At 49.0% G+C, this 288,358-nt stretch overlaps 2 protein-coding genes across 3 annotated transcripts; both read left to right on the plus strand.

The window, feature by feature from the left end:
• Window positions 1–31,512: 31,512 nt before the first annotated feature.
• Window positions 31,513–205,340, plus strand: LOC138283026 (E3 ubiquitin-protein ligase TRIM11-like). 2 transcript variants are annotated; one of them, XM_069221144.1, is made up of 6 exons: window positions 31,513–31,977; window positions 50,503–50,598; window positions 125,053–125,283; window positions 160,408–160,430; window positions 167,217–167,323; window positions 205,214–205,340. In XM_069221144.1, the coding sequence occupies exons 1-6, from the start codon at window positions 31,567–31,569 to the stop codon at window positions 205,231–205,233; spliced, it is 888 nt and encodes a 295-aa protein (XP_069077245.1). In that variant the 5' UTR covers window positions 31,513–31,566; the 3' UTR covers window positions 205,234–205,340. The 2 variants fall into 2 exon arrangements, with proteins under 2 accessions (XP_069077245.1, XP_069077246.1); XM_069221145.1 differs by lacking the exons at window positions 160,408–160,430; window positions 205,214–205,340 and having other exon boundaries at window positions 31,516–31,977; window positions 167,217–167,314.
• Window positions 172,120–184,181, plus strand: LOC138283025 (autotransporter adhesin BpaC-like). Its single transcript, XM_069221143.1, has 2 exons — window positions 172,120–178,914; window positions 178,973–184,181. Exons 1-2 carry the CDS (start codon window positions 178,314–178,316, stop codon window positions 180,034–180,036), a joined length of 1,665 nt encoding a protein of 554 aa, XP_069077244.1. The 5' UTR covers window positions 172,120–178,313; the 3' UTR covers window positions 180,037–184,181.
• Window positions 205,341–288,358: the final 83,018 nt, after the last annotated feature.

Below are 288,358 nucleotides of genomic sequence, written 5' to 3' on the forward strand. Positions count from 1 at the left end.
GCAGCAGCTGCAGTGAAACTCCAGGAAAAGCAGTTTGGCAGTACCAGGGTCTGTGCTACAGACCACTGGGATCATGGGATTGTGCCAACTATGCCAGGATGGCATAGAGGGGGCAATTCCATGATCATAGACATGTTACATGGCCATATTCGGAGTTACCATTGTGAAGCTACATATAGGTAGTGACCTATATGTAGTGCACGCGTGTAATGGTGTCCCCGCACTCACAAAGTCCGGGGAATTGGCCCTGAACAATGTGGGGGCACCTTGGCTAGTGCCAGGGTGCCCTCACACTAAGTAACTTTGCACCTTACCTTTACCAGGTAAAGGTTAGACATATAGGTGACTTATAAGTTACTTAAGTGCAGTATAAAATGGCTGTGAAATAACGTGGACGTTATTTCACTCAGGCTGCAGTGGCAGGCCTGTGTAAGAATTGTCAGAGCTCGCTATGGGTGGCAAAAGAAATGCTGCAGCCCATAGGGATGTCCTGGAACCCCAATACCCTGGGTACCTTAGTACCATAGACTAGGGAATTATAAGGGTGTTCCAGTAAGCCAATGTAAATTGGTAAAATTGGTCACTAGCCTGTTAGTGACAATTTGAAAGAAATGAGAGAGCATAACCACTGAGGTTCTGATTAGCAGAGCCTCAGTGAGACAGTTAGTCACTACACAGGTAACACATTCCGGCACACTTATGAGCACTGGGGCCCTGGATGACAAGGTCCCAGTGACACATACAACTAAAACAACATATATACAGTGAAAAAATGGGGGTAACATGCCAGGCAAGATGGTACTTTCTTACACAACCCCCCCCCAAACGAAGGACAATAAGACTAGCCATGACCTGATGAGTCTTCATTGTCTAATTGGAAATATCTGGAGAGTCCATCTGCATTGGAGTGGCTACTCCCAGGTCTATGTTCCACTGTATAGTCCATTCCCTGTAGGGATATGGACCACCTCAACAATTTAGGATTTTCACCTTTCATTTGTTTTAGCCAAAGTAGAGGTTTGTGGTCTGTCTGAACAATGAAGTGAGTGCCAAACAGGTATGGCCTCAACTTCTTCAGTGCCCAGACCACAGCAAAGGCCTCCCTCTCAATGGCAGACCAACGCTTTTCTCTAGGGGTCAACCTTCTACTAATAAAAGCAACAGGTTGATCCTGGCCCTCAGAATTAAGTTGTGATAGGACTGCCCTTACTCCTAATTCAGATACATCAGTTTGGACATAGAATTTTTTAGAGTAACAAGGGCTTTTCAGGACAGGTGCAGAGCACATGGCCTGCTTCAGCTCCTCAAAAGCTTTCTGACAGTTTGCTGTCCATAATACCTTTTTAGGCATTTTCTTTGATGTGAGGTCATTAAGAGGGGCTGCAATGGAGCCATAGTTCTTAATGAACCTCCTGTAATACCCAGTGAGGCCTAGGAAGGCTCTCACCTGAGTCTGAGTAGTAAGGGGAACCCAATCAATAATTGTTTGGATTTTCCCCTGAAGTGGTGCAATCTGTTCCCCACCAACAAGGTGTCCCAGATAAACCACCTTACCCTGCCCTATCTGGCACTTTGAAGCCTTGATAGTGAGGCCTGCCTCCTGCAGGGCCTCTAAAACTTTCCATAGGTGGACCAGGTGATCATCCCAGCTGGAGCTAAAGACAGCTATATCGTCCAAATATGCTGCACTGAAAGCTTCCAGCCCTTGCAGGACTGTGTTCACCAACCTCTGAAAAGTGGCAGGTGCATTTTTCAATCCAAAAGGCATTACAGTGAACTGGTAATGTCCTCCAATGGTTGAAAATGCAGTTTTAGGTTTAGCATCTTCTGACAATTTGATCTGCCAATACCCTGCAGTCAAATCAAAAGTGCTTAGATACTTGGCAGATGCCAGTATATCTATGAGCTCATCTGACCTGGGTATAGGGTGAGCATCAGTTTTGGTTACCTGGTTGAGACCTCTGTAGTCTACACAAAACCGCATTTCCTTCTTACCATCTTTGGAATGGGGTTTTGGTACAAGTACCACAGGAGAAGCCCATGGACTTTCAGAGTGCTCAACCACTCCTAGTTCTAACATTTTCTGCACCTCTTGCTTTATGCAGTCTCTGACATGGTCAGGCTGCCTATAGATCTTACTTTTGACAGGCAAGCTGTCTCCAGTATCTATAGTGTGCTCACACCAAGAAGTGGTACCTGGCACAGTAGAGAAGAATTCAGAAAACTGACCCAGGAGATTTATGCAATGGTCTTTCTGCTCAGCAGTAAGACAATCAGCCAAAACTACACCTTCCACCAGAGCATCTTGTTCTGTGGAAGAGAAGAGATCAGGTAGAGGATCACTGTCTTCTTCCTGTCCCTCATCAGTTGCCATGAGCAGGGTGAGATCAGCCCTGTCATAGTAGGGTTTCAGGCGATTGACATGGAGCACCCTAAGGGGACTCCTGGCAGTGCCTAAGTCAACTAAATAGGTGACTTCACCCTTTTTTTCAACAATTGTGTGGTGTCCACTCCATTTATTTGGAGTGCTCTTGGGGCCACAGGCTCCAAGACCCACACTTGCTGCCCTGGTTTGTACTGAACCAAAACAGCCTTCTGGTCATGCCATTGCTTTTGGAGCTCTTGGCTGGCCTGAAGGTTTTTACTGGCCTTTTTCATATACTCAGCCATCCTTGATCTGAGGCCAAGTACATAATCCACAATATCTTGTTTTGGAGCTTTTAATGGCGTGGCCGAGCGGTCAAAGGCACTGGATCGAGGCTCCAGTCTCTTCGGAGTCGCGGGTTCGGATCCCGTCGCTGCTTCCAATGTAGGAGGCTGGACTGGCTTGTAGTGAGTACCAAGGGGTACTTGCACCTTGCACCAGGCCCAGTTATCCCTTATTAGTGTATAGGGTGTCTAGCAGCATAGGCTGATAGATAATGGTAGCTTAGCAGAGCAGCTTAGGCTGAACTAGGAGACGAGTGAAGCTCCTACAGTACCACTTAGTGTCACTTACACAATATCATAAGAAAACACAATACACAGATATACTAAAAATAAAGGTACTTTATTTTTATGACAATATGCCAAAGTATCTCAGAGTGTACCCACAGTGAGAGGATAGCAAATATACACAAGATATATGTACACAATACCAAAAATATGCAGTATAGTCTTAGAAAACAGTGCAAACAATGTATAGTTACAATAGGATGCAAGGGGGACACATAGGGATAGGGGCAACACAAACCATATACTCCAAAAGTGGAATGCGAACCACGAATGGACCCCAAACCTTGTAGAGGGTCGCTGGGACTATTAGAAAATAGTGAGGGTTAGAAAAATAGCCCACCCCAAGACCCTGAAAAGTGAGTGCAAAGTGCACTGAAGTTCCCCAAAGGACAAAGAAGTCGTGATAGGGGAATACTGCAGGAAAGACACAAACCAGCAATGCAACAACAATGGATTTCCAGTCGAGGGTACCTGTGGAACAAGGGGACCAAGTCCAAAAGTCACAAGCAAGTCGGAGATGGGCCGATGCCCAGGAAATGCCAGCTGTGGGTGCAAAGAAGCTTCTACTGGACAGGAGAAGCTCAGGTTTCTGCAGGAACGACAAGGGCTAGAGACTTCCCCTTTGGAGGACGGATTCCTTACACTGTGGAGAGTCGTGCAGAAGTGTTTTCCCGCCAAAAGACCGCCAACAAGCCTTGCTAGCTGCAAATCGTGCCGTTAGTGTTTTTGGACGCTGCTGTGGCCCAGGAGGGACCAGGATGTCGCAAATTGCGTCAGGGGACAGAGGGGACGTCGTGACAGACAAGGAGCCCTCTCAACAGCAGGTAGCACCCGGAGAAGTGCCAGGAACAGGCACTACGAGGATGCGTGAAACGGTTGTCACCCGAAGTCGCACAAAGGAGTCCCACGTCGCCGGAGACCAACTTAGAAAGTCGTGCAGTGCAGGTTAGAGTGCCGTGGACCCAGGCTTGGCTTTGCACAAAGGATTTCTGCCGGAAGTGCACAGAGGCCGGAGTTGCTGCAAAAGTCGCGGTTCCCAGCAATGCAGTCTGGCGTGGGGAGGCAAGGACTTACCTCCACCAAACTTGGATTGAAGAGTCACTGGACTGTGGGGGTCACTTGGACACAGTTGCTGGATTCGAGGGACCTCGCTCGTCGTGCTGAGAGGAGACCCACGGGACCGGTGATTGTAGGAGGCTGGACTGGCTTGTAGTGAGTACCAAGGGGTACTTGCACCTTGCACCAGGCCCAGTTATCCCTTATTAGTGTATAGGGTGTCTAGCAGCTTAGGCTGATAGATAATGGTAGCTTAGCAGAGCAGCTTAGGCTGAACTAGGAGACGTGTGAAGCTACTACAGTACCACTTAGTGTCATATGCACAATATCATAAGAAAACACAATACACAGTTATACTAAAAATAAAGGTACTTTATTTTTATGACAATATGCCAAAGTATCTTAGAGTGTACCCTCAGTGAGAGGATAGGAAATATACACAAGATATATATACACAATAGCAAAAATATGCAGTATAGTCTTAGAAAACAGTGCAAACAATGTATGGTTACAATAGGATGCAATGGGGAAACATAGGGATAGGGGCAACACAAACCATATACTCCAAAAGTGGAATGCGAACCACGAATGGACCCCAAACCTATGTGACCTTGTAGAGGGTCGCTGGGACTATTAGAAAATAGTGAGAGTTAGAAAAATAACCGTCCCCAAGACCCTGAAAAGTGAGTGCAAAGTGCACTAAAGTTCCCCTAAGGACAAAAGAGTCGTGTTAGAGGAATAATGCAGGAAAGACACAAACCAGCAATGCAACAACTGTGGATTTCCAATCTAGGGTACCTGTGGAACAAGGGGACCAAGTCCAAAAGTCACAAGCAAGTCGGAGATGGGCAGATGCCCAGGAAATGCCAGCTGCGGGTGCAAAGAAGCTTCGACTGGACAGAAGAAGCTGAGGTTTCTGCAGGAACGAAAAGGGCTAGAGACTTCCCCTTTGGTGGACGGATCCCTCTCGCCTTGGAGAGTCGTGCAGAAGTGTTTCCGCGCCAAAAGACCGCCAACAAGCCTTGCTAGCTGCAAATCGTGCCGTTAGTGTTTTTGGACGCTGCTGTGGCCCAGGAGGGACCAGGATGTCGCAAATTGCGTCAGGGGACAGAGGGGACGTCGTGACAGACAAGGAGCCCTCTCAACAGCAGGTAGCACCCGGAGAAGTGCCAGGAACAGGCACTACGAGGATGCGTGAAACGGTTGTCACCCGAAGTCGCACAAAGGAGTCCCACGTCGCCGGAGACCAACTTAGAAAGTCGTGCAGTGCAGGTTAGAGTGCCGTGGACCCAGGCTTGGCTTTGCACAAAGGATTTCTGCCGGAAGTGCACAGAGGCCGGAGTTGCTGCAAAAGTCGCGGTTCCCAGCAATGCAGTCTGGCGTGGGGAGGCAAGGACTTACCTCCACCAAACTTGGATTGAAGAGTCACTGGACTGTGGGGGTCACTTGGACACAGTTGCTGGATTCGAGGGACCTCGCTCGTCGTGCTGAGAGGAGACCCACGGGACCGGTGATTGTAGGAGGCTGGACTGGCTTGTAGTGAGTACCAAGGGGTACTTGCACCTTGCACCAGGCCCAGTTATCCCTTATTAGTGTATAGGGTGTCTAGCAGCTTAGGCTGATAGATAATGGTAGCTTAGCAGAGCAGCTTAGGCTGAACTAGGAGACGTGTGAAGCTACTACAGTACCACTTAGTGTCATATGCACAATATCATAAGAAAACACAATACACAGTTATACTAAAAATAAAGGTACTTTATTTTTATGACAATATGCCAAAGTATCTTAGAGTGTACCCTCAGTGAGAGGATAGGAAATATACACAAGATATATATACACAATAGCAAAAATATGCAGTATAGTCTTAGAAAACAGTGCAAACAATGTATGGTTACAATAGGATGCAATGGGGAAACATAGGGATAGGGGCAACACAAACCATATACTCCAAAAGTGGAATGCGAACCACGAATGGACCCCAAACCTATGTGACCTTGTAGAGGGTCGCTGGGACTATTAGAAAATAGTGAGAGTTAGAAAAATAACCGTCCCCAAGACCCTGAAAAGTGAGTGCAAAGTGCACTAAAGTTCCCCTAAGGACAAAAGAGTCGTGTTAGAGGAATAATGCAGGAAAGACACAAACCAGCAATGCAACAACTGTGGATTTCCAATCTAGGGTACCTGTGGAACAAGGGGACCAAGTCCAAAAGTCACAAGCAAGTCGGAGATGGGCAGATGCCCAGGAAATGCCAGCTGCGGGTGCAAAGAAGCTTCGACTGGACAGAAGAAGCTGAGGTTTCTGCAGGAACGAAAAGGGCTAGAGACTTCCCCTTTGGTGGACGGATCCCTCTCGCCTTGGAGAGTCGTGCAGAAGTGTTTCCGCGCCGGAAGGTCGCCAACAAGCTTTGCTACACGCAAATCGTGCGTTTGGCGTTTTTGGACGCTGCTGGGGCCCAGGAGGGACCAGGAGGTCGCAAATTGGACCTGAAGAGAGAGGGGACGTCGAGCAAGACAAAGAGCCCTCACTGAAGCAGGTAGCAACCGGAGAAGTGCCAGAAACAGGCACTACGAGGATGCGTGAAACGGTGCTCGCCGAAGTTGCACAAAGGAGTCCCACGTCGCCGGAGACCAACTTAGAAAGTCGTGCAATGCAGGTTAGAGTGCCGTGGACCCAGGCTTGGCTGTGCACAAAGGATTTCCGCCGGAAGTGCACAGGGGCCGGAGTAGCTGCAAAGTCGCGGTTCCCAGCAATGCAGCCCAACGAGGTGAGGCAAGGACTTACCTCCACCAAACTTGGACTGAATTGTCACTGGACTGTGGGGGTCACTTGGACAGAGTCGCTGGATTCGAGGGACCTCGCTCGTCGTGCTGAGAGGAGACCCAAGGGACCGGTAATGCAGCTTTTTGGTGCCTGCGGTTGCAGGGGGAAGATTCCGTCGACCCACGGGAGATTTCTTCGGAGCTTCTGGTGCAGAGAGGAGGCAGGCTACCCCCACAGCATGCACAAGCAGGAAAACAGTCGAGAAGGCGGCAGGATCAGCGTTACAGAGTTGCAGTAGTCGTCTTTGCTACTATGTTGCAGGTTTGCAGGCTTCCAGCGCGGTCAGCGGTCGTTTCCTTATCAGAAGGTGAAGAGAGAGATGCAGAGGAACTCGGCTGAGCTCATGCATTCGTTATCTAAAGTTTCCCCAGAGACAGAGACCCTAAATAGCCAGAAAAGAGGGTTTGGCTACCTAGGAGAGAGGAAAGGCTACTAACACCTGAAGGAGCCTATCAGCAGGAGTCTCTGACGTCACCTGGTGGCACTGGCCACTCAGAGCAGTCCAGTGTGCCAGCAGCACCTCTGTTTCCAAGATGGCAGAGGTCTGGAGCACACTGGAGGAGCTCTGGACACCTCCCAGGGGAGGTGCAGGTCAGGGAAGTGGTCACTCCCCTTTCCTTTGTCCAGTTTCGCGCCAGAGCAGGGGCTAAGGGGTCCCTGAACCGGTGTAGACTGGCTTATGCAGAATTGGGCACATCTGTGCCCAACAAAGCATTTCCAGAGGCTGGGGGAGGCTACTCCTCCCCTGCCTTCACACCATTTTCCAAAGGGAGAGGGTGTCACACCCTCTCTCAGAGGAAGTTCTTTGTTCTGCCATCCTGGGCCAGGCCTGGCTGGACTCCAGGAGGGCAGATGCCTGTCTGAGGGGTTGGCAGCAGCAGCAGCTGCAGTGAAACCCCAGGAAGGGCAGTTTGGCAGTACCAGGGTCTGTGCTACAGACCACTGGGATCATGGGATTGTGCCAACTATGCCAGGATGGTATAGAGGGGGCAATTCCATGATCATAGACATGTTACATGGCCATATTCGGAGTTACCATGGTGAAGCTACATATAGGTAGTGACCTATATGTAGTGCACGCGTGTAATGGTGTCCCCGCACTCTCAAAGTTCAGGGAATTGGCTCTGAACAATGTGGGGGCACCTTGGCTAGTGCCAGGGTGCCCTCACACTAAGTAACTTTGCACCTAACCTTTACCAGGTAAAGGTTAGACATATAGGTGACTTATAAGTTACTTAAGTGCAGTGTAAAATGGCTGTGAAATAACGTGGACGTTATTTCACTCAGGCTGCAGTGGCAGGCCTGTGTAAGAATTGTCAGAGCTCCCTATGGGTGGCAAAAGAAATGCTGCAGCCCATAGGGATCTCCTGGAACCCCAATACCCTGGGTACCTCAGTACCATATACTAGGGAATTATAAGGGTGTTCCAGTAAGCCAATGTAAATTGGTAAAAATGGTCACTAGCCTGTCAGTGACAATTTGGAAAGAAATGAGAGAGCATAACCACTGAGGTTCTGATTAGCAGAGCCTCAGTGAGACAGTTAGTCACTACACAGGTGACACATTCAGGCACACTTATGAGCACTGGGGCCCTGGGTTACCAGGGTCCCAGTGACACATACAACTAAAACAACATATATACAGTGAAAAATGGGGGTAACATGCCAGGCAAGATGGTACTTTCCTACACAACCCCCCCCAAGTGAAGGACAATAAGACTAGCCATGACCTGATGAGTCTTCATTGTCTAAGTGGAAATATCTGGAGAGTCCATCTGCATTGGAGTGGCTACTCCCAGGTCTATGTTCCACTGTATAGTCCATTCCCTGTAGGGATATGGACCACCTCAACAATTTAGGATTTTCACCTTTCATTTGTTTTAGCCAAAGTAGAGGTTTGTGGTCTGTCTGAACAATGAAGTGAGTGCCAAACAGGTATGGCCTCAACTTCTTCAGCGCCCAGACCACAGCAAAGGCCTCCCTCTCAATGGCAGACCAACGCTTTTCTCTAGGGGTCAACCTCCTACTAATAAAAGCAACAGGTTGATCCTGGCCCTCAGAATTAAGTTGTGATAGGACTGCCCCTACTCCTAATTCAGATGCATCAGTTTGGACATATAATTTTTTAGAGTAACAAGGGCTTTTCAGGACAGGTGCAGAGCACATGGCCTGCTTCAGCTCCTCAAAAGCTTTCTGACAGCTTGCTGTCCATAATACCTTTTTAGGCATTTTCTTGGATGTGAGGTCATTAAGAGGGGCTGCAATGGAGCCATAGTTCTTAATGAACCTCCTGTAATACCCAGTGAGGCCTAGGAAGGCTCTCACCTGAGTCTGAGTGGTAGGGGGAACCCAATCAATGATAGTTTGGATTTTCCCCTGAAGTGGTGCAATCTGTTCCCCACCAACAAGGTGTCCCAGATAAACCACCTTACCCTGCCCTATCTGGCACTTTGAAGCCTTGATAGTGAGGCCTGCCTTTTGCAGAGCCTCCAAAACTTTCCATAGGTGGACCAGGTGATCATCCCAGCTGGAGCTAAAGACAGCTATATCGTCCAAATATGCTGCACTGAAAGCTTCCAGCCCTTGCAGGACTGTGTTCACCAACCTCTGAAAAGTGGCAGGTGCATTTTTCAAACCAAAAGGCATTACAGTGAACTGGTAATGTCCTCCAATGGTAGAAAATGCAGTCTTAGGTTTAGCATCTTCTGACAATTTGATCTGCCAATACCCTGCAGTCAAATCAAAAGTGCTTAGATACTTGGCAGATGCCAGTGTATCTATGAGCTCATCTGCCCTGGGTATAGGGTGAGCATCAGTTTTGGTTACCAAGTTGAGACCTCTATAGTCTACACAAAACCTCATTTCCTTCTTTCCATCTTTAGAATTGGGTTTTGGTACCAGTACCACAGGAGAAGCCCATGGACTGTCAGAGTGCTCAACCACTCCTAGTTCCAACATTTTCTGAACTTCTTGCTTTATGCAGTCCCTGACATGGTCAGGCTGCCTATAGATCTTACTTTTGACAGGTAAACTGTCTCCAGTATCTATAGTGTGCTCACATCAAGAAGTGGTGCCTGGCACAGTGGAGAAGAGTTCTGAAAATTGTCCTAGGAGATTTATGCAATTGTCTTTCTGCTCAGCAGTAAGACAATCAGCCAAAACTACACCTTCCACAAGAGCATCTTGATCTGTGGAAGAGAAGAGATCAGGTAGAGGATCACTGTCTTCTTCCTGTCCCTCATCTGTTGCCATGAGCAGGGTGAGATCAGCCCTGTCATAGTAGGGTTTCAGGCGGTTGACATGGAGCACCCTAAGGGGACTCCTGGCAGTGCCTAAGTCAACCAAGTAGGTGACTTCACCCTTCTTTTCAACCATTGTGTGGGGTCCACTCCATTTATCTTGGAGTGCTCTTGGGGCCACAGGCTCCAAGACCCACACTTTCTGCCCTGGTTGGTACTGAACCAAAACAGCCTTCTGATCATGCCATTGCTTCTGGAGCTCTTGGCTGGCCTGAAGGTTTTTACTGGCCTTTTTCATGTACTCAGCCATCCTTGATCTGAGGCCAAGTACATAATCCACAATATCCTGCTTAGGAGCTTTTAAAGGTTGTTCCCAACTGTGAGAAGGTAGCCTCTTTCTAGCCTTGTTACCCCCACTTTTGGCCTGTTTGTGAGTGTATGCCAGGGTGTTTGTCATTGTTTTCACTGTCTCACTGGGATCCTGATAGCCAGGCCTCAGTGCTCATAGTGAAAACACTATGTTTTCAGTATGGTTGTTATGTGTCACTGGGATCCTGCTGGTCAGGACCCCAGTGCTCATAGGTTTGTGGCCTATATGTATGTGTCACTGGGACCCTGTCACACAGGGCCCCAGTGCTCATAGGTGTGCATGTATATGTTCCATGTGTGGTGCCTAACTGTCTCACTGAGGCTCTGCTAACCAGAACCTCAGTGGTTATGCTCTCTCATTACTGTCAAATTGTCACTAACAGGCTTGTGACCATTTTTACCAATTTACATTGGCTTACTGGAACACCCTTATAATTCCCTAGTATATGGTACTGAGGTACCCAGGGTATTGGGGTTCCAGGAGATCCCTATGGGCTGCAGCAATTCTTTTGCCACCCATAGGGAGCTCTGACAATCCTTACACAGGCCTGCCACTGCAGCCTGAGTGAAATAACATCCACGTTATTTCACAGCCATTTTACACTGCACTTAAGTAACTTATAAGTCACCTATATGTCTAACCTTTACCTGGTAAAGGTTAGGTGCAAAGTTACTTAGTGTGAGGGCACCCTGGCACTAGCCAAGGTGCCCCCACATTGTTCAGAGCCAATTCCCTGAACTTTGTGAGTGCGGGGACACCATTACACGCGTGCACTACATATAGGTCACTACCTATATGTAGCTTCACAATGGTAACTCCGAATATGGCCATGTAACATGTCTATGATCATGGAATTGCCCCCTCTATGCCATCCTGGCATAGTTGGCACAATCGCATGATCCCAGTGGTCTGTAGCACAGACCCTGGTACTGCCAAACTGCCCTTCCTGGGGTTTCACTGCAGCTGCTGCTGCTGCCAACCCCTCAGACAGGCATCTGCCCTCCTGGGGTCCAGCCAGGCCTGGCCCAGGATGGCAGAACAAAGAACTTCCTCTGAGAGAGGGTGTGACACCCTCTCCCTTTGGAAAATGGTGTGAAGGCAGGGGAGGAGTAGCCTCCCCCAGCCTCTGGAAATGCTTTGTTGGGCACAGATGTGCCCAATTCTGCATAAGCCAGTCTACACCGGTTCAGGGACCCCTTAGCCCCTGCTCTGGCGCGAAACTGGACAAAGGAAAGGGGAGTGACCACTCCCCTGACCTGCACCTCCCCTGGGAGGTGTCCAGAGCTCCTCCAGTGTGCTCCAGACCTCTGCCATCTTGGAAACAGAGGTGCTGCTGGCACACTGGACTGCTCTGAGTGGCCAGTGCCACCAGGTGACATCAGAGACTCCTGCTGATAGGCTCCTTCAGGTGTTAGTAGCCTTTCCTCTCTCCTAGGTAGCCAAACCCTCTTTTCTGGCTATTTAGGGTCTCTGTCTCTGGGGAAACTTTAGATAACGAATGCATGAGCTCAGCCGAGTTCCTCTGCATCTCTCTCTTCACCTTCTGATAAGGAAACGACCGCTGACCGCGCTGGAAGCCTGCAAACCTGCAACATAGTAGCAAAGACGACTACTGCAACTCTGTAACGCTGATCCTGCCGCCTTCTCGACTGTTTTCCTGCTTGTGCATGCTGTGGGGGTAGTCTGCCTCCTCTCTGCACCAGAAGCTCCGAAGAAATCTCCCGTGGGTCGACGGAATCTTCCCCCTGCAACCGCAGGCACCAAAAAGCTGCATTACCGGTCCCTTGGGTCTCCTCTCAGCACGACGAGCGAGGTCCCTCGAATCCAGCGACGCTGTCCACGTGACCCCCACAGTCCAGTGACTCTTCAGCCCAAGTTTGGTGGAGGTAAGTCCTTGCCTCACCTCGCTGGGCTGCATTGCTGGGAACCGCAACTTTGCAGCTACTCCGGCCCCTGTGCACTTCCGGCAGAAATCCTTTGTGCACAGCCAAGCCTGGGTCCACGGCACTCTAACCTGCATTGCACGACTTTCTAAGTTGGTCTCCGGCGACGTGGGACTCCTTTGTGCAACTTCGGTGAGCACCGTTTCACGCACCTCGTAGTGCCTGCTTCTGGCACTTCTCCGGGTGCTACCTGCTTCAGTGAGGGCTCTTTGTCTTGCTCGACGTCCCCTCTCTCTTCAGGTCCAATTTGCGACCTCCTGGTCCCTCCTGGGCCCCAGCAGCGTCCAAAAACGCCAAACGCACGATTTGCGTGTAGCAAGGCTTGTTGGCGTCCTTCCGGCGGGAAAACGCTTCTGCACGACTCTGCAAGGCGAGAGGGATCGGTCCACCAAAGGGGAAGTCTCTAGCCCTTTTCGTTCCTGCAGAAACCTCAGCTTCTTCTGTCCAGTTGAAGCTTCTTTGCACCCGCAGCTGGCATTTCCTGGGCATCTGCCCATCTCCGACTTGCTTGTGACTTTTGGACTTGGTCCCCTTGTTCCACAGGTACCCTAGATTGGAAATCCACAGTTGTTGCATTGCTGGTTTGTGTCTTTCCTGCATTATTCCTCTAACACGACTATTTTGTCCTTAGGGGAACTTTAGTGCACTTTGCACTCACTTTTCAGGGTCTTGGGGAGGGTTATTTTTCTAACTCTCACTATTTTCTAATAGTCCCAGCGACCCTCTACAAGGTCACATAGGTTTGGGGTCCATTCGTGGTTCGCATTCCACTTCTGGAGTATATGGTTTGTGTTGCCCCTATCCCTATGTTTCCCCATTGCATCCTATTGTAACTATACATTGTTTGCACTGTTTTCTAAGACTATACTGCATATTTTTGCTATTGTGTATATATATCTTGTGTATATTTCCTATCCTCTCACTGAGGGTACACTCTAAGATACTTTGGCATATTGTCATAAAAATAAAGTACCTTTATTTTTAGTATAACTGTGTATTGTGTTTTCTTATGATATTGTGCATATGACACTAAGTGGTACTGTAGTAGCTTCACACGTCTCCTAGTTCAGCCTAAGCTGCTCTGCTAAGCTACCATTATCTATCAGCCAAAGCTGCTAGACACCCTATACACTAATAAGGGATAACTGGGCCTGGTGCAAGGTGCAAGTACCCCTTGGTACTCACTACAAGCCAGTCCAGCCTCCTACATTGGTTGTGCAGTGGTGGGATAAGTGCTTGAGACTACTTACCACTCTTGTCATTGTACTTTTCATAAGAGAAAAATATACAAAACAAGGTCAGTGTATATACACATAGCCAAAAAGTTTTGCATTTCCTCTTTTCACTCTTTTCTAAGTGCTGAAAAGTACTCCTAAACTTTCAAAAAGTTCTTAAAAGTTTAAAAAGTTTTTTTTTCTGTCTTTCCAAAAAGTTCTGAAAACTTTTGTCTCTTTCTCTATCACTTTAACTCTCTCTAAAAAATGTCTGGCACAGGCCAAAGTGTTGATCTGTCCAAACTTGCATATGACAACCTTAGCTGGAAAAGAGCAAGGAGTCTCTGTATAGAGAGAGGTTTGAGTGTAGGGAAGAATCCTGCCTTGGAACTGTTAATTAACATGCTTAGAGAACAGGATAAGGCCAGAGGTGGCCCATCTGTTGAAAAAGTACCTAATAGTTCCCAATCTGATTCAGGGACTCCCCCAGGAAAAGATTCAGGAAAGAAACTTCCTAGCCTGCCCATTACTAGACAATCTAGCATAGATGGTAATGATGATGAGCCACACCAAAGAAATAGTGTTGTCTCACATCATAGCAAAAGCATTTATTCTCCCCATACTGGTAGTAATGTTTCTGTAAACCAAGCTGTTAAGTTGGCTTCTGTAAGGGACAGGTCTCCTTCTGTTCATTCCCATCATAGCTCTGTTTCTAGAAATGTCCCTCCCACCAACCCTGATGACAGAATGTTAGAGAGGGAACTCAATAAGTTGAGGGTGGAACAAACCAGACTGAAGCTTAAAAAGCAACAGCTGGATTTGGATAGACAGTCTTTTGAATTAGAGAAGGAAAGACAGAAGTTGGGTTTAGATACCCATGGTGGCAGCAGCAGTATTCCCCATAGTCATCCTGCAAAAGAGCATGATTCCAGGAATCTGCACAAGATAGTTCCCCCTTATAAGGAGGGGGATGACATTAACAAGTGGTTTGCTGCACTTGACAGGGCCTGTGTTGTACAGGATGTCCCTCAAAGGCAGTGGGCTGCTATCCTATGGCTATCATTTAGTGGAAAAGGTAGGGATAGGCTCCTTACTGTGAAAGAAAATGATGCCAATAATTTTACAGTTCTTAAGAATGCACTCCTGGATGGTTATGGCTTAACCACTGAACAGTACAGGATAAAGTTCAGAGAGACCAAAAAGGAGTCTTCACAAGACTGGGTTGATTTCATTGACCATTCAGTGAAGGCCTTGGAGGGGTGGTTACATGGCAGTAAAGTTACTGATTATGAAAGCCTGTATAACACAATCCTGAGAGAGCATATACTTAATAATTGTGTGTCTGATTTGTTGCACCAGTACCTGGTAGACTCTGATCTGACCTCTCCCCAAGAATTGGGAAAGAAGGCAGACAAATGGGTCAGAACAAGGGTGAACAGAAAAGTTCATACAGGGGGTGACAAAGATGGCAATAAGAAGAAAGATGGTGAAAAATCTCAAGATAAGCATGGGGATAAGGGTAAAACCAAAGATCCCACTTCAAATCTTAAACACTCTTCAGAGGGTGGGGATAAAACAAATTCTTCCTCTTCTTCCCAACCTGCACACATTAAAAAGCCTTGGTGCTTTGTGTGTAAAAATAGAGGCCATAGGCCAGGGGATAAGTCCTGTCCAGGTAAACCCCCTGAGCCTACCACCACTAATACATCAAGCTCTAGTGCCCCTAGCAGTAGTGGTACTAGTGGTGGGACTGCTGGCAACAGTCAAGCAAAGGGTGTAGTTGGGTTCACTTATGGGTCCATAGTGGAAACTGATGTAATCAGTCCCAAGACAGTTTCTGTCACACCTAGTGGGATTGGCCTTGCCACACTGGCTGCTTGTCCCCTTACAATGGATAAGTACAGGCAGACAGTTTCAATAAATGGTGTTGAGGCCTTGGCCTACAGGGACACAGGTGCCAGTTTCACTTTGGTGACTGAAAACCTAGTGCACCCTGATCAACACATCCTTGGACAACAGTATAAGATTATTGATGTCCATAACTCCACTAAGTTTCTTCCCTTAGCTATAATTCAGTTTAGTTGGGGTGGAGTTACTGGCCCTAAGCAGGTGGTGGTATCACCTAGCTTACCTGTAGACTGTCTCTTAGGTAATGACCTAGAGGCCTCAGGTTGGGCTGATGTAGAGTTTTATGCCCATGCAGCCATGCTGGGCATCCCTGAGGAATTGTTCCCTCTCATTTCAAGTGAAATGAAAAAGCAAAGGAGAGAAGGCCTGAAAACTCAGGATCCCTCTCCATCAACAGGTAAAAAGGGTATCACAGTATCCCCTAACCACCCTACCATTCAGGATACTATTCCTGTGGTGGGAGAAACCTCTCCTGGGGTGGCACCTGTTCCAAGGGAATCATCAGCTGGCAAAGCTGGACTCCCTGAGGTGGAAGTACCTCTCTGTGGGATAACTAACATTGGTGAGAAAAACAGCACCATTTTAGTTAACATGGAGCATCCCTCCAACCCTCCCAGAGAAACTTTAGTGCAGAAACCCTGCACTACCTCACAACACTTAGGACAGCATCCCTGCCCTAGTGTGGAGCTCATAGGACAGCATCCCTGCCCTGCTCCAACTCAAGAGAAACAGCATCCCTGTTCTCTCTTCCAGCCAGATGGACAAAGTTTTTGCCCAGCTATGGCTTTTCTGAGACAGCATCCCTGTCTGGCATTACCATCACTACAAATAGGTTCAGTGGACAATTCCCACTGCTCTAAACTAAAACTTACTGATAGAAACTCTGAAAATACATCTTCACATTGTTGCTTAGCTAAAAAACTTCAAACAGGGTGGTTTACATCCCCACAGGGAAGTAACCATATAGTGGATGATAAAGGGAGTAACCAGTCTATTGCAGAGCTACTCTCTACTTATCACCACTTAGACAATAAAGTCTCAACTGGCCAAGGTTAGCCTTATTGTCCTTCGTTTGGGGGGGGTTGTGTGAGAAGGTAGCCTCTTTCTAGCCTTGTTACCCCCACTTTTGGCCTGTTTGTGAGTGTATGCCAGGGTGTTTGTCACTGTTTTCACTGTCTCACTGGGATCCTGATAGACAGGCCTCAGTGCTCATAGTGAAAACACTATGTTTTCAGTATGGTTGTTATGTGTCACTGGGATCCTGCTGGTCAGGACCCCAGTGCTCATAGGTTTGTGGCCTATATGTATGTGTCACTGGGACCCTGTCACACAGGGCCCCAGTGCTCATAGGTGTGCATGTATATGTTCCCTGTGTGGTGCCTAACTGTCTCACTGAGGCTCTGCTAACCAGAACCTCAGTGGTTATGCTCTCTCATTACTGTCAAATTGTCACTAACAGGCTTGTGACCATTTTTACCAATTTACATTGGCTTACTGGAACACCCTTATAATTCCCTAGTATATGGTACTGAGGTACCCAGGGTATTGGGGTTCCAGGAGATCCCTATGGGCTGCAGCAATTCTTTTGCCACCCATAGGGAGCTCTGACAATCCTTACACAGGCCTGCCACTGCAGCCCGAGTGAAATAACGTCCACGTTATTTCACAGCCATTTTACACTGCACTTAAGTAACTTATAAGTCACCTATATGTCTAACCTTTACCTGGTAAAGGTTAGGTGCAAAGTTACTTAGTGTGAGGGCACCCTGGCACTAGCCAAGGTGCCCCCACATTGTTCAGAGCCAATTCCCTGAATTTTGTGAGTGCGGGGACACCATTACACACGTGCACTACATATAGGTCACTACCTATATGTAGCTTCACAATGGTAACTCCGAATATGGCCATGTAACATGTCTATGATCATGGAATTGCCCCCTCTATGCCATCCTGGCATAGTTGGCACAATCCCATGATCCCAGTGGTCTGTAGCACAGACCCTGGTACTGCCAAACTGCCCTTCCTGGGGTTTCACTGCAGCTGCTGCTGCTGCCAACCCCTCAGACAGGCATCTGCCCTCCTGGGGTCCAGCCAGGCCTGGCCCAGGATGGCAGAACAAAGAACTTCCTCTGAGAGAGGGTGTGACACCCTCTCCCTTTGGAAAATGGTGTGAAGGCAGGGGAGGAGTAGCCTCCCCCAGCCTCTGGAAATGCTTTCTTGGGCACAGATGTGCCCAATTCTGCATAAGCCAGTCTACACCGGTTCAGGGACCCCTTAGCCCCTGCTCTGGCGCGAAACTGGACAAAGGAAAGGGGAGTGACCACTCCCCTGACCTGCACCTCCCCTGGGAGGTGTCCAGAGCTCCTCCAGTGTGCTCCAGACCTCTGCCATCTTGGAAACAGAGGTGCTGCTGGCACACTGGACTGCTCTGAGTGGCCAGTGCCACCAGGTGACGTCAGAGACTCCTGCTGATAGGCTCCTTCAGGTGTTAGTAGCCTTTCCTCTCTCCTAGGTAGCCAAACCCTCTTTTCTGGCTATTTAGGGTCTCTGTCTCTGGGGAAACTTTAGATAACGAATGCATGAGCTCAGCCGAGTTCCTCTGCATCTCTCTCTTCACCTTCTGATAAGGAAACGACCGCTGACCGCGCTGGAAGCCTGCAAACCTGCAACATAGTAGCAAAGACGACTACTGCAACTCTGTAACGCTGATCCTGCCGCCTTCTCGACTGTTTTCCTGCTTGTGCATGCTGTGGGGGTAGTCTGCCTCCTCTCTGCACCAGAAGCTCCGAAGAAATCTCCCGTGGGTCGACGGAATCTTCCCCCTGCAACCGCAGGCACCAAAAAGCTGCATTACCGGTCCCTTGGGTCTCCTCTCAGCACGACGAGCGAGGTCCCTCGAATCCAGCGACGCTGTCCACGTGACCCCCACAGTCCAGTGACTCTTCAGCCCAAGTTTGGTGGAGGTAAGTCCTTGCCTCACCTCGCTGGGCTGCATTGCTGGGAACCGCGACTTTGCAGCTACTCCGGCCCCTGTGCACTTCCGGCGGAAATCCTTTGTGCACAGCCAAGCCTGGGTCCACGGCACTCTAACCTGCATTGCACGACTTTCTAAGTTGGTCTCCGGCGACGTGGGACTCCTTTGTGCAACTTCGGCGAGCACCGTTTCACGCATCCTCGTAGTGCCTGCTTCTGGCACTTCTCCGGGGGCTACCTGCTTTAGTGAGGGCTCTTTGTCTTGCTCGACGTCCCCTCTCTCTTCAGGTCCAATTTGCGACCTCCTGGTCCCTCCTGGGCCCCAGCAGCGTCCAAAAACGCCAAACGCACGATTTGCGTGTAGCAAGGCTTGTTGGCGTCCTTCCGGCGGGAAAACACATCTGCACGACTCTCCAAGGGGAGAGGGATCCGTCCACCAAAGGGGAAGTCTCTAGCCCTTTTCGTTCCTGCAGAAACCTCAGCTTCTTCTGTCCAGTCGAAGCTTCTTTGCACCCGCAGCTGGCATTTCCTGGGCATCTGCCCATCTCCGACTTGCTTGTGACTTTTGGACTTGGTCCCCTTGTTCCACAGGTACCCTAGATTGGAAATCCACAGTTGTTGCATTGCTGGTTTGTGTCTTTCCTGCATTATTCCTCTAACACGACTATTTTGTCCTTAGGGGAACTTTAGTGCACTTTGCACTCACTTTTCAGGGTCTTGGGGAGGGTTATTTTTCTAACTCTCACTATTTTCTAATAGTCCCAGCGACCCTCTACAAGGTCACATAGGTTTGGGGTCCATTCGTGGTTCGCATTCCACTTCTGGAGTATATGGTTTGTGTTGCCCCTATCCCTATGTTTCCCCATTGCATCCTATTGTAACTATACATTGTTTGCACTGTTTTCTAAGACTATACTGCATATTTTTGCTATTGTGTATATATATCTTGTGTATATTTCCTATCCTCTCACTGAGGGTACACTCTAAGATACTTTGGCATATTGTCATAAAAATAAAGTACCTTTATTTTTAGTATAACTGTGTATTGTGTTTTCTTATGATATTGTGCATATGACACTAAGTGGTACTGTAGTAGCTTCACACGTCTCCTAGTTTAGCCTAAGCTGCTCTGCTAAGCTACCATTATCTTTCAGCCAAAGCTGCTAGACACCCTATACACTAATAAGGGATAACTGGGCCTGGTGCAAGGTGCAAGTACCCCTTGGTACTCACTACAAGCCAGTCCAGCCTCCTACACCAACCCTCCTTTACAAGTGTGAGTGGACCCCTAACAGGGTGTCCAAAAAGAAGTTCAAAGGGGCTGAAGCCCACTCCTTTCTGGGGTACCTCCCTGTAGGCAAAAAGGAGGCATGGTAGAAGGATATCCCATCTCCTGCGGAGTTTTTCAGGGAGTCCCATAATCATGCCTTTGAGAGTTTTATTAAATCTCTCCACCAGTCCATTTGTTTGTGGATGATAGGGTGTTGTGAACTTGTAAGTTACACCACACTCCTTCCACATGGCCTTTAAGTATGCAGACATGAAATTGCTTCCTCTGTCTGATACTACTTCCTTTGGGAAGCCCACCCTGGAAAATATTCCCAGGAGGGCCTTTGCCACTGCAGGAGCTGTAGTGGTCCTTAAAGGAATTGCTTCAGGATATCTTGTGGCATGGTCCACTACCACTAAGATAAACCTATTGCCTGAAGCAGTAGGAGGGTCAAGGGGGCCAACTATGTCAACCCCTACCCTTTCAAAGGGAACCCCAACCACAGGCAGTGGGATAAGGGGTGCCTTTGGGGTGCCACCTGTCTTGCCACTGGCTTGACAGGTTTCACAGGAATTACAAAATTCTTTTGTGTCCTCAGACATCCTAGGCCAATGAAACAGTGGAACCAATCTGTCCCAAGTTTTCATTTGACCCAGGTGCCCAGCTAGGGGAATGTCATGTGCCAGTGTTAGGAGGAACTTTCTGTACTCCTGTGGAATCACTAATCTCCTGGCAGCTCCAGGTTTAGGATCCCTATGCTCAGTGTACAAGAGGTTGTCCTCCCAGTAAACTCTGTGAGAGTCACTGACATCCCCATTAGCCTGTTTGACAGCTTGCTGTCTGAGACCCTCTAATGTGGGACAGGTTTGCTGTGCCACACTCAGCTCCTCTCTGGCAGGCCCCCCTTCACCCAAAAGCTCAGCAGTGTCTGCTTCCAGCTCCTCTGGTGTAGGTTCTGCACAGGGAGGGAATTCTTCTTCCTCAGAAGTAGAATCCACTGTAGAGGGAGGGATAGTAGGAAGTGGTTTGCTTCTACTAGCCCTAGCTTTAGGGAGCACTTGGTCCATTGTTCCAGGATCCAAGCTTCCCTGTCCTTTTTGCTTTTTGGCCTGAGCCCTTGTCAAAGCAAAAATATGCCCTGGGATGCCCAGCATTGCTGCATGGGCCTCCAACTCCACATCTGACCAAGCTGATGTCTCCAAATCATTCCCTAATAGACAGTCTACAGGTAAATCTGAAGCTACCACAACTTTCTTTGGACCAGTTACCCCCCCCCAGTTGAGATTTACAACAGCCATGGGGTGGCTTTGTGTTATGTTGTGAGCATTGGTTACTTGGTACTGGTGTCCAAGTATGTGTTGTTCAGGGTGCACCAGTTTCTCAATCACCATTGTGACACTGGCACCTGTGTCCCTGTAGGCCTGGACCTCAACACCATTTATTAGGGTTAGTTGCTTGTACTTCTCCAAGTTATGGGGGCAAGCAACCAAAGTGGCTAAATCAATAGCCCCTTCAGAGACTAAAGTAGCCTCTGTGGTCTCCCTAATCAGACCAACCCCAACTAAATTACCAAAAGTGAGCCCAGCTACTCCCTTGGACTGGCTATTAGTAGGTTTGCTCCCACCACCACTGCTATTAGTAGGGACACTAGGTGTAGCAGTAGGGGTTGTAGTGGTAGGAGCTGTGGTGCCTTTCTTTGGACAACTGGGATCTGTTGTCCAATGGCCTTTTATTTTACATAAATAGCACCATGGTTTCTTTTCCTTGTTCTGATTAAAGGAGGATTTGGACCCACCACCCCCACCAGAGTGTTTTTGTGGGCCTGATGAAGACTCATTTTTAGATTTGTCCCCACCCGTGTCAGAAGACTTACCATCCTTCTTTTTGTTGCCATCTTTGTCACCCCCTGTATGAACTTTTCTGTTCACTCTTGTTCTGACCCATTTGTCTGCCTTCTTTCCCAATTCTTGGGGAGAGGTCAGATCAGAGTCCACCAAGTACTGGTGCAACAAATCAGACACACAATTATTAAGAATATGCTCTCTCAGGATCAAGTTATACAGGCTGTCATAATCAGTAACTTTACTGCCATGTAACCACCCCTCCAAGGCCTTCACTGCCTGGTCAATGAAATCAACCCAGTCTTGTGAAGACTCCTTTTTGGTCTCTCTGAACTTTATCCTGTACTGTTCAGTGGTTAAGCCATAACCATCCAGGAGTGCATTCTTAAGAACTTGGAAATTATTAGCATCATTTTCTTTCACAGTAAGGAGCCTATCCCTACCTTTTCCACTAAATGATAGCCATAGGATAGCAGCCCACTGCCTTTGAGGGACATCCTGTACAACACAGGCCCTCTCAAGTGCAGCAAACCACTTGTTAATGTCATCCCCCTCCTTATAAGGGGGAACTATCTTGTGCAGATTCCTGGAATCATGCTCTTTTGCAGGATGACTATGGGGAATACTGCTGCTGCCACCATGGGTATCTAAACCCAACTTCTGTCTTTCCTTCTCTAATTCAAAAGACTGTCTATCCAAATCCAGCTGTTGCTTTTTAAGCTTCAGTCTGGTTTGTTCCACCCTCAACTTATTGAGTTCCCTCTCTAACATTCTGTCATCAGGGTTGGTGGGAGGGACATTTCTAGAAACAGAGCTATGATGGGAATGAACAGAAGGAGACCTGTCCCTTACAGAAGCCAACTTAACAGCTTGGTTTACAGAAACATTACTACCAGTATGGTGAGAATAAATGCTTTTGCTATGATGTGAGACAACACTACTTATTTGGTGTGGCTCATCATCATTACCATCTATGCTAGATTGTCTAGTAATGGGCAGGCTAGGAAGTTTCTTCCCTGAATCTTTTCCTGGGGGAGTCCCTGAATCAGATTGGGAACTATTAGGTACTTTTTCAACAGATGGGGCACCTATGGCCTTATCCTGTTCTCTAAGCATGTTAAGTAATAGTTCCAAGGCAGGATTCTTCCCTACACTCAAACCTCTCTCTATACAGAGACTCCTTGCTCTTTTCCAGATAAGGTTGTCATATGCAAGTTTGGACAGATCAACACCTTGGCCTGTGCCAGACATTTTTTAGAGAGAGTTAAAGTGATAGAAAAAGAGAAAAAAGTTATCAGAACTTTTTGGAAAGACAGAAAAAACTTTTTAAACTTTTAAGAACTTTTTGAAAGTTTAGGAGTACTTTTCAGCACTTAGAAAAGAGTGAAAAGAGGAAATGCAAAACCTTTTGGCTATGTGTATATACACTGACCTTGTTTTGTATATTTTTCTCTTATGAAAAGTACAATGACAAGAGTGGTAAGTAGTCTCAAGCACTTATCCCACCACTGCACAACCAATGTAGGAGGCTGGACTGGCTTGTAGTGAGTACCAAGGGGTACTTGCACCTTGCACCAGGCCCAGTTATCCCTTATTAGTGTATAGGGTGTCTAGCAGCTTAGGCTGATAGATAATGGTAGCTTAGCAGAGCAGCTTAGGCTGAACTAGGAGACGTGTGAAGCTACTACAGTACCACTTAGTGTCATATGCACAATATCATAAGAAAACACAATACACAGTTCTACTAAAAATAAAGGTACTTTATTTTTATGACAATATGCCAAAGTATCTTAGAGTGTACCCTCAGTGAGAGGATAGGAAATATACACAAGAAATATATACACAATAGCAAAAATATGCAGTATAGTCTTAGAAAACAGTGCAAACAATGTATAGTTACAATAGGATGCAATGGGGAAACATAGGGATAGGGGCAACACAAACCATATACTCCAAAAGTGGAATGCAAACCACGAATGGACCCCAAACCTATGTGACCTTGTAGAGGGTCGCTGGGACTATTAGAAAATAGTGAGAGTTAGAAAAATAACCCTCCCCAAGACCCTGAAAAGTGAGTGCAAAGTGCACTAAAGTTCCCCTAAGGACAAAAGAGTTGTGTTAGAGGAATAATGCAGGAAAGACACAAACCAGCAATGCAACAACTGTGGATTTCCAATCTAGGGTACCTGTGGAACAAGGGGACCAAGTCCAAAAGTCAGAAGCAAGTCGGAGATGGGCAGATGCCCAGGAAATGCCAGCTGCCGGTGCAAAGAAGCTTCGACTGGACAGAAGAAGCTGAGGTTTCTGCAGGAACGAAAAGGGCTAGAGACTTCCCCTTTGGTGGACGGATCCCTCTCGCCTTGGAGAGTCGTGCAGAAGTGTTTTCCCGCCGGAAGGTCGCCAATAAGCTTTGCTACACGCAAATCGTGCGTTTGGCGTTTTTGGACGCTGCTGGGGCCCAGGAGGGACCAGGAGGTCGCAAATTGGACCTGAAGAGAGAGGGGACGTCGAGCAAGACAAAGAGTCCTCACTGAAGCAGGTAGCAACCGGAGAAGTGCCAGAAACAGGCACTACGAGGATGCGTGAAACGGTGCTCGCCGAAGTTGCACAAAGGAGTCCCACGTCGCCGGAGACCAACTTAGAAAGTCGTGCAATGCAGGTTAGAGTGCCGTGGACCCAGGCTTGGCTGTGCACAAAGGATTTCCGCCGGAAGTGCACAGGGGCCGGAGTAGCTGCAAAGTCGCGGTTCCCAGCAATGCAGCCCAGCGAGGTGAGGCAAGGACTTACCTCCACCAAACTTGGACTGAAGAGTCACTGGACTGTGGGGGTCACTTGGACAGAGTCGCTGGATTCGAGGGACCTCGCTCGTCGTGCTGAGAGGAGACCCAAGGGACCGGTAATGCAGCTTTTTGGTGCCTGCGGTTGCAGGGGGAAGATTCCGTCGACCCACGGGAGATTTCTTCGGAGCTTCTGGTGCAGAGAGGAGGCAGGCTACCCCCACAGCATGCACAAGCAGGAAAACAGTCGAGAAGGCGGCAGGATCAGCGTTACAGAGTTGCAGTAGTCGTCTTTGCTACTATGTTGCAGGTTTGCAGGCTTCCAGCGCGGTCAGCGGTCGTTTCCTTATCAGAAGGTGAAGAGAGAGATGCAGAGGAACTCGGCTGAGCTCATGCATTCGTTATCTAAAGTTTCCCCAGAGACAGAGACCCTAAATAGCCAGAAAAGAGGGTTTGGCTACCTAGGAGAGAGGAAAGGCTACTAACACCTGAAGGAGCCTATCAGCAGGAGTCTCTGACGTCACCTGGTGGCACTGGCCACTCAGAGCAGTCCAGTGTGCCAGCAGCACCTCTGTTTCCAAGATGGCAGAGGTCTGGAGCACACTGGAGGAGCTCTGGACACCTCCCAGGGGAGGTGCAGGTCAGGGGAGTGGTCACTCCCCTTTCCTTTGTCCAGTTTCGCGCCAGAGCAGGGGCTAAGGGGTCCCTGAACCGGTGTAGACTGGCTTATGCAGAATTGGGCACATCTGTGCCCAACAAAGCATTTCCAGAGGCTGGGGGAGGCTACTCCTCCCCTGCCTTCACACCATTTTCCAAAGGGAGAGGGTGTCCCACCCTCTCTCGGAGGAAGTTCTTTGTTCTGCCATCCTGGGCCAGGCCTGGCTGGACCCCAGGAGGGCAGATGCCTGTCTGAGGGGTTGGCAGCAGCAGCAGCTGCAGTGAAACCCCAGGAAGGGCAGTTTGGCAGTACCAGGGTCTGTGCTACAGACCACTGGGATCATGGGATTGTGCCAACTATGCCAGGATGGTATAGAGGGGGCAATTCCATGATCATAGACATGTTACATGGCCATATTCGGAGTTACCATGGTGAAGCTACATATAGGTAGTGACCTATATGTAGTGCACGCGTGTAATGGTGTCCCCGCACTCACAAAGTTCAGGGAATTGGCTCTGAACAATGTGGGGGCACCTTGGCTAGTGCCAGGGTGCCCTCACACTAAGTAACTTTGCACCTAACCTTTACCAGGTAAAGGTTAGACATATAGGTGACTTATAAGTTACTTAAGTGCAGTGTAAAATGGCTGTGAAATAACGTGGACGTTATTTCACTCAGGCTGCAGTGGCAGGCCTGTGTAAGAATTGTCAGAGCTCCCTATGGGTGGCAAAAGAAATGCTGCAGCCCATAGGGATCTCCTGGAACCCCAATACCCTGGGTACCTCAGTACCATATACTAGGGAATTATAAGGGTGTTCCAGTAAGCCAATGTAAATTGGTAAAAATGGTCACTAGCCTGTCAGTGACAATTTGGAAAGAAATGAGAGAGCATAACCACTGAGGTTCTGATTAGCAGAGCCTCAGTGAGACAGTTAGTCACTACACAGGTAACACATTCAGGCACACTTATGAGCACTGGGGCCCTGGGTTACCAGGGTCCCAGTGACACATACAACTAAAACAACATATATACAGTGAAAAATGGGGGTAACATGCCAGGCAAGATGGTACTTTCCTACAGTGATGCAGTTCTTTGGTGCCTGCGGTAGCAGGGGGAAGATTCCGTCGACCCACGGGAGATTTCTTCGGAGCTTCTAGTGCAGAGAGGAGGCAGACTACCCCCACAGCATGCACCACCAGGAAAACAGTCGAGAAGGCGGCAGGATCAGCGTTACAGAGTTGCAGTAGTCGTCTTTGCTACTATGTTGCAGTTTTGCAGGCTTCCAGCGCGGTCAGCAGTCGATTCCTTGGCAGAAGGTGAAGAGAGAGATGCAGAGGAACTCGGATGAGCTCTTGCATTCGTTATCTAAAGTTTCCCCAGAGACAGTGACCCTAAATAGCCAGAAAAGAGGGTTTGGCTACCTAGGAGAGAGGATAGGCTAGCAACACCTGAAGGAGCCTATCAGAAGGAGTCTCTGACGTCACCTGGTGGCACTGGCCACTCAGAGCAGTCCAGTGTGCCAGCAGCACCTCTGTTTCCAAGATGGCAGAGGTCTGGAGCACACTGGGGGAGCTCTGGACACCTCCCAGGGGAGGTGCAGGTCAGGGGAGTGGTCACTCCCTTTTCCTTTGTCCAGTTTCGCGCCAGAGCAGGGCTAAGGGGTCCCTGAACCGGTGTAGACTGGCTTATGCAGAAATGGGCACCAAATGTGCCCATGAAAGCATTTCCAGAGGCTGGGGGAGGCTACTCCTCCCCTGCCTTCACACCATTTTCCAAAGGGAGAGGGTGTAACACCCTCTCTCAGAGGAAGTCCTTTGTTCTGCCATCCTGGGACAAGCCTGGCTTGACCCCAGGAGGGCAGAAACCTGTCTGAGGGGTTGGCAGCAGCAGCAGCTGCAGTGAAACCCCAGGAAAGGCAGTTTGGCAGTACCAGGGTCTGTGCTACAGACCACTGGGATCATGGGATTGTGCCAACTATGCCAGGATGGCATAGAGGGGGCAATTCCATGATCATAGACATGTTACATGGCCATATTCGGAGTTACCATTGTGAAGCTACATATAGGTAGTGACCTATATGTAGTGCACGCGTGTAATGGTGTCCCCGCACTCACAAAGTCCGGGGAATTGGCCCTGAACAATGTGGGGGCACCTTGGCTAGTGCCAGGGTGCCCTCACACTAAGTAACTTTGCACCTAACCTTTACCAGGTAAAGGTTAGACATATAGGTGACTTATAAGTTACTTAAGTGCAGTGTAAAATGGCTGTGAAATAACGTGGACGTTATTTCACTCAGGCTGCAGTGGCAGGCCTGTGTAAGAATTGTCAGAGCTCCCTATGGGTGGCAAAAGAAATGCTGCAGCCCATAGGGATCTCCTGAAACCCCAATACCCTGGGTACCTTAGTACCATATACTAGGGAATTATAAGGGTGTTCCAGTAAGCCAATGTAAATTGGTAAAATTGGTCACTAGCCTGTTAGTGACAATTTGAAAGAAATGAGAGAGCATTACCACTGAGGTTCTGATTAGCAGAGCCTCAGTGAGACAGTTAGTCACTACACAGGTAACACATTCAGGCACACTTATGAGCACTGGGGCCCTGGAGTACAGGGTCCCAGTGACACATACAACTAAAACAACATATATACAGTGAAAAAATGGGGGTAACATGCCAGGCAAGATGGTACTTTCCTACAGGGTTAGAAGAATAGCCCACCCCAAGACCCTGAAAAGTGAGTGCAAAGTGCACTAAAGTTCCCCAAAGGACATAGAAGTCGTGATAGGGGAATTCTGCAGGAAAGACACAAACCAACAATGCAACAACGATGGATTTCCAGGGTACCTGTGGAACAAGGGGACCAAGTCCAAAAGTCACAAGCAAGTCGGAGATGGGCAGATGCCCAGGAAATGCCAGCTGTGGGTGCAAAGAAGCTGCTACTGGACAGTAGAAGCTGAGGTTTCTGCAGGAACGACAAGGGCTAGAGACTTCCCCTTTGGAGGATGGATCCCCCACGCCGTGGAGAGTCGTGCAGAAGTGTTTTCCCGCCGAAAGACCGCCAACAAGCCTTGCTAGCTGCAAATCGTGCGGTTAGGGTTTTTGGATGCTGCTGTGGCCCAGGAGGGACCAGGATGTCGCCAATTGTGTCTGGGGACAGAGGGGGCGTCGAGCAAGACAAAGCGCCCTCTCAGCAGCAGGCAGCACCCGCAGAAGTGCCAGAAACAGGCACCACGAGGATGCGTGAAACGGTGCTCACCCGAAGTCCCACAAAGGAATCCCACGTCGCCGGAGGACAACTTAGGAGGTCGTGCAATGTAGGTTATAGTGCCGTGGACCCAGGCTGGACTGTGCACAAAGGATTTCCGCCTGAAGTGCACAGAGGCCGGAGTAGCTGCAAAAGTCGATGTTCCCAGCAATGCAGTCTGGCGTGGGGAGGCAAGGACTTACCTCCACCAAACTTGGACTGAAGAGTCACTGGACTGTGGGAGTCACTTGGACAGAGTTGCTGGATTCAAGGGACCTCGCTCGTCGTGCTGAGAGGAGACCCAGGGTACCGGTGATGCAGTTCTTTGGTGCCTGCGGTTGCAGGGGGACGATTCCGTCGACCCACGGGAGATTTCTTTGGAGCTTCTAGTGCAGAGAGGAGGCAGACTACCCCCACAGCATGCACCACCAGGAAAACAGTCGAGAAGGCGGCAGGATCAGCGTTACAGAGTTGCAGTAGTCATCTTCGCTACTTTGTTGCAGTTTTGCAGGCTTCCAGCGCGGTCAGCAGTCGATTCCTCGGCAGAAGGTGAAGAGAGAGATGCAGAGGAACTCGGATGAGCTCTTGCATTCGTTATCTATAGAATCCCCAAAGACAGAGACCCTAAATAGCCAGAAAAGAGGGTTTGGCTACTTAGGAGAGGAGATAGGCTCCTTCAGGTGTTGCTAGCCTATCAGAAGGAGTCTCTGACGTCACCTGCTGGCACTGGCCACTCAGAGCAGTCCAGTGTGCCAGTAGCACCTCTGTTTCCAAGATGGCAGAGGTCTGGAGCACACTGGAGGAGCTCTGGGCACCTCCCAGGGGAGGTACAGGTCAGGGGAGTGGTCACTCCCCTTTCCTTTGTCCAGTTTCGCGCCAGAGCAGGGCTAAGGGGTACCTGAACCGGTGTAGACTGGCTTATGCAGAAATGGGCACCAGGTGTGCCCATGAAAGCATTTCCAGAGGCTGGGGGAGGCTACTCCTCCCCTGCCTTCACACCATTTTCCAAAGGGATTGGGTGTAACACCCTCTCTCAGAGGAAGTCCTTTGTTCTGCCATCCTGGGCCAGGCCTGGCTGGACCCCAGGAGGGCAGCAGTCTGTCTGAGGTGTTGGCAGCAGCAGCAGCTGCAGTGAAACCCTGGGAAAGGCAGTTTGGCAGTACCAGGGTCTGTGCTACAGACCACTGGGATCATGGTATTGTGCCAACTATGCCAGGATGGCATAGAGGGGGCAATTCCATGATCATAGACATGTTACATGGCCATATTCGGAGTTACCATTGTGAAGCTACATATAGGTAGTGACCTATATGTAGTGCACGCGTGTAATGGTGTCCCCGCACTCACAAAGTCCAGGGAATTGGCCCTGAACAATGTGGGGGCACCTTGGCTAGTGCCAGGGTGCCCACACACTAAGTAACTTTGCACCTAACCTTTATCAGGTAAAGGGTAGACATATAGGTGACTTATAAGTTACTTAAGTGCAGTGTAAAATGGCTGTGAAATAACGTGGACGTTATTTCACTCAGGCTGCAGTGGCAGGCCTGTGTAAGAATTGTCAGAGCTCCCTATGGGTGGCAAAAGAAATGCTGCAGCCCATAGGGATCTCCTGGAACCCCAATACCCTGGGTACCTCAGTACCATATACTAGGGAATTATAAGGGTGTTCCAGTATGCCAATGTAAATTGGTAAAATTGGTCACTAGCCTGTTAGTGACAATTTGAAAGAAATGAGAGAGCATAACCACTGAGGTTCTGGTTAGCAGAGCCTCAGTGAGACAGTTAGTCACTACACAGGTAACACATTCAGGCACACTTATGAGCACTGGGGCCCTGACTAGCAGGGTCCCAGTGACACATACAACTAAAACAACATATATACAGTGAAAAATGGGGGTAACATGCCAGGCAAGATGGTACTTTCCTATAGAGCTGCAGCTGAAGGGGACCAGGGAAGCCTTCTTTTGTGCTCTGTGCCACTGGAACCAAGCTGTACCCGACTGAAGACCCCCGTCGGTGCGGGACCGGCCCTGGTCACTTGTGTTCTGGTTCAGGGAGGACATGGCCTGGCAGCTCGGGCTGGACTCTTCCTACCTGAACAGGCTCAAGGCTGATGTGCACACGGCTGGAGCCAAACGGAGGAGCATCAGAGCGAAGGAGCATGGATTGGGTTAGATAAAGTGCACTCACTCCTCCCATCACCCTCTGCGTGTCTGACACCTCCAAGCAGTCCTGGCCTGTTAGCTAAGAGCTCTTACTGGCCACGAGGTTTGAGAGAATACTCAATCTATAAACACAAACTACGAGTCCCAGAATGCACTGTGCGCTAAAATAGAGCCACAGAGCAGCCATAGGCGCGCCTGCCTGTGCATTAAAGGCACCTTCAGTGGTGCTGGACCTGTTTGGGGTCAGTTAATGGAACTTTGTGAAACTTTCAATTCTGAAAAAGCTGAAGCGTTTTCTATTCCTCGTCCTTTTCGTTTCTCCACCTCCTGTTGCTGTCTCTTCTCCTCTGACATTCTTTCCTCTTCTCTCTGCCTTTATGTCCGTGTTTCCCTCTCTTCCCTGTGATTCGTTCACACCCGGGTATTCCTCCCTCCCCCGCCCCTTTCCCTTGTGGTCTCAGAATGAATGTCTTGGGGTCACTTTTAATTCCCTGTATTTCTCTCACCCTCCGCCTCACTCTTCCCAGAAATAAACCCCCGGGGCCCAGTCGGGGGTTATTTACCGCCTCTGGGGCCGGGGCTGCTGCAGTCAGAGCTGAACGTGCACATTAGCGCTGCGATGTGTCGTCCGGGGTAGTAAGCGCTATATCCACGCACTAAAAATACAATTAGAAAGACCTTCTTCAGTGGCCGCGATTGGAAAGCGACGGGGGTTTGAACTAGGAAGTCCCAGTACACACGAGAGGAGGAGCGGGGACACCGACACCCCCAATTTACACACAGACAACCCCACTTTATACACACAGACACCCCCACTTTACACACACAGAGACACCCACTTTATACATACATGCACCCCACTTTGTACACACAGACACCCCCACTTTACACAAACAGTGAACCAGGAAGTCCCAGTACACAAAGAGGAGGGGACACAGACACTCCCACTTTATAGAGACACACAGACACCCCAACTTCATACACACAGACGCCCCCACTTCATACAGACAGATACTCCCACTTTACACACACAGACCCGCCCACTTTACAAACAGAGAAACGAAACTTCCCTCCCTCCCTGCATTTCCGCGATCATGGCCGCAGCTCAGCTCACGGGTCTCAGAGATGAGGCCACTTGTTCCATCTGTTTGGAATATTTCACGGACCCGGTGTCCACGGACTGTGGACACGTCTTCTGCCGCTCCTGCATCACTCAGAGCTGGGAGGGGAGAGATGGAAACTCCCCCTGTCCGCAGTGCAGAGAGATATCTCCTGGGAGAAGCCTCCGACCCATCAGGCAACTGGGAAACATGGTGGAAATGGTAAAACAGCTTCACCTGCCCCCCGTGAAGCCCCCGGAGGGGAATCTGTGCGAGAAACACGAGGAGAAACTCCGGCTGTTCTGTGAAGAGGATCAGAGGATGATATGTGTGGTCTGCCGGGAGTCCAAGGACCATAAATCCCACTCAGTGAGTCCCATCGAGGAGGCTGCAGAGGAGTACAAGGTATGTGTGTAGGTGTGATGGGATCACAAGTGAAGCCACTCCTTGACAATTATAGGGAAGACTGCAGAGGAGTACATGGTATGTGTGTGGGTGTGATGGGATCACAAGTGAAGTCACTCCCTGAGAATTATAGGGAAGGCTGCCCAAGAGTACAAGGTATGTGTGTAGGTGTGATGGGGTCACAAGTGAAGTCACTCCCTGTGAATTATAGGGAAGGCTGCCCGAGAGTACAAGGTATGTGTGTAGGTGTGATGGGATCACAAGGGGAGTCACTCCTTGAGAATTATAGGGAAGGCTGCAGAAGAGTACAAGGTATGTGTGTGGGTGTGATGGGATCACAAGTGAACTCACTCCTTGAGAAATATAGGGAAGCAGGCCCAGTTCTAGAGGTTAAGCCAGGTGGGCCCGTCCCACCCAAGGAAGTGCCCCGGCCCACCCAAGGCCACTTAGATCTGGAAATCCAGCGCTTTTTGTTTTATCCTTAATGGTCACCAAGCACTGATTGCGTACTTAAGACTACATTGAGAAAGCTGTCCAAGGGTAGGGGTGGGCGGTGAACTCCGCTCCGCTCGCGGAATTTGCAGAGTTTTTCCCGCTCCGCCTAGAGCGCGGAGTTCCAAAAAACTCCATGTAGTGGTGCGGAGTGGAGTTTTTTTCCTCGTTTGCACTCGCTAACGTTAAGTTGGTGAGCGAGGAAAATCTTACTCCAGACCACCTCCCAGTGAGATTTCTCAACTTGGGCGGTCGCGGATGGTCGCTACCTCACGCAATGAGAAACCTTCCGTTCACGTTGAAGAAGCTGCTTCTCAAGTTAAAAATCTACTTGAGCGGCAGAAAAGAAGCAGCAGCCTCATGCGCTGCACGTGGTGCCGTTCGTGCTGATTTTTCAGCGCGGGACAAACACCCGGCGCTATAAATCAGCACCAATGGCAGGACCTAATGCACTCCGCTGCTTGCGCAACTCCATGGAGCACGGCTGAGTTTTTTAATCACTTTGCAGAGTTCCGCCCAGGCCTATCCAAGGGCAGAATGGTATGTCACAGCCCTTGGATCACATTGAGCCCCCAAGAAGGGGCTGCAGATGTACGAGGAGTCTGTATCAATTCAGGCAGAAGTTATTGCGTACTAAAGGCTTCATGGAGAATTCTGCCCAGGAGCACAGAGTTGGTCTGGAGGAATTCAGAGATCACTCATTCCACTGAAAGGTCTCCATAGAGAATTCTGCACAAGAGAACAAGGTGTGAAGCCCATAGAAGGGGCTTCAGAAAAGAACAAGGGACGGTATGTCTGTCACAGCCCTGTGGTCACATGTCCTACACCTTGATCCCCACAGAAGATGCTGCATAAGTGTACATAGTATGTCTATGCGTGTTCAGGGATCTGCGGCACCGTGGGCTCTGTAGTGAAAGAGAGCCAGTGAACGTATAATATGTTTTGGGATCTCGGACAGTTCTGTGGGATTTATACAGAGAGAGGGCCAGGAGTACAACTTGTGTCTGTGTCTGTCCCGGGATCACAGATCTCATACCGTGAGCCCCATGTGCAGCAGAGCACAAGGTATGGCAGGTGCCGTCCAGGGATCACTAGTCACAAACTGAGAGTGCCAGTGCTACTGAAGTGACTGTCGAGGAGCACAGGGTGTGTGGGTCACAGCCTTTGAATCCCACTTTGGACAAGTTAGCTCCAGAGAGGAGGCTGCAGAAGAGCACATGGTGCATCTGTCACAGCCCTGGGATTACAGGTCGCACACTTGAGCCCCTAGTCTAAGGAGTAGGGAAGCAGGGATTATTCATGACATTCTTGAGGAGCCACAGAGAACGCGGCCAGGAATGACTGAGTGTGGGCCCCACCAGAGTTTGGCACGCGCAGGGATCCACCAGAAAGCAGCGGTTGTCTTGTCCGCCTAACCCGCAGCTCACCCACTCTGTTTAGGGTCAGGAGAAGTGCCTTGTTTCCAACAGCAGAGCTTCCCTGGGCTCCATCAGCAGAAACCCTTTCTACGCCCATCTGCTGCTGGGCCCTCGGTCACTATACCAGAGATAGAAGTGGTTCTTAGAGCCCAGTTTACCTAACTGGGCTAACCAGGAAGCGCCTAGCTGTCTCACACAGCAAACCAAATAAATTATCCCCCCCGGAATGGTAGAAGACGTACTTTTCCTTTTTGTTTTTCTACAACAAAATTTGTAGTTTGTTTTTGCAAAAATAAAACTTTACTGAGCCGATTTATTAAACACGGCGCCTGCTCAGCAAAGCTGCCAGTCTTCAGCGGCGCCGCAGCGGCTCAGATGTAACCACAGTGATCTGCCTGCGGAGATCTGGCAGTCTTTAGCAGCGGCTCAGATGTAACCACAGTGATCTGCCTGCAGAGATCTGTGTAGGAAAGTACCATCTTGCCTGGCATGTTACCCCCATATTTCACTGTATATATGTTGTTTTAGTTGTATGTGTCACTGGGACCCTGCCAGCCAGGGCCCCAGTGCTCATAAGTGTGCCCTGTATGTGTTACCTGTGTTATGACTAACTGTCTCACTCAGGCTTTGCTAATCAGAACCTCAGTGGTTATGCTCTCTCATTTCTTTCCAAATTGTCACTAACAGGCTAGTGACCAATTTTACCAACTTACATTGGCATACTGGAACACCCTTATAATTCCCTAGTATATGGTACTGAGGTACCCAGGGTATTGGGGTTCCAGGAGATCCCTATGGGCTGCAGCATTTCTTTTGCCACCCATAGGGAGCTCTGACAATTCTTACACAGGCCTGCCACTGCAGCCTGAGTGAAATAACGTCCACGTTATTTCACAGCCATTTACCACTGCACTTAATTAACTTATAAGTCACCTATATGTCTAACCTTTACCTGGTAAAGGTTGGGTGCTAAGTTACTTAGTGTGTGGGCACCCTGGCACTAGCCAAGGTGTCCCCACATCGTTCAGGGCGAATTCCCCGGACTTTGTGAGTGCTGGGACACCATTACACGTGTGCACTATACATAGGTCACTACCTATGTATAGCTTCACAATGGTAACTCCGAACATGGCCATGTAACATGTCTAAGATCATGGAATTGCCCCCCCAATGCCATCCTGGCGTTGGTGAGACAATCCCATGATCCCCACGCTGGAAGCCTGCAAAACCGCAACAAAGTAGCAAAGACGACTACTGCAACCTTGTATCGCTGATCCTGCCGCCTTCTCGGCTGTTTTCCTGGTGGTGCATGCTGTGGGGGTAGTCTGCCTCCTCTCTGCACTAGAAGCTCCGAAGAAATCTCCCGTGGGTCGACGGAATCTTCCCCCTGCAACCGCAGGCACCAAAAGACTGCATCACCGGTCCTCTGGGTCCCCTCTCAGCATGACGAGCGTGGTCCCTGGAACTCAGCAACTCTGTCCAAGTGACTCCCACAGTCCAGTGACTCTTCAGTCCAAGTTTGGTGGAGGTAAGTCCTTGCCTCCCCACGCCAGACTGCATTGCTGGGTATCGCGTGATTTGCAGCTGCTCCAGATCCTGTGCACTCCTCCAGGATTTCCTTTGTGCACAGCCAAGACTGGGTCCCCGACACTCTAACCTGCAGTGCACGACCTCCTGAGTTGTCCTCCGGCGTCGTGGGACCTTCCTTTGTGACTTCGGGTGAGCTCCGGTTCACTCTTCTTCGTAGTGCCTGTTCCGGCACTTTTGCGGGTGCTTCCTGCTTCTGAGTGGGCTCCTTGTCTTGCTGGGCGCCCCCTCTGTCTCCTCACGCAATTGGCGACATCCTGGTCCCTCCTGGGCCACAGCAGCATCCAAAAACCCTAACCGCGACCCTTGAAACTAGCAAGGCTTGTTTGCGGTCTTTCTGCGTGGGAACACCTCTGCAAGCTTCTTCACGACGTGGAAATCCATCCTCTAAAGGGGAAGTTCCTAGTCCTCTTCGTTCTTGCAGAATCCACAGCTTCTACCATCCGGTGGCAGCTTCTTTGCATCCACAGCTGGCATTTCCTGGGCATCTGCCCACTCCCGACTTGATCGTGACTCTTGGACTTGGTCCCCTTGTTCCACAGGTCCTCTCGTCTGGAAATCCATCGCTGTTGCACTGCTGGTGTTGCTCTTCCTTGCAGAATTCCCCTATCACAACTTCTGTGCTCTCTGGGGAACTTAGGTGCACTTTGCACCCACTTTTCAGGGTCTTGGGGTGGGCTATTTTTCTAACCCTCACTGTTTTCTTACAGTCCTAGCGACCCTCTACAAGCTCACATAGGTTTGGGGTCCATTCGTGGTTCGCATTCCACTTCTAGAGTATATGGTTTGTGTTGCCCCTGTACCTATGTGCTCCCATTGCAATCTACTGTAACTTTACATTGCTTGCATTACTTCCTTTTGCTATTACTGCATATTTTGGTATTGTGTACATATATCTTGTGTATATTTGGCATCCTCATACTGAGGGTACTCACTGAGATACTTTTGGCATATTGTCATAAAAATAAAGTACCTTTATTTTTAGTATATCTGTGTATTGTGTTTTCTTATGATATTGTGCATATGACACCAGTGGTATAGTGGGAGCTTTGCATGTCTCCTAGTTCAGCCTAAGCTGCTCTGCTAAGCTACCCTTTTCTATCAGCATAAGCTGCTAGACACCTCTTCTACACTAATAAGGGATACCTGGACCTGGTGCAGAGTGTAAGTACCCCTTGGTACCCACTACAAACCAGGCCAGCCTCCTACATTGGTCGTGCAGCGGTGGGATAAGTACTTGCAACTACTTACCACTTTGTCATATTGTACTTTTCATAAGAGAAAAATATACAAAACAAGTTCAGTGTATATACACCTAACCAAAACGTTTTGCTTTTCTTCTCTTACTCTATTGCTAAGTGCTGAAAAGTACATCTAAACTTTCAAAAAGTTTCTTAAAAGTTGATATTTTTTTTTTCTGTTTCCTTAAAAAGTTCTGAAACTTTTTCTTTCTTTTTCTGTCCCTTAAACTCTTTTCTATCATGTCTGGTGCAGGCCAAGCTCTTGCTCTGGCCAGCACAGCTTATGACCACCTTAGCTGGAAAGAAGCAAGGAGTCTCTGCATTGATAGAGGTTTAGGGGTAGGGAAGAATCCTTCTAGAGGACTGTTGGTTAATATGCTCATTGAAAATGATAAGTCCTTAGGTGGCACATCAGGTGAGAAATTAGCAGATGGTTCACACTCTGATTCTGGGGTAGCCCCAGTAAAAGTGTTAGATAGTACTCTTCCCAACCTGCCCCTTAGCAGGCCACCTAGCATGGCTGGTACTTATGTGAGTTCTCATCACAGTAGGGAGATTACTCCTTTAGGCCAGGTTGTTAGAGTGCCATCTGTTAGGGACAGGTCTCCCTCTGTTCATTCACACCATTCTTCTGTGTCAAGGCATGCACAACCCACACACCTTGATGACAGAGTTTTAGAAAGGAAACTCAATAGATTGAGAGTGGAAGAGTCCAGGCTGAAGCTTAAACAGCAACAGCTGGCTCTAGACAGGGAATCATTAGACTTAGAAAAAGAAAGACAGAGGTTGGGGTTAGGACCCCATGGTGGCAGCAGCAGGTTTACAGATAGTAATCCTGTGAAAGAGCATGATTCTAGGAATCTGCACAAGATAGTTCCCCCTTATAAGGAGGGGGATGACATTAACAAGTGGTTTGCTGCACTTGGGAGGGCCTGTGTTGTACAGGGGGTCCCTCAAAGGCAGTGGGCTGCTATCATATGGCTATCTTTCAGTGGAAAGGGTAGGGATAGGCTCCTTACTGTGAAGGAAAGTGATGCCAATAATTTTACAGTTCTTAAGAATGCACTCCTAGATGGTTATGGCTTAACCACTGAACAGTACAGGATCAAGTTCAGAGAAACCAAAAAGGAGTCTTCACAAGACTGGGTAGACTTTGTTGACCATTCAGTGAAGGCCTTGGAGGGGTGGTTACATGGCAGTAAAGTTTCTGACTATGAAAGCCTGTATAACTTCATCCTGAGAGAGCATATACTTAATAATTGTGTGTCTGATTTGTTGCACCAGTACCTGGTAGACTCTGATCTGACCTCTCCCCAAGAATTGGGAAAGAAGGCAGACAAATGTGTCAGAACAAGAGTGAACAGAAAAGTTCATACAGGGGGTGACAAGGATGGCAAGAAGAAGGATGGTAAGTCTTCAGACAAGGGTGGGGACAAATCTAAAAATGAGTCTTCATCAGGCCCACAAAAACACTCTGGTGGGGGTGGTGGGTCCAAATCCTCTTCTAATCAAGTAAAAAAACCATGGTGCTATTTATGTAAAGTAAAAGGCCATTGGACAACTGTTGCCAGTTGTCCAAAGAAAAGCACCAAGCCTCCCACCACTACAACCCCTGCTGCTACACCTAGTGCCCCTAGTAATAGCAGTGGTGGTGTGAGCAAACCTACTAATAGCCAAACCAAGGGAGTAGCTGGGCTCACTTTTGGTAATTTAGTTGGGGTTGGTCTTGTTAGGGAGACCACAGAGGCTGTGCTAGTCTCTGAAGGTGCAATTGATTTGGCCACCTTGGTTGCTTGTCCCCTTAATATGGATAAGTACAAGCAACTTCCCCTAATAAATGGTGTTGAGGTTCAGGCCTATAGGGACACAGGTGCCACTGTTACCATGGTAATAGAGAAACTGGTCCACACTGAACAACACCTACTTGGTCACCAGTACCAAGTGACTGATGCTCATAACAACACTCTTAGCCACCCCATGGCTGTTGTGAATCTCAACTGGGGGGTTGGGGGGTTACTGGTCCAAAGAAAGTTGTGGTTGCCTCAGATTTACCTGTAGACTGTCTACTAGGGAACGATTTAGAGACATCAGCTTGGGCAGAAGTGGAGTTGGAGGCTCATGCAGCAATGCTGGGCATTCCTGGGCATATTTTTGCTTTAACAAGGGCTCAGGCCAAAAAGCAAAAAGGACAGGGTGACTTGGATCCTGGAAGAATGGACCAAGTGCTCCCTAAAGCTAGGGTTAGTAAAGGTAAAACACTACCTACTATCCCTCCCTCTACAGTGGATTCAACTTCTGAGGAAGAAGAATTTCCACCCTGTGCAGAACCTACACCAGAGGAGTTGGAAGCAGACACTGCTGAGCTTTTGGGTGGAGGGGGGCCTGCCAGGGAGGAGCTGAGTGTGACACAGCAGACCTGTCCCACACTAGAGGGTCTAAGACAGCAAGCTGTCAAACAGCAAAATGGGGATGTCAGTGACTCTCACAGAGTTTACTGGGAGGACAACCTCTTGTATACTGAAGCAAGGGATCCAAAACCTGGAGCAGCCAGGAGATTGGTGATTCCTCAGCAATACAGAGAGTTCCTCCTAATTCTAGCCCACGACATTCCCTTGCCTGGACATTTGGGACAAATGAAAACTTGGGACAGGCTTGTTCCCTTGTTTCATTGGCCTAGAATGTCAGAGGACACAAAGGAATTTTGTAAGTCCTGTGAAACCTGTCAAGCCAGTGGCAAAACAGATGGCACTCCAAAGGCTCCCCTTATTCCACTACCTGTGGTTGGGGTACCCTTTGAAAGGGTAGGGGTTGACATAGTTGGCCCCCTTGACCCTCCTACTGCTTCAGGCAATAGGTTGATTTTGGTGGTAGTGGACCATGCCACCAGATATCCTGAAGCAATTCCTCTAAGGACCACTACAGCTCCTGCAGTGGCAAAAGCCCTCCTGGGAATCTTTTCCAGGGTGGGCTTCCCAAAAGAGGTGGTATCAAAGAGGGGTAGCAACTTCATGTCTGCTTACTTAAAGGCCATGTGGAAGGAATGTGGTGTGACATACAAGTTCACCACACCCTATCATCCACAAACAAATGGACTGGTTGAGAGGTTTAATAAAACTCTCAAAGGAATGATAATGGGACTCCCTGAAAAACTCCGGAGGAGATGGGATGTCCTGTTACCTTGTCTCCTTTTTGCTTACAGGGAGGTACCCCAAAAAGGAGTGGGCTTCAGCCCCTTTGAACTCCTATTTGGGCACCCTGTAAGAGGTCCTCTAACACTTGTAAAGGAGGGTTGGGAACAACCTTTAAAAGCTCCTAAGCAAGACATAGTGGACTATGTACTTGGCCTAAGATCCAGAATGGCTGAGTATATGAAAAAGGCCATTAAAAACCTTCAGGCCAGCCAAGAGCTCCAAAAGCAATGGCATGACCAGAAGGCTGTTCTGATTCAGTACCAACCATGGCAGAAAGTGTGGGATTTGGAGCCTGTGGCCCCAAGAGCACTCCAAGACAAATGGAGTGGACCCCACATTATTGTTGAGAAAAAGGGAGAAGTCACCTACCTGGTTGACTTGGGCACTGCCAGGAGTCCCCTTAGGGTGCTCCATGTCAATCGCCTAAAACCCTACTATGATAGGGCTGATCTCACCCTGCTCATGGCAACAGATGAAGGACAGGAAGAAGAGAGTTACCCTCTCCCTGATCTCTTCTCTTCCACAGAACAAGATGCTCTAGTGGAAGGTGTAGTTCTGGCAGATTGTCTTACTGCTGAGCAGAAAGACCACTGCATAAATCTCCTGGGTCAGTTTTCTGAACTCTTTTCTACTGTGCCAGGCACCACTTCTTGGTGTGAGCACACTATAGATACTGGAGACAGCTTGCCTGTCAAAAATAAGATCTATAGGCAGCCTGACCATGTCAGAGACTGCATAAAACAAGAGGTTCAGAAAATGTGTGAACTGGGATTGGTTGAGCACTCTGAAAGTCCAAGGGCCTCTCCTGTGGTACTTGTACCAAAACCTCATTCTAAAGATGGAAAGAAGGAAATGAGATTTTGTGTAAATTACAGAGGTCTCAACCAGGTAACTAAAACTGATGCTCACCCTATACCCAGGGCAGATGAGCTAATAGATACACTGGCATCTGCCAAGTATCTAAGTACCTTTGATTTGACTGCAGGGTATTGGCAGATCAAATTATCAGAGGATGCTAAAGCAAAAACTGCATTTTCAACCATTGGAGGACACTACCAATTCACAGTAATGCCTTTTGGTTTGAAAAATGCACCTGGCACTTTTCAGAGGTTGGTGAATACAGTCCTGCAAGGGTTGGAGGCTTTTAGTGCAGCATATCTAGATGATATAGCTGTCTTTAGCTCCACCTGGGATGATCACCTGGTCCACCTGGTCCACCTGTGGAAAGTTTTAGAGGCCCTGCAAAAGGCAGGCCTCACTATCCAAGGCTTCAAAGTGCCAGATAGGGCAGGGGAAAGTAGTTTATCTGGGACACCTGGTAGGTGGAGAACAGATTGCACCACTTCAGGGGAAAATCTAAACTATTATAGAGTGGGTTCCCCCTACAACTCAGACCCAGGTGAGAGCCTTCTTAGGCCTCACTGGGTATTACAGGAGGTTCATAAAGAACTATGGCTCCATAGCAGCCCCTCTTAATGACCTCACATCTAAGAAAATGCCTAAAAAGGTATTATGGACAGCTAGCTGTCAGAAAGCTTTTGAGGAGCTGAAGCAGGCCATGTGCTCTGCACCTGTCCTGAAAAGCCCCTGTTACTCCAAGAAATTCATTGTCTAAACTGATGCATCTGAATTAGGGGTAGGGGCAGTCTTATCACAACTTAATTCTGAGGGCCAGGATCGACCTGTTGCTTTTATCAGCAGGAGGTTGACCCCTAAAGAAAAGATTTGGTCTGCCATAGAGAGGGAGGCCTTTGCTGTGGTCTGGGCACTGAAGTAGTTGAGGCCATACCTGTATGGCACTTACTTCATTGTTCAGACAAACCACAAACCTCTACTTTGGCTAAAACAAATGAAAGGTGAAAATCCTAAATTGTTGAGGTGGTCCATATCTCTACAGGGAATGGACTATACAGTGGAACATAGACCTGGGAGTACACACTCTAATGCAGATGGACTCTCCAGATATTTCCACTTAGACAATGAAGACTCATCAGGTCATGGCTAGTCTTATTGTCCTTCGTTTTTGGGGGGGGGGGTTGTGTAGGAAAGTACCATCTTGCCTGGCATGTTACCCCCATATTTCACTGTATATATGTTGTTTTAGTTGTGTGTGTCACTAGGACCCTGCCAGCCAGGGCCCCAGTGCTCATAAGTGTGCCCTGTATGTGTTACCTGTGTGATGACTAACTGTCTCACTGAGGCTCTGCTAACCAGAACCTCAGTGGTTATGCTCTCTCATTTCTTTCCAAATTGTCACTAACAGGCTAGTGACCAATTTTACCAACTTACATTGGCATACTGGAACACCCTTATAATTCCCTAGTATATGGTACTGAGGTACCCAAGGGTATTGGGGTTCCAGGAGATCCCTATGGGCTGCAGCATTTCTTTTGCCACCCATAGGGAGCGCTGACAATTCTTACACAGGCCTGCCACTGCAGCCTGAGTGAAATAACGTCCACGTTATTTCACAGCCATTTACCACTGCACTTACGTAACTTATAAGTCACCTATATGTCTAACCTTTACCTGGTAAAGGTTGGGTGCTAAGTTACTTAGTGTGTGGGCACCCTGGCACTATCCAAGGTGCCCCCACATTGTTCAGGGCAAATTCCCCGGACTTTGTGAGTGCGGGGACACCATTACACGCGTGCACTATACATAGGTCACTACCTATGTATAGCTTCACAATGGTAACTCCGAACATGGCCATGTAACATGTCTAAGATCATGGAATTGCCCCCCCAATGCCATCCTGGCGTTGGTGAGACAATTCCATGATCCCCCGGGTCTCTAGCACAGACCCGGGTACTGCCAAACTACCTTTCCCGGGGTTTCACTGCAGCTGCTGCCAACCTCTCAGTCAGGTTTCTGCCCTCCTGGGGTCCAGCCAGGCCTGGCCCAGGAAGGCAGAACAAAGGACTTCCTCAGAGAGAGGGTGTTACACCCTCTCCCTTTGGAAAAAGGTGTCAGGGCTTGGGAGGAGTAGCCTCCCCCAGCCTCTGGAAATGCTTTGATGGGCACAGATGGTGCCCCTCTCTGCATAAGCCAGTCTACACTGGTTCAGGGATCCCCCAGCCCTGCTCTGGCGCGAAACTGGACAAAGGAAAGGGAAGTGACCACTCCCCTGACCTGCACCTCCCCTGGGAGGTGCCCAGAGCTCCTCCAGTGTGCTCCAGACCTCTGCCATCTTGGAAACAGAGGTGCTGCTGGCACACTGGACTGCTCTGAGTGGCCAGGGCCAGCAGGTGACGTCAGAGACTCCTTCTGATAGGCTCTTACCTGTGTTGCTAGCCTATTCTCCTTGCTAGGTAGCCAAACCTCCTTTTCTGGCTATTTAGGGTCTCTGCTTTGGGGAATTCTTTAGATAACGAATGCAAGAGCTCATCAGAGTTCCTCTGCATCTCTCTCTTCACCTTCTGCCAAGGAACCGACTGCTGACTGCGCTGGAAGCCTGCAAAACCGCAACAAAGTAGCAAAGACGACTACTGCAACCTTGTATCGCTGATCCTGCCGCCTTCTCGACTGTTTTCCTGGTGGTGCATGCTGTGGGGGTAGTCTGCCTCCTCTTTGCACTGGAAGCTCCGAAGAAATCTCCCGTGGGTCGACGGAATCTTCCCCCTGCAACCGCAGGCACCAAAAGACTGCATCACCGGTCCTCTGGGTCCCCTCTCAGCACGACGAGCGTGGTCCCTGGAACTCAGCAACTCTGTCCAAGTGACTCCCACAGTCCAGTGACTCTTCAGTCCAAGTTTGGTGGAGGTAAGTCCTTGCCTCCCCACGCCAGACTGTATTGCTGGGTACCGCGTGATTTGCAGCTGCTCCAGCTCCTGTGCACTCTTCCAGGATTTCCTTTGTGCACAGCCAAGCCTGGGTCCCCGACACTCTAACCTGCAGTGCACGACCTCCTGAGTTGTCCTCCGGCGTCGTGGGACCTTCCTTTGTGACTTCGGATGAGCTCTGGTTCACTCTTCTTCATAGTGCCTGTTCCGGCACCTCTGCAGGTGCTGCCTGCTTCTGAGTGGGCTCCTTGTCTTGCTGGGCGCCCCCTCTGTCTCTTTACGCAATTGGCGACATCCTGGTCCCTCCTAGGCCACAGCAGCATCCAAAAACCCTAACCGCGACCCTTGCTGCTAGTAAGGCTTGTTTGCGGTCATTCTGCATGGGAACACCTCTGCAAGCTTCTTCACGACGTGGACATCCATCCTCCAAAGGGGAAGTTCCTAGTCCTCTTCGTTCTTGCAGAAGCCACAGCTTCTACCATCCGGTGGCAGCTTCTTTGCATCCACAGCTGGCATTTCCTGGGCATCTGCCCACTCCCGACTTGATCGTGACACTTGGACTTGGTCCCCTTGTTCCACAGGTCCTCTCGTCTGGAAATCCATGGTTGTTGCACTGCTGGTGTTGGTCTTCCTTGCAGAATTCCCCTATCACGACTTCTGTGCTCTCTGGAGGACTTAGGTGCACTTTGCACCCACTTTTCAGGGTCTTGGGGTGGCTATTTTTCTAACCCTCACTGTTTTCTTACAGTCCCAGCGACCCTCTACAAGCTCACATAGCTTTGGGGTCTATTCGTGGTTCGCATTCCACTTTTGGAGTATGTGGTTTGTGTTGCCCCTGTACCTATGTGCTCCCATGGCAATCTATTGTGACTATACATTGCTTGCACTGTTTTCTATTGCTATTACTGCATAATTTTGGTATTGTGTACATATATCTTGTGTATATTTGCTATCCTCATACTGAGGGTACTCACTAAGATACTTTTGGCATATTGTCATAAAAATAAAGTGCCTTTATTTTTAGTATATCTGTGTATTGTGTTTTCTTATGATATTGTGCATATGACACCAGTGGTATAGTGGGAGCTTTGCATGTCTCCTAGTTCAGCCTACGCTGCTCTGCTAAGCTACCATTTTCTATCAGCCTAAGCTGCTAGACACCTCTTCTACACTAATAAGGGATACCTGGACCTGGTGCAGAGTGTAAGTACCCCTTGGTACCCACTACAAACCAGGCCAGCCTCCTACAATCTGGCAGTCTGTCTTCGATCAAGTGAAGGGAGATATCTGATCTCTGTCCTGGTGCACTGAGCTCTGTCTCCACGCACAACTGCCCACATACTATATATGAGGTATGTTTCGCTGCTGTCTCTACAGCACTGCATGCGTTATCTAATTTAGTGGTTCCCAACCTTTTGACTTCTTTGAACCCCCACTTTATCATTACTGGAACCCAGGGCCCCCCACTGAATCATTATTGGAATCCGGGGACCACCCACTAAGTCATTACTGAAATCTGAGGACCTAATCTGTTAAAATGATTAAATTTTCTAAGCAGTCGCGGACCCCCTGAGGGGGCTTTGCGGACCCCCACGGGTTCCTGGACCACAGGTTGGGAACCACTGATCTAATTTCAACAGTAGATGCAGGTGAATAAAATGCAGGGTGCTGATTTAGATCTTGGCAGAGAACTTTACTTTACTTCTACCATGCCGAGGGACCAGCGCCTGTCAAATTTAGGGTTATCTGCAGCCTTGCGGACCACTCTAAGCATTGGCAGGATCCGCTGTTAGGGTTGTTCTTGGTGGCTCCTGCCAATGTTGTAAATGTTTGACGGACGGCTCCATCAAACATGACAGCCACCTGTCAAACGTCTGCAACATTTTACTTTATCCAATAACAAACTCCCACAGCGGGCTTTCATTTTTGGAAAGTAAAACTAATAACCCTTCTGCCCCCTGTGAGTTGCCTCCCATGTTGTGGGGGTAATTCTTTTCCCTGTCCCTCTGGTGGTGGTGAACAGAAAAACAAAAAAAAAACATAACACCATCAACTCTGAGTCAGGCAGAGGGTGTTATACGTGAACCTCCGATGGCCCCTGCTCCACGATGCCAGCAACTGAGCCGGAGCCGCGCTGCCACTGAAATACTTGAGGCCTGGCTGACTATAGATCTGGCAGGTCCATTACCATTACTATGGAGTACCCTCTCTGCTGAACTCTAAAGTAGGCCCCTATGTGGTCAGTGTGGTTTACGGAGGGGTAGCTGAGATAAAACAAGAAATAGAATGTAATGAACACATCTGGAGACGCACTTAAGACTCCAGTAAAAATCTGAGTACAAAGTTGTGCTCTTCAAATACGAATCCCCCATTAGAGAGGCGTGGCGTCAATATTTTTTTAAATGATCAATGTTTAACTTCTGTTTCTGTCTGGTATAATTTTATCTTCTAAATATTTTGGGTAGCCAGCATTTATTTCACAAAAAGCAGAGTCAGAGAAAACATTGCTGCAGAATTTTGCCTTATTTCCTCTTCCCCTGCACTCCCACCAGAACCTGCCACTTATGGACTGGCTTTAATGTGATTGACTTTGATCATTTGTGTTATTGGATCTCTACCACGGTTAATGATTCCAGTGAGCTTCCTCCCACTGATGAAAAATATCTTGATTAATCCTCCAGCAGACATCCTGAACTCTGCTGTGTCTGCTGTCAGCACATCAGGTCTCTTTAAGGTTGGTGCAGACCTTCTTGTCCTTCAGAAACCGCCTGTGGATCCCTCCACTACTCAAGTACAGACCCAACTCCCTCGTCCTCCTTCTCCTGAAAGATACTCCTGTGGATCCCTCCATTTCTCTCAGGTACAGCCCCAACTCCCTTGTCCTCCTGCTCCTGAAGAAGACTTCTATATGTCCTTCCAATACTCAAAGTACTGTCTCACCTCCCTTAATCTCCCTCTCTAGTGAATCCCTCCAATACTCTCTAGTGTGTCCTACCTCCTTCTCCCCCCCTCTCCTAAGGAAACTTCCTCTGGATCCCTCCAATAATTCCAGGTACCGCCCGTCTCCCTTGTTCCGCCTGCAGCTAAGTGTGAGAGAATGCCCTTTTTACAGGATCACCCCCACGTTTTGCTGGAGTAATTGCTGGTTTTATGACTCTGAAGTGCTCTGAGCTCTGCTGACCAGGCCCCAGTGCCTGTTATCTGACCCCTAAAGTATATGTGTAATTGTCTAACACTTGATTGGTACACTTATTTATAAGTTCCTAGTATATGGTTCTCTGTGTATCCAGGGCCTGAAAGTTAAATGTCACTGTTGGACAGCAGCACTGAATGCGCAACCACTAAAGTGACAAAGCAAAAACATGACTCTAGTCCTGCCACTGCAGCCTAGGATTCCAGCTTTTAAACTGCTAAGTTGTCTTGGCAAAATAACCCTTCTGCAAAGCCTAAACCTTCCTTTTTATGGGACACTAAAGAATTTAAATTCAAGTGTGTTATTATGCACTGCATTTACCACAATGCATCTGGATGAATTGTGTGATAGCATAAGAGGCAGTGTGCTTCCTCCCAGTTTTTGTGATTGGGTCCTCTCAGTACATGTCTACTCATAACCCGTTCTTCTTCTACTCACCGCTCATCAACGCCTCTGAGTAGATGCCTACTCATCACCCTGCTCTGCTCCCTCTACTCGCCTCTCATTGTTACCCTCAGTAGACGCCTACTTGAAGAAATTGGTTTGTTATTTGACTGGGGTGTGAGCCCTGGAGAAGGAGCTTCCACAATCTTTGTCAGGTTGAGGCATCAGCCAACCCTAAATTGGCCTGTGTTCAACCCTCGGGTAGCTGTGCATCCAGCAGACATGCATAATGTAGTGGCAAGTTGTAAAGTATTTGTGCAACACTTCAAACAGTAGTAAAGTGAAAAAACACCTACAACCAAAATGTTCCCACACTACGTTAGAGAAATAGAACTTTCATAAATACATAAAACAAGAAAAAAATGGCAAACATCCAATAAGTAGAACAGGAGATATTCAAGTTGAAAGATTTCAGTGAAAATAGCTCCAAAAAGCACAAAGCTCCACTTGTGGATATCTGGTTTCGCCGGACCAGGACAAAGTGACATGTTCACCCCGTCAGCGAACTGAGGTGGGTACAGGGACCCACTCAGACCCATTGAACAGAGTACCTTAAAACCTTCTTTCCGGAGCATTGCGAGGATCCGTGTAGAAGATGCTTCACACAGCCAAAGTGATACGTTGGTTCCAAGATGCGGCAAGGCTGCGATGCAAAGGCCTGCCTCGTGGTCGAGGATCTCATCAAACGGGCTTGAGATGCAAAGTCCAGAGTACAGGATGAAGTGCATAGTCGGGTATGTATGTGATGTATCGGTTCCGAAGAGCTGCGAGGCTGCAATGCCAAATCTGTCGTCAAGGCTGCCGTTGATGAGGGATGAGAGGGCCTGTGCCGAGGATGTGTTGCACAGTGGTGGTTCTTATGGGGCTGAGGTGACGCTGCAGGTCTTTACAGTGGGTCCAATCCATGCAGCAGCGGCGATTCGTCGTTTCTGCTCGGGTTTGCACCTCGCTACCGAGGATATGCTTTGGTTCTGCTGCGTCCACTGAGGCAGGCAGAGCACCTTAAACCCACTTCCAATGGTACCAGACTGCACTTGGCAGGGTCTAGGTTTAGGTGCAAGGTTGTTGGAAGCCTGTTGTGTGCCTGAAGCTTCACACCAGGAGGTCAGGCAACTAGCTCTTGAAGTCACTCTGGGGTTCCGGATTTAAGAGATGCAGGTCCAATCATTCTCACCCAGACAAGAGGGCAGTAGGCAGCCAATCAGCAGAGCAGGGTGGCAGTCCCTCAGAGCAGCAGCCCAGCAGAATAGCAGTCCTTTCAACAGCAAAGCAGTCTTTCTTCCTGGCAGAGTATCCACAGACCAGAAGGGAAATGAAGTGGTGGTGTCTAAAGTCCAGTTTTCATACCCAGTTGTGCCTCTGAAGTGGGAGAAGCTTCTAGAGACAGGCATTTGACGTGCACAGATTCCCTGACCTTCTCTGCCCTAGCTCCAGACTAACGTCAGGGGAAATCCAACCCTTTATGTGGAGACAGGAAACATCCTTTTCAAGTGGGGCTGAGTCCAGCTCCTCTCTCCCATCCTGCTGGTGATGACCCATCCAGACACACACACCTAAGCTCCCTACAGTGTGTGGCTGTCTAGGAGAAATATACAAAGCCCAGCTGTCACTCACACCCAGTCATGCGACCAAGAGATACGCTGTAGGCACGAAATGGCTAAGGCAGAAAGATGGCAACTTTCTGAAAGTGGCATTTTCAAAATTGTAATTTTAAATACAACTTTACCCTAAGTTAGGATTTTTCAATACGATTTGAAAGACACCAAACATGATCTGGGCACCTGTTCCCATTTGGAAATTATACTTATAAAATGTAATAAGGGGACTCCAAAGTTATCCTATTGGAGAGAAAGGCCTTGCAGTAGTGAAAAACGACTTTAGGAGTTTTTACCACCAGTACATGCAAAACTTAAAAGTAAGGGTTGGGCCTAGAAAAAGATTTATTTTCCCATGTCGAAATAGCAGTTTATAACTCCATATACAGGCTGCAAAGACAGACCTGAGGCATGTTTAAAGTACAACTTAAGTGGGTGGCACAATCATTGCTGCAGGCCCACTAGTAGCATTTAGTTTACAGGCCCTGGGAATAGGTAGTTCCACTCTACTAGGACCTTACAAGCACAGGAAGTGTGGTAATTGGGTATTTTGTTATGTTTTAAGGAGAGAGCGCACAAGCACTTTAGCATAGGTTAGCAGTGGTAAAGTGTGCAGGGTCTTAAAACCAGCAATGCAAAGTTAGCAGACTGGAGCGTTGAAGGCAAAAAGTTAGGGGGAAAACCACACCAAGGATGCCAGGTCTAAAACGTACTTTTCACTATGCTCCTCTTCCTCTGCGCACCTCTCATTTGCTCCTCTTTGCATATGCCTGCTGAAGGCCCTAATCCTCTTCTTCTACTCACCTCTCATCGGCCCCTCTCATAAAGTTTGCAAAAATGTGGACAGCTAAAGGCACCTCCCAGCACCCACTGGCTGGGTCCTGTAAACCTTCTATTTAAATAGGCAACAGTGTTCCTCCCTGGATCAGCCACCCCAAATCCAAACTTCTAAATTCATACTCAAACGGAGAGACAAAAACAATTAAAATATAACATTCTTTATGTCCAAATAACCAAGGAAGTCCAGACCTCTCTTATAAATGAATTCTTTGTTCTTTTTCCAGTAAAAAGCATAAGACTCAGCAAGGTAGTCAACACGTTTCGCTGTTAAATAACAATCTTCACCAGGGCTGCAATTATCAAATCTTTTTTTTACATACTATTAAAAACATAGGATGTATACAATATACACTAAAAGCAGGTGCAAACCCATTGAGGCAAAATGTATAAAAACAAATCACATTGAATATACAAAAGGAACAGACTGTACAAAAGCTAAACTATAAAGAGCAAATCTGTTATATTGGGTGAAAAATTGTTTCATAATACAAACAGACTTAAAATCTGTATATGTGTGGCGTGGTGCTTACATCTCGGGTAGGTGTGGCTTATGCCTCTAACTTGGAAAACTGTGACTAAAACTTACAAATCAAGATCTGTATGACTGGTAATTAAAAGGCGAATATGTAGCTGTTTAAAATTTGCATATGTGTGGATCACTATGTAGTGTTTATTATCAAGTGATTAACTTCACTCACTTTAGAGATCTACATTTGTCACTTGTGCATTTTCCTCTCTGCAGGTGAAGCTCCAGGACTGGCTGTGTCCTCTGAGGAAAGAGATGGGATACATTCTGGAGTCTAAACTCAGGGAAGAGGAACAGTGCACCACCATGAGGGTGAGTGGCAACCGTGAATCCTGTGCAGTTACAGATCTATCATTGTGTATGTGCAGATCTGTGTTTGTGACTGTCTAGGTTAGAGATGCAGAGACGCCAATGGTCCACCCACTAGCCTGGGTGGTGCCTCCACCAGGTAAATGTACTGGCTGGAGAGCCAAGGTGTGGGAGTTTGGGGCCCAGAGCATTCCAAGGGTCTTCCTGAAAGAAGCAAAACAAGAATTACTCTCCCAACCTTTACGCAGTAATGACATAGTTACATGGCCTGTGACGGAGTAAATATGCATGGCCCATAGGCATCTGGTTGTGTGTCCATGCAGACATGAGTCGATTTGTGTGCATGTGTTTTTTGGTGTGTTTTTGTGTACACTGGCGGCTGCCACTCAGCGGGGGTGGCTGTGGTAGGAGGGTGGGAGGGACAGGGTGCAAAAAAACCCCAAAAATGCTTACCTGTGGGGTAGATGCGTTTGTCTCCCCTCCGTCCTCATCCTCTTCCTGGGTGGACACAGGCTCCCAGCCAATCACGACGCTGCTCTCACCAGCATGACAGCAGCATCGTGATTGGTCCGGGCAGCCTGCTTCCCCGCTCAGACTGGGAATGGGATCCTGGGCATGTTCTCCACTCAGCTGTGCAATACAGCCGGGTAGAAAGCATGCAAAATGAGTGGAAGGAATCACTACAGCGAACAACAATGGTGCTTGGGTTCCCATCTTTCTAGTGATTTCACAGACAGGATGTATATTCCATGTCTGCTTCCTTGAGACCAGTTGGGTTGGGTCCCTTTTCATGTGTCCTGCCCAGGCCAACTTCCAGGTATGGCCTTTGTCTGCAATGGTGCTCTGCCCAGGAGGACGGTCTCCAGGTGGAGTGTGAACCACAGAGGGATATGAGCAGGCTTCACCCAGCTCACAGAGATCAGCAAAAGAGACAATAATTTGTGCCTCTTCAAAGGACTCCTTTTCCTATCAACAGATACTGCAGGCCTCACCCTGCACCCCCTGCCATCTCCTACTAATACACAAATGAGGTTTAGGAACAAACCTCTCCTCCATCTAGGAATCTGTGCCAGGATGTGGCCTTCCAAAATGGATCCGGCAGGCCTGTATCACTCCTGAACAGCATACTATCATCCTAGCACATAAGCACATCGCATGTACAAGACCCAGGATGTCATTGTTTAGGAATTCGGTTTCATTTTTAGCAGTTCCAGTTTAGATGAATGAGCCTGTAAGTGTGTATTCACGTTTCACAGGTAAAAAGGCCTCTCCTTATAATTTAGCATCTATGGTGCGCCGCTTCTGCCACGCTCCATGCATGGAATTCACGACACCAGCGGTACTCTGTCACTATGAGGATGTGCAATTTAGAACAAGTTCCAGAACTGATCGTTGTTACAGGCCAGGCCTAGGTCACCCCATGCACACGGGATCAGTGTGGGGCTTTAACCAAAAAGTAAAAAAACAGGATCACATGTATATGTAGTTCTGGCATGCAGGACAAGGGGACGACTGGGCATCAAGCAGGTGACATTCCCATCCCAATGATGAATCACAAAAAGTGTGAAAAACAAGCTCAAAATGTAAAGAGCTACACACTTGAAAAATAGATTTCCATGTGGTATTACATTTATTGAACAACACACTGAGTGGCTATGGGGGAGGGCACATACATTTAAATTACTAGAAACACACAGGAGTGAACCCCATCAACCCCAACCACCAAAGTACGTGACGTTCAAACCAGATCTCTTGAAAAAAAGAGCTAAAGGTTTTAAACATGACACTGTGGGGCAAACATACCTAAAAGAACAGCCCACATGAAAAGTAGCATCAGGAAAAGATAACACTGAAGGAGCACAAAGAGAAATGCACAGAGATACAGACACACAAAGGATATTATGATATTACTCCTACTGTTCACATAAACATGAGACAAAAGAAAAATATGTCTTACACGACAAGTTATAAGCATTAGCAGCATCTTTGTCCTGGGTGGACCAACCATAACAGTAATGATGCCCTGAGAGCACAAGTAACCAGCCATAGTTGTCTGTTACCCTGGAAGCACCTGAACAGTAATAGCAGCCAGTGCTGCCTGTGGAGGTAGCAGCCAGTGCTGCTGTGGGGTTAGCAGTCAGTGCTTCCTGTGGGGGTAGCAGCCAGTGCTCCTGTAGGGGTAGCAGCCAGTGCTGCTGTGGGGGTAGCAGCCAGTGCTGCCTGTTGGGGGTAGCAGCCATTGCTGCCTGTTGGGGGTAGCAGCCAGTGCTGCCTGTGTGGGGGTATCTGCCAGTGCTGGCTGTGGGGGTAGCCTCCAGTGCTGCCTGTGTGGGGGTAGCCTCCAGTGCTGCCTGTGTGGGGGTAGCAGCCAGTGCTGCCTGTGTGGGGGTATCTGCCAGTGCTGTCTTTGGGGGTATCTGCCAGTGCTGGCTGTGGGGGTATCTGCCAGTGCTGCCTGTGGGGGTATCTGCCAGTGCTGCCTGTGGGGGTAGCAGTCAGTGCTGGCTGTAGGGGTATCTGCCAGTGCTGCCTGTGGGGGGGTAATATCCAGTGCTGCCTGTGTGGGGGTAGCAGCCAGTGCTGCCTGTGGGGGTAGCAGTCAGTGCTGCCTGTGGGGGTATCTGCCAGTGCTGGCTGTAGGGGTAGCAGCCAGTGCTGCCTGTGGGGGTATCTGCCAGTGCTGCCTGTGGGGGTAGCAGCCAGTGCTGGCTGTGGGGGTAGCAGCCAGTGCTGCCTGTGGAGGTAGCAGCCAGTGCTGCTGTGGGGTTAGCAGTCAGTGCTTCCTGTGGGGGTAGCAGCCAGTGCTCCTGTAGGGGTAGCAGCCAGTGCTGCTGTGGGGGTAGCAGCCAGTGCTGCCTGTTGGGGGTAGCAGCCAGTGCTGCCTGTTGGGGGTAGCAGCCAGTGCTGCCTGTTGGGGGTAGCAGCCAGTGCTGCCTGTTGGGGGTAGCAGCCAGTGCTGCCTGTTGGGGGTAGCAGCCAGTGCTGCCTGTTGGGGGTAGCAGCCACTGCTGCCTGTTGGGGGTAGCAGCCAGTGCTGCCTGTGTGGGGGTATCTGCCAGTGCTGGCTGTGGGGGTAGCCTCCAGTGCTGCCTGTGGGGATAGCCTCCAGTGCTGCCTGTGGAGGTAGCAGCCAGTGCTGCCTGTGTGGGGGTAGCAGCCAGTGCTGCCTGTGTGGGGGTAGCAGCCAGTGCTGCCTGTGTGGGGTATCTGCCAGTGCTGTCTTTGGGGGGTATCTGCCAGTGCTGTCTTTGGGGGGTATCTGCCAGTGCTGGCTGTGGGGGTAGCAGCCAGTGCTGCCTGTGTGGGGGTATCTGCCAGTGCTGCCTGTGGGGATAGCCTCCAGTGCTGCCTGTGTGGGGGTAGCCTCCAGTGCTGCCTGTGTGGGGGTAGCCTCCAGTGCTGCCTGTGTGGGGGTAGCAGCCAGTGCTGCCTGTGTGGGGGTAGCAGCCAGTGCTGCCTGTGTGGGGGTATCTGCCAGTGCTGTCTTTGGGGGTATCTGCCAGTGCTGGCTGTGAGGGTAGCAGCCAGTGCTGCCTGTGTGGGGGTAGCAGCCAGTGCTGCCTGTGTGGGGGTAGCAGCCAGTGCTGCCTGTGGGGGTATCTGCCAGTGCTGCCTGTGGGGATAGCTGCCAGTGCTGCCGTTCCTGGAGGGAGCCTTAACAAGGCATTACAGTGAGTCCAGCCCTGGGGTGAGCAGACAGCTTGGACTCCTAAATATTACACAAATATCTATGTATTAAATTCCGATGTCAAAATATCTACTTATATAATATTGAATGTTTAAATTTAATATAAAAATGATCAAAACGAGTGTAAATAATAAATGTTAGAAATGGTGTCTTTGGTTGGCAGTCCGGTTACCCCCTGTCCAAGCAAGGACCCTCACTCTAGTCAGAGTAAGTCACACACAGTCCAAATTATCCTGTGCCCACCCTCTGGTAGCTTGGCACTGAGCAGTCAGGCTTAACTTAGAAGGCAATGTGTAAAGTATTTGTGCAATAAATCATGCAATAACACAGTAGAACACCACAAAAATGCACCACATAGTGTTTAGAAAAATATATAATATTTATCTGGTAAGATGAAGGTCAAAACAATCAAGAATCAATAAGTATACATTGTAATATCACTGTAAAAATGATATAAAGTGTCTTTATTCTTTAAGAGCAACAAGAGTCTCTTGCAAGCACAAAGTACCTGGTTTGCCTTCAGAATCCCCGCAAGGGACCACAGAGGAGGAGATGCGTGGAAAACGGGGAGGTGTGCGTCGGTTTCTCCGGGCGCACACAGACTTTGCATCGTTATTTTTCACGCAGGGAAGACGTTACATCGATTTCCGGCACGGGCTGCCACTTGCGACGATTCCTCGTAGGGTGTCGGGCTGCGTCGTTACGGCTCGGCTAGACATCGATTCTGTGGATGGTGCATCGAAGTTCTGGTCGCAACGCTAGCGCTGCGTCGATCTTCTCTTGCGAAGTCGGGCTGCGTCGATCGGGTTTGCCGTGCGGTGAATTTTTCACCACGATGCAGGCTGTGCGTCGTTCTTGGCAGGCTATGTGTCGGATTTTCGCAGCACAAGGAGTTCGTTGCAGAGATGAAGTGTGAAGTCTTTTTAGTCCTGAGACTTCAGGGAACAGGAGGCAAGCTCTATCCAAGCCCTTAGAGAGCACTTTTCAGCACAGCCAGAGAGCAGCAAGGCAGCAGTCCAGGTGAGTCCTTTGGGCAGCCAGGCAGTTCTTCTTGGCAGGTTGAAGGGTCTGGTTCAGGGATTCTTCACCAGTGATGTCTTGTTCAGAAGTGTCTTGTCAGAAGTGTCTGACAAGCAGAAGTGTCTAGTTTGGTGGGGTCAGAGGCCCTGTTTAAATACCCAAAAGTGCCTTTGAAGTGGGGGAGACTTCAAAGAGTGGCTTAGAAATGCACAAGGTCCCCTTTCAGTTCCATCCTGTCTGCCAGGGTCCCAGTAGGGGGTGTGGCAGTCCATTGTGTGAGGGCAGGCTACTGTCCTTTGACATGTAAGTGTCAGGCCCTCCACCCTCCCAGCCCAAGAAGAACCATTCAGTATGCAGATGTGTGAAAGTGTGACTGAGCATCCTGTGTCTGGGGTTGTCTGAGCGAATGCACAAGGGAGCTGTCAACTAAACCTAGCCAGATGTGGATTGGAAGGCACAGAAGGATGAGTGTAGAGAAATGCTCACTTTCTAAAAGTAGCATTTCTAAAATAATGATATAAAATCTAACTTCACCAGTAAGCAGGATTTTATATTACCATTCTGGCCATACTAAATATGACCTTGCTACTCCTTTCAGATCAGAAGCTCCGACTCAAACAGTGTATGAGGTTAGCCCTAATGTTATTCTGTGGAAGGAGCAGGCCTCACAGCAGTGTAAAAACGAATTTAGGTGTTTTACACTACCAGGACATGTAAACCACACGTGTACATGCCCTTTCTTTTACCTACATAGCACCCTGCCCTATGGGCTACCTAGGGCCTACCTTAGGGATGACATATGTAGAAAAAATGGGGGGTGTAAGGCTTGGTAATTACTTTTAAATGCCAAGTCGAAGTGGCAGTGAAACGGTACACACAGGCCCTGCAATGGTAGGCCTGAGACATGGTTAGGGGGTTAATTATGTGGGTGGCACAACCAGGGCTGCAGCCCACTCGTAGCATTTAATCGACAGGCCCTGGGCACATGTAGTGCACTTTGCTAGGGACTTACAAGTAAAATAAATAAGCCAAACGGGTATAAGCCAATGTCACCATGTTTTAAGGAGAGAGCATCTGCACCTTAGCACTGATTAGCAGTGTTAAAGTGCGCAGAGTCTTAAAGCCAGAAAAATTAGGAGGAGGAAGGCAAAAAGTTTGGGGGTGACCCTGCAGAAAGGTCATTTCCAACAATAGAGAAACTATCAAAATATTTACAACCAAAATATCTTTTACTGCAATATTATAGAATTGTAAAATAACATTAGAATTAACTAATAAAAGCTACTGAACAATTTGTGTTTTAAAGTATTGCTAATGTAATAAATTAATATAAATATTTTATTTAATAATAATGAAAAGTCCATTAAAATGTTAAACATTTAGAAATATATAGATTATAAAATGCTTTTTCTACACACATCTGCTTTTTAAACCTATTTTAATATTTTCCATGGTATAACATGTTGCATCAGTTTAAATCTTACAAAGCTTTAATGTTGCTTATCCGCAGCCTGTTATAATTTTTTAATATATTGTGTTACCTTGCAATGGATCGAGACTTTGCAATAGCCACAAAATATCATGTTAAAAACAAAATATGTCTCTTTATAAATTTGCCTACTTACCTCTGAAAATGCATAAAAACAAAACCACTGGGGATGCCGCACCCTCGTACGTATACCATAGTATTCTTGAAGGGAGCATACATCTTTGGCTGGGTACCACGCCCATCTGCACTGGTGAGTTACATTCTACTGAAGGCCTATTCAAAATCCTCATTCTAGAACAGTGGCTGCTTGGTACACTATATGTACATTATTGCCCATCATTGTTGGTCTCCATAGAAGGGCAATCAACTCTTTTTTCCACCCCCATAGACTAGGACCATCTAAAGCTTTCCACCTCATAGATAGCTGATGATGAGTTAATATTAATGCCTGAACTATAACTCTAGATTTAACAGCAATTGATTTGGTCACAGGGAAAAGTCCTAGGATACAGGTTGCCGGGGACTTAGGAGTCTTCCTTTGTGGATGTGTTAGCAAACTTCACAATAGTTTCCCAATATGTTGTTAGCAGTGGGCACCTTCACACTATCAGGTACAAATCTGCTCCCTCTGTGTGTTACATCTTGGGAGGCTGCATGCGTACTTGAGAACATGAGAATAATCTTTTTGCTAGTGAGAATCAACCTATGCAGGTAGGAATACTGAAGTAATTTAAATCTGTAAGTCTTGGAACCTCGGGGGAGGGCTCGATTTTAAGTTGTTGCCCCAATTCCCATCGCTAGGTGGTGTCTCCTTATCCATGGCCCACTGTTACCACAGATGAACCAGCTCACCCTTGGATTGTGCGAGATGCACCTGATATAAAACTCAATTGTTCTTTGCTTCCCATTGGTTGTGCATATATGTGTGCATATATAATTCAAACGTCAATACTCCGGGGCCATTAATATGCCTTTCTGCCACCAGGTCTGCATTGTAGTGACTAGTGCCCCATATAAAAGAAAAGACTGGAGTGAGATCTCATATTCACTTACTAGGTCCTAAAACTCAACTAGTCTTCTGTTCTCAAGCAACTGCACCACAGTGTCCAATCCTTTCTCCTCTCACATACAGTATATAGTCTCCTCCAGCTGCTCCTATGTGGGAAGATTAATGAAGATGTTAACGGCGTCTCTCACTCGTACAGTATTTACATATGCATCGTCTAGAGGGCTCTAGCCCAAACTTATTGCTGCTTTCTGACCAGAAGCCCCTCCCTGTAAAACTGCACCCCTCAACGTAGAATAAGAAATAGACTCAGCGGAGTGCCCCAAGGGGGTACATACAGCTTTCCACTTTCTGAAGCACCCCAACAAATGTCCCTCCATCTTGCCGCCCACCACATTTGCTCCACGAGATAGTACAATTCTAGATCAGGTGATGCCGTCCCCTCCTTCATCTGCCAGAAGTTTAAGTTTGGCCAGTGCAGTTCTCTGCCTCCACGATTACATTTAGGAGTAATACATCCATCTATCCAATCACAGGTCCGGGTATCTGTCGTGGTAAAGCGCAGAGAAGTACGGCGACGTGGGGGTAGCACCATCTTTCAGGGGCTATTCTACCCATTACAGATTGGGGACGTGTGCACCAGGATCGTATAGACTGTCATAGAGAGGACAGGGCTGCTTTAACATTTCAGTTCAACAGTTGGCTATATCGCAGGTCCCGGTGTTTGAAAGTGCTTAGATTCCGTCAAAGTTCCTCGCTGACTTTAGAAAGTTTATTCCTCCCAGCAGAGAAATGCGATGAATATACATTAATAATCTTGTGCCAATTCACCCTTAAAGCAGACAATTTGCTGAAGTGCTCCAAGGCCTGAAAGGTGTTCGCTACATGTGACCACTTGCCACATAGTATTGCAATATTTCATCCACGTGTACTGAGATATACAATGGTGAATTATTAACCAAACGGTCTTGGTAACTATTTCCCTATCGTATCATTAGGGCTAGTCGCTTGTCTGAAATGACCCTCTCAGCCTTTATACGGGCTGTGTGTCCATTTCAGGAAGCCGCTTCCCAACCCCACGGCCACCTTAACTGTGAAGAGGAATTCCCATTGCAGAGAATTAAAGATTTTTCTCTATCTATGGAGAGTGATAATGCCTTAGGATAGTCTATCCAAGGAGAATTTAATACTTGCACTGGACGCCTTATATATGGTACCGTGCTTCATGTGCGGACAAACCCCGAGTGATCATGGTGGATCAGTTCCCTTAGCTTACAGAGTGATCTGGTTACTTAAGGTTTGCTGAGTACCTTATAATCCACATGAAGTATGGAGAGTGCTCTATAGCAGGCCACCTGTTCCTCATCTCTGTCCTTCTTAAGCAGCGCCACACATTGCCGGCCGGAGTTAGCCGGTATTTTAGATTCATTATACAGCTGTCAGTATGGGAGACAACTCATCTAGACATGCTGCGTAAACTTCAATGGAGAGGCCATTGGACCCCAGCAGCTTTCCTCTGGCTCGGTATTTAATAGCACCTGCACTTTCTGAACCAATGTGCCCCACTCAAGAAGGCAAAGGGATTGTTTCAAAATATGAGGAGGGTGATGAAATCACCAAATGGTTCACAGCCTTTGAGAGGCCTTGTGCAACCAGAAAAGTAAGCAGATCTCACTGGGGAGCTCAACAATGGGAAATGTTCACTGGTAAGTGTAGGGATAGACTCCTCACACTCTGGTAAGGATGCAGAGTCCTATGACATCATGGAGGCTACCCTGATAGAGGGCTTTGGATTCTCAACTGAGGAGTATAGGATTAGGTTCAGGGGGGTTCAGAAAACCTCGAGCCAGTCCTGGGTTGATTTCGTTGACTTCTCAGTCATTGTCATTGTCAATTTATTGATCAGTTAATTAAAACCATTACAAATACAAGTAATAAAACTCATGTGATGCAAGTTCATTTTGAAACAAATTAAACTTAAAGTGGTGAAAGAAGTAGAAGAGAGAGAGAGAGAGAAAAAAAAGACTTGTTTGCAACAAAGGAATGGTTACACACGGTTAGAGCCCTTGTGTGCTCTGCTATCTATTCAGCTACCTGGGCCAGCAGCCTCCTGAGTGCTGTCACATATTTTGCACATCTTGCCAATGCCCAGAGAGCGGAGTGTGAAAAGCAAAGGTTAGATACCTCCATACAGGACCGTGCTCCCTGAGCGAACGCTAGTGGTATTATTAGTTGTCTTCTTTCAGCTGCTAAACTAGGACAGCAGCACAGCAGGTGTAGCCAGGTTTCTCGGGGGTAAGAGGAGAGCCAACAGGCGCTTTTTTGCCTGTGTACGGATCAAGAAGGATTGAAGTCCTTAATTGGGAGGACTAACGTTCGCATGTAAAGAATTTGGTGCCGGATGCCTGCGTTTATTGCTGCTGGGAAGTATGGTTGAGGGGCTCCAACCAAATAAGAATCATTTAGCGCTGCCACAGTTGTGGGTGATTTAGTTAACGATAAATCGGGCTCTCAGGAGAGTTCCTTTGTTCTTTTGTTAATTAATGTTTTACAGGCCGCCTAAGCCAATGAGTGTGATAGCTGGATGGAATCGCCCATTTCGAAAGTCTTCTGCACCTTACTTAATGGCGTGTGCCATGGATTGCCAGGGGTCTTGAATTTCGTTCTCAAGTGTTGTTTTAACGTAAGCGAGTTTGCCTTCCTGAGACTGATGTAATATTTCAAGGTTGCCGCTTGGCAGTCTATCTGTTGTGACTTTAGGCCCATTTCCAATCTGAGTCTGGTGCAACGTGTGTACTTTGGACGTTGTAGAATTTTTAAATCTGCCCTGCAGTGGGCCTGTTCTATAGTGGATTCCAAGGACCCCGGAAATGCCAGGTAACCACATTGCAAAGCGGGTAGTAATGTCGCCTTTGTTACTGTCAGTATTGGTGCAGCCGAGGCACTTCTGAGTTGAATATTCAATTTAGCAAGCTTGTATGCGATGGCAGCAGCCTTTTGTTTGATTGCGTTTTTCTGTGCCTCTACTGTGTTGTTTTCTGTGAACCACACCCCCAAGTAGTTGTATCTCCTGGCTGTGCGGATGATCTGACTTCCCAATTGCCAGGTTGTGAGTTTTTTGATCTTGTACCTTCCGAATATTAGGACTTTGGTCTTTTCATGATTGACCTGCAACTGGTTGTCCTTGTTAAAATTATTCAGGGCATTTAAAGCTCGCTGTAGCCCAGTTTTCGTACAGTCCATTATCACAATATCATCAGCATAATGGATGATTTGGAGCCTTATGGGGCCTAACTTCAGTAAGACCAAACTGCTAGCTTTCAAGTATTTCTCCATATCTGCAGTGTACAAGTTAAACAATAGCGGGCCAAAACACACCCCTGCTTTAGGCCTCTGTTCGTTACTATTTTCTGTGATAGTGACCCAGGAGTAGAGTGAAATGATGGCTTTTAGGAAATGTGTAGGAATGCCCCATACTGACAGTTTCTTCCACAGGGTATCACGGTTGACCCTGTCGAAGGCCGCGCTGTAGTCAACAAAACTGCAAAATAACGGCTGATGACCAAAGTTGACTGCCTGACGCGTTAAGTATGCAAATACCACAATGTTATCCACTGTTGAGGCCCCTGCTCTGAAGCCAGATTGAAAAAGTGACTGGATTTGGTGCTCTTCTACCCAGGCTTCCAGCTGATCCAACAGCAGTCGGCGTACATTTTAGCCTCCACATCCAGGAGGGCAATTAATCGATAGTTTGTTGCTAGAGAGCAGTCCCCCTTTTTATAAATTGGACACAGTATAGAACCTCTCCAGGACTCCGGAACTGTGGTCCGGTATTACGCGTTATTAAAAAGGTCTGTCAGCTTCTCTGCCCAGTCCGATGGGGCACATTTAAACAGTGTAGCAGGTAGACCACTGGGTCCTGGCGCCCCGTCCTTCCTAGTCCTTTTTATGACGTTCTCTGTCATGCTCATGGAAAAGGTGGTTGAAGTCGTAGGAGAGAGATTGTCGCTTTAAGGGGTCAGAGGGTACTGAACACTGTCCCGGCTGTTGCTGGCGAAACTTGATGCTGGGTCGATGTTCGTATATAGAGTTATTACATGCGAGACTCATGCAGACTCCGATACCCCATTCTCTCTTGACTTATGGTCATTTCTTAGCTTGTTTACATAGTTCCAGAAGCGGGCATGATTTGGGTCTTTAAAGAGCTGGAATAAGATAACACATTCCTTTCTGTCTTTTTCCCCCTTGTGCTCCCATACCAGTTTCTTAAGGGAACTTCTGCTGTTTGATACATGCACTGCTGTGTCCGGTGTGGGCTTTTGCTTATGTCTGCGTAGGGCTCTGCAGAGTGCCTGCCTTTTTTCGAGCAAGTTGTTGTCCATATGTATTGTTGTGCCTCTTCGGGCCAGGTGAGTAACTTGAGTGTGCCGAGAGTTACCCAGCAACAGCTTATGCAGATCACCCACCGTCTTCGTCCACCATTCTAGGGATGCAGTTGGTACCCGGGTCAGGACTCTTAGCCATAGGGTTATTTTAGAAGCATCTTCGGGTCTCCGTTTGATTCTTCTCACCAGATGTACTTGCTCTGTGCCCGTTGAAACCCCTACCACTACCTGCTGTTCGGCTGCTTGAGCTTGAAGTTCAATTATACATTTCAGTGGATTGTGGTCACTCTCCACCCTCTCGGTGATTTCAAAGTGGCTGACGCTCTGTTTTAGCTTTTCCGATAGGTAGATGTAATCAATGTTAGAGCCACCCTTAAATGACAGAGGAAGGAGGCACCCAATCCGATTGTTCCTTTGCTCCTGTCGGGCTGACGATAAACTAAAAGTTGTGAAGAATTTTTGGAATAGCTGACGGCCTCTGTCCAAAGGGGTGTCCTTTGTATTTACATCAAGCTCATGTATGTTGAAATCACCCATCATAACTATTTCATGGCCGGGGTGGCTGAAGATAAAAATTTCCAAGCATTTCAGGAGTTCGAGGATTGTTACTGCTTTGGATTTCCTTGGGGCATTTATGTAGCAGTTGATTAATGTGAGATCCACATTTTGCCGGTCAATGTTTACACCGCTAATTGTTAATACTTGGGCCATTTTACTGTTGATGGTGAGCTCAGAGGTTACTAGGCGAACCGCGTGTTAAATGAAGATGGATAATCCACCAGACCGTCGACCAAAAATGCTGAGATGCGTGGCTGACTGGAAGATTTCATAATAGCCTGGCAGTAGAGAAGGAGCACATTCCCAGGTTTCTTGATTACAAATAATGTCATTGGCGTTTAAGTAGGACGTGGCCACGACAGATCTGCTGATACTCCTGAGGCCTGCCACATTCCATGACAAAATTGACGGAGTTTTCCGTGCTTGTAAAGGGTGGTGCTCTATGGTCCCCATGGTGCTAGGGTCGATACCTTGGCTCTTCCTGATCCCGCTGCTTGCTTTGCTGGCATGTTTGTGTAACCGTATGAACCTCTCTTCTGTTTTGTGCGCAGACTATGGTTATGGTCTGTGGAGCCACAGTTGTATTGATCCTGTGATTCTGCTCCCCACCCAAGCCTCTTAGAACCGATTTCCGCTCTTGTGAGGGAGCAGTGTTTAAGAGGATGTATGGATATTTGTCGAGCGGGGGATGTATAGTTCGATGCCCCAGTTTGCTAACGACTCCCTTGCTTCCCAGAGTGCTGTCCTCTGTGCTACCGTTTTCCAAGATGTTTTTGTGATCTTGTTTTTTCCATTCAGTGCAGGGCTCAAACATTCCCCATTCCATGTCTTCTGAGGTGATGTGCCTACGAGAAGGAATTTGAGTAAATAGACACAATAAGTTCCCTCTATTTATAATATCTATGAGTCCTCTGGAGGTATAATGTGGGATAAACATAAGGTCCAGAGAATCCTGCTCCACAGGGTCTGATGTAGCTTGACCCACTGGCAGTGCTTCCGAGCTAGCCCAGTGAGTGGGACCTCTGCCTTTTGGAGACGTGATGAATTGCGTTTACCGCTGGGTGGAGAGCAAGCTCTCTGTTACCCACTGAGGCAGTGATTTGAGCTGACTCTGTGGGCCGGAAAGGTTGTGCCCTCCTTGTGGCCATTTGCAGCTCTTGGTAATTGATCTTTGTGTTATGAGGTGTGGTGTACATGCAGGTACAATCTGTGATTGACCTTGCCGGTAATGTTTGCGGGGAGGGCCTTGCATGTTGAGTCATAAGGTCCTTGAAGGAGTACTGGGCCCCTGGGACGGTAGGTAAAGTGAATGGGCCGCTATTCCTACTAGCTGAGGTCACGCTGACCCGATGGTTTCTCCTGCATCGTGGTCCCTGGGGGTCAGCGTTATTGGTGCTACTGTTTGATCTTGTAATTGAGCCTGGGGCAAAGACCGCGGAGAGGCATGTGAAACTTTCCCCTCCCCACATCGCGGAGCCATCATCAGATCCGCCTCGTGTTCGTGTTGCTGGGCTATTGGTAAGGTGCGTGCCTGAAACATTTGGAAGTACTTCACAGTGCCCATGACTTCTGTTGCTTCTGAGACGTTATTTGTTTTATGCCTTTGACTAATCTGACTCGAGTCCTGTGTTTCCTGGCTTGTTTTTTTCTTGCTCTCTTTGTAAGGGCTGTGGATGGTTCTTGGGGGGGCTTGATGGGGAAGGTGTGTGATATCATGGTTTCACTGAGAGTTGTAATCACGCCTTCGGCAGTGTTTGCCAATTTCTCGCCTGTACGGGACATTGTGTCTCTGCCTGGGCTAGGAATGGTGCCCAAGGGGGGGCCGTCCGCCCCAGGATCTTGACATAGTGAGCTGCCTGTGTTCACTCTTGCTATGGCTATATTTTGGCCTTGAATGATGGCTGTTTGAGCGAGGTGAGACAAGGTGGATGTTCTAACTTTGTTGGTGCTTGGTATCAACTTGACTGCTTCCACTAGTTCACGCAGAATGATCAGTAGGTCGCATAACTTCTAAAGAATCAGAGAGCACGGACATTGAGCTCACATCATTGTAGTGGCAAGGAGATTGTCCATATTTGTTACCTTTGTTCTAATTTCAAGCAGATATGTGGGCAGCAACTGAAATAGGTTCAGTTGGAGCTCGATCTTGTTTGACTGACATAGAAGTGCCCTGGCCATAATATCCTGGGAGGCTCTAATGGCCACTAGCCATAGTGCATTTGTGGGACACTCAGGAGTTGTACTAACTGATGGGCCACCTTCAGCCTCGTCCTTTTCAGAGTGTTTTGTCGCTGTTGTTGCTGTTACTGTTGTAGTAAGAGAGAGTGTTCTATCAATCTGCTCCTCTAGGTTGTTGAGGAACTGCTCGGATAGTGCCCCTAGCTCCTGATCTGTGAGGCTAGACCTGCTCTTGGTAATTGGCAAAACTTTTGGTTTACCACAAGGTGCCGATGAAAGCTCGGTGGGGTGGGCTGTCTCTGTCTGCTTCGCTTGCACCGGGGACCACTCAAGTTCACCAACTACTTGTGCAATTGTAGTGACTTTGTTCATTGCAGGTTTGTATTCCTCTGGCTTGTTGCCGTACTGGTTGGCCGTGTCGGCTGTGACAAATAGGTCTTTGTACAACAATGTTTGCGGTGTGACCCCTGTACAATCCACCGTGGAGTTGTAATACTGAATGGCGCTGTCTATTGTGGTGGAAAAACTCTGGTCAAGGGTGGCACTAGTGGCACTAGTGCAATGCCGTCTTGTGACAGGGAGGCTTCAGACTGCCAAATCGTGGTGGGCAGTTGTTAGCGCTGGTCATGAGCGGGATCTGTGGGCTCTGGTCCCTTCTGTAGGACTGTCTGGGTCTGTAGATGTATCTGGCGAGTTCGTGCCATGTGCGGGTGTAAGGAAATGCCTCCTTGGCATGGTTACCCCCTGACATTTTGCCTTTGCTGATGCCAAGTTATGATTTGAAAGTGTGCTGAGACCTGCTAACCAGGCCCCAGCACCAGTGTTCTTTCCCTAACCTGTACCTTTGTTTCCACAATTGGCACACCCTGGCATCCAGGTAAGTCCCTTGTAACTGGTACCTCTGGTACCAAGGGCCCTGATGCTAGGGAAGGTCTCTAAGGGCTGCAGCATGTCTTATGCCACCCTGGGAACCCCTCACTCAGTACAGACACACCTCTTGCCAGCTTGTGTGTGCTGGTGGGGGGAAAATGACTAAGTCGACATGGCACTCCCATCAGGGTGCCATGCCAACCTTACACTCCCTATGGCATAGATAAGTCACCCCTCTAGCAGGCCTTACAGCCCTAAGGCAGGGTGCACTATACCATAGGTGAGGGCATAGGTGCATGAGCACTATGCCCCTACAGTGTCTAAGCAAAACCTTAGACATTGTAAGTGCAGGGTAGCCGTAAGAGTATATGGTCTGGGAGTCTGTCATACACAAACTCCACAGCACCATAATGGCTACACTGAAAACCAGGAAGTTTGGTATCAAACTTCTAAGCAAAATAAATGCACACTGATGCCAGTGTACATTTTATTGTGAAATACACCCCGAATTCCAGTGTGGGCTGACTAGTTTTACCAGCCTGCCACACCAGACATGTTGCTAGCCCCATGGGGAGAGTGTCCTTGTCACTCTGTGGCTAGTAACAAAGCCTGTACTGGGTGGAGGTGCTTCTCACCTTTGTTACAGCACCCCAGGTAGTGGAGATGCCCACCCCCTCCGGCCACAGCCCCACTTTTGGCAGCAAGGCCAGAGGAGATAATGAGAAAAACAAGGAGGAGTCACTGGCCAGTCAGGACAGCCCCTAAGGTGTTCTGAGCTGAGGTGACTCTAACTTTTAGAAATCCTCCATCTTGCAGATGGAGGATTCCCCCAATAGGATTAGGGATGTGCCCCCCTCCCCTCAGGGAGGAGGCACAAAGAGGGTGTAGCCACCCTCAGGGCTAGTAGCCATTGGCTACTAACCCCCCAGACCTAAACACACCCCTAAATTGAGTAGTTAGGGGCTCCCAGAACCTAGCAAGATAGATTCCTGCAAACTGAAGACGAAGAAGGACTGCTGACCTGAAGCCCTGCAGGAAAGACGGAGACACCAACTGCTTTGGCCCCAGCCCTACCGGCCTGTCTCCCCACTTCAAGAAAAACTGCAACAGCGATGCGTTCCACAGGGTCCAGCGACCTCTGAAGCTTCAGAGGACTACCCTGCATCTAAAAGGACCAAGAACTCCTGAGGACAGCGGCTCTGCTCCAAAGAAGAAACAACTTTGCAACAAAGAAACAACTTTAAAAGGACTCCACGTTTCCAGCCGGAAGCATGAGACTTTGCTCTCTGCACCCGACGCCCCGGCTCGTCCTGCGGAGAAACAACACTACAGGGAGGACTCCCCGGCAACTATGACCCTGTGAGTCGCCAGAGTTGACCCCCCCCAGCGACGCCTGCAGAGGGAATCCAGAGGCTACCCCTGACCGCGACTGCCTGCTTCTAAGAACCCGACGCCTGGTAAAGACACTGCACCCGCAGCCCCCAGGACCTGAAGAGTCCGACCTCCAATGCCGAAGTGACCCCCAGGTGGTCCTCTCCCTTGCCCAGGTGGTGGCTACCCTGAGGACCCCCCCCCTTGCCTGCCTGCTTCGCTGAAGAGACCCCTGGGTCTCCCATTGAAACCAAATGCAAACCTGACGCCTTTTTGCACACTGCACCCGGCCGCCCCCATGCCGCTGAGGGTGTACTTTCTGTGCTGATTTGTGTCCCCCCAGTGCCCTACCAAACCCCCCTGGTCTGCCCTCCGAAGACGCGGGTATCTACCTCCTGGCAGACTGGAACCTGGCACCCCCTTCTCCATTGAAGCCTTTGTGTTTTGGGCATCACTTTGACCTCTGTACCTGACCGGCCCTGAGCTGCTGGTGTGGTAACTTTGGGGTTGCCCTGAACCCCAGCGTGGGCTACCTTGGACCCAACTTTGTAAATCTTGAACCTGTGGTTCTTAAAATAAACTAAGAAAAGATATTTTTCTATACAAAAACCTATTGGCCTGGAATTGTCTTTGAGTGTGTGTTCCTCATTTATTGTCTGTGTGTATTTACAACAAATGCTTAACACTACCCTCTGATAAGCCTACTGCTCGACCACACTACCACAAAATAGAGCATTAGAATTATCTCTTTTTGCCACTATCTTACCTCTAAGGGGAACCCTTGGACTCTGTGCATTCTATTTCTTACTTTGAAATAGTACATACAGAGCCAACTTCCTACAGCGGGGGTTTGTTCCTCTATGGTAGTCTGGCTGTCGGCTCCCTCCTCTGTTGCATGTGGCCTTGCATGCGCTCTTCCCCACTCTGGACTCCCTGTTGCCGTTCTGCGAAGGAATCGGACTACAGAGTCCCTTCCTTCAAGTCGGACCTGTCGGTCCTGTGCCTGTGCTGCCGCCTGGTCTGTCTGGTCCGGGAGCGGCTCCTCATCTTTGGGCACCCTGTCGGCTGGCGGGTGAGCGGTGCACCCTCCCATGCGTTTTGGTTGTGTGGTCGAGCAATCCCCCATTCCTTGTCGACGAATATTGTATTTCCCTTTGGGTATTGCCCTCGTGGTTTGCAGGCCGCTGTGGAGGTTGATGTGCAGGGCCGTCTTGGGGACCCGCCCTCACCTTGCAAACTACTGACTTCCCTGTCGCTGACCCTCCGTTACACCGTGTGCTTTTGGCCAAACTGGCTTACGTTGCTGAGCGCCGCCTCTCCTTCACGTCCATGAAGTGCAGCCGGCACCAGGCGCCAGGCACCAGGCTGGCACTCTGTGAGTGATTGAGATCGTGGAGGGGCACGAGTGCGCCGCCTGGAGATTAGGCCAGGCAATGAGCTGATGAGGCAATGAGGCGAGTCGGTAGCGGGAGAGGGCTGCAGCGATAACCTGGCCACCCCAGACCCTACCCCCAGCACTTCCGGCACTTTCTGGCACCGATGGCGGTCCTTAAAGAGAGACCTCTGGCCCTGGGGAAGCGCATTGTCATATCCCCGTTCCAGCCTTAGAGGCTGTTACCAAAGCAAGCGCTCCTAACGCTAAAGCACTACATCCATGTTGGATTCAATGGGCAACCTCTCTGAAAGCCACTGATGTTGATTATGTCTTTGACTCAAAATTACAGACCAAACAATTCTTACAGTATGAACTTGAGTATCCAGTTCCAGCAAGTACATTGCCTATCGAACAATATCCTAAACTTTTGTATACTGATGGTTCAGCCCAACCAGCAATAGGAACAAAACATCAATACGCCTCTGCTTGCGCAGTCGTGAGTGGTAACATGAAGGATGGCTAGTTCCATCCACAAATACTTACACGCAGACTCTAGGAGATTGCACGGCACAACTTGCAGAGCTCGAGGCTCTGGTGATGGCACTGGAACATAGGGATCCTGAGCAGATGACGTTGATTGTCTGTGATTCATACTATTGTGTCCAGTCCTTCAATGAATATCTGCATTACTGGTGCCAAAATGGGTTCAGACATTCAATAGGCAAAACCGTTGAACATACACTAGGACATCAGCGTGTTGGAATACACGTTGAAGGCAACACTCTGGCTGATGAAGCAGCCAGATCAGCAGAAGCTATGGCTTCTGTTCCTGCAGTAAATAGTTCCAAGCTAAAAGTGGATGATGAAACACTGGCAGCTGTGACAGCTTTGGTTGACGGCATTCCTTTTTCTAAAGCATATCCTGCTAAATATTCCTACCAGATGGCAGGTTTGTTTGATGCACAAGTAACAATACCAGGTGCTGGAGTTCGAATAATTCCCAATATAGAACTAAGATCTGTGTTCGTAAAAGCTGTGCATGAGGGAGTTGCTTCTGCCGGCGCTGGTGTGGCGGCTACAATTTCAATATTACAATCACGATATTGGTGGCCAGGTCTATATAAACAGACCAAGCAATATGTCCTTTGTTGTGACATCAGCCAGCAAATAAGAGTCCACCTTGAAGCACCCACCCGCAGACCCCCCCTCCTAATTTCCAACAAACCATTACAAGGTGGGTACTTGGACAATTGTGGTCCCCTGACACCTGATAGTGCATACAAATATATTCTAGTCGCTGTTGACTCATGCTCCAGATTTCTGTGGGTTTGGCCACAACGCTTGGCTGACGCTCGAACTGTTATTAAAGATTTGCGAGTTATTATCGGTACATATGCTGTTGCGGCTTTCCACTCGGACCGGGCCATGCTTTTGCCTCAAGTGCCTACAGGGACGCCATGGCTTAGTTAGGGGTCCAACTACATTACTCGTCTCCGTTTCATCCCGAGGGAAATAGTGTAGTGGAGCGACGAAACCGAGATTTAGAGCAATTCATAACAGCTAGAGAATTAGGCACGGGTCATAGCTGGCTTACACATCTATATGTAGTCCAGAGAGCACTTAACAACCTGCCTAGAAGGTCCCTGGTGAGGCGTACATCATACAAATGCCTTTTTGGAACTCAAATGTATGTTCCAGATCTTGATGGTCATGGCATGGAGGTGGCGAATACACCCTTTGACATAAATGAACGTGTCATTGTCTTGCAGGACTTAGAGCAGTTCCGTGATGACAGTGCATCGGCCAATGCTGCCTTCTTTGGAATCAGGGATGTACCAGTAACATCTACTGACTGGATTCCTAAGCTTGCGGATCTAGTGCGTGAAAAGATTGCAGTGAAAAAACAATTAGGTCCTTCTTATCGTGCACCAGTCCCAGTCCAAGGAATACACAGTACCAGAACTGTGATTCTACCACCTCTGCCTGGCTCTAAAGAAAATCGCTTTGTCTCCTTCGACAGTGTCAAGCTACACTATGTGGCCGATCCTGCACATCAGACCTAGACTCAAATCCCACCCACTACAGACCAGGATGTACCCCTTCAAGTCTTCAACAGCAACGCTGATACCTCTCTGAGCTTGGGGAGGGTGGAAAATGAACTTTCATTAGTTCCACTTACAACTACTTCTACAGTCAGTAATGAAAATAATGAGCAATTTCTTACAAATTCTACACAAACGGATGTCGTAATTTATTATGAACCACCAAGGGAGTCCTCCGCAAGTTCTCCTCTTCAAAACATAGCTCTTGTTTTTGCACAAACAGATTCTGGTTATTTTGTCATTGACGACACTTTCAGCGACTCATCTGCCTCTACTAGAACAGAACTGTCAAGAGCACATATGCTGATACATTGGCTTAAAATTAACTATTTAATTCGTCCATGGATTTATCTATGGCGTTTATTGACTGTATTTGCCTTCCTCCTTTGAATTGCGTTTGTCATTGTCTTCTTTCTCCTGATGCATGGTAATTTTCTTCCTGAACACTCTACAGTTGAACTGGTGGATGGGGTCCTAAAACCAGATTTTTCATCACACAAAATTCGCAGAGACTTGACCCTAGTGAACACTACAGCCATACCTATTCCTGATGGGATTGTTTGGGACAAAGTATTATTATTCGATATATATGGGCCTACTGAGGTCATTCAAATACCATGTGTCTTTAAACTTTTAATGACAGATGTGATCACACCCAGAGTAGTTTCTGGTGATTGGGATGTGAAAACTGTTGATGCTATGATGCCTGATCTAAAGTATTATACAGTATTTGAAAATGAAGATGTGTACCAGTTTAAAGGAAATTATGGTGATATGTTCTGTTATAATTATTATGGACATTATTTCATTCACAGAGCAAGTTCTCCAAAGACTATTTTTAAATATACACAATGGGAACACTGCCCGACTCCACCAGTAGGCAGTTCTAAAATGTATACTGCCAAATTTGCATATTTTTCGGTGCACATTGTTAAGAATGCTGAGTCATATTATTTTAAATTGCCAGAAATAGAAAGTCAACATGTTTTATTGACAGATACAAAATTGATTTACCCTGATTTCTTTGTTTCCCGATTGACTATTGTCAAGGAGACCAGATCCTCGGGGCTTGCGCATGTTCCCAACATGTTCACCTCTTGGCAGCTCCAAACTCCACTAGTTATATAGCACAGAGTTAAAGAATGGCCAAGTGGGAGAATGGGTTTTGGGTTGGGAACAGCAGGGAAGGAGACTTGTGGAAGCAAGAGTTAAACAACACAATTGCAAGATTAATCACAATGACTTTCAACAAGTTTTGTTTCAAATAAACACTTATGCTGACAACGTGAATGGCCTAGGGCTTCACTATAAGTAGGCCTCAAGAATCCAGGTACCTGGAAATCAAGAAAGGGTATGCAAGGTTTTCTTATGAACATTCCAGAATTAACATATTATATTTTGAACAATAAGCTCTCTCCAAACACTTCTTAGAATAATATCTGCATTGTAGCAAGAATCAAAGAGCACATGTTTTTTTCTCTGCATGAATGAACTGTATTAGAACCATAAATAACACTGCTACATCACTCTCTGATTAAGAGTTTCAAGTCTCATATGCTCTAGGGATTTTATGCACCTTAATCAAACTGCACATCTAGATTTCAATGTCTAGAAATGATTGCGCACTCTGCCGATCAGTATTTCAAAAGTTAAACGCCAGTAATGAGTCGCGCACCCTGTTGCCGATCCGAACATCTAGATTCACATGCAATGAATCGATCGCGTGCACTGCCGATCTGTGGTTCAAGAGTTAAATGCCGGTAAAGAATTGCGCACACTGTTGCCGATTCGATTATCAAGAACCAAATGCCATGAAATGATCATGCGTACTGCCGATCTGAATGACAAGAAGTAAATTCCAGGAATGAATCGCGCACACTGTTGCCGATTGGGAATTCACAATACAAATGCCATGAAATGATCGCGCGCACTGCCGATCTGAATGCCAAGAAGTAAATGCCAGGATTGAATCGTGCACACTGTTGCCGATTCGGAATTCATGATACAAATGCCATGAAATGATCGCGTGCAGTGCCGATCTGAATGCCAAGAAGTAAATGCCAGGATTGAATCGCGCACACTGTTGCCATTACGGAATTCACAATACAAATGCCATGAAAACAATCGCACACGCGATTTTAAGTTTAGGCCCAAAACTCGAGTGTCACTGGAAAACGGAGTCGGGCCTAACCCGACCTCCGCCTTACCGCCCTGCTTGAAGATCACCAAATAAATGAGGGCAGGCCTGGAAATGACTGGATAGGCCTTCGGGACAGAAGCTCTGGAAAATGCTGCTGCTCTGCACCTGGACCTCTGAATAGTGAGCACGTGGAGCTGGGCTGGCTCCCTTATATAGAGCTAAGCCCCGCCCACGAGCCACACCCAACCATGTTGCAAGAAAGGCTTCTAGAAACTTAGAATAAAGGAACACACCCTGTAGTCCTGCAAACAAGCCTTGCAAATGAACAATGAATTACAAACAGCATTAATGACTTTCCAAGGTAAAAGCTCTGCAATGCAAAAGGTTAACATACTGCATAGAAACATAATGCATGAAATAAGCCTTTGCATAAGGACTGGGTTTTTGCATTGATGTCGCCCGTAAAGCGTGCACTGTCCTGATCTTGACTGTACTCCCCCCTCCCAAACGCACTCTAGGGCCTGGTTTGTCTGGATGTACGCGATGAAAATGCCTCACTAGTCATGGAGCATGAATGTCAGATGCAGAGACCCATGAGTTGCTCTCAGGACCGTAACCTTTCCAAGATATTAGATACCAGAGATTACGACCTCTAAATTTTGAATCCAGCAACTGTTTAACTTCGTATTCCAATTCTCCCTGTACTAGAACTGGAGCTGGTTGGGAGCGGACTTTTTGGACAGCTCTTATCAGGAGTGAAGTATGAAATACTGGATGAATACGTAGTGACCTTGTTAACTGTAGTTTATAGGTAACTGGATTGATTTGTTGAAGAACTGTGTAATAACCTATGAATTTGGGATTAAACATATCCTATTTCTTGAAGTCCATATGACGTGTTGAAAGCCACACTCGATCACCTGGTTTATATTGGGGTCCTTCACAATGTTTCTTGTCATAGTGCTTTTCATACGTTTGTTTAGCTTTATCTAGGTGTTGCTGGATTTGTTTCTGGGTTTGATGGAGTTGTTGAATCGTCTCTGACACGGCTGGTGTAAGTGTACTTTCTTGTGGAATCATGATTGGCAGGGTAGCAGGATGATAGCCAAACAGACCAAAAAAGGGGGTGACACCAATGGAAGTATGATTTGAGTTATTATAGGCTAGTTCAGCTAACCAAAGCATCGATGTCCAAGAATGAAGTGCTTTCTCAGCATAAGCACGTATGTATTGTTTCAATGTCTGATTTAGTCGCTCAGTTGGCCATCCGTTTGAGGATGATGACTGTTAGACAGTGTAGAAGTGATTTGAAGTGTTTTGCACCACGTTTTCCAGACGTTAGAGGCAAATTGTGATCCTCAATCGGAGAGAATCACTATTGGTAATCCGTGATATCGGACCACTCAATTTAAAAGGATTGTTGCCAGTTCACTGGAGGTGGGCAATTTCTTGCAAGCAATGAAATGTGCATATTTCGTGAGACTATCTACCACCACAAGGATTACTGAGTGATGTTGAACAATCGGTAGACCAGTAATAAAGTCTAATGAGATGTGGTCCCAAGGTCGAAGTGGAGTTGGGAGAGGATGTAACAAACCTTTTGGTTTTGAATGACTTGACTTGATGCGAGCACAAATATCACGGTTAGCTACCATCTGTTTGACATCTTTTATCAAAGTAGGCCACCAAAAGTAGCGTTGAACTAATTTGAGAGTTTTAGGAATACCTGGATGACCTGCCGTAGGTATAACATGCAACCAATGAAATACCAACTTGCGCAACTTGGTAGTTGGAATAAATAAACGGGCATCATGGAAAGGTAGTCCTTGTTTGATTGACCTTTTGGGATCTGCTTGAGCCCATTTTTGCCATTTCTCAATTGTGAAGTAATTACGGATTTCTTCAAAAAAGTCTTTGGTTTTTATGATGCAAAGAACCTTGTCTGGAACAATGATAGACCTAGGAGACTGAATCCCGGGTAACATAGTAGAATCTTGACGGGACTAAGCATCCGCTTTGCGAATATCCTTTCTGGGGCGGAAGGTGTAGGAAGTTGGCTCTGTATATACTATTTCAAAGTACGAAATAGTGTGCACAGAGTCCAAGGGTTCCCCTTAGAGCAGTGGTTCCCAAACTGTGCGCCACGGCGCCCAGGTGCGCCATCAAAACAAGACAGGGGCGCCATGAGCTGCATCATTACCGATAGCAGTGACCTAATTCTGCAGCTGTATATTAGAACTTAGATAATCCCCTCCATTAAAAAAAGTCAGAAGCCGTTTTCTTTGTTTAGAGTGCACAGCTCGTGATTGTGGAATTTCGAGTGAGAAATTGAAATACAGCAAGGAAGGGCCTTGAAGTTTAAACCTCAAACACCATCTAGTGGTAGTAATTATAGTACACTCTAGTTCTATTCACAAAAACCTGCAGGCTCAAGTTTACTAAGATTTCACACAATGTGATGAAACTGCAAATTTTGCTGTGCATTATTGCATTAAAGAGAAAACAGAGTGCAGCACCATATATGCAAAACTTTGCATGCTGCTGGTGTCACTCCCAGATCTAGCACACAAATAGGCTGCTTTGTGCGACGCACAGTCAAACACCAGAGTGCAGAGGAGAGCATATGCTGTCTAGCATAGGATTAGTACTGGAGACAATCCCCTCAGTACAGATTTCTAAGCATAGTTTATATTGTTTCTGACTTAACCAATTATATATATTTTTAATTAAACAAATTTTATATTTTTATGTTGTTACATCTATGATTATAATACCTTCATTGGCTTTATCCCAATTATTTTCAGCGTGAAAAATGTAAGTACTCCTGAGGCCCGGCTCACATCCCCCCACCCACCCCAAAAAAAATAGCATAATGGGGAGCCGCGGCCAATAGCCAATAGGTCAAGGGAGGCGCGGGTCAAAAAAGTTTGGGAACCACTGCCTTAGAGGTAAGATAGTGGCAAAAAGAGATAATTCTAATGCTCTATTTTGTGGTAGTGTGGTCGAGCAGTAGGCTTATCAGAGTGTAGTGTTAAGCATTTGTTGTACACACACAGGCAATAAATGAGGAACACACACTCAGACAATTCCAGGCCAATAGGTTTTTATATAGAAAAATATATTTTCTTAGTTTATTTTAAGAACCACAGGTTCAAGATTTACAAACAATACTTTAAATGAAAGGTATTTCACTCAGGTATCTTAGGAACTTTGAATCATCACAATAGCATGTACAGTTTTGGCAAAAATGGCAATAAGCTATTTTAAAATTGGACACTACAAAAATCAACAGTTCCTGGGGGAGGTAAGTATTTGTTAGGTTCACAGGTAAGTAAAGCACTTACAGGGTTCAAAGTAGGGTCCAAAGTAGCCCACCGTTTGGGGTTCAAGGCAACCCCAAAGTTACCACACCAGCAGCTCAGGGCCGGTCAGGTGCAGAGGTCAAAGTGGTGCCCAAAACACATAGGCTTCAATGGAAATAGGGGTGCCCCGGTTCCAGTCTGCCAGCAGGTAAGTACCAGCGACTTCGGAGAGCAGACCAGGGGGGTTTTGCAGGGCACTGGGGGGGACACAAGTCAGCACAGAAAGTACCCCCTTAGCGGCACAGGGGCGGCCGTGTGCAGAGTGCAAACAGGTGTCGGGTTTGCAATAGGGTGCAGTGTGTTTCCCAGGTGTCAGGTTCTTTGAAGCAGGCAGTCGCGGTCAGGGCAAGCCTCTGGATTCCCTCTGCAGGCGTCGCTGTGGGGGCTCAGGGGGGTCAACTCTGGCTACTCACGGGCTCGCAGTCGCCGGGGAGTTCTCCCTGTAGTGTTGGTTTTCCGCAGGTCGAGCCGGGGACGTCGGGTGCAGAGTGGAAAGTCTCAAGCTTCCAGCGGGAAACGTGTGGTCTTTAAAAGTTGCTTCTTTGTTACAAAGTTGCAGTTTCTTCAGAACAGGGCCGCTGTCCTCGGGAGTTCTTGGTCCTTTTAGATGCAGGGTAGTCCTCTGAGGCTTCAGAGGTCGCTGGACCCTGGGGCACGCGTCGCTGTTGCAGTTTTTCTTGAAGTGGGGAGACAGGCCGGTAGGGCTGGGGCCAAAGCAGTTGGTGTCTCCATCTTCTCTGCCGGGCTTCAGGTCAGCAGTCCTTCTTCGTCTTCAGGTTGCAGGAATCTATCTTCCTTGGTTCTGGGGGCCCCTAAATACTCAATTTAGGGGTGTGTTTAGGTCTGGGAGGTTAGTAGCCAATGGCTACTAGCCCTAAGGGTGGCTACACCCTCTTTGTGCCTCCTCCCAGTGGGGAGGGGGGCACATCCCTAATCCTATTGGGAGAATCCTCCATCTGCAAGATGGAGGATTTCTAAAAGTCAGAGTCACCTCAGCTCAGGACACCTTAGGGGTTGTCCTGACTGGCCAGTGACTCCTGCTTGTTTTTCTCATTATGTCCTCCGGACTTGCCGACAAAAGTGGGGCCTTGGCCGGAGGGAGCGGGCATGTCCACTAGCTGGGATGCCCTGTGGCGCTGTAACAAAGGGGGTGAGTCTTTGAGGCTCACCGCCAGGTGTTACAGTTCCTGCAGGGGGAGGTGAGAAGCACCTCCACCCAGTACAGGCTTTGTTACTGGCCACAGAGTGACAAAGGCACTCTCCCCATGTTGCCAGCAACATGTCTGGTGTGTGGCAGGCTGGTAAAACTAGTCAGCCCACACTGGAAGTCGGGTATGTTTTCAGGGGGCATCTCTAAGATGCCCTCTGGGGTGTATTTCACAATAAAATGTACACTGGCATCAGTGTGCATTTATTGTGCTGAGAAGTTTGATACCAAACTTCCCAGTTTTCAGTGTAGCCATTATGGTGCTGTGGAGTTCGTGTATGACAGACTCCCAGACCATATACTCCTATGGCTACCCTGCACTTACAATGTCTAAGGTTTTGCTTAGACACTGTAGGGGCTTAGTGCTCATGCACATATGCCCTCACCTGTGGTATAGTGCACCCTGCCTTAGGGCTCTAAGGCCTGCTAGAGGGGTGACTTACCTATGCCATAGGCAGTGTGAGGTTGGCATGGCACTCTGAGGGGAGTGCCATGTCGACTTAGTCATTTTCTCCCCACCAGCACACACAAGCTGGCAAGCAATGTGTCTGTGCTGAGTGAGGGGTCCCCAGGGTGGCATAAGACATGCTGCAGCCCTTAGAGGCCTTCCCTGGCATCAGGGCTCTTGGTACCAGGGGTACCAGTTACAAGGGACTTACCTGGATGCCAGGGTGTGCCAACTGTGGAGACAAAGGTACAGGTTAGGGAAAGAACACTGGTGCTGGGGCCTGGTTAGCAGGCCTCAGCACACTTTCAAATCATAACTTTGCATCAGCAAAGGCAAAAAGTCAGGGGGTAACCATGCCAAGGAGGCATTTCCTTACAGAAGGTTACCACAAAATAAAACTCGGCAAAAAACAGCATCCATCGGAGTTGCCAAGGAGTCAAAAGTCTAGCTTAACTCTTGAACTGGAGATTGCGGTGATCTGTATATTTTGTGATAGTGTATTTGGCACCTAACAAATGGTGTCTCCATTCTTTGAAGGTGTCACAGATTGCCAGAAGCTCTTTCTCAGCAATAACATAATTTTGTTCTGCTTTGTTCAGCTTTCGAGACATGTAGGCTACAGGATGTAGTTGACCAGTATCTTTACTGCATTGTGATAACACTGCACCAGTGGCCACATCTGAAGCATCTGCTTCCACCATGAATGGATGCTCAACATCCGGGTGAGTCAAGACTGGGGCAGTGGAGAAAGCTTCCTTTAAGGTTGAAAAGGCTCTGTCAGCTTCAGGGGACCATACAAATGGTTCTTTCTTTCTCAACAACTTGGTGATTGGCACCACTGTCTGAGAGAAATGATCTATGAACCTGTGATAGAAGTTTGCAAAACCTAGGAAGCACTGAACATCTCGAACAGTCTTTGGAGTGGGCCAATCAGCTACTGCTTGTACTTTTCTTTCTGCCATGATTATACCTTGAGGGGTAAGGATGACTCCTAAGAACTCGACGGTGGTAACGTGGAATTCACATTTGGTTAATTTGCAATACAGATTATGCTTTCGAAGGGCTGTGAGAATCTTCTTGACATGTTGTACATGTTCGACTTCATTGTCTGAATAGATTAAGATATCGTTGATATACACTATTGCAAATAGATCTAGATACTCTCTAAGGACGTAATTCAGAAAGAATTGAAATGCTGCTAGAGCATTACAAAATCCAAAGGGCATGACTGTGCATTCAAAAGACCATATCAGGTTTTAAAAGCAGTTTTCCATTCATCGCCTTCTCTCATTCTGACTAAATGGTAAGCACCTCTTACGTCTAACTTAGACTTTTGCTTTTTTTAACTTGGTCCAACAAGACAGGAATTAGAGGTAATGGGTACTTGTTCTTGACTGTGATTTTGTTCAATCCTCTATAGTCTATGCAAGTTCGAAGATCCCCATTAGCTTTGGGGACAAAAAAAAGAGGAGACGCTGCAGGAGACTTGGAAGGACGAATAAAGCCATTAGCTAGAAATTGATCTAAGTATTTTCTTAAGTGTTGATTTTCATGTTCTGACAAGACGTACACACGACAGCTAGGGAGTATAGCACCAGGAGTTAGATCAATTTGGCAGTCATATGATCTGTGAGGTGGCAAGGTTTCTGCTTCTCTTTCATCAAAAACATCTAGATAGGATGAGTACTGCCAGGGCAGCGTTACATCTTTTTCAGCAGCTGTTGCTACATGAGCTTTGCAAGGTTTTATGACGCTTGATCTCTGGAGACATTTTTCATTACACAAGATGGAGGAGAATACGATTTTCCGTCCTGACCAGTTGATTTCAGGGTTATGATAACTTAACCACGTCAGTCCAAGAATGATTCCATACTGAGGAGCATGGATGACGTCAAAGATGATTTTCTCTTCATGTTTGATATTCTGATCTCCCCCATTTACAGGTCACCGACAAGGGGACAGTCTGCAGTGTCACTTGGCCTCCAGTTAAAAGTTTTCCATCTACGGCTTGTATGATTTCTGGGGTTTTCTTCTTGGTGCATGGGATCCCTCATGTTCGAACCAATTGTGCACCCACAGTTACCAGTAGCCCCAGAATCCACTAAGGCTTTCTTAAGGTATTTCTTCTTCTTTACTTTTACTTCAATGTCTAACTTAAGATGCCTTGACTGTGAAGGGTCCATGGTGACACCCAAGAGCAACCCGTCTTTACATCTTGGGTGATCTAGTTTTCCTGCTCAGTTTGTGCATTTACTGCAATTTTCTTGATTGGACCTTGTTTGCTCTTCGGTTTTATTGGACACTCTTTGGCGAAGTGGCCCTTGTGCCTACAGTAAAGACATTGTCCGTTCTTTCTACATAGGTCTTTTTCGTCTTTTGTCAATGGCCGCCATTTCCATTGGTTCATGATTACTCTCTTTCAGAGTTCTTGATTCTCTACGTTCGTGAACACGCCAGGAATATTTCTCAGTCTTTTTGCATGTTCCTTGACGTCCTGCAAGACAATGGTCTATTCTCAAAACAAGGTTTATCAGATCTTGACAATCTGTAGGTTGAGGATCGATCTGGGCAAGAATGTCTTTTAGCTCTTCTCTGAGTCCTTGTTAGAACAGGGCTGCTTGCTTTTCTTCAGGCCAGAATGTCTCTACTATCAGCCGATTAAAACTAGCCAAGTAGGAAACTAAGGGGGTCATTCCAACCTTGGCGGTCGGTGTTAAAGCGGCGGCTAAACCGCCAACAGTCTGGCGGTAAAAAAAATGGAATTCCGACCCTGGCGGAAACCGCCAACAGAGACCGCCACTTCAACACACCACCCGCCACGGCAGGACAAACAAACAGCGCGGCGGTCACCGCCAACAGACAGGCGAAAGTCAATGTACCGCCCACCCCATCACAACCTACCAATCCGCCACCTTTTCCGGGGTGGTAGCCCCGCCGATAAAAACACGGCGGAAACAGCCATTTCGAACAGAAAACACTCACCTCCATACACCCCACGAGGAATCTGGACAGCATGGAACCCAAACTCCACATCCTCCCAGCGATTGTCTACCTGCTCCTCTACCAGGAGCACAAACACCGGCGCAGAAGACAATGGTGAGTACTGCACCTACGACACAGGGGAGGGGGGAGGCAAAAAATTACGGGGACACACCCACCCCCACCCTCACCCACTACAACACACACATCAATGCATAGCAATACATCACAGTTACCCCCCACCAAACCCCCCGGAAGAATGCAAAGACAAAAGGAAATGATTCTAAACATTGGAATATATTGTATCACTGGCTTAAAAATATATCACACATCTAAAACTTTTATATACATAAATTTTAAAGTCCGATCATTGTAGCAGGCATTGTCCGTGGACCACTGGGCCCAAATCACATGGGCAAAGCCCACACAGGATACCTAACTCCAATGGAGAGAACACTGCAGGGGCATCAGATAGCAAAACTACAGGCACCTCAGGGGGAAGGAAAGGGGGGGCACCTCAGCCAGATGAGTCCACGACGCCAGATCCACGATGGGCCTCCATGGCCACTGTTCCATCCTGGGGAGTGCAAAGCCACAGTCTCTCAAGTCTCTACAGTGGGTGGTTTGCCCACTGTTACATCCTGGGGAGTGCAAAGCCACAGTCTCTCAAGTCTCTACAGTGGGTGGGTTGCCCACTGTTACATCCTGGGGAGTGCAAAGCCACAGTCTCTCAAGTCTCTACAGTGGGTGATTTGCCCACTGTTACATCCTGGGGAGTGCAAAGCCACAGTCTCTCAAGTCTCTATAGTGGGTGGGTTGCCCACTGTTACATCCTGGGGAGTGCAAAGCCACAGTCTCTCAAGTCTCTACAGTGGGTGATTTGCCCACTGTTCCATCCTAGGGAGTGCAAAGCCACAGTCTCTCAAGATTCTTCAGTGGGTGGGTTGCCCACTGTTACATCCTGGGGAGTGCAAAGCCACAGTCTCTCAAGTCTCACAAGTGGGTGGCTTGCCTACAGTACCATCCTGGGGAGTGCAAAGCCACAGTCTCACAAGTGGATAACAGTCTCCACTGGTTCTGGAGGGGGACTGGTGCCCAGAGTGCTTCGTGCAGCCCTGCCCGACACAGAGGCGGGCCTGCCCCTTCCGCCAATGGGCCAGCGGTGCTTGAGATGATGGGCCCTGTTCAGCGGTGCTTGAAACGGCAGTGCCCTGTTCAGCGGTGCTTGAGATGAAGGGCCCTGTTCAGCGGTGCTTGAGATGAAGGGCCCTGTTCAGCGGTGCTTGAGATGAAGGGCCCTGTTCAGCGGTGCTTGAGACGGTGGTGCCCTGTTCAGCGGTGCTTGTGATGGCGGTGCCCTGTTCAGCGGTGCTTGAGATGAAGGGCCCAGTTCAGCGGTGCTTGAGACGGCGGTGCCCTGTTCAGCGGTGCTTGAGATGGCGGTGCCCTGTTCAGCTGTGCTTGAGACGGCGGTGCCCTGTTCAGCTGTGCTTGAGACGGCGGTGCCCTGTTCAGCGGTGCTTGAGACGGCGGTGCCCTGTTCAGCGGTGCTTGAGACGGCGGTGCCCTGTTCAGCGGTGCTTGAGATGGCGGTGCCCTGTTCAGCGATACTTGAGACGGCGGTGCCCTGTTCAGCGGTGCTTGAGATGGCGGTGCCCTGTTCAGCGGTGCTTGAGATGAAGGGCCCAGTTCAGTGGTGCTTGAGACGGCGGTGCCCAGTTTAGCGGTGCTTGAGACGGCGGTGCCCTGTTCAGCGGTGCTTGAGACAGCGGTGCCCGGTTCAGCGGTGCATCGGATGAGTGTCCAGCTCAGCGGATCCGGCCATGGCATGGAGGTCATTTGCCACCTGACCTGTGGCTGGCGGTGCCTTCTTGCCCATCTGTCGTGTGGCAGACGGTCCCTGCTGGCCTTCCCAGTCTTCCCTGTTCGCCTGTGGCCCTTCCCCACCTTTGGCGGTGTGCCAGGTGGCACCACACTTCCTGCCGGAACCATGGTCGGGATTTTGGTCCCTGGTGTCTTCGGCCTCTCGCGCCGGCCACTGACAATCTTTGGATGTTTTACCGGGGTGGGCCCGCCGTGCCTTGGCTCCTTCCTGAACTGGCTGCCCTTGAGGGTGGGGGACTCCACAGTCCATGGCACACTGTCATTCCAGGTCCCGCTTTTGTGGTGGCTGAGGTGCTGACTGGAGTCCTATGAGATGGACGGGGTGGGGGAGTTGTAGGAAAGAGGTCAAGTTTGGAAAGGAAAACCAATTTAGGAACAGAGGGACGGGTAGGTGTAGTGGGTATGGGAGTGGAGGAAGAGGTTGTGGTTGTAGGAGTCTTCAGTCTTGTGTCTTTGGGTGCAGGTGCTTGGCCTGGATGCTGTCGTGAGGTGGATGGCTGTTGGGTGGGTGGCTGCCTGCGTTTGTGTAGCTTGGAAGAGGGGGTCACAGACACAGTGGGAGAGGACACAGGGGACGTGTAAATGGTAGTGGGGGTGGTGACTGCACGTGTGCGGGGGTTCTGGTGGGTGTGCTGGTGATGGACGTAGTGGCTGAAGATGTTGTGCATGCAGGTGTGAGTGGAGACGTGACAGGGAGGGAGGAGGGAGACGAGGAGGAGGGGGACACAGTGGAGGCAGTGGGTGTTGGTATGTCCGTATGTGGATGTTGCTTGTGTGAATGCTTGTGTGATGTGTGGTGCATATGTCTGGATGAGCTTCCCTTGGGTGTTGAGGTGTGTGCAGGCTGGTCTGATGGTGTGTCTGGGATAGGCAGAGGTACAGGTGATAGGGTATGGGTGGAGGAAGTTGGAGGGGGGAGGCTAGAGACAGGGACAATTGCTGCCATCAGTGCTGAGGCCAGAGTGTTGAACAATCGCTGATGGGCAGCCTGACCCGAATGAATGCCCTCCAGGTATGCATTACTCTGGTGCACCTCCCTTTCTACACCCTGGACTGCCCAACAATGAGCGTCCTCAGGAGGTCAATGACCTCCTCAATAAGGGCAGCAGGGGTGACAGGGGCAGGGCCTGAGGTGCCTGGGGCGAAGGAGATGCCCACCTTCCTGGGTGAGCGGGCATGGGGCAAACGCTGAGGGGCTGCTGGGAGGGCCGGGCTGGTGCGCTGGGTGGCGGCTGTACCTGCTGTTGCGGGGGGCACGGATGTTGCCGCCACCACAAGGGAGCTCCCTTCAGAGTACGAGTCCTTGTCACTAATGTCTGCACGAGTCCCCGCTGTGGAGCTCCCCTCGCCCTCCATCCCACTGGTGTACTAGGAATCCGTTGCATGGCCCTCCAGGGCCATGTGGGATGCAGCTCCCTCGTGTTCCGATGCCACTTCTCCTCCGCCGGATGATGCTAATGCACACATGAACAGGAAGACCACAAAAAAGGGTGGGGGGGGGAAATAAAGACATGTTGAGTGTATGCATTGGCGACACAGTTGGCGGAGAGGACAGACACAGAAGCCCCCTGCACTACGCCACGCACTTGGGGTCCACTACTCGATCCGTGCGACATGGCCTACAAGCCTATGGATGACAACTGCACACAAAGATGACACAGGGCCATGGATTACTGTACTTGGCACCCTACAGAGGTGGGGGGCGGGGGCACAGGGCCATGCCTTATGGAGGGGCCTAGCCTACAGAAGTCGCCCTGGCCTAGGGATACCCACATGCCCTCCTCCCCCACCCAGACACCTCCACTGCACGCAAAGTCAGCAGAATGAGGTTGTACTCACCCCCTTGTGTCTGCTGTGATGTCCTCACGCGCCCATCCAAATCGGGGTAGGCCACCGCCAGGATCCGGGACATCAGGGGGGTCAAAGTACGACTGGCACCCCTCCCACGTTCGGAGGCCATCCCCAGCTGAGCCTCCGCCGTCTTCCTGCTCCAGCGTCGGATGCCCTCTCATCTCTTCCGGCAGTGGGTGCTGTAGGAGGCTGGACTGGCTTGTAGTGAGTACCAAGGGGTACTTACACCTTGCACCAGGCCCAGTTATCCCTTATTAGTGTATAGGGTGTCTAGCAGCTTAGGCTGATAGATAATGGTAGCTTAGCAGAGCAGCTTAGGCTGAACTAGGAGACGTGTGAAGCTACTACAGTACCACAAGTGTCACTTGCACAATATCAGAAGAAAACACAATACACAGATATACTAAAAATAAAGGTACTTTATTTTTATGACAATATGCCAAAGTATCTCAGTGAGTACCCTCGGTATGAGGATAGCAATTATACACAAGTTATATGTACACAATACCAAAAATATGCAGTATAGTCTTAGAAAACAGTGCAAACAATGTATAGTTACAATAGGATGCAATGGAGACACATAGGGATAGGGGCAACACAAACCATATACTCCAAAAGTGGAATGCGAACCACGAATGGACCCCAAACCTATGTGACCTTGTAGAGGGTCGCTGGGACTATTAGAAAATAGTGAGAGTTAGAAAAATAGCCCTCCCCAAGACCCTGAAAAGTGAGTGCAAAGTGCACTGAAGTTCCCCAAAAGACAAAGAGTTGTGATAGAGGAATAATGCAGGAAAGACACCAACCAACAATGCAACAACTGTGGATTTCCAATCTAGGGTACCTGTGGAACAAGGGGACCAAGTCCAAAAGTCACAAGCAAGTCGGAGGTGGGCAGATGCCCAGGAAATGCCAGCTGCGGGTGCAAAGAAGCTTCTACTGGACAGAAGAAGCTGCGGTTTCTGCAGGAACGAAAAGGGCTAGAGACTTCCCCTTTGGTGGACGGATCCCTCTCGCCGTGGAGAGTCGTGCAGAAGTGTTTTCCCGCCGAAAGAATGCCAAAAAGCCTTGCTAGCTGCAAATCGTGCGGTTAGCATTTTCGGACGCTGCTGCGGCCCAGGAGGGACCAGGAGGTCGCAAATTGGACCAGCAGAGAGAGGGGACGTCGAGCAAGACAAGGAGCCCTCTCTGAAGCAGGTAGCACCCGGAGAAGTGCCAGAAACAGGCACTACGAGGATGCGTGAAACGGTGCTCGCCGAAGTTGCACAAAGGAGTCCCACGTCGCCGGAGACCAACTTAGAAAGTCGTGCAATGCAGGTTAGAGTGCCGTGGACCCAGGCTTGGCTGTGCACAAAGGATTTCTGCCGGAAGTGCACAGGGGCCGTAGTAGCTGCAAAAGTTGCGGTTCCCAGCAATGCAGCCCAGCGAGGTGAGGCAAGGACTTACCTCCACCAAACTTGGACTGAAGAGTCACTGGACTGTGGGGGTCACTTGGACAGAGTTGCTGGATTCGAGGGACCTCGCTCGTCGTGCTGAGAGGAGACCCAAGGGACTGGTAATGCAGCTTTTTGGTGCCTGCGGTTGCAGGGGGAATATTCCGTCGACCCACTGGAGATTTTTTCGGAGCTTCTGGTGCAGAGAGGAGGCAGACTACCCCCACAGCATGCACAAGCAGGAAAACAGTCGAGAAGGCGGCAGGATCAGCGTTACAGAGTTGCAGTAGTCGTCTTAGCTACTTTGTTGCAGTTTTGCAGGCTTCCAGCGCGGTCAGCAGTCGATTCCTTATCAGAAGGTGAAGAGAGAGATGCAGAGGAACTCTGATGAGCTCTTGCATTCGTTATCTAAAGTTTCCCCAGAGACAGAGACCCTAAATAGCCAGAAAAGAGGGTTTGGCTACTTAGGAGAGAGGATAGGCTACTAACACCTGAAGGAGCCTATCAGAAGGAGTCTCTGACGTCACCTGGTGGCACTGGCCACTCAGAGCAGTCCAGTGTGCCAGCAGCACCTCTGTTTCCAAGATGGCAGAGGTCTGGAGCACACTGGAGGAGCTCTGGACACCTCCCAGGGGAGGTGCAGGTCAGGGGAGTGATCACTCCCCTTTCCTTTGTCCAGTTTCGCGCCAGAGCAGGGGCTAAGGGGTCCCTGAACCGGTGTAGACTGGCTTATGCAGAATTGGGCACATCTGTGCCCAAGAAAGCATTTCCAGAGGCTGGGGGAGGCTACTCCTCCCCTGCCTTCACACCATTTTCCAAAGGGAGAGGGTGTAACACCCTCTCTCAGAGGAAGTCCTTTGTTCTGCCATCCTGGGACAAGCCTGGCTTGACCCCAGGGGGGCAGAAACCTGTCTGAGGGGTTGGCAGCAGCAGCAGCTGCAGTGAAACCCCAGGAAAGGCAGTTTGGCAGTACCAGGGTCTGTGCTACAGACCACTGGGATCATCGAATTGTGCCAGCAATGCCAGGATGGCATAGAGGGGGCAATTCCATGATCTTAGACATGTTTCATGGCCATATTCGGAGTTACCATTGTGAAGCTACATATAGGTATTGATCTATATGTAGTGCACGCGTGTAATGGTGTCCCCGCACTCACAAAGTTCAGGGAATTGGCTCTGAACAATGTGGGGGCACCTTGGCTAGGGCCAGGGTGCCCTCACACTAAGTAACTTTGCACCTAACATTTACCAGGTAAAGGTTAGACATATAGGTGACTTATAAGTTACTTAAGTGCAGTGTAAAATGGCTGTGAAATAACGTGGACGTTATTTCACTCAGGCTGCAGTGGCAGGCCTGTGTAAGAATTGTCAGAGCTCCCTATGGGTGGCAAAAGAAATGCTGCAGCCCGTAGGGATCTCCTGGAACCCCAATACCCTGGGTACCTCAGTACCATATACAGGGAGTGCAGAATTATTAGGCAAGTTGTATTTTTGAGGATTAATTTTATTATTGAACAACAACCATGTTCTCAATGAACCCAAAAAACTCATTAATATCAAAGCTGAATATTTTTGGAAGTAGTTTTTAGTTTGTTTTTAGTTTTAGCTATGTTAGGGGGATATCTGTGTGTGCAGGTGACTATTACTGTGCATAATTATTAGGCAACTTAACAAAAAACAAATATATACCCATTTCAATTATTTATTATTACCAGTGAAACCAATATAACATCTCAACATTCACAAATATACATTTCTGACATTCAAAAACAAAACAAAAACAAATCAGTGACCAATATAGCCACCTTTCTTTGCAAGGACACTCAAAAGCCTGCCATCCATGGATTCTGTCAGTGTTTTGATCTGTTCACCATCAACATTGCGTGCAGCAGCAACCACAGCCTCCCAGACATTGTTCAGAGAGGTGTACTGTTTTCCCTCCTTGTAAATCTCACATTTGATGATGGACCACAGGTTCTCAATGGGGTTCAGATCAGGTGAACAAGGAGGCCATGTCATTAGATTTCCTTCTTTTATACCCTTTCTTGCCAGCCACGCTGTGGAGTACTTGGACGCGTGTGATGGAGCATTGTCCTGCATGAAAATCATGTTTTTCTTGAAGGATGCAGACTTCTTCCTGTACCACTGCTTGAAGAAGGTGTCTTCCGGGAACTGGCAGTAGGACTGGGAGTTGAGCTTGACTCCATCCTCAACCCGAAAAGGCCCCACAAGCTCATCTTTGATGATACCAGCCCAAACCAGTACTCCACCTCCACCTTGCTGGCGTCTGAGTCGGACTGGAGCTCTCTGCCCTTTACCAATCCAGCCACGGGCCCATCCATCTGGCCCATCAAGACTCACTCTCATTTCATCAGTCCATAAAACCTTAGAAAAATCAGTCTTGAGATATTTCTTGGCCCAGTCTTGACGTTTCAGCTTGTGTGTCTTGTTCAGTGGTGGTCGTCTTTCAGCCTTTCTTACCTTGGCCATGTTTCTGAGTATTGCACACCTTGTGCTTTTGGGCACTCCAGTGATGTTGCAGCTCTGAAATATGGCCAAACTGGTGGCAAGTGGCATCGTGGCAGCTGCACGCTTGACTTTTCTCAGTTCATGGGCAGTTATTTTGCGCCTTGGTTTTTCCACACGCTTCTTGCGACCCTGTTGACTATTTTGAATGAAACGCTTGATTGTTCGATGATCACGCTTCAGAAGCTTTGCAATTTTAAGAGTGCTGCATCCCTCTGCAAGATATCTCACTATTTTTGACTTTTCTGAGCCTGTCAAGTCCTTCTTTTGACCCATTTTGCCAAAGGAAAGGAAGTTGCCTAATAATTATGCACACCTGATATAGGGTGTTGATGTCATTAGACCACACCCCTTCTCATTACAGAGATGCACATCACCTAATATGCTTAATTGGTAGTAGGCTTTCGAGCCTATACAGCTTGGAGTAAGTCAACATGCATAAAGAGGATGATGTGGTCAAAATACTAATTTGCCTAATAATTCTGCACTCCCTGTACTAGGGAATTATAAGGGTGTTCCAGTAAGCCAATGTGAATTGGTGAAATTGGTCACTAGCCTGTTAGTGACAATTTGAAAGAAATGAGAGAGCATAACCACTGAGGTTCTGGTTAGCAGAGCCTCAGTGAGACAGTTAGGCACCACACAGGGAACGCATATGTATAGGCCACAAACTTATGAGCACTGGGGTCCTGACTAGCAGGGTCCCAGTGACACATAACAAACATACTGAAAACATAGGGTTTTCACTATGAGCACTGGGCCCTGGCTGTCAGGATCCCAGTGAGACAGTGAAAACACCCTGACATACACTCACAAACAGGCCCAAAGTGGGGGTAACAAGGCTAGAAAGAGGCTACTTTCTCACAGGTGCCCCGTCTGTGGTGGACCCCCAGGGCCCGGACGTCCTTGGCGATGGCACGCCAAATGGCTATCTTCTGGTGGGGGCTGACCTATGTGAAATGTACAGGGGGAGAAAAAGAGTCATCACCTTCTGCACCCTCTATGTGAGTGGCCCCCCATCCCTACCCTTTCCATGTGGCACATCCTGTCATCCATCGTCTGATGCATGCCTCATTCGCTCCCCTCCCCACCATCTTTCATCCACCCGACTCAACACAGGCATTGCCCACAAAGCATGGTCCCAGTGTACTTACCTGTTGGTCTGGAGGACCGTAGAGTAGCACATACTGGGGAAGGACCCCATCCACGAGTTTCTCCAATTCCTGAGCAGTGAAGGCAGGGGCCCTTTCCCCAGTCGCATGAGCCATTGTCTCTTCCAGACCGAGGTCACAGCAGCACTTGCAGTGTAGGTCCTCTCCTGTCGAAGATCAGGTATTGAGTGATTAAGCCGATAGAAAATGGCGGTCACGCCCGCGGCGGTGTGTACCGCGGCGGTGCGTACCGCGACCGCCGGCGCACATCGTCATTGGCTCCTGAGACCCATAGGGTTCAATGTTAACCAATGCTGCTTTACGCCGCGGTCTTCGACCGCCTACCGCCACGGTGTGCCACACCAGCGCATTGACCTCACATCCCATTGTCACACTTCACAGGTCAGGCAGCCGCCATTTCAAGGGCCCACATGGCTTACTTTGAACTGTGTCACACATACCTAGGCCTTGCATCAACACTCCTACAAACCATTCAATGCATTGGGAATTGTGTTTGGTGCAAACTGTGGTAACGTACCTGTGGGCTGATTGACTCTGTGCTCGCTGTTGTCCTACATAGGCACCGCCCGCTGGGACATGCGAGGAGATGGAGGAATCTTCCCGTGTACAGACCGCTGGTAGACCTGTCGACAATGGAGGAAAGACATGTCATACTGACATACAGGCTTGACCGAGCCACTATTCAGGAACTGTGTGCCCAGCTGGAGCCAGACCTGATGTCACCCATCCGCCAACCCACAGGGATCCCACCTCTAGTGCAGGTGCTGTCAGTACTCCATTTCTTTGCAAGTGGGTCATTTCAAACAACAGTGGCCATATCATCAGGGATGTCCCAGCCTATGTTTTCCAAGGTGTTGTCCAGAGTGTTGTCTGCCCTTCTGAAATACATGCGCAGCTACATTGTTTTCCCTGAGGTGGAGGATTTGCCTACAGTGAAAGGTGATTTCTATGCCCTTGGACATATCCCCAACATCATAGGTGCCATTGATGGGACACATATGGCTTTAGTACCCCCCAGCAGGAGTGAACACGTGTACAGAAACAGAAAGAGTTATCATTCTATGAATGTACAGATGGTGTGTTTGGCAGACCAGTACATCTCCCATGTTAATGCCAAGTTCCCTGGCTCTGTGCATGATGCGTACATCATGCGGAATAGCAGCATCCCTTACGTGATGGGTCAACTCCAGAGGCACCGTGTGTGGCTAATAGGTGACTCTGGTTACCCCAACCTGTCCTGGCTACTGACCCCAGTGAGGAATCCCCGGACAAGGGCAGAGGAACGGTACAATGAGGCCCCTGGGAGAACTAGGAGGGTGATCGAGCGGACCTTCGGCCTTCTGAAGGCCAGGTTCCGCTGCCTCCATATGACAGGTGGATCCCTATTGTACTCACCAAAGAAGGTGTGCCAGATCATCGTGGCCTGCTGTATGCTTCACAACCTGGCTTTGCGACGCCAGGTGCCTTTTCTGCAGGAGGATGGTCCAGATGGTGGTGTTGTAGCAGCTGTGGAGCCTGTGGAGAGTGAAGAAGAGGAAGCTGAAGAGGACGACATAGACAACAGGAACACAGTAATACAGCAGTATTTTCAATGACACACAGTTAAGAGTCCAACCCGTCATATTACATATACTTAACCCCTACTACCTCTCTACTGTCTGACCTTTTCCCCCAGTGTATGGTAACTGAGTTGTGACTTTCCCTTCCAATTTCAGAGATGTGGCCCCCAGTGTGTGACATCTGCTTTGTTTCCCCATGGACTACAGCTGTGTGACAGTGGTATGTTGGCATCACAATGTAAATATGCATTTTCGGACGGTAATGTCTAATACATTAGTACAAAATCACAGCCAGACTCCTGATTGTTTTGTGCAATAACTGTGTTTATTTCAGTGCTCTATATTGGTGGGTGATTGCAAATCGGTGAGGGGTGATGGTGGAGGATTGTCCATGGCAGAGTCCAGACTATTAGTCTCACAGGTGCAATGTCCAAATGCCTGTGGAAAGTGGAGCATGGGCAGTATAAGAATGGACAGGGTGTCAATGTGGGACAGTGGGATGACAATCGGAGAGGTATCCTTTCCTGGCGGGGGTCTTGGCATCTTACTCTGTCTTCTTCCTGGATCTCAGGGCCCACTTGCGGGGTGGTTCTCCTTCTGCAGGGGGTGGGGTGCTGGTGGCCTGTTTGTCCTGTGGCGAGGCCACCTGTCCACTAGCGCCGGCAGAGGTGGTAGGCAGTTCTTGGTCCATGCTAGTGTCAGGGGCTCTTTGTCCTGCCACAGTGTCCCGCAATGTGGTGACTACCTGATTCAGAGCCCCTACAATGGTGGCCAGGGCGGAACTGATGTTTCGTAGTTCCTCCCTGAACCCCAAATACTGTTCCTCCTGCATGCGCTGGGTCTCCTGAAACCTGGCCAGGACCGTCGTCCATCGTCTCCTTGGAGTGGTGGTATGCTCCCATGATGTTGGAGAGGGCCTCGTGGAGAGTGGGTTCCCTGGGACTGTCCCCCCCGTCGCACAGCAGCCCTCCCAGTTTCCCTGTGCCTCTGTCCCCTGGACCGTGTGCCCACTACCACTGCCCCCAGGTCCCTGTTGTTGTTGGGGTGGTGGGTTAACCTGGGTGCCCTGTAGTGGTGGACACACCGCTAATTGACGTGTCCTGGGGACTGAGGTATGGGCCCGGTGGGTGGGTGCTGTGCTGGTGTTGCCAGAGGGGGGACGGTCTGCTATGGGCTGTGGCTGTCTGAGGGGAACCGACTGTCCCGAGGTCCCCGATGGGCCGGGCTGGTCATCTAGATCCAGGTCGACAGAGGTGCTGTCCTCACTGTGGGCCTCTTCTGGCGGTGGAGTGGACATTTGTGGACCCTCCTGCGCGGTGACGTGGCGTTCAGGTCCTGCAGGGGTATAAAAGTATGGGTATTGCATTTGTGTGTGCCATAGCGTGTAATGGGTGGGTACCCTTGTACCCCAGTGCTGGCATTCCCGTGTGGGGGCTTTTGTAACGGTGATTTGGTGGGGGATGGGTATGTGCAGTGGGCATGCTTTGGTGATGGGTGTCCATGCTTTGTGGTTGCATGCAGGGCTTGGTGTTGGGATGGGTAGGCTGTGATGTGGTGACATTTGCAAGGAGCAGGATGTGATGGGGGTGAGGGTGGGGGTATGAGTTAGCATGCTGGTGGGGTGGGGGGGATGAAGTAGTGAAGATGAGACTTACCAGAGTCCATTCCTCCAGATACTCCTGCGAGGCCCTCAGGATGCAGGATCGCCAAGACTTGCTCCTCCCATGTTGTAAATTCTGGGGGAGGAGGTGGGGGTCCGCCGCCAGTCTGCTGCACCGCGATGTTGTGCCTGGATACCATTGAACGCACCTTCCCCCGTAGGTCGTTCCAACGCTTCCTGATGTCGTCCCTATTTCTTGGGTGCTGTCCCACAGCGTTGACCCTATCGACTATTCTGCTCCATAGCTCCATCTTCCTGGCAATGGTGGTGTGCTGCACCTGTGTCCCGAAGAGCTGTGGCTCTACCCGTACAATTTCCTCCACCATGACCCTGAGTTCATCCTCGGAGACCCTGGGGTGTCTTTGCGGTGCCATGGGGTGGTGTGGGTGATGTGTGGGGTGGATTGTGTGGTGATGTGTATTGGTGTGTTGTGTGAAGTGCGTGGAAATATTGCTGGGTGAAAGTTAAATGCGCGTCTGGGTGCTCAGTTCTCTTTTTCTCAGTGCGTGGTCCAGATTCTGTAGAAGTGGGTGTTTGTGGGTGATGTGGTGTGTGTTTTATATTGGATTGGGTGTGTGGGAGTGGTGTGTGTATGTGTATCAGGTGTGTGTTTTTCGATTTGTCCAATGTGGATGTGTGTGTATTTTGAGCGCGGCGGTGTGTACCGCCAATGGAATACCACGGTTGAAAGACCGCCGCGTGGATTTGTGTGTCGTGATAGTGTGGGCGTAGTTCTGTTGGCGTGACGGTGGAGGTTTGGTCATCGCCAGTTTCTCGCTGGCCTTTAGTGTGGCGGCTTTTGTGGATGTCTGTATTTTGGCGGTTTGCCTGTTGTGGGTCAGAATGACCGTGGCGGTTTACCGCGGCCGCAGCGGTATGTTGGCGGTCTTCTGACAGCGGTAAGCGGCTTTTACCGCCAAGGTTGGAATGACCCCCTAAATCTTTATTGCCTTGTCGCAATTCTAACAGTTCTCGGTCTGCTGATAGAGTCACTGTTCTTCAATCAAGCACTCTTTCAAATTAATGGACAGAGTTTCTCCAATTGTAAAGCAGGGGACTGTCTTTATGCACAAGAGGAATTGCCCAGGTTGCCACGTCTCCAGTCAGGTAAGATAACAGGAAGGCCACCCTGGATTGGGCATCCGAGAAAATGTGTGGTCGACAGGTAAAGTGCACTTCTACTTGAGTCAAAAAGGATTGTGTTTTCAGAGGATCACCTGAAAACTGTTCTGGAGGAGCCAGAGGAATGACAGAGGGAACGTTGAGGGAAATGTTAGTTGGAGGATTAATTCCTGAACTTCCGCACCCAGAAGACCTTGTTCCTTCTTTTCTACTTGTCTTGTAACTGACTCACTCTCTCAGCTAAACTGGTTGCTATGTCTTTGGATGCTACCACATCCGATTGGAGCTGCGTGATAACTTTAACTAACTCATCCAATGTGGCCATATTGAGAACCTAGCGCAAAACAGGAGGATTAAAAATGTGTGGGCTCACTATTCTGTCAAGGAGACCAGATCCTCAGGGCTTGCGCATGTTCCAAACATGTCCACCTCTTGGCAGCTCCAAACTCCACTAGTTATATAGCACAGAGTTAAAGAATGGCCAAGTGGGGGAATGGGTTTTGGGTTGGGAACAGCAGGGAAGGAGACCTGTGGAAGCAAGAGTTAAACAACACAATTGCAAGATTAATCACAATGACTTTCAACAAGTTTTGTTTCAAATAAACACTTATGCTGAAAACATGAATGGCCTAAGGCTTTACTATAACTAGGCCTCAATAATCTAGGTACCTGGACATCAAGAAAGGTTATGGAAGGTTTTCTTATGAACATTCCAGAATTTACATATTATATTTTGAACAATAAACTCTCTCCAAATACTTCTTAGAATAATCTCTGCATTGTAGCAAGAATCAAAGAGCACATGTTTTTTTCGCTGCATGATTGAACTGTATTAGAACCATGAATAACACTGGTCCGTCACTCTCTGATTAAGAGTTTCAAGTCTCAAATGCTCAGGGAATATTATGCACCTTAATCAAACTGCACATCTAGATTTCAATGTCTAGAAATGATCGCGCACTCTGACGATCTGTATTTCAAAAGTTAAACACCAGGAATGAATCGCGCACCCTGTTGCCGATACGAACATCTAGATCCACATGCAATGAAACGATTGCGCGCACTGCCGATCTGTGATTCAAGAGTTAAATGGCGGGAAAGAATTGCGCACACTGTTGCCGATTTGATTATCAAGAACCAAATGCCATGGAATGATCGCGCGCACTGCTGATCTGAATGCCAAGAAGTAAATGCCAGGATTGAATCGCGCACACTGTTGCCAATTCGGAATTCACGATACAGATGCCATGAAATGATTGTGTGCACTGCGGATCTGAATGCCAAGACGTAAATGCCAGGAATGAATCGTGCAACTGTTGCCGATTCGGAATTCATGATACAAATGCCATGAAAACAATTGCGCATGCGATTTTAAGTTTAGGCCCAAAACTCGAGTGTCACTGGAAAACGAAGCCGGGGGCCTAACCTGACCTCTGCCTTACCGCCCTTCTTGAAGATCACCAAATAAACGAGGGCAGGCCTGGAAATGACTGGATAGGCCCCCGGGACAGGAGCTCTGGAAAATGCTGCTGCTCTGCACTGGGACCTATGAATAGTGAGCACGTGGAGCTGAGCTAGCTCCCTTATATAGAGCCAAGCCCCGCCCACGAGCCACACCCAACCATGCTGCAAGAAAGGCTTCTAGAAAGTCTTAGAATAAAGGACCACACCCTGTAGACCTGCAAACAAGCCTTGCTAATGAACAATGAATTACAAACAGCATTAATGACTTTTCAAGGTAAAAGCTCTGCAATGCAAAAGGTTAACATACTGCATAGAAACATAATGTATGAAATATGCCTTTGCAAAAGGACTCGGTTTTTGCATTTACGTCGCCCGTAGAGCGCGCACTGTCCTGATAATGACAACTATAGAAGGCTATGAGTACTGGTTGAAGTCAATTGACTTAAAATGTGTGTGGTGAACCAAAAATTGGCAAAGAGGAAGAGAGGCTTTATTTAGAGCATGTATGATTCCTGTTAAAATACTATATTTAAACAAAACAGTACAACAAACAAGCTGTTTAGGCTTAGCAAACATTAAGGAATTGAATGCGCCCAGTATTCCCACACCTGCTAAATTTTACAAAAGGCAAAGGCATATAAATCCGTCCGAAGATCAGCTCAATGAATGGGTCCAGAATGGTACATCGCATCATTTTCACGTCCTGGCGGGTGGTTATTGTGGCCTGTAAACACCAATGGGTGTCATACGCATTTTGTTAACTCCTCTGGGGTTTCAGAATGAATAGGCCAGACCCTCTCTATGTGTCCTCAGAGCACTCGGGGTATAGTGACAACATATAGTGTAGGGAAACTATGCCAGCAATGGATCAAGGTCTCCTCACTGGATGGTGTCAAAGAACATCTAAGTCTCCTGTCCAATACCACAGATTTACAGGATTTCCTGTTAGGCCCCGGAAGACAATGCAGAAAACGCTTCTTATATGCTTCCAGTATTAAATATGGAAGCTTTCCTAACAAGAGGCAGCTGCCCGTTAAGGCAAATAGATCAGCAAACTTACAGAAAGCATTAGCCGTTGTAGATAATGGAATTAACACCTTGTTTGAACGAATATACACCAAAATAACATTGTATCCTCTGCAATAGATATAGTACAGAGTAATGTATCATTTTTGCAACATGGACAAAGTCAGCTAAGATCCATTATGCAGTTAGTTTGGACACTACAAACATTGAAAGCGGGTCGCGTTCCCTGGCAACACAGGAGTGCAAGAGAGATTTTTTCCACATTTAATATAACGTGACAACAACAAATAATGGCTAAGAAAGAAACAACATATGTCATGTTGAATATTGAAAAGTTAAAAAAGTTGACTTTTACTGTGGCTGAAATACCATGTGCTGAATGGCTAATACATGGGGTTATAAATCTGCCTATTTCAACACTTCAGTTTACATCTTGTTCGAAACACATTCCAATGGGCAGATATGAAAGGCTGGGAGATAGTTACATGCACAAAGTGTAGGAGCTTCTTTTCTTGTACAAATGTTTCAATGCCATGAAAGAGGTCATTCTTAAAGGTAGTGAATGCAAGACTTCTGAGAGCCGTTCAATGGTTTGTAAACAGCTGTCCTTGCACGAGGCATGTAATGCCTCTGCGGCAAATCTGGCTTGTTATCTGAAGGGCATCCCAGTCCCCTTGATTAGAGCTGCATTCCATGTGCTCTCCAAAGGCAGCTATGTGCTCCTTAACAGTGAGGGCTGTTGTGGAATGCAAGCCGGAATAGCTTACGTTGTTTTGGTCTCCCAAATTATTATATGTTGCGGGAATGTCCTTTTCCCCCCTACACAGTTTCAAGGAGTAGCAGACGTTTGGCCTCATATTGCTACTTCTGATGTGAATTTTGACAACTTGAGCAGACTAAAGGCTTTATTGTTTCAAAAACATGTGGAGCCTAAATATGCACGTGAGACCTATGCGCTTCAGGTTGCGAGGTCATCGGCGGAGATTCAGTCCCTTTTAACTACAAACTTTCCGAGGCACTTTGGTGAACTCGTGGGACAAATATTTAATGCATCCAGTACTACTGGAATTGCCCACTTTTTTAAGGCTGGTGGTTCTGGGTTTGTTCACACCTTCGCCTCTATATCCGGTTTAATACTGTAGGAGGCTGGCCTGGTTGTAGTGGGTACCAGAGGTATTTCTAGCAGCTTAGGCTGATAGAAGGTAGCTATGGCAAAGCAGCTTAGGCTGAACTAGGAGACATGTAAAGCTCCTACTATACCACTGGTGTCATATGCACAATATCATAAGAAAACACAGATATACTAAAAATAAAGGTACTTTATTTTTATGACAATATGCCAAAAGTATCTCAGAGAGTGGGCAGGAGCCCAAGAAATGCCAGCTGAGGGTGCAAGGAAGCTGCCACCTGTTGGAAGAAGCTTGGTGTTCTGCAAGAACGAAGAGGACTAAGAACTTCCCCTTTGGAGGATGGATGTCGCACGTTGTGAAGAAGCTTGCGGAGGTGTTCCCACGCAGAAAGACCGCAAACAAGCCTTGCTAGCTGCAAGGGTCACGGTTAGGGTTTTTGGATGCTGCTGTGGCCCAGGAGGGACCAGGATGTCGCCACTTGGATGAGGAGACAGAGGGGGCGCCCAGCAAGTCAGGGAGTCCTCACAGGAGCAGGCAGCACCCGCAGAAGTACCTGAACAGGCACTTAGAAGAAAAGTGAACTGGAGTCCACCCGAAGTCACAAAAGGGAGTCCCACGACGCCGGAGGACAACTCAGAAGGTTGTGCACTGCAGCTTAGAGTGTCGGGACCCAGGCTTGGCTGTGCACAAAGGAAATCCTGGAAGAGTGCACAGGAGCCGGAGCATCTGCAAATCAAGCGGTACCCAGCAATGCAGTCTAGCGTGCGGAGGCAAGGACTTACCTCCACCAAACTTGGACTGAAGAGTCACTGGACTGTGAGAGTGACTTGGACAGAGTTGCTGAGTTCCAGGGACCACGCTCGTCGTGCTGAGAGGGGACCCAGAGGACCGGTGATGCAGTCTTTTGTTGCCTGCGGATGCAGGGGGAAGATTCCGTCGACCCACAGGAGATTTCTTCAGAGCTCCTGGTGCAGAGAGGAGGCAGGCTACCCCCAGAGCATGCACCACCTGGAAACAGTCGAGAAAGCCGGCAGGATGAGGCGATACAAGGTTGCTAGTAGTCGTCTTGCTACATTGTTGCGGTTTTGCAGGCGTCCTAAGCAGTCAGCGGTCGATCCTTTGGCAGAAGGTGAAGAAGGAGATGCAGAGGAACTCTGGTGAGCTCTTGCATTCGTTACCTGGTGAGATCTCCAAAGCAGAGACCCTAAATAGCCAGAAAAGGAGATTTGGCTACCTAGGAAGGAGGATTGGCTACCAAGAGAGGTAAGAGCCTATCAGAAGGAGCCTCTGACGTCACCTGCTGGCACTGGCCACTCAGAGCAGTCCAGTGTGCCACAAACACCTCTGTTTCCAAGATGACAGAGGTCTGGGACACACTGGAGGAGCTCTGGGCACCTCCCCTGGGAGGTGCAGGTCAGGGGAGTGGTCACTCCCCTTTCCTTTGTCCAGTTTCACGCCAGAGCAGGGCTGGGGTATCCCTGAACTGGTGTAGACTGGCTTATGCAGAGATGGGCACCATCTGTGCCCATCAAAGCATTTCCAGAGGCTAGGGGAAGCTACTTCTCCCCAGCCTTCACACCTATTTCCAAAGGGAGAGGGTGTTACACCCTCTCTCAGAGGAAATCCTTTGTTCTGCCTTCCTGGGCTAGGGCTGCCTGGATCCCAGGAGGGCAGAAACCTGTCTGAGGGGTTGGCAGCAGCTGCAGTGGAGACCCCGGAAAGGCAGTTTGGCACCGGGTTCTGTGCTAGAGACCTGGGGGATCATGGAATTGTCCCCCCAATGCCATTGGCATTGGGGTGACAATTCCATGATCTTAGACATGTTACATGGCCATGTTCGGAGTTACCGTTGTGACGCTGTGCATAGGTAGTGACCTATGTACAGTGCACATGTGTAATGGTGTCCCCGCACTCACAAAGTCCGGGGAATTTGCCCTGAACGATGTGGGGGCAACTTGGCTAGTGCCAGGATGCCAACACACTTAGTAACTTTGCACCCAACCTTCACCAGGTGAAGGTTAGACATATAGGTGACTTATAAGTTACTTAAGTGCAGTGGTAAATGGCTGTGAAATAACGTGAACGTTATTTCACTCAGGCTGCACTGGCAGGCCTGTGTAAGAATTGTCAGAGCTCCCTATGGGTGGCAAAAGAAATGCTGCAGCCCATAGGGATCTCCTGGAACCCCAATACCCTGGGTACCTCAGTACCATGTACTAGGGAATTATATGGGTGTACCAGTATGCCAATGTGAATTGGTACATTTAGTCACTAGCCTGTTAGTGACAAATCTGGAAAGCAGAGAGAGCATAACCACTGAGGTTCTGGTTAGCAGAGCCTCAGTGAGACAGTTAGACATCACACAGGGAACACATACAGGGCACATACTTATGAGCACTGGGGCCCTGTCTGGCAGGGTCCTAGTGACACATAGACTACAACAACATATATATAGTGAAATATGGGGTAACATGCCATGCAAGATGGTACTTTCCTACACAATCCCCCCCACCCCAAAGAAGGACAATAAGACTAGCCATGACCTGATGAGTCTTCATTGTCTAAGTGGAAGTATCTGGAGAGTCCATTTGCATTGGAGTGGGTACTCCCAAGTCTATGTTCCACTGTATAGTCCATTCCCTGTAGAGATATGGACCACCTCAACAATTTAGGGTTTTCACATTTCATTTGTTTTAGCCAAAGTAGAGGTTTGTGGTCTGTCTGAACTATAAAGTGAGTGCCAAACAGGTATGGCCTCAACTTTTTCAGTGCCCAGACCACAGCAAAGGCCTCCCTCTCTATGACAGACCAATGCTTTTCTCTAGGGGTCAACCTTCTGCTGATAAAAGCAACTGGTTGATCCTGGCCCTCAGAATTCAGTTGTGATAAGACTGCCCCTACCCCTAATTCAGATGCATCTGTTTGAACAATTAATTTCTTGGAGTAACATGGGCTTTTAGGACAGGTGCAGGAGCACGTGGCCTGTTTGTGCTCCTCAAAAGCTTTCTGACAGCTAGCTGTCCACAAAACCTTTTTAGGCATCTTTTTACTGGTGAGATCATTAAGTGGGGCTGCACTGGAGCCATAGTTTTTAATGAATCTCTTGTAATACCCAGTGAGGCCTAGGAAGGCTCTCACCTGGGTCTGTGTTGTAGGGAGAACCCAATCCATGATTGTCTGGATTTTCCCCTGAAGTGGTGCAATCTGTTCTCCACCTACCAGGTGTCCCAGATAAACCACCTTTCCCTGCCCTATATGGCACTTTGAAGCCTTGATAGTGAGGCCTGCCTTTTGCAGGGTCTCCAAAACTTTCCAAAGGTGGACCAGGTGCTCATCCCAGGTGGAGCTAAAGACAGCTATATCATCAAGATATACTGCACTAAAAGCCTCCAACCCTTGCAGGACTGTGTTCACCAACATCTGAAAAGTGGCAGGTGCATTTTTCAAACCAAAGGGCATCACTGCAAATTGGTAGTGCCCTCCTATAGTTGAAAATACAGTTTTAGGTTTAGCATCCTCAGCCAATTTGATCTGCCAATACCCTGCAGTCAAATCTTAGGTGCTTAGATACTTGGCAGATGCTAGTGTATTTATGAGCTCATCTGCCCTCGGTATAGGGTGAGCATCAGTTTTTGTTACCTGATTGAGACCTCTGTAGTCTACACAAAACCTCATCTCCCTTTTTCCATCTTTTGAGTGAGGCTTTGGTACAAGCACCACAGGACTCGCCAATGGGCTTTCAGAAGGTTCAACCACTCCTCGATCAAGCATTTTCTGAACCTCTTGTTTTATGCAGTCCCTGACATGGTCAGGCTTCCTATAGATTTTACTTTTGACAGGCAAGCTGTCTCCAGTATCAATTGTGTGTTCACACCAAGATGTGGTGCCAGGCATAGTTGCAAAGAGATCAGAAAACTGTCCAAGGAAATTTATGCAGTTGTCTTTCTGTTCTGCAGTAAGACAGTCTGCCAAAACTACTCCCTCCACTAGAACATCCTCTTCAGTGGAGGAGAAGAGATCAGGGAGAGGGTCACTCTCTTCTTCCTGTCTTTCATCTGTTGCCATGAGCAGGGTGAGATCAGCCCTGTCATAGTAGGGTTTTAGGCGGTTGACATGAATCACCCTAAGGGGACTCCTGGCAGTGCCCAGGTCTACCAGATAGGTAACCTCACCCTTTTTCTCAACAATTAGATGGGGTCCACTCCATTTGTCTTGGAGTGCTCTTGGGGCCACAGGCTCCAATACCCACACCTTCTGTCCTTGTTGGTACTGAATCAGAACAGCCTTCTGGTCATGCCATTGCTTCTGGAGCTCTTGGCTGGCCTGAAGGTTATTACTGGCCTTTTTCATGTACTCAGCCATTCTGGATCTTAGGCCAAGTACATAGTCCACTATGTCCTGTTTGGGAGCTTTTAAAGGTTGTTCCCAACCCTCCTTCACAAGTGTTAGTGGACCTCTTACAGGGTGTCCAAAGAGGCGTTCAAAGGGGCTGAAGCCCACTCCTTTCTGGGGTACCTCCCTGTAAGCAAATAAGAGGCATGGTAACAGGACATCCCATCTCCTCCTGAGTTTTCCAGGGAGTCCCATTATCATTCCTTTTGAGAGTTTTATTAAACCTCTCTACCAGTCCATTAGTCTGTGGATGATAAGGTGTGGTGAATTTGTATGTTATACCACATTCCTTCCACATAGCTTTCAAGTATGCAGACATAAAGTTGCTACCCCTGTCTGATACAAACTCTTTTGGAAAACCCACCCTGGAAAAGATTCCCAGGAGGGCTTTTGCCACTGCAGGGGCTGTAGTGGTCCTTAGAGGAATTGCTTCAGGATATCTTGTGGCATGGTCCACAACCACCAAGATAAACCTATTGCCTGAAGCAGTAGGAGGGTCAAGGGGGGCAACTTTGTCAACCCCTACCCTTTCAAAGGGGACCCCAACCGCAGGTAGTGGAATAAGGGGAGCCTTTGGTGTGCCACCAGTCTTGCCACTGGCTTGGCAGGTCACACAAGACTTGCAAAAATCTTTGGTGTCCTCTGACACCCTAGGCCAGTGAAAGAGGGGGACAAGCCTTTCCCATGTTTTGATCTGGCCCAAATGCCCAGCCAAAGGAATGCCATGTGCCAGAGTTAGGAGGAACTCTCTGTACTGCAGGGGAATGACCAATCTCCTGGCTGCTCCAGGTTTTCGATCCCTTGCCTCTGTGTACAAGAGGTTGTCTTCCCAGTAAACTCTATGTGAGTCACTGACATCCCCATTTTGCTGCTTGACAGCTTGCTGTCTGAGACCCTCTAATGTTTGACAGGATTGCTGTGCCACATTCAGCTCTTCCCTGGCAGGCCCCCCTCCACCCTAAAGCTCAGCAGTGTCTACTGCCAGCTCATCTGGTGAAGGTTCTGCACAGGGAGGTAATGTTTTCTTCCTCAGAAGGAGAATCATCTTTAGAGGGAGGGATAGTGGTTAGGGATTTACCCTTGCTACCCCTAGCTTTAATAAGCACTTGGTCCATTGTTCCAGGATCCAAGTTACCCTGTCCTTTTTGCTTTTTGGCCTGAGCCCTTGTCAAAGCAAAAATATGCCCAGGAATGCCCAATATTGCTGCATGAGCCTCCAACTCCACTTCTGCCCAAGCTGATGTCTCTAAATAATTTCCCAGTAGACAGCCTATAGGTAAATCTGAAGCAACCACAACTTTCTTTGGACCAGTAAACCCCTCCCCCCAGTTGAGATTCACAACAGCCATGGGGTGGCTAAGAGTGTTATTATGAGCGTCTGTCACTTGGTACTGGTGACCAAGTAGGTGTTGTTCAGGGTGTACCTGTTTCTCTATTACCATGGTAACACTGGCACCTGTGTCCTTGTAGGCCTGAACCTCAACACCATTTATTAGGGGAAGTTGCTTGTACTTATCCATATTAAGGGGACAAGAAACCAAGGTGGCCAAATCAATGGCACCTTCAGAGACTAACACAGCCTCTGTGGTCTCCCTAACAAGACAAACCCCAAATAAATTACCAAAAGTGGAGGAGGGGGACACAGTGGAGGCAGTGGGTGTTGGTATGTCCGTATGTGGATGTTGCTTGTGTGAATGCTTGTGTGATGTGTGGTGCATATGTCTGGATGAGCTTCCCTTGGGTGTTGAGGTGTGTGCAGGCTGGTCTGATGGTGTGTCTGGGATAGGCAGAGGTACAGGTGATAGGGTATGGGTGGAGGAAGTTGGAGGGGGGAGGCTAGAGACAGGGACAATTGCTGCCATCAGTGCTGAGGCCAGAGTGTTGAACAATCGCTGATGGGCAGCCTGACCCGAATGAATGCCCTCCAGGTATGCATTACTCTGGTGCACCTCCCTTTCTACACCCTGGACTGCCCAACAATGAGCGTCCTCTGGAGGTCAATGACCTCCTCAATAAGGGCAGCAGGGGTGACAGGGGCAGGGCCTGAGGTGCCTGGGGCGAAGGAGATGCCCACCTTCCTGGGTGAGCGGGCATGGGGCAAACGCTGAGGGGCTGCTGGGAGGGCCGGGCTGGTGCGCTGGGTGGCGGCTGTACCTGCTGTTGCGGGGGGCACGGATGTTGCCGCCACCACAAGGGAGCTCCCTTCAGAGTACGAGTCCTTGTCACTAATGTCTGCACGAGTCCCCGCTGTGGAGCTCCCCTCGCCCTCCATCCCACTGGTGTACTAGGAATCCGTTGCATGGCCCTCCAGGGCCATGTGGGATGCAGCTCCCTCGTGTTCCGATGCCACTTCTCCTCCGCCGGATGATGCTAATGCACACATGAACAGGAAGACCACAAAAAAGGGTGGGGGGGGAAATAAAGACATGTTGAGTGTATGCATTGGCGACACAGTTGGCGGAGAGGACAGACACAGAAGCCCCCTGCACTACGCCACGCACTAGGGGTCCACTACTCGATCCGTGCGACATGGCCTTCAAGCCTATGGATGACAACTGCACACAAAGATGACACAGGGCCATGGATTACTGTACTTGGCACCCTACAGAGGTGGGGGGCGGGGGCACAGGGCCATGCCTTATGGAGGGGCCTAGCCTACAGAAGTCGCCCTGGCCTAGGGATACCCACATGCCCTCCTCCCCCACCCAGACACCTCCACTGCACGCAAAGTCAGCAGAATGAGGTTGTACTCACCCCCTTGTGTCTGCTGTGATGTCCTCACGCGCCCATCCAAATCGGGGTAGGCCACCGCCAGGATCCGGGACATCAGGGGGGTCAAAGTACGACTGGCACCCCTCCCACGTTCGGAGGCCATCCCCAGCTGAGCCTCCGCCGTCTTCCTGCTCCAGCGTCGGATGCCCTCTCATCTCTTCCGGCAGTGGGTGCTGTAGGAGGCTGGACTGGCTTGTAGTGAGTACCAAGGGGTACTTACACCTTGCACCAGGCCCAGTTATCCCTTATTAGTGTATAGGGTGTCTAGCAGCTTAGGCTGATAGATAATGGTAGCTTAGCAGAGCAGCTTAGGCTGAACTAGGAGACGTGTGAAGCTACTACAGTACCACAAGTGTCACTTGCACAATATCAGAAGAAAACACAATACACAGATATACTAAAAATAAAGGTACTTTATTTTTATGACAATATGCCAAAGTATCTCAGTGAGTACCCTCGGTATGAGGATAGCAATTATACACAAGTTATATGTACACAATACCAAAAATATGCAGTATAGTCTTAGAAAACAGTGCAAACAATGTATAGTTACAATAGGATGCAATGGAGACACATAGGGATAGGGGCAACACAAACCATATACTCCAAAAGTGGAATGCGAACCACGAATGGACCCCAAACCTATGTGACCTTGTAGAGGGTCGCTGGGACTATTAGAAAATAGTGAGAGTTAGAAAAATAGCCCTCCCCAAGACCCTGAAAAGTGAGTGCAAAGTGCACTGAAGTTCCCCAAAAGACAAAGAGTTGTGATAGAGGAATAATGCAGGAAAGACACCAACCAACAATGCAACAACTGTGGATTTCCAATCTAGGGTACCTGTGGAACAAGGGGACCAAGTCCAAAAGTCACAAGCAAGTCGGAGGTGGGCAGATGCCCAGGAAATGCCAGCTGCGGGTGCAAAGAAGCTTCTACTGGACAGAAGAAGCTGCGGTTTCTGCAGGAACGAAAAGGGCTAGAGACTTCCCCTTTGGTGGACGGATCCCTCTCGCCGTGGAGAGTCGTGCAGAAGTGTTTTCCTGCCGAAAGAATGCCAAAAAGCCTTGCTAGCTGCAAATCGTGCGGTTAGCATTTTCGGACGCTGCTGCGGCCCAGGAGGGACCAGGAGGTCGCAAATTGGACCAGCAGAGAGAGGGGACGTCGAGCAAGACAAGGAGCCCTCTCTGAAGCAGGTAGCACCCGGAGAAGTGCCAGAAACAGGCACTACGAGGATGCGTGAAACGGTGCTCGCCGAAGTTGCACAAAGGAGTCCCACGTCGCCGGAGACCAACTTAGAAAGTCGTGCAATGCAGGTTAGAGTGCCGTGGACCCAGGCTTGGCTGTGCACAAAGGATTTCTGCCGGAAGTGCACAGGGGCCGTAGTAGCTGCAAAAGTTGCGGTTCCCAGCAATGCAGCCCAGCGAGGTGAGGCAAAGACTTACCTCCACCAAACTTGGACTGAAGAGTCACTGGACTGTGGGGGTCACTTGGACAGAGTTGCTGGATTCGAGGGACCTCGCTCGTCGTGCTGAGAGGAGACCCAAGGGACTGGTAATGCAGCTTTTTGGTGCCTGCGGTTGCAGGGGGAAGATTCCGTCGACCCACTGGAGATTTCTTCGGAGCTTCTGGTGCAGAGAGGAGGCAGACTACCCCCACAGCATGCACAAGCAGGAAAACAGTCGAGAAGGCGGCAGGATCAGCGTTACAGAGTTGCAGTAGTCGTCTTAGCTACTTTGTTGCAGTTTTGCAGGCTTCCAGCGCGGTCAGCAGTCGATTCCTTATCAGAAGGTGAAGAGAGAGATGCAGAGGAACTCTGATGAGCTCTTGCATTCGTTATCTAAAGTTTCCCCAGAGACAGAGACCCTAAATAGCCAGAAAAGAGGGTTTGGCTACTTAGGAGAGAGGATAGGCTACTAACACCTGAAGGAGCCTATCAGAAGGAGTCTCTGACGTCACCTGGTGGCACTGGCCACTCAGAGCAGTCCAGTGTGCCAGCAGCACCTCTGTTTCCAAGATGGCAGAGGTCTGTAGCACACTGGAGGAGCTCTGGACACCTCCCAGGGGAGGTGCAGGTCAGGGGAGTGATCACTCCCCTTTCCTTTGTCCAGTTTCGCGCCAGAGCAGGGGCTAAGGGGTCCCTGAACCGGTGTAGACTGGCTTATGCAGAATTGGGCACATCTGTGCCCAAGAAAGCATTTCCAGAGGCTGGGGGAGGCTACTCCTCCCCTGCCTTCACACCATTTTCCAAAGGGAGAGGGTATAACACCCTCTCTCAGAGGAAGTCCTTTGTTCTGCCATCCTGGGACAAGCCTGGCTTGACCCCAGGGGGGCAGAAACCTGCCTGAGGGGTTGGCAGCAGCAGCAGCAGCTGCAGTGAAACCCCAGGAAAGGCAGTTTGGCAGTACCAGGGTCTGTGCTACAGACCACTGGGATCATCGAATTGTGCCAGCAATGCCAGGATGGCATAGAGGGGGCAATTCCATGATCTTAGACATGTTTCATGGCCATATTCGGAGTTACCATTGTGAAGCTACATATAGGTATTGATCTATATGTAGTGCACGCGTGTAATGGTGTCCCCGCACTCACAAAGTTCAGGGAATTGGCTCTGAACAATGTGGGGGCACCTTGGCTAGGGCCAGGGTGCCCTCACACTAAGTAACTTTGCACCTAACATTTACCAGGTAAAGGTTAGACATATAGGTGACTTATAAGTTACTTAAGTGCAGTGTAAAATGGCTGTGAAATAACGTGGACGTTATTTCACTCAGGCTGCAGTGGCAGGCCTGTGTAAGAATTGTCAGAGCTCCCTATGGGTGGCAAAAGAAATGCTGCAGCCCGTAGGGATCTCCTGGAACCCCAATACCCTGGGTACCTCAGTACCATATACAGTACTAGGGAATTATAAGGGTGTTCCAGTAAGCCAATGTGAATTGGTGAAATTGGTCACTAGCCTGTTAGTGACAATTTGAAAGAAATGAGAGAGCATAACCACTGAGGTTCTGGTTAGCAGAGCCTCAGTGAGACAGTTAGGCACCACACAGGGAACGCATATGTATAGGCCACAAACTTATGAGCACTGGGGTCCTGACTAGCAGGGTCCCAGTGACACATAACAAACATACTGAAAACATAGGGTTGTCACTATGAGCACTGGGCCCTGGCTGTCAGGATCCCAGTGAGACAGTGAAAACACCCTGACATACACTCACAAACAGGCCCAAAGTGGGGGTAACAAGGCTAGAAAGAGGCTACTTTCTCACAGGTGCCCCGTCTGTGGTGGACCCCCAGGGCCCGGACGTCCTTGGCGATGGCACGCCAAATGGCTATCTTCTGGTGGGGGCTGACCTATGTGAAATGTACAGGGGGAGAAAAAGAGTCATCACCTTCTGCACCCTCAATGTGAGTGGCCCCCCATCCCTACCCTTTCCATGTGGCACATCCTGTCATCCATCGTCTGATGCATGCCTCATTCGCTCCCCTCCCCACCATCTTTCATCCACCCGACTCAACACAGGCATTGCCCACAAAGCATGGTCCCAGTGTACTTACCTGTTGGTCTGGAGGACCGTAGAGTAGCACATACTGGGGAAGGACCCCATCCACGAGTTTCTCCAATTCCTGAGCAGTGAAGGCAGGGGCCCTTTCCCCAGTCGCATGAGCCATTGTCTCTTCCAGACCGAGGTCACAGCAGCACTTGCAGTGTAGGTCCTCTCCTGTCGAAGATCAGGTATTGAGTGATTAAGCCGATAGAAAATGGCGGTCACGCCCGCGGCGGTGTGTACCGCGGCGGTGCGTACCGCGACCGCCGGCGCACATCGTCATTGGCTCCTGAGACCCATAGGGTTCAATGTTAACCAATGCTGCTTTACGCCGCGGTCTTCGACCGCCTACCGCCACGGTGTGCCACACCAGCGCATTGACCTCACATCCCATTGTCACACTTCACAGGTCAGGCAGCCGCCATTTCAAGGGCCCACATGGCTTACTTTGAACTGTGTCACACATACCTAGGCCTTGCATCAACACTCCTACAAACCATTCAATGCATTGGGAATTGTGTTTGGTGCAAACTGTGGTAACGTACCTGTGGGCTGATTGACTCTGTGCTCGCTGTTGTCCTACATAGGCACCGCCCGCTGGGACATGCGAGGAGATGGAGGAATCTTCCCGTGTACAGACCGCTGGTAGACCTGTCGACAATGGAGGAAAGACATGTCATACTGACATACAGGCTTGACCGAGCCACTATTCAGGAACTGTGTGCCCAGCTGGAGCCAGACCTGATGTCACCCATCCGCCAACCCACAGGGATCCCACCTCTAGTGCAGGTGCTGTCAGTACTCCATTTCTTTGCAAGTGGGTCATTTCAAACAACAGTGGCCATATCATCAGGGATGTCCCAGCCTATGTTTTCCAAGGTGTTGTCCAGAGTGTTGTCTGCCCTTCTGAAATACATGCGCAGCTACATTGTTTTCCCTGAGGTGGAGGATTTGCCTACAGTGAAAGGTGATTTCTATGCCCTTGGACATATCCCCAACATCATAGGTGCCATTGATGGGACACATATGGCTTTAGTACCCCCCAGCAGGAGTGAACACGTGTACAGAAACAGAAAGAGTTATCATTCTATGAATGTACAGATGGTGTGTTTGGCAGACCAGTACATCTCCCATGTTAATGCCAAGTTCCCTGGCTCTGTGCATGATGCGTACATCATGCGGAATAGCAGCATCCCTTACGTGATGGGTCAACTCCAGAGGCACCGTGTGTGGCTAATAGGTGACTCTGGTTACCCCAACCTGTCCTGGCTACTGACCCCAGTGAGGAATCCCCGGACAAGGGCAGAGGAACGGTACAATGAGGCCCCTGGGAGAACTAGGAGGGTGATCGAGCGGACCTTCGGCCTTCTGAAGGCCAGGTTCCGCTGCCTCCATATGACAGGTGGATCCCTATTGTACTCACCAAAGAAGGTGTGCCAGATCATCGTGGCCTGCTGTATGCTTCACAACCTGGCTTTGCGACGCCAGGTGCCTTTTCTGCAGGAGGATGGTCCAGATGGTGGTGTTGTAGCAGCTGTGGAGCCTGTGGAGAGTGAAGAAGAGGAAGCTGAAGAGGACGACATAGACAACAGGAACACAGTAATACAGCAGTATTTTCAATGACACACAGTTAAGAGTCCAACCCGTCATATTACATATACTTAACCCCTACTACCTCTCTACTGTCTGACCTTTTCCCCCAGTGTATGGTAACTGAGTTGTGACTTTCCCTTCCAATTTCAGAGATGTGGCCCCCAGTGTGTGACATCTGCTTTGTTTCCCCATGGACTACAGCTGTGTGACAGTGGTATGTTGGCATCACAATGTAAATATGCATTTTCGGACGGTAATGTCTAATACATTAGTACAAAATCACAGCCAGACTCCTGATTGTTTTGTGCAATAACTGTGTTTATTTCAGTGCTCTATATTGGTGGGTGATTGCAAATCGGTGAGGGGTGATGGTGGAGGATTGTCCATGGCAGAGTCCAGACTATTAGTCTCACAGGTGCAATGTCCAAATGCCTGTGGAAAGTGGAGCATGGGCAGTATAAGAATGGACAGGGTGTCAATGTGGGACAGTGGGATGACAATCGGAGAGGTATCCTTTCCTGGCGGGGGTCTTGGCATCTTACTCTGTCTTCTTCCTGGATCTCAGGGCCCACTTGCGGGGTGGTTCTCCTTCTGCAGGGGGTGGGGTGCTGGTGGCCTGTTTGTCCTGTGGCGAGGCCACCTGTCCACTAGCGCCGGCAGAGGTGGTAGGCAGTTCTTGGTCCATGCTAGTGTCAGGGGCTCTTTGTCCTGCCACAGTGTCCCGCAATGTGGTGACTACCTAATTCAGAGCCCCTACAATGGTGGCCAGGGCGGAACTGATGTTTCGTAGTTCCTCCCTGAACCCCAAATACTGTTCCTCCTGCATGCGCTGGGTCTCCTGAAACCTGGCCAGGACCGTCGTCCATCGTCTCCTTGGAGTGGTGGTATGCTCCCATGATGTTGGAGAGGGCCTCGTGGAGAGTGGGTTCCCTGGGACTGTCCCCCCCCGTCGCACAGCAGCCCTCCCAGTTTCCCTGTGCCTCTGTCCCCTGGACCGTGTGCCCACTACCACTGCCCCCAGGTCCCTGTTGTTGTTGGGGTGGTGGGTTAACCTGGGTGCCCTGTAGTGGTGGACACACCGCTAATTGACGTGTCCTGGGGACTGAGGTATGGGCCCGGTGGGTGGGTGCTGTGCTGGTGTTGCCAGAGGGGGGACGGTCTGCTATGGGCTGTGGCTGTCTGAGGGGAACCGACTGTCCCGAGGTCCCCGATGGGCCGGGCTGGTCATCTAGATCCAGGTCGACAGAGGTGCTGTCCTCACTGTGGGCCTCTTCTGGCGGTGGAGTGGACATTTGTGGACCCTCCTGCGCGGTGACGTGGCGTTCAGGTCCTGCAGGGGTATAAAAGTATGGGTATTGCATTTGTGTGTGCCATAGCGTGTAATGGGTGGGTACCCTTGTACCCCAGTGCTGGCATTCCCGTGTGGGGGCTTTTGTAACGGTGATTTGGTGGGGGATGGGTATGTGCAGTGGGCATGCTTTGGTGATGGGTGTCCATGCTTTGTGGTTGCATGCAGGGCTTGGTGTTGGGATGGGTAGGCTGTGATGTGGTGACATTTGCAAGGAGCAGGATGTGATGGGGGTGAGGGTGGCGGTATGAGTTAGCATGCTGGTGGGGTGGGGGGGATGAAGTAGTGAAGATGAGACTTACCAGAGTCCATTCCTCCAGATACTCCTGCGAGGCCCTCAGGATGCAGGATCGCCAAGACTTGCTCCTCCCATGTTGTAAATTCTGGGGGAGGAGGTGGGGGTCCGCCGCCAGTCTGCTGCACCGCGATGTTGTGCCTGGATACCATTGAACGCACCTACCCCCGTAGGTCGTTCCACCGCTTCCTGATGTCGTCCCTATTTCTTGGGTGCTGTCCCACAGCGTTGACCCTATCGACTATTCTGCTCCATAGCTCCATCTTCCTGGCAATGGTGGTGTGCTGCACCTGTGTCCCGAAGAGCTGTGGCTCTACCCGTACAATTTCCTCCACCATGACCCTGAGTTCATCCTCGGAGACCCTGGGGTGTCTTTGCGGTGCCATGGGGTGGTGTGGGTGATGTGTGGGGTGGATTGTGTGGTGATGTGTATTGGTGTGTTGTGTGAAGTGCGTGGAAATATTGCTGGGTGAAAGTTAAATGCGCGTCTGGGTGCTCAGTTCTCTTTTTCTCAGTGCGTGGTCCAGATTCTGTAGAAGTGGGTGTTTGTGGGTGATGTGGTGTGTGTTTTATATTGGATTGGGTGTGTGGGAGTGGTGTGTGTATGTGTATCAGGTGTGTGTTTTTCGATTTGTCCAATGTGGATGTGTGTGTATTTTGAGCGCGGCGGTGTGTACCGCCAATGGAATACCACGGTTGAAAGACCGCTGCGTGGATTTGTGTGTCGTGATAGTGTGGGCGTAGTTCTGTTGGCGTGACGGTGGAGGTTTGGTCATCGCCAGTTTCTCGCTGGCCTTTAGTGTGGCGGACTTTTGTGGATGTCTGTATTTTGGCGGTTTGCCTGTTGTGGGTCAGAATGACCGTGGCGGTTTACCGCGGCCGCAGCGGTATGTTGGCGGTCTTCTGACAGCGGTAAGCGGCTTTTACCGCCAAGGTTGGAATGACCCCCTAAATCTTTATTGCCTTGTCGCAATTCTAACAGTTCTCGGTCTGCTGATAGAGTCACTGTTCTTCAATCAAGCACTCTTTCAAATTAATGGACAGAGTTTCTCCAATTGTAAAGCAGGGGACTGTCTTTATGCACAAGAGGAATTGCCCAGGTTGCCACGTCTCCAGTCAGGTAAGATAACAGGAAGGCCACCCTGGATTGGGCATCCGAGAAAATGTGTGGTCGACAGGTAAAGTGCACTTCTACTTGAGTCAAAAAGGATTGTGTTTTCAGAGGATCACCTGAAAACTGTTCTGGAGGAGCCAGAGGAATGACAGAGGGAACGTTGAGGGAAATGTTAGTTGGAGGATTAATTCCTGAACTTCCGCACCCAGAAGACCTTGTTCCTTCTTTTCTACTTGTCTTGTAACTGACTCACTCTCTCAGCTAAACTGGTTGCTATGTCTTTGGATGCTACCACATCCGATTGGAGCTGCGTGATAACTTTAACTAACTCATCCAATGTGGCCATATTGAGAACCTAGCGCAAAACAGGAGGATTAAAAATGTGTGGGCTCACTATTCTGTCAAGGAGACCAGATCCTCAGGGCTTGCGCATGTTCCAAACATGTCCACCTCTTGGCAGCTCCAAACTCCACTAGTTATATAGCACAGAGTTAAAGAATGGCCAAGTGGGGGAATGGGTTTTGGGTTGGGAACAGCAGGGAAGGAGACCTGTGGAAGCAAGAGTTAAACAACACAATTGCAAGATTAATCACAATGACTTTCAACAAGTTTTGTTTCAAATAAACACTTATGCTGAAAACATGAATGGCCTAAGGCTTTACTATAACTAGGCCTCAATAATCTAGGTACCTGGACATCAAGAAAGGTTATGGAAGGTTTTCTTATGAACATTCCAGAATTTACATATTATATTTTGAACAATAAACTCTCTCCAAATACTTCTTAGAATAATCTCTGCATTGTAGCAAGAATCAAAGAGCACATGTTTTTTTCGCTGCATGATTGAACTGTATTAGAACCATGAATAACACTGGTCCGTCACTCTCTGATTAAGAGTTTCAAGTCTCAAATGCTCAGGGAATATTATGCACCTTAATCAAACTGCACATCTAGATTTCAATGTCTAGAAATGATCGCGCACTCTGACGATCTGTATTTCAAAAGTTAAACACCAGGAATGAATCGCGCACCCTGTTGCCGATACGAACATCTAGATCCACATGCAATGAAACGATTGCGCGCACTGCCGATCTGTGATTCAAGAGTTAAATGGCGGGAAAGAATTGCGCACACTGTTGCCGATTTGATTATCAAGAACCAAATGCCATGGAATGATCGCGCGCACTGCTGATCTGAATGCCAAGAAGTAAATGCCAGGATTGAATCGCGCACACTGTTGCCAATTCGGAATTCACGATACAGATGCCATGAAATGATTGTGTGCACTGCGGATCTGAATGCCAAGACGTAAATGCCAGGAATGAATCGTGCAACTGTTGCCGATTCGGAATTCATGATACAAATGCCATGAAAACAATTGCGCATGCGATTTTAAGTTTAGGCCCAAAACTCGAGTGTCACTGGAAAACGAAGCCGGGGGCCTAACCTGACCTCTGCCTTACCGCCCTTCTTGAAGATCACCAAATAAACGAGGGCAGGCCTGGAAATGACTGGATAGGCCCCCGGGACAGGAGCTCTGGAAAATGCTGCTGCTCTGCACTGGGACCTATGAATAGTGAGCACGTGGAGCTGAGCTAGCTCCCTTATATAGAGCCAAGCCCCGCCCACGAGCCACACCCAACCATGCTGCAAGAAAGGCTTCTAGAAAGTCTTAGAATAAAGGACCACACCCTGTAGACCTGCAAACAAGCCTTGCTAATGAACAATGAATTACAAACAGCATTAATGACTTTTCAAGGTAAAAGCTCTGCAATGCAAAAGGTTAACATACTGCATAGAAACATAATGTATGAAATATGCCTTTGCAAAAGGACTCGGTTTTTGCATTTACGTCGCCCGTAGAGCGCGCACTGTCCTGATAATGACAACTATAGAAGGCTATGAGTACTGGTTGAAGTCAATTGACTTAAAATGTGTGTGGTGAACCAAAAATTGGCAAAGAGGAAGAGAGGCTTTATTTAGAGCATGTATGATTCCTGTTAAAATACTATATTTAAACAAAACAGTACAACAAACAAGCTGTTTAGGCTTAGCAAACATTAAGGAATTGAATGCGCCCAGTATTCCCACACCTGCTAAATTTTACAAAAGGCAAAGGCATATAAATCCGTCCGAAGATCAGCTCAATGAATGGGTCCAGAATGGTACATCGCATCATTTTCACGTCCTGGCGGGTGGTTATTGTGGCCTGTAAACACCAATGGGTGTCATACGCATTTTGTTAACTCCTCTGGGGTTTCATAATGAATAGGCCAGACCCTCTCTATGTGTCCTCAGAGCACTCGGGGTATAGTGACAACATATAGTGTAGGGAAACTATGCCAGCAATGGATCAAGGTCTCCTCACTGGATGGTGTCAAAGAACATCTAAGTCTCCTGTCCAATACCACAGATTTACAGGATTTCCTGTTAGGCCCCGGAAGACAATGCAGAAAACGCTTCTTATATGCTTCCAGTATTAAATATGGAAGCTTTCCTAACAAGAGGCAGCTGCCCGTTAAGGCAAATAGATCAGCAAACTTACAGAAAGCATTAGCCGTTGTAGATAATGGAATTAACACCTTGTTTGAACGAATATACACCAAAATAACATTGTATCCTCTGCAATAGATATAGTACAGAGTAATGTATCATTTTTGCAACATGGACAAAGTCAGCTAAGATCCATTATGCAGTTAGTTTGGACACTACAAACATTGAAAGCGGGTCGCGTTCCCTGGCAACACAGGAGTGCAAGGGAGATTTTTTCCACATTTAATATAACGTGACAACAACAAATAATGGCTAAGAAAGAAACAACATATGTCATGTTGAATATTGAAAAGTTAAAAAAGTTGACTTTTACTGTGGCTGAAATACCATGTGCTGAATGGCTAATACATGGGGTTATAAATCTGCCTATTTCAACACTTCAGTTTACATCTTGTTCGAAACACATTCCAATGGGCAGATATGAAAGGCTGGGAGATAGTTACATGCACAAAGTGTAGGAGCTTCTTTTCTTGTACAAATGTTTCAATGCCATGAAAGAGGTCATTCTTAAAGGTAGTGAATGCAAGACTTCTGAGAGCCGTTCAATGGTTTGTAAACAGCTGTCCTTGCACGAGGCATGTAATGCCTCTGCGGCAAATCTGGCTTGTTATCTGAAGGGCATCCCAGTCCCCTTGATTAGAGCTGCATTCCATGTGCTCTCCAAAGGCAGCTATGTGCTCCTTAACAGTGAGGGCTGTTGTGGAATGCAAGCCGGAATAGCTTACGTTGTTTTGGTCTCCCAAATTATTATATGTTGCGGGAATGTCCTTTTCCCCCCCACCCCGTTTCAAGGAGTAGCAGACGTTTGGCCTCATATTGCTACTTCTGATGTGAATTTTGACAACTTGAGCAGACTAAAGGCTTTATTGTTTCAAAAACATGTGGAGCCTAAATATGCACGTGAGACCTATGCGCTTCAGGTTGCGAGGTCATCGGCGGAGATTCAGTCCCTTTTAACTACAAACTTTCCGAGGCACTTTGGTGAACTCGTGGGACAAATATTTAATGCATCCAGTACTACTGGAATTGCCCACTTTTTTAAGGCTGGTGGTTCTGGGTTTGTTCACACCTTCGCCTCTATATCCGGTTTAATACTGTAGGAGGCTGGCCTGGTTGTAGTGGGTACCAGAGGTATTTCTAGCAGCTTAGGCTGATAGAAGGTAGCTATGGCAAAGCAGCTTAGGCTGAACTAGGAGACATGTAAAGCTCCTACTATACCACTGGTGTCATATGCACAATATCATAAGAAAACACAGATATACTAAAAATAAAGGTACTTTATTTTTATGACAATATGCCAAAAGTATCTCAGAGAGTGGGCAGGAGCCCAAGAAATGCCAGCTGAGGGTGCAAGGAAGCTGCCACCTGTTGGAAGAAGCTTGGTGTTCTGCAAGAACGAAGAGGACTAAGAACTTCCCCTTTGGAGGATGGATGTCGCACGTTGTGAAGAAGCTTGCGGAGGTGTTCCCACGCAGAAAGACCGCAAACAAGCCTTGCTAGCTGCAAGGGTCACGGTTAGGGTTTTTGGATGCTGCTGTGGCCCAGGAGGGACCAGGATGTCGCCACTTGGATGAGGAGACAGAGGGGGCGCCCAGCAAGTCAGGGAGTCCTCACAGGAGCAGGCAGCACCCGCAGAAGTACCTGAACAGGCACTTAGAAGAAAAGTGAACTGGAGTCCACCCGAAGTCACAAAAGGGAGTCCCACGACGCCGGAGGACAACTCAGAAGGTTGTGCACTGCAGCTTAGAGTGTCGGGACCCAGGCTTGGCTGTGCACAAAGGAAATCCTGGAAGAGTGCACAGGAGCCGGAGCATCTGCAAATCAAGCGGTACCCAGCAATGCAGTCTAGCGTGCGGAGGCAAGGACTTACCTCCACCAAACTTGGACTGAAGAGTCACTGGACTGTGAGAGTGACTTGGACAGAGTTGCTGAGTTCCAGGGACCACGCTTGTCGTGCTGAGAGGGGACCCAGAAGACCGGTGATGCAGTCTTTTGTTGCCTGCGGATGCAGGGGGAAGATTCCGTCGACCCACAGGAGATTTCTTCAGAGCTCCTGGTGCAGAGAGGAGGCAGGCTACCCCCAGAGCATGCACCACCTGGAAACAGTCGAGAAAGCCGGCAGGATGAGGCGATACAAGGTTGCTAGTAGTCGTCTTGCTACATTGTTGCGGTTTTGCAGGCGTCCTAAGCAGTCAGCGGTCGATCCTTTGGCAGAAGGTGAAGAAGGAGATGCAGAGGAACTCTGGTGAGCTCTTGCATTCGTTACCTGGTGAGATCTCCAAAGCAGAGACCCTAAATAGCCAGAAAAGGAGATTTGGCTACCTAGGAAGGAGGATTGGCTACCAAGAGAGGTAAGAGCCTATCAGAAGGAGCCTCTGACGTCACCTGCTGGCACTGGCCACTCAGAGCAGTCCAGTGTGCCACAAACACCTCTGTTTCCAAGATGGCAGAGGTCTGGAGCACACTGGAGGAGCTCTGGACACCTCCCAGGGGAGATGCAGGTCAGGGGAGTGGTCACTCCCCTTTCCTTTGTCCAGTTTCGTGCCAGAGCAGGGCTAAGGGGTCCCTGAACTGGTGTAGACTGGCTTATGCAGAGATGGGCACCAAATGTGCCCATGAAAGCATTTCCAGAGGCTGGGGGAGGCTACTCCTCCCCTGCCTTCACACCATTTTCCAAAGGGAGAGGGTGTAACACCCTCTCTCAGAGGAAGTCCTTTGTTCTGCCATCCTGGGACAAGCCTGGCTTGACCCCAGGAGGGCAGAAACCTGTCTGAGGGGTTGGCAGCAGCTGCAGTGAAACCCCTGAAAAGGCAGTTTGGCAGTACCAGGGTCTGTGCTACAGACCACTGGGATCATGGGATTGTGCCAACTATGCCAGGATGGCATAGAGGGGGCAATTCCATGATCATAGACATGTTACATGGCCATATTCGGAGTTACCATTGTGAAGCTACATATAGGTAGTGACCTATATGTAGTGCACGCGTGTAATGGTGTCCCCGCACTCACAAAGTCCGGGGAATTGGCCCTGAACAATGTGGGGGCACCTTGGCTAGTGCCAGGGTGCCCTCACACTAAGTAACTTTGCACCTAACCTTTACCAGGTAAAGGTTAGACATATAGGTGACTTATAAGTTAATTAAGTGCAGTGTAAAATGGCTGTGAAATAACGTGGACGTTATTTCACTCAGGCTGCAGTGGAAGGCCTGTGTAAGAATTGTCAGAGCTCCCTATGGGTGGCAAAAGAAATGCTGCAGCCCATAGGGATCTCCTGGAACCCCAATACCCTGGGTACCTCAGTACCATATACTAGGGGATTATAAGGGTGTTCCAGTATGCCAATGCAAATTGGTGAAATTGGTCACTAGCCTGTTAGTGACAATTTGTACAGAGAGAGCATAACCACTGAGGTTCTGGTTAGCAGAGCCTCAGTGAGACAGTTAGGCACCACACAGGGAACACTTACATATAGGCCACAAATTTATGAGCACTGGGGTCCTGACTAGCAGGGTCCCAGTGACACATAACAAACATACTGAAAACATAGGGTTTTCACTATGAGCACTGGGCCCTGGCTAGCAGGATCCCAGTGAGACAGCGAAAACACCCTGACATACACTCACAAACAGGCCAAAAGTGGGGGTAACAAGGCTAGAAAGAGGCTACTTTCTCACACTTAGGCTGATAGAAAAGGTAGCTTAGCAGAGCAGCTTAGGCTGAACTAGGAGACGTGTGAAGCTACTACAGTACCACTGGTGTCATATGTACAATATCATAAGAAAACACAATACACAGATATACTAAAAATAAAGGTACTTTATTTTTATGACAATATGCCAAAAGTATCTCAGTGAGTACCCTCAGTATGAGGATAGCAAATATACACAAGATATATGTACACAATACCAAAATTATGCAGTAATAGCAATAGAAAGCAGTGCAAGCAATGTACAGTCACAATAGATTGCAATGAGAGCACATAGGTATAGGGGCAACACAAACCATATACTCTAGAAGTGGAATGCGAACCATCAATGGACCCCAAACCTATGTGAGCTTGTAGAGGGTCGCTGGGACTGTAAGAAAACAGTGAGGTTTAGAAAAATAGCCCACCCCAAGACCCTGAAAAGTAGGTGTAAAGTGCACCTAAGTTCCCCAGAGAGCACAGAAGTCGAACACATACATATAGGCCACAAACTTATGGGCACTGGGGTCCTGACTAGCAGGGTCCCAGTGACACATAACAAACATGCTGAAAACATAGGGTTTTCACTATGATCACTGGCCCCTGGCTGGCAGGATCCCAGTGAAACAGTGAAAACACCCTGACATACACTCACAAACAGGCCAAAAGTGGGGGTAACAAGGCTAGAAAGAGGCTACTTTCTCACAGTGACTATTTAAATGTCTATAGTATTAGACTATTCTATATGAATGGTCTGGTTTAGCGACTGGAAATAATGAATTATTTATGGATGAGTCTGAGGGTTCATTGACACCCTGGTACTCCAATTGATTGAGGATTTCCCTGACTGGTGCTTTAGCATCATATTTTATAGGATATTGAGATTGGGGTTGGGATTTTATTGTTATTGCGTGGTAGGGGGGTTCTTTGTCCCATCATACATGGTTGCGATGTCACGCAGGTGCGTGTGCCAATGCCCACTCAATGGCATGCATTTCAACGAGCTTTATGGGAACAAGGAACGAGAAAGATTTTTCAGTCACAGCCTCTCCATAAGAGAGATTGCGGATGAATTCTGGTAGCCAGGAGTTCAGCAAAGCAGCAGTCGAACAGAAAGGCCGTCCATCAGCAGCACAACAGTCCTCCGTCCTGGCAGAGTATCCATAGGTCCAGACGTGTACTGAAGTGGTGGTGTCTGAGGTTCAGTACTTATACACAGTGGTGCCTTTGAAGTGGAGGGTTACTCCAAAGACAGCCCTTTTAAGCGCACAGAGGTCCTCCCCTTTTTGCCCTGGCTCCAGACTCCCTACAAGGGGGTATGCAGCCTTTTGTAAGTAGACAGGACACATCATATTCAGATGTAAATGTTCCTGTGCCCAGCTCCTTCCTCCCATCTTGCAGAGATGGCTCACTAAGATACACCCAAGCTCCCATTGTGTGTGGCTCTCTAGGAGGAATACACAAAGCCCAGGTGTCACCCACCCCAGACATGTGCTCAGAGATAGGCATCAGGCATCAAATGGCGTAAGTAAGAAAATGCCAGCTTCCTAAAAGTGGCATTTTCAGAGTTGCAATTTAATATCCTACTTTACCATAAGTTGTGATGTTAAATTGTGATTCTAGAGACACCAAACCTGAAAGGTTTTTCTTTTCTCAACTGTGAATTATACTTATAACATGTAATAAGGTTATTCCAATGTTATCCCATGGGAGAGGTAGGCCTTGCTGTAGTGAAAAATGACTTTGGGAGTTTTTCACTACAAGGACAGGTATGACTTAAATGTACATATCCTGCCTTTTAAATACATTGCACCCTGCCGTTTGGGTTGTCCAGAGCCTACTCTTCTACACTAATAAGGGATAACTGGACCTGGTACAGAGTGTAAGTAACCCTTGGTACCCACTACAAGCCAGGCCAGCCTCCTACAGTGGAGTTCTAAGAACAGCCACCTTTCCTGGGGAGACATTTCTGGGACCTCAGACCTCACATGTAGTACAGCAGGAATTACCTTATCTTGTGTTGCAGTGTGGGCTTAAAATTGTCTGGAATCCTTTGCATACCTTCTCCTTCTGAGCTGTCTATTTTCCATAAAAGGGCATCTCCTATGCCTCTTCTGAGCATTCGGTCAGGTCACTCCTTTGAAGCACGGTCAAGGGCGCCCAATGTGGCAGACTGGTTGTATATTCCTGGTTGATGTAGCTACACCAACCATGGTTTTCTCAAGAATCTCCCAGTCATTACTTGTGTGTTGCTCCTGGCGTCTAGTCAGGAAAGCTTGTCACAGTCACTGGAAGTTAGTTTTTTCAAATTGCAGACAGATGTAGGAAGTTGGCTCTGTATGTACTATTTCAAAGTAAGAAATAGCATGCACAGAGTCCAAGGGTTCCCCTTAGAGGTAAGATAGTGGCAAAAAAGAGATAATTCTAAAGCTCTATTTTGTGGTAGTGTGGTCGAGCAGTAGGCTTATCAGAGGGTAGTGTTAAGCATTTGTTGTACATACACACATGCAATAAATGAGGAACACAAACTCAAAGACAATTCCAGGCCAATAGGTTTTTGTATAGAAAAATATATTTTCTTAGTTTATTTTAAGAACCACAGGTTCAAGATTTACACACAATACTTTAAATAAAAGGTATTTCACTCAGGTATCTTTGGAACTTTGAATCAACAAAATAGCATGTACAGCTTTGGCAAAAAATAGCAATAAGCTATTTTAAAACTAGACACAGTGCAAAATTCAACAGTTCCTGGGGGAGGTAAGTATGTGTTAGTTTTTCAGGTAAGTAAAGCACTTACAGGGTTCAAAGTTGGGTCCAAGGTAGCCCACTGTTGGGGGTTCAGGACAACCCCAAAGTTAACACACCAGCAGCTCAGGGCCGGTCAGGTGCAGAGGTCAAAGTGGTGCCCAAAACGCATAGGCTTCAATGGAGAAGGGGGTGCCCCGGTTCCAGTCTGCCAGCAGGTAAGTACCCGCGACTTCGGAGGGCAGACCAGCGGGGTTTTGTAGGGCGCCGGGGGGGACACAAGGTAGCACAAAAAGTACACCCTCAGCAGCACAAGGGCGGCCGGGTGCAGAGTGCAAACAGGCGTCAGGTTTGCAATTGGTTTCAATGGGAGACCGAGGGGTCTCTTCAGCGATGCAGGCAAGGGGGGGGGGGCTCCTTGGGGTAGCCACCACCTGGGCAAGGGAGAGGGCCACCTGGGGGTCGCTTCTGCACTGGAGGTCGGATCCTTCAGGTCCTGGGGGCTGCGGGTGCAGTGTCTTTACCAGGCGTCGGGTTCTTTCAAGCAGGCAGTCGCGGTCAGGGTGTGCCTCTGGATTCCCTCTGCAGGGGTCGCTGTGGGGGCTCAGGGGAGGGTAACTCTGGCTACTCACGGGCTCACAGTCGCCGGGGAATCCTCCCTGTAGTGTTGTTTCTCCGCAGGTCGAGCCAGGGGCGTCGGGTGCAGAGTGGAAAGTCTCACGCTTCCGGCAGGAAACGTGGAGTCCTTTAAAAGTTGTTTCTTTGTTGCAAGTTTCAGTCTTTGTGGAACAGGGCCGCTGTCCTCGGGAGTTCTTGGTCCTTTTAGATGCAGGGTAGTCCTCTGAGGCTTCAGAGGTCGCTGGACCCTGGGGGACGCATCGCTGTTGCAGTTTTTCTCGAAGTGGGGAGACAGGCTGGTAGGGCTGGGGCCAAAGCAGTTGGTGTCTCCGTCTTCTCTGCAGGGCTTCAGGTCAGCAGTCCTTTTTCGTCTTCAGGTTGCAGGAATCTAGTTTCCTAGGTTCTGGGGAGCCCCTAAATACTGAATTTAGGGGTGTGTTTAGGTCTGGGAGGGCAGTAGCCAGGGTGGCTACACCCACTTTGTGCCTCCTCCCTGAGGGGAGGGGGGCACATCCCTATTCCTATTGGGGGAATCCTCCAAAATCAAGATGGGGGATTTCTAAAGGCAGGGGTCACCTCAGCTCAGGACACCTTAGGGGCTGTCCTGACTGGTGGGTGACTCCTCCTTGTTTTTCTCATTATCTCCCCTGGACTTGCCGCCAAAAGTGGGGGCTGTGTCCAGGGGGCGGGCATCTCCACTAGCTGGAGTGCCCTGGGGCATTGTAACACGAAGCCTGAGCCTTTGAGGCTCACTGATAGGTGTTACAGTTCCTGCAGGGGGGAGGTGTGAAGCACCTCCACCCAGAGCAGGCTTTTGTTTCTGTCCTCAGAGAGCACAAAGGCCCTCACCACATGGGGTCAGAAACTCGTCTCTCAGCAGCAGGCCGGCACAGACAAGTCAGTCCTGCACTGAACAATTTGGTAAAATACAGGTGGCATCTCTAAGATGCCCTCTGTGTGCATTTTTAAATACATTCAACACTGGCATCAGTGTGGGTTTATTATTCTGAGAAGTTTGATACCAAACTTCCCACTATTCAGTGTAGCCATTATGGAGCTGTGGAGTTCGTTTTTGACAAACTCCCAGACCATATACTTCATATGGCCACCACTGTACTTACAATGTCTAAGATTTGGCTTAGACACTGTAGGGGCATATTGCTCGTGCAGCTATGCTCTCACCTGTGGTATAGTGCACCCTGCCTTAGGGCTGTAAGGCCTGTTAGAGGGGTGACTTACATATGCCACAGGCAGTATTTTGTGTGCATGGCATCCTGAGGGGCATGCCATGTCGACTTTGCCTTTATCTCCCCACCAACACACACCATCTGCAATGGCAGTGTGCATGTATTAGGTGAGGGGTCCCTTAGGGTGGCACAACATATGCTGCAGCCCTTAGGGACCTTCCCTGGTCACAGGGCCCTTAGTACCACTGGTACCTTTTACAAGGGACTTATCTGTGTGCCAGGGGTGTGCCAATTGTGGAAACAATGGTACATTTTAGGTGAACGAACACTGGTGCTGGGGCCAGGTTAGCAGGGTCCCAGCACACTTCTCAGTCAAGTCAGCATCCGTATCAGGCAAAAAGTGGGGGGTAACTGCAACAGGGAGCCATTTCCTTACAACAGACAATTGTGTATTCCTGCAGCTTAGTTCTGAGTCTGGTTTAGAGCACTTTGCACCATTTTGAATTTTTCATACAGATTTTTCAAGCCAGAGTCTTTGTCTTAAAGCCCATGGGATCAATTTAAATCTGATAGAAAGTGTTCGGCCAAGGTGGAAGCCGATGGTATGGTTTTAAGAAGAGAAAAATGGGCTATATTGGAAAAGGACTCAATGATGAATTTAATAAATAGATATCCTCCTGCAGGTGGTGATGTAAGGATAAAAGCAGTTGACATCCTGTGCCATAGTTCAGGTGGTACAGGCTAGATATAAATTGATTGGATTGCATTAATTTTACTTAAATGGGAAATTCCCCAAGCCAGAAAATAAAGCTCAACATCCTTAGTTACAGATGGCCACCAGAAGGATCGCTGTCCTAACACGAGTGGCTGTAGGTCCTCTGTGGCAGGCTACGGCAGTGTCATTACACATTCACAAACCCTCTTCCTGATGTTCCTTGGTAGGAGTGAGTAGAGGCTGTTGTTGAACTTACATATCTTCTTGGACAGTCAGTGATTCAGTTAAGTCTTTAACAACCTTAGGAATAAACTGAGAATGAGCGAGATACATGTCTGCAAATGTTGTACAGCATCAGTTATTTGATTGGGTTGAATGATTGCTTGAACAAAGGTGATTGGATATCTTTGTGACGCCGCATCAGCAAGTGTGTTCTTGGACCGAGGAATATAAGTAATGAAGAAGATGTACTGAACAAAGCATCTGTGACTGTTCTCACATTGTCAATTACAGAGGTTCTCTACGTTTCTATGATGAGTTTGAATCTCAAATGATCTTGTATTCAGATTTACGGATGTCTCCATTGTGTGTAGATGAGTTTCATTGCAAGAAGTTTTATAAGTCTGTGTAGTTCCGTTCACATTCTTAATAGGTAAGAAAGGTAGAAGATCGAGTATTTGTAATCCTGAGATTGCAAATCATTTGTCATTAGACTGTCCAATTCTATTAACTTCCTGAAACATATAATTATCACTATATTCAAGCGATTCAACATCAGGTTTCTTGTTTCAGTCGTCATCTTTCTTGAATATCTTGAGAGGGAAGGAAGGGGTGGGCTCTCTGTCACTGGAAGCTTCCCAGAATCTAACCATCATTTCTTTGATGCTGACAGAACAAGGTGAGAGCCGAGAAGCAGAAAATTGAGTCTGAGATTGAACAGCTGCGCCAGCTCCTGAGAGATAAAGAGCAAACACTGTACAGGGAACTGGAGGAGTTGGAGAAGAAAATTACCATGGTAGAAAATGCAAATATCTCCAAACTGTCCAATCAAATTACCTCTCTCAACGCCCTGATAGCAGATCTAGAGAAAAAATGCAAGGAACCAGCCTTGGACCTCCTGAAGGTGAGACACTGCTTCGTAAATACAAGACAATACAGAAGTGCTCCATTCATATTATGAGTGATGCGTTGAATGTACGTGAGAACATGCATGATCAACATACAGGGTCCATTTACAGCGACCTGTATTCTGACAACCCACTATAACATACAGACAAGTTAGACTAACTGCAAATGCTTCTCTTCTGACAGCCCAGCGCAATGTACAGGCAGGTCCAGTGTAGGAAGTTGGCTCTGTATGCACTATTTCAAAGTAAGGAATAGTATGCACAGAGTCCAAGGGTTCCCCTTAGAGGTAAGATAGTGGCAAAAAGAGATAATACTAATGCTCTATTTTGTGGTAGTGTGGTCGAGCAGTAGGCTTATCAAAGAAGTAGTGTTAAGCATTTGTTGTACATACACAAGCAATAAATGAGGAACACACACTCAGAGACAATTCCAGGCCAATAGGTTTTTGTATCTAAAAATATATTTTCTTAGTTTATTTTAAGAACCACAGGTTCAAGATTTACATGTAATACTTCAAATGGAAGGTATTGCAGGTAGGTACTTTAGGAACTTTGAATTAGCAAAATGGCATATACAGTTTTCACATAAATCACATATAGCTATTTTAAAACTAGACACAGTGCAATTCTCAACAGTTCCTGGGGAGAGTAAGAGTTTGTTAGCTTTTGCAGGTAAGTAAACCACCTACGGGGTTCAAGTTTGGGTCCAAAGTAGCCCACCATTGGGGGTTCAGAGCAACCCCAAAGTTACCACACCAGCAGCTCAGGGCCGGTCAGGTGCAGAGGTCAAAGTGGTGCCCAAAACGCATAGCCTTCAATGGAGAAGGGGGTGCCCCGGTTCCAGTCTGCCAGCAGGTAAGTACCCGCGTCTTCGGAGGGCAGACCAGGGGGGTTTTGTAGGGCACCGGGGGAGAGACAAGTCCACACAGAAAGTACACCCTCAGCAGCATGGGGGCGGCCGGGTGCAGTGTGCAAACACGCGTCAGGTTTTCAATAGAAAGCAATGGGAGACCAAGGGGTCTCTTCAGCGATGCAGGCAGGAAAGGGGGGGGCTCCTCGGGGTAGCCACCACCTGGGCAAGGGAGAGGGCCTCCTGGGGGTCACTCCTGCACTGGAGTTCGGATCCTTCAGGTCCTGGGGGCTGCGGTTGCAGAGTCTTTACCAGGCGTCGGATCTTAGAAGCAGGCAGTCACGGTCAGGGGGAGCCTCGGGATTCCCTCTGCAGGCATCGCTGTGGGGGCTCAGGGGGGGCAACTCTGGCTACTCACGGTCTCGCAGTCACCGGGGAGTCCTCCCTGAAGTGACCTTCTTGACCTGATTTCGGTCAAGAGCTCGCACCCCCATGTCCGCAGCACCACCCTGCTGTGTCCGTGTCCCTGAATCCCGCCCACGCTGCTGCTAGCGTGTTCGAGGCCCTCCTCCACCCGCAGGCATCCCCTGCGCCTCATCCCTGGTGTCTAGTGGGCTTCTGGTAAGCGTCGCTAGAATTGTGTGCATTGTGCCGTTTTCACCGTTTTTCAGCGTATTTGTGACTGTATTCTGTATTCTGTGCCTTGCTTTTTGTGCTCATTTGCTTCCACTTGCGCTTTTTAAAACTTGTGCTTTTAAAACTTTTGTTCCGCTTTTTCGCCCCTTGTGCGCTCCCCCTAGCCGCTTTTCCCTGCCGCTGCCTCCCTGCTGTGAGAAGGTAGCCTCTTTCTAGCCTTGTTACCCCCACTTTTGGCCTGTTTGTGAGTGTATGTCAGGGTGTTTGTCACTGTTTTCACTGTCTCACTGGGATCCTGATAGCCAGGCCCCAGTGCTCATAGTGAAAACACTATGTTTTCAGTATGGTTGTTATGTGTCACTGGGATCCTGCTGGTCAGGACCCCAGTGCTCATAGGTTTGTGGCCTATATGTATGTGTCACTGGGACCCTGTCACACAGGGCCCCAGTGCTCATAGGTGTGCATGTACATGTTCCCTGTGTGGTGCCTAACTGTCTCACTGAGGCTCTGCTAACCAGAACCTCAGTGGTTATGCTCTCTCATTACTTTTAAATTGTCACTAACAGGCTAGTGACCATTTTTACCAATTTACATTGGCTTACTGGAACACCCTTATAATTCCCTAGTATATGGTACTGAGGTACCCAGGGTATTGGGGTTCCAGGAGATCCCTATGGGCTGCAGCATTTCTTTTGCCACCCATAGGGAGCCCTGACAATTCTTACACAGGCCTGCCACTGCAGCCTGAGTGAAATAACGTCCACGTTATTTCACAGCCATTTTACACTGCACTTAAGTAACTTATAAGTCACCTATATGTCTAACCTTTACCTGGTAAAGGTTAGGTGCAAAGTTACTTAGTATGGGGGCACCCTGGCACTAGCCAAGGTGCCAGCACATTGTTCAGAGCCAATTCCCTGAACTTTGTGAGTGCGGGGACACCATTACACGCGTGCACTACATATAGGTCACTACCTATATGTAGCTTCACCATGGTAACTCCGAATATGGCCATGTAACATGTCTATGATCATGGAATTGCCCCCTCTATGCCATCCTGGCATTGTTGGTACAATTCCATGATCCCAGTGGTCTGTAGCACAGACCCTGGTACTGCCAGACTGCCCTTCCTGGGGTTTCACTGCAGCTGCTGCTGCTGCCAACCCCTCAGACAGGCAGCTGCCCTCCTGGGGTCCAGCCAGGCCTGGCCCAGGATGGCAGAACAAAGAACTTCCTCTGAGAGAGGGTGTGACACCCTCTCCCTTTGGAAAATGGTGTGAAGGCAGGGGAGGAGTAGCCTCCCCCAGCCTCTGGAAATGCTTTGTTGGGCACAGAGGTGCCCAATTCTGCATAAGCCAGTCTACACCGGTTCAGGGACCCCTTAGCCCCTGCTCTGGCGCGAAACTGGACAAAGGAAAGGGGAGTGACCACTCCCCTGACCTGCACCTCCCCTGGGAGGTGTCCAGAGCTCCTCCAGTGTGCTCCAGACCTCTGCCATCTTGGAAACAGAGGTGCTGCTGGCACACTGGACTGCTCTGAGTGGCCAGTGCCACCAGGTGACGTCAGAGACTCCTTGTGATAGGCTCCTTCAGGTGTTAGTAGCCTCTCCTCTCTCCTAGGTAGCCAAACCCTCCTTTCTGGCTATTTAGGGTCTCTGTCTCTGGGGAAACTTTAGATAACGAATGCATGAGCTCAGCCGAGTTCCTCTGCATCTCCCTCTTCACCTTCTGATAAGGAATCGACCGCTGACCGCGCTGGAAGCCTGCAAACCTGCAACATAGTAGCAAAGACGACTACTGCAACTCTGTAACGCTGATCCTGCCACCTTCTCGACTGTTTTCCTGCTTGTGCATGCTGTGGGGGTAGTCTGCCTCCTCTCTGCACCAGAAGCTCCGAAGAAATCTCCCGTGGGTCGACGGAATCTTCCCCCTGCAACCGCAGGCACCAAAAAGCTGCATTACCGGTCCCTTGGGTCTCCTCTCAGCACGACGAGCGAGGTCCCTCGAATCCAGCGACGCTGTCCAAGTGACCCCCACAGTCCAGTGACTCTTCAGTCCAAGTTTGGTGGAGGTAAGTCCTTGCCTCACCTCGCTGGGCTGCATTGCTGGGAACCGCGACTTTGCAAGCTACTCCGGCCCCTGTGCACTTCCGGCGGAAATCCTTCGTGCACAGCCAAGCCTGGGTCCACGGCACTCTAACCTGCATTGCACGACTTTCTAAGTTGGTCTCCGGCGACGTGGGACTCCTTTGTGCAACTTCGGCGAGCACCGTTTCACGCATCCTCGTAGTGCCTGTTTCTGGCACTTCTCCGGGTGCTACCTGCTTCAGTGAGGGCTCTTTGTCTTGCTCGATGTCCCCTCTCTCTGCAGGTCCAACTTGCGAGCTCCTGGTCCCTCCTGGGCCCCAGCAGCGTCCAAAAACGCCAAACGCACGATTTGCGTGTAGCAAGGCTTGTTGGCGTCCTTCCGGCGGAAAAACACTTCTGCACGACTCTCCAAGGCGAGACGGATCCGTCCACCAAAGGGGAAGTCTCTAGCCCTTTTCGTTCCTGCAGAAACCTCAGCTTCTTCTGTCCAGTCGAAGCTTCTTTGCACCCGCAGCTGGCATTTCCTGGGCATCTGCCCATCTCCGACTTGCTTGTGACTTTTGGACTTGGTCCCCTTGTTCCACAGGTACCCTAGATTGGAAATCCACAGTTGTTGCATTGCTGGTTTGTGTCTTTCCTGCATTATTCCTCTAACACGACTCTTTTGTCCTTAGGGGAACTTTAGTGCACTTTGCACTCACTTTCCAGGGTCTTGGGGAGGGTTATTTTTCTAACTCTCACTATTTTCTAATAGTCCCAGCGACCCTCTACAAGGTCACATAGGTTTGGGGTCCATTCGTGGTTCGCATTCCACTTCTGGAGTATATGGTTTGTGTTGCCCCTATCCCTATGTTTCCCCATTGCATCCTATTGTAACTATACATTGTTTGCACTGTTTTCTAAGACTATACTGCATATTTTTGCTATTGTGTATATATATCTTGTGTATATTTCCTATCCTCTCACTGAGGGTACACTCTAAGATACTTTGGCATATTGTCATAAAAATAAAGTACCTTTATTTTTAGTATAACTGTGTATTGTGTTTTCTTATGATATTGTGCAGGTGACACTTGTGGTACTGTAGTAGCTTCACACGTCTCCTAGTTCAGCCTAAGCTGCTCTGCTAAGCTACCATTATCTATCAGCCTAAGCTGCTAGACACCCTATACACTAATAAGGGATAACTGGGCCTGGTGCAAGGTGCAAGTACCCCTTGGTACTCACTACAAGCCAGTCCAGCCTCCTACACCTGCGGCCCACCCCCATTCGCCGCGCCCTCCCGCCCCCCAGCTGCTCCTCCCTCCCCCCTCCCTTCTTAATGGCTGGCACTGCGCGTCAAGGGTGAGCGACCTCTGACCTGATTTTGGTCAAGAGCTTGCACCCCCACGTCCGCAGCACCACCCTGCTGTGTCCGTGTCCCTGACCCCCACCCACGCTGCTGCTAGCGTGTTCAAGGCCCTCCTCCACCCGCAGGCATCCCCTGCACCTCATCCCTGGTGTCTAGTGGGCTTCTGGTAAGCGTTGCTAGACTTGTGTGCATTGTGCCGTTTTCACAGTTTTTCAGCGTATTTGTGACTGTATTCTGTGCCTTGCTTTTTGTGCTTATTTGCTTCCACTTGCGCTTTTTAAAACTTGTGCTTTTAAAACTTTTGTTCCGCTTTTTCGCCCCTTGTGCGCTCCCCCTAGCCGTTTTTCCCTGCCGCTGCCTCCCTGCGGCCCGCCCCACCTCGCGCCCTCATTCGCCGCGCCCTCCTGCCCCCCAGCTGCTCCTCCCTCCCCCCTCTCTTCTTAATGGCTGGCGCTGCGCGTCGAGGTTGAGCGACCGCTGACCTGATTTAGGTCAAGAGCTCGCACCCCCACGTCTGCAGCACCACCCTGCTGTGTCCGTGTCCCTGACCCCCGCCCACGCTGCTGCTAGCGTGTTCGAGGCCCTCCTCCACCCGCAGGCATCCCCGGCGCCTCATCTCTGGTGTCCAGTGGGCTTCTGGTAAGCGTCGCTAGACTTGTGTGCATTGTGCCGTTTTCACCAGTTTTTCAGCGTATTTGTGACTGTATTTTGTATTCTGTGCCTTGCTTTTTGTGCTTATTTGCTTCCACGTGTGCTTTTTAAAACTTGTGCTTTTAAAACTTTTGTTTCGCTTTTTCGCCCCTTGTGCGCTCCCTCTAGCCGCTTTTCCCTGCCGCTGCCTCCCTGCGGCCCCACCCCCTCGCGCCCCCATTCGCCGCGCCCTCCCGCCCCCCAGCTGCTCCTCCCTCCCTTCTTAATAACTGGCGCTGCGCGTCCGCACCACTGGCGCGCCAGAGGCAAGTCTGCCTGCGCCCGTCTGCGCCTGGACCGCGCCCAGCGCCACCCCCCCTGGTCCGCACGACCCCTGCACCACCAGACACCGCTACTCGGCCAACCAGCTCATCGCCCTCAACCCCGGCCGCTCCACACATGCTTCCAGTCATCTCCGAAGAACACCAAGGGACCATTCTCCTGCCACCCATGCAACTTCACCTTTCGACAGAACAAGGAAACCTGCAACAACTGCAACCAACCACCTCCACTGCATACTCCTCAACACACGCTCCGCACGCAAGCATGCCATCGAGCTCTGGGACCTGCTCGACACCACCGCCCCTGACGTAGCCTTCCTGACCGAAACTTGGTGGAACGACTCCTCAGCACCTGACATCGCCATAGCCATCCCGGACGGCTACAAGATCACCAGGAGGGATCGCCCCAATGGAATCGGAGGAGGAATAGCCATCGCCCACAAATCCACCCTCAAAATCCACACCCACATGGAGGACACCCTCAAGACCGCCGAACACCTTCACTTCCGGATCCACACTGACCCCAACACCACTCTCAGGGGAACGCTCATCTACCGACCCCCCAGACCACGAGCACCCTTCAGCGACTCCATCGCCGACCTCACGAGCACCCACGCGCTCACCTCTACGGACTACATCCTCCTTGGAGACCTCAATTTCCACCTGGAGAACAACAACAACGCCAATACCACATCTCTGATCAACAACCTCTCCAACCTCGGCCTCAGACAACTGGTCAACACACCCACCCACATCGCCGGCCACACGCTTGATCCGATCTTCTCCGCAAGCAACCACGTCACCTTTAACCACACCACCGAACTCGACTGGACCGACCACCACTGCATCCACTTCACATTCAAGAAGCACATCGAACACCACCGCACCCAACCACCACCACACCGTCGCTGGAGCAAAGTCACCGAAGACCAGCTGACCAGCACCCTCGCCCAGAACCCGCCCACCGACTCCACCAACCCAGACGCTGTCACCCTCAACCTACATCAGTGGGTCAACGACTGTGCCAACACCCTCGCACCACTCAAGAGATCCACCGACAACCAAGAAAGAAAAAAAGCCGCCTGGTTCACTGACGAACTACTCACCTCCAAACACACCTGCCAGAAACTAAAGAAGAAATGGCTCCTCGAACACACACCCGACAGCCTTGCAGCCCACAAGGAGGCCACCTGAAAGCACCACCAGCTAATCAGACTCGCCAAACGTTCCCACTTCACAGAACGCCTGAACAACAACGCACACGACAGCAAAGAACTCTTCTGCATCGTGAAAGAGCTCTCCAACCCTAGCGCCAACGTCAACGACATCCCACCATCCCAAGAACTCTGCGACGCCCTGTCCACCTTCTTCTATCAGAAGATCGCCGACATCCACAACAGCCTCAACACCATGCCTCCGCCAGACCCCACCCCGACAGCTCCACCTGCACCAACCGCCTGACCGCCTGGACCCACGTAGACGACTCTGAAACTCGCAAGATCATGAACTCCATCCACTCAGGATCCCCTTCAGACCCATGCCCCCACCACATTTACAACAAAGCCGACTCCACCATCGCCCCCCAACTTCGAAAGGTCATCAACTTATTTTTCGAAACCGCAACTTTTCCGGAAAGCTGGAAACACGCTGAAATTCACGCCCTCCTCAAGAAACCCAAGGCAGACCCCAACGACCTCAAAAACGTACGTCCGATCTCCCTCCTCGCCTACCCGGCGAAGGTCACCGAGAAGATCGTCAACGCTCAGCTCACCCACCTCCTCGAGGACAACTCCATCCTGGACCCCTACCAGTCCGGTTTCAGACGCAACCACATCACCGAGACTGCTCTCCTCGCTGCCACAGATGACATCAGACAGCAAATGGACAACGGCGAAACATCAGCCCTCATCCTCCTGGACGTATCCGCAGTCTTCGACACAGTTTGCCACTGCACCCTATTAACACGCCTCCACGAAGCCGGAGTACAAGAAAAAGCCCTCAACTGGATCTCCTCATTCCTCTCCGGCAGAACCCAGAGAGTCCGACTCCCACCCTTCCGCTCCGAAGCCACCAACATCATCTGCGGCGTACCCCAAGGCTCCTCACTAAGCCCGACGCTGTTCAACGTCTACATGGCCCCCCTCGCACAACTGGCCCATCAGCACAACCTCAACATTCTCTCCTATGCCGACGACACTCAGCTCATCCTCTCCCTCACCAAAGATCCACACACCGCCAAAGCCAACCTAAACGAGGGAATGAAGTCCATTACCGAGGGGATGAGAAAGAGCCGCCTGAAGTTGAACTCCGACAAGACGGAGGTCCTCATCCTCGTACGCACCCCCTCAGCCTGGGATGACTCCTGGTGGCCCACCGCGCTGGGACCCCCGCCAACACCAGCCAACCACGCACGCATCCTGGGTTTCGTCCTCGACTCCGCTCTCACCATGTCCAAGTCCATGTCCAAGCAGTTTCCTCCTCCTGCTACAACACCCTCCGCATGCTCCGTAGAATCTACAAATGGATCCTGACGGAAACCAGAAAAACGGTGACCCAGGCCCTCGTCAGCAGTAGACTAGACTATGGCAACGCACTCTACACAGGCATTCCAGCAAAAGACATCCGACGCCTCTAACGCATCCAAAACGCCTCCGCCCGACTGGTCCTCGACGTACCCCGCCGCTGCCACATCTCCCACCACCTGAAAGACCTCCACTGGCTCCCCGTAGACAAGAGGATCACCTTCAAGCTCCTCACCCACGCTACCTGAACAACAGACTCAACTTCTACGCCCCCTCCCGCCAACTCCGCTCCACCAACCTCGCCATTGTTCCCAGCATCCAGCACAAGACCTCCGGTGGCAGATCCTTCTCCTACCTTGCCGCCAAGACCTGGAACACTCTCCCGACCTCCCTGCGGCAGACCCAGGAACTGCTCGCCTTCAGGAGACTTCTTAAGACCTGGCTCTTCGACCAATAGCAGCACCCCCTCCCTCCCTTCAGCGCCTTGAAACCCTAACGGGTACGTAGTGTGTTTTACAAATATTGTGATTGATTGATTGATTGATTGTTCTCCACAAGTCGAGCCGGGGGCGTCGGGTGCAGAGTGTCAAGTCTCACGCTTCCGGCGGGAAACGCAAGTTGTTTTAAAGTTGCTCCTTTGTTACAAAGTTGCAGTCTTGGGTGAACAGAGCCGCTGTCCTCAGGAGTTCTTGGTCCTTCTAGATGCAGGGCAGTCCTCTGAGGATTCAGAGGTCGTTGGTCCCTGGGGAGAGCGTCGCTGGAGCAGTGTCTTTAGAAGTGGGGAGACAGGCCGGTAGGGCTGGGGCCAAAGCAGTTGGTGTCTCCGTCTTCTCTGCAGGGTTTTTCAGCTTAGCAGTCCTCTTCTTCTTAGGTTGCAGGAATCTGAGTTCCTAGGTTCTGGGGAGCCCTTATATACTAAATTTAAGGGCGTGTTTAGGTCTGGGGGGTTAGTAGCCAATGGCTACTAGCCCTGAGGGTGGGTACACCCTCTTTGTGCCCCCTCCCAAGGGGAGGGGGGCACATTCCTATCCCTATTGGGGGAATCCTCCATCTGCAAGATGGAGGATTTCTAAAAGTCAGAGTCACGTCAGCTCAGGACAGCTTAGGGGCTGTCCTGACTGGCCAGTGACTCCTCCTTGTTTTTCTCATTATCTCCTCCGGCCTTGCCGCCAAAAGTGGGGCCGTGGCCGGAGGGGGCGGTCAACTCCACTAGCTGGAGTGCCCTGGGGGGCTGTAACAAAGGGGGAGAGCCTTTGAGGCTCACCGCCAGGTGTTACAGTTCCTGCAGGGGGAGGTGATAAGCATCTACACCCAGTACAGGCTTTGTTACTAGCCACAGAGTGACAAAGGCACTCTCCCATGTGGCCAGCAACATGTCTGGTGTGTGGCAGGCTGCTAGAACTAGTCAGCCTACACAGATAGTCGGTTAAGGTTTCAGGGGGCACCTCTAAGGTGCCCTCTGGGGTGTATGTTACAATAAAATGTACACTGGCATCAGTGTGCATTTATTGTGCTGAGAAGTTTGATACCAAACTTCACAGTTTTCAGTGTAGCCATTATGGTGCTGTGGAGTTCGTGCATGACAGACTCCCAGACCATATACTCTTATGGCTACCCTGCACTTACAATGTCTAAGGAGTTGATTAGACACTGTGGGGGCACAGTGCTCATGCACTGGTGCCCTCACCTGTGGTATAGTGCACCCTGCCTTAGGGCTGTAAGGCCTGCTAGAGGGGTGACTTATCTATACTGCATAGGCAGTGTGAGGTTGGCATGGCACCCTGAGGGGAGTGCCATGTCGACTTACTTGTTTTGTCCTCACCAGCACACACAAGCTGGCAACCAGTGTGTCTGTGCTGAGTGAGTGGTGCCCGGGGTGGCATAAGACATGCTGCATCCCTTAGAGACCTTCCCTGGCATCAGGGTCCTTGGTACTAGAGGTACCAGTTACAAGGGACTTATCTAGATGCCAGGGTGTGCCAATTGTGGAAACAAAAGTACAGGTTAGGGAAAGAACACTGGTGCTGGGGCCTGGTTAGCAGGCCTCAGCACACTTTCAAATCAAAACTTAGCATCAGCAAAGGCAAAAAGTCAGGGGGTAACCATGCCAAGGAGGCATTTCCTTACATCCAGTATAGAGCAAACTCCTTCTATACTGACAGTCCGACACGGTATAAAGAATATGATAGGATGGGTTATGTGACTCCATTCAGAATATCAGACTCTTCTCTATCATGTGACCTCTTTAGGAATATCACAGACCGGTCTGTGTCATGTGATCCCATTCAGAATATCAGACTATGCTCTCCTGTCACCTGCTACAGAATATCAGACTTTGCAGTCTCGGGTGACCCTATTCAGAATTGTAAATTCTCCGCTGTACCGTTTCACCCCTTTCAGAATATCAAATATTACAGACTGTGCTATCCTGTGACCTTGTTCAAAATATCAGACTCTGTACCATGTTGTGTCGCCAGATTCAAAGTGTCACAGATGGTGCTGTGCCCTGAGCCAGTATTCAGAATATCACAGATTGTGCCCTGTCACACGGCCCTTTTTGAATTATTGCAGGCTGGGCTGCATTATTTAACCTATTGTCTTGCATCATGTGATCCCACTCAGCATATCACAGACTGTCATGTGATCCCATTCAGAAACTCACAAGCTGTACTTCATCACATGACCCCCTTCAGAATATCACACTGTGCTCTGTCGCGTGACCTCATTCAGAATGTGTTTATAGATTAATTTTTATTGTTACAAATTTCATACGGATTTCAAAGAATAACCATTCTTAAAACAATGTAAAATATAAATATATTTCAGTTCTATTCCTAAACTTAATTATCATAATATTGACACATTTGTACATTCCTAATTATCAATGGAACTTTAACGAATAGAGTGAGCACTGGTTACGTTCATTTACTGGATGAGACTGAATATAACTACTACAGTGTATGTAGTTTTAGTCAATCCCGCTAGCACGTCCCACCTTCCCTTATTTACATTTAACGACAAACCGTGAGTGTGCAGATTAAGAAAGAAGTTTCTCGTAGAACGGTCACATTGTGAATTATGGTTGTGTAATTTGGTGCAGCAGTATCAACAACAGTTTGAGGCTTTTTCACCAGCTTCAGTGCTGTTTATTAAAACTGCTGCAATTAAGCTCCATTTGTCGTGGTCTTAAAGATTTCCTAACCTGAATGAAAAATGTCCTAACTGTCATAATGGAAAGATTTCTTTCCATTAAGGACACGGAGGCGAGGAGTATGCTTTTCTTCCTTCGCTGTAATCAATAGCAGCCATATTCAAACTTTATGATAAACTACAAATCCCAAGAACCTTTGGGAATGGAACAGACAAAACATCAATCAAATTAGTCCATGACCAATCAGGCCCCAGCAGAGACCGATAAAGTCCATTGTCCATGTTGTGCCAGCCTCTTTCTTCACTCAAGATCAGCCACCGCACATCCATCATGAGTCCTGTTACCCAGTCTAAGTCTCTAGGAGGAAAGAGAAGCATCAATATTCCATCACCAGTTCTGAAGCTGGGGGAAACTGATTGGAAAATCCCAGGAACGTTTCAGAAGAGCTGTAAACCAGACTTGAGATCTCCAAAAAGGTGTGATCAACACTACTTCTGAATGTTGCCTCCTGATTTGCCCTGGGTGGTCATTGCAGATGGAGGGAATGCCTAACCTTTTGCCTTACTCCAGTCCTGAAGGAAGGCTTCTGTTGCTGCCACCAACTGGTCCGGTCTCTAACTGAAGAAGCGGGGTAGTTGGTGGTCCAGCCAGCACACTAAAGGTCTTCAGAGAAAGGTACCTGGCATACCTGAAGTTTGGCAAAGTTTCCACAGGCTAGAATCCCAAAGATGAAGGGAGAGCCTGATCGCTTCGCTTGCCCAGTGAGATATTCTGCATTGACAGAGATTTGATGGTCCAGGCAGTGCTGCCAATAATTGGAGCCTTGGAGCGAGTGCCCCCAGATGGTTGATATATTGGACCGCTGACACATTTTTCATCTTGAGGAGAACACACAACTGAATCTTGTTCTTCGTCCAACATCGTACCGTGAAAGAGCCAGTTAGAAGCTTCATTCAATTTCTGTTCTTGAGGAGACCCCTGTAGAAAACTCTCTGCATCTGGTGCCCCAACCTAAGCTGCTGGCATCCAATTATATAATGAGGTCTGGGGCTGAACCGAAAATCACTCTCCCATTCCATGCTTCTATGTTGTACAACCACCAGCCGATTTCTTTCAGCGCCCCATCTAAGAGAGATACCAGTTGGGAGTAAGTTAGTCCTTTCTTCAAATGAGAAGTCTTTAACCTCTGTAAGGTTCAGTTATGGACGGGCTCAGGAAGGATGGCCTAGATGGACGACGACAGACAGCCCACCAGGCGAGTGATCTACCCTCAGCGAGGTGTGAGGTTTGGCTATTGTCTTTCTCAACTTGTGTCGAATCTTCGCCACCTTCTGGGATGGAAGGCTATGGACAGTCGTAGTAGAGTCTATGATGAAGCCCAGGAAAGTTGCTCTCTGGCAAGGAACCGTTTATTACAAAGCCTACCCCCTCCAGAAGGTTAATGACTGAAGTTGGAGAGAGAGATGGCGTGGACATTGACCCATTATCGGCATGTCATCGAGGTAGATGATTGGGCGTATCCCCTGCGCCCTTAGATGTTCCACGACCGGTTTGAGAACCTTCGTGAAGCACTAGGGACATAGGAGACAAAGTGGAAAATGTTAACGTTTGTTGGCACCAAACATACTGGGGGAACGTTCAATGCCGGGAAAAAATTGGAATCGATGGGTACGTGTTTTTGAGGTCCAAGCAGACCAACCAGTCTGAGGGACGTAACACGTCTTTGAGGAAGTGGATCCCCACCACCTTGAAATCGTGGTAGACAACCCATTCAACCCATTCATTGAATTCCCAGTAGTTGATGACTGAGTGTTGTCCTTCATTGCTTTTGTCCACCAGAAAGATGTTGCCGATGAACCCATGGCGATGTGGGACCATCCGGCGAATAGCCCCTCTGTCCAGTAGGAAGAGACGTCCTCGTCCATGAGGGCTGCCTCTCGGGAGAAAAACTGAAGGGGTCAAGGCCATGGTTCCTGTTGAGGGACACCATAAATTTATGTTTGGAAATCGTGGGCCATTTGTAAAACCCAAGCATCTGCTGTAAAGGATCTCCAGGCATGGAGGAAACCCCCCGTCTGACCCCTCTTTTATAAGAGAGGAAGGATGAGCACTCAGCGGAACTGGAGGAAGCGGAGCTCCCTCTGAATCCTCTGCCCAGGATGTGTTGCCCTCTGGTGGGGTGGAAGTTGGTGAATCTGGTCTTGTCCTGAAAGGAACCTCGTCTGGAGTCTTGCCCGCTGGAAGGGTATTGGGAAAGTGCATGGCTAACCAAGCGGCCTCTGCTATGACCGGCCCTTTGGAAAACCCGAGAGTTGAAGACTTTTTTTATGGAGGACCTGGCCTAGTGTAGGGAGATGAAGGTGTTCACAAACTTACCCAACTCTTTGATAAAGGGTCCCCTTGGGCGATAAGCCCCACCTCCGAGGTCGCATTGCTCCGGTGCTTTGGGTAACCTTAATCAACAAGGAGTGGCAGCACTGTGTGGACGGCGTGCAATTGGCGTTACCTAAGAAGATGATAGCGTGCTGTGCCCACCCTAAAAGGGCCTCTGGTGAAATAAGGGCACTTGGGGCCTTGGAGTCTTCAGTCATATGAAGGATCTTGGTAAGGAGGCAATAGTATTCAAAAGCTTATACTGACAAGCCCTCCAGGAATGGATATGGTCTTTTTCGGGTCTTTTATTAATTTTGCCAGGGAAGTGGCCATTCTGGAGTCAATGTCAGGAGTCAGGGCGACTTTACCCTACAAGCCAGGGCAGTGACATTCAGCTGGAAAGCAACTGCAGGTTTCTTTCACCGCGGGCTTCCTAAGGTGACCCACCACATAGCTGGCTAGGTTTTCTGCCGGAGCAAGGGTAGAGGATGAATCGGGGTCAGGAAATGTCCAAGCCCTGGCCTCTGGGTTTGCAGAGTAAGGGATGGATGGATGCCAAGGTCTGGAGGACACTTCCTCATCATCTGAGTCCACAGGGGACTCATCATCTTGAGGGTCTTGGGAAATAGGGCATGGGAATTCCAGGGCTGGTTCAGTAGGACCCGGGATTGGGGTGTGGGTAGATAGCCAAGAAAGCTTACTTAAGGCGAGCAGAAACATCATAGTCATCGCCATCCTTGCGAGGAAGCTTGGCAGGCACATGGTCTGGATTTGGGGCAGAATGGAAGGTGCCTAAGATCCCAGAGGGTGCAGTGGGCTCCTTCATGGGATTAGAGATATGGGTGCAGACACGCGCAATTTGATCCACCAGATACTGTTCCAAGGAGCCCATGGCCCCAGCAACCGCCTGGTAAATTAAGGCATCTACTGCCTGTAGGAGGCTGGACTGGCTTGTAGTGAGTACCAAGGGGTACTTGCACCTTGCACCAGGCCCAGTTATCCCTTATTAGTGTATAGGGTGTCTAGCAGCATAGGCTGATAGATAATGGTAGCTAAGCAGAGCAGCTTAGGCTGAACTAGGAGACGAGTGAAGCTCCTACAGTACCACTAGTGTCACTTGCACAATATCATAAGAAAACACAATACACAGTTATACTAAAAATAAGGGTACTTTATTTTTATGACAATATGCCAAAGTATCTCAGAGTGTACCCTCACTGAGAGGATAGGAAATATACACAAGATATATATACACAATACCAGAAATATGCAGTAGTCTTAGAAAACAGTGCAAACAATGTATAGTTACAATAGGATGCAATGGGGACACATGGGGATAGGGGCAACACAAACCATATACTCCAAAAGTGGAATGCGAACCACGAATGGACCCCAAACCTATGTGACCTTGTAGAGGGTCGCTGGAACTATTAGAAAATAGTGAGAGTTAGAAAAATTACCCTCCCCAAGACCCTGAAAAGTGAGTGCAAAGTGCACTAAAGTTCCCCTAAGGACAAAGAAGTCGTGTTAGAGGAATAATGCAGGAAAGACACAAACCAACAATGCAACAACGATGGATTTCCAATCTTGGGTACCTGTGGAACAAGGGGACCAAGTCCAAAAGTCACAAGCAAGTCGGAGATGGGCAGATGCCCAGGAAATGCCAGCTGTGGGTGCAAAGAAGCTTCTACTGGACAGAAGAAGCTGAGGTTTCTGCAGGAACGAAAAGGGCTAGAGACTTCCCCTTCGGTGGACAGATCCCTCTCGCCGTGGAGAGTCGTGTAGAAGTGTTTTCCCGCCAGAAGAACGCCAACAAGCCTTGCTAGCTGCAAATCGTGCGGTTAGCGTTTTTGGACACTGCTGTGGCCCAGGAAGGACCAGGATGTCGCAAATTGCGCCAGGAGGTAGAGGGGACGTCGAGCAAGACAAGGAGCCCTCTCAGCAGCAGGTAGCACCCGGAGAAGTGCCAGAAACAGGCACTACGAGGATGTGTGAAACGGTGCTCACCCGAAGTTACACAAAGGAGTCCCACGTCGCCGGAGACCAACTTAGAAAGTCGTGCAATGCAGGTTAGAGTGCTGTGGACCCAGGCTTGGCTGTGCACAAAGGATTTCCGCCGGAAGTGCACAGGGGCCGGAGTAGCTGCAAAAGTCGCGGTTCCCAGCAATGCAGTCTAGCGAGGTGAGGCAAGGACTTACCTCCACCAAACTTGGACTGAAGAGTCACTGGACTGTGGGAGTCACTTGGACAGAGTTGCTGGATTCGAGGGACCTCGCTCGTCATGCTGAGAGGAGACCCAAGGGACCGGTAATGCAGCTTTTTGGTGCCTGGGGCTGCAGGGGGAAGATTCCGTCGACCCACGGGAGATTTCTTCGGAGCTTCTAGTGCAGAGAGGAGGCAGACTACCCCCACAGCATGCACCACCAGGAAAACAGTCGAGAAGGCGGCAGGATCAGCGTTACAGAGTTGCAGTAGTCGTCTTTGCTACTATGTTGCAGGTTTGCAGGCTTCCAGCGCGGTCAGCAGTCGATTCCTTGGCAGAAGGTGAAGAGAGAGATGCAGAGGAACTCGGCTGAGCTCTTGCATTCGTTATCTAAAGTTTCCCCAGAGACAGAGACCCTAAATAGCCAGAAAAGAGGGTTTGGCTACCTAGGAGAGAGGATAGGCTAGCAACACCTGAAGGAGCCTATCAGAAGGAGTCTCTGACGTCACCTGGTGGCACTGGCCACTCAGAGCAGTCCAGTGTGCCAGCAGCACCTCTGTTTCCAAGATGGCAGAGGTCTGGAGCACACTGGAGGAGCTCTGGACACCTCCCAGGGGAGGTGCAGGTCAGGGGAGTGGTCACTCCCCTTTCCTTTGTCCAGTTTCGCGCCAGAGCATGGTTAAGGGGTCCCCTGAACCGGTGTAGACTGGCTTATGCAGAATTGGGCACATCTGTGCCCAAGAAAGCATTTCCAGAGGCTGGGGGAGGCTACTCCTCCCCTGCCTTCACACCATTTTCCAAAGGGAGAGGGTGTAACACCCTCTCTCAGAGGAAGTTCTTTGTTCTGCCATCCTGGGCCAGGCCTGGCTGGACCCCAGGAGGGCAGATGCCTGTCTGAGGGGTTGGCAGCAGCAGCAGCTGCAGTGAAACCCCAGGAAGGGCAGTTTGGCAGTACCAGGGTCTGTGCTACAGACCCCTGGGATCATGGGATTGTGCCAACTATGCCAGGATGGTATAGAGGGGGCAATTCCATGATCATAGACATGTTAAATGGCCATATTCGGAGTTACCATTGTGAAGCTACATATAGGTAGTGACCTATATGTAGTGCACGCGTGTAATGGTGTCCCCGCACTCACAAAGTCCGGGGAATTGGCCCTGAACAATGTGGGGGCACCTTGGCTAGAGCCAGGGTGCCCTCACACTAAGTAACTTTGCACCTAACCTTTACCAGGTAAAGGTTAGACATATAGGTGACTTATAAGTTACTTAAGTGCAGTGTAAAATGGCTGTGAAATAACGTGGATGTTATTTCACTCAGGCTGCAGTGGCAGGCCTGTGTAAGAATTGTCAGAGCTCCCTATGGGTGGCAAAAGAAATGCTGCAGCCCATAGGGATCTCCTGGAACCCCAATACCCTGGGTACCTCAGTACCATATACTAGGGAATTATAAGGGTGTTCCAGTAAGCCAATGTAAATTGGTAAAATTGGTCACTAGCCTGTCAGTGACAATTTGTACAGAGAGAGCATAACCACTGAGGTTCTGATTAGCAGAGCCTCAGTGAGACAGTTAGGCACCACACAGGGAACACATACATATAGGCCACAACCTTATGAGCACTGGGGTCCTGACTAGCAGGGTCCCAGTGACACATAACAAACATACTGAAAACATAGGGTTTTCACTATGAGCACTGGGCCCTGGCTAGCAGGATCCCAGTGAGACAGTGAAAACACCCTGACATACACTCACAAACAGGCCAAAAGTGGGGGTAACAAGGCTAGAAAGAGGCTACTTTCTCACACAACTCCCCCCCCCCCCCCAAACGAAGGACAATAAGGCTAACCTTGGCCAGTTGAGACTTTATTGTCTAAGTGGTGATAAGTAGAGAGTAGCTCTGCAATAGACTGGTTACTCCCTTTATCATCCACTATATGGTTACTTCCCTGTGGGGATGTAAACCACCCTGTTTGAAGTTTTTTAGCTAAGCAACAATGTGAAGATGTATTTTCAGAGTTTCTATCAGTAAGTTTTAGTTTAGAGCAGTGGGAATTGTCCACTGAACCTATTTGTAGTGATGGAAATGCCAGACAGGGATGCTGTCTCAGAAAAGCCATAGCTGGCCAAAAACTTTGTCCATATGGCTGGAAGAGAGAACAGGGATGCTGTTTCTCTTGGGTTGGAGCAGGGCAGGGATGCTGTCCTATGAGCTCCACACTAGGGCAGGGATGCTGTCCTAAGTGTTGTGAGGCAGTGCAGAGTTTCTGCACTAAGGTTTCTCTGGGAGGGTTGGAGGGATGCTCCATGTTAACTAAAATGGTGCTCTTTTTGTCACCAATGTTAGTTATCCCACAGAGAGGTACTTCCACCTCAGGGAGTACAGCTTTGCCAGCTGATGATTCCCTTGGAACAGGTGCCACCCCAGGAGAGGTTTCTCCCACCACAGGAATGGTATCCTGAATGGTAGGGTGGGTAGGGGATACTATGATACCCTTTTTTCCTGTTGATGGAGAGGGATCCTGATTTTTCAGGCCTTCTCTCCTTTGCTTTTTCATTTCAGTAGAAATGAGAGGGAACAATTCCTCAGGGATGCCCAGCATGGCTGCATGGGCATAAAACTCTACATCAGCCCAACCTGAGGCCTCTAGGTCATTACCTAAGAGACAGTCTACAGGTAAGCTAGGTGATACCACCACCTGCTTAGGGCCAGTAACTCCACCCCAACTAAACTGAATTATAGCTAAGGGAAGAAACTTAGTGGAGTTATGGACATCAATAATCTTATACTGTTGTCCAATGATGTGTTGATCAGGGTGCACTAGGTTTTCAGTCACCAAAGTGATACTGGCACCTGTGTCCCTGTAGGCCAAGGCCTCAACACCATTTATTGAAACTGTCTGCCTGTACTTATCCATTGTAAGGGGACAAGCAGCCAGTGTGGCAAGGCCAATGCCACTAGGTGTGACAGAAACTGTCTTGGGACTGACTACCCCAGTTTCTACTATGGACCCATAAGTGAACCCAACTACAACCTTTGCTTGACTGTTGCCAGCAGTCCCACCACTAGTACCACTACTGCTAGGGGCACTAGAGCTTGATGTATTAGTGGTGGTAGGCTCAGGGGGTTTACCTGGACAGGACTTATCCCCTGGCCTATGGCCTCTGTTTTTACACACAAAGCACCAAGGCTTTTTAATGTGTGCAGGTTGAGAAGAAGAGGAAGAATTAGTTTTATCCCCACCCTCTGAAGAGTGTTTAAGATTTGAAGTGGGATCTTTGGTTTTACCCTTATCCCCATGCTTATCTTGAGATTTTTCACCATCTTTTTTCTTATTGACATCTTTGTCACCCCCTGTATGAACTTTTCTGTTCACCCTTGTTCTGACCCATTTGACTGCCTTCTTTCCCAATTCTTGGGGAGAGGTCAGATCAGAGTCTACCAGGTACTGGTGCAACAAATCAGACACACACTTATTAAGAATATGCTCTCTCAGGATCAAGTTATACAGGCTGTCATAATCAGTAACTTTACTGCCATGTAACCACCCCTCCAAGGCCTTCACTGAATGGTCAATGAAATCAACCCAGTCTTGTGAAGACTCCTTTTTGGTGTCTCTGAACTTTATCCTGTATTGTTCAGTGGTTAAGCCATAACCATCCAGGAGTGCATTCTTAAGAACTGTAAAATTATTGGCATCACTTTCTTTCACAGTAAGGAGCCTATCCCTACCCTTTCCACTAAATGATAGCCATAGGATAGCAGCCCACTGCCTTTGAGGGACATCCTGTACAACACAGGCCCTCTCAAGTGCAGCAAACCACTTGTTAATGACATCCCCCTCCTTATATGGGGGAACTATCTTGTGCAGATTCCTGGAATCATGCTCTTTTACAGGATGACTATTGGGAATACTGCTGCTGCCACCATGGGTTTCAAAACCCAACTTCTGTCTTTCCTTCTCTAATTCTAAAGACTGTCTATCCAAATCCAGCTGTTGCTTCTTGAGCTTCAGTCTGGTTTGTTCCACTCTCAATCTATTGAGCTCCCTTTCTAACAATCTGTCATCAGGGTGGGTGGTAGGGACATGCCTTGAAACAGAATTATGGTGAGAATGGACAGAAGGAGACCTATCCCTTACAGAGGGCACCCTAACAGCTTGGCTGATAGTGTAATGTGAGAGTACATCATCTGTATGATGTGACTCCACCTCAGTACCAACTATGCTAGACTGTCTTGTAATGGGAAGGCTAAGAAGTTTCTTTCCTGAACCTTTTCCTGGGGGAGTCCCTGGATCAGATTGGGAACCATTAGCTACTTTTTCAACAGATGGGGCACTTTTAGCCTTATCTTGTTCTCTAAGCATGTTAAATAACAGTTCCAAGGAAGGATTCTTCCCTACACTCAAACCTCTCTCTATGCAGAGACTCCTTGCTCCTTTCCAGGTAAGGTGATCATATGCAAGTTTGGACAGATCAACATTTTGGCTTGTGCCAGACATTTTTAGAGAGAGTTAAAGTGATAGAAAAAGAAAAAAAAGTTTTCAGAACTTTTTAGAAAGACAGAAAAAAAACTTTTAAAACTTTTTAGAACTTTTTAGAAAGTTTAGAAGTACTTTTCAGCACTTTAGAAAAGAGTGAAAAGAGGAAATGCAAAACTTTTTGGTTATGTGTATATACACTGAACTTGTTTTGTATATTTTTCTCTTATGAAAAGTACAATGACAAGAGTGGTAAGTAGTCTCAAAGCACTTATCCCACCGCTGCACAACCAATGTAGGAAGCTGGACTGGCTTGTAGTGAGTACCAAGGGGTACTTGCACCTTGCACCAGGCCCAGTTATCCCTTATTAGAGTATAGGGTGTCTAGCAGCATAGGCTGATAGATAATGGTAGCTTAGCAGAGAAGCTTAGGCTGAACTAGGAGACGAGTGAAGCTCCTACAGTACCACTTAGTGTCATATGCACAATATCATAAGAAAACACAATACACAGTTATACTAAAATAAGGGTACTTTATTTTTATGACCATATGCCAAAGTATCTCAGAGTGTACCCTCAGTGAGAGGATAGGAAATATACACAAGATATATATACACAATACCAGAAATATGCAGTATAGTCTTAGAAAACAGTGCAAACAATGTATAGTTACAATAGGATGCAATGGGGACACATAGGGATAGGGGCAACACAAACCATATACTCCAAAAGTGGAATGCGAACCACGAATGGACCCCAAACCTATGTGACCTTGTAGAGGGTCGCTGGAACTATTAGAAAATAGTGAGAGTTAGAAAAATAACCCTCCCCAAGACCCTGAAAAGTGAGTGCAAAGTGCACTAAAGTTCCCCTAAGGACAAAGAAGTCGTGTTAGAGGAATAATGCAGGAAAGACACAAACCAACAATGCAACAACGATGGATTTCCAATCTTGGGTACCTGTGGAACAAGGGGACCAAGTCCAAAAGTCACAAGCAAGTCGGAGATGGGCAGATGCCCAGGAAATGCCAGCTGTGGGTGCAAAGAAGCTTCTACTGGACAGAAGAAGCTGAGGTTTCTGCAGGAACGAAAAGGGCTAGAGACTTCCCCTTCGGTGGACAGATCCCTCTCGCCGTGGAGAGTCGTGTAGAAGTGTTTTCCCGCCAGAAGAACGCCAACAAGCCTTGCTAGCTGCAAATCGCGCGTTTAGCGTTTTTGGACACTGCTGTGGCCCAGGAAGGACCAGGATGTCGCAAATTGCGCCAGGAGGTAGAGGGGACGTCGAGCAAGACAAGGAGCCCTCTCAGCAGCAGGTAGCACCCGGAGAAGTGCCAGAAACAGGCACTACGAGGATGTGTGAAACGGTGCTCACCCGAAGTTACACAAAGGAGTCCCACGTCGCCGGAGACCAACTTAGAAAGTCGTGCAATGCAGGTTAGAGTGCTGTGGACCCAGGCTTGGCTGTGCACAAAGGATTTCCGCCGGAAGTGCACAGGGGCCGGAGTAGCTGCAAAAGTCGCGGTTCCCAGCAATGCAGTCTAGCGAGGTGAGGCAAGGACTTACCTCCACCAAACTTGGACTGAAGAGTCACTGGACTGTGGGAGTCACTTGGACAGAGTTGCTGGATTCGAGGGACCTCGCTCGTCATGCTGAGAGGAGACCCAAGGGACCGGTAATGCAGCTTTTTGGTGCCTGGGGCTGCAGGGGGAAGATTCCGTCGACCCACGGGAGATTTCTTCTGAGCTTCTAGTGCAGAGAGGAGGCAGACTACCCCCACAGCATGCACCACCAGGAAAACAGTCGAGAAGGCGGCAGGATCAGCGTTACAGAGTTGCAGTAGTCGTCTTTGCTACTATGTTGCAGGTTTGCAGGCTTCCAGCGCGGTCAGCAGTCGATTCCTTGGCAGAAAGATAATGCCGAAAGAACGCCAACAAGCCTTGCTAGCTGCAAATCGTGCGGTTAGCTGTGAGAAGGTAGCCTCTTTCTAGCCTTGTTACCCCCACGTTTGGCCTGTTTGTGAGTGTATGTCAGGGTGTTTGTCACTGTTTTCACTGTCTCACTGGGATCCTGATGGCCAGGCCTCAGTGCTCATAGTGAGAACACCATGTTTTCAGTATGGTTGTTATGTGTCACTGGGATCCTGCTAGTCAGGACCCCAGTGCTCATAGGTTTGTGGCCTATATGTATGTGTCACTGGGACCCTGTCACACAGGGCCTCAGTGCTCATAGGTGTGCATGTATATGTTCCCTGTGTGGTGCCTAACTGTCTCACTGAGGCTCTGCTAACCAGAACCTCAGTGGTTATGCTCTCTCATTACTTTCAAATTGTCACTAACAGGCTAGTGACCATTTTTACCAATTTACATTGGCTTACTGGAACACCCTTATAATTCCCTAGTATATGGTACTGAGGTACCCAGGGTATTGGGGTTCCAGGAGATCCCTATGGGCTGCAGCATTTCTTTTGCCACCCATAGGGAGCTCTGACAATTCTTACACAGGCCTGCCACTGCAGCCTGAGTGAAATAACGTCCACGTTATTTCACAGCCATTTTACACTGCACTTAAGTAACTTATAAGTCACCTATATGTCTAACCTTTACCTGGTAAAGGTTGGGTGCAAAGTTACTTAGTGTGAGGGCACCCTGGCACTAGCCAAGGTGCCCCCACATTGTTCAGAGCCAATTCCCTGAACTTTGTGAGTGCGGGGACACCATTACACGCGTGCACTACATATAGGTCACTACCTATATGTAGCTTCACCATGGTAACTCCGAATATGGCCATGTAACATGTCTATGATCATGGAATTGCCCCCTCTATACCATCCTGGCATAGTTGGCACAATCCCATGATCCCAGTGGTCTGTAGCACAGACCCTGGTACTGCCAAAACTGCCCTTCCTGGGGTTTCACTGCAGCTGCTGCTGCTGCCAACCCCTCAGACAGGCAGCTGCCCTCCTGGGGTCCAGCCAGGCCTGGCCCAGGATGGCAGAACAAAGAACTTCCTCTGAGAGAGGGTGTGACACCCTCTCCCTTTGGAAAATGGTGTGAAGGCAGGGGAGGAGTAGCCTCCCCCAGCCTCTGGAAATGCTTTGTTGGGCACAGATGTGCCCAATTCTGCATAAGCCAGTCTACACCGGTTCAGGGACCCCTTAGCCCCTGCTCTGGCGCGAAACTGGACAAAGGAAAGGGGAGTGACCACTCCCCTGACCTGCACCTCCCCTGGGAGGTGTCCAGAGCTCCTCCAGTGTGCTCCAGACCTCTGCCATCTTGGAAACAGAGGTGCTGCTGGCACACTGGACTGCTCTGAGTGGCCAGTGCCACCAGGTGACGTCAGAGACTCCTTGTGATAGGCTCCTTCAGGTGTTAGTAGCCTTTCCTCTCTCCTAGGTAGCCAAACCCTCTTTTCTGGCTATTTAGGGTCTCTGTCTCTGGGGAAACTTTAGATAACGAATGCATGAGCTCAGCCGAGTTCCTCTGCATCTCCCTCTTCACCTTCTGATAAGGAATCGACCGCTGACCGCGCTGGAAGCCTGCAAACCTGCAACATAGTAGCAAAGACGACTACTGCAACTCTGTAACGCTGATCCTGCTGCCTTCTCGACTGTTTTCCTGCTTGTGCATGCTGTGGGGGTAGTCTGCCTCCTCTCTGCACCAGAAGCTCCGAAGAAATCTCCCGTGGGTCGATGGAATCTTCCCCCTGCAAACCGCAGGCACCAAAAAGCTGCATTACCGGTCCCTTGGGTCTCCTCTCAGCACGACGAGCGAGGTCCCTCGAATCCAGCGACACCGTCCAAGTGACCCCCACAGTCCAGTGACTCTTCAGCCCAAGTTTGGTGGAGGTAAGTCCTTGCCTCACCTCGCTGGGCTGCATTGCTGGGAACCGTGACTTTGCAAGCTACTCCGGCCCCTGTGCACTTCCGGCGGAAATCCTTCGTGCACAGCCAAGCCTGGGTCCACGGCACTCTAACCTGCATTGCACGACTTTCTAAGTTGGTCTCCGGCGACGTGGGACTCCTTTGTGCAACTTCGGCGAGCACCGTTTCACGCATCCTCGTAGTGCCTGTTTCTGGCACTTCTCCGGGTGCTACCTGCTTCAGTGAGGGCTCTTTGTCTTGCTCGACGTCCCCTCTCTCTGCAGGTCCAATTTGCGACCTCCTGGTCCCTCCTGGGCCCCAGCAATGTCCAAAAACGCCAAACGCATGATTTGCGTGTAGCAAGGCTTGTTGGCGTCCATCCGGCGGGAAAACACTTCTGCACGACTCTCCAAGGCGTGGGGGATCCATCCTCCAAAGGGGAAGTCTCTAGCCCTTGTCGTTCCTGCAGTATTCACAGTTCTTCAGCCTAGTAAGAGCTTCTTTGCACCAACCGCTGGCATTTCTTGGGCATCTGCCCATCTCCGAGTTGCTTGTGACTTTTGGACTTGGTCCCCTTGTTCCACAGGTACCCTCAGTCAGGAATCCATCGTTGTTGCATTGCTGATTTGTGTTTTCCTTGCATTTTCCCTCTAACACGACTATTTTGTCCTTAGGGGAACTTTGGTGCACTTTGCACTCACTTTTCAGGGTCTTGGGAAGGGTTATTTTGCTAACTCTCACTATTTTCTAATAGTCCCAGCGACCCTCTACAAGGTCACATAGGTTTGGGGTCCATTCGTGGTTCGCATTCCACTTCTGGAGTATATGGTTTGTGTTGCCCCTATCCCTATGTTTCCCCATTGCATCCTATTGTAACTATACATTGTTTGCACTGTTTTCTAAGACTATATTGCATATTTTTGCTATTGTGTATATATATCTTGTGTATATTTCCTATCCTCTCACTGAGGGTACACTCTAAGATACTTTGGCATATTGTCATAAAAATAAAGTACCTTTATTTTTAGTATAACTGTGTATTGTGTTTTCTTATGATATTGTGCATATGACACTAAGTGGTACTGTAGTAGCTTCACACGTCTCCTAGTTCAGCCTAAGCTGCTCTGCTAAGCTACCATTATCTATCAGCCTAAGCTGCTAGACACCCTATACACTAATAAGGGATAACTGGGCCTGGTGCAAGGTGCAAGTACCCCGTGGTACTCACTACAAGCCAGTCCAGCCTCCTACATTGGTTGTGCAGCGGTGGGATAAGTGCTTTGAGACTACTTACCACTCTTGTCATTGTACTTTTCATAAGAGAAAAATATACAAAACAAGGTCAGTGTATATACACATAGCCAAAAAGTTTTGCATTTCCTCTTTTCACTCTTTTCTAAGTGCTGAAAAGTACTTCTAAACTTTCAAAAAGTTCTTAAAAGTTTAAAAAGTTTTTTTCTGTCTTTCCAAAAAGTTCTGAAAACTTTTTTCTCTTTGTCTATCACTTTAACTCTCTCTAAAAATGTCTGGCACAGGCCAAAAAGTTGAACTGTCCAAACTTGCATATGATCACCTTAGCTGGAAAGGAGCAAGGAGTCTCTGCATAGAGAGAGGTTTGAGTGTAGGGAAGAATCCTTCCTTAGAACTGTTAATTAATATGCTTAGAGTACAGGATAAGGCCATAAGTGCCCAATCTGTAGAAAAAGTAGCTAATGGTTCTCAATCTGATCCAGGGACTCCCCCAGGAAAAGGTTCAGGAAAGAAACTTCTCAGCCTGCCCATTACTAGACAGTCTAGCATAGTTGGTACAGAGGTTGAATCACATCATACTGATGGTGTGCTCTCACATTATACTGGTAGCCAAGCTGTTAGGGTGCCCTCTGTAAGGGACAGGTCTCCTTCTGTTCATTCCCATCATACCTCTGTATCTAGAAATGTCCCTCCCACCCACCCTGATGACAGATTGTTAGAAAGGGAGCTCAATAGATTGAGAGTGGAACAAACCAGACTGAAGCTCAAGAAGCAACAGCTGGATTTGGATAGACAGTCTTTAGAATTAGAGAAGGAAAGACAGAAGTTGGGTTTAGATACCCATGGTGGCAGCAGCAGTATTCCCCATAGTCATCCTGCAAAAGAGCATGATTCCAGGAATCTGCACAAGATAGTTCCCCCTTATAAGGAGGGGGATGACATTAACAAGTGGTTTGCTGCACTTGAGAGGGCCTGTGCTGTACAGGATGTCCCTCAAAAGCAGTGGGCTGCTATCCTATGGCTATCATTTAGTGGAAAAGGTAGGGATAGGCTCCTTACTGTAAAAGAAAATGATGCCAATAATTTTACAGTTCTTAAGAATGCACTCCTGGATGGTTATGGCTTAACCACTGAACAGTACAGGATAAAGTTCAGAGAGACCAAAAAGGAGTCTTCACAAGACTGGGTTGATTTCATTCACCATTCAGTGAAGGCCTTGGAGGGGTGGTTACATGGCAGTAAAGTTACTGATTATGAAAGCCTGTATAACACAATCCTGAGAGAGCATATACTTAATAATTGTGTGTCTGATTTGTTGCACCAGTACCTGGTAGACTCTGATCTGACCTCTCCCCAAGAATTGGGAAAGAAGGCAGACAAATGGGTCAGAACAAGGGTGAACAGAAAAGTTCATACAGGGGCTGACAAAGATGGCAATAAGAAGAAAGATGGTGAAAAATCTCAAGATAAGCATGGGGATAAGGGTAAAACCAAAGATCCCACTTCAAATCTTAAACACTCTTCAGAGGGTGGGGATAAAACAAATTCTTCCTCTTCTTCCCAACCTGCACACATTAAAAAGCCTTGGTGCTTTGTGTGTAAAAACAGAGGCCATAGGCCAGGGGATAAGTCCTGTCCAGGTAAACCCCCTGAGCCTACCACCACTAATACATCAAGCTCTAGTGCCCCTAGCAGTAGTGGTACTAGTGGTGGGACTGCTGGCAACAGTCAAGCAAAGGGTGTAGTTGGGTTCACTTATGGGTCCATAGTGGAAACTGATGTAATCAGTCCCAAGACAGTTTCTGTCACACCTGGTGGCATTGGCCTTGCCACACTGGCTGCTTGTCCCCTTACAATGGATAAGTACAGGCAGACAGTTTCAATTAATGGTGTTGAGGCCTTGGCCTACAGGGACACAGGTGCCAGTTTCACTTTGGTGACTGAAAACCTAGTGCCTCCTGAACAACACATCATTGGACAACAGTATAAGATTATTGATGTCCATAACTCCACTAAGTTTCTTCCCTTAGCTATAATTCAGTTTAGTTGGGGTGGAGTTACTGGCCCTAAGCAGGTGGTGGTATCACCTAGCTTACCTGTAGACTGTCTCTTAGGTAATGACCTAGAGGCCTCAGGTTGGGCTGATGTAGAGTTTTATGCCCATGCAGCCATGCTGGGCATCCCTGAGGAATTGTTCCCTCTCATTTCAAGTGAAATGAAAAAGCAAAGGAGAGAAGGCCTGAAAACTCAGGATCCCTCTCCATCAACAGGTAAAAAGGGTATCACAGTATCCCCTAACCACCCTACCATTCAGGATACTATTCCTGTGGTGGGAGAAACCTCTCCTGGGGTGGCACCTGTTCCAAGGGAATCATCAGCTGGCAAAGCTGGACTCCCTGAGGTGGAAGTACCTCTCTGTGGGATAACTAACATTGGTGAGAAAAACAGCACCATTTTAGTTAACATGGAGCATCCCTCCAACCCTCCCAGAGAAACTTTAGTGCAGAAACCCTGCACTACCTCACAACACTTAGGACAGCATCCCTGCCCTAGTGTGGAGCTCATAGGACAGCATCCCTGCCCTGCTCCAACTCAAGAGAAACAGCATCCCTGTTCTCTCTTCCAGCCAGATGGACAAAGTGTTTGCCCAGCGATGGCTTTTCTGAGACAGCATCCCTGTCTGGCATTTCCATCACTACAAATAGGTTCAGTGGACAATTCCCACTGCTCTAAACTAAAACTTACTGATAGAAACTCTGAAAATACATCTTCACATTGTTGCTTAGCTAAAAAACTTCAAACAGGGTGGTTTACATCCCCACAGGGAAGTAACCATATAGTGGATGATAAAGGGAGTAACCAGTCTATTGCAGAGCTACTCTCTACTTATCACCACTTAGACAATAAAGTCTCAACTGGCCAAGGTTAGCCTTATTGTCCTTCGTTTGGGGGGGGGGTTGTGTGAGAAGGTAGCCTCTTTCTAGCCTTGTTACCCCCACGTTTGGCCTGTTTGTGAGTGTATGTCAGGGTGTTTGTCACTGTTTTCACTGTCTCACTGGGATCCTGATGGCCAGGCCTCAGTGCTCATAGTGAGAACACCATGTTTTCAGTATGGTTGTTATGTGTCACTGGGATCCTGCTAGTCAGGACCCCAGTGCTCATAGGGTTGTGGCCTATATGTATGTGTCACTGGGACCCTGTCACACAGGGCCTCAGTGCTCATAGGTGTGCATGTATATGTTCCCTGTGTGGTGCCTAACTGTCTCACTGAGGCTCTGCTAACCAGAACCTCAGTGGTTATGCTCTCTCATTACTTTCAAATTGTCACTAACAGGCTAGTGACCATTTTTACCAATTTACATTGGCTTACTGGAACACCCTTATAATTCCCTAGTATATGGTACTGAGGTACCCAGGGTATTGGGGTTCCAGGAGATCCCTATGGGCTGCAGCATTTCTTTTGCCACCCATAGGGAGCTCTGACAATTCTTACACAGGCCTGCCACTGCAGCCTGAGTGAAATAACGTCCACGTTATTTCACAGCCATTTTACACTGCACTTAAGTAACTTATAAGTCACCTATATGTCTAACCTTTACCTGGTAAAGGTTGGGTGCAAAGTTACTTAGTGTGAGGGCACCCTGGCACTAGCCAAGGTGCCCCCACATTGTTCAGAGCCAATTCCCTGAACTTTGTGAGTGCGGGGACACCATTACACGCGTGCACTACATATAGGTCACTACCTATATGTAGCTTCACCATGGTAACTCCGAATATGGCCATGTAACATGTCTATGATCATGGAATTGCCCCCTCTATACCATCCTGGCATAGTTGGCACAATCCCATGATCCCAGTGGTCTGTAGCACAGACCCTGGTACTGCCAAAACTGCCCTTCCTGGGGTTTCACTGCAGCTGCTGCTGCTGCCAACCCCTCAGACAGGCAGCTGCCCTCCTGGGGTCCAGCCAGGCCTGGCCCAGGATGGCAAAACAAAGAACTTCCTCTGAGAGAGGGTGTGACACCCTCTCCCTTTGGAAAATGGTGTGAAGGCAGGGGAGGAGTAGCCTCCCCCAGCCTCTGGAAATGCTTTGTTGGGCACAGATGTGCCCAATTCTGCATAAGCCAGTCTACACCGGTTCAGGGACCCCTTAGCCCCTGCTCTGGCGCGAAACTGGACAAAGGAAAGGGGAGTGACCACTCCCCTGACCTGCACCTCCCCTGGGAGGTGTCCAGAGCTCCTCCAGTGTGCTCCAGACCTCTGCCATCTTGGAAACAGAGGTGCTGCTGGCACACTGGACTGCTCTGAGTGGCCAGTGCCACCAGGTGACGTCAGAGACTCCTTGTGATAGGCTCCTTCAGGTGTTAGTAGCCTTTCCTCTCTCCTAGGTAGCCAAACCCTCTTTTCTGGCTATTTAGGGTCTCTGTCTCTGGGGAAACTTTAGATAACGAATGCATGAGCTCAGCCGAGTTCCTCTGCATCTCCCTCTTCACCTTCTGATAAGGAATCGACCGCTGACCGCGCTGGAAGCCTGCAAACCTGCAACATAGTAGCAAAGACGACTACTGCAACTCTGTAACGCTGATCCTGCCGCCTTCTCGACTGTTTTCCTGCTTGTGCATGCTGTGGGGGTAGTCTGCCTCCTCTCTGCACCAGAAGCTCCGAAGAAATCTCCCGTGGGTCGACGGAATCTTCCCCCTGCAAACCGCAGGCACCAAAAAGCTGCATTACCGGTCCCTTGGGTCTCCTCTCAGCACGACGAGCGAGGTCCCTCGAATCCAGCGACACCGTCCAAGTGACCCCCACAGTCCAGTGACTCTTCAGCCCAAGTTTGGTGGAGGTAAGTCCTTGCCTCACCTCGCTGGGCTGCATTGCTGGGAACCGCGACTTTGCAAGCTACTCCGGCCCCTGTGCACTTCCGGCGGAAATCCTTCGTGCACAGCCAAGCCTGGGTCCACGGCACTCTAACCTGCATTGCACGACTTTCTAAGTTGGTCTCCGGCGACGTGGGACTCCTTTGTGCAACTTCGGCGAGCACCGTTTCACGCATCCTCGTAGTGCCTGTTTCTGGCACTTCTCCGGGTGCTACCTGCTTCAGTGAGGGCTCTTTGTCTTGCTCGACGTCCCCTCTCTCTGCAGGTCCAATTTGCGACCTCCTGGTCCCTCCTGGGCCCCAGCAATGTCCAAAAACGCCAAACGCACGATTTGCGTGTAGCAAGGCTTGTTGGCGTCCATCCGGCGGGAACACACTTCTGCACGACTCTCCAAGGCGTGGGGGATCCATCCTCCAAAGGGGAAGTCTCTAGCCCTTGTCGTTCCTGCAGTATTCACAGTTCTTCAGCCTAGTAAGAGCTTCTTTGCACCAACCGCTGGCATTTCTTGGGCATCTGCCCATCTCCGAGCTGCTTGTGACTTTTGGACTTGGTCCCCTTGTTCCACAGGTACCCTCAGTCAGGAATCCATCGTTGTTGCATTGCTGATTTGTGTTTTCCTTGCATTTTCCCTCTAACACGACTATTTTGTCCTTAGGGGAACTTTGGTGCACTTTGCACTCACTTTTCAGGGTCTTGGGGAGGGTTATTTTGCTAACTCTCACTATTTTCTAATAGTCCCAGCGACCCTCTACAAGGTCACATAGGTTTGGGGTCCATTCGTGGTTCGCATTCCACTTCTGGAGTATATGGTTTGTGTTGCCCCTATCCCTATGTTTCCCCATTGCATCCTATTGTAACTATACATTGTTTGCACTGTTTTCTAAGACTATATTGCATATTTTTGCTATTGTGTATATATATCTTGTGTATATTTCCTATCCTCTCACTGAGGGTACACTCTAAGATACTTTGGCATATTGTCATAAAAATAAAGTACCTTTATTTTTAGTATAACTGTGTATTGTGTTTTCTTATGATATTGTGCATATGACACTAAGTGGTACTGTAGTAGCTTCACACGTCTCCTAGTTCAGCCTAAGCTGCTCTGCTAAGCTACCATTATCTATCAGCCTAAGCTGCTAGACACCCTATACACTAATAAGGGATAACTGGGCCTGGTGCAAGGTGCAAGTACCCCGTGGTACTCACTACAAGCCAGTCCAGCCTCCTACATTAGCGTTTTTGGACGCTGCTGTGGCCCAGGAAGGACCAGGATGTCGCAAATTGCGCCAGGAGGTAGAGGGGACGTCGAGCAAGACAAGGAGCCCTCTCAGCAGCAGGTAGCACCCGGAGAAGTGCCAGAAACAGGCACTACGAGGATGCGTGAAACGGTGCTCACCCGAAGTTACACAAAGGAGTCCCACGTCGCCGGAGACCCACTTAGAAAGTCGTGCAAAGCAGGTTAGAGTGCCGTGAACCCAGGCTTGGCTGTGCACAAAGGATTTCCGCCGGAAGTGCACAGGGGCCGGAGTAGCTGCAAAAGTCGCGGTTCCCAGCAATGCAGTCTAGCGAGGTGAGGCAAGGACTTACCTCCACCAAACTTGGACTGAAGAGTCACTGGACTGTGGGAGTCACTTGGACAGAGTTGCTGGATTCGAGGGACCTCGCTCGTCGTGCTGAGAGGAGACCCAAGGGACCGGTAATGCAGCTTTTTGGTGCCTGCGGTTGCAGGGGGAAGATTCCGTCGACCCACGGGAGATTTCTTCGGAGCTTCTAGTGCAGAGAGGAGGCAGACTACCCCCACAGCATGCACCACCAGGAAAACAGTCGAGAAGGCGGCAGGATCAGCGTTACAGAGTTGCAGTAGTCGTCTTTGCTACTATGTTGCAGGTTTGCAGGCTTCCAGCGCGGTCAGCAGTCGATTCCTTGGCAGAAGGTGAAGAGAGAGATGCAGAGGAACTCGGCTGAGCTCTTGCATTCGTTATCTAAAGTTTCCCCAGAGACAAAGACCCTAAATATCCAGAAAAGAGGGTTTGGCTACCTAGGAGAGAGGATAGGCTAGCAACACCTGAAGGAGCCTATCAGAAGGAGTCTCTGACGTCACCTGGTGGCACTGGCCACTCAGAGCAGTCCAGTGTGCCAGCAGCACCTCTGTTTCCAAGATGGCAGAGGTCTGGAGCACACTGGAGGAGCTCTGGACACCTCCCAGGGGAGGTGCAGGTCAGGGGAGTGGTCACTCCCCTTTCCTTTGTCCAGTTTCGCGCCAAAGCAGGGCTAAGGGGTCCCCTGAACCGGTGTAGACTGGCTTATGCAGAATTGGGCACATCTGTGCCCAAGAAAGCATTTCCAGAGGCTGGGGGAGGCTACTCCTCCCCTGCCTTCACACCATTTTCCAAAGGGAGAGGGTGTAACACCCTCTCTCAGAGGAAGTTCTTTGTTCTGCCATCCTGGGCCAGGCCTGGCTGGACCCCAGGAGGGCAGATGCCTGTCTGAGGGGTTGGCAGCAGCAGCAGCTGCAGTGAAACCCCAGGAAGGGCAGTTTGGCAGTACCAGGGTCTGTGCTACAGACCCCTGGGATCATGGGATTGTGCCAACTATGCCAGGATGGTATAGAGGGGGCAATTCCATGATCATAGACATGTTACATGGCCATATTCGGAGTTACCATTGTGAAGCTACATATAGGTAGTGACCTATATGTAGTGCACGCGTGTAATGGTGTCCCCTCACTCACAAAGTCGGGGGAATTGGCCCTGAACAATGTGGGGGCACCTTGGCTAGTGCCAGGGTGCCCTCACACTAAGTAACTTTGCACCTAACCTTTACCAGGTAAAGGTTACACATATAGGTGACTTATAAGTTACTTAAGTGCAATGAAAAATTGCTGTGAAATAACGTGGACGTTATTTCACTCCGGCTGCAGTGGCAGGCCTGTGTAAGAATTGTCAGAGCTCCCTATGGGTGGCAAAAGAAATGCTGCAGCCCATAGGGATCTCCTGGAACCCCAATACCCTGGGTACCTCAGTACCATATACTAGGGAATTATAAGGGTGTTCCAGTAAGCCAATGTAAATTGGTAAAATTGGTCACTAGCCTGTCAGTGACAATTTGTACAGAGAGAGCATAACCACTGAGGTTCTGATTAGCAGAGCCTCAGTGAGACAGTTAGGCACCTCACAGGGAACACATACATATAGGCCACAACCTTATGAGCACTGGGGTCCTGACTAGCAGGGTCTCAGTGACGCATAACAAACATACTGAAAACATAGGGTTTTCACTATGAGCACTGGGCCCTGGCTAGCAGGATCCCAGTGATACAGTGAAAACACCCTGACATACACTCACAAACAGGCCAAAAGTGGGGGTAACAAGGCTAGAAAGAGGCTACTTTCTCACACCGCCTCATAAAATTCATCGTCCTAGGGAAGGAACTCTAAGGGGTCCCCTTTCGACTGCTGATCCCTGGAAACCTCCATGTGTGCTAAAATTAGGTGCAAGTGAGGAATGAGGCAGCGCTGCACTAGTTTACAAGTGAACACCAGAATGTACAGTGAAAGCACTGCAAAGTGCCAATTGGTCCAAAGTGGACTGTTTGGGTCTCTGCTGGGCTCTGATTGGACTAATGCCTATGTTTGATTGGATGTTTTGTCTTCCATTCCCAAAGGTTCTTGGGATTTGTAGTTTATCATAAAGTTTGAATATGGCTGCTATTGATTACAGCGAAGGAAGAAAAGCATAATCTTCCCCTCTGGTCATGACATAGAATTACTTCCGTCCATTCATTTCATAATTTGTTCTTCAAATTGAAACAATTCAGAAGGACGTCCAGTTTTATTCATAGAACATAATCTGATGACTGAGACTGTTCCAGTTCAAGTGTGATCAGTTCTCAGAGAGCATTTGCAGCCGCCTGTTTTAAACTAAAACACCACGGTATGAAGACACAAGGACTTTTTCCTGAGTACTGGTTATACCCAGTTCTAGTGCTGCAGCTTGTATAAGTAGACATTTTCTAACAGAAACAAGAGACCTAAGGATCTTATCCCATGGTTTATCCAAAATCCTTGTTTATTTACATTTAATCCCATAGAAGTGTGTTAGAAGTATTTTTGGTGTGGTATACACTAGTTGTTTCTCAAGTGATGCAGGAGTTATAACAGGTCTGGCTTCTGATCTCAGGAACTCTAGACTATAATACATGATGTTTTCAGAATATATCAGATTGCACTGTCATCTGCCCTCATTCAGAATTCCAAAGTTCTGCTGTCTTGTGGGACCATTTGGGATATCAGAAGCTGTGCTGTGTCATGTGGCCCCATTCAGAACTTAGGGCCATATGTACAAACACGTTTTCCCATTGACACAGAATGGGAAAAACCCTTTGCTACATCTGGCCCTTACTCTCATGTGTGTAACTTGAATTTCACAACTTATATTGTACCTAAACGTCTGCCAGAATTTAAAATCTGTTGTGGAAACTGATGTCCTTCTGCTTGTTCTTCTGTTTTGCAGGATGTAAGAAGCGCCCTGGACAGGTAAGGTTGATTTATTGTTCTCCTCTCAGTGTGTAAGGAGCAGATCTGGCTGCAGTGTGGAAATGTCAGTACTGAGCTCACACAAATCCACTCTGCTGCCCGAGCAGTACTACCTCATACAATTATTATATGTAGACCACCTCGTAGCTACTCTCCTGTCTCCCAAACAGTGTTGCGGCCCCTCTGCTTATCCTGGAACTCAGAGTCTTATGAAAATACCCCCCGAGCCCAGGGAAACACGCTCATGTCCACAAAAATCACTTTTGTCCACAGAAACTACCTCACGTTTTCCACAATCACAGCATACTCAAAACCTCCTTCAACCTCCACATGATCGGAATGTCTCTGCACCCATGAAAGCCACTTTACTGGCCACGTTTGGGCTGACCCCTGAAAAATACCGTGAGACGTTTAGGGACAGCACCAAACTTTCCACACTGACTTGGGTAGACTGTTTTGATTTCTCCAATAAGGCACTGAGTGGTTGGGTATGGGGCAACAAAGTAAATGATGACAAAGGATTATATGATTTGATTCTGAGAGAGCATATGCTCAGTATTTGTTCTACAGAGTTGCGGCGGTACCTGGTTGACAATAAGCTGACTGATCCTAGAAAGCTTGCTGATACTAACCGGTATTCTAGCTGATTGACCCAGACCAAAATGGATTTGTGAGGCACCCCCAACGTGGGGACACACGAAACGCATTCTTGACTTAATAAATAAGGCAGATCGGGTTCGTAGGGACATTCTGCTTTTAACCCTGGACGTGGAGAAGTCCTTCATCAGAGAGCATTGGCCTTACCTGACCACAACATTAACCCACTTTGGTTTCGGCCCTCCGTTTCTCACATGGATCCATAGCACCTATAGCAAACCGTGGGCGATGGTGTGGGTGAACTGACATTCCTCCCAATCATTTCCCATACGCAGAGGCACCAGACAGGGTTGCCCTTTGTCACCCCTGCTATTGGAGCGGTTTGCACAGAGTGTACGATCTAATCCAAATATAACGGGTGTGACATCTGAAGGCGACGTGCACACCTTGGCTTTATACGTGGATAATGTTTTAGTCTCCTTAAATAATAATCCCAAGAGGGTCTTTCCGGCTCTTCTGCAGGAGATAGAGGAGTTCGGGAAGACCTCCGGCTTCCGCGTACATTTTCAGAAATCCCAAGCGCTTCATATTTCGGTCCCTCTTGTTGACCATCAGTATCTGGAAAGGCAGTTTCCATTATGTTGGCATAGACAGAGTATCCCTTATCTAGGGCTCAAGTTTGCTCCGATCATCTCCGACACTACCCCCATTAACTACCGCTTATTGGTACAGCGAGTACAATGCAGCCTGGCCAAATGGCAATCACCCCTGATTTCATGGCTGGGCCTCGTTGCTCCCCTTAAAATGACAATCCTTCTGCAAATCTTATACCTTTTTCTAACCATACCGGTCGAGCCTCTCCAGGGAACGCTTTAATCTTTACAGAAAGATTTTTACCATTTCATTTGAGCGGGAAGGCGGCCTCCCTATGCTATCAATCGCCAGCACAAGGCAGTCTGGGAGTGCCTAACCTACTGCACTATCTTCAAGCCACCCAACTCTACTATTTAGTAGGGTGGTCAAGAGACGAGTCCGAAAAGAGGTGGCTGTTTATGTATAGGGCACTTTCAGGCACATCCCTGTGGAAGATCCCCTTCCAATCCCACCCACAACATCCCTGGGGTTTATATTCTTCTCCAATCACACACTCACTTAGGAGAACGTGGGACCGGGTGGCAACAAGGAAAATCTTTTCTACATTTCCCTCGCCCTTGACGCCAATTGCTAGCAATCCGTCCTTTACCCCTGGTATGAACAGCCTGGCCTACAGCAAGTGGTTGCAACCGGAGTGTCGCACTGTGGCCATCTAATTGATGTTGAGGGCATGATACCTTTTGACACTCTGAAATTCGAACATGCACTCCCCGAGGCAGAGGGGATGCGCTACTTACAAATTCGTCATTGGGCCATTCATCCAGGGATATGAGACCAGGCACAGAGATCCCTTACTGATGTTGAGAAATGGCTGTTGAAGAAGACCTCAGATAAAAGATTAATCACTGACCTGTATAATTTCCTACAAAAGGCCTCCGATGCACAGGACAACGACAATGTAAGGCCGAAATCGATAGATCTTTCACACATAGGGAATGGGAGGACATATACTACAGGGCACGTCACACAGCTAAACATTTGGGAGGCGTAGAATCTGCGCCCACAGGGGGTGTCTTATAGGGTTGGCATTGGGTTCGGCCACTCAAAACATACTCACTCACTGGGGTACTGATACTCTTCCCATGCACCTGGGATGGATATACCGCCTGCGGAACATCTTAGGCATGGAGAATAGTTCTCTGAAATTGACGAGCCAAGCAGACTCTTTCCAAGAGTTATGGGGCCCATTTCTGAGGCTCCTTTCCATGGAGTTTAGGGAGTTGACATTCCCAAGATATCTCCGGCTCCTGAGGCTTCACGACACACCAGCCATGACACAGTTAACAGGGCCATGTAGGAGTTGAACCTTTAGTGTTTCCTCTCATTGTTGCTGTATTAATGGGTAAATGTGCTCCCGGGAGGAGGGGGGAAAGGGGGATGCTTTGTTTACCTTTCATCCCATTCTATGTTATTACGTTTAATGCAGTTATATAATTATTATCACTATGCAGCCCCCTTCCGGGCAGGTCATACAGTGCAATCGCTGTAAAATGTTATATACCAATAAAAATGATTTGAACCTAAAATGCAGAATTTAAATGAGTCCAATATTTAGCTGTTTAGAGATTTCAATGTAGAAAAAGGGAAAAAGGAGGGACCGGGAGGTTATGTGGTCCAGTGTACAATCTCCCAACTATAGTACGATAAATAAAGGTACGCTGTTCCAAAACTGTACTGGCTTCATAGGGGACCTGAAATTCCAGGGTACAGGGATCCAGAGATTCCAAGGTACAGGGATCCAGAGATTCCAAGTTACAGGGATCCCGAGATTCCAGGGTACATGGATCCAGAAATTCCAAGGTACCGGGATACAGATATTTCAAGGTACAGGGATCCACAGGTTCCAGTGTACAGGGATCCAGAGATTCCAAGATGCAGAAATGCAGAGATTCCAAGGACCATGACTCTAAAGATTCCACAGTGTAGGATTTCAAAGATCCCAAGGTGGAGGAGCTCAGTGATTCGGCGATGCAGGAGATGTAGTAATTCCAGGTTGAAAGCTTTCACAGACAGGGTGCAGGATGCAGGATCTCACAGACAGTCATACTCAGCACTACTGAGATTTTACAGGAGGAGAGGAAGAAAGCAAGAGAGAGAGTGCGACTGACAGACGCAGGAAATCACTAGAGTGAGTAGAACATCAAGAGGCATATGTAGAGAGTGAGAGAGGGAATTAAAGAGATAGTGTGTGATTATTCACATCTGATTTTGAGATCTGAAGAACTGTCAGCGAGACAAACAAACCAAGAGAGTTAATATGAAAGAGAAAGAAAAACGTGTGTTTTTGGGGGTGTGACAAGTATTTTTCAGTTACAGAGAAGCAAAGAGGGGCTGAGAGATGCTGAGACAGAGGGAGTGTGAGGGTAGGAACAGCAATTGTGCACAATTATGTTTGTGCTGTTAGAGTCGCAAAGAGAGGGAAAGAGGGAGTGTAGGAAGTTGGCTCTGTATGTACTATTTCAAAGTAAGAATAGCATGCACAGAGTTCAAGGGTTCCCCTTAGAGGTAAGATAGTGGCAAAAAGAGAATTCTAATGCTCTATTTTGTGGTAGTGTGGTCGAGCAGTAGGCTTATCAAAGGAGTAGTGTTAAGCATTTGTTGTACATACACAAACAATAAATGGGGAACACACACTCAAAGACAATTCCAGGCCAATAGGTTTTTGTATAGAAAAATATATTTTCTTAGTTTATTTTAAGAACCACAGGTTCAAGATTTACATGTAATACTTCAAATGGAAGGTATTGCAGGTATGTACTTTAGGAACTTTGAATTAGCAAAATAGCATATACAGTTTTCACATAAATCACATATAGCTATTTTAAAACGAGACAGTGCAATTTTCAACAGTTCCTGGGGGGAGTAAGAGTTTGTTAGTTTTTGCAGGTAAGTAAACCACCTACGGGATTCAAGTTTGGGTCCAAGGTAGCCCACCGTTGGGGGTTCAGAGCAACCCCAAAGTTACCACACCAGCAGCTCAGGGCCGGTCAGGTGCAGAGGTCAAAGTGGTGCCCAAAACGCATAGGCTTCAATGGAGAAGGGGGTGCCCCGGTTCCAGTCTGCCAGCAGGTAAGTACCCACGTCTTCGGAGGGCAGACCAGGGGGGTTTTGTAGGGCACCGGGGGGGACACAAGTCCACACAGAAAGTACACCCTCAGCGGCACGGGGCGGCCAGGTGCAGTGTGTAAACAAGCGTCGGGTTTTGAATAGAGACCAAGGGGTCTCTTCAGCGATGCAGGCAGGCAAGGGGGGGCTCCTCGGGGTAGCCACCACCTGGGCAAGGGAGAGGGCCACCTGGGGGTCGCTCCTGCACTGGAGGTCGGATCCTTCAGGCCCTGGGGGCTGCGGGTGCAGAGTCTTTACCAGGCATCGGATCTTGAAGAAGGCAGTTGCGGTCAGAGGGAGCCTCGGGATTCCCTCTGCAGGCGTCACAGTGGGCGCTCAGGGGGGGCAACTCTGGCTACTCACGGTCTCGCAGTCGCCGGGGAGTCCTCCCTGAAGTGATTGTTCTCCACAAGTCGAGCCGGGGGCGTCCGGTGCAGAGTGTCAAGTCTCACGCTTCCGGCGGGAAACGCAAGTTGTTTTAAAGTTGCTTCTTTGTTTCAAAGTTGCAGTCTTTGGTGAACAGAGCCGCTGTCCTCGGGAGTTCTTGGTCCTTCTAGATGCAGGGCAGTCCTCTGAGGCTTCAGAGGTCGCTGGTCCCTGGGGAGAGCGTCGCTGGAGCAGTGTCTTTAGAAGTGGGGAGACAGGCGGGTAGAGCTGGGGCCAAAGCAGTTGGTGTCTCCGTCTTCTCTGCGGGGTTTTTCAGTTTAGCAGTCCTCTTCTTCTTAGGTTGCAGGAATCTGAGTTCCTAGGTTCTGGGGAGCCCTTAAATACTAACTTTAAGGGCGTGTTTAGGTCTGGGGGGTTAGTAGCCACTGGCTACTAGCCCTGAGGGTGGGTACACCCTCTTTGTGCCTCCTCCCTGAGGGGAGGGGGCTCATCCCTAATCCTATTGGGGGAATCCTCCATCTACAAGATGGAGGATTTCTAAAAGTTAGTCACCTCAACTCAGGACACCTTAGGGGCTGTCCTGACTGGCCAGTGACCCCTCCTTGTTTTTCTCATTATCTCCTCCGGCCTTGCTGCCAAAAGTGGGGCCGTGGCCGGAGGGGGCGTGCAACTCCACTAGCTGGAGTGCCCTGTGGTGCTGTAACAAAGGGGGTGAGCCTTTGTGGCTCACCGCCACGTGTTACAGTCCTGCAGGGGGAGGTGTGAGCACCTCCACCCAGTACAGGCTTTGTTACTAGCCACAGAGTGACAAAGGCACTCTCCCCATGTGGCCAGCAACATGTCTGGTGTGTGGCAGGCTGCTAAAACTAGTCAGCCTACACGGATAGTCGGTTAAGGTTTCAGGGGGCACCTTTAAGGTGCCCTCTGGGCTGTATGTTACAATAAAATGTACACTGGCATCAGTGTGCCTTTATTGTGCTGAGAAGTTTGATACCAAACTTCACAGTTTTCAGTGTAGCCATTATGGTGCTGTGGAGTTCGTGCATGACAGACTCCCAGACCATATATTCTTATGGCTACCCTGCACTTACAATGCCTAAGGTTTTGCTTAGACACTGTAGGGGCACAGTGCTCATGCACTTGTGCCCTCACCTATGGTATAGTGCACCCTGCCTTAGGGCTGTAAGGCCTGCTAGAGGGGTGACTTATCTATACCTGTAGGCAGTGTGAGGTTGGCATGGCACCCTGAGGGGAGTGCCATGTCGACTTAGTCTTTTTATGCCCACTAGCACACACAAGCTGGCGAGCAGTGTGTCTGTGCTGAGTGAGGGGTCCCCAGGGTGGCATAAGATATGCTGCAGCCCTTAGAGACCTTCCCTGGCATCAGGGCCCTTGGTACCAGGGGTACCAGTTACAAGGGACTTACCTGGAGGCCAGGGTGTGCCAATTGTGGAAACAAAAGTACCGGTTAAGAAAAGAACACTGGTGCTGGGGCCTGATTAGCAGGCCTCAGCACACTTTCAAATCAAAACTTAGCATCAGCAAAGGCAAAAAGTCAGGGGGTAACCATGCCAAGGAGGCATTTCCTTACAGATACCTTTGCGATATCTGGAGCTTTCTGAAAGAGAGGACCAGAGAGAGCGAGGAACACTAAGTGATGTGAGAGAAGAAGAAAGACTTATACAGGTAATCAGATAAATAGACAGAAAGGGAGGAGTGGTCATGTGTGTTAGTTGCTGAGTTTTTCACTGTTTCCCCTGAGATCCTGAAGCTTCTATTATCATGTGCTAATCCCTGCAAGGTTCTGAGCAGAGGGGTGTGCATAGTAGAAGGGATAATGTGTGACACTTGTGGATGCCCCCCAGAGTTGTTGGGGTGTGTGTGTGTGTGTGTGTGTAGTGAGACACACCCACTGCTGTCCTGCAGGTGCTCCTGTAAATTGCAGTATTCTATTTCCAATTACAGGGTGTTTGTGCTGTTCCTTTCCAGATCCTGTAGCCTCCGAGTCTTCTGTAACACTAAAATGATTTGTGTGTCCTTCAGGTGTAAGAAGGTGAAGTTTCAGGGTCCGGAGAGTGAGATGAAGAAAACAAGGGAAGAAGAGGTTATGATAACTCTGAAACCTGAAGAGGAGATGAAGAAATATAAAGGTAAATAGAGTTGTGCTGAATGTAATTATATGTTGGTGTCCACACTGAGACTTTCGGCCTCCACCAGCGACAGCTAAAAACTTTTACTGTGGAAAGACCTGGTCGACAATTTGTCCAGTGCAGGTTACACACTGACCCCCTCAGCTGTGCTCACTCCTGAGCCGTGCTGGAGGTCCCTCAGCAGTACAGGGAGTTCGTCCTTAACATTGTCCATGATATCCCCTTGGCTGGACATCTGGGGGTGACTGAGACCTGAGAGAGGCTGGTCAACCACTTCTACTGGTCCCAGATGTCAGAGAAAGTCAAGGAGGTTTGTCACTCCTGTGTGATCTGCCAAGCCAGCGGCAAGGGAGGAGGGGCAAACCCAAGGCTCCCCTGATATCACTACCAGCGGTGGGGCAGCTTTAGAGAGGGTGGTGCATTGCTTGAGACCATTTGTAAAAGTGCAATCAGCTGCTTCACAAGGAAGTGCCCGCACTCATGAGGGAACCAACCGAGAGTCAGTATCCAGAATGAAGTAAGGGGGGCCACAAAAGTGGAGGCTAACCAAGATTAAAGTTCTGCATGAGCAGAAAAGTCTTGAGCTGTGTTCAGAAGATAAGAGGATTTAGTTGGGAATAGATGATGCTGCAGTTGTATAATTTACTACAGTATACTGTCTAGTGCAGCACTATGGACAGTGTAGTATAGTGTTCTGTGTAATGCAGTGTGCTCTCCTGTGCAACTGCTGTTTGGTGCAGCGTTTTGTGAAATAGTTCACTGTCTATTCTGTTGTGCTGTCTAGTGCTGTATCCTGCTTAGAACTATGTGCTCTCTTGTGTAGTGTTTTCTCTAGTTGTAGGAAGCTGGTCCCTTGTTTGCAGTACCCACCCCACTCTCTTTTTGCCTGATATCTAATGCCAACTTGACTAAGTGTGTGTTGGGATCCTGCTAACCAGGCCCCAGCGCCTGCGTTCTTTCCCTAAAACTGTACCATTGTTCCACAATTGGCACACCCCTGGCCCACAGCTAAGTCCCTTGTAAAAGGTCTCAGTGGTACCAAGGGCTCTGTGAGCAGGGAGGGTCCCTAAGGGTTGCTGCAAATATTGTGCCACCCTAAGGGACCCCTCACCAAACCCATGTCACTGCCAATGCAACTTGTGTGTGCTGGTGGGAAGAAAAAGGTAAAGTTGACATGGCATCCCCCTCAGGATGCCATGCCCACAAACCACTGCCTGTGGCATAGGTAAGTCACCTCCCTAGCAGGCCTCACAGCCCTAAAGCAGGGTTCACTATCCCACAGTACAGTGTTCTCCCTCCAGGTAGGTGCTGCGTAGTGCAGTGTATTGTACAGTACATTATGCTCCTATCAGGTAGGTGCTGTTAATGTAGTGTATTGTACAGTACAATGTGCTCCTTCCAGGTAGGTGCTGTTAGTGCAGTGTATTGTACAGTATAGTGTGCTCCTTCCATGTAGGTGCTCTGTACTGTAATGTATAGCTCAGTGTGGTCTTTACAGGTAGGTGCAGTATAGTGCAGTTTATTGTACTTTGTGTTCCTTCAGGTCTGGGGCTGTGTAGTGCAGTCTATTATACAGTACAGTGGGGTCCTCCCAGGTGGGTGCTGTGTAGTGCAACGTATTGTACAGTGTTCTCCTTCAAGGTAGGTGCTGTGTAGTGCAGTGTGTTGTATAGTATGTTGTGCTCCTACCAGGTAGGTAATGTGTAGTGCAGTGTATTGCTCAGTCTGCTCTTTACAGGTAAGTGCAATTATTGTACTATGTGTTCCTTCCAGGTAGGTGTTTTATCGTGAAATGTATTGTACAGTACAGTGTGCACATTCTAGGTAGGTGCTGGTTAGTGCGGTTTATTCTACAGTGTGGTCCTTCCAGGTAGGTGCTGTGCAGTGTAGTATATTGTACAGTACAGTGTGCTCCTTCCAGGTAGGTGTTGGTTAGTGCAGTTTATTCTACAGTGTTGTCCTTCCACATTGCTGCTGTGTAGTGCAGTGTATTGTACAGTACTGTCTGCTCCTTCCAAGTAGGTGCTGTGTGGTGCAGTGTATTCCACACTACAGTGTACTCCTTCTATAGTGCAGTGTATTGTACAGTGTGCTCCTTCCAGATTTCTGCTGTGTAGTGCAGTGCATTGTACAGTACAGTGTTCTTCTTCCTGGTAGGTGCTGTGTAGTACAATCTATTGTACAGTAGAGTGTGCCCCTTCCAGTTAGGTGCTGTGTAGTGCAGTGTACTGTACTGTGTGCTCTTTACAGATAGGTGAGGTATAGTGCAGTTTATTGTACTATGTGTTCTTTCCAGGTAGGTGCTGTTAGTGCAGTATATTGTACAGTACGCTGTGCTCCTTCCAGGTAGGTGCTGTATAGTGCAGTGTATTCTACAGGACAGTGTGTTCCTACCCGGTAGGTGCTGTGTAGTGCAGTGTGTTCCACAGTGTGGTCCTTCCATGTAGGTGCTGTGCGGTGTAATGTATTGTAGAGTATGGTGTGCTCCTTCCAATTAGGTGCTGTATTCTGCAGTGTGATGTACAGTACAGTCTGCTCCTTCCAGGTAGGTGCTGTGCAGTATATTGCACAGTACAGTGTGCTGCTTCCGGGTAGGTGCTGTGTAGTGTAGTGTTTTCTACAGTGTGGTCCCTCCAGGTAGGTGCTGTTAGTGCAGTCTATTGTACAGTACAGTGTGCTCATTCCAGGTAGCTGCTGCGTAGTGCAGTGCATTCTACAGTGTGGTCCTTCCAGATAGGTGCTCTCTAGTGTAGTGTATTGTACAGTGTGCTGTCTCCAGGTAGGTGCTGTATAGTGTTTTTTAATGTACAGTACCAGTGTGCTCCTTCCAGGTAGGTGATGTATAATGCTGTGTAATGCAAAGTAGAGTTTGCTCATTATATTGTGCAGTGTACTGTACAGTGTGCTCCTTCTAGATTTCTGCTGTGTAGTGCAGTGCATTGTACAGTACAGTGTTCTTCTTCCAGGTAGGTGTGGTGCAGTATATTATACAGTACAGTGTGCTCCTTCCAGGTAGGTACTGTGTAGTACAGTATATTGTACAGTAGAGTGTGCTCCTCGCAGTTAGGTGCTGTGTAGTGCACTGTATTGTACTGTGGCTCTTTACAGGTAGGTGCAGTATAGTGCAGTTTATTGCACTATGTGTTCCTTCCAGGCAGGTGCTGTGTAGTGTAGTGTACTGTACAGTATAGTATGTTACTTCCAGGTAGGTGCTGTGTAGTGCAGTGTATTTTATAGTATGCTCCTTCCAGGTAGAAGCTGTGTAGTGCAATATAGTGTACGGTGTGCTCCTTCCCGGTAGGTGAGGTGTAGTGCAGTGTATTGTATAGTACAGTGTGCGCCTTCCAGGTAGGTACTCTGTAGTGCAGTGTAATGTGCTCCTAACCAGGAGGTGCTGTTAGGCCAGTGTATTGTACAGTACAGTGTGCTCCTTCCAGGTAGGTGCTGTGTAGTGCAGTGTATTGTACAGTTTGCTCCTTCCAGGTAGGTGCTGTGCAGTGCAGTGTATTGTACAGTAGTGTGCTCCTTCCAGGTAGGTGAGGTGTAGTGCAGTGTATTCTACAGTGTGGTCCTTCCAGGTAGGTGCTGTGTAGTGCAGTGTGCTCCTTCTAGAGAGGTGCTGTATAGTTTTGCCTCGTGTCAATCACCTGAATATAAAATATAAATAACATGTATTTAGCTTTAAATCTCTAACTCTGAGTCTCTTCCCTGCAGTGATGGTGACTCTGGATCCAGACACAGCACATCCTGAGCTCCTCCTGTCTGAGGGGGGGAGACGTGTGAGACGGACACGCACAGCACAGCGCCTGCCGGACACCCCCAAGAGATTCACCTCCTATAATCCCTGTGTGCTGGGGAGCGAGGGGTTCACCTCAGGCAGACATTACTGGGAGCTGCAGCTGCTGCGGGAGGGGGGGGGATGGACTGTGGGGGTCGCAGCGGAGTCTGTGGAGAGGAAGGGAGGGGTCACATGGTCACCTGAGGGGGGAGTCTGGGCTGTGGAGAGGGGGTGGGATGGTGAGTACTGGGCTCTCACCTCCCCTGGGACCCCCCTGTCCCCTCGTGGGAGGCCCCTGAAGCTGGGGGTGTATCTGGACTACGAGGGGGGGCGGCTGTCCCTGTACAATGCGGACTCCATGGAGCTTCTCTACACTTTCCCCCGGACCCGCTTCACGCGCAGGCTCTTCCCCATCTTCCGTCTCTGGGGCCGTTTCCAGCACGGGAGCTTCCCGGCACAGCTGAGGCTGGTGTAGGAGCCGCAGGGGGGGGGGGAGGGGCTGTGACTTCCATCTCCAGCTCAGATTTAACCCCTTCTGCTCCTGAATCTTCATTTAACATTCAGCACTGACTCTGAGCACACCTGACTCCAGATACAGGCACTACCGATTCCTGTCACAGGCACTGGTGGCTCCATTTCAAATAATACTGACTCCAACTACAGGCACTAACTACTCCAGTCACAGGCACTACCGATTCTAGTCTCAGGCACTCCTGTCTCAGTAATGATGGCTCCAGGCACTCGAGGCACAGGCACTGCAGACTCATTTCCAAATAACCCTAACTTCAAATTCAGGTACTGCTTACTAAAGATGGGCACTACTGATGTGAAACACCGTCACTGCATATTCTAAAAACAGGCACTGCTCACTCACATACAGATAACTATGCACAGGTATAACAGGCTCATGTCACAGGCACTCCAGACTCAAACCATATGCACTGCTAACAGAGAGCGCATCTGAATCCAAGCACAGATACACCTGACTCCAGGCACTGCTAACTCCAAGCACAGGCACTGCTGATTCAAAACTCAGCTACTATTGATTCAAACTGGGCACCCTTGATTCCAGTTACTGGCACTGCTTGTTCAGTACACAGGCAATGCTGACTCCTTGTCAGCTAATGTATGCTTCAAGAACAGGCACTGCTGACCACGCACATGGACTACTGTTGTAAAACACTGTTGCTGTGTACTCCACAAACAGCCACTGCTCACACATAACTCCAACTGCAACCACAGGCACTCCTGATTGCAAGTACACGTATTGCTCAGTACTTTCACAGGCACTATCTGTTCAGTGACTAGGCACTACTAACTCCAAGCACATGCTCTACTGATATAAAACACTGTCACAGCTTACTCTGCAAACAGATACTGTCACTTAATTACAGGTAACCCAGACTCCAAGCACAGGCACTGCTGACTCCAACCACAATCATTCCACTGGCACAGGCACTGCTGATCACAATTCTGCTAATGCTGACTCCAACCATGCACTGCTGATGCAAGAAACAAATACCTCTGATTCAAAACACAGGAACTAATGTCTCCAGTAACAGGCACTGTTCATTCAAAATTGGTACTGCTCATACAGGCACTTTCCCTCAGCCCCTTCACTCACAGGATCTTCTCCATCTTCCGTCTCTTGGGGGGATTAGAGGAGCTGAGGCTGGTGTAGGAGCTGCAGGGGGAGGGGCTGTAGCTCCTGTGGGGGAGGGGATGTGACCTTCCATCTCAGATTTAACCCCTTCTGTTCCTGATTATTCATTTAATTAACATTCAACACTGACTCCCTGAGCACACCTGACTCCAAATACAGGCACTACCGATTCCTGTCACAGGCACTGGTCGCTCCATTTCAAATAATACTGACTCCAAATACAGGCACCACCTACTCCAGTCACAGGCACTACCGATTCTAGTCACAGGCACTGCTGGCCCAAGTCACAGGCACTCGTCAGTCTACTCACAGGAACTCCTGTCTCAGTAATGATGGTCCAGGCACTCAAGGCACAGGCACTGCTGGCTCATTTACAGATAACCATAACTTCAAATTCAGGTACTGTTCACTAAAGATGGGCACTACTGATGTGAAACACTGTCAGTGCATATTCCAAAAACAGGCACTGCTCACTCAAATACAGATAACTATACACAGGTATAACAGACTCATGTTACAGGCACTCCAGACTCCAACCACATGCACTGCTAACTCAGAGTGCTTCTATATCCAAGCACAGATACACCTGACTCCATGCACAGGCACTGCTAGCTCCAAGCACGGGCACTGCTGATTTAAAACTCAGCTACTGTTGATTCAAACTGGGCACCGTTTATTCCAGTTACTGGCACTGCTTATTCAAAATAATGCTTGTCCAATACACAGGCACTACTGACTCAAACACAATAAATCCTGACACTACAGATAATGTTGACTCCAACCCGATAGGCATGATCACTATTGAGGCAAAACACAATACATGTTTACATCATGAATAGGCACTGCTCAGTCAGTTACAGCTAACCTTTGTTCCAGGCATAGGTACTCCAGACTCCTATCATAGGCACTCTTGACTCTAAAGACAGACACTGCTAACTCTAATCATGTTTTAGTCAAAGTAACACCACTGCTGACGTGTGGCAGGCACTGCTGACTCCGAGCATTGGTACTGCTAATTCAGACACAGAAACTGCTGCCTCAAGTAATGGGCACTGCTCATTCAAAAGAGGCAAAGCTGAGTCCAAGCACACGCACTGCTACCTCAATTCTAAATAATCTTTACTCCCAGCACAGTCATTGCTCGCTCCAGGTAGAGGCACTGCTGTCTTAATTAAGTATAACCCAGAGTCCAAGCATAGGCACACTGACTCTTTGCACTGGCACTGCTGATTCAGTAAAGGAGTTCCTTGACTCCAAGCCTAGACAATGTTGAATTAAAACACTTAATTATTGATAACCTAGCACTTGAAGTCAGCAGTGCCTGTGATTGGTGTCAGAGATAACGCCCACGGCTGACTCCAAATCATAGGAACTATAGACTCCAGGCACCGACACTTCAGACACGGGCACTGCTGATTTAAAAAAGACAACAGGTATTGATGGCTTCAATCACGGAAACACCTCATTCAAAACACAGGCACTGCTGACACCTGACTTCAAGCACAGGGACTTCTGTTTTAAGACACAGGCACTGCTCACTCCAAGCACAGCCACTTGTCACCCATTACAGATAATGCTGTCTGCAAATACAGGCACTGTTAAACACAAGCACTACTGATGTGAATTATTGTCACTGCTTACTCCATGAATAGACACTGTTCACTTAATTCCAGGTATCCCAGACTCCAGGCACAGGCACTGCTGACTCATTACAGATAGTGCTGACTCCAAGCCCAGGGGTCCCGACTACAGGCACAGGATCTGCTGACTACAGTACTGATAATGCTGACTCCAAGCACAGGCACTGCTGATGCAAAAAACAAGTACTGCCAATTCAAAACAGGAAGACAAGACTGGAACTACTGACTCCAGTCACAGGCACTGCTGATTCAATATAGGCACCTCTGATACAGGCACTACTCACCTCATCCACAAGCACAGCTGAATCAAATTACAAGTACTATTGGCTCCAAACACAGGCACTGGCGACTCAGATATGGATATTTTTTATAATGTTTACACCAAGCACAGAATTTTCTGTCTCCAGTGCATCTAAGACTTACTTCCAAGCACATGCAATGCTGCCTCATTTATAGATGATCCTGATTCCAAATACAGGCACTGCTAACCCCCAACAAAGACACTACTGACTCAACTCAATGGCACTTGACTCCAAGCCCAGCCACTTTTCTTTCAAAAGACATGCACTGCTCACTCCAAGCACAGTCACTCATGGCTCATTACAGATAATGCTGACTACTACAAATACAGGCATTTCTAAATGTGGGCACTACTGAGATGAAATGCTGTCAGTGCTTAATCCCCAAGCAGGCACTACTTACTCACATACACATAACCTTTCTCCAAATGCAGGTACTGGTAACTCCAGTCATAGGCACTTCTGTCTTCCAGCATGAGCACTACAGGCATTCCTGACATCAATCACAGGCACTGCCGGTTCAAAACACATGTACTGCTGACTCCAGTATAGTTTACTTTGACTCCAAACAGGCGCTGCTGGCTTTAAACAGTCAATGTGGACTTCAATAACAGGCACTACTCACTAAATTATAAATCCATATACAGACATTCATGACTCCGGTGCAGTTAATGCTCACTCCTGGTCCATGCACTGCTAACTGAATTACATGTAATTCTGATTCACAGGCACTGCTGACTGCCAGCCGAGGCAATTCTAATTCAAAACGCAGGCACTTTTGACAGCTGTGCTGCTAATGCTAGCTCCAAGCAAAGACACTGCTGATGCAAAAGACAAATATTGCTGATTCAAAACGCAGGAACTACTGTCTCCAGTACCAGGTACACTAGCTTTTAGGCACTTGTCTTCAAGCAAGGCACTGCTGACTCAACCCACAGTAATTGCTGACTCAAGCACATTCACTGTTCTCTCAATTGTATATAATTCTTACTCCAAGCACAGGCACTGCTGACTCAGATACACTTAATAATTGCTCCAGGCACTGCTATCTGAATTGCAGGTAATTTTAATTCCAAACACAGGCATTGCTCACTCCAGGTAGAGGCACTGCTGTCCTGATTAAAAATAACCCAGACTTCAATTGTAGGCTTAAGCTTGGAGTCAAGGAACTCTTTACCAGAATCAGCAGTGCCATCGCAGGGACTCATTACAGAGAATGCTAACAGCAAATACAGGCACTGCTAAACACAGGCACTAATAATTTGAACTACTTTCACAGTTTATTCCACCAATAGACACTGTTCACTTAGGCAGCACAGACTCCAAGCAGAGGCACTGCCTGCTCCAAAAAGGCACTGCAGACTCCAAGCACAGGCACTTCTCACTAAAGTATAAATAATCCTTACTCCACGCCAGACACTCCTGACTTCCATACACTTAATGCTCACTTCAAGCACAGGCACTGTTTACTAAATTAAAGAAAATATTGATTCTAATCATAGGCACTGCTGACTGCTGACCGAGGGAATCATAATTTGAAAACACAGGCCCTGTGGCTCCAAAAAGTAATTGCAGACTCCAACACAGGCACTACTCACTAGATTATAAATAATACCTACTACATATATGGCTCATTACAGATAATGCAGATTCCAAGCCCAGGGGCACGATCACTATTGATGCAAAATACATTCCCTGCTTAATCTATGAACAGGCACTGCTCACTTAGTTACAGCTAACCTTGGCTCCAGGCACTACAGACACTTCTAACTCCAGGCATGGTTTAGTCAAAATAGAGACACTGCTGTCTTTTGACAGGCACTGCTGACTCCAAGCATTGGTACTGCTGATTCAAAGAATAGAAACATAACTCCACACTCCTGATTTCAAACATAGGTACTGCTGGCTACAGGCACAGATACCCCTGACTCCAAGTACAGGCACTTCAGCTTCAAATCACAGGAACTGTAGACTGCAGGCAGGTCTGACTCCAAGTACAGGCACTGATGATTAAAAACGACGAGCGTGGATACAGTTGATTCCTAGCAAAGGCACTGCTGGCTCCAAATGTAAGCATTGCTGACACAAATGCAGATAACCTTGATCCCAATATCAGGCACTGGTGACTCCAAGCACATGCAATTCTCACTTAATTTCAGATAACCCTGTCTCCGAGTACAGGCACTGCTGCTTCGTAGGACCGGCACTGCTGATTTAAAAAATACTTTTGATTCAAAAGATAGGTACTTCTTATTCCAGGTGTACGCACTTCTAAGAAAGACAGGCACTGCTTATTCAAAATAAGCACTGCTGATCCCAACCATCGGAACTCTTGACTTCAGATGCTACATATTCAAATGTACCTCTGACTCTAAGCACAGACACAGGTACTGCTGATTCAAAACATAGGCACTTTTGATGTCAAGCACAGGCACTGATGATTTCCCTCACAGGCATCTCTGATACAAAACACTGGCAATGTTGACTTCAAGCTGAGGAGTTCCTGACTCCAAGCACAGACACTTCTGATTACAAACACGAGGACTGCTGATTTAACACCCAAGCCACCTGACTTAAAGCACAATCACTTAAGTCTCAGTTACAGATACTACTCTCTCCAGGCACTGCCACTAGCCAATTACAGATAATCCTAATTCCAATCACAGGCACCCCTGACTCCAGTCAGTACTTCTAGTTATGACTCTAAGCGCAGAAACATCTGATTCATTTATTGTTCATGCTGTGCCTGGAGTCAGCAGTGCCTGTACTTGGAGTCAGGGCTATCTGTAATGAACATGTAAATGCCACTGCTGACTCCAGGCACAGACACTTCCAAATTAAACCACAGGCATATCTGATTCAAAACACAGGCACTGCTGATACCTGACTTCAAGTGCAGGGACTTTCTGTTAAAAACATAAGCTGTTCTGATTCTAACCACAGGCACTGCTCACTCCAACACATGCACTTCTGATTTTTAAAAAACAGGCACTGCTGATTGCAGACACAGGCACTGCTGTCACAAGCACAGACACTCCTCACTCCTACACATACACTTCTGATTAAAAAAACAGGCACTGCTGATTGCAAGCACAGGCACTGCTACCACATGCACTTTGGATTGAAAATATAGGCATTGCTGATTCAAAACACAGGCACTTTGAACTCAGTTGTTGGTAGACGTAGATAGACACTGCTAATACCACAGGCACTGTTGACTCCAATTAAAGGAACTGATGGCTCTCAAGAGCTGGCACTCCTGTTGCGAACGACAAGGAGTGCTAATTCAAGCGCATCAACCGTGGCCTCAAAGCTAAATCATTCCTAACTCAGTTGCAGATAATTCTGACTCCAAACTCAGGAACTCCTGACTCAAAGCGCACACATTTCTCACTCGAATACAAAGAATCGTGACTCCAAACACAAGTGCGGCTGACTCCAGTACAGCTAATCCCGCCGCCAAGCACAGGCACTCCTGGTGCCAAGCACGGGCACAGCTGCCTCAAAATAAAGGCACTGTTGACCCTAGCATAAATACTCCTTCGTACAGTACAACTAACCCTGACTCAAAGTCTATCACTCATGGCTAATCCTGATTCCAATTACAGTCATGTCGCACAGCAGGCATAGGCACTGCTCACCAGAGCACAAAGCACTCCTCACGAGAGCACAGGCACTGCTCATCAGAGCACAGGCACTGATCACCAGAGCACAGGCACTCCTCACCGGAGCACAGGCACTGCGCACCGGAGCACAGGCACTTCTCACCGGAGCACAGGCACTGCTCACGAGAGCACAGGCGCTGCTCACAAGACCACAGGCACTCCTCACGAGAGCACAGGCACTACTCAGCACAGGCACTACTCAGCACAGGCACTTCTCACCAGAGCACAGGCACTACTCAGCACAGGCACTTCTCACCAGAGCACAGGCACGCCTCAGCACAGGCACTCCTCACCGGAGCACAGGCACGCCTCCACACAGGCACGCCTCCACACAGGCACTGCTCAGCAGAGCACAGGCACTCCTCACGACAGCACAAGCACTCCTCACGAAAGCACAGGCACTTCTTACCAGAGCACAGGCACTCCTCAGCACAGGCACTACTCAGCACAGGCACTTCTCACCAGAGCACAGGCACGCCTCAGCACAGGCACTCCTTACCGGAGCACAGACACTCCTCACTGGAGCAGAGGCACGCCTCGACAAAGGCTCTGCTCAGCAGAGCAGAGGCACTCCTCACCAGAGCCCAGGCACGCCTCGACACAGGCACTGCTCAGCAGAGCACAGGCACTCCTCACCGGAGCACAGGCACTTCTCACCAGAGCACAGGCACTCCTCACCGGAGCACAGGCACGCCTCAGCACAGGCACTCCTCACCAGAGCACACGCACTTCTCACCAGAGCACAGGCACTTCTCATCAGAGCACAGAAACTTCTCACCAGAGCACAGGCATTCCTCAGCACAGGCACTGCTCAGCGGAGCACAGGCACTCCGCACAAGAGCACAGTCACGCCTCAGCACAGGCACTGCTCATCAGAGCACAGGCACACCTCAGCACAGGCACTGCTCAGCAGAGCACAGGCACACCTCAGCACAGGCACTTCTCACCAGAGCACAGGCACGCCTCAGCACAGGCACGCCTCACCGAAGCACAGGCACTCCTCACCGGAGCACAGACACGCCTCGACACAGGCACTGCTCAGCAGAGCACAGGCACGCCTCAGCACAGGCACGCCTCGACACAATCACTGCTCAGCAGAGCACAGGCACTCCTCATGACAGCACAAGCACTCCTCACGAGAGCACAGGCACTGCTTACCAGAGCACAGGCACTCCTCAGCACAGGCACTACTCAGCACAGGCACTTCTCACCAGAGCACAGGCACACCTCAGCATAGGCACTCCTCACTGGAGCACAGGCACGCCTCGACAAAGGCACTGCTCAGCAGAGCACAGGCACTCCTCACCAGAGCACAGGCACGCCTCGACACAGGCACTGCTCAGCAGAGCACAGGCACTCCTCACCGGAGCACAGGCACTGCTCACTGGAGCACAAGCACTGCTCACCGGAGCACAAGCACTGCTCACCGGAGCACAGGCACTTCTCACCAGAGCACACGCACTCCTCACCAGAGCACAGGCACTTCTCACCAGAGCACAGAAACTTCTCACCAGAGCACAGGCATGCCTCAGCACAGGCACTGCTCAGCAGAGCACAGGCACACCTCAGCACAGGCACTGCTCAGCAGAGCACAGGCATTCCTCACCGGAGCACAGTCACGCCTCAGCACAGGCACTGCTCAGCAGAGCACAGGCACTTCTCGCCTGAGCACAGGCACGCCTCACCAGAGCACACGCACTCCTCACCAGAGCACACGCACTTCTCACCAGAGCACAGGCACTTCTCACCAGAGCACAGAAACTTCTCACCAGAGCACAGGCTTTCCTCAGCACAGGCACTGCTCAGCGGAGCACAGGCACTCCGCACAAGAGCACAGTCACGCCTCAGCACAGGCACAGCTCATCAGAGCACAGGCACACCTCAGCACAGGCACTGCTCAGCAGAGCACAGGCACACCTCAGCACAGGCACTGCTCAGCAGAGCACAGGCATTCCTCACCGGAGAACAGGCCCTCCTCACCGGAGCACAGTCACGCCTCAGCACAGGCACTGCTCAGCAGAGCACAGGCACTTCTCACCTGAGCACAGGCACACCTCAGCACAGGCACTTCTCACCTGAGCACAGGCACACCTCAGCACAGGCACTCCTCACCAGAGCACATATGAATTAAAACACAGGCACTGCTGATTCTAAGCATAGGTATTACTGACTCCAAGCACACGCACTGCTCAATTACACATTTTCTGATGAACCGACCCGACCAGTGAAGGGGATGTCACTGACTGATGTCATAATAATCTCAACAACGCTAAGAATCTTTATTAACTAGCGAAAGCGCAACTTCAATAAGCACACCAGTTTATTAAGAAGATTGATATTTATTTCCCTATAACAATAAGGCTAAGACCACAAAAATGAATCTCATGCACAAGTGGTCAGCCTACGAGAGCATCAGTGGCTGACTGATACTCTGCAAGTAGCGCAATTTATTGAATGCCACAAAACTAATCAATCCAATAGCAATTACACAAAACAGAATCATAAGAATCTGTGCGAGAGAAATCACAAGCATCATCAAAGAACATCAACATAAGCCATCGGCAAGGGGCTCTGGAAAACCCTCACTAGCCTCTACTTAGAATTAACATGTTGGGCTGCACGTAAAAGTTTTAGTAACACAAATTTAGAAAAACTTACTAAGCTGGGTTATTAAAGGAAAGATTAATTAAGGTAGGACACTTGGTACAGTTGCAGCTGGTGCCTGAGAGACAAAGCACAGGTATTAGCCCTGTTTATACTTCACCCTCAATAGATGAACAGCAAGGATGCTTCAGCAGAAGGACAGCATCAGCAGTGGAGCAGCTAACAGCATTACAGGAACACTCCCAGTAATCCAAAGGTGAACCCAGATACACTAACTTCTGATCCAACCAGGAAATGACACGACATTTTATAGTAACTTTGAGAAGACCCTATTGGTCAGAACAGTGGGGGGACAATTAGCCCTCCAATTAGAAATGAATCAATTGTCTAAGAAAGACACGTATAATAGGATTTCATAATTCTATTGGTTAGGCACACACTAAGAGAAGCGCTAATAAAATACAAATTATTCTCTTGTGCCGCCTTCTTCCCTCTTCTTCTGAGGATCCATTGACAATTTCGCTCTTCGTCGTTGGGCACAGGAAGAAACTTGAACATTGTTAATAATACTTCCTCGAGAGAGGAAAGAAAACACAGATTAGCAACTTTTAGAACAATGGAGCGTTTATTCAAAAGCTTCTACGTCACAGAAATGTTAGCAGCAAAATTACTCTAGGGGTAGCTGTTGCTGCATCTAAAACTAGTAAAATCCCCTTTTTCTAAACAGCGCTAAAATATTTCGCAATATGAGAATGACAAAGCATGTTTACCCATGCTAACATAAGCTTTAAAACAGCATTCAGTGAATGATGGCGACTAACTATGAAAGTCACCGGACTTTGCTTCCTAGTATAAACATAACAAGGTCCTTTACATTTTTAATGTCATTATTTCTTGTCATTAGTACAATTCTAATTATCAATTATGTATCGGCAAAACTCTGCTTCCTCACAGTCATGTCACACAGCAGGCATAGGCACTGCTCACCAGAGCACAGGCACTCCTCTCCGGAGCACAGGCACGCCTCAGCACAGGCACTGCTCAGCAGAGCACAGGCACTCCTAAGCACGGGCACTGGTCGGCAAAGCACAGGCACACCTCACCAGAGCACAGGCACTCCTCTCCGGAGCACAGGCACACCTCAGCACAGGCACTGCTCAGCACAGGCACTGCTTAGCAGAGCAGAGGCACTCCTCACCAGAGCACAAGCACTCCTCAGCACAGGCACTGCTCAGCAGAGCAGAGGCACTCCTCACCAGAGCACAAGCACTCCTCAGCACAGGCACTGCTCACCAGAGCACAGGCACTCCTCTCCGGAGCACAGGCACTCCTCTCCGGAGCACAGGCACGCCTCAGCACAGGCACTGCTCAGCACAGGCACTGCTTAGCAGAGCAGAGGCACTCCTCACCAGAGCACAAGCACTCCTCAGCACAGGCACTGCTCAGCAGAGCAGAGGCACTCCTCACCAGAGCACAAGCACTCCTCAGCACAGGCACTGCTCAGCAAAGCACAGGCACTCCTCAACAGAGCACAGGCACTCCTCTCCGGAGCACAGGCACACCTCAGCACAGGCACTGCTCAGCAGAGCACAGGCACTCCTAAGCACGGGCACTGGTCGGCAAAGCACAGGCACTCCTCACCAGAGCACAGGCACTCCTAAGCACGGGCACTGGTCGGCAAAGCACAGGCACTCCTCACCAGAGCACAGGCACTCCTCACCAGAGCACAGGCACACCTCAGGACAGGCACTGCTCACCAGAGCACAGGCGCTCCTCTCCGGAGCACAGGCACTGCTCACCAGAGCACAGGCACTGCTCAGCAGAGCACAGGCACGCCTCACCGCAGCATAGGCACTTCTCACCGGAGCACAGGCACTGCTCACCAGAGCACAGGCACTCCTCAGCAGAGGCACTGCTCAGCAGAGCACAGGCACTTCTCACTGGAGCACAGGCACTTCTCACCAGAGCACAGGCACGCCTCAGCATAGGCACTGCTCACCAGAGCACAGGCACTCCTCATCAGAGCACAGGCACTCCTCAACAGAGCACAGGCACACCTCAGGACAGGCACTGCTCAGCAGAGCACAGGCACTCCTCTCCGGAGCACAGGCACTTCTCACCAGAGCACAGGCACACCTCAGCACAGGCACTGCTCAGCAGAGCACAGGCACTCCTCACCAGAGCACAGGCACACCTCAGGACAGGCACTGCTCAGCAGAGCACAGGCACTCCTCACCGGAGCACATATGAATCAAAACACAGGCACTGCAGATTCTGAGCATAGATATTGCTGACTCCAAGCACACGCAGTCCTGACTCCTAGCACAGGCACTGCTCAATTACAAATTATCCTCTCTCTGAGTGCAGAGCACTCCTGACCCAAATATAGTTAATGCTAAATCCAGGCAGCCTTCTTGCTGTATGGATCATAAGGCTGTGAGAAATTGTGTCATTTTTCTCGTGAAATTTTTGTTGAGGAAAATCTTGGAGATCTACGCTTTTGTAACAAAATGCGCTTTTTCTTGTATCTTGCATCAGTGTTTTCTGTGCACATTTTGAATTAAAAAGTCTTGGGATACAAGCAGGAGACGGTTTGAATAGAAAATGTCTCTCTAGTAGATATGTTTTACTTAAACCAGTCTTTCCTTGATTTTGCATGAGAATGTTTAGAGGTGCACACTGTGGAAAAAGCCAAGGTGGGGTCTATTGTTAATTTTAGAGGCGTCAATAAAAGACATGAAACTAAAAGGTATAAAGGTGTCTATGAGCATTATTTGGCAGAGCGGCGTCTTCGTTCCAGAGAGGGCTAAGAGATCACGCAGGAGGCCAAGGGCTGGCACATCAAGAGAACCTCGGGATGGGCTTATCAGCCTGCCAAGGACACAGAACTGTTGAACAAAGGAATAAAGACAACATCTGGCTTCATACGGAACAGTAATTCCATTAAGGTCTGCAGATGTGGTGGGCAAGGCCTCCCAGGAAACGTTCAAGCTGTCTCTGGTGCTAGAGTTAGTCGAGACAGAGGATGAGAAGGAGACTTTGGAGGAGAATTAGGAAGAAGTATTGGGACTCCATTATTATGTTTCAATATTTCCTCTCATGTTTCTTACTACTAAATATTGGAGCCACTATCTTGTTTAGTTTATAATAATGTACGTATTATGGGCACGCCGATAGGTTTTTGACTATAATAAAATCATTAAAGCATATTTGTAGCGTGGGTTCTTGTGCACGTCTGTTCATTGTGATTAGAAATTAGGAGTCCACGGTCTATGAGTTTCACAGGTCTGATGGTTGCCCAGTACACACCTTCCACACGTAAAAGTGCCATGGGTTGCGTGTGTTTCCAGCAGCAGCGTTCTCTGTCTCGTGTTGTTATGTTGACTTAGTGTGTTGCCAGAGGGTCTAGGAAGACATTAGCCCAGGCCGTCTTCTGAATAAAATCCAGAAAACATATCACTGTAACTCAGTTTTTCACCTCTTGTCACCACCAGCCTTGAGCTGCTGGTAATCAGTGATGGTATTACCGTCACTTATCGTAACAGTGGGTAGTTTAAAAATCCAGTAACCCCATTGACCGTTATTACCACCATTCCACTTCATTCCCTGGAACTTATAAATGATGTCCAGCTTCTCTCCACCTTGATGCTGAGTTGAAGACGCCCCAATCCTCCTCAGCATCCCCAGTTTTCCAGCAGGCGCTTAACACAAAGATACCTGATCTCTGCTGCCATCTCTCTGAGTCCTCACCACAGACTGACCAAACAAAAGCCTGAACAATGTGTCTGAGCGTAATCAAGAAATAAAGCGAATTCCAGCTTTGGGCCTCTCACCGGGTCTGATTAGAGGTGGGCAGTAGGCAAAACAACTCACCTCTCTGAAGAAGCCGGAAGAGTGTCAGGATAAATATGAATCCCATTATATCAATGTGCCACAGAGTTGATGGTGAAATTATTGTTGTCAGACAAGTGGGTGGGAATCATTACCGACCCCTTGGTCCCTGCACACGGCACATGAGGACTGACACAACTCCACTAGTTATTACTACACCCTCCGAGGGAACTCTTAACCCTGCATCTGCTGAGGAGTCCTGTGTGCATGTGCACATCAGGCCTCTATGTTCGGTAAACCGAGCACCATTGAGTATGATAAGGGCTCTCCAGGTCATTGTTAAGTCAGCACATTTGTAAGAAAACCTATTATTGGCCATAGTTGTGTCAAACTATAACATTAGCAGGACTCCTATCAGAGACGCAATAGTAAAAGCACTGAGTGGGCACAGAGGCCAACTGGAAATACTCCTGATTGGATCCCAGTGTCCAAGATTCCTAGTGTGGCATTACCTAGCCCTACATGTGTGGGGATGCACCAAAGCTTTACAAAAACACCCACATAGTCCAAGACGGACCTGAACTACCACACAGGGAGTGAGCAGATGCCTGCGGCAGCTCTTCCTATGTGGATCACTAGACCTACATATCAGTTACAGCATTTCCATTTACCCTCAATGTGTGATCCTGGGTAAATCAAAGGTAGCAGTGGCTAAAAATGGCCAGGACCCCAATTTAAGTGGTTTACAAATAAAAGGAATTCTGTTCTGTGGTATGTTATGTGTTAAGTTATGTGTATTTGTTCTCTCCTCTTCAGTGGGTGCCCACATTCCTGTGAACAGAACAATTTATTTTAGAGTTTTCTTCAGGACTCACCGCTGCACATTGGCCTGTGGTTGTCGCAAGTGTGGACATAACTGTCTCCAGTACTTTAGTGTCCTGCAAAGACTGAACATCAATTGTCCCGCATCGGCATTTGGGAAATGACAGGAAGTGCACAGAGAAGGTAGCGCTGCACATTTTACGCTGCGTGATGACATTGCCCCCACTGTCTATGCATAGGATGGGGCGGGGACTATAGCATATATTCAGGGGAAGAGGAGGGTGGACTTTAACGTGTGGGGAAGGGAAGATGGACTGTAAAAGAGTTCATGCTTGGGGACTACAACACAAGTCATCTTAATTCAAAGTTTTTTTTTTATTATTGGCAAAGCTTGTAGGTCTGGCTCACAAATGAAAAAAGCAATCTAGAGTTGTTGGCTGTAGGAAGCTGGCTAGCTATGTAGTGTAGCAATGTAAGGGGACACTACGCAGATAGTCCGTGGTGACCCTTAGTGGCTGACAAGGGTTCAAATAATAACCCTAAAAGCTCTCGTTTGAGGTACTGTGCGTGCACAAGGCCACCTTTGGGGGCTCTGGAATGTCCAGGTGCAGTGGTGAGTTACAGAGTTGGGTGTTTCATTCACTTCAATGGAGATTGGCCCAGTTTGAAAGAGGCTGCAAGCATGGACGGGGGAGGGGTCAATCCGGGGGAACCCACAGGGGGGCTTGATCCTTGAGCTCTCAGGCATGTAGGAACACCGTAGGTCCACTTCTTCTCAGTGGGGGGCTGGGGTGCAGTAGTGTCTTTTGGTGTCGGGTTTGTGTGCTGGTGTCACTCACAGTTGGAGGGGGCCTGAAGAAAGAGGCTGCAGGCGGTGACTGGAAGTCCAGCTTGGCCAACCCCAAGGATGGGCTCAGCTCTTGTGGGTCTCAGGCCCTGTGGGCACTGTCACCTCCCTCAGACTCAGGCTGTGGGGCACGGGTGCAGAGGCACTTTAGGTGTTAGGTGGCAGCGGTCGGGGGACTCACTCTTTCTCTTGGGTTATGCAGAAGGGAGGCCGGCAGGTCAGCTGGGCCAGTCTTGATGTGGCTCTCACTGCCTTTGAAGTTCCTTGGCTTGCAGGTTGGTTTTCCTCGGTGTTGGTGTCCGGACTGAACACAACAAGCCTTGGCTGCTGCAGGGGGTCGGGTGTTGGTGTCTGCAGCTGCAGGGGAGTCGCTCCTCAACTCCAAGGGAGATTCTCTGGTGACTGGTGAAGCACTGACAGCCCCCCAGGTTTCTTGGAGTCTACACAGCAGCAGGATGAGTCTCTTTCTTCCATGATTGTTGGGGGCTACAGACAGGCAGGGTTAGCGTCAAGTCAGTTGTTGCTTCTCTGTTCTCGGGACAGCACTCTTCTTCGTCCAGTCCTTTCCTTTGTCTGTCGAACTCTGAAGTCCTAGTATCTGGGGCCCCCGTAAATACTCAATTCAGGGGCATTAAGGGGAGTGAAGGGTAGTAGCCAATGGGCTCCTTACCCCTGGGCTCACTACATCCCATAAATGACCACTTCCTTTGGGGTGTGGGCATCATCCTGTCCCAGAATTCCTAATTCCACTACACACAAGATGGTGGGATTCTTATTTTCATGTTCTTTTCAGGCTGGTCACCCTAGGGGTGTGTCCAGCCTGGCAGAGCAACACGCCTCCTGCATAGCAAATTTCCCCCCCTGTCCTGGTGACAAATGGGCCTCAGGGCAGGGGGTTGCCTCTCCCAGGTCTGGGGGGAGGTGGAGGTCGCATACTAAAGGCGGCACAGACAGAAGTCCCTGGCCTCGGTTTGCAGATTTACTAGCCATCCTGCTGGCTGAGGTGATAACACCTGCTGCTAGAGCAGGCATTCTTTCTGACCTCGGAGAGCAGAGGCTCTCACCCCCAGGAAGTCAGAAAGTATTCTGTGGTGGGAGGCTGGGCGAAATCAGTCAGCCAGCACACTAGAGGACTAGGAGGTTTGAGGGGGCACCTCTAAGACACCCTCTGGCAGTACATGCTTTAAGATGGCGGCCCATTCACTTGCAATGTCTAAGAATAGAAATAGACATCACGAGCCATACCTGCTCAGGCAGCTATGTCCTCACATGTATTATAATGCACCCTGCTTTAGGGCTCTCAAGGCCTGCTATAGGGGTGTTTTCCATATAATGCATGCAGTGACCTTGGTGTGGCACACAGTGAGTGTGCCATGTTGTGTTGTCACTAAGGGCCTGCACCCTGTCACACAGTCTGCGATGGCAGGCCGAGTACAATTTGTATGTGGGTCCTTCGTGGTATAAGATATGCTGCAGACCCTCTTTAGTACCCATGCCCTATGTGCCCAGGGTACCATCTACTAGGGACATACATGGGTGCTAAAGTCCTTTGCAAGTACTGAAACAATCAGACATACTTTGTTTTAAGGAAAGAGCACTTCTAAAAGGGGCACTACGTGGGGGAAGGTGGCATCCAGTTTCCTACATAAATAACCAGGTGTTCTTTGCCGCCCCGTACCCTTGGTGAAGAGAGATTGAATATAGCTGTGTGGTTGGGTTCAGAGTCTGTGATGCGCCAGAAGGTGCGCATTAGTACATAAATGACCAGGTGCTCTGTGCCGCCCGTGACCGTGGTGAAGAGAGATTGAATATAGCTGTGTGGTTGGGTTCAGAGTCTGTGATGCGCCAGAAGGTGCGCATTAAGACCAATATCGGCCTGTGAGAATGATCCTGTAGAAGGTCCCAAAGCATCAAAAGGGATCAACCCCTCGTTCTCGAATAGGGCCCCCCACGGGATTATTCCTGCTTGTGCTACTGCGCTGCCATTACAGAGGTGCACCCGGTGCTCGCGCCAGCTGCGAGGGAGGTTGGGTGTATAGGAAACGGTTGTTTCGCTGCAATTGGATTGTATCGATGAGATGTGATGCAAAGTAACAAAGTGAAGATGTACTTCTCTGTTCACGTTAGTAGCAACAAACCTATGAAATGAAAACAAAGCCTTCTCCCGCATGTCTGTGCTCCTGATATTCCGCAGGGGAGAGGGTAAATGAGGGAGCGCCCAGGAAGTTTTGGCACTCGGAGTGGAGGGCAGGAGATTAGGGAGGGGGCTACCGAAGAGTCAGATGCCTGCGTCAATGGGGCAGTGGGAGTGGTCCTTCTGTGTGGACAGTGGAGTCTGAGGCCACTTCACTGTGGGCATCAGACGTTCAGAGGGATGGCCATGTGTAGGTGCACAGACAGCCATCACTGGGGACCACTCTTCTGAGGTCACACCACTCACGGCACAGATACGAAGGATGGGCTTCTAGGCACTTAGCAGTGTGTGCCACGGTGTTGGGGGAGCATCAGGAGTGAGTAGAGTAGCCAGAGTGAGACCATGGGGATGGGGGTGACTACTGATGCTAAAAGGACAGGATCTTCTCTTCCTCTATTAGACATTTGTAACTTATAAACTAAATGTCAAGCCAGCATCTTCTCATGAGAACCAAGACACACAGAGGTTACCCGACTCTTTTAATGCAAATCTCTCCAGGTAGGAGCTCAATCAATCAATCATTCAATCAGGTATTTGTAAAGCGCAGCTTATCACCCGTGGGGTCTCAAGGCGCTAGGCTTAGACCTGGCATTTTCCAGGTGTAGGAGGCTAGCCTGGCTTGTAATGGGTACCAGAGGTACTTACACCTTGTGCCAGGTCCAGTTATCCCTTATTAGTGTAGAAGAGGTGCTTCTAGCAGCTTAGGCTGATAGAAGATAGCTATGGCAAGCAGCTTAGGCTGAACTAGGAGACATGTAAAGCTCCTACTATACCACTGGTGTCATATGCACAATATCATAAGAAAACACAATACACAGATATACTAAAAATAAAGGTACTTTATTTTTATGACAATATGCCAAAAGTATCTCAGTGAGTACCCTCAGTATGAGGATGAGAAATATACACAAGATATATGTACACAAACCAAAATTATGCCGGTTATAGCAAGAAAAGTAATGCAAGCAGTGTAAAGTTACAATAGATTGCAATAGAAGCACATAGGTATAGGGGCAACACAAACCATATTCTCCAAAAGTGGAATGCGAACCACGAATGGACCCCAAACCTATGTGAGCTTGTAGAGGGTCGCTGGGACTGGAAGAAAACAGTGAGGGTTAGGAAAATAGCCCACCCCAAGACCCTGAAAGGTAGGTGTAAAGTGCACCTACTACCCCCAAAGAGCACAGAAGCCGTGGTAGGGGGATTCTGCAGGAAAAACAAACACCAGCAATGCCACAACAGTGGATTTACGGACCGGAGTACCTGTAAGACAAGGGGACCAAGTCCAAGAGTCGCGACAGTGTCGAGAGTGGGCAGGAGCCCAGGAAATGCCAGCTGAGGGTGCAAGGAAGCTGCCACCTGTTGGAAGAAGCTTGGTGTTCTGCAAGAACGAAGAGGACTAGGAACTTCCCCTTTGGAAGATGGATGTACCACGTCGTGAAGAAGCTTGCAGAGGTGTTCCCACGCAGAAAGACCGCAAACAAGCCTTGCTAGCTGCAAGGGTTGCGGTTAGGGTTTTTGGATGCTTCTGTGGCCCAGGACAGACCAGGATGTCGCCACTTGGATGAGGTGACAGAGGGGGTGTCCAGCAAGTCAGAGAGCCCTAACAGAAGCAGGCAGCACCCGCAGAAGTACCTGAACAGGCAGCTGGAAGAAGAGTGAACCGGAGTCCACACAAAGTCACAAAAGGGAGTCCCACGACGCCTGAGGACAACTCAGAAGCTTGTGCACTGCAGGTTAGAGTGTCGGGGACCCAGTCTTGGCTGTGCACGAAGGAAATCCTGGAAGAGTGCACAGGAGCTGGAGCAGCTGCAAATCGCGCGGTACCCAGCAATGCAGTCTAGCGTGGGGAGGCAAGGACTTAACTCCACCAAACTTGGACTGAAGAGTCACTGGACTGTGGGAGTCACTTGGACAGAGTTGCTGAGTTCCAGGGACCATGCTTGTCGTGCTGAGAGGGGACCCAGAGGACCAGTGATGCATTCTTTTGTTGCCTGCGGTTGCAGAGGGAAGATTCCGTCGACCCACGGGAGATTTCTACAGAGCTGTTGGTGCAAGAAGGAGGCAGGCTACCCCCAGAGCATGTACCACCTGGAAACAGTCGAGAAAGCCGGCAGGATGAAGCGATACAAGGTTGCTAGTAGTCGTCTGGCTACTTTGTTGCGGTTTTGCAAGCAACCTGAGCAGTCAGCGGTCGATCCTTTGGCAGAAGGTGAAGAGGGAAATGCAGAGGAACTTTGGTGAGCTCTTGCATTCGGTATCTGGTGAGATCCCCAAAGCAGAGACCCTAAATAGCCAGAAAAGGAGGTTTGGCTACCTAGGAAGGAGGATTGGCTACCAAGAGAGGTAAGAGCCTATCAGAAGGAGCCTCTGACGTCACCTGCTGGCACTGGCCACTCAGAGCAGTCCAGTGTGCCAGCAGCACCTCTGTTTCCAAGATGGCAGAGGTCTGGAGCACACTGGAGGAGCTCCGGGCACCTCCCAGGGGAGGTGCAGGTCAGGGGAGTGGTCACTCCCCTTTCCTTTGTCCAGTTTCGTGCCAGAGCAGGGCTGGGGGATCCCTGAACCGGTGTAGACTGGCTTATGCAGAGATGGGCACCATCTGTGCCCATCAAAGCATTTTCAGAGGCTGGGGGAGGCTACCCCTCCCCAGCCCATCACACCTATTTCCAAAGGGAGAGGGTGTAACACCCTCTCTCAGAGGAAATCCTTTGTTCTGCCTTCCTGGGCCAGGGCTGCCTGGACCCCAGGGGGGCAGAAACCTGTCTGAGGGGTTGGCAACAGCAGCAGCTGCAGTGCAAACCCTGAAAAGGCAGTTTGGCAGTACCCGGGTTCTGTGCTAGAGACCTGGGGTATCATGGAATTGTCCCCCCAATGCCAGAATGGCATTGGGGTGACAATTCCATGATCTTAGACATGTTACATGGCCATGTTCGGAGTTACCATTGTGACGTTGTACATAGGTAGTGACCTATGTACAGTGCACGCGTGTAATGGTGTCCCCGCTCTCACAAAATCCGGAGAATTTGCCCTGAACGATGTGGGGGCACCTTGGCTCGTGCCAGGGTGCCCACACACTAAGTACCTTTGCACCCAACCTTCACCAGATGAAGGTTAGACATTTAGGTGGCTTATAAGTTACTTAAGTGCAGTTGTAAATGGTTGTGAAATAACGTGGACGTTATTTCACGCAGGCTGCAGTGGCAGGCCTGTGTAAGAATTGTCAGAGCTCCCTATGGGTGGCAAAAGAAATGCTGCAGCCCATAGGGATCTCCTGGAACCCCAATACCCTGGGTACCTCAGTACCATATACTAGGGAATTTTATGGGTGTACCAGTGTGCAAATGTGAATTTTTAAATTTAGTCACTAGCCTGTTAGTGACAAATTTGAAAAGCAGAGAGAGCATAACCACTGAGGTTCTGGTTAGCGAAGCCTCAGTGAGACAGTTAGGTATCATACAGGGAACACATACATATAGGTCACAAACTTATGAGCACTGGGGTCCTGGCTAGCAGGGTCCCAGTGACACATAACAAACATACTGACAACATAGGGTCTTCACTATGAGCACTGGGCCCTGGCTAGCAGGATCCCAGTGAGACAGTGAAAACACCCTGACATATACTCACAAACAGGTCAAAAGTGGGGGTAACAAGGCTAGAAAGAGACTACTTTCTCACACCAGGTCACGGAAAGCAACTCCTGAAGTCAGCCATAACGGAGGGAAGCAGTAAAGTACGACTCATCCTGGCCTGGAAGGGTTTGAGTAATCAAGTGGGGTATGTCACGCTCAATCTTAGAATCGAACTGTTAGTTATCCTGTGAGATATGCCGCCCTCTACCTTTGGGTAGGAGGGTTTGGGTTTTCTCTTTAATATGTCTAATTCCACTATGTAAGGAGAAGGTTTGAGTTATCAGGGAGGTATGTCTCACTCTAATCCTGGAATAGGAAGGTTTGAGTTATCAGTGAGGTATGTCTCACCCGATCCAGGAACAAGAGGGTTTTGAGCTGTCAGTGAAGTATGTCTCACCCCAGCCAGGATTAGGAGCGTTTGGATTATCAGTGAGGGATTCTCACTCCAGCTAGGAATAGGAGGGTTTGAGTTATCAGTGAGGTATGTCTCACCCCAGCCAGGTAGAGGAGGGTTTTGAGTTGTCAGTGAGGTATGTCTCACCCATGCCAGGAATAGGAGGGCTTTGAATTATTAGTGAAGTAGGTGTCACCCCAGGGGGGAATAGGAGAGTTTTTAGTTATCAGTTAGGTATGTCTCACACCAGCCAGGATTAGGAGGGTTTTGAGTTATCAGTGAGCTATGTCTCACCGCAGCCAGAACAAGGGGGGTTGTGAGTTATTAGTGAGGTACGTCTCACCTGAGCCAGGAATATGAGGGTTTGAATTATCAGTGAGGTATGTCTCACCCCAGCCAGGAAGAGGAGGGTTTTGAGTTATCAGTGAGCTATGTCTCACCTCAGCCAGAACAAAGGGGGGTTGTGAGTTATTAGTGAGGTACGTCTCACCTGAGCCAGGAATATGAGGGTTTGAATTATCAGTGAGGTATGTCTCACCCCAGCCAGGAAGAGGAGGGTTTTGAGTTGTCAATGAGGTATGTCTCACCCTAATCCTGGAACAGGAGGGCTTTGAGTTATTGGTGATGTAGGTGTCGCCCCAGCGAAGGATAGGAAGGTTTTTAGTTACCAGTGAGGTATGTCTCACCCTAGCCAGTATTAGGAGGGTTTTGAGTTCTCAGTGAAGTATGTCTCACCCCGGCCAGGAATAGGAGGGTTTTGTGTTATCAGTGAGATATGTCTCACCCTAATCCTGCAGAAGTCTGCACCCCAATATCCAGATGAAATTTCAGTACACCCAACAGGGAGATTGCACCACGTTTATCTCTGTGGACAAAGCTGTAAAGCAGGGTTGTATCTTAGCTCCCTTTTTATTTTTATTATATATTAATGCATGGAGTCTTTTTTTGATATCTCTTAATTGTAATGTCCCTGTGATTGCCTCTCAACCTGTCCCAGTTTATTATATGCAGACGATGCTGTGCTGATTGCTCGCACGGCGAATGGGTTACAGCTCCTCTTAGAAGGGGTTAATAGTTTTATGGGAAGCCGTAAACTCAAAGTAAATGGCATGAAGTCCTTTGTCTTGACCTGTGGCCCAAGAAATACTCGAACCAGAAGATTTTTTATAGGAGAACTATCTGGGTTTTATGTTTAACGACAATTTGCAAAGGGAAAGATTCATCCTTCAGAGAAGACGGGGATGGAAGCCTCTAGTGAGGCCATCTTCAGTGTTGCCAGGAAACTCAGACATAAACCGTTGGCTGAAATCATCACCTTATATGGGGTAAAGTTCTCAGTGTCGGCACTCATGGTGCAGGAATACGGAGCTATACTACACTTGAGTTACTCTTGGGAAATCCAAGGAATTTAACAAGTTTTATTACCCACAGTGAGTTGGGGGTGGACTACCTGGAAGACAAGGAAGGGTTAGTACCACTCCTGATGTGGATCAAGATTTGGACCTCCAAGAACTTACACTTTCCTTGTAATATTGTTTAAGATTGTCTTGCAGAGTCTACTGTGCAAGCTCTCCCCTGGATTAAGTATATTAAAGAGTCACTGTATGCTCGGGTCTGAATAGCTATTTTGTAATCCTGATGAGATCCCTTGTAACAGCAAACATCAGGGAAGGGAGAAATATCTGTTTTTTAAAGAGGAGGCCAGATATAGGCGTAAGCTTGATTTTGTATCAGTTCAGTCATGCGTACCTATATCCGCTGCTATGGGCAAGGAGCCGTATCTAACGTGGTTTAAAGATTCAGCAGTTAGATTGTATCTCACCCATTTTCATGGAAACAGGATTCATTTCTCAGTGGCCTTTCCGGTACCGGGTACATGGTTCCACAATCTGCTGGTTCCCCTTGTGACGGCCACAGACGGAAGGTCACTTCAGTCTTCCAAGCACTTTATTCTTTCTCACACTCGATGCTCTGATCCTAGGCAGTGGCTCTTACCCCAGTGCTCAGGGGTAGGTACTTTGATAACCATAAGGAGAGCTTTCCCCAGCACCTTGAGTCCCCAGGACTCTGCTGTGCAGTTTTGAATTTTAATATAGAATCATTGAAAGCGAGAAAAAAATATGCTTTGTAGTGGTGTTTTTTTAACTGAGAATCATTCGGGTTTGTATGTTTTGTAAAAGGCTATTGTACATTGTTTTATGAAGATATTTTGTTTTAAACTCTGCATGGTTTATGCTTTGATTAGTATTTTTATAACTTTCTATTTGTAATCATGATGAACTTTTAGCTGTAATTATGATGAATTTGTGTAGTATGATTTTTAAAGGTTTTTCTTTTGTAGCTTGAATGGTTTATAACAAATAAAGATGATGATGATATCTCCATAGCACCTCTCACATGTATTTAATTTGTTTTATAGCACCTCTTACCAGCGTAGAGTGTTGGAGAACTTACATCACACACACATACAGAGACAATGAATCATACGTGTGTAAATCAGTGTATAGACTATGTTATGTAAGACAAAGGGGACTACAAGGAGTAGGGTTCACGCCATCCATACTGGTAGAATTTTTTAAGAGTGCTTGGTCTGCGCAATCACAAACTAAGAGGTGGGCCGTCTGCTGTGCTGCGTTGTCCATCCCAGAAGACGGTCATGCTCCTGTGATGCGTTGTCAGTCCTGGAAGAGGGCTCTGCTCCTGTGCTGCATAGTCAGTCCCGGAAGGGGGTCATGCTCCTGTGATGCATTGTCAGTCCTGAAAGAGGGTCGTGCTCCTCTGCTGTGTTGCCAGTCTCGGAAGGGGGTCATGCTCCTGTGCTGCGTTGTCACTCCCGGAAGAGGGTTGTGCTCCTGTGCTGCGTTGTCACTCCAGGAAAAGAGTTGTGCTCCTGTGCAGCATTGTCAGTCCCGGAAGAGGGACTCCTTTAGGACAGCAAACAATTCAGTTTTTGTCAGCAAAATCCATTAGAAACAGCATCAGGGGGATGCAGAACACGGGCTTCACACAGAAATCTAAAAAGCTCCAGCGGACAAGTCAACAGCAATAAATTCAGAAAGGGACTTCTCGCAAACTTCCTCAGTCCATCCCTAATCAAAAATACTCCGAGCAGTTCAATTGGTCAGTTCGATGACTCCACATTTTGCAAAAGGGGAAGGTTCAATTAGAATTTTAGCTCATATCACAATTGAAACATCCGAGTGTCTTCCTAGGACTTGGTGAGAAGACATCTCTCTTTTCCCCGTGACTCCAATAATAGAACAATTTTTATACATCACTTGTTGCAAATTAAATTCCTTCCCATGGCACAGGTTGTCTTCTTTCGTTCACATTATAATTGTTCCCTTAAATAATGGCACTAATTTACATTCAGTCCAATGTTCTCAACATAACCATTCCAAGGCTGCCGCAAACAAAATGTACACATAATACAATACAACTCTTAACTATTCGTGGGAGACATCCTAAGGGAAAAATTCATGTCAGAAAGAAGAAATGATTCACCATTCATGTGACTTCAAATACAAAACTTCCAGCCTGGTTATGCTAACACAAGAAAAGAAAATGCATTCCTATCATCTTTCATAAAACACACATAATATGCAAGTTCATGATTTCAGAAATTCAACATTATTAACATCTCATCTAAATAAGCAGAAACATTTTATTAATAATTACAATCTTTGTGAAGGCATCACATAAAATATGACAGAGATGTGCATTTATAACTCTATACTAATAAATCATTAAACATTATAAATCAAATAATTTCTCTGATAACTGTTACTCTAAAATTGATTATACTCAAATATTGTGTGAAATCATGCTAGCACATTGTCAGTTCTGGTAGGCACTATGTCTGCCACTTTCTAAACGGGAACACTTTCAGAATACATGACAGTGCAGTTTCTTCCAAGTTAGGCCTTAAAAACGTTAGCATACATGTTGCCAAATGCTGACGCCTGGTGCACTAAAAGCATTACTAAAATTTATGCTCCAACAGTCCCTCCTCTGACGGCAAACTATGCCCTCACAAAAGGACACATTCACATTTCAATCAGACAATTCAAAATGTTGATGTCTTATATATTATACACCTTGGTCTACTTAAAATCTCAATTCCCAGGTTCTTAAATAAGCACTCCTCCTTATCTCCATTTCAATCTTTTCTCTTCTTTGTTTATTCTTAGCCCTTTTCTCTTTCCATATCCGGTATAACTTGTAAAATCAAAATGCAACTAAGGCACACAAAGCCACAATCAACACAGGTCTCAAGATCATTCCCTCTATTCCTTTTCCTAAGATTGCAAACAATTTTCCAATGACTGAAAACCCATTTCCGATTTATTTCCACACAGTGGTGACTGACAACTCATTCAGGTAATTTTTTTGATCATTGGTGTTAGAGATACATTTCCTTATCTCCTTACTATTGTCTGTTATGTACATGCAACATTGTTGCACATGTAAAACTTGACAGACTTCGCATACCTTCACAAGCAAAATGTCTTATGCAAGACGATTTTGCAAAACCATTGATCTCATAGCAAGCATCTCTGTATCCACTAATAATAATGCACCTGCTGTATCTGTAGATACTTTATCTACAACAGTTGACAACTTCCTAATCTGGATATCATTCAAGATCACTCCAACTGATGGAATAATGGCAACAAAGATATCTCCTGTAATCTCTGCGGCACTTGCTTCTCTCTTAACTCTGGAATTTGGTTTCTCTTTCCAGACAGGATTGTCAAAATTTTCTATGTGCTAAATCTCAGGGAAAACTACTCCCAGATAACATGTACCATCCCATCCTTTTGGCAGCTTGAAATAGGCATTTTTCCCACAAATGAAATAAACATCTGCCATGGCTGGATCTTGTCTGTTCAGCAAAAAAGTCCAAACACACTTAAACAAAAATACACATCTACATTCACTAGTTCCTACAAAATGTGTATCTGTCTTTGACTTAGACCTACAGTATATATACATAGTTTACCTACATGTTGCCAATCCAGAGCCAAATACCCTTGTGTAGTACTGCTTGCAGCATTTGCAGTGTCCTTCTGCCAGTCTGGTAAAACTGTTCCCTTTTCTATTCTTGTTTTAATTGCTCTCCTTCTGTCATCTACTTGTCCAATGGTTTCCTTTTCTGCTTGTGTCAAAATGCAGGTTAAATTGTTTTTCTATGCATATACTGTACCAAGAGTCAGGGTTGGCTCAAAGAAACTGCCCACAATATCAATATTTTTAGCATTAGTAAAACTTTTCAGGTGCTGATTTACAGCCACAAAAGAAAATACAAGGTCAAAATTTGAAGAAAAATATTGAAAATACTCCTGCAGATAGAATAGCGTTAGTAATAGACAGCAAGAAATTCCATAAATTACTGGCAAACTGTGATAAGTAGTCCCTTCTTGAAATGATGAAGGGATCTGTGTGCAGATAAGAACTGCGTACATCCATAGTGCCAATGTACTCATACAACAACTTATAATACACATTCAATGTCAAATCTCCCTTTGAACTGTCAGTGTGTAACAATCTCTGATCCTCATGCTCAGGATCTCGTTCTGCGACTAACGCAGGTGTAACTGTGCTCTCAATCTCATCATTCTCAGGCAAACTCAATCCAACTATCAATAAAACACTCACAAACACACATACTGTTGCTAATCCTACACACACATACTTGCACTTACTCCTTTTGCCTTGATCAGATTTCATGACTTGTCTAGAATCAGACCACATTATAAAAATTCAAAGAATGCAAAAACAAAAGTCAAAAATGTACAAGCGGCTTTCAATTCATTTAAAGCGTCTTTTCCTTTTTTTTCTTTTTTTTATGTGAGCAAAGCAAAAATAAAAATCTATCTTTTAAAATTGTTGCACTTATCTACACAGTCCTTGAGCTTCTAGAAAGAGTTCAGCAAGAATTTCCTATTTGCAAATGTTCAAAGTTCACTATTGAAAGCTCAAATGTCCCTAATAATAAACCATCTGAAACTCACTGATGAGTACTTCAGCAAATAATGCCTCTGTTCATCATGAGGCAATGACATTTCAAAGTCCAATTCCAAAGCTCTTTCAATCTCCAAAATGCGCAGCTGAAGTCGAATTGTTAGCAGAAAAGGCAGCAAACTCCTTCTCCCACGACTTGGCACTCTTTTTCTCTTTGATCTCCTTGCTGCACCACCTTCGCTATCACTTTGATCTGATTCTTCAGTCGCTTTACTGCATAGCGATTTTATCCATGTTTTTGACACATACTTTAATCCTGTTACATTTCATTCAACATTGCTTTATTTTTCTTGCAATAGCAACATTTGCAGTGCTGTTTTATTTTCTTTATCTCATTGTACTTTCGCCTAGGAAAGCATTACATTTTTAGTAGGGCATTTATTTCACTTTGTGCTTTCTCCTAGGCTACACTCAGATAGGTTTGCCGACAAATGTGATATGCTGTGTCTCCAATACACACACTCATACGTGGGGACTATTTCTTAGAAAATTAGCTGCTTCATTATAAAAACACCCCTTTGTCCCAGACCTGTTGGAGGAAGATTCCAGCCAGATGAGCACGATTGCATGCTGATTGCTGACTGCTGACTGCTGACTGCTTCGCAACAGCTACCTGCCTAGACGGCCAGACCCCTGATCCACATGGGGACGGTGTCTCTCAAGATTACAGGCTACTTCTTCCAGGTATGAAGGATGGTGTACCCCCAGGGGGGAAACCCAAAGGGCAGATTAGGCTTTTTATGCTGTGCTCAGACATAGTTTAGGTGGGAGAAATAGATACATCACTCCTAGTGACAGTATGGTAGGACTATTCTTGTGTTTTACTCTGTTAGTCACCTGTTTACTTTTATTGTGTTTTATCATCCTAGTTATTGCAATGCATGCGTTTTTATCTAAGATGCAGTTACTTCAATAAATCCTTATTGAACTATATTCTGCCTCTGTTGTCTTTGCCTGTATGAGACTTTTGGTAACTGAGAGAAAGGGATGGGATCTGATCGACCATTATTCCCCTGAGGAGTCTTTTCGCCATGCGCCTGGTTGCCACAATCATCTCCGCCAAAGATGAGGCGCTGCTAGTTAGCCGGAGATCCTGGATTAGGCTGACAGGCGTTATGTGGTGTGGAATTCTATTTAGTAGCCACAATCCATGTGAACCTCTCCCCCAAATCCAGTAGCCTTATTAGCATAATTAGAACCTACATGACATGGCGCCACCAACATTTGGTCAGGCACTAATATTCCGATCCTCCTAAGTATCTCTGTCTCATCTAAGGCTAAAGACACCTCAATACTATATACGGAGACATTCCTGGTATTGAGGATTTCCTCCTCAGCTAAATAGGTAGTACCTATATTGAGCTATAGGTTGTTCAAGCTTGAACCTTAAAAGGACTAATCCCCGCTAGGTGTCCTTAACTCTGAACATACATCCACCATTAAAATGGCAACCCACAACGTGTAGCAATTGCAGTAAATATGCAACCACCCCTTACTGCACATTTATTGGCAAATGGCCTAACAGCCCAGGGGGGTCCAGTCACATTTGTTGTTGAGGCTCATCCAGCCTATACAACATATTTTGTTTTATTCTTGGGTCACCTTTCCAGCAGTAGATGGGAACACAAATACATTTGACCAGTATATACCTGCAAACATACCAGCACAATACAGAGCTTATGCATATTTGGAAATACCTTTATCTTATCAAGACCATAACAACTGGCTTGATGGCGCCCTACCACATACAATATTACATGTTAGGTTAGGTCCTCTGAGCAGTGTTGGCCCGACCTGGCCTTTATTGGCCACATATAAACCACACCCTGATGCAGCAACCTTAGCGGTGTCTGAGGTTTGCCGCCTACATATAGAGCTCACAACAATATACAGATTATTAGTACAGTTTGTCATGCAAACATTAAATACTAACCCAGCAAATGCTGCCTCAGTGCAACAACATGCAGTCATGCCAGGCATTAACCCATGCTACTGTACATTCGATGATAGGTACGGTACCCACCAAGCGGGAGGAAATTCCGTTTTGGTTAGCTAAAAAAAAAAATGCACTGGAAGCAGTTTTTCCTCATACAGGGCCGCAGGATCAACATAGAATTCTCACTAAGTGCTTGCCTTTTGGGATGGTTCCCACAGTTGATAGCTGCAATACATGGGACACAGTACGCCAATTTTCCGGCGGTGTTAAAGCTAATTCAAGATTAATAAGGGGCTGCCCCAGCCCTGGATTTGGGGTGCAATTAATGGGCAACTTTGCCGCAGTATCCTCAATAATATTAAGTAATCTTAAAGGGGAAGCAGTTGCACTAGCAGTGCTCATGCAGCTCTCTGATGTTCCTCCACAGGATCAAGAACGGGAGCTACCAAAGATTATCGCAGAGACCTATTCTAATATTGGTCGAGATAGTCTGGGGACCAGATCGATTAAACCACAATTTCAAGGCAGATCCAATAAAGATACTACCAAGCAAGAGCCTGAAGGTTTCAAAAAACGCTTGGATAAAAAAACAACAAACACCTAAAAAAGAAAGAGGAGAATCTCCGCATCCGGAGACCCCACAAAATAGATATAACCTTAGAAATATAGATAATATAAAAACACCTGACAGATATCAATATACTAAAACACGCTAATGTAGTTCCTTTCAGGACTCACCGGAAACATGCAGTGAGAGAGGTGGGCGGCCAGAGCAGCAAAATGAGTACTTGAAACTAAGAAAGGACTTACAACTCTCGTCTGAAGTTTCAGAAACGTCGCTAACCAAAACCCCAGTTTAAAAATAAAAAGGTGGCAACAGTTAGAATTTGACATGCCACTCAAGAAGAGGGCTTTACTGAAGAACAAGAAGTGGGCACTGGCACTGCTCAACAGTGCTGCAGAGGTCACAATAGTTCACCAGGATCTTCAAGAGCATCTGGAGGTGAAAGCAACTGATGACTTCTTACAAGTTGAGACCGTGGGCATGAGTGCCCCCACACCAGATAGGGTGTACAGAGTAACTATTCAGTTAGAAGGAGACATTGAACGCATAATTGACGCTTTCTTTTGGGACCGCATAGTCTCTATTTATGATATTTTGCTGGCTGAAAAAGATTGCCCACCAGAATTCATCCGCAATCTCCTTTATGGAGAGGATGTGATTGAAAACTCTTTCTCGCCCCTTGTTCCCAGAAAGCTTGTTGAAATGCATGCCATTGATTGGGCATTGGCACAGGCACCTGCGTTATATCACAACCAAGTAGGATGGGACAAAGAATCCCACTACCACGTAATAACAATAAAATCCCAACCCCAACTGCAACCTCAGTATCCTATAAAATATGATGCTAAAGCATCTGTGAGGGAAATCCTCAATGAGTTGGAGTACCACTGTGTCATTGAACCCTCAGACTCATCCATGAATAATCCATTATTTCCAGTCGCTAAACCCGACAATTCATATTGAATAGTCTTAGACTAGAGACATTTAAATAGTCACACAAAAAAATTTGCTATACAAAATGCACACAGCACAGCACTTATGAACCATACAGTGTGTAGAAAATACAAGACGACCCTAGATATATCCAACAGGTTTTTCTGCCAAAACATAGGGGGTCATTACAACCCTGGCGGTCCAAGACCGCCAGGGCTGTTTGACAGAAGCACCGCCAACAGTCTGGCGGTGCTTCCAAGGTCAGCGCTCGCTGCCCAGGGGGTTACAAGTCCCCGTACCGCCAGTCTTTAAGGAAAAGGCTGGCGGTATGGGGAGTCACGGGCCCCTGGGTGCCCCTGCACTGCCCATGCCACTGGCATGGGCAGTGCAGGGGTCCCCTGACCGGGCCCCATGCAGCTTTTCACTGTCTGCATAGCAGACAGTGAGAAGCACGACAGGTGCAACTGCACCCATCGCACGGCTGCAACACCGCCGGCCCCATTTGGAGCCGGCTCCTGTGTTGCGGCTGAGATCCCCGCTGGGCGGAAACCAAGTTTACGCCCGCCGGCCCAGCGGGGATCTCAAAATGACGCGGCAGGAGTGCGGTCGCATTGGCGGCCGCCCAGCAGTCAGCCAAGGTCATAATGAGGGCCATAGTACCTGAAAGTAGGAACCTAGCAACTTTTAGCGTCTTTGGCTTTCAGAAAAATTCTGCCGACTCCCACAGGGGTAGGAGAACAGCCGAGGACTGTTCTCAGCTCGTGTAACATCAATCTTACATGACATTGACCCTGAGGTGTTGTCATATGTGGATGACATTTATCTCACAGATGACAACCTCATGCAACATTTAAGACGGGTTGCCCACATTGTTGCAGGATTTGCTGAAATCGGCTACAAATTCAACTTAAAAAAAACAAAAATAGCTTTCCTTAGTGTCCTGTTTCTAAGACACGAATTGTCGGATGAAGGCAGGAGCCTGGCGCCCAAATTTTTAGAAAAATGCCCTCAACTACAACCTCCAAACACAATAAAGAAGCTCTAGTCAGTATTGGGCTTCTTAAATTTTGGCAGAACATATATTCCAGATTATGCACAACGCATCAAACCATTGTACGATTTAATATGTCCTGATTTTACTGGTAAATTTTGGACAGTCAAATACACACGCATTGTAAAAGCTTTGCAAAAAGACATGCTTGAAGCAAAACACTTGCATACAAGGGACAATAAAAAACATTTGGTCATCAGAGTAATTGCTGGTGCCATTAGTTTCACCTATGTGACATTCAATGGAGGTGAGACCGTCACATTTGCATATAAATCACGCTTATATTCCACAGCTGAAAAACGCTTTGCTCCCACTGAGAAAATCTACACTGCTGTCCAGATGGTGGTCCTTGAAGAGAGACCTCTTGCCCAGGGGAAGCACATTATTGTCATCTCCCCCGTTTCCAGCCCTTGAGGCTGTTACTGAAGCCTGCGTTCCAAATGCGAAAGCACTACATCCACGTTGGATCCAATGGGCAACGTCTTTGACAGCCACTGATGTTGATGATGTCTTTGACTCCAAATTACAGACCCAATAATTCTTACAATATGAACTTGAGCATCCAGTTCCAGCAAATACATTGCCTATTGAACAATATCATAAAGTATTGTACACTGATGGTTCAGCCCAACCAGCGATAGGAACAAAACATCAATACGCCGCTGCTTGCACAGTAGTGAGTGGTTCCATGAAGGATGGCTAGTTCCATCCACAAATACTTACACACAGGCTGTAGGAGATTGCACTGCACAACTTGCAGAGCTCAAGACTCTGGTGATGGCACTGGAACATACAGATCCTGAGCAGATGACGCTGATTGTCTGTGATTCGTACTATTGTGTTCCTTCTATGAATATCTGCCTTACTTGGGACAAAATGGGTTCAGAGATTCAAAAGGCAACACCGTTAAATACAGACTTCTGTGGGGGGAAGTAGTGGAGCTGAAAGAATCGCTACCTAGTGTCCATGTTCTACATGCACTAGGACACCAGTGTGTTGGAATAAACGTTGAAGGCAACACTCTGGCTGATGAAGCAGCCAAATCAGCAGTAGCCATGGCTTCTGTTGCTGCAGTAACTCATTTTAAGTTGAAAGTGGATGATGAAACACTGGCAGCCGTGAAAGCTTCAGCTGATTGCAAGCCTTTTCCTAAAGCATGTCCTGCTAAATATTCCTACCGGATGGCAGGTTTGTTTGCTGCACAGGTAACAATACCAGGTGTGGGAGTTCGAACAATTCCCAATAAAGAAATAAGACCTGCGGTAGTGAAAGCAGCACATGAGGGTGTTGTTTCTGCCCATGCTGGTGTGGCAGCTACAATATCAATATTGCAATCACTATATTGGTGGCCAGGTCTATACAAACAGACCAAGCGGTATGTCCTTTGTTGTGACATCTGCCAGCAAATGAGAGTCCAGCTTGAAAAGCCCACCGCAGACACCACTCTTAATTTCCAACAAACCCTTAAAATGTGTGTACTTGGACCATTGTGGTCCCCTGACACTGGATAGTGCATACAAATACATTGCAGTTGCTGTTGACTCATGCTTCAGATTTCTGTGGGTTTGGCCACAACGCTCAGCAGATGCTTGAGCTGTTATTAAAGATGTGCAAGTCTTTACTGGCACATATGCAGTTGTGGCTTTCCACTCGGACAGGGGCCCTGCTTTTGCCTCAATAGCTTACAGGGACACCATGGCTTTATTAGGGGTCCAACTGCATTACTTGTCTCTATTTGATCCCGAGGAAATAGTGCCGTGGAGCGACAAAACCGAGATTTAAAGCAATCCTTAACAGCTAGAGTATTAGGCACGGGTTGTAGCTGGCTTACACGCCTATATGGAGTCCAGATAGCACTTAATAATCTGCCTAGAAGGTCCCTGGGAGAGCGTTCATCCTACAAATGTATTTTTGTAACTCAAGTGTATGTTCCAGATCTTGATGTTCCTGACGTGGAGGCGGAAGATTCACCCTTTAACATAAATGATTGTGTCACTATCTTGCAGGACTTACAACAATTCCGTGATGACAACGCATCTGCCAATGCTGCCTCCTTTGGAATCTGGGATGTACCAGTAACCAGTATCTACCGGCTGGATTCCTAATCTTAGTGATCTGGTGCGTTAAAAGATTGCTGTGAAAAAGGAATTCAGTCCTTCTTATCGTGCCCAGGTTCCAGTCCTGGGAATACACGGTACCAGAACTGTGATTCTACCACCGCTGCCTGGCTCTAAAGTAAATTGCTTTGTCTCCATCAACAATGTCAAGCTACACCATGTGGCTGATCCTGCACAGCAGACCTATAGGACTCCTGAGTAGTGCCTGCATCCCTCCCACTGCAGACCAGGATGTTGCCTTACAAGTCTTCAACAGTAACGTTGATACCTATCTGAGCTTGGGGAGAGTGGAAAATTAGCTTTCATTGTTTTCACTGACAACTACTTCTACATTGATTTCTGCTAATACGGTGCTATGTTCTACAAATTCTACATAAACGGATGTCTTAACCTACTATACACGAGAGAAGTTTTTTTTAGAGCATGTAGGATTCCTGTTTAAATTATATTTTTAAACGAAACAGTGCAACAAAAAAGCTGTCTAGGCTTAGCAAACATTAAGGAATTGAATGCGCCCAATATTCCTACCCCTGTTAAATTGTATAAATGGCAAAAATATATAAATGTGTCCAAAGATCAGCTCAATTAATGAGTTCAGAATGGCACATTTAATGCATAATTTTCACGTCCTTGTGGGTGGTTATTCTAGCCTGTGGACACCAATGGGTGCCAAATACGTTTTGTTAACTCCACTGGGGTTTTAGAATGAATAGGCCAGACCCTCGCTATGTGTCCTCAGAACACTTTGGTATAGTGAGAACATGTAGGCCCTCATTTCGATACTGGTGGTAAAAACTGCCTATCGCTTCAGCGGCGGCCGACAAAAGACCGTTGCCACGGCTACCAGCCATCCACCGTATTATGACCATAGCAGATTTCCGCCAGAACGATGGTGGAAATCCGGCTGTGCCCATGCAGGTGGATGGCGGTAAGGTGGCGCTGCTGCCACCAGCAGCGTCACAACAGTAGACCACCGCCAGCCGTATTATGACCCATTACATGGCCTGGCGGTGTTCTGCTGGTGGACGCTGCTGGTGGCAGTAGCGGCCTGTCCCTTCTCCTGCCGGAGGACCCCCTGAACACAGGTAAGTTGGGTCTCCGACAGGAGAGGGGGTGGGGGGTGTTGTGTGCGTGTGTGGGTGTGTGTGTGTATATGTTTGTTTGCACATGGATGCAGGTGTGTTTTGCGTGTTGGATGCTAGTGTGCATGTATGGAGGTGTGAGTGGGTGCATGTTGTATTTTGTGAATACATGTGTGTGCATGTTTGAAAGTGTGTGCAGGTGTGTGTGAGTGGATGTATGCATGTGTTGATGTTTGTGTGAAAAGGGTGTGTGTTTGTCAGGAGGGGGCGAGAATGAATGGGGGTGGGGGGCTTTGGAGAGGCAGGGGGGCTGGATGGTAACTAGAGAGGGAAGGGAGGAGACCCCTATCAGTGACAGGGGAGGAATGCCCTGTCACTGATAGTGCCTACTGCCATGGTTTTCGTGGCGGTAAGGAAGCCATGAAAACCATGGTGGTAGGGGGGTCATTATCCCGCAGGTAGTACAGTGATGGCCGCCGGGCTGGAGATGTATATCTCCAGTCCAGCGGCTGTGAGCGCCGTGGCTGTCGGAGTGGTACATTGGCGGGCCATGTTACCGCCAACCCCCGGGGTCGTAATGACCCCCATAGTGTAGGGAAACTATGCCAGCAATGGATGAAGGTCTCCTCATTAGATGCTGTCAAAGAACATCTAAGTCTCCTATCCAATAACACAGGTTTACAGGATTTCGTGTTAGGCCCCAGAAAGCAACGCAGAAAACACTTCTTATATGCTGCATAAAATGAAATATGGAAACTTTCCCAACAAGAGGCGGCTGCCCGGTTAAGGCAAATAGATCAGAAAAACTTACAGAAAGCATTAGCCATTGTAGATAATGGGATTAATACCTTGTCCGACCGAATATACACCTTAAATAACATTATATCCTCTGCAACAGATATAGTATAGAGTGATGTATCATTTTTGCAACATGGACAAAGTCAGCTAAGATCCATTATGCGTAAAGTTTGACACTACAAACATTGAAAGCAGGTCGCGTTCACTGGCAACACATGAGAGCAAGGGAGATTTTTTTCTACATTTAATTTAACGTGACAACAACAAATAATGGCTAAGAAAGAAGCAACATGTCATGTTGAATATTGAAAAGTTGGAACAGTTGCCTTTTACTGTGGCTGAAAATTCCATCTGCTGAATGGCTAATACATGGGGTTCTAAATCTGCCCATTTCAACACTTCAATCTACATACTGTTTGAAACAAATTCCAGCGGGCAGATATGAAAGACTGGGAGATAGTTACATACACGAGGTGTGGAAGCTTCCTTTCTCATACAAATGCTTCAATGGCATGAAAGAGGTCTTTCTGAGCAGTAGTGAATGTGAGACTTCTGTGACCCATTCAATGGTTTGTAAACAGCTGTCCCTGCACAGAGCATGCAATGCCTCCGCAGCAAATTTGGCTTGTTATCTGAAGGGAGTCCCAATACCCTTGATTAGACCTGCGTTCCAGGTGCTCTCCAATGGCAGCTATGTGCTCCTTAACAGTGAGAGCTGTTGCGGGATGCGAGGCGGAACAGCCTACGTCATTTCGGTCTCCCAAATTGTTATATGTTGCGGGAATGTCCTTTTTCCCCCTACACAGTTTCAAGGAGTAGCAGACGTTTGGCCTCATATTGCTACTTCTGATGTGAATTTTGACAAGTTGAGCAGACTAAAGGCTTTATTGTTTCAAAAATATGTGGCGCTTACATCTGCACGCGAGACCTATGAGCTTCAGGTCGCGAGGTCATCGTCAGAGATTCAGTCCCTTTTAACTACAAACTTTCTGAGACACTTTGGTGAACACGTGGGACGAATATTTAATGCATCCAGTACTAATGGAATCACCCACTTTTTTAAGGCTGTTCATTCTGGTTTTGTTCACACCTTCACCTCTATATTCGGTTTAATACCATCAGCTATACATTCTATATTTTCAAGTGTTTTGGGGGGATTTCCGATTACACAGGCAATAAGGGAAGCACACACCCAATGACTAACTCCAGACCAATGACTTTCTGTAGCAAAAATATCTTTTGTTAATTTATTTCTAGAACCACAAGATTCAAGTTGCAGGTAAGTAGATGAATAAATATGTATTTCACATATGTATCAATCCACTTTGGTTAGAATTGCCAAGTTATACAGTTTTTGAATACATGGCAATAATCTGTTTTAAAAGTTGACATTGCAATTTTCAGAAACAGCTCCTGGGGGGGAGAAAATTTAGTATGTTTTGCAGGTAAGTACAAGACTTACAGTTCTAGTCTCTGGAGTTTGAAAAGTCCACAGGTTAGGGTTCAAGTTAACCCCAAACACCCACCACCAGCAACACGAGGCCGCCGAGTACAGAGGTCAAAGATGAGGCAAATTTAACATGGGCTCCTATGGAGACTGGGGGCACTTGGGATCAGGTCTGCTTGCGGGTACGTACCCACGCCTTCGGAGGGCAGACCTGGGGTTTAGAGGAGCACCAGGGGGGCCACAGGTCAGCACCAAACATACACCCTCAGTGGTGCAATGTCGGACGGGTGCAGGGTGCAAACACAACGTCGGGCTCCCAATGCTTTCCCATAGTGGGACCCCGTGGGTCTCTTAGATGTTGCAGGCTGGGTTCAGGGGGTCGGTTCAGGAAAACCACAGGCTTGATAAGTAGGAGGGCCGCCTTCTGAATGTTGCTGCACTGGAGGTCTGATTCCCCAAGCCAAGGGGGCTGCGGATGCCAAGTATCTTTTGGAGATGGGTATCTTCATCCGGTGCTGTTGCGGTCAGGGAGGTCCTCTGGATTCAGGCTGCAGGCATTGTTGTGGAGGACAGGAGAGGTCATCCCAGGGTGAGCAGTTGCTTGGAATTGCCTGGGGACCCTCTCTAGTCAGTTGGGCCACCTGGACATGGACTTCGGGTGCAGAATGGTCAGGACTCGCAGATCCGGGAAGCCTCTGGAGTCCTTAGATGTAGTTTCTTCTTGCACATGGCTGCTGTCCATGGGAGTTCTTGGTCGTCTGTGATGCAGGCAGTCCTCTGGAGGCTTGACAGAGGTGGGTAGACCTGCAGGATGCATCGCTTTCTTTTGCAGGGCTTTTGAAGCTAGAGACAGTCCGGTAGGGCTGGGGCCAAGTCAGTTTTCATCTTCCGTCTTCTCTGCTGGGGTTTCAGCTAAGCAGTCTTTCTTCTTTCTTCTTATGAGGTCACCAGGAATCTCACAAACTGGGTTTAGGGGAGCCCTTAACTCCCGGATTTAGGGGCATTACATGGGTCATAGGCCAGTGACCAGTGACTACTGTCCCTGAGAGTGGCTACACCCTTCCTGTGTCCACTCCCTTTGGGGATGGAGACACAAACCTAACCCTATTGGTCCCTGTCCTCCAAACTAAGATGAAGGATTTTGCAAGGAGGGGGTCATTTCAGCTCTGGACACCTTAGGGGTTCGCTGTTACTCTTCCTTGTTTTTCCTAAGTTTTACGCAAACTTGCTGCCAAAAGTGGGGCTTTGTCAGGGGGGCGGGCATATCCACTCGCTGGAGTACCCTGGGGCACTGTAACAAGAGGCCTGAGCCTTTGAGGCTCACCGCCAGGTGTTACCGTTCCTGCAGAGGGGAGGTGTGAAGCACCTCCACCCAGAGCAGACTTTGTTTCTGACCACAAAGAGCACAAAGGCTCTCACCCCATGTGGTCAGAAGTTCATCTGTTAGTGGCAGTCTGGCACAGATCAGTCAGTCCTGCACTAAAGGATTGAGTAAAATATAGGGGATATCTCTAAGATGTCCTCTGGGTGCATTGTTCAGTAAATCCAACACTGGCATCAGTGTGGGTTTATTGTGCTGAGAAGTTTGATACCAAACTTCCCAGTATTCAGTGAATCCATTATGGAGCTGTGGAGTTTGTAATGACAAACTCCCAGACCATATACTCAGTACGGCCACACTCCACTTAAATGTCTAAGAATGGACTTAGACACTGTAGGGGCATATTGCTCATGCAGATGTGCCCTCACCTGTGGGATAGTGCACCCTGCCGTAGGGCTGTAAGGCCTGCTAGAGGGGTGACCTATGTCACAGGTAGTGGTTTCTGGGCATGGTACCTGAGAGGGGTGCCATGTCAACTTTGTCTTTTTTCTCCCTACCAGCACAGACAAGCTGCAGTGACAGTGTGCATGTACTTAGTGAGGGGGTCCCCCAGGGTGGCTTAATACATGCTGCAGCCCTTGGGAACCTTCCGTGGCCATTTAGTACAGTGGGCTCTCGAGCACAGTATAGTGTCTGTGGTGCGCTGTGTAGTGTAGTGTTCTGACCAATGTAGTCTACCATATAGCACAGTGTTTTTTCTACTGCAGTGGGCTCTCTATCACAGTGTACTGCCTAATGCTGCTGGCTCTTTAGCACAGCCGAATACCTGCTATGTGCTGTGTTGTGCAGTGAGCTGCCTTGTGCCATTTGCCATCAAGCACTGTTTACGTCTGTATACCTGAGAAGTAGTGTATCGGGCTCTCTAGCACAGTATTCTGACTGGTACAGTAGGGGTACTCTAGCACAGTGCACTGTCTGTGTTGTGCTCTGTAGTACAGTGTGCTGCCTAGTGCAGTCTGCCCTCTAGTCCAGTGGGTGCTCTAGCACAGTGTATTATCTATTGCAATGGGCTCTCTAGCACAGTTTTCTGTTTAGTAGAGTGGGCTTTCTAGTGCTGTATAATACAGTGTACTGTCTAGTATAGGGAGTTCTACAGCACATTGTACTCTCTAGTACAGTGGGCTCTGCAGTGTACTGTCTGTGTTGTGTTCTGTGATAAGGTAAGCTGGCTAGTGACGTTTCCCTCCTAGTACAGTGTGAGCTGTCTAGCACAGTGTTCTGTCTAGTGCAGTGTTCTGTCCAGAAGTGTTTTAACTAGTACTGTGTTCTGTCTAGCACAGTGTTCTATCTAGTACAGTGTTCTATCTAGCACAATGTTATATATAGTACTGTGTTCTCTCTAGCACAGTGGACTACATAGTACAGTGTTCTGTCTAGCACCGTTTACTATCTAGTACCATGTTCCGTCTAGAACAGTGTTCTATGTAGTAAAGTGTTCTGTCTAGCACAGTGTTCTATTCAGTACAGTGTTCTGTCTAGTACCTTGTTCTGTCTAGCACAGTGTCCTATTTAGTACCATGTTCTGTCTAGCACAGTGTTCTATCAAGTAGATTGTTCTGTCAAGTGCAGTGTTCTGTCTAGTACAGTGTTCTGTCTAGCATGGTGTTTCTTTCTAGTGTCGTGTTCTGTCTAGCACAGTGTGCTAACTAGTACAGTGTTCTGTCTACAACAGTGTGCTATCTAGTACCATGTTATGTCTAGCACAATGTTCTATCTAGTACTGTGTTCTGGCTACCAGTGTTCCATCTACTACAGTGTTCTGTCTAACACAGTGTTCTATCTAGTACTGTGTTCTGTCTAGCACCGTGGTTTATCTTGTACAGTGTGTGCTGTCTAACACAGTGCTCTGATTAATACAGTGGACACAGTGTTCCATCTGATGTATGTTATACAGTATAGTACAGTGAACTGTCCACTGCAGTTTGTACCATAGGTGCTTTGCTCACTAAGCTGTGGTCTCCCTGCACAGTGTATAGTGCAGCGGGTGCTCTAACGCAGTGTTCTGTTTTCAGTGTGCTCTGTAGTACAGTAAGCTGTCTAGTGCAGTCTACCTTTTTGTGCAGGCACTGTGGAATTCAGTGAATGCTCTGTCTGTACTGTGGACAGTGGCGGACCGTCTTTTAGGGCGGAGGGGCCATGCCCTCCCACCTTTTGCCCCTCATGAAGAGTGTCTGTCAGGCTGAACAAAGGCCAGCCTGACAGACACTCTTAATTTTCAGCTCAGACAGCCAGGAGTGAGCCATGCACGATTTGTGCAGACTCCTGGCTGCCTGAGCTGAACTTTGCTGGGCTGAGGAGGTCACAGCTCCTATGAGCATGTCCTTCTTGGCTCAGCAAAGGTGCCTCAAGGCCCTCCCCTGGGTGACAAGGAAAGCTTCACCCATTGACATTCACCCTGGGTGCTTCAGGTTTAAGCCCCGAAACGCCCAGGGCGAGTGTCAATCAGTGACACTTCGTCACAGAGTGGGGTGGGGTCAGCAGTCTCACTGAGCCCATCCCACTCTGTGACGAGGCTGGGACTGCTGCCGTCCCTCATTGGCTGACCTCATGTCAGCCAATGAGGGAAGGCAGCAGTCCCAACCCTCCTGGACCTGGAGGATGAAGGTAAGTGTGTGTGTGTGTGTATGTGTGTGATGTTTTAAACTGAATGTTTGGTGCGCGCGCGCATGGTTGAGTGTTATGAGTGTTGTTAATGGATGTGCGTGCGTACATGCATGTGTGTGTGAAAGAATGAGTGTGTGTGATCTTTTAAAATGAATGTTTGGTGCATGCGTGCATGTTTGAATGGTATGAATGTTGTTAATGGATGTGCGTGCATGCGTGTTTGAAAGATTAAGTGTGTGTGATGTTTTAAAATGAATGTTTGTTGCGTGCGTGCATGTTTAAATGGTATGAGTGTTGTTAATTAATGTGCGTTTGTGCGTGTCTGTGTGTGAAAGAATGAGTGTGTGTGTGTGTGTGTGTGTGTGCCCCGCCCACCCCCCTCCCTCCTAAAGATGCCGGCCGCCACTGACTGTGGATGTACTGTCTTGTAACAAAGGCTCTGTATGACAGTGTTCTGTGTAACACAGTGCACCGCTCTAGCACAGTGATCTATTGAGGAATGTGGAATCTTTAATGCCAGACACCTGTAGATTTCTGTGAAGGACAAGCCATCTTTGGCCCTGATTAGAGAGGGACAGAGTTTTCCGACCTCTGTGCAAACTCTTGCTTGTACAGTCTCCCAAATTCTGGTTGTGTGTTATTTACCGCACCCAGTAGTTCCTGGATGTGATAAAGACCTCACCTTTCATTACATCTGAGCTGGTCAAAGCTGCCAGAATGTAAAAATGGATAAGGTGACAGTATTTACCATAACATGCAGATTTTGGTGCAGTAGGCACCAGAATCTGGAGTCATTTCCCAAAAACTTGGAATCTGTGATAACTGTCTCATCTGATAGATTACAAAAAAGTTGGTGTTGAATTGTTATCCAATGCAATAATTACTGCATTGTCCAATGAACAACCAGATATTAAATTATGGTAAGTAGAAGCAGGCTGTGGCACCTTAGTGATGACAACCAATCAGGGTGATAGAAACAGATTCCATGTCTGTGAAAATGTATAAAGGTCTATGATTGGTTTCAAGCCCATAAACTAAATGTATGCTACAACTGCCTCTAGAAACACAGAGCCCATCCACAGGTGAAGGAAAATGTTACTTACCCAGTAGACATCTGTTTGTGGCAAGTAGTGCTGTAGATTCACATGTTCTCCATAAGTCTGCCATCTAGTGTTGGGTTTGAAGTGTTGCAAGTTGTTTTTGTTCTAACAATCTTTTCGAGTCACAAGATCGAGTGACTCCTCTTCTCAGTGATACTGCGCATGGGCATCAAGTCCTTTGTTACATTGTTTTCCCGCAGAAGGGTGAAGTAAGGAGTATATATATATGTATATTTATTTATATATATATTTATGTATCCCAAAACAGAGCACTCCTTCTAGGATCGGGTGGCCCGTGAGGGTTGGTGCGCAAACCGGCAGAGCAGACTTGTATAAGAATCCAAACACAAAAACAAAATAATGCGCACACTCAGGGCGTTTCGGCTGACAAGTGAGCCTTGAGCACGTGATCAAGGCTGCCTGTCAGCCGAAACGCATAGTGTTTGTGTGAGAAAGTAGCCTCTTTCTAGCCTTGTTACCCCCACTTTTGGCCTGTTTGTGAGTGTATGTCAGGGTGTTTTTACTGTCTCACTGGGATCCTGCTAGCCGGGCCCAGTGCTCATAGTGAAAACCCTATGTTATCAGTATGTTTGTTATGTGTCACTGGGACCCTGCCAGCCAGGACCCCAGTGCTCATAAGTTTGTGGCCTATGTATGTGTTCCCTGTGTGATGCCTAACTGTCTCACTGCGGCTCTGCTAACCAGGACCTCAGTGGTTATGCTCTCTCTTTACTTCCAAATTTGTCACTAACAGGCTAGTGACTAAATTTACCAATTCACATTGGCATACTAGAACACCCTTATAATTCCCTAGTATATGGTACTAAGGTACCTAGGGCATTGGGGTTCCAGGAGATCCCTATGGGCTGCAGCATTTCTTTTGCCACCCATAGGGAGCTCTGACAATTCTTACACAGGCCTGCCACTGCAGCCTGAGTGAAATAACGTCCACGTTATTTCACAGCCATTTACCACTGCACTTAAGTAACTTATAAGTCACCTATATGTCTAACCTTCACCTGGTGAAGGTTGGGTGCTAAGTTACTTAGTGTGTGGGCACCCTGGCACTAGCCAAGGTGCCCCCACATCGTTCAGGGCAAATTCCCTGGACTTTGTGAGTGCGGGGACACCATTTCATTTGTCCACTATACATAGGTCACTACCTATGTATAGCGTCACAATGGTAACTCCGAACATGGCCATGTAACATGTCTAAGATCATGGAATTGTTGGGGAGACAATTCCATGATCCCCGAGTCTCTAGCACAGACCCGGGTACTGCCAAACTGCCTTTCCCGGGGTTTCACTGCAGCTGCTGCTGCCAACTCCTCAGACAGGTTTCTGCACTCCTGGGGTCCAGCCAGGCTTGGCCCAGGAAGGTAGAACAAAGGACTTCCTCAGAAAGAGGGTGTTACACCCTCTCCCTTTGGAAAAAGGTGTCAGGGCTGGGGAGGAGTAGACTCCCCCAGCCTCTGGAAATGCTTTGATGGGCACAGATGGTGCCCATCTCTGCATAAGCCAGTCTACACCGGTTCAGGGATCCCCCAGCCCTGCTCTGGCGCGAAACTGGACAAAGGAAAGGGGAGTGACCACTCCCCTGACCTGCACCTCCCTTGGGAGGTGCCCAGAGGTCCTCCAGTGTGCTCCAGACCTCTGCCATCTTGGATATTGTGCATATGACACCAGTGGTATAGTAGGAGCTTTACATGTCTCCTAGTTCAGCCTAAGCTGCTCTTCCATAGCTACCTTCTATCAGCCTAAGCTGCTAGAAACACCTCTTCTACACTAATAAGGGATAACTGGACCTGGCACAGGGTGTAAGTACCCCTTGGTACCCACTACAAGCCAGGCCAGCCTCCTACAGGATTACATTGTTGAACTCCTTGACTCTAATGGGGCACATCACGCAGGCACAGCGGCGGTGCAGGGGATGATGACAGACTTCTACACCTCTTTGTATTCTCCGACAGAGGAGTTGGACCCGTCAAAATACACTGAATACTTTGACACTATCAGCCTCCTGTGGCTGGAGACCTCCCATAGACAATATCTTGATGCCCCCTTCACAGTTGATGAGATCGGGAACAGACGGTTTAACACCGGCCTTTTATAAAGAATATGCAAGTATCCTGGCGCCGCACTTGCTGGAAATGTATGCGGGGTCGTTGGAGGAGGGGATACTTCCACCTTTTCTCCACGAAGCACTCATTGTCACTGTATTGAAGCCCGGCAAAGAGCCAAGTGTCTGCGATTCCTACAGGCCACTGTCGCTCATAAATATTGACAATAAGATTGTAGCGAAATTAATAGCTTCCAGATTGCAACCCCTGCTCACCACTATTGTGATCCCGGACCAGTTGTGATTCGTACCTGGTCGTTCTACAGCATACAACCTTTGTACATTCTTCGCGGTGACCCGGATGGTGGATCTGGGAGCCCGGGCAGCAGCGATTTTTCTAGATACCACAAAAGCTTTTGATTCCCTGGCATGGCCTTATTTATTCAGCCTACTAGCCAGGCTGGGGCTGAGCCCCAAATTTATCCAACTGGTCCGGCTGCTTTATACCAACCCTACGGCCAGGTTGAGAATCAATGGTAGTATCACCTGTCCCATACCAGTTGCAAGGGGAGGCCGGCAAGGCTGCACCCTCTCACCGCTGCTGTTTGTGGTGGCAATGAAGCCGCTTGTGGCTCATTCGAGACAACATCACAATAACTGCGGGCTCATCTTTTGACAGCGCCAAATTCTGGTGTTGATGTATGCGAACGATGTTGCCCTGAATGTACGGGATCCACAGGTCCACTTGGACCCAATTATAGAATAATTTGTGAGTTTCGGTCACCTTTCTGTCACTACCATCAATTGGGCCAAATCGGTGGTGCTCGCCCTGACAGACATCACGACTCCACACCGCTCTGAGTACCCTCTGCGCTGGGCGTCAGAACCGGTGCGCTATCTGGGACTTTGGCTTAGTAGAGATGTCGTCGAGTTCTGGGCTGAGATTTGTGGCAGAGCTATAGCATGGCTGGAGGACAAAGTTGTGGCCTGGCGTTCTCTGTTGCTCTCGCTGATAGACCGGATAGCACTAGCTAAGATGGTCATACTACCTACATTTTTATACTTATTTATTAACATTCCTGTCTCCCTCACAACCAGCTTTCTAAAACGACTACGATTGGTGTTAATTTCGTTAGTGTGGGCGGGCAAGCGGCCCAGAATCTCATGGGAAATGCTAACTCAACCATTTGAGAGGGGGGGATTGGCGGCCCCTGATCTGGAATTATATTATTATTGCACCCAGGCACACTTTGCGCACTTCTGGATTCATCCCATTAGATACTTACCTCATCTGGCTCCTGAAACTGATGCTGTATGGCCGAATAAATGAATCAGCGTAATAGATCAACCCCGTAAGCGGATCAGGGCGGATATTGACTCGGTGGCATGCACGGCTCGTGCCTGGCGCGCGCTGCTCCGCCGAACTGGGGCTCGCGCTATGTATGCCCCTTCCGTGCCAATTTCAGATATTCCTGAGATGCAGATGTCAGAAGGAGGAGGGGCCCGCACCAGACTCAACAATATGAACCTGACCACGTGGGGGTCTCTGTTCCCTGGGGGCCAGTTCATATCTTCCGAAGTTGCACTCCACGAACCCTGCAATACAGCGCTGTACAAGTTGACATATTTACAAATGAAAGCGGAGATGAATATGCGATATCCAGAATTCCCCTCGCACCATATACATTTCATGCGCTAGAATTGCTATATAGGGCTCCATCACCTCGTAGACTAGTCACCGGGCTGTATGCTAGTGTGCAGTCCACCGCCCCTCAGCAGACACAAAGGCTCCATTGCAATGGGAATTAGACTTGGGAGAGAGTCTGGAAGATGATGTCTGGCGCTACTGCTGTGCCCATATGCGTGATCTTTCCCCAAACTATAGATTGCGTTTAATTCACTTCAAGTTCTTAAGCCGCTTATAGTATACACCGCAGCAACTTCAATGCATGGGTCTCAAAGCGGATGATAGATGTAATAGAAGTTTCTTACCAAATGCTGACTTTCTACACACTGCATGGAGCTGCAGTGGAATACAAGGCTATTGGGGAGAGGCACTAGAAGAGATTGATGACATAATGGGACTGAGAGTCCTGCGTACCCCTAGGTTTGCACTTTTAGGATATGTCAAAGACATCCCGACTACGCAAAGGAGTTTGGTGGGACTGCTGCTGGTCTTGGGGAGGCGCAGAGTAGCGATGAACTGGGAGAGAGGGCAAGCACCACACAAGGCAGACTGGCTGAGGGACGCAGCGTATAGTCAGGAGCAGTTAACTGCTTATTGGGAGATGATGCCGCTACGCTCCCGTCCGACGGATATATGGCTGCCTCTCTAGATGCATCTTATGTCTCAGACCTAGAAAAGGTGGTTTTGCTGAGCAGTGCCAGGCTGCATGGGCCGGCTCAGGAGGATTCCCTGACAGGTCATATACTTAAGGTACACTTATGAACGTGTAAGTGCTATAAGAGTGCGTGCACATTCCTTTAACCCCCTCCCTTCTTCCTTTCCTTCCCTCCCTGTTACACATGTGGCCGTCAGTGGGACGAGAGCTCCTGCCAACTCTGCATATATGTGTGATTAGTACAGACTGATTAGCATTGATACTAGGAGTGATCGCGATAGAATTGCAGTTTGTATGGTGTTGCACAGAATAACTCGGACATAATGATGGAGATACTAGGTGTTTGTCCTTGCTTGTTGGTCGTATGATGGTGTATATCAAAAATTAATTTGAATTAATTTTTTTTAAGATTCAAGAGGAACCTCTACCTGGAGAAGAGCTGAGGAGAAGTGCTGCCCTGGCCTGTGACTGTGCTGTGTTGGGCTATCCTGCAGTTGCTGCTTCTGCCTGTGGAAGGGGACGGGGACTGGACTTTGTTGCATTCCTGCTTGAGAAGTGACTCCAAGGGCTTGGAGTAGAGCTTGCCTCCTGTTTTGAAGCCTCAGGGGCAGCAAAGGCTTCACCAACTAGACCTGAGTCTACTTGCTGTGGACTCTAGCTCACCAGAGGGTGCCGTTCCAGTTCCTGGACCCCTGGAAGTGAATTCCTGTAGAAAAAACATTCTACCGATGTCGGACGACGCCATGCGACTTCGTAAAGGATGCTGGTGCCAGGAACTGCGGCGCCACTTGCCCCGAGGCCGTGGACCTCGCAGAGTGTGAATCCGACGAGCCTGTGAGCTGACGCCACTAACCTGGAACCGTGACACCGCCTGCCCCAAAGCCGTGGACCTCTGTAGGCTTTGCATCGCTGCAATCGCTGATCCTGCCCTACTTCGCTGACACCGTAGTGTCGTAAGTCCAACGTCCATGATGATCCAATGCCATTGCAGCACCTGCAGCCCTGTGACGTCATTGCGACCCGGTGAGGTCGCTCCAAAGCATCGTAACTCTGCCGGACTTTGCATCTGCTGGAACCAAGTGACCGACTCCGCATCTGACACTGCTTCACCTCCACCGCCCTGTAGAGAGGACCCGACGCTACCACGCAACGTCACAGTCTTCCTGCCCCATGGCACCGGAACCAACGCCTCATTGGGTCCAGCTAAGCCGCTCTCCGCGACTCCGTGCTCCGGCCCGTTTTCTACTTGTTCTGAAGGTACTGTACTTGGGGGTCGACCGACTCCGTGAACGGCACCATTGGCATCACACTGTAGGAAACTTCGCTGTTAAGATGCCATGTTTTACCAACTTGCAGTGTTTTCACCTCAAATCACTGTTTTCTTGCTTTTAAGTGCTAGATTGGTATTTTTAATTGTATCTTATGGATTTTTATTGTATTTGGTCTTGTTTATTCAGATAAAATATTTAATATTTTTCTAAACCTGTGTTGTGTCATTTTGTAGTGGTTCACTGTATTACTGTGTGTGTTGGTACAAATACTTAACACATTGTCTCTGAAGTTAAGCCTGCCTGCTCGTGCCAAGCTACCAAGGGGGTGAGCGGGGATTAACTGAGTGTGATTCTCCTTTACCCCGACTAGAGTGAGGGTCCTAGCTTGGACAGGGGTTAACCTGACTGCCAACCAAAGACCCTATTTGTAACACTAGTTATAGAGGGCTTGCTCTAAATAAATACTGTTATATACATCGTGATCTGGTGTTGTTTCTACAAATCTGGCGGCGAGGATGGGATCCTATGACACCTCATCATAACGTCTGTGATTAGAGCAAGCGGCAGCACTTACATCACAGGCGTCAACTGTGGGCAAACTGTCAATGGAGGAACAGCGCTGTGATATAAGTTGGTATTACACTAAACTGACTTTCTGGTTAGTGAGTGACTTTTTGTTCTAATTGGACACACCTTGCGTCCAGATCAGTACGCAGTGGCAGTTGGAGCAGTACTGATGAGCGGCTCGAGAACAGCGCTCGTGCAGCTGGAGCGGCATTGTTTAAGTGGCTTGTGTAGAATGTTCGTACAAAGAAAGCGTATTATGCGCTGGGAGAAAGTGTCCACGTACAACGCGTCACAGTAAAGAAGCAGTGAAACATAGAGCATTGCTCGTCTTTTGCCCATATTGAAAGTGTGCACTTTGGTGATGTGCACACTATTTGCTCAAAAGTAAGAGTACTCAGTGATGTGCACACCTTTGGAGAACGAATTAAGAGCAGAGACCTATTTTACTATGTACACTTCATCTTTATGAACATAAAAAATAACAAAATAAACTTTACGGTGATGCAAACACAATTTGGCAATAAGAAAGGCCATCTGTCAAATGTGTATTCTAGTCTAAGAAATGTAATTGCCATCAACAAAGTGCACATTGTTTTACACATACCACTGTATGTTGAATAAATGTTGGCATAATGTACAGCTAGAACTTTTACATTACAGTACTTAATATAAACAAAGGAAAAAACAATAATAGCATTGAATTCGTTATGTCGTCTCAAAATCGTGGCCTTACTCCAACAGCTCCTTTTCTTCCTTGACCAGGTGGACCTTTATTAAAATGGGTGAACTAGAAAGATTATTTTATTAGTTACATTTCAGCTTTAGAAAAAGAAAATTATGAACTGTTTACTGCTTCCAGTAAAAAGAAAATTCTTCCCCACAGTTTGGGACCAGAAGGTTTACGCATCTACAAGCAGATGGAAAAGAAGATTAGATAGCCGGATATGAGGATGAATTAAAGATGCACTGGATGATTTGGACTCGTATTTTCCACCTGCAGTGTGTGTAGCTATAGATAGATGTTCCTTCTTCCAAAGGAAACAAGGGAAGTCAGAATCCATTGAAGATTATGTACCAGCTGCACTTAAGAAATTAGTCATCTATTGCAAATTTGGGGTGTTACACGACGATCTCATAAAAGATCAATTAGTCATGCACTCTAACAATGCTAGCATTCAAGAAACGTTGTGGTTATGTGGTGTATCTCCAATTAATGAAGTAGTAGATATAATTAAAAAAGTAAAGTTGCATTAAAAATGATAATCAAGGAGAAACAGGCAGTAGGTTTTCCGATGGCAAGGAGATGGAGATGGAGAAGTCTGGAAAAAAAACGGGACGAAAAAAATCTGGAAAATCTACACATGAAATGAATGACAAACGACTGGCATGCGTCTGGTGTGGTAACAAAGGTCATCTGGCCAAGGATAAGAACTGCCCCGCTATCAAAGCTAGATGTGTTCATTGTGGAATCGTTGGTGACTTTGCAAAGGTTTGTTGGAAAAAGAATTATAGCAAGAAAATAATTAAGACCCTCATTACAATTTGTGTTTTGCTTTGCTCATTACAACCTCGGCGGTCTCCTGAGAAGACCGCTGAGGCTGCGGGCGCCAGAATACCGCCAGTGCTGGTGGTTTTTCTGGCTCCCTATTTTGACTTTTCCCCTGGCCAGAGGACGCTGGCCCAGCGGAAAAGTCACATCAACATTGTAATAGAGCCGGCGGCAATGCTGATGTGCAGCGGGTGCAGTAGCACCCGTCGCGCATATCATCGCGATGGGGCTATGCCTGGGGGCCTCTGCACTGCCCATGCCAAGTGCATGGGCAGTGCAGGGGCCCCCAGGGGCACCCCAAGTCCCCCTGACCGCCAGCCTTTCCATGGCGGTGTTTACCACCGTGGCCAGGCTGGTGGTCGGGGACTCATAATCCCCAGGACACCGCTGCCCTGGGGATTAGTGGAGGTGCTAGCGGTATGGCCGTGGCTATTGCGCCAAGGTCATAATAGCTGGCTGGCCAGCCTGTTGGTGGTGTTACCGCCAGCTTACCGCCGGCCGTCAGGGTCGTAATGAGGCGCTAAATGTTTAACGGATAATGGCGAAGATGTCACGGAGGATGAGAATGTATCCACTAGTGACAAAGGGATGATGCAAATGATTATGCAGTTTTAGGGGTGAACATTAACTAGAAAAAAAACCTACGTGTGATATAAAGATCAATGGTGTTCACATACAAATTGTAGCTGACTCAGGGTCACCTTACACCATTATACAACATTCTGTATGGGAAGAAAAATTTGCGGTGGAATTGGGAGATCAGCTGACTCCCAATGATATACACCCAGTTACTTATACAGGAGAGGAAATACCAATGGTGGGGTGTGGGACGCTGGCATGGCTTGTAGTGGGTACCAGAGGTACTTACACCTTGTGCCAGGTCCAGTTATCCCTTATTAGTGTAGAAGAGGTGTTTCTAGCAGCTTAGGCTGATAGAAGGTAGCTATGGAAGAGCAGCTTTGGCTGAACTAGGAGACATGTAAAGCTCCTACTATACCACTGGTGTCATATGCACAATATCATAGGAAAACACAATACACAGATATACTAAAAATAAAGGTACTTATTTTTATGACAATATGCCAAAAGTATCTCAGTGAGTACCCTCAGTATGAGGATAAGTTATATACACAAGATATATGTACCCAAACCAAAATTATGCAGAAAATAGCAAAGGGAAGTAATGCAAGCAATGTAAGGTTACAGTAGATTGCAATAGGAGCACATAGGTATAGGGGCAACACAAACCATATACTACAAAAGTGGAATGCGAACCACGAATGGACCCCGAACCTATGTGAGCTTGTAGAGGGTCGCTGGGACTGTAAGAAGACAGTGAGGGTTAGAAAAATAGCCCACCCCAAGACCCTGAAAGGTAGGTGTAAAGTGCACCTACTACCCCCAGAGAGCACAGAAGTCGTGATAGGGGGATTCTGCAAGGAGAACAAACACCAGCAATGCAACAACAGTGGATTTCCGGACCTGAGTACCTGTAAGACAAGGGGACCAAGTCCAAGAGTTGCGACAGTGTCGAGAGTGGGCAGGAGCCCAAGAAATGCCAGCTGAGGGTGCAAGGAAGCTGCCACCTGTTGAAAGAAGCTTAGTGTTCTGCAAGAACGAAGAGGATTAGGAACTTCCTCTTTGAAGGATGGATGTCCCAAGTCGTGAAGAAGCTTGCAGAGGTGTTCCCACGCAGAAAGACCGCAAACAAGCCTTGCTAGCTGCAAGGGTTGCGGTTAGGGATTTTGGATGCTGCTGTGGCCCAGGAGAGACCAGGATGTCGCCACTTGGATGAGGAGACAGAGGGGGCGCCCAGCAAGTCAGGGAGCCCTCCCAGTGCAGGCAGCACCCGCAGAAGTACCTGAACAGACACTTGGAAAAAGAGTGAACCAGAGTCCACACAAAGACACAAAAGGGAGTCCCACGACGCCGGAGAACAACTCAGAAGGTTGTGCACTGCAGGTTAGAGTGTCGGGGACCCAGGCTTGGATGTGCACAAAGGAAATCCTGGAAGAGTGCACAGGAGCCGGAGCAGCTGCAAATCACGTGGTACCCAGCAATGCAGTCTAGCGTGGGAGGGCAAGGACTTACCTCCACCAAACTTGGACTGAAGAGTCACTGGACTGTGGGAGTCACTTGGACAGAGTTGCTGAGTTCCAGGGACCATGCTCGTTGTGCTGAGAGGGGACCCAGAGGACCGGTGATGCAGTCTTTTGTTGCCTGCAGTTGCAAGGGGAAGATTCCGTTGACCCACGGGAGATTTCTTCAGAGCTTCTGGTGCAGAAAGGAGGCAGGCTACCCCCAGAGCATGCACCACCTGGAAACAGTCGGAGAAAGCCGGCAGGATGAAGCGATACAAGGTTGCTAGTAGTCGTCTTGCTACTTTGTTGCGGTTTTGCAGGCGTCCTGAGCAGTCAGCGGTCGATCCTTTGGCAGAAGGTGAAGAGGGAGATGCAGAGGAACTCTGGTGAGCTCTTGCATTCGTTATCTGGTGAGATCCCCAAAGCAGAGACCCTAAATAGCCAGAAAAGGAGGTTTGGCTACCTCGGAAGGAGGATTTGCTGCCAAGAGAGGTAAGAGCTTATCAGAAGGAGCCTCTGACGTCACCTGCTGGCACTGGCCACTCAGAGCAGTCCAGTGTGCCACAAACACCTCTGTTTCAAAGATGGCAGAGGTCTGGGACACACTGGAGGAGCTCTGGGCACATCCCCTGGGAGGTGCAGGGGAGTGGTCACTCCCCCTTCCTTTGTCCAGTTTTGCACCACAGCAGGGCTGGAGGATCCCGGAACCGGTGTGGACTGGCTTATGCAGAGATGGGCACCATCTGTGCCCATCAAAGCATTTCCAGAGGCTGGGGGAGGCTACTCCTCCCCAGCCTTCACACCTATTTCCAAAGGGAGAGGGTGTTACACCCTCTCTCAGAGGAAGTCCTTTGTTCTGCCTTCCTGGGCCAGGGCTGTCTGGACCCCAGGAGTGCAGAAACCTGTCTGAGGGGTTGGCAGCAGCAGCAGCTGCAGTGGAGACCCCGTAAAGGCAGTTTGGCAGTGCCCGTGTTCTGTGCTAGAGACCCGGGGGATCATGGAATTGTCCCCCCAAAGCCAGAATGGCATTGGGGTGACAATTCCATGATCTTAGACATGTTACATGGCCATGTTCGGAGTTACCATTGTGACGCTATACATAGGTAGTGACCTATGTATAGTGCACGCGTGTAATGGTGTCCCCGCACTCACAAAGTCCGGGGAATTTGCCCTGAACGATGTTGGCTAGTGCCTGTGTAAGAATTGTCTGAGCTCCCTATGGGTGGCAAAAGAAATGCTGCAGCCCATAGGGATCTCCTGGAACCCCAATAACCTGGGTACCTCAGTACTATATACAAGGGAATTATATGGGTGTACCAGTGTGCCAATGAGAATTGGTAAATTTAGTCACTAGCCTGCAGTGACAAATTTAGAAAGCAGAGAGAGCATAACCACTGAGGTTCTGGTTAGCAGAGCCTCAGTCAGACAGTTAGGCATCACACAGGGAACACATACAGGGCACATATTATGAGCACTGGGGCCCTGCCTGGCAGGATCCCAGTGACACAAGGGCTAAAACAACATACATACAGTGAAATATGGGGGTAACATGCCAGGCAAGATGGTACTTTCCTACATGAGTCCAGCAAGTTAGATGGGGTACAGAGGCGGAAAGGCATTCGGGGTGAACAACAAAAAGAGATGTGCACACAGCAAGTAAGAAGGGGTACAGAGACAGAAAGAGAGAGGTGCGCACAGCAAGTAAGAAGGGGTACAGAGACAGAAAGAGAGAGGTGCACACAGCAAGTAACAAGGGGTACAGAGACAGAAAGAGAGAGGTACGTACAGCAAGTAAGAAGGGGTACAGAAACAGAGGTGGAAGGCATTCAGAGTGAATTCCTGCAGCTTTTCCAGATTGAAGTCAGGCTTCTACCCACAATACATCCGACATCGGGTACAGAGCTGTATGCAATCCCCAGACAGAGCTTGCAGAGGCTCCTGAGTGACAGCAGAAGAGGCAGACCCCGGCTCCTGGAGGGGGACTGAAGCCTCCAGACACCAAGGATGCGCTTGGTTCCCTGACTCGTGGCCTGATGTGATGCAGGACATTCAAAGATCTTTGGGATGGGGGAGCAATAGATGATTAACAAATTCAGGCCCCCGATGGAGAGAAATGTATCGGCCTGAAGATCAAGTGGCCAATAATGATGTGGCCAGCATTGTGTCTTGTCTTGGCCAATGCTACTGACCCCACGAGTTATAAGAAAGCTTAATATATCAGACATTTCCCCCAGAATTACTCTCGATACCAAGCATCCTTCATGAAAGTTGATTGTTCACAATGTGGCCACTTTTCCTTTCAGTGCCCGGGCAGACCCTGGTCCTGACTGTAGGTGTCGCTGTTGCATCAAAAACCGCAGCTGCGCCACACTCACCGGGCCAGGGCCACTGGTGAGAAGGTGCCTCAGCGCCTAGAAGGCAATGACGCAGTTCATGTGGATCAGAGTTTCTGTGTCTGAAGTAACAAGAGTGAACGGCCAGCAAAGAGAGCACCGGAGAGACAGCGAGCCAAGAGATGGGATCATTTATGGATGAGTTGAAAATAAGGACCACAAGTGTGTGGAATGATATCAAGGACTGATATCAGCAGCCAACAATAGTGAATAACCACTGAATTCACGGTACTACTCCTAAACCCTGTAGCAATTCAGCGCCTCGTCAGGGAGAGTAGGCGCTATAGAAATCCAATTCCGATAACAATCAGAGGCGCTTGTATCAATGCACTGCCGCTTCCCAGCTCTCTTTCCTTCACATGCAGTTAAACTGTGTCTCCAATAAGCAAACATGAAAGGTGCGCCTCTCTTTAGAACTCGTAGCGGATGTATTCTAGGAGCTACAAAAATCCACCTCGGAGTCCGGCACAACTGAGAATGCAGCTTCCGTTCAGAGTGGACACTCATGTAAGGTTGGTGCTTGGACCACGACCAGCCCGGAGCCCCAATAATACACGTACGCTCGGTGAGTGCTACACAGGGAAACTGCGTCAGCGCAGTCCCTTATTTATTTAACCACCTCGGTTCCGCGTTCCGTCCGGACACGCGGAACCAGTTACAAATTATAGGAGAGGCCGGGTGGCTCTCTACATCCCTCCCATGTTTTACTTCACACAGAAGAGGAGAAACAAATCAAAACAAAACACAAATGTTACATGCGAACACGAAAAAATGTCACAACACCATTAGGAGGCACGCAGCGTCTGAGGACGAAGCTTTTTCTGGCGACAAAACAGCCAGGACCTAACACAGCTTCTTATGAATCCAGGGAACATACAAAGTCTCGGAGCCGACTGTTTGGGACCGGATTGGGGCGTAGATTATAACGTCCGCCCCTAAGTTGGGATCCCTCGGGAACGTCAGTTCCACCCGGATGATATCGGGCACTTGGCGTTACCACCGGAGCATCCCCATTCCGGGCCTCCTCAGCAGTGGACTCCACCGTGGAGTCATCAACCTCTTCCTCCCGATTGATGAGTGGAGTTCCAGCACTCCTAAAATGCGATACATTTCTGGTGACCCTCTGACTGCCTCGAGCTGCTGTCACCATGGCACCTCGTACACTGACAACTTGCCAGGGTTCGGGCTCAAACGGGGTATGGAATTTTCCTCCTGGCCGACGATTCTTCACCACCACTTTGTCTCCCTTTTGAAATCCTCGACATCAACCTCGCCTTCGCTCGGTGGCTTTACGATTAGTACACTCTCGCCGTTGTTGCGTGTCTTCAACATCGAGCTCATGGTGCGACCCACTGAGGACCAAACAAAATGCAATCCCTGGGAGGTACCTTGAACATCAGTGTGGCCGGGGCACACCCTGTAGTACTGTGGGGGGTCTGGCGATAGGCACTCAAAAATTCTTGTAGACATTTCTCACTGTCTTCTCTTTGTTCCACACCTATTTTGAGGGCTCGATTTAGAGTTCGCATAAACCTTTCAACATCCCCATTCGCCTGCGGCCAATAGGGCATAACCCTGCGATGACGTATGGCCAAACCTTCAAGGTAAGACCGAAACTCCTGTCCATGGAAGGGCGGGCCATTGTCTGTTTGGACTTTGTCGGGAAGGCCAAACATGGCAAACGTTTTCTGAAGTACTGGCCTCACATTCTCAAATGCTGTGGAAGACACGACGTCCACAACAGGAAGCTTTGTGCATGAGTCAATAATGACGACCGTCAGCCGCCCATCCTGGAAGCTCCCAAAGTCCATACTCTCTTTTGTCTATGGCTTCACAGTTGCCGGCTCGTTGACCACGGGACAACAGGGTGGCTCCCCTGAGGTGATGATACAGGAATGGCACTTCCCCACCAGTTCATCCACCTGGCTGTCCATGCCGGGGAACAATACCTTGGCCCACAATCTTGCCTTAGTCTTTGCAGCACCTTGATGGCCCTGATGTGCTAGCTCCACCACTTTGGCCCACAGACTCTGGGGCAGCACGATTCTCCTTCCTCTCAGGACCAGTCCTTGCCCATCCGTGGACAATTCATCTCGCAACCTCCACATTCCTTGCATCGCTGCTTTACACTCCTGATTGGCTGCTTTAGTTCTTTCCAGGAATAGCTTCCACTTTTTGTGATCAAGCGCTTCTTTCACCTGGTTGAGGGTTGCATCAACCTTGGAGGCGTCTACAATGTCCCCTACACTCAGGGCTTTGGGGCACGCCGATTGCACCACCATGTTGACGAATATCTCTGTGCTCTCGTCATCATTCTCCTGAGAGTCATTGGTTGTGGTTAGGGACGGGTGACGAGACAAATAATCTGAAGGGTTATTCACTCCTGGTCGATAGATGACGGTAAATCGGTAAGGTTGCAACAAAACAGTCCACCGTTCTATCCTTGGGGGCGCCAAACGAGGACAGCCGGCAAACAATGCGACCAAGGGCTTGTGATCCGTCACCACCTGGAACACTTGGCCATACAGGTACAAATGGAAATGTTTACACGCCCACCGGATTGCTAGAGCCTCCCGTTCTATTTGGGCATAGCGTGTTTCTACTGATGACAATGCTCTACTGGCATACGCAACCGGAACCCACTCCTGCGGGTTTTGCTCCTGCAGAAGAACGGCGCCTAGCCCTACTTGACTAGCATCTACCACGACCTCCGTTCGCCGGTGAGGGTTAAAGTACGCCACTGTTGACTTGTCTAGTAGCGCTGTCTTGATGTCGGCAAACGCTTTGTCCGCCATCTGGCTCCATTCCCACCGATGCCCAGTCTTTGTGAGTTGTCTGAGGGGTTCAGCCATGGTCGCAAGCTGCGGGATAAACCTACCACAATATGTTGCCATGCCCAGGAAACTTCTCACTTCTGTGATGTTCTTCGGAATCGGTGCTTGAGGGATAGCATCCGCTTTACGAGGGTCAACTTGCAGACCATTCTTTGAAAAGACATAGCCGAAAAACTCTACTGACGTCTGATAGAACGCACATTTCTTTTTATGGAGTGTTAGACCTGCATCTGATAACCTTTGCAGTGTAGCTCTTAGGTGTCGGTGGTGTTCTTCTCTGGTTTTTGAGTATATGAGGATGTCATCACTCAAGTTGATTACCCCTTGCAGTCCGGAGAGCGTCTCCCTTATTGCGTTTTGAAATACTTCGGCGCCCGAGGATACCCCAAAGCTCAGTCTTTTGTATCCCCTAAGTCCCACATGCGTTGAAAAGGTAGTGATATTTCTACTATCAGGCTCCAGTTCCAGCTGATGATACCCAGCATTAAGGTCCAACTTCGAGAACCACTGTGCACCATTCAGATCCGCTATGATATCATCCATTGTAAGTGTTATATGCCGCTCCCTTTTAATCGCCTTGTTGGGTAGGCGCATGTCGACACATAGGCGGATGGCACCAGGTTGCTTAGGTTTCGGCGCTATTACCAACGGCGACACCCACGGTGTGGGCCCTTCTACCTTCTCGATCACTCCTTGATCTTCGAATAGTTGTAGCTCCCTTTCCACAGCGGGGCGTAGGTAAAACGGAACTCGACGGTGCCTGAGAGCAACAGGTGTCACCCTATGATCTATGTGTAGCTTGACACTTTTTCCTTTGAGTCGCCCTAGGCCTTCGAAGAGCTGCGGAAACTCATCAACTAAACATTCAGCGTGAGAGTCATATATTTGTCGCTCGAAAAATACTAATTCAAGCTCTTCCGCGGTGTGGCACCCCAACAGCGTACCTCGGTCTCCAGCCACCACATAGAACTTTGCCAGTGCTGACATCTGTCCGCTGGACACTGACACCTCCACCGTGCCTCTCATAGGAAGCGGTTCTCTGCCTCCATAGTTGTAAATTTTGGTGGTAGTTGGAGAAAGCACTGGTGCGGGGGTCAGCTGCCTGAACAGAGTCTCGTCCATCACATTCACCGATGCTCCTGTGTCTATGAGCACTGTCGCTGACTTGCCGTTGATGTGGACCTTGCTCATGGGTGGAAGTCGCTTTTTTTGTTGCCTCTCGCCAGTGAACGAGATGACAAAGATGTCTTCATCTTCATCCTCTTCGAAGACTGGGTTTTTCTGAGCCAGCGTCTCGCTAGAATTACCAGCATCGGTGGTCACACTTCTGACCTTTTGGTGTCTCTTCCTTTCTGGTTCCCTTGCCAGCCTTTTCCAGACCTGCATACTCTCGCAAAGTGGTTATCTTTGCCACATTTGTCACATTGTTTTCCTTTGGCGGAGCACGCCATGGGTGGTTTGTGATCATACCCACAGCTTCGGCAGGTGCGAGCATTTTGTCCTCCAAAGTTCACCTTCCGTCCTGATGGTTGGCGCGTTTGGATGGCCTCCACTTGCTCTTCCTTCACCTGGACCGGGTGTGCAATTGACGCAGCTGCCAGGGACTGTCCCCTTACTGCTGCCATGGCATCTGCTCTCACTGCTGATAACTCATGTGAATGCACTAACACCAGAATGTCATCAAGGGGCATACCCTGCTGGCGTAAGATTAGTTTCCTTAGCGCGTTTGAGCGACATCCTTGAATAATCTGCGCCCTGATCTCCTCTTGTTGATTCAGGCCTACGCAAGAGCTTGCTAGTTTTCTTAATCGGGCATTGAACATGTCCATTGATTCAACATCAGTTTGTTGAGCCTGCCGAAGTTTTAAGCGCTCCATGTCTGAATTTAGTTGTGGGTCAAAATGCTTGTTCAGAGCTTCGACCGCCGCATTAAAGTCCGACTTATCACCCATGTTAGGGAGCGCATCAAACAATTCTTGCAGCTCATCCCCTCCCATTAACAGCATGAGAGATCTGCGCACGGCCCCATCTGTCTCTCTCGTGGCGCAGAAGTAATTCTCCAGTCGATTCAGCCATAAACACCATCTTGGCGAGGCAGTGGCCGGGTCAATCAGTTGGCTGAATGGTGGCAGTGCGGTTACTGACGAGTGGGCACTGGGGCCCGCTTGCACAGGCGTCTGGGGGTTTTCCTGTGGTGGGGCACTCATGGTGTGTGTCTTGGTGTCTTATGCCACTACTTCTTTATATATTTATTTTCCCACTTTTTCCTTTCTACTGGGGCTGCACTTTTTTTTTCTTTTTTGTTGATGTTTACTTTGATTTTTCCAGGTCACTTGTAGATTCAAACCCCCTTTTTTTTTTTTTGAGTGGGGACTTTCTGTCAATTGTGTCTTGGCTGCTGCGTGTTATTTATTTAAAAAAAAAAAAATTCTAGGGCCTCCTGCCCTCTTTATTCGGGTCCTTTACCTGTTTAAATATGCTTTTCTTTTCTTTTTTCCTTTTGGTGGGGGCTCCTGCCCCTCCGGCTCCTGTGCTGTGTTCCCCTCACTGGGGATCACGGCCCGAGCGGCTTAAAAGCGGGGCACGTGTGCAATATCTGTCACACACGCCCCACGTGGTGCTGCCGGGCCGGAGCGCTGCCTCCGATCCTGCTTTTATTTTCTTCGCTGCACTTGCACGTCTCTGTGCTGTGCACGCCTTCCGGGCGACAGCACAGCAAACCCAACGGGACACGGGACGCCAGATGTCCCTTACGGCAAAGAGGCCACTTGGCCCGCGCCACTTGCCTGTCGGAGATCCGACGCAGTCACCGCCACGCCGGGCACGGAGCTCCAGACCCTTTTCACCGCTCTTCGTTTGTGCTGTCGTGGACGACGCGGGTTGCAGATGGCCCGCTCGTCGCCACTGTAAGGTTGGTGCTTGGACCACGACCAGCCCGGAGCCCCAATAATACACGTACGCTCGGTGAGTGCTACACAGGGAAACTGCATCAGCGCAGTCCCTTATTTATTTAACCACCTCGGTTCCTCATTCCGTCCGGACACGTGGAACCAGTTACAAATTATAGGAGAGGCCGGGTGGCTCTCTACAACTCGGTCGATGGCTTTCGGGCGCTGTAACTGCTCAGGAAGATCTTATTCGTTCTTGTAGCTCCAACTTTTTCGCTCCTGGGTGACAGCACAACCGTGGATGCTGTTTTTCAGTTACTGCAAGATGTTGCCTTCTGTGCGCTATGGTGGCTGCCTAGGCCTGCGGAGCCGCCACAGTTGGGCTGGTGCAGACCTCGGCACTGCGGACACTAACGAGCAGTGCCAGGTTACAACCGCCCCGGCCAGAGTTTGCAGCCCGGCCTGTCAAGCCCTCACCCAAGACCATCACTGTACTGTTCAAAGTGACCCTCGCTCTTGTATCCATCACACGTAGCAGTATGCAGACGTATTTCAGGCACTATATAGTAATGTGAAAACCTTCCTTCCAACAGCATGTCAGGTTTATCTCTGATTTTTTTAAATCTAAACATGCAAATATCTGACCAGCTTTACAATTCAGATTTTGTTTTAAAATACGATCACTTGTAAACGCAAATATGAAGTCTGTCACTCTGCTATTAGTGCAATGGAGTTTACATATAGTGCTTGCTGACAGAGTTTCAGCCTTTGTAGCACTTTAACTCACAGGATTTATTATTGACCAGCACTGTGGTGCTTGTTGTTCCACTTCAAGAGCATAAAACATGAGTTAATTTCATCTGCAGAAGAGGGCGCGCCTCTGCACCAGGTGCGTTACCCTCCGGTGCCTCTTAGCGGCAATGCCTTGATTTACAAGGCGTGCCGACGGAGCAGAGATGGCTGGACAAAGGTCTGTGCCAGGGGTGCTTGGGCGCAGTGCTCACAGCACATGTGTCTTCATCCGCGGACCCTGCAGTGGTGAAAGAGCTGAGTGAGGTGCTTCTGGCCTTGCCTGAGGAATCGACCTGACCTTGGCACCATCCTCCGTGGTACTGGCTTCACCGGTCCGTCAGCCTCCCTGGCACTGGACTCAACTCTAGGTACCATCCTCCGTGGTACCGGCCTCACCGGTCCGTCAGCCTCCCTGGCACCGCAGTCAACTCTAGGTGCCATCCTCCGTGGTACCAGCCTCACCGGTTCGTCAGCCTCCCTGGCACCGGACTCAACTCTAGGTACCATCCTCCTTGGTACCGGCCTCACACATCTGTCAGCCTGCCTGGCACCAGACTTAACTCTAGGTACCATCCAACATGGTTCCGGCCTCACCCGTCTGTCAGCCTCCTTGGCAACAGACTCATCTCTAGGTACCATCCTCTGTGGTACCAGCCTCACACCATCAGCCTCCTTGGCACCGGAGTCAACTCTAGGTACCATCCTCCATGGTACCGGCCTCACCCGTCTGTGTACCATCCTCCGTGGTACCGGCCTCACCTGTCTGCAGCCTCCTTGGCACCGGACTCAGCTCTAGATATCATCCTCCGTGGTACCGGCCTCACCTGTCTGTCAGCCTCCATGGCACCGGACTCAACTCTAGGTACCATCCTCTGTGGTACCGGTCTCACCCGTCCATCAGCCTCCTTGGCACCGGACTCAACTCTAGGTACCATCCTCAGTGGTACTGGTCTCTCCCCCTCAGCCTCCTTGGAACCAGACTCAACTCTAGCTACCATCCTCTGTGGTACCAGCCTCACCCCATGTCAGCCTCCTTGGCACCAGACTCAACTCTAGGTACCAGCCTCTGTGGTACTGGTCTCACCCCCCTCAGCCTCCCTGGCACCAGACTCAAATCTAGGTACCATCCTCTGAGGTACCGACGTCACCTGTCCGTCAGTCTCCTTGGCACCGGCCTCAACGCTAGGTACCAGCCTCTGTGGTACTGGTCTCAGACCCCTCAGTCTGCCTGGCACCAGACTCAACTCTAGGAACCATCCTCCGAGGTACCGGACTTACCCCTGTCAGCCTCCTTTGCTCCAGACTTAACTCTAGGTACCATCCTCCATGGTACCGGTCTCACCTGTCCTTCAGCCTCCCTCGCACCGGACTCAACTCTAGGTACCAGCCTCTGTGGCACTGGTCTCACCCCTGTCAGCCTCCCTGGCACCAGACTCAGCTCTAGGTACCATCCTCTGTGGTACCGGCCTCACCCGTCCATCAGCCTCCATGGTAACAGACTTAACTCTAGGTAACATCCTTTTAGGTACCGGCCTCACCTGTCCGTCAGTCTCCTTGGCACCGACCTCAACTCTAGGTACCAGCCTCTGTGGTACTGGTCTCACCCCCCTCAGTTTGCCTGGCACCAGACTCAACTCTAGGTACCATCCTCCGAGGTACCAGACTTACCCCTGTCAGCCTCCTTGGCTCCGGACTTAACTCTAGGTACCATACTCTGTGGTACTGGTCTCACCCCCATCAGCCTCCCTGGCACCGGACTCAACTCTAGGTACCATCCTCCGTGGTACTGGTCTCACCCCCGCCAGCCTCCCTGGCATCTGAGTCAACTCTACGTACCATCCGCTGTGTTACCGGCCTCACTCATCCGCTAGCCTCCCTGGCACCTGACTCAACTCTAGGTACCATCCTCTGTGGTATTGGTCTCACCCCCATCCACCTCCTTGGCACCGGACTGAACTCTAGGTACCATCCCCCATGGTACTGGCCTGACCTGTCCATCCCCCTCCCTGGCAAGAGACTCAACTCTAGGTACCATCCTCTGTGGTACCGGCCTCACCCCGTTAGCCTCCTTGGCACCGGAATCAACTCTAGGTGCCATCATCTGTGGTATCGGTCTCACCCCCATCAGCCTCCCTGGGACCGAACTCAGCTCTAGATACCATCCTCTGTGGTTCTGGTCTCACCCCCGTCAGCCTCCTTGGCATCAGCCTTAACTCTAGGTACCAACCTCCATGGTACTGGTCTCACCCATCTGTCAGCCATCTGTCAGCCTACCTGGCACCGGGCTCACCTTTAGAAACCATCCTCTGTGGAACTGACCTCACCCCTGTCAGCCTCCTTGGCACTGGACTCAACTCTAGGTACCATCCTCTGTGGTACTGGTCTAACCCCCATCAGTCTCCCTGGGACCGGACTCAACTCTAGGTACCATCCTCCGTGGTACCGGCCTCACCCGTCCATCCCCCTCTCTGGCAACAGACTCAACTCTAGGTACCATCCTCTGTGGTACTGGCCTCACCCCTGTCAGCCTCCCTGGCACCGGACTCAACTCTAGGTACCATCCTCAGTGGTATCGGTCTCACCCCTGTTAGCCTCCCTGGGACCGCACTCAACTCTAGATGCCATCCTCTGTGGTACTGGTCTCACCCCCATCAGCCTCCTTGGCATCATCCTCAATTCTGAGTACCAGCCTCTGTGGTACTGGTCACACCCATCCATCAGCCTCTCTGGGACCGGACACAACTCTAGGTACCAGCCTCCATAGTACTGGTATCACCCATCCGTCAGACATCTCTCCGCCTCCCTGGCATCGGGCTCACCTTTAGAAATCATCCTCTGTGGTACCAGCCTCACCCATACATCAGCCTCCTTGGCACCAGCCTCAACTCTAGGTACCAGCTTCTGTGGTACTGGTCTCACCCATCCATTAGCTTCCCTGGGACTGGACTCAACTCTAGGTACCATCCTCTGTGGTACTGGTCTCACCCCTGTCAGCCTCCCTGACACCGGACTCAACTCTAGGTACCATCCTCCGTGATACCGGCCTCACCCCCGTCAGCCTCTTTGGCACCAGACTCAACTCTAGGTACCATCCTCCGTGGTACCGGCCTTACCCTCGTCAGCTTCCTTGGCACTGGACTTAACTCTAGGTACCATCCTCTGTGGTACCAGCCTCACCCATCCTTCAGCCTCCCTCGCACCAGATTCAACTCTAGGTACCAGCCTCTGTGGTACTGGTCTCACCCCCGACAGCCTCCTTGCCACCAGATTAAACTCTAGGTACCATTCTCAGTGGTACTGGCCTCACCCGTCAGTCAGCCTCCCTGGCATCCGATTCAACTCTAGGTACCATCATCTGTGGTCCCGGCCTCAGCCATCTGTTAGCCTCCTTGGCACCGGACTCAACTCTAGGTACCATCCTTTGTGGTATTGGTCTCCCCCCCGTACGCCTCCTTGGCACCGGACTGAACTCTAGGTACCATCCCCCATGGTACCGGCCTCACCCGTCCGTCCCCCTCTCTGGCAACAGACTCAACTATAGGTACCATCCTCTGTGGTACCGGCCTCACCCCCGTCAGCTTCCTTGGCACCGGACTCAACTCTAGGTACCATCCTCCATGGTACTGGTCTCACCCCAGTCAGCCTCCTTGGCATCAGCCTCAACTCTAGGTACCAGCCTTTGTGGTACTGGTCTCATCCATTCGTCAGTCTCCCTGGGACCGGACTTATCTCTAGGTAGCAGATTCTGTGGTACTGGTCTCACCCATCCGTCAGCCTCCCTGGGACCGGACTCAGCTCTATGTACCAGCCTCCGTGGTACCGTTCTCACCCATCTGTCAGCCTCCCTGGCACCAGACTCACCTTTAGAAACCATCCTCTGTGGAATTGACCTCACCCGTCAGCCTCCTTGGCACTGGACTCAACTCTAGGTATCATACTCTGTGATACTGGTCTCACCCCCATCAGCCTCCCTGGTCCATGGAACCGGACTCAACTCTAGGTACTATCCTCCACAGTACCGGCCTCACCCGTCCATCAGCCTCCTTGGCACCAGCCTCAACTCTAGGTACCATCCTCCGTGGTACCGACCTCACTTTTCCGTCAGCCTCCGTGGCACCAAACACATCTCTAGGTACCATACTCTGTGGTACTGGTCTCACCCCCATCAGCCTCCCTGGCACCGGACTCAACTCTAGGTACCATCCTCTGTGGTAGTGGTCTCACCCCCATCAGCCTCCTTGGCACCAGCCTCAACTCTAGGCACCAGCCTCTGTGGTACTGGTCTCACCCATCCATCAGCCTCCCTGGGACCGGAAACAACTCTAGGTACCAGCCTCCTTAGTACTGGTATCTGTAGGAGGCTGGCCTGGCTTGTAGTGGGTACCAAGGGGTACTTACACTCTGTACCAGGTCCAGTTATCCCTTATTAGTGTAGAAGAGGTGTTTCTAGCAGCTTAGGCTGATAGAAGGTAGCTATAGCAGAGCAGTTTAGGCTGAACTAGGAGACATGCAAAGCTCCTACTATACCAATGGTGTCATATGCACAATATCATAAGAAAACACAATACACAGATATACTAAAAATAAAGGTACTTTATTTTTATGACAACATGCCAAAAGTATCTCAGTGAGTGCCCTCAGTATGAGGATGCCAAATATACACACAATATATGTACACAACACCAAAAATATGCAGTAATAGCAAAAGGAAGTAATGCAAGCAGTGTAAAGTTACAATAGATTGCAATAGGAGCACATAGGTATAGGGGCAACACAAACCATATACTCCAAAAATGGAATGCGAACCACGAATGGACCCCAAACCTATGTGAGCTTGTAGAGGGTTTCTGGGACTGTAAGAAAACAGTGAGGGTTAGAAAAATAGCCCACCCCAAGACCCTGAAAGGTAGGTGTAAAGTGCACCTACTACCCCCAGAGAGCACAGAAGTCGTGATAGCGGGATTCTGCAAGGAAGACCAACACCAGCAAAGCAACAACAGTGGATTTCCAGACCTGAGTACCTGTGAAACAAGGGGACCAAGTCCAAGAGTCGCGACAATGTCGAGAGTGGGCAGATGCCCAGGAAATGCCAGCTGAGGGTGCAAAGGAGCTGCCAAAGGATGGAAGAAGCTTGGTGTTTTGCAAGAAGGAAGAGGACTAGGAACTTCTCATTTGGAGGATGGATGTCCCACGTTGTGAAGAAGCTTGCAGAGGTATTCCCACGCAGAAAGACCACAAACAAACCTTGCTAGCTGCAAGGCTCGCGGTTAGGGTTTTTAGATGCTGCTGTGGCCCAGGAGGGACCAGGATGTTGCCACTTGTATGAGGAGACAGAGGGGGCGCCCAGCAAGTCAGGGAGCCCTCACAGATGCAGGCAGCACCCGCAGAAGTACCAGAACAGGCACTTAGAAGAGGAGTGAACCAGAGTCCACCCGAAGTCACAAAAGGGAGTCCCACGACGCCGGAGGACAACTCAGCAGGTTGTGCACTGCAGGTTAGAGTGTGGGGGACCCAGGCTTGGCTTTGCACGAAGGAAATCCTGGAAGAGTGCACAGGAGTCGGAGCAGCTGCAAATCACGCGGTACCCTAGCTAGCGTGGGGAGGCAAGGACTTACCTCCACCAAACTTGGACTGAAGAGTCACTGGACTGTGGGAGTCACTTGGACAGAGTTGCTGAGTTCCAGGGACCACGCTCGTCGTGCTGAGAGGTGATCCAGAGGACCGGTGATGCAGTCGTTTGTTGCCTGCAGTTGCAGGGGGAAGATTCCGTTGTCCCACGGGAGATTTCTTCAGAGCTCCTGGTGCAAGAAGGAGGCATGCTACCCCCAGAGCATGCACCACCAGGAAACAGGGGAGAAAGCCGGCAGGATGAAGCGATACAAGGTTGCAGTAGTCGTCTTTGCTACTTTGTTGCGGTTTTGCAGGTGTCCAGAGCAGTCAGCGGTCGATCCTTTGGAAGAAGGTGAAGAGGGAGATGCAGAGGAACTCTGGTGAGCTCTTGCATTTGGTATCTGAAGAATTCCCCAAAGCAGAGACCCTAAATAGCCAGAAAAGGAGGTTTGGCTACCTAGGAAGGAGGATAGGCTAGTAACACAGGTAAGAGCCTATCAGAAGGAGTCTCTGACGTCACCTGCTGGCCCTGGCCACTCAGAGCAGTCCAGTGTGCCAGCACACCTCTGAATCCAAGATGGCAGAGGTCTGGGGCACGCTGGAGGAGCTCTGGGCACCTCCCCTGGGAGGTGCAGGTCAGGGGAGTGGTCACTCCCCTTTCCTTTGTCCAGTTTCGCGCCAGAGCAGGGCTGGGGGATCCCTGAACCGGTGTAGACTGGCTTATGCAGAGATGGGCACCATCTGTGCCCATCAAAGCATTTCCAGAGGCTGGGGGAGGCTACTCCTCCTCAGCCCTGACACCTTTTTCCAAAGGGAGAGGGTGTAACACCCTCTCTCTGAGGAAGTCCTTTGTGCTGCCTTGCTGGGCCAGGCCTGGCTGGACCCCAGGAGGGCAGAAACCTGTCTGAGGGGTTGGCAGCAGCAGCAGCTGCAGTGAAGCCCCGGGAAAGGCAGTTTGGCAGTACCCGGGTCTGTGCTAGAGACTCGGGGGATCAAGGAATTGTCTCCCCAGTGCCAGAATGGCATTGGGGTGTCAATTCCATGATCTTAGACATGTTACATGGCCATGTTCGGAGTTACCATTGTGACGCTATACATAGGTAGTGACCTATGTATAGTGCACGCGTGAAATGGTGTCCCCGCACTCACAAAGTCCGGGGAATTTGCCCTGAGCGATGTGGGGGCACCTTGGCTAGTGCCAGGGTGCCCACACACTAAGTAACTTTGCACCCAACCTTCACCAGGTGAAGGTTAGACATATATGTGACTTATAAGTTACTTAAGTGCAGTGGTAAATGGCTGTGAAATAACATGGACGTTATTTCACTCAGGCTGCAGTGGCAGGCCTGTGTAAGAATTGTCAGAGCTCCCTATGGGTGGCAAAAGAAATGCTGCAGCCCATAGGGATCTCCTGGAACCCCAATACCCTGGGTACCTCAGTACCATATACTAGGGAATTATAAGGGTGTTCCAGTATGCCAATGTAAATTGGTGAATTTGGTCACTAGCCTGTTAGTGACAATTTAGAATGCAGAGAGAGCATAACCACTGAGGTTCTGGTTAGCAGAGCCTCAGTGAGACAGTTAGTCATCACACAGGGAACACATTCAGGGCACACCTATGAGCACTGGGGCCCTGCCTGGCAGGGTCCCAGTGACACATACACTAAAACAACATATGTACAGTGAAATATGGGGGTAACATGCCAGGCAAGATGGTACTTTCCTACAGTATCACCCATCCATCAGCCATCTGCCCGCTTCCCTGGCACAGGGCTCACCTTTAGAAATCATCCTCTGTGGTACCAGCCTCACCCATCCGTCAGCCTCCTTGGTAATGGACTCAACTCTAGGTACCATCCTCCACGATACCGGCCTCACCCATCCATCAGCCTCCTTGGCACCAGCTCAACTCTAGGTACCATACTCCGTGGTACCGACCTCACTCGTCCATCAGCCTCCATGGCACCAGACTCTGTGGTACTGGTCTCACCCCATCAGCCTCCTTGGCACCAGCCTCAACTCTAGGTACCAGCCTCTGTGGTACTGGTGTCACCCCCATCAGCCTCCTTGCCACCAGCCTCAACTCTAGATACCAGCCTCTGTGGTACTGGTGTCACCCCCATCAGCCTCCTTGGCACCAGCCTCTACTCTAGGTACCAGCCTCCATAGTACTGGTATCACCCATCCGTCAGCCATCTGTCCGCCTCCCTGGCACCGGGCTCACCTTTAGAAATCATCCTCTGTGGTACCAGCCTCACCCATCTCTCAGCCTCCTTGGCACCAGCCTCAACTCTAGGTACCAGCCTCTGTGGTACTGGTCTCACCCATCCATCAGCTTCCCTGGGACCAGACTCAACTCTAGGTACCATCCTCTGTGGTACTGGTCTCACCCGTCAGCCTCCCTGGCACCGGACTCAACTCTAGGTACAATCCTCTGTGCTACCGGCCTCACCCCGTCAGCCTCTTTGGCACCAGACTCAACTCTAGGTACCATCCTCCGTGGTACCGGCCTTACCCTCGTCAGCCTCCTTGGTACTGGACTCAACTCTAGATACCATCCTCTGTGGAACCAGCCTCACCCGTCCTTCAGCCTCCCTCGCACCAGACTCAACTCTAGGTACCAGCCTCTGTGGTACTGGTCTCACCCCGTCAGCCTCCTTGCCACCAGATTAAACTCTAGGTACCATTCTCAGTGGTACTGGCCTCACCCATCCGTCAGCCTCCTTGGCATCCGATTCAACTTTAGGTACCATTATCTGTGGTACCGGCCTCAACCATCTGTTAGCCTCCCTGGCACCTGACTCAACTCTAGGTACCATCTTCTGTGGTATTGGTCTCCCCCGTACGCCTCCTTGGCACCGGACTGAACTCTAAGTACCATCCCCCATGGTACCGGCCTCACCCGTCCGTCCCCCTCTCTGGCAACAGACTCAACTATAGGTACCATACTCTGTGGTACCGGCCTCACCCCCGTCAGCCTCCTTTGCACCCGACTCAACTCTAGGTACCATCATCCATGGTACTGGTCTCACCCCAGTCAGCCTCCTTGGCATCAGCCTCAACTCTAGGTACCAGCCTTTGTGGTACTGGTCTCATCCATTCGTCAGTCTCCCTGGGACCGGACTTATCTCTAGGTAGAAGATTCTGTGGTACTGGTCTCACCCATCCGTCAGCCTCCCTGGGACCGGACTCAACTCTATGTACCAGCCTCCGTAGTACCGGTCTCACCTATCCGTCAGCCATCTGTCAGCCTCCGTGGCACCGGACTCACCCTTAGAAACCATCCTCTGTAGAACTGACCTCACCCCGTCAGCCTCCTTGGCACTGGTCTCAACTCTAGGTACCATCCTCTGTGATACTGGTCTCACCCCCGTCAGCCTCCCTGGTCTATGGAACCGGACTCAACTCTAGGTACCATCCTCCAGAGTACCGGCCTCACCCGTCTGTCAGCCTCCTTGGCACCAGCCTCAACTCTATGTACCATCCTCTGTGGTACCGACCTCACTTTTCTGTCAGCCTCCGTGGCACCAAACTCATCTCTAGGTACCAGCCTCTGTGATACCGGCCTCACCACGTCAGCCTCCTTGGCACTGGACTCAACTCTAGGTACCATACTCTGTGGTACTGGTCTCACCCCCATCAGCCTCCTTGGCACCAGCCTTAACTCTAGGTACCACCGTCAGCTTCCTTGGCACCGGACTCAACTCTAGGTACCAGCCTCTGTGGTACTGGTCTCACCCATCCGTCCGCCTCCCTGGGAACGGACTCAACTCTAGGTACCATCCTCCATGGTACTGGTCCCACCCACCCGTCAGCCATCTGTCAGCCTCCCTGGCACCGGACTCACCTTTAGAAACCATCCTTTGTGGTACCAGCCCCACCTGTCCGTCAACCTCCTTGGCACCAGCCTCAACTCTAGGTACCAGCCTCTGTGCTGCTAGTCTCACCCCCGTCAGCCTCCCTGGCACCGGACGTAACTCTAGGTACCATCCTCTTTGGTACCGACCTCACCCCATCAGCCTCTTTGGCACCGAACTGAACTCTAGGTAACATCCTCCATGGTACTGGCCTCACCCGTCCATCAGCCTACCTGATTCAACTTTAGGTACCATCCTCCGTGGTACCAGCCTTACCCATCTGTCAACCTCCTTGGCACTGGGCTCAACTCTATGTACTATCCTTCGTGGTATTGGCCTCACCCTTCTGCCAGCTGTCTGTCAGCCTCCTTGGCACCAGACTCAACTCTAGGTACCATCCCCCATAGTACCTGCCTCACCCGTCAGCCTCCATTGCACTGGACTCATCTCTAGGTATCATCCTCCGTGGTACCGGCCTCAACCCCGTCTGCCTCCTTGGAACCGGACTCAACTCTAAGTTCCAGCATCTGTCGTACCGGCCTCACCCATCCATCAGCATCCCGGGGACCTGACTCAATTCTAGACACCATCGTCCGTGGTACTGGCCTCACCACCGTCAGCCTTCTTGGCACCAGACTCAACTCTAGGTACCATCCTCTGTGGTACAGGTCTCACCCCCGTCAGCCTCCTTGGCACTGGACTCATCTCTAGGTACCATTCTCCTTGGTACTGGCATCCGGAGTATTACAGTCTACCTGGCACCAGACTCAACTCTAGGTACCATCCTCTGTGGTACCTGTCTCACCCATCCGTCAGCCATCTGTCAGCCTCTGTGGTGCTGGCCTCAACTCTAGGTACCATTCCCCGTGGTACCGGCCTCACCCCCGTCAGCTTCCTTGGCACCGGACTCAACTCCAGGTACCATCCTCCGTGGTACCAGCCTCACCACCGTCAGCTTCCTTGGCACCGGACTCAACTCTAGGTACCATTCTCTGTGGTACTGGCTTCACCCGTCCGTCAGCCTCCTTGGCATTGAACTCAACTCTAGGTGCGAGCCTCTGTGGTACTGGCTTTACCCAGTCATCGGCCTCCGACCAAGGAGCCGTCCTCAGTCAGCCACAAACCTCCGGGAAAACCACCTCAGTCTTCAGGGTAGAGACCTCCCTCTCAGCCCTGGCCTCGGCTCGACATCAGCGTTCTCTAAAGACCATCCCCAGAGAAAGGTCATAGTTTTCACCACCTGTGAGACAGAGGTTGCGACAGGCTGAGTCTTTGCCTTATAACATCATGCGGTACAACACAGGGATTAAGTCAAATTATCTTCACATCAATATATGTTCCACATGTGACCTGGTTTGTGTACCCCTACTGTGGCATTGAGGTTTTCAATGCAGATGGGAAATGCAAAAGCAAAGTCACCAGTTCCAACTACAGCTCTGTGTGGCATTGATGCCCCTTGATGTCAGCTGATGGACGGGATCCTTGAGTGTGTTGCAGAAGATATGGTCCTTGATCCAGCATCTTGTGAAAGAGGTGACACCATAGTTGATGTCCTGCATGACTGATATGTGAAAATGCACACTTGACACACACATCACTGATTATGTTTGGTACGCGCCAACTTCAGATGTAATGCTGAAGTGGCAATATCTGTTCATCCCCTTCCACAAGGATTTGGTTATTATACATGAGTAGGGTATCAAAAGTCTACAACACTATATGGCACACTTACCTGACGGACGGGTGTAGGAGGCTGGACTAGCTTGTAGTGAGTACCAAGGGGTACTTACACCTTGCACCAGGCCCAGGTATCCCTTATTAGTGTAGAGGGGTGTCTAGCAGCTTAGGCTGATAGAAAAGGTAGCTTAGCAGAGCAGCTTAGGCTGAGCTAGGAGACGAGTGAAGCTCCTACAGTACCACTAGTGTCACTTGCACAATATCATAATAAAACACAATACACAGATATACTAAAAATAAAGGTACTTTATTTTTATGACAATATGCCAAAGTATCTCAGTGAGTACCCTCAGTATGAGGATAGCAAATATACACAAGATATATGTACACAATACCAAAATATGCAGTAATAGCAATAGAAAACAGTGCAAACAATGTATAGTCACAATAGAATGCAATGGGGGCACATAGGGATAGGGGCAACAAAAACCATATACTCTAGAAGTGGAATGCGAACCACGAATGGACCCCAAACCTATGTGACCTCGTAGAGGGTCGCTGGGACTGTAAGGAAACAGTGAGGGTTAGAAAAATAGCCCACCCCAAGACCCTGAAAAGTGGGTGCAAAGTGCACCTAAGTTCCCCAAAGAGCACAGAAGTCGTGATAGGGGAATTCTGCAGGAAACACCAACACCAGCAATGCAACAACGATGGATTTCCAGATGAGAGTACCTGTGGAACAAAGGACCAAGCCCAAAAGTCACGATCAAGTCGGGAGTGGGCAGATGCCCAGGAAATGCCAGCTGTGGGTGCAAAGAAGCTGCCACCGGATGGTAGAAGCTGAGGATTCTGCAAGAATGACAAGGGCTAGAAACTTCCCCTTTGGAGGATGGATGTCCCACGTCGTGAAGAGTTGTGCAGAAGTGTTTTCCTGCAGAAAGACCACAAACAAGCCTTGCTAGCTGCAAAGCTCGCGGTTAGGGTTTTTGGATGCTGCTGTGGCCCAGGAGGGACCAGGATGTCACCAATTGCGTGAGGAGACAGAGGGGGCATCCAGCAAGACAAAGAGCCCACTCAGAAGCAAGCAGCACCCACAGAAGTGCCGGAACAGGCACTACGAAGTGGAGTGAATCAGTGCTCACCCGAAGTTGCACAAGAGAGTCCCACGATGCCGGAGGACAACTCAGGAGGTTGTGCAATGCAGGTTAGAGTGCCGGGGACCCAGGCTTGGCTGTGCACAAAGGAAATCCTCAGAGAGTGCACAGGAGCCGGAGTAGCTTCAAAACATGCAGTTCCCAGCAATGCAGTCTAGCGTGGGGAGGCAAGGACTTACCTCCACCAAACTTGGACTGAAGAGTCACTGGACTGTGGGAGTCACTTGGACAGAGTTGCTGAGTTCAAGGGACCTCGCTCGTCGTGCTGAGAGGAGACCCAGAGGACCAGTGATGCAGTTCTTTGGTGCCTGCGGTTGCAGGGGGAAGATTCCGTCGACCCACAGGAGATTTCTTCGGAGCTTCTAGTGCAGAGAGGAGGCAGACTACCCCCACAGCATGCACCACCAGTAAAACAGTTGAGAAGGCGGCAGGATCAGCGTTACAAGGTCGCAGTAGTCGTCGTTGCTACTTTGTTGCAGTTTTGCAGGCTTCCAGCGGGGTCAGCAGTCGATTCCTTGGCAGAAGGTGAAGAGAGAGATGCAGAGGAACTCTGATGAGCTCTTGCATTCGTTATCTAAGGAATTCCCCAAAGCAGAGACCCTAAATAGCCAGAAAAGGAGGTTTGGCTACTTAGGAGAGAGGATAGGCTAGCAACACCTGAAGGAGCCTATCAGAAGGAGTCTCTGACGTCACCTGCTGGCACTGGCCACTCAGAGCAGTCCAGTGTGCCAGCAGTACCTCTGTTTCCAAGATGGCAGAGGTCTGGAGCACACTGGAGGAGCTCTGGGCACCTTCCAGGGGAGGTGCAGGTCAGGGGAGTGGTCACTCCCCTTTCCTTTGTCCAGTTTCGTGCCAGAGCAGGGCTGAGTGATCCCTGAACCGGTGCAGACTGGCGTATGCAGAGATGGGCACCATCTGTGCCCATCAAAGCATTTCCAGAGGCTGGGGGAGGCTACTCCTCCCCAGCCCTGACACCTTTTTCCAAAGAGAGAGGGTGTAACACCCTCTCTCTGAGGAAGTCCTTTGTTCTGCCTTCCTGGGCCATGCCTGGCTGGACCCCAGGAGGGCAGAAACCTGTCTGACGGGTTGGCAGCAGCAGCAGCTGCAGTGAAACTCTGGGAAAGGTAGTTTGGCAGTACCCGGGTCTGAGCTAGAGACTCAGGGGATCATGGAATTGTCTCCCCAATGCCAGGATGGCATTGGGGTGGCAATTCCATGATCTTAGACATGTTACATGGCCATGTTCGGAGTTACCATTGTGACGCTATACATAGGTAGTGACCTATGTATAGTGCACGCGTGTAATGGTGTCCCCGCACTCACAAAGTCCGGGGAATTTGCCCTGAACGATGTGGGGGCACCTTGGCTAGTGCCAGGATGCCCACACACTAACTTAGCACCCAACCTTTACCAGGTAAAGGTTAGACATATAGGTGACTTATAAGTTACTTAAGTGCAGTGGTAAATGTGAGAAAGTAGCCTCTTTCTAGCCTTGTTACCCCCACTTTTGGCCTGTTTGTGAGTGTATGTCAGGGTGTTTTCACTGTCTCAATGGGATCCTGTTAGCCAGGGCCCAGTGCTCATAGTGAAAACCCTATGTTTTCAGTATGTTTGTTATGTGTCACTGGGACCCTGCTAGTCAGGACCCCAGTGCTCATAAGTTTGTGACCTAAGTGTATGTGTTCCCTGTGTGATGCCTAACTGTCTCACTGAGGCTCTGCTAACCAGAACCTCAGTGGTTATGCTCTCTCTGTACAAATTGTCACTAACAGGCTAGTGACCAATTTCACCAATTCATATTGGCATACTGGAACATCCTTATAATTCCCTAGTATATGGTACTGAGGTACCCAGGGTATTGGGGTTCCAGGAGATCCCTATGGGCTGCAGCATTTCTTTTGCCACCCATAGGGAGCTCTGACAATTCTTACACAGGCCTGCCACTGCAGCCTGAGTGAAATAATGCACACATTATTTCACAGCCATTTTCACTGCACTTAAGTAACGTATAAGTCACCTATATGTCTAACCTTTACCTGGTAAAGGTTGGGTGCTAAGTTACTTAGTGTGAGGGCACCATGGCACTAGCCAAGGTGCCCCCACATGGTTCAGGGCAAATTCCCCAGACTTTGTGAGTGCGGGGACACCATTACACGCGTGCACTACATATAGGTCACTACCTATGTGTAGCTTCACAATGGTAACTCCGAATATGGCCATGTAACATGTCTATGATCATGGAATTGCCCCCTCTATGCCATCCTGGCATAGTTGGCACAATCCCAAGATCCCACTGGTCTGTAGCACAGACCCTGGTACTGCCAAACTGCCTTTTCAGGGCTTTCACTGCAGCTGCTGCTGCTGCCAACCACTCAGACAGGTTTCTGCCCTCCTGGGGTCCAGCCAGGCTTGGCCCAGGATGGCAGAACAAAGGACTTCCTCAGAGAGAGGGTGTTACACCCTCTCCCTTTGGAAAATGGTGTGAAGGCAGGGGAGGAGTAGCCTCCCCCAGCCTCTGGAAATGCTTTCATGGGCACAGATGGTGCCCATTTCTGCATAAGCCAGTCTACACCAATTCAGGGACCCCTCAGCCCTGCTCTGGCGCGAAACTGGACAAAGGAAAGGGGAGTGACCACTCCCCTGACCTGCACCTCCCCTGGGAGGTGCCCAGAGCTCCTCCAGTGTGCTCCAGACCTCTGCCATCTTGGAAACAGAGGTGCTGCTGGCACACTGGACTGCTCTGAGTGGCCAGGGCCAGCAGGTGACGTCAGAGACTCCTGATAGGCTCCTTCAGGTGTTGCTGGCCTATCCTCTCTCCTAAGTAGCCAAACCCTCTTTTCTGGCTATTTAGGGTCTCTGCTTTGGGGAATTCCTTAGATAACGAATGCAAGAGCTCATCAGAGTTCCTCTGCATCTCTCTCTTCACCTTCTGCCAAGGAAATGACTGCTGATAGCGCTGGAAGCCTGCAAAACTGCAACAAAGTAGCAAAGACGACTACTGCAACTCTGTAACGCTGATCCTGCCGCCTTCTCGACTGTTTTCCTGGTGGTGCATGCTGTGGGGGTAGTCTGCCTCCTCTCTGCACTAGAAGCTCCAAAGAAATCTCCTGTGGGTCGACGGAATCTTCCCCCTGCAACCGCAGGCACCAAAAAGCTGCATCACCAGTCCCTTGGGTCTCCTCTCACGACGACGAGCGAGGTCCCTTGAATCCAGCAACTCTGTCCAAGTGACTCCCACAGTCCAGTGACTCTTCAGTCCAAGTTTGGTGGAGGTAAGTCCTTGCCTCCCCACGCCAGACTGCATTGTTGGTAACCGCCACTTTTGCAACTTCTCCGGCCTCTGTGCACTTCCGGCAGAAATCCTTTGTGCACAGCCAAGCCTGGGTCCACGGCACTCTAACCTGCATTGCACGACTTTCTAAGTTGGTCTCCGGCGACGTGGGACTCCTTTGTGCAACTTCGGGTGAGCACTGTTTCACTTTTCTTCGTAGTGCCTGTTCTGGCACTTCTGCGGGTGCTGCCTGCTTCTGAGAGGGCTCCTTGTCTTGCTCGGTGTCCCATCTGTCCCCAGACGAAATTGGAGACATCCTGGTCCATCCTGGGTCACAGCAGCATCCAAAAACGCTAACCTCATGACTTGCAGCTAGCAAGGCTTGTTGGCGTCCTTTCGGCAGGAAAACACTTCTACACGACTCTCCACAGCGTGGGGGATCCTTCCTCCAAAGGGGAAGTCTCTAGCCCTTGTCGTTCCTGCAGAATCCTCAGCTTCTTCAGTCCAGTAGAAGCTTCTTTGCACCCACAGCTGGCATTTCCTGGGCATCTGCCCATCTCCGACTTGCTTGTGACTTTTGGACTCGGTTCCCTTGTTCCACAGGTACCCTCGACTGGAAATCCATCGTTGTTGCATTGCTGGTTTGTGTCTTTCCTGCAGAATTCCTCTATCACGACTTCTATGTCTTTGGGGGAACTTTAGTGCACTTTGCACTCACTTTTCAGGGTTCTAGGGGTGGGGTATTTTTCTAACCCTTACTATTTTCTAATAGTCCCAGCGACCCTCTACAAGGTCACATAGGTTTGGGGTCCATTCGTGGTTCGCATTCCACTTTTGGAGTATATGGTTTGTGTTGCCCCTATCCCTATGTGCTTCCATTGCATCCTATTGTAACTATACATTGTTTGCACTGTTTTCTAAGACTATACTGCATATTTGTGGTATTGTGTACATATATCTTGTGTATAGTTGCTATCCTCATACTGAGGGTACTCACTGAGATACTTTTGGCATATTGTCATAAAAATAAAGTACCTTTATTTTTAGTATATCTGTGTATTGTGTTTTCTTATCATATTGTGCATATGGCATTTGTGGTACTGTAGTAGCTTCACACGTCTCCTAGTTCAGCCTAAGCTGCTCTGCTAAGCTACCATTATCTATCAGCCTAAGTTGCTAGACACCCTATACACTAATAAGGGATAACTGGGCCTGGTGCAAGGTGTAAGTACCCCTTGGTACTCACTACAAGCCAGTCCAGCCTCCTACATTGGTTGTGCAGCGGTGGGATAAGTGCTTTGAGACTACTTACCACTCTTGACATTGTACTTTTCATAAGAGAAAAATATACAAAACAAGTTCAGTGTATGTACACATAACTAAAAAAGTTTAGCATTCCCTCTTTTCACTTGTTTCTAAGTGCTGAAAAGTACTTCTAAACTTTCTAAAAGTTCTGAAAAAGTTTTAAAAGTTTTTTTCTGTCTTTCTAAAAGTTCTGAAAAACTTTTTCTTCACTTTTTCTATCACTTAACTCTTTCTAAAAATGTCTGGCACAGGCCAAAATGTTGATCTGTCCAAGATTGCATATGTTCACCTTAGCTGGAAAGGAGCAAGGAGTCTCTGCATAGAAAGAGGTTTGAGTGTAGGGAAGAATCCTTCTTTGGAATTGTTGCTTAACATGCTTAGAGAACAAGATAAGGCCAGAAGGGCCCCATCTGTTGAAAAAGTAGCAAATGGTTCCCAATCTGATCCAGGGACTCCCCTAGAGATAGATTCTGGAAAGAAACTTCCCAGCCTGCCCAGTATCAGACAACCTAGCATAGCTGGTACTGATGGGGGGGGTCACATCATACAGATAGTGTGGTCTCACATCACAGTAGAAGTAGGCAGTCTCACCATACAGATGGTGAGCTCTCACATTATACTGTTAGCCATCCTGTTAAGGTTCCATCTGTTAGGGACAGGTCTCCTTCTGTCCATTCTCATCACACTTCTGTTTCTAGGCATGTCCCTCCCACCCACCCTGATGACAGAGTGTTAGAAAGGGAGCTCAATAGATTGAGAGTGGAGGAATCCAGGCTGAAGCTCAAGAAGCAACAGCTGGATTTAGATAGGCAGTCTCTAGAAGTAGAAAGAGATAGACAGAAACTGGGTTGAGAAACCCATGGTGGCAGCAGCAGTATTCCCCATAGTAATCCTGTAAAAGAGCATGATTCCAGGAATCTGCATAAGATAGTTCCCCCTTATAAGGAGGGGGATGACATTAACAAGTGGTTTGCTGCACTTGAGAGGGCCTGTGTTGTTCAAGATGTCCCTCAAAGGCAGTGGGCTGCTATCCTATGGCTATCAGTTAGTAGTAAGGGTAGGGATAGACTCCTTACTGTGAAAGAAAGTGATGCCAACAATTTCACTATTCTTATGAATGCACTCCTTGATGGTTATGGCTTAACCACTGAACAATACAGGATAAAGTTCAGAAAGACCAAAAAGGAGTCTTCACAAGACTGGGTTGATTTCATTGACCATTCAGTGAAGGCCTTGGAGGGGTGGTTACATGGCAGTAAAGTGAGTGACTATGAAAGCCTGTACAACTTAATCCTGAGAGAGCATACTCTTAATATTTGTGTGTCTGATTTGTTGCACCAGTATCTGGTAGACTCTGATCTGACCTCTCCCCAAGAATTGGGAAAGAAGGCAGACAAATGGGTCAGAACAAGGGTGAACAGAAAAGTTCATACAGGGGGTGACAAAGATGGCAAGAAGAAGGATGGTAAGCCTTCAGACAAAGGTGGGGACAAATCTAAAAATGAGTCTTCATCAGGTCCACAAAAACACTCTGGTGGGGGTGGTGGGCCTAAATCCTCTTCTAAACACAATCAAGAAAAGAAACCATGGTGCTATTTATGTAAAGTAAAAGGCCATTGGACAACAGATCCCAGTTGTCCAAAGAAAAGCACCAAGCCTCCTACCACTACAACTCCTACTGCTACACCTAGTGTCCCTATTAATAGCAGTGGTGGTGGGAGCAAACCTACTAATAGCCAATCCAAGGGAGTAGCTGGGCTCACTTTTGGTAACTTAGTTGGGGTTGGTCTGATTAGGGAGACCACAGAGGCTGTGTTAGTCTCTGAGGGGGCTATTGATTTAGCCACCTTGGGTGCTTGTCCCCTTAACATGGATAAGTACAAGCAACTACCCCTAATAAATGGTGTTGAGGTCCAGGCCTACAGGGACACAGGTGCCAGTGTCACAATGGTGATTGAGAAACTGGTACACCCTGAACAACACCTACTTGGTCACCAGTACCAAGTAACCGATGCTCACAACAATACACTTAGCCACCCCATGGCTGTTGTAAATCTCAACTGGGGGGGGGGGTTACTGGTCCAAAGAAAGTTGTGGTAGCTTCAGATTTACCTGTAGACTGTCTATTAGGGAATGATTTGGAGACATCAGCTTTGTCAGATGTGGAGTTGGAGGCCCATGCAGCAATGCTGGGCATTCCAGGGCATATTTTTGCTTTGACAAGGGCCCAGGCCAAAAAGCAAAAAGGACAGGGAAGCTTGGATCCTGGAACAATGGACCAAGTGCTCCCTAAAGCTAGGGCTAGCAGAAGTAAAGCACTTCCTACTATCCCTCCCTCTACAGTGGATTCTTCTTCTGAGGAAGAAGAGTTTCCACCCTGTGCAGAACCTACACCAGAGGAGCTGGAAGCAGACACTGCTGAGCTTTTGGGTGAAGGGGGGCCTGCCAGGGAGGAGCTGAGTGTGGCACAGCAAACCTGTCCCACATTAAAGGGTCTAAGACAGCAAGCTGTCAAACAAGCAAATGGGGATATCAGTGACTCTCACAGAGTTTACTGGGAGGACAACCTCTTGTACACTGAAGCAAGGGATCCTAAACCTGGAGCTGCCAGGAGATTAGTGATTCCTCAGGAGTACAGAAAGTTCCTCCTAACTCTTGCACGTGATATTCCCCTTGCTGGACATTTGGGGCAATTGAAAACTTGGGACAGGCTTGTTCCCCTGTTTCATTGGCCTAGAATGTCTGAGGACACAAAGGAATTTTGTAAGTCCTGTGAAACCTGTCAAGCCAGTGGCAAGACAGGTGGAACTCCAAAGGCACCCCTTATTCCACTGCCTGTGGTTGGGGTTCCCTTTGAAAGGGTAGGGGTTGACATAGTTGCCCCCCTTGACCCTCCTACTGCTTCAGGCAATAGGTTTATCTTGGTGGTAGTGGACCATGCCACAAGATATCCTGAGGCAATTCCACTAAGGACCACTACAGCTCCTGCAGTGGCAAAGGCCCTCCTGGGAATATTTTCCAGGGTGGGCTTCCCAAAAGAGGTAGTTTCAGACAGAGGAAGCAATTTCATGTCTGCTTACTTGAAGGCCATGTGGAAAGAGTGTGGGGTGACATACAAATTCACCACACCCTATCATCCACAAGCAAATGGACTGGTGGAGAGATTTAATAAAACTTTCAAAGGCATGATTATGGAACTCCCAGACAAACTCCGCAGGAGATGGGATATCCTTTTACCATGCCTCCTTTTTGCCTACAGGGAGGTACCCCAAAAAGGAGTGGGCTTCAGCCCCTTTGAACTCCTCTTTGGACACCCTGTTAGGGGTCCACTCACACTTGTCAAGGAGGGTTGGGAACAACCTTTAAAAGCTCCAAAAAAAGATATTGTGGATTATGTACTAGGCCTCAGATCAAGGATGGCTGAATACATGAAAAAGGCCAGTAAAAACCTTCAGGCCAGCCAATAGCTCCAGAAGCAATGGCATGACCAGAAGGCTGTTTTGGTTCAGTACCGACCAGGGCAGAAAGTGTGGGTCTTGGAGCCTGTGGCCTCAAGAGCACTCCAAGATAAATGGAGTGGACCCCACACAATTGTTGAGAAAAAGGGTGAAGTCACCTACTTGGTTGACTTAGGCACTGCCAGGAGTCCCCTTAGGGTGCTTCATGTCAACCGCCTGAAACCCTACTATGACAGGGCTGATCTCACCCTGCTCATGGCAACTGATGAGGGACAGGAAGAAGACAGTGATCCTCTACCTGATCTCTTCTCTTCCACAGAACAAGATGCTCTAGTGGAAGGTGTAGTTTTGGCTGATTGTCTTACTGCTGAGCAGAAAGACCATTGCATAAATCTCCTGGGTCAGTTTTCTGAACTCTTCTCTACTGTGCCAGGTACCACTTCTTGGTGTGAGCACACTATAGATACTGGAGACAGCTTGCCTGTCAAAAGTAAGATCTATAGGCAGCCTGACCATGTCAGAGACTGCATAAAGCAAGAGGTGCAGAAAATGTTAGAACTAGGAGTGGTGGAGCACTCTGAAAGTCCATGGGCCTCTCCTGTGGTACTTGTGCCAAAACCTCATTCCAAAGATGGAAAGAAGGAAATTAGGTTTTGTGTTGATTACAGAGGTCTCAACCAGGTAACCAAAACTAATGCTCACCCTATACCCAGGGCAGATGAGCTCATAGATACACTGGCATCTGCCAAGTATCTAAGCACTTTTGATTTGACTGCAGGGTATTGGCAGATCAAATTATCAGAAGATGCTAAAGCAAAAACTGCATTTTCAACCATTGGAGGACATTACCAGTTCACAGTAATGCCTTTTGGATTGAAAAATGCACCTGCCACTTTTCAGAGGTTGGTGAATACAGTCCTGCAAGGGCTGGAAGCCTTCAGTGCAGCATATCTGGACGATATAGCTGTCTTTAGCTCCAGCTGGGATGATCACCTGGTCCACCTATGGAAGGTTTTGGAGGCCCTGAAGAAGGCAGGCCTCACTATCAAAGCTTCAAAGTGCCAGATAGGGCAGGGGAAGGTGGTTTATCTGGGACACCTTGTTGGTGGGGAACAGATTGCACCACTTAAGGGGAAAATCCAAACTATTATAGATTGGGTTCCCCCTACTACTCAGACTCGGGTGAGAGCCTTTTTAGGCCTCACTGGGTATTACAGGAGGTTCATAAAGAACTATGGCTCCATTGCAGCCCCTCTTAATGACCTCACATCCAAAAGAATGCCTAAAAAGGTATTGTGGACAGCAAACTGTCAGAAAGCTTTTGAGGAGCTGCACCTGTCCTGAAAAGCCCTTGTTACTCTAAAAAATTCTATGTCCAAACTGATGCATCTGAATTAGGAGTAGGAGTAGTCCTATCACAACTTAATTCTGTGGGCCAGGATCAACCTGTTGCTTTTATTAGTAGGATGTTGACCCCTAGAGAAAAGTGTTGGTCTGCCATTGAGGGGGAGGCCTTTGCTGTGGTCTGGGCACTGAAGAAGTTGAGGCCATACCTGTTTGGCACTCACTTCATTGTTCAGACAGACCACAAACCTCTACTTTGGCTAAAACAAATGAAAGGTGAAAATCCTAAATTGTTGAGGTGGTCCATATCTCTACAGGGAATGGACTATACAGTGGAACATAGACCTGGGAGTACCCACTCCAATGCAGATGGACTCTCCAGATATTTCCACTTAGACAATGAAGACCCATCAGGTAATGAGTAGTCTTATTGTCCTTCGTTTGGGGGGGGTTGTGTAGGAAAGTACCATCTTGCCTGGCATGTTACCCCCATTTTTCACTGTATATATGTTGTTTTAGTTGTATGTGTCACTGGGACCCTGCTAGCCAGGGCCCCAGTGCTCATAAGTGTGCCTGACTGTGTTACCTGTGTAGTGACTAACTGTCTCACTGAGGCTCTGCTATCCAGAACCTCAGTGGTTATGCTCTCTCATTTCTTTCAAATTGTCACTAACAGGCTAGTGACCAATTTTACCAATTTACATTGGCTTACTGGAACACCCTTATAATTCCCTGGTACATGGTACTGAGGTACCCAGGGTATTGGGGTTCCAGGAGACCCCTATGGGCTGCAGCATTTCTTTTGCCACCCATAGGGAGCTCTGACAATTCTTACACAGGCCTGCCACTGCAGCCTGAGTGAAATAATGCACACATTATTTCACAGCCATTTTTCACTGCACTTAAGTAACTTATAAGTCACCTATATGTCTAACCTTTACCTGGTAAAGGTTAGGTGCAAAGTTACTTAGTGTGTGGGCACCCTGGCACTAGCCAAGGTGCCCCCACATTGTTCAGGGCAAATTCCCCGACTTTGTGAGTGCGGGGACACCATTATATGCGTGCACTACACATAGGTCACTACCTATGTGTAGCTTCACAATGGTAACTCCGAATATGGCCATGTAACATGTCTAAGATCATGGAATTGCCCCCTCTATGCCATCCTGGCATAGTTGGCACAATTCCATGCTCCTAGTGGTCTGTAGCTCAGACCCTGGTACTGCCAAACTGCCTTTTCAGGGGTTTCACTGCAGCTGCTGCTGCTGCCAACCCCACAGACAGGCTTCTGCCCTCCTGGGGTCCAGCCAGGCCTGGTCCAGGATGGCAGAGCAAAGGACTTCCTCAGAGAGGGGGTGTTACACCCTCTCCCTTTGGAAAATGGTGTGAAGGCAGGGGAGGAGTAGCCTCCCCCAGCCTCTGGAAATGCTTTCTTGGGCACAGATGTGCCCAATTCTGCATAAGCCAGTTTACACCGGTTCAGGGACCCCTCAGCCCTGCTTAGGCGCGAAACTGGACAAAGGAAAGGGGAGTGACCACTTCCCTGACCTGCACCTCCCCTGGGAGGTGCCCAGAGCTCCTCCAGTGTGCTCCAGACCTCTGCCATCTTGGAAACAGAGGTGCTGCTGGCACACTGGACTGCTCTGAGTGGCCAGTGCCAGCAGCTGACGTCAGAGACTCCTTCTGATAGGCTCCTTCAGGTGTTGCTAGCCTATCCTCTCTCCTAAGTAGCCAAACCCTCTTTTCTGGATATTTAGGGTCTCTGTCTTTGGGGATTCCTCAGATAACGAATGCAAGAGCTCATCAGAGTTCCTCTGCATCTCTCTCTTCACCTTCTGCCAAGGAATCGACTGCTGACCGCGCTGGAAGCCTGCAAAACTGCAACAAAGTAGCAAAGACGACTACTGCGACCTTGTAACGCTGCTCCTGCTGCCTTCTCGACTGTTTTCCTGGTGGTGAATCCTGTGGGGGTAGTCTGCCTCCTCTCTGCATCAGAAGCTGCGAAGAAATCTCCCGTGGGTCGACGGAATCTTGCCCCTGCAACCGCAGGCACCAAAAAGCTGTATCACCGGTCCCTTGGGTCTCCTCTCACGACGACGAGCGAGGTCCCTTGAATCCAGCAACACTGTCCAAGTGACCCACACGGTCCAGTGACTCTTCAGTCCAAGTTTGGTGGAGGTAAGTCCTTGCCTCCCCACGCCAGACTGCATTGTTGGTAACCGCGACTTTTGCAACTTCTCCGGCCTCTGTGCACTTCCGGCGGAAATCCTTTGTGCACAGCCAAGCCTGGGTCCACGGCACTCTAACCTTCATTGCATGACTTTCTAAGTTGGTCTCCGGCGACGTGGGACTCCTTTGTGCAACTTCGGGTGAGCACCGTTTCACTTTTCTTCGTAGTGCCTGTTCTGGCACTTCTGCAAGTGGTTCCTGCTTCTGAGAGGGCTCCTTGTCTTGCTCGTCGTCCCCTCTGTCCCCAGACGAAATTGGCAACATCCTGGTCTATCCTGGGCCACAGCAGCATCCAAAAACGCTAACCGCACAACTTGCAGCTAGCAAGGCTTGTTGGTGTCCTTTCGGCGGGAAAACACTTCTGCACGACTCTCCACGGCGTGGGAGATCCATCCTCCAAAGGGGAAGTCTCTAACCCTTGTCGTTCCTGCAGAATCCTCAGCTTCTTCAGTCCAGTAGAAGCTTCTTTGCACCCACAGCTGGCATTTCCTGGGCATCTGCCCATCTCCGACTTGCTTGTGACTTATGGACTCGGTCCCCTTGTTCCACAGGTACCCTCGACTGGAAATCCATCGTTGTTGCATTGCTGGTTTGTGTCTTTCCTGCAGAATTCCTCTATCACGACTTCTATGTCTTTGGGGGAACTTTAGTGCACTTTGCACTCACTTTTCAGGGTCTTGGGGTGGGGTATTTTTCTAACCCTTACTATTTTCTAATAGTCCCATCGACCCTCTACAAGGTCACATAGGTTTGGGGTCCATTCGTGGTTCGCATTCCACTTTTGGAGTATTTGGTTTGTGTTGCCCCTATCCCTATGTGCTTCCATTGCATCCTATTGTAGCTATACATTGTTTGCACTCTTTTCTAAGACTATACTGCATATATTTGGTATTGTGTACATATATTTTGTGTATATTTGCTATCCTCATACTGAGGGTGCTCACTGAGACACTTTTGGCATATTGTCATAAAAATAAAGTACCTTTATTTTTAGTATATCTGTGTATTGTGTTTTCTTATGATATTGTGCATATGGCATTTGTGGTACTGTAGTAGCTTCACACGTCTCCTAGTTCAGCCTAAGCTGCTCTGCTAAGCTACCATTATCTATCAGCCTAAGCTGCTAGACACCCTATACACTAATAAGGGATAACTGGGCCTGGTACAAGGTGTAAGTACCCCTTGGTACTCACTACAAGCCAGTCCAGCCTCCTACAGGAAGTCTCTAGCCCTTGTCGTTCCTGCAGAATCCTCAGCTTCTACTGTCCAGTAGCAGCTTCTTTGCACCCACAGCTGGCATTTCCTGGGCATCTGCCCATCTCCGACTTGCTTGTGACTTTTGGACTTGGTCCCCTTGTTCCACAGGTACCCTCAACTGGAAATCCATCGTTCTTGCATTGCTGGTTTGTGTCTTTCCTGCAGAATTCCCCTATCACGACTTCTATGTCCTTTGGGGAACTTTAGTCTACTTTGCACTCACTTTTCAGGGTCTTGGGGTGGGCTATTTTTCTAACCCTTACTATTTTCTAATAGTCCCAGCGACCCTCTACAAGGTCACATAGGTTTGGGGTCCATTTGTGGTTCGCATTCCACTTTTGGAGTATATGGTTTGTGTTGCCCCTATCCCTATGTGTCCCCATTGCATCCTATTGTAACTATACATTGTTTGCACTGTTTTCTAAGACTATACTGCATATTTTTGGTATTGTGTACATATATCTTGTGTATATTTGCTATCCTCATACTGAGGGTACTCACTGAGATACTTTTGGCATATTGTCATAAAAATAAAGTACCTTTATTTTTAGTATATCTGTGTATTGTGTTTTCTTATGATATTGTGCATATGACACTAGTGGTACTGTAGGAGCTTCACTCGTCTCCTAGTTCAGCCTAAGCTGCTCTGCTAAGCTACCATTTTCTATCAGCCTAAGCTGCTAGACACCCCTCTACACTAATAAGGGATACCTGGGCCTGGTGCAAGGTGTAAGTACCCCTTGGTACTCACTACATGCCAGTCCAGCCTCCTACATTGGTTGTGCAGTGGTGGGATAAGTGCTTTGCAACTACTTACCACTTTTGTCACTGTACTTTTCATTAGAGAAAAATATACAAAACAAGTTCAGTGTATGTACACCTAAACAAAAAGTTTTGCATTTCCTCTTTTCACTTCTTTTCTAAGTGCTGAAAAGTACCTCTAAACTTTCTAAAAGTTCTTAAAAAGTTTTAAAAGTTTTTTTTTCTGTCTTTCCAAAAGTTCTGAAAAACTTTTTCTTCACTTTTTCTATCACTTAACTCTTTCTAAAAATGTCTGGCACAGGCCAAATTGTTGATCTGTCCAAACTTGTATATGATCACCTTAGCTGGAAAGGAGCAAGGAGTCTCTGCATAGAGAGAGGTTTGAGTGTAGGGAAGAATCCCTGTAGAGAACTGTTGGTTAACATGCTTATAGAACAAGATAAGGCCAGAGGTGCCCCATCTGTTGAAAAAGTAGCTAATGGTTCCCAATCTGATCCAGGGACTCCCCTAGAAAAAGAGTCAGGAAAGAAACTTCCTAGCCTGCCCATTACTAGACAGCCTAGCATAGTTGGTACTGATGTAGAGTCACACCATACTGATAGTGTTGTCTCACATCATAGCAAGAGTATTCCTTCTCACCACAGTAGAAGTGATGTTTCTGTTAACCAAGCTGTTAGGATGCCTTCTGTAAGGGATGGGTCTCCTTCTGTTCATTCTCACCATACCTCTGTTTCAAGGCATGTCCCTCCCACCCACCCTGATGACAGAGTGTTAGAAAGGGAGTTCAATAGATTGAGAGTGGAACAAACCAGACTGAAGCTCAAGAAGCAACAGCTGGATTTGGATAGACAGTCCTTAGAAGTGGAGAGAGAAAGACAGAAATTGGGCTTAGAAACCCATGGTGGCAGCAGCACTATTCCCCATAGTCATCCTGCAAAAGAGCATGATTCCAGGAATCTGCATAAGATAGTTCCCCCTTATAAGGAGGGGGATGACATTAACAAGTGGTTTGCTGCACTTGAGAGGGCCTGTGTTGTACAGGATGTCCCTCAAAGGCAGTGGGCTGCTATCCTATGGCTATCATTTAGTGGAAAGGGTAGGGATAGGCTCCTTACTGTGAAAGAAAGTGATGCCAATAATTTTACAGTTCTTAAGAATGCACTCCTGGATGGTTATGGCTTAACCATTGAACAGTAAAGGATGAAGTTCAGAGAGACCAAAAATGAGTCTTCACAAGACTGGGTAGACATTGTTGACCATTCAGTGAAGGCCTTGGAGGGGTGGTTACATGGCAGTAAAGTGAATGACTATGAAAGCCTATATAACATAATCCTGAGAGAGCATATACTTAATAATTGTGTGTCTGATTTGTTGCACCAGTATCTAGTGGACTCAGATCTGACCTCTCCCCAAGAATTGGGAAAGAAGGCAGACAAATGGGTCAGAACAAGAGTGAACAGAAAAGTTCATACAGGTGGTGACAAGGATGGCAAGAAGAAAGATGGTGAAAAATCTCAAGATAAGCATGGGGATAAGGGTAAAACCAAAGATCCCACTTCAAATGTTAAACACTCTTCAGAGGGTGGGGATAAAACAAACTCTTCCTCTTCTTCTCAACCTACACAATTTAAAAAGCCTCGGTGCTTTGTGGGTAAAAACAGAGGCCATAGGCCAGGGGATAAGTCCTGTCCAGGTAAACCCCCTGAGCCTACCACCACTAATACATCAAGCTCTAGTGCCCCTAGCAGTAGTGGTACTAGTGGTGGGACTGCTGGCAACAGTCAAGTTAAGGGTGTAGTTGGGTTCACTTATGGGTCCATCATAGAAACTGGGGTAGTCAGTCCCAAGACAGTTTCTGTCACACCTAGTGCCACTGGCCTTGCCACACTGGCTGCTAGTCCCCTTACAATGGATAAGTACAGGCAGACAGTTTCAATAAATGGTGTTGAGGCCTTGGCCTACAGGGACACAGGTGCCAGTATCACTTTGGTGACTGAAAACCTAGTGGCTCCTGAACAACACATCATTGGACAACAGTATAAAATTATTGATGTCCACAACTCCACTAAGTTCCTTCCCTTAGCTATAATTCAGTTTAGTTGGGGTGGAGTTACTGGCCCTAAGCAGGTGGTGGTATCACCTAGCTTACCTGTAGACTGTCTCTTAGGTAATGACCTAGAGGCCTCAGGTTGGGCTGATGTAGAGTTTTATGCCCATGCAGCCATGCTGGGCATCCCTGAGGAATTGTTCCCTCTCATTTCTACTGAAATGAAAAAGCAAAGGAGAGAAGGCCTGAAAACTCAGGATCCCTCTCCATCAACAGGTAAAAAGGGTATCACAATATCCCCTAACCACCCTACCATTCAGGATACCATTCCTGTGGTGGGAGAAACCTCTCCTGGGGTGGCACCTGTTCCAAGGGAATCATCAGCTGGCAAAGCTGGACTCCCTGAGGTAGAAGTACCTCTCTGTGGGATAACTAACATTGGTGAGAAAAAGAGCACCATTTTAGTTAACATGGAGCATCCCTCCAACCCTCTCAGAGAAACTTGAGTGCAGAAACCCTGCACTGCCTCACAACACTTAGGACAGCATCCCTGCCCTAGTGTGGAGCTCATAGGACAGCATCCCTGCCCTGCTCCAACTCAAGAGAAACAGCATCCCTGTTCTCTCTTCCAGCCAAACGGACTAAAATTTTGCCCAGCTATGGCTTTACTGAGACAGCATCCCTGTCTGGCATTCTCATCACTAGAAATAGGTTCAGTGGATAATTCCCACTGCTCTAAACTAAAACTTACTGATATAAACTCTGAAAATATATCTTCACATTGTTGCCTAGCTAAAAAACTTCAAACAGGGTGGTTCACATCCCCACAGGGAAGTAACCATATAGTGGATGATAAAGGGAGTAACCAGTCTATTGCAGAGCTACTCTCTACTTATCACCACTTAGACAATAAAGTCTCAACTGGCCAAGGTTAGCCTTATTGTCCTTCGTTTGGGGGGGGGGGGGGGTTGTGTGAGAAAGTAGCCTCTTTCTAGCCTTGTTACCCCCACTTTTGGCCTGTTTGTGAGTGTATGTCAGGGTGTTTTCACTGTCTCACTGGGACCCTGTTAGCCAGGGCCCAGTGCTCATAGTGAAAACCCTATGTTTTCAGTATGTTTGTTATGTGTCACTGGGACCCTGCTAGTCAGGACCCCAGTGCTCATAAGTTTGTGACCTATATGTATGTGTTCCCTGTGTGATGCCTAACTGTCTCACTGAGGCTCTGCTAACCAGAACCTCAGTGGTTATGCTCTCTCTGTACAAATTGTCACTAACAGGCTAGTGACCAATTTCACCAATTCATATTGGCATACTGGAACACCCTTATAATTCCCTAGTATATGGTACTGAGGTACCCAGGGTATTGGGGTTCCAGGAGATCCCTATGGGCTGCAGCATTTCTTTTGCCACCCATAGGGAGCTCTGACAATTCTTACACAGGCCTGCCACTGCAGCCTGAGTGAAATAATGCACACATTATTTCACAGCCATTTTCACTGCACTTAAGTAACTTATAAGACACCTATATGTCTAACCTTTACCTGGTAAAGGTTGGGTGCTAAGTTACTTAGTGTGAGGGCACCCTGGCACTAGCCAAGGTGCCCCCACATGGTTCAGGGCAAATTCCCCGGACTTTGTGAGTGCAGGGACACCATTACACGCGTGCACTACACATAGGTCACTACCTATGTGTAGCTTCACAATGGTAACTCCGAATATGGCCATGTAACATGTCTATGATCATGGAATTGCCCCCTCTATGCCATCCTGGCATAGTTGGCACAATCCCATGATCCCACTGGTCTGTAGCACAGACCCTGGTACTGCCAAACTGCCTTTTCAGGGGTTTCACTGCAGCTGCTGCTGTTGCCAACCCCTCAGTCAGGTTTCTGCCCTCCTGGGGTCCAGCCAGGCTTGGCCCAGGATGGCAAAACAAAGGACTTCCTCAGAGAGAGGGTGTTACACCCTCTCCCTTTGGAAAATGGTGTGAAGGCAGGGGAGGAGTAGCCTCCCCCAGCCTCTGGAAATGCTTTCATGGGCACAGATGGTGCCCATTTCTGCATAAGCCAGTCTACACCGGTTCAGGGACCCCTCAGCCCTGCTCTGGCGTGAAACTGGACAAAGGAAAGGGGAGTGACCACTCCCCTGACCTGCACCTCCCCTGGGAGGTGCCCAGAGCTCCTCCAGTGTGCTCCAGACCTCTGCCATCTTGGAAACAGAGGTGCTGCTGGCACACTGGACTGCTCTGAGTGGCCAGGGCCAGCAGGTGACGTCAGAGACTCCTTCTGATAGGCTCCTTCAGGTGTTGCTAGCCTATCCTCTCTCCTAAGTAGCCAAACCCTCTTTTCTTGCTATTAAGGGTCTCTGCTTTGGGGAATTCCTTAGATAACGAATGCAAGAGCTCATCAGAGTTCCTCTGCATCTCTCTCTTCACCTTCTGCCAAGGAATCGACTGCTGACTGCGCTGGAATTCTGCAAAACTGCAACAAAGTAGCAAAGACGACTACTGCAACTCTGTAACGCTGATCCTGCCGCCTTCTCGACTGTTTTCCTTGTGGTGCATGCTGTGGGGGTAGTCTGCCTCCTCTCTGCACTAGAAGCTCTGAAGAAATCTCCCGTGGGTCGACGGAATCGTCCCCCTGCAACTGCAGGCACCAAAGAACTGCATCACCAGTCCCTTGGGTCTCCTCTCAGCATGACAAGCGAGGTCCCTTGAATCCAGCAACTCTGTCCAACTGACTCCCACAGTCCAGTGACTCTTCAGTCCAAGTTTGGTGGAGGTAAGTCCTTGCCTCCCCACGCCAGACTGCATTGCTGGGAACCACGACTTTTGCAGCTACTCCGGCCTCTGTGCACTTCCGGCGGAAATCCTTTGTGCACAGCCAAGCCTGGGTCCACGGCACTCTAACCTGCATTGCACGACTTTCTAAGTTGGACTCCGGTGACGTGGGACTCCTTTGTGCAACTTCGGGTGAGCACCATTTCACTCTTCTTTGTAGTGCCTGTTCCGGCACTTCTGCGGGTGCTGCCTGCTTCTGAGAGGGCTTCTTGTCTTGCTCGACGCCCCCTCTGTCACCATACGCAATTGGCGACATCCTGGTCTCTCCTGGGCCACAGCAGCATCCAAAAACCCTAACTGCATGATTTGCAGCTAGCAAGGCTTGTTAGCGGTCTTTCGGCAGGAAAACACTTCTGCACAACTCTCCACGGCGTGGGGGATCCATCCTCCAAAGGGGAAGTCTCTAGCCCTTGTTTTTCCTGCAGAATCCTCAGCTTCTACTGTCCAGTAGCAGCTTCTTTGCACCCACAGCTGGCATTTCCTGGGCATCTGCCCATCTCCGACTTGCTTGTGACTTTTGGACTTGGTCCCCTTATTCCACAGGTACCCTCGACTGAAAATCCATCGTTCTTGCATTGCTGGTTTGTGTCTTTCCTGCAGAATTCCCCTATCACGACTTCTATGTCCTTTGGGGAACTTTAGTGCACTTTGCACTCACTTTTCAGGGTCTTGGGTGGGCTATTTTTCTAACCCTTACTATTTTCTAATAGTCCCAGCGACCCTCTACAAGGTCACATAGGTTTGGGGTCCATTCGTGGTTCGCATTCCACTTTTGGAGTATATGGTTTGTGTTGCCCCTATCCCTATGTGTCCCCATTGCATCCTATTGTAACTATACATTGTTAGCACTGTTTTCTAAGACTATACTGCATATTTTTGGTATTGTGTACATATATCTTGTGTATATTTGCTATCCTCATACTGAGGGTACTCACTGAGATACTTTTGGCATATTGTCATAAAAATAAAGTACCTTTATTTTTAGTATATCTGTGTATTGTGTTTTCTTATGATATTGTGCATATGACACTAGTGGTACTGTAGGAGCTTCACTCGTCTCCTAGTTCAGCCTAAGCTGCTCTGCTAAGTTACCATTTTCTATCAGCCTAAGCTGCTAGACACCCCTCTACACTAATAAGGGACACCTGGGCCTGGTGCAAAGTGTAAGTACCCCTTGGTACTCACTACAAGCCAGTCCAGCCTCCTACAGTAAATGGCTGTGAAATAACGTGGACGTTATTTCACTCAGGCTGCAGTGGCAGGCCTGTGTAAGAATTGTCAGTGCTCCCTATCTGTGGCAAAAGAAATGCTGCAGCCCATAGGGATCGCCTGGAACCCCAATACCCTAGGTACCTCAGTACCATATACTAGGGAATTATAAGGGTGTTCCAGTATGCCAATGTGAATTGGTGAAATTGGTCACTAGCCTGTTAGTGACAATTTGGAAAGAAATGAGAGAGCATAACCATTGAGGTTCTGGTTAGCAGAGCCTCAGTGAGACAGTTAGTCATAACACAGGGAACACATACAGGGCACACTTATGAGCACTGGGGCCCTGGCTGGCAGGGTCCCAGTGACACATACACTAAAGCAACATATATACAGTGAAATATGGGGGTAACATGCCAGGCAAGATGGTACTTTCCTCCAGTGCAGTCATTAGTTGGGGGTATGTGAGCTCCTTCAGTCATTAGCTGGGGTTATGTGACTTCATGCAGTCATTAGTTGGGGGTATGTGAGCTCCTTCAGTCATTAGTTGGGGTATGTGAGTTTGTGCAATCATTAGTTGGGGTATGTGAGTTCCTTCCGTCATTAGTTGGGGGTATGTGAGCTCCTTCAGTCATTAGCTGGGGGTATGTGAGTTCCTTCAGTCATTAGTTGGGGGTATGTGAGTTTATGCAGTCATTAGTTGGGGGTATGTGAGCTCCTTCAGTCATTAGTTGGGGTATGTGAGTGTTCAGTCATTAGTTGGGGATATGCGAGTGTGCTGTCATTAGTTGGGGGTATGTGAGTTTATGCAGTCATTAGTTGGGGTATGTGAGTTCATGCAATTAGTTGGGGGTATGTGAGTTCATGCAGTCATTAGTTGGGGGATGTGAGTTCATGCAGTCATTAGTTGGGGTATGCGAGTTCATGCAGTCATTAGTTGGGGGTATGTGAGTTCATGCAGTCATTAGTTGGGGTGTGCGAGTTCATGCAGTCATTAGTTGGGGGTATGTGAGTTCATGCAGTCATTAGTTGGGGTTATGCGAGTTCATGCAGTCATTAGTTGGGGGTATGTGAGTTCATGCAGTCATTAGTTGGGGTATGCGAGTTGATGCAGGCATTAGTTGGGGGTGAGCCATCAGATGGAGGAGGCATACAGATTGATGAGGCATGCAGAGGGAGGAGGCATGCAGAGGTAATTTTCAACAAGCATTGAATTTGGAGCAGGCATTCTCAGAGAGATGAGGCACGCACAGTGAGGAGGCATGAAGAAAGAGGAGGCATGCAGAGAAAGGAAACATGTAGAGGATGGAGGCATGCAGAGGGCAAGGCAGACTGATGGAGAAGCCATGCAGAGGTTGGACGTGTAAAGGGGTCATTTTAGACAAGCATTGGACTTGGAGAGGCTGTGCTTAGGGAGAAGGCATTCAGAGGATGGAGGTATGCAGAGGATAGAGACATGCAGAGGGAGAGGGCATGCAGAGAAGAGGAGGCATACAGAAGATTGAGGCATGCAGAGAATGTAGACATGCAGAGAGAGGAGGCATGCAGAGAATGGAGACATGCAGAGAAAGGAGGCATGCAGAGAATGGAGGTATGCAGACAGAGGAGGCATGCAGAGGGTGGAGGCATGCAGAGAATGGAGACATGCAGAGAAAGGAGGCATGCAGAGAATGGAGGTATGTAGACGGAGGAGACATGCAGAGGGTGGAGGCATGCAGAGGATGGAGGTATGTAGACGGAGGAGGCATGCAGAGGGTGGAGGCATGCAGAGGATGGAGGTATGCAGACAGAGGAGGCATGCAGAGGGTGGAGGCATGCAGAGGATGGAGACATGCAGAGGATGGAGACATGCAAAGAGAGGAGGCATTCAGAGGATAGAGACATGCAGAGGATGGAGGAATTCAGAAGGAGGAGGCATGCAGAGGGTGGATGTATGCAGAGGGAGGAGGCATGCAGAGGGAGGAGGCATACAGAGAGAGGAGACCTGCAGAGAGAGTAGGCCAGGAGGCTTGCGGAGGATGGAGGCATGCACAGGATGGAGACATGCAGAGGGAGAAGGCATGCAGAGGATGGAAACATGCAGAGGATGGAGACATGCAGAGGATGGAGGCATGCTGAGGGAGGAGGAATGCAGAAGATGGGGGCATGCAGAGGGAAGAGGCATGCATAGGATGGAGGCATGCGAGGAATGAGGCATGAAGAGAGAAGATGCATGCAGAGGCCTTTTTAAACAAGCATTAGTTCTGGAGCAGGCTGTGCACAGAGAAGAGGCGTGCAGAGGATGAAGGCATTGCGGGAAACTGGCACTTTGTTGCAGTACTCCACCCCCTACACACTTTTTGCCTGATTTCTGGATGCAACTTGGGCTGGAGTTCACTGGGATCCTGCTAACCAGGTTGCCAGTGTCAGTGTTATTTCCCTAAAAATTGCAAAGGTAGTTGGCAACACCTTTAGCTGCCTCTATAAGTCCCTAGGAAATGGTACTTAGGTACCCAGGGCATGGGGTCCTAAGGGTACACCCCTGAGGGCAACAGCACTGATTGTGTCATCCTCTAGGGCCATGCATCCAGATGCACCCAGCACTGCCATTGCAGGCTGAGTGTCCTGGTGCAGTCCCAAAACGGAAACTCGACATAGCATACAGCCTGTGTGCCCTGTCCACTATACACTGCATGCAATATAAGTAATTCACCCCTCTGGCAGGCCTTCTAGCCCTAAGGCCGGGTGCACTATACTGTATGTGAGGGCATAGCTGCATGAGCAATATGCCCCCACTGTGTCATTGCAAAACCTGGGACAAAGTAAGTGAATAGAGCAGTCATTTTAAATGCACATGCTGTACACTGGTCAGTACGAGTTCCCCAGCTACATGATGGCTACTCTGAACACTGGGTTGTTTGGTATCAAACAAGTCAGAATGATAAATCTAAACTGGTACCAGTACTGGATGGGTCATCTTAGAGGTGCCCTCTGCAAAAGCTAACTACCCTGGCATGGTTGCTGGCTAGTCCCAAACAGCCTGCCTCCACCAGATAGGATTCTGGACCCCTGGGGAGAGAGTCATTGCTCTCTGGGGACAGAGAACAAAGCCCTTCCTGGGAAGAGGTGCTATCCCACCTCCCTCAGGAATTCCTTTGATGCCTTTGAAACTCGACCACAAGCCTGCTGCTAGCAGCAGATGGCCCCCACTTTGTAAATCCCCCACTTTTGGTGAGAGCAATGGTGGGAAAACACACAAAGGACAGGAAGAGTGGCCCTACCTAGCATGCACCACCCTAAGGTGTTGCATGCAAGGTGGACTCTCTATTTCATTTCCCTCCATCTTGGATGGAAGGAAAATAGCCAAGTGAAGTGACGTCTGCCCACAGGAAGTAGCCACCCTCAGGTAGTTGACCCATTGGCCACTACCAGGTTCCCCTAAAATGCCCAATAAATACAGTATTTAATGGGCATCCCTAGACCAGCAAATCAGATTCAACAGACAAAAAGAAGACCAGCACAAGAAGAATCGAATTACGAGAACTGTGGACCTGGTGTGGACCTGCAAACCCTGCGTGCTGCACCCAGGACCCGACAATCACGCTGACGAGCTGCTGGACACCTCTACAAAAACCCCAGAGGACCTCCAGAGAACTCTGTACAGAGTGGATGTACTACTCCAAAACCAAAGCAGAACCAGCAAGCCAGTGAGGGTCACTTCATTGACCAGCCACTGACTCCTGAACTGAATACCACAGCTATACCAAACTTAATCCAAATGATCGCAAGGACAATCCCTGATAATGTGCCAAGTTTGGCAGCACTGCGCCCCCCAGTGGTCAAACTGTGCCAGTACACTGGGTATTGGTCAGCCCATGTCAGTCATCAAGAAAAACAACCCGCCTGGTGCTGCAACAGGACCAGGAGGAAGCCCCAGTGGAGGGACTTCAGAAGCAACCTGGACCTCCCGCCAGAGTGCACCTTTGCGCACAGCTTCTGGCTCACCGATTCGCGCTGCACCCGGCCGCCCAGTGCCCTGCAGCGAACAATCTGCTGTGCCCTAAGGGTCCCCCACCCCTTGTGACCTTGCCACTCTAAAGGGACCCCAAGGATTCATCTTTAAACTTACCTGTGCAGTGCTTTACCAAGTGGTCCCTTGCATGGCCGTGCACTAGCCCCGGAGACCTTCTCCCGCTGCTCCTGTGGAAACAGGGAGCCGCCCGGATGCTTCCAGCTGGCACAGAGTTCTCACCGATGACCTCGACCGACCTGCAAAAGAAGAACTTGGTAAACCAACTGTATTATTTTATACGTATTTTTAAAGTTAATCATCCATTGATTCCTATGGTGTGCAATTGTGCATGAAAAGACATATAAAAGACTATACTGTGAGTACAGAAAATGTTTAGCACTTCCCCAGAATTGGCCTAACTGCTCAACCAAGCTACTATACAAATTACAGCATTAGGGGATCTAGTTTTTACCCCTGTAAATTAATGTGTGGTTGCCTGGACTCCCTGCACAGTGTTCTCAGCTTTGCACACTACATAGAGAGCCAGCCTCCTACAGGCATGCAGATGATGGAGACATCTTTAAAACAAGCATCAAACTTAGAGCAGGCTGGGCTCAGAAAGAAGGTGTGCAGAGGATGGAGGCATGCAGAGGATGGAGGCATGCAGAGGGCAGAGGCATGCAGAGGGAGGAGGCATGTAGAGGATGGAGGAATGCAGAGGATGGGGGCATTCAGAGGGAGGAGGCATGCAGAGGAAGGTGGCATGCAGAGGATGGAGGAATGCAGAGGGAGGAGGCATGCAGAGGGTAGAGGTATGCAGAGGGAGGAGGCATGCAGAGGGAGGAGGCATGCAGAGGGTAGAGGCATGCAGAGGGGGAGGCATGCAGAGGGGAGAGAGCGTGCAGAGAATGGACGAATGCAGAGGGGAGAGAGCATGCAGAGGGTAGAGGCATGCAGAGGATGGAGGAATGCAGAGGGGAGAGAGCATGCAGAGGGCGGAGGCATGCAGAGGGAGCAGGCATACAGAGGGAGGTGGCATGCAGAGGGAGCAGGCATGCAGAGGGAGGTGGCATGCAGAGGGAGGAGGCATGCAGAGAATGGACGAATGCAGTGAGAAGAGAGCATGCAGAGGGTGGAGGCATGTAGAGGACGGAGGCATGCAGAGAATGGAGAAATGCAGAGGGGAGAGAGCATGCAGATGGTGGAGGCATGCAGAGGGTGGAGGCATGCAGAGTATGGAGGCATGCAGAGGGTGGAGGCATACAGAAGATGGAGGCATACAGAGTATGGAGGCATGCAGAGAATGGAGGCATGCAGCGTATGGAGGCACGCAGAAGGTGGAGGCATGCAGAGGGTGGAGGCATACAGACGTGGGAGGCATACAGAGGATGGAGGCATGCAGAGGGAGGTGACATGCAGAGGGCTGAGGCATGCAGAGGGAGGAGGCAGAGGATGGAGGCATGCAGAGGGAGGTGACATGCAGAGGGTAGAGGATTGCAGAGGATGGAGGCATGCAGAGGGAGGTCGCATGCAGAGGGAGGAGACATGCAGAGGGAGGAGGCATTAAAAGGGTGTACAAATGCAGGGGATTGAGGCATGCAAAGGGGAGAGAGCATGCAGAGAGTGGAGACATGCAGAGAGTGGAGGCATGGAGAGGGAGGTGACATGCAGAGAGTGGAGGCATGCAGAGGGAGGAGGCATGCAGAGAGTGGAGGCATGCAGAGGGAGGAGGCATGAATAGGGTGTACAAATGCAGGGGATGGAGGAATGCAGAGAGGAGAGAGCATGCAGAGAGTGGAGGCATGCAGAGGGAGGTGACATGCAGAGAGTGGAGGCATGCAGAGGAAGGAGGCAGAGGATGGAGGCATGCAGAGGTGACATGCAGAGGATGGAGGCATGCAGACGGAGGATGCATGCAGAGTGAGGTGCCATGGAGGAGGCATGAAAAGGGTGTACAAATACAGGGGATGGAGGCATGCAGAGGGGAGAGAGCTTGCAGAGAGTGGAGGCATGCAGAGAGTGGAGGCATGGAGAGGGAGGTGACATGCAGAGGGAGGTGACATGCAGAGAGTGGAGGCATGCAGAGGGAGGAGGCATGCAGAGAGTGGAGGCATGCAGAGGGAGGAGGCATGCAGAGAGTGGAGGCATGCAGAGGGAGGAGGCATGAATAGGGTGTACAAAACGCAGGGGATGGAGGCATGCAGAGGGGAGAGAGCATGCAGAGAGTGGAGGTATGCAGAGGGAGGTGACATGCAGAGAGTGGAGGCATGCAGAGGGAGGAGGCAGAGGATGGAGGCATGCAGAGGTGACATGCAGAGGATGGAGGCATGCAGACGGAGAAGGCATGTAAAGGATGGAGGCATGCAGAGTGAGGTGACATGCAGAGGACGGGGGCATGCAGAGGGGAGAGAGCACGCAGAAGGTCATTCGAAAAAAAAAAAAAGGCACCAATTGGAAGTTTTAAGTTATGTTTTACAGCGAACTACATACATGTATCCTCATTGGTTTGCACGCATGGGTAGGCGTGACCGGTAACCTACCTTTAATCCAGTGTTCTCTGAACCCTCATGCTCTTTAGCCTGAGAGCTTAACTTTGATACACACCCTGCATGAGCTCAGTGCTAGAGGAATCCATGCTGTAAGCCCATCTCAGTCTCCGCCCTGTGCCATAAGAGGCCCAGGCCTTGGTGAACAGCCATTTCAAAGGGAAAACGCTCACCTCTACACACTCCACGAGGAACGAGGGCACCATGGAGCCGGAACTCCAAATTCTCCCTGCGATAGTCTTCCTGCTCCTATACGACCATCATCAACGCCGGCGGCGAAGACAACGGCGAGTACTGCACCTACGACATAGGGGAGGGAGAGGCAAAAGTCAGGGACACGCACACGCAACACCCCCACCCCCACCCCGACCCTCACCCACTACAACACACACACCAATGCATATACAAACATTACAGCAACAACCCCCAACCGCCCCGGAAGAATGCAAAGACAAAACGAAATGAGTTCAACCAATTGTAATATATCAAAATACAGTAACCAAATATATACAGATATATATACACATTCAACAAAATATACATCACGATTAGTAGTGCAGGTAATGCATCATTCATTGTCCGTGGACCACTGGGCCCAAAATGCATGGGCGAGGCCCACATCAGATACCTGATCAAAATGGAGAGAACACTGACGGGGCATCAGATAGAAATACAACAGGCACCTCAGGGGGAAGGGAAGGGGGGGCACCTCAGCCGGATGAGTGCACCACGCAGATCCATGAGGGGGCTCCATGCCCATTGATGTATCCTGGGGAGTGCAAAGCCACAATCTCTCAAGTCTCTACAGTGGGTGGGTTGCCCACTGTACCATCCTGGGGAGTGCAAAGCCACAGTCTCTCAAGTCTCTACAGTGGGTGGTTTGCCCACTGCTTTATCCTGGGGGGTGCAAAGCCACAGTCTCTCAAGTGGATAACAGTCTCCACTGGTGCTGGAGGGGGCCTGGTGCCCAGAGTGCTTCATCCTGTTAAGGACAGACGGAGTGGATGCATGTCTCCACTGGTTGTGGAGGGGGACTGGTTCCCAGAGTGCTTCATCCTGTTAAGGACAGACGGAGTGGATGCATGTCTCCACTGGTTCTGGAGGGGGATTGGTGCCCAGAGTGCATCATCCTGTTAAGGACAGACGGAGTGGATGCATGTCTCCACTGGTTCTGGAGGGGGACTGGTGCCCAGAGTGCTTCATCCTGTTAAGGACAGACAGAGTGGATGCATGTCTCCACTGGTTCTGGAGGGGGACTGGTGCCCAGAGTGCTTCATCCTGTTAAGGACAGACAGAGTGGATGCATGTCTCCACTGGTTCTGGAGGGTGACTGGTTCCCAGAGTGCATCACTTTCCCCGTGGCGGTCCCAGTTGCGTCACTGCCCCTGCCGCTCATGGGCCAGCGGTGCTTGAGTTGGTGGTCTTTGCCCTGTTCAGCGGTGCTTGAGTTGGCAGTTTCTGACCTGTTCAGCGTTGCTTGCCAGGGCGGTCTTTGCCCTGTTCAGCGGTGCTTGAGTTTGCAGTTTCTGACCTGTTCAGCGGTGCTTGCCATGGCGGTCTTTGCCCTGTTCAGCGGTGCTTGCCCTGTTCAGCAGTGCTTGCCATGGCGGTCTTTGCCCTGTTCGGCGGTGCTTGCCCTGTTCAGTGTTGCTTGCCATGGCGGTCCTTCATTGCCCAGCTGGGCTGGGGTTGGCGGTCCTTCATTGGGCAGCTGGGCTGTGGCTGCCGGGGCCCTCCTGGGCAGCTGGACTGTGGCTGGCGGTGGCCTCCTGGCCAGTGACAATGGGGCTGCCCTCCTGGGCACTGACTCTGGCGGCGGCCTCCTGGCCACTGACGATGGGGCTGCCCTCCTGGGCACTGACTCTGGTGGTGGCCTCCTGGCCACTGACGATGGGGCTGCCCTCCTGGGCACTGACACTGGCGGTGGCCTCTGGGCCACTGACGATGGGGCTGCCCTCCTGTGCACTGACTCTGGCGGTGGCCTCCTGGCCACTGACGATGGGGCTGCCCTCCTGGGCACTGACTCTGGCGGTGGCCTCCTGGCCAGTGACGATTGGGCTGGCGGTGGCCTCCTGGGCAGCGGGGATGATGGCGGTCTTCTCCGCCGTGCTGCTCCTCCCAGACTTTGGTGATTTCTTCTTCCCCTTCCCCACCTTGGGAGGAGTCACAGCTGAGTGGACACTCCCCCCGGGACCCTTGTGAGCGGCTTTGCTGGCTGGAGTCTTCCCCCATTCCCGCCGGGAACTCTCCAACTTCTGGTGCTTCACAGGGGGGCGGACTGGCTGTGGCTCTGTGTCACACTGGCTGCCCTGGTGCCCGGTGCACTCCACATACCTCTAACAACAGGCACCATTGGTCCCGGAGATTTTTTGGCTGAGGTGTTAGTACGGGACCTATGAATTGGAGGGGGGTGGGAAAGAGGTCAAGCTTGGTCAGGAAAAGTTTCTTAGGAACACTGGGACGGGTAGCTGGAGGGGGTCTGGCAGTGGAGGAAGAGGAGGTGGTTGTAGGAGGTGTAACTTTTGTGGCCTTGGGTGTAGGTGCATGCGCTGGAGGCTGTTGTGAGGTGGATGTATGTTGGGTGGGTGTGTGCCTGCGTTTGTGGACTTTGGGAGGGGGCGTCACAGACACACTGGGGGAGGACACAGGGGACGTGTAAATGGTAGTGGGGTGGTGAGTGCACGTGAGCGGGCTGTGCTGGTGGGTGTGCTGGTGCGGGACCTAGTGGCTGTAGTGGTAGTGCATGCTGGTGAGAGTGTAGACGAGACTGGAAGGGAGGAGGGAGACGATGAGGAGGGGGACACAATGGAGGCAGTGGATGTTGCTGTGTCTGAATGTGTGTGATGCTTGCGTGAGTGCCTGTTGTATGTGTGGTGCTTATGTTTGCCTGAGCTTCCCTTTGCATGTTGACGTGGGTGCATGCTGGTCTGATGGTGTGCTTGGGATAGGCTGGGGTACGGGGGATTGGGTCTGGGTGGAGGAAGTTGGTGGGGGGAGGCTAGACACAGGGACAATGGCTGCTATCAGTGCTGAGGCCAGAATTTGCAGGGTTCGATGAAGGGTAGCCTGACCAGAATGAATACCCTCCAGGAATGCATTTCTGTGTTGCAATTCCCTTTCTACACCCTGGATGGCATTCAAAATGGTAGAGTGCCCAACAGTGAGGGACCTGAGGAGGTCAATGGCCTCCTCACTGAGGGCAGCAGAGTTGATAGGGGCGGGGGCTGAGGTGCCTGGGGCGAAGGTGATGCCCACCCTCCTGGGTGAGCGGGCACGGGGCATAGGCTGAGGGGCTGCTGGGAGGGCGGTCCTGGTAGGGGGGGGTGGCGGCTGTACCTGTAGAAGTGGGGGGCACAGATTTTGCCGCCACCACAAGGGAGCTCCCATCGGAGGACGAGTCTGTGTCGCTGGTTGCAGATCCTGTGACCGCCGTGGTGCTCCCCTCGCCCTCCGTCCCACTGGTGTATTCAGAGTCCGTTATGTGGCCCTTCATGGCCATGTGGGATGCAGCTCCCTCGTGCTCCGGTGCCACTGTACCTCCGCCTGATGATGCTGATGCCCACAAGAACAGGGAGACCACAAAAAGGGGGGGGGGGGGGGGTGAGTTGAGTGCATGGCTTACCGCTACCGTTGGCGGACAATACAGACACAGCAGCCCCCTGCACTACACTGCGCTGTTGGGCTCTACAGATGCAGTTCCTGGGATATGGCCTACATGGCTATGGTGGACATCTGCACACATAAATGACACAGGCGCATGTATACCTGTACTTGGCACTCTACGGAGGTGGGGTGGAGTGCCACATGGCCTGCATTACGGAGGGGCCTAGCCTACGGAACTCGCCCTGGCCTAGGGGAACCCACAGCCCTCCTCTGCCACCCAGACACCTTCACTGTACACAAAGTCCACAGAATTATGTTGTACTCACCCCCTTGTGTCAGCTGTGATGCCCTCAAGCGCCCATCCAACTCAGGGTAGGCCACCGCCAGGATTCAGAACATCAGGGGGGTCATGGTGCGACAGGCACCCCTCCCACGTTGGGAGGCCATCCCCAGCTGAGCCTCCGCCGTCTTCTTGCTCCAGCGGTGAATGTCTTCCCATCTCTTCCGGCAATGGGTGCTCTGTCTTTGGCGGACCCCCAGGGTCCGGACGTCCTTGGCGATGGCACGCCAAATATCCTTCTTCTGGTGGGCGCTGACCTACATGAAATGTACAGGGGAAGAAGAGAAGTCATTAACTGCACCGTCGAAGTGAGTGGCCCACATCCCTAGCCTTGCCATGTGGCACATGCACTCACTGTCCTTCATGCATGCAGAACTGTGGCCCCTTCCTTCTTACAACAAGCCCTCTCCAATCAGGCATGGCCCATACAACGTGCTCCCTGTGTACTTACCTGTTGGTCTGGAGGACCGTAGAGAAGCGTGTACTGGGGAGGACCCCGTCCACGAGCTTCTCCAACTCCTGAGCAGTGAAGGCAGGGGCCCTTTCCCCAGACGCACGAGCCATTGTCTCTTCCAGACCGAGGTCACAGCAGCACTTGCAGTGTAGTTCCTCTCCTGTCGAAGATCAGGTATTGAGTGATTGAACAGATAGAAAATGGCGGTCACGTCCGTGGCGGTGCGTATCATCACCACCAGCGCACTTCGTCATTGGCTCCTGGGACCCATAGGGTCCAATGTTGACCAATGCAGCATTGCGCTGCGCTCTTCGGCCGCCTACCGCGACGGTGTACAACGCCAGTGCAGTTACCTCACATCCCATTGTCCCAGTTTAGAGGTCACGCAGCTGCCATTTCAGGGGCCCACATGGCTTCATTTTCAACTGCGTCACACATACCTAGGCCTAGACTCAACACACATACAGGCAACTTTTTGTATTATGTTTCGTGTTCTGTGTAGACTGTGGGCACATACCGCTGAGTTGTTTGACTCTGTTCTCGCTGTTGTCCTTCCTAGGCACCGTCCGCTGGGACATGTGAGGAGATGGCGGAATCCTCCGGTGTACCAACCGCTGGTGGACCTGTTGACAATGGAGGAGCGACATTTAATCATCACCTACAGGTACCATGCCACAATCTAGGAACTGTGTACCCAGTTGGAGCCTGACCTGATGTCAGCAATCCGCCATCCCACAGGAATCCCCCCTCAAGTGCAGGTGCTATCAGTGCTCCATTTCCTGGCAAGTGGGTCATTTCAAACAACAGTGGCCATAGCATCAGGGATGTCCCAGCCTATGTTTTCCAACGTGTTGTCCAGAGTGTTGTCTGCCCTGCTGAAACACATGCGGAGCTACATTGTTTTCCCTCAGGTGGAGGATTTGGCTACAGTTAAAGGTGACTTCTATGCCCTTGGACATATCCCTAACATCAAAGGTGCCATTGATGGGACCCATGTAGCTCTGCCCCCCCCCCACAGGAGTGAACAGGTGTACAGGAACCGGAAGAGTTATCATTCCATGAATGTACAGATGGTATGTTTGGCAGATCAGTACATCTCTCAGGTAAATGCTAGGTTCCCTGGCTCAGTGCATGACGCCTACATCCTGCGGAATAGCAGCATTCCTTATGTGATGGGTCAAATCCAGAGGCACCGGGTGTGGCTATTAGGGGACTCTGGTTACCCCAACCTGTCATGGCTACTGACCCCAGTGAGGAATCCCAGGGCAGAGGAACGCTACAATGAGGCCCATGGGTGGACTAGGAGGGTGATTGAACGCACCTTCGGCCTCCTGAAGGCCAGGTTCAGGTGCCTCCATATGACAGGTGGTTCACTATTCTACTCACCAAGGAAGGTGTGCCAGATCATCATGGCCTGCTGTATGCTTCACAATCCGGCTTTGCGACAATAGGTGCCTTTTCTGCAGGAGGATGGTACAGATGACGGTGTTGTGGCAGCTGTGGAGCCTGTGGACAGTGATGAGTAGGAAGCAGAGGAAGAAGACATTGACAACAGGGACTCAGTTATCCAGCAATATTTCCAGTGACACACAGGTGAGAATACATTCCTGCCTACTACAAGTACTTTCACACTTCTACCTCTATCCTGTCTGTCGCTTTCAACCAGTATATGGTAACTGAGTTGTACATTTCCATTACGGTTTCACAGGTGTGGTTGCCAATGTGTGTCATCTGCTTAGATTCCTCATGGACTTGAGATGTGTGACATAGGTATGTTGACATTACATTTGAGAATGCATTTTTTCACAGTCATTGCTAATATACATTTTCTAAATCACAGACTGACTCTAGGTTGTTTTGTGCTTCAAGGGTGGTTATTTAAGTGCTCAATATTGAAGGGGGGTTGTAAAATGGTGAGGGGTGATGGTGGAGGAATGTCCATGGCAGAGTCCAGTCTATTAGTCTCACAGGTGCATTGCCCATATGGGCATAGGAAGTGGAGCTGGGGCAGTTCCATTATGGACAGGGTTACAAAGTGGGACAGTAGGATGACAATCAGGGTTGTCTTATTTCTTGGCGGGGGTCTTGGCATCATGCTCAGTCTTGTTCCTGGTTCTCAGGGACCGCTTGCGGGGTGGTTCTCCGTCTGCAGGGGGTGGAGTGCTGGTGTGGTGGTCCTGTGGCGGTGCCACCTGTCCACTAGCGCCGGCAGAGGTGGTGGGCAGTTCATCGTCCAGGCTAGTGTCAGGGGTCCCTAGGAGTGCCACAGTGTCCCTCCTGGTATTCAGTATCTCCTTCAGCACCCCTACAATGGTGCCCAGGGCGGTGCTGATGGTTCTTAGTTCCTCCCTGAAGCCCAAATACTGTTCCTCCTGAAGGCGCTGGGTCTCCTGAAACTTGGCCAGTACCGTTGCCATCGTCTCCTGGGAGATGTGGTAGGCTCCCATGATGGAGGAGAGGGCCTTGTGGAGAGTGGGTTCCCTAGGCCTGTCCGTGGTGGACACACAGCTGATTGACGTGTCCTGGGGACGGAGGTATGGGCCCGCTGGGTGTGTGCTGTGCTGGTGTTACCAGAGGGTGGAAGGTCTGTGGTGAGCTGTGCCTGTGTGAGGGGAACTGTAGGAGGCTGGACTGGCTTGTAGTGAGTACCAAGGGGTACTTACACCTTGCACCAGGCCCAGGTATCCCTTATTAGTGTATAGGATGTCTAGCAGCTTAGGCTGATAGATAATGGTAGCTTAGCAGAGCAGCTTAGGCTGAACTAGGAGACGAGTGAAGCTCCTACAGTACCACGAGTGTCACTTGCACAATATCATAAGAAAACACAATACACAGATATACTAAAAATAAAGGTACTTTATTTTTATGACAATATGCCAAAGTATCTCAGTGAGTACCCTCAGTATGAGGATAGCAAATATACACAAGATATATGTACACAATACCAAAAATATGCAGTAAAGCAATAGAAAACAGTGCAAACAATGTATAGTTACAATAGGATGCAATGGGGACACATAGGGATAGGGGCAACACAAACCATATACTCCAAAAGTGGAATGCGAACCACGAATGGACCCCAAACCTATGTGACCTTGTAGAGGGTCGCTGGGACTGTAAGAAAACAGTGAGGGTTAGAAAAATAGCCCACCCCAAGACCCTGAAAAGTGAGTGCAAAGAGCACTAAAGTTCCCCAAAGAACACAGAAGTCGTGATAGGGAAATTCTGCAGGAAAGACCAAAACCAGCAATGCAACAACGATGGATTTCCAGACGAGGGTACCTGTGGAACAAGGGGACCAAGTCCAAAAGTCACGATCAAATTGAGAGTGGGCAGATGCCCAGGAAATGCCAGCTGTGGGTGCAAAGAAGCTGCTACTGGACAGTAGAAGCTGAGGATTCTGCAAGAACGACAAGGGCTAGAAACGTCCCCTTTAGAGGATGGATGTCCCACGTCGTGAAGAGTCGTGCAGAAGTGTTTTCCTGCGGAAAGACCGTAAACAAGCCTTGCTAGCTGCAAGCTCGTGGTTTAGGGTTTTTGGATGCTGCTGTGGCCCAGGAGGGACCAGAATGTCGCCAATTGTGGCAGGGGACAGAGGGGGCGCCCAGCAGGACAAGAAGCCCTCTCAGAAGCAAGCAGCACCCGGAGAAGTGCCGGAACAGGCACTACAAAGTGGAGTGAAACAGTGCTCACCCGAAGTTGCACAAGAGAGTCCCACACCGCCGGAGGACAACTCAGGAGGTCGTGCAATGCAGGTTAGAGTGCCGTGGACCCAGGCTTGGCTGTGCACAAAGGATTTCCGCCAGAAGTGCACAGAGGCCGGAGTAGCTGCAAAACACGCAGTTCCCAGAAATGCAGTCTAGCGTGGGGAGGCAAGGACTTACCTCCACCAAACTTGGACTGAAGAGTCACTGGACTGTGGGAGTCACTTGGACAGAGTTGCTGAGATCAAGGGACCTCGCTTGTCATGCTGAGAGGAGACCCAGAGGACTGGTGAAGCACTTCTTTGGTGCCTGCGGTTGCAGGGGGAAGATTCCGTCGACCCACGGGAGATTTCTTCGGAGCTTCTAGTGCAGAGAGGAGGCAGACTACCCCCACAGCATGCACCACCAGGAAAACAGTCAAGAAGGCGGCAGGATCAGCGTTACAGAGTTGCAGTAGTCATCTTTGCTACTTTGTTGCAGTTTTGCGGTCAGCAGTCGATTCCTTGGCAGAAGGTGAAGAGAGAGATGCAGAGGAACTCTGCTGAGCTCTTACATTCGTTATCTAAGGAATTCCCCAAAGCAGAGATCCTAAATAGCCAGAAAAGAGGGTTTGGCTACTTAGGAGAGAGGATAGGCTAGCAACACCTGAAGGAGCCTATCAGAAGGAGTCTCTGACGTCAGCTGCTGGCCCTGGCCACTCAGAGCAGTCCAGTGTGCCAGCAGCACCTCTATTTCCAAGATGGAAGATCTGGAGCACACTGGAGGAGCTCTGGGCACCTCCCAGGGGAGGTGCAGGTCAGGGGGGTGGTCACTCCCCTTTCCTTTGTACAGTTTCGCGTCAGAGCAGGGCTGAGGGGTCCCTGAACCGGTGTAGACTGGCTTATGCAGAAATGGGCACCATCTGTGCCCATTAAAGCATCTCCAGAGGCTGGGGGAGGCTACTCCTCCCCTGCCTTAACACCTTTTTCCAAAGGGAGAGGGTGTAACACCCTCTCTCTGAGGAAGTCCTTTGTTCTGCCTTCCTGGGCCAAGCCTGGCTGGACCCCAGGAGGGCAGAAACCTGTCTGAGGGGTTGGCAGCAGCAGCAGCTGCAGTGAAACCCCTGAAAAGGCAGTTTGGCAGTACCCGGGTCTGTGCTAGAGACCCGTGGGATCATGGGATTGTACCAACAATGCCAGGATGGCATAGAGGGGGCAATTCCATGATCTTAAACATGTTACATGGCCATATTCGGAGTTACCATTGTGAAGCTACACATAGGTAGTGACCCATTTGTAGTGCACGCGTGTAATGGTGTCCCCGCACTCACAAAGTCCGGGGAATTTGCCCTGAACTATGTGGGGGCACCTTGGCTAGTGCCAGGGTGCCCACACACTAAGTAACTTTGCACCTAACCTTTACCAGGTAAAGGTTAGACATATAGGTGACTTATAAGTTACTTAAGTGCAGTGTAAAATGGCTGTGAAATAACGTGGACGTTATTTCACTCAGGCTGCAGTGGCAGGCCTGTGTAAGAATTGTCAGAGCTCCCTATGGGTGGCAAAAGAAATGCTGCAGCCCATAGGGATCTCCTGGAACCCCAATACCCTGGGTACCTCAGTACCATATACTAGGGAATTATAAGGGTGTTCCAGTAAGCCAATGTAAATTGGTAAAATTGGTCACTAGCCTGTTAGTGACAATTTGGAAAGAAATGAGAGAGCATAACCACTGAGGTTCTGGATAGCAGAGCCTCAGTGAGACAGTTAGTCATAACACAGGTAACATATACAGGGCACACTTATGAGCACTGGGGCCCTGGCTGGCAGGGTCCCAGTGACACATACAACTAAACCAACATATATACAGTGAAAAATGGGGGTAACATGCCAGGCAAGATGGTACTTTCCTACACAACCCCCCCCAAACGAAGGACAATAAGACTAGTCATTACCTGATGGGTCTTCATTGTCTAAGTGGAAATATCTGGAGAGTCCATCTGCACTGGAGTGGGTACTCCCAGGTTTATGTTCCACTGTATAGTCCATTCCCTGTAGGGATATGGACCACCTCAACAATTTAGGATTTTCACCTTTCATTTGTTTTAGCCAAAGTAGAGGTTTGTGGTCTGTCTGAACAATGAAGTGGGTACCAAACAGGTATGGTCTCAACTTCTTCAGTGCCCAGACCACAGCAAAGGCCTCCCTCTCTATGGCAGACCAACGCTTTTCTCTAGGGGTCAACCTCCTGCTGATAAAAGCAATAGGTTGATCCTGGCCCTCAGAATTAAGTTGTGATAAGACTGACCCTTCCCCTAATTCAGATGCATCAGTTTGGATAATGAATTTCTTGGAGTAACGGGGGCTTTTCAGGACAGGTGCAGAGCACATGGCCTGCTTGAGCTCCTCAAAGGCTTTTTGACAGTTTGCTCTCCATAATACCTTCTTAGGCATTTTCTTTGATGTGAGGTCATTAAGAGGGGCTGCAATGGAGCCATAGTTCTTTATGAACCTCCTATAGTACCCAGTGAGGCCTAAAAAGGCTCTCACCTGAGTCTGAGTAGTAGGGGGAATCCAATCTCTAATAGTTTGGATTTCCCCCTGAAGTGGTGCAATCTGTTCTCCACCAACCAGGTGTCCCAGATAAACCACCTTACCCTGCCCTATCTGGCACTTTGAAGCCTTGATAGTGAGGCCTGCCTTTTGCAGGGCCTCCAAAACTTTCCATAGGTGGACCAGGTGAATATCCCAGCTGGAGGTAAAGACAGCTATATCATCTAGATATGCTGCACTAAAAGCTTCCAGCCCTTGCAGGACTGTGTTCACCAACCTTTGAAAAGTGGCAGGTGCATTTTTCAATCCAAAAGGCATTACTGTGAATTGGTAATGGCCTCCAATGGTTGAAAATGCAGTTTTTGCTTTTGCATCTTCTGATAATTTGATCTGCCAATACCCTGCAGTCAAATCAAAAGTGCTTAGATACTTGGCAGATGCCAATGTATCTATTAGCTCACCTGCCCTGGGTATAGGGTGCGCATCAGTTTTGGTTACCTGGTTGAGACCTCTGTAGTCTACACAAAACCGCATTTCCTTCTTTCCATCCTTGGAATGAGGTTTTGGTACAAGTACCACAGGAGAAGCCCATGGACTTACAGAGTGCTCAGCCACTCCCAGTTCAAGCATTTTCTGCACCTCTTGCTTTATGCAGTCTCTGACATGGTCAGGCTGCCTATAGATCTTACTTTTGACATGCAAGCTGTCTCCAGTATCTATAGTGTGCTCACACCAAGAAGTGGTACCTGGCACAGTAGAGAAGAGTTCAGAAAACTGACCCAGGAGATTTATGCAGTGGTCTTTCTCCTCAGCAGTAAGACAATCTGCCAGTACTACACCTTCCACTAGAGCATCTTGTTCTGTGGAAGAGAAGAGATCAGGGAGAGGGTCACTCTCTTCTTCCTGTCCCTCATCAGTTGCCATGAGCAGGGTGAGATCAGCCCTGTCATAGTAGTGTTTCAGGCGATTGACATGGAGCACCCTAAGGGGACTCCTGGCAGTGCCTAAGTCAACTAAGTAGGTGACTTCACCCTTTTTCTCAACAAATATGTGGGGTCCACTCCATTTATCTTGGAGTGCTCTTGGGGCCACAGGCTCCAAGACCCACACTTTCTGCCCTGGTTGGTACTGAACCAAAACAGCCTTCTGGTCATGCCATTGCTTTTGGAGCTCTTGGCTGGCCTGAAGGTTTTTACTGGCCTTTTTCATGTTCTCAGACATTCTTGATCTGAGGCCAAGTACATAGTTCACTATGTCTTGCTTTGGAGCTTTTAAAGGTTGTTCCCACCCCTCCTTAACAAGTGTTAGAGGACCTCTCACAGGGTGACCAAATAGGAGTTCAAAGGGGCTGAAGCCCACTCCTTTCTGGGGTACCTCCCTGTAAGCAAAAAGGAGGCATGGTAAAAGGATATCCCATCTCCTGCGGAGTTTTTCAGGGAGTCCCATAATCATGCCTTTGAGAGTTTTGTTAAATCTCTCCACCAGTCCATTTGTTTGTGGATGATAGGGTGTGGTGAACTTGTATGTAACACCACACTCCTTCCACATGGCCTTTAAGTAAGCAGACATGAAATTGCTTCCCCTGTCTGATACCACCTCTTTTGGGAAGCCCACCCTGGAAAAGATTCCCAGGAGGGCCTTTGCCACTGCACGAGCTGTTGTGGTCCTTAGAGGAATTGCTTCAGGATATCTTGTGGCATGGTCCACTACCACCAAAATAAACCTATTGCCTGAAGCAGTAGGAGGGTCAAGGGGGCCAACTATGTCAACCCCTACCCTTTCAAAGGGAACCCCAACCACAGGCAGTGGAATAAGGGGTGCCTTTGGAGTGCCACCTGTCTTGCCACTGGCTTGACAGGTTTCACAGGACTTACAAAATTCCTTTGTGTCCTCTGACATTCTAGGCGAATGAAACAAGGGAACAAGCCTGTGCCAAGTTTTCATTTGCCCCAAATGTCCAGCTAAGGGAATGTCGTGAGCTAGAGTTAGGAGGAACTTTCTGTACTCCTGAGGAATCACCAATCTCCTGGCAGCTCCAGGTTTTGGATCCCTTGCTTCAGTGTACAAGAGGTTGTCCTCCCAGTAAACTCCGTGAGAGTCACTGACATCCCCATTTGCTTGTTTGACAGCTTGCTGCCTTAGACCCTCTAGTGTGGGGCAGGTATGCTGTGCCACACGCAGCTCCTCCCTGGCAGGCCCCCCTTCACCCAAAAGCTCAGCAGTGTCTGCTTCCAGCTCCTCTGGTGTAGGTTCTGCACAGGGTGGGAATTCTTCTTCCTCAGAATTAGAATCCACTGTAGAGGGAGGGATAGTAGGTAGTGCTTTACTTCTACTAGCCCTAGCTTTAGGGAGCACTTGGTCCATTCTTCCAGGATCCAAGTCACCCTGTCCTTTTTGCTTTTTGGCCTGAGCCCTGGTCAAAGCAAAAATATGCCCTGGAATGCCCAGCATTGCTGCATGAGCCTCCAACTCCACTTCTGCCCAAGCTGATGTCTCTAAATCATTCCCTAATAGACAGTCTACAGGTAAATCTGAGGCAACCACAACTTTCTTTGGGCCAGTAACCCCCCCCCCCAGTTGAGATTCACAACAGCCATGGGGTGGCTAAGGGTGTTGTTATGAGCATCGGTTACTTAGTACTGGTGACCAAGTAGGTGTTGTTCAGGGTGGACCAGTTTCTCTATTACCATTGTAACACTGGCACCTCTGTCCCTGTAGGCCTGAACCCCAACACCATTTATTAGGGGAAGTTGCTTGTACTTATCCATGTTAAGGGGACAAGCAACCAAGGTGGCTAAAACAGTAGCCCCCTCAGAGACTAACACAGCCTCTGTGGTCTCCCTAATTAGACCAACCCCAACTAAGTTACCAATAGTGAGCCCAGCTACTCCCTTGGATTGGCTATTAGTAGGTTTGCTCCCACTACCACTGCTATTACTAGGGGCACTAGGTGTAGCAGCAGGGGTTGTAGTGGTAGGAGGCTTGGTGATTTTCTTTGGACAACTGGGATCTGTTGTCCAATGGCCTTTTATTTTACACAAATAGCACCATGGTTTATTTTCTTTGTTTTGATTTGAAGAGCATTTGGGCCCACCACCCCCACCAGAGTGTTTTTGTGGGCCTGATGAAGACTCATTTTTAGATTTGTCCCCACCCTTGTCAGAAGACTTACCATCCTTCTTCTTGCCATCTTTGTCACCCCCTGTATGAACTTTTCTGTTTACCCTTGTTCTGACCCATTTGTCTGCCTTCTTTCCCAATTCTTGGAGAGAGGTCAGATCAGAGTCCACCAGGTACTGGTGCAACAAATCAGACACACAATTGTTAAGAATATGCTCTCTCAGGATTAAGTTATACAGGCTTTCATAATCAGTAACTTTACTGCCATATAACCACCCCTCCAAGGCCTTCACTGAATGGTCAACAAAGTCTACCCAGTCTTGTGAAGACTCCTTTTTGGTCTCTCTGAACTTCATCCTGTACTGTTCAGTGGTTAAGCCATAACCATCCAGGAGTGCATTCTTCCGAACTGTAAAATTATTGGCATCACTTTCTTTCACAGTAAGGAGCCTATCCCTACCCTTTCCACTAAATGATAGCCATAGGATAGAAGCCCACTGTCTTTGAGGGACATCCTGTACAACACAGGCCCTCTCAAGTGCAGCAAACCACTTGTTAATGTCATCCCCCTCCTTATAAGGGGGAACTATCTTATGCAGATTCCTAGAATCATGCTCTCTTGCATTGTGACTATGGGGAATACTGCTGCTGCCACCATGGGTTTCAAACCCAATTTCTGTCTTTCTCTTTCTATCTCTAAGGACTGCCTATGTAAATCCAGCTGTTGCTTCTTGAGCTTCAGCCTGGATTCCTCCACTCTCAATCTATTGAGCTCCCTTTCTAACACTCTGTCATCAGGGTGGGTGGGAGGGACATGCCTTTGAACAGAAGTATGGTGAGAATGAACAGAGGGAGACCTGTCCCTAACAGATGGCACCCTAACAGCTTGGCTAACAGAAACAGCACTTCTACTATGATGAGAAGGAATACTTTTACTGTGATGTGAAACCACACTGTCTGTATGATGTTACTCAACATTAGTACCAACTATGCTAGGTTGTCTGCTAATGGGCAGGCTAGGAAGTTTCCCTTCTAAATCTTTTGCCAGGGGTGCCCCAGGGTCAGATTGGGAACCATCAGCTAGCTTTTCAAGAGAAGTGCCACCTCTGGCCTTATCCTGTTCAACAAGCATATTTAGCAACAGTTCTTTACAGGGATTCTTCCCTACACTTAAACCTCTTTCTATGCAGAGACTCCTTGCTCCTTTCCAGCTAAGGTGATCATAAGCAAGTTTGGACAGATCAACAGTTTGGCCTGTGCCAGACATTTTAGAAAGTGTTTAAGTGACAGAAAAAGTGAGGAAAAAGTTTTTCAGAACTTTTGGAAAGACAGAAAAAAACTTTTAAAACTTTTTAAGAACTTTTGAGAAAGTTTAGAAGTACTTTTCAGCACTTTAGTAAAGAAGTGAAAGGAGAAAAGCAAAACTTTTTGGTTAGGTGTACATACACTGAACTTGTTTTGTATATTTTTCTCTTATGAAAAGTACAATGACAAAAGTGGTAAGTAGTTGCAAAGTACTTATCCCACCGCTGCACAACCAATGTAGGAGGCTGGACTGGCTTGTAGTGAGTACCAAGGGGTACTTACACCTTGCACCAGGCCTAGGTATCCCTTATTAGTGTATAGGGTGTCTAGCAGCTTAGGCTGATAGATAGTGGTAGCTTAGCAGAGCAGCTTAGGCTGAACTAGGAGACGAGTGAAGCTCCTACAGTACCACTAGTGTCACTTGCACAATATCATATGAAAACACAATACACAGATATACTAAAAATAAAGGTACTTTATTTTTATGACAATATGCCAAAGTATCTCAGTGAGTACCCTCAGTATGAGGATAGCAAATATACACAAGATATATGTACACAATACCAAAAATATGCAGTATAGCAATAGAAAACAGTGCAAACAATGTATAGTTACAATAGGATGCAAAGGGGACACATAGGGATAGGGGCAACACAAACCATATACTCCAAAAGTGGAATGCGAACCACGAATGGACCCCAAACCTATGTGACCTTGTAGAGGGTCGCTGGGACTGTAAGAAAACAGTGAGGGTTAGAAAAATAGCCCACCCCAAGACCCTAAAAAGTGATTGCAAAGTGCACTAAAGTTCCCCAAAGAACACAGAAGTCGTGAAAGGGGAATTCTGCAGGAAAGACCAAAACCAGCAATGCAACAACGATGGATTTCCAGACGAGGGTACCTGTGGAACAAGTGGACCAAGTCCAAAAGTCACGATCAAGTCGAGAGTGGGCAGATGCCCAGGAAATGCCAGCTGTGGGTGCAAAGAAGCTGCTACTAGACAGTAGAAGCTGAGGATTCTGCAAGAACGACAAGGGCTAGAAACTTCCCCTTTGGAGGATGGATGTCCTACATCGGGACGAGTTGTGCAAAAGTGTTTTCCTGTGGAAAGACCATAAACAAGCCTTGCTAGCTGCAAGCTTGCAGTTTAGGGTTTTTGGATGCTGCTGTGGCCCAGGAGGGACCAGAATGTCGCCAATTGTGGCAGGGGACAGAGGGGGCGCCCAGTAGGACAAGAAGCCCTCTCAGAAGCAAGCAGCACCCGGAGAAGTGCCGGAACAGGCACTACAAAGTGGAGTGAAACAGTGCTCACCCGAAGTTGCACAAGAGAGTCCCACACCGCCGGAGGACAACTCAGGAGGACGTGCAATGCAGGTTAGAGTGCCGTGGACTCAGGCTTGGCTGTGCACAAAGGATTTCCGCCAGAAGTGCACAGAGGCCGGAGTAGCTGCAAAACACGCGGTTCCCAGCAATGCAGTCTAGCGTGGGGAGGCAAGGACTTACCTCCACCAAACTTGGACTGAAGAGTCACTGGACTGTGGGAGTCACTTGGACAGAGTTGCTGAGTTCAAGGGACCTCGCTTGTCGTGCTGAGAGGAGACCCAGAGGACTGGTGAAGCACTTCTTTGGTGCCTGTGGTTGCAGGGGGAAGATTCTGTCGACCCACGGGAGATTTCTTCAGAGCTTCTAGTGCAGAGAGGAGGCAGACTACCCCCACAGCATGCACCACCAGGAAAACAGTCAAGAAGGCGGCAGGATCAGCGTTACAGAGTTGCAGTAGTCATCTTTGCTACTTTGTTGCAGTTTTGCGGTCAGCAGTCGATTCCTTGGCAGAAGGTGAAGAGAGAGATGCAGAGGAACTCTGCTGAGCTCTTACATTCGTTATCTAAGGAATTCCCCAAAGCAGAGATCCTAAATAGCCAGAAAAGAGGGTTTGGCTACTTAGGAGAGAGGATAGGCTAGCAACACCTGAAGGAGCCTATCAGAAGGAGTCTCTGACGTCAGCTGCTGGCCCTGGCCACTCAGAGCAGTCCAGTGTGCCAGCAGCACCTCTATTTCCAAGATGGAAGATCTGGAGCACACTGGAGGAGCTCTGGGCACCTCCCAGGGGAGGTGCAGGTCAGGGGGGTGGTCACTCCCCTTTCCTTAGTACAGTTTCGCGTCAGAGCAGGGCTGAGGGGTCCCTGAACCGGTGTAGACTGGCTTATGCAGAAATGGGCACCATCTGTGCC

This window comes from Pleurodeles waltl, chromosome 2_2, assembly GCF_031143425.1.
Source record: "Pleurodeles waltl isolate 20211129_DDA chromosome 2_2, aPleWal1.hap1.20221129, whole genome shotgun sequence".
NCBI lineage: Eukaryota > Metazoa > Chordata > Amphibia > Caudata > Salamandridae > Pleurodeles > Pleurodeles waltl.

Excerpts from the sequence above, each read along its gene's own strand:
- LOC138283026 (XM_069221144.1), top strand. The coding sequence starts at position 31,567 with ATGGCCGCAGCTCAGCTCACGGGTCTCAGAGATGAGGCCACTTGTTCC. Across the intron at positions 160,431-167,216 it reads GTAAGAAGCGCCCTGGACAG|GTGTAAGAAGGTGAAGTTTC; the intron begins GTAAGGTTGATT and ends TGTGTCCTTCAG. Across the intron at positions 167,324-205,213 it reads GGAGATGAAGAAATATAAAG|GACTTACAACAATTCCGTGA; the intron begins GTAAATAGAGTT and ends ACTATCTTGCAG.
- LOC138283025 (XM_069221143.1), top strand. The coding sequence starts at position 178,314 with ATGTCGCACAGCAGGCATAGGCACTGCTCACCAGAGCACAAAGCACTC. Across the intron at positions 178,915-178,972 it reads AGAGGCACGCCTCGACAAAG|GCACTGCTCAGCAGAGCACA; the intron begins GCTCTGCTCAGC and ends GCCTCGACACAG.